We start from the raw sequence: 253504 nt of genomic DNA, 5'->3' as shown, positions 1-253504 counted from the left end.
CCCTAGAAATAATGAAGAAAAAATTGGACCCCAAATAAATTATTTACTGAGAGGCGTGCGATTTCTTTGCATTTTATTTTACAGTTCTCTGATGCGGAGATAACGAAGGAGTTATTGGTAATGGTTCACCGTAGGTGTGTGACCTCAGGAGCCTGAATGAGAATGTAATACCAAGATAAGTCGACTTTTAATTCAGCGAACTCTTTTCTGCAAGATCCTTTGCCGCAGTGGGGGAATTAAGAAGGAAATAAGGTAAGAAGGTCTTCGGGCTTGTGGGAAGCTCACGGTCTAGTGGAGCGGTAGCAGTAGCAGTACTAGGAGGGGGCAGGAGAGAGGGGCAATGAAATGGTTTTGGTTGGAATATGGGACATCATGGATAGCTTTCAGGAGTGAGAAGATCTTGCGACGCCGTCTTCGTTAAGCGCTTTATGTTTACGGTGTGAGATTTCAGTATTCATGGAAGAAACAAAATGGGGCCAAGGTAGGACATAGTTTCTATTTTGTATCTTTGAAGTGATCCTTAGTATATTGTGGCATCTTTCCTGCTTAACAGTGGAGGCCCATTATAGAAAACAGAAATGTTAGTAACTTTTTAATTTTTATTTCCAGATGGCAAGAATGAGTCCAACATTTCCAAGCAAGATTGTTCTTTTTTTGTTTACTTTATCCAGATTCTAGCCGAAAAAATTCATCTCAAGGTATTACTTATTCACAGTTGCTTTCCATTGAAATATGCTTATATCTTATTTGAATGAAATAACATAGCCTTTGCTTACGTGGTTTTGTTAAAAGTCGCAAGGTCTAAGGATAGTACATGAATTGGGGAGAAATTGGTCCATGGGGGATGTACTTACTTGACTGTAAGATGTGCAAAGGGTAGGACCTGGATTTAAATCACTGTCAGTTGGTTAGACTATTAGAAAGTTTTCTAGCACTTAACCAGTTAAGACTGAATGAGGCTAAATAGAAATAAATGTTTTCAATTAAAAATGATTTCCTTATATTTTTGGCAGCAGTTCTATTGAGATAAAATGCATATACCATACACTTTACCCATTTAAAGTGCACAGTTCGATGGGTTTTAGTGTATTCATGAGTTGTGCCACCATCACCGCAATCAATTTTAGAACATTTTCATCACCCCAAAAAGAGACTCCGTTTCATTAGCAGTCTCTCTTTATATTTTTCCTCCCCTGGTCCCTGGAAGCCACTAAGCTATGTATAGATTTGCCTATTCTGGATATTGCGTGTAAATGGAATCAGAAATTAGTATGTAGTCTTTTGTGACTGGCTTCTTTCACTTGGAATATTTTTAAGGTTCATCATGTTTAAGTACCAGTACTTCGTTTCTTTTTTTTGCCAAAAAAATATTCCATTGAATGAATATACCACATTTTATGTGTCTTTTTGGGTTGTTTCTGTTTGGGGGCTGTTATGAATAATGCTGCCATGAACAGTGGTGTACAAGTTTGTGTGTGGGCATATGTTCTCATTCCTCTTGTGTATATATACCTGAGTGGAATTGCTGTGTCATATGCTAACTCATGTTTAAGCTTTTGAGAAAATGCCAGACGTTTTCCAAAGTAGCTGTACCATTTTACATTCCCATGAGCGATGGATGAGTGTTCAATTTCTCCACATTTTCGTGGGTGTGGAGTGGTATCATTGTGGGGGTTGCCCTTTTTTAAGGACTCAAAGTTTGTAAGAAACTTGCTAGAGGATGCTCCTTGAGTGCAGAGACAGTGTCTAAGGTTATACTGTCTTTTCAGTCCATGGCACACAAACAGATACATGAGTTTCTGCAATAATGTCATATGTGTTCCTGAAAAAAAACCTCATGCTCAGCAAAATTGTGCATTTGAAAGAAGCAGGACTTATGGGGAAAATAAGGTTAGGATTGACTACTACTTAAAACAGTTTGACAATCCCTAAAATAAACAGTATTGGTACCTGGAAAGTACTCTTATGCCTTCCCAACCCATTGAAGATAACTTTAAATGGAGACTTAAAGTTACCATTAAGGTGTAATAAAAGGGCAATACTTGTGAGTGCTGGACATTTCAGATGGAAGTAGAGCCTTGGGCGAATGGGCTGCTGTTAAGATGGGCCCAGAGGTAACGTAACCTGCTGAGAGCTTGGTGGGGCAGTGGGTGCTGCTCATGAGGGAGCTCCAGGTGCAGGCAGTCATTTTTCATTTTTTTAAGATAGAGCCAAAAGTCCTCTTGCTGCCAACTCAGGATCAGAGTACAAAGAGGGCTTTTTTCTTTTCTGCTGAAATGATTTCTGATAATGTGGCTCTCACATTGTTCTAACAGTCTTCTTCTAATTATTAATTACAGATGGTTACAGAAAATGCTGAAGAACAGATTTACTTAAATGTAGACCTGCTAAATGAAAACAACCAGCTTACTTTATGGAAGCCGCAAGGGGTCAGTGCTCTGGGTATTCTTACTGTGCTTCTGCTTAGGGAAGTATGCAATGCCTTATAAATGGAATCATTGATTTTTGAGTTGTATTTATGTATTTTTACATTTGCTTATAAGTTTTACATGCTTTTTGTTGCTATATTTTATTGTTTTACTGGTGACATTGAAGTTCTAAATTTAATCATTTGCTTACATCTTTGTTTCCTTCAATAACTTCATATCCAATGATTAAACCTTTTCACTGCTGTTCACATAATGAACTGGTTGTGATTATTGAATATGTAAATGAGGATATGTAAGATGTATTAAAGATGTTATTTGTAAAAAGCATTGACCAGTGCAGAAAATAATTTAAAATATTTCTTTTTAAGGATTATATTCCTGGAGATATTGGAAAAAGATTCCTGGGTCTTGGAAGATAAATACTAGAAATATGTAGGGGAGGTAGTATATCTTTTTTTTAATGTATTAAGTATTTCTGGAACAAAAGCAGTGAGTTGGAAGCGGGGGAGGATTGTCCAAGTAAAAAATGGGTTTATAAAGGCTTGAGTGAAATCCAGTTTTCTGTTTTATGGTACAGAATCTCATTAATTGGTTACTTGGGAGAAAAAATAGTAGCAGCTAATGCTTATTGAGTGGTTACATGTCAGACATTGTACTAAGTGTATTATATATACACACATTCACACAGTTTTTTATTTTAAACACATTTCCCTCAACAACTCTATGAAAACAAATAGACTGTTTGCCTTCTAGGACTGGTATTGTCCTTATTGAATTGACCTCTTTGTCAGATTTTTAGCTAGTTTCACATTTATTTGTCTTCCTGATATAGTAAAATGTGTTTCTAGTAACTGACTTATATTCTTGCTGAATTTTTCATCCTTTTAGTTCTGTGTGGGTTTTTGTGTTTCAGAAAGCCTTCGAGTCTTGAAATTATATTTAAAGACAGCTCTGAATCTGATGCTTTCCCAAAAATTTTAGACCTTTCAGTTAATTCATAAGTTGTATATTTTAGTTTTTGGATATGGATTGTGACCTTCTGTGTTAATTGTTTCTTGCTCTGTAACAAGTTCCTCAATATTTGGCAGTTTAAAACAACAAACACTTATCAAACAGTGGGTAGAGGAAGTAGAAGAAAGACATCAGCTTCCGAACTGTCTCAGCTGGCAAGCCTCCGTTCCCTGATGGCAGTTGGCTGAAGGCTTCAGTTCTTCTTCACCATGTGAACCTCTCCATGGGCTGCCTGAGTGTCCTTACCACATGATAGCTGGCTTTCCCCAGAGGGACTGGTCCAAGACAGAAAAGCCAAGATGGAAGCTTGTTTTTTAATAGTCTTAGTATATGTGCTGCCGAAGCGAGCACATTGTTTTTTAATAGTCTTGAAAGTGACAAAACATCACTTCTGCCCTATTCTGTTTGTCTTAGTATGGTATAGGTGGACACTGTACAAAGGTGTGACTGCTAAGAGGTGGGGGATCATTGTAGACCATCTTGGAGGTTGACTACCACACTTTAAATACCTTTTTTTTAAACTTTCAGTTTATTAAATCAAGAGATTTAATATTTGACCCTCAAGTCAGATGATTAGAAGTACAAGAGCACATGGATCCAAGTGAGTACTGTCTTCACTAAGGTGCATGGTTGCTTTCTTGCCTGTGTATATATAAACTACTTAAGTGGTGCTACATTCATTTTGGAAAGTTTCTAAGGAGTTTATAAGAAAGTTCAGTTTATAGTCAGAATACTCTACCTTGATTAAATATTCTTTTTCTTGGGTCTGTTTCCCTTCTCCCAGTTCCTCATAGGTGAAGGTGGTTAGAGAAGCTGGGTGGCACTAGATTATAGATAGAAACTGTGTATCCCTCCTTCTGTTATTTGCTTGGGGTGCAGATTGACTTGGAAAAGTTAAAATTTCTGTTCAGAGTTTTTCAAGGAATGTAGTCCAGTTACTTATGGGCAGTTACACAAATATTTGACATATGGTGGAGTAAAGATACAAATATGCAGCAGCAGAATTAGAGCAGTTTGCCCTTTTCCCTCAAAGCTTGATTTTTTCCAGTAGAGTGAGTATACTTCCTTTTCTTTCTGCTGCTTTTCCCCACTCCATGGGCTCTGTCCCTCTTAATGAGCAAAGCATAGACCTTGTCAAGCAGTCATAATGTTCCAAATAGGCAGAATTCTAATTAGTCTGAGATTTGTAATCTTTTGAGTCTTTTCCCATTATTACTGCTTCAAAGTTCTTTGTTAGCAGAGACAACTCTCCCCCTTTAAAGTTTTAGTGCTTCTGATCATTGGAAACCTTGTCTAATAACAAAAACATTACATGTAAAGGAAGACATAACCAGTTTGGAAATGAATTAAAGTATGGTTACCCTTCCCGTATCAGGCTTAATGTTGAGAAGATGGTACTTCCAAGTTAGTGTAAGGTAACCTGTGCAAAGTAGTAAATGATATGCTTAAAATTATCTCTCTTGAGTTTTTCCAATAATAGTAAAATTGGAGATCTTATCTGTTCTAAATGAGAGAATTGAAAACTATAGATATGTGCATTTATTATGTATTTTTTCAAAGGAGCTAAGCAATAAAAACTTTAAGACTAGAGCTTAAGTTGAAAATAAGAATAAAGTGTAAGTGTCCAATGATTAAATTTTTCCACTGCTGTTCACATCATGATTTGTTGTGATTAATGTATGTGGATGAGGACATAATGAAAAAAGAAAATCATGAGGCTTACAGATAAAATGTGGTCTTCGTACATTGATTTGCCTGTAAATGTTTTTCATTTTAGGAATAAAATTGAAGGGTGTTAGAGAACACAATTTATCAGATTTATCAAGAATTGGAAGGTTTATATAAGGTAAGACTTTAGTTTTGACAAAATAAGACAGAAAAGATCAGATCTGAGCAAAAAATTGAATATTGTATTCATTATGTATTGAGCATAATGTGGATATTGTATGCAATTAAAATTTTTCCTTATTTTTTCAGCTTTCAAAGATAACATTATTTCCAAGATAATGTAATTTTCCAAATCAATAGATTTGATTCAGGATAGGCAGTTGGGTGAGTGGGGAGGCAGGACTTTTAACCCTGATAGTCATCTTTTCTTAAAAATAATGATATAATTCTTTCAGGCCCTGAAATTCTTAGAGATCGATCATATGTTCTGGGGTTTAAATTTGCTGAATTATTGGATATTCTATAAATAATTCATCCAGTGGTATGCCAGTGGATGACCATCCTATAACTTGAGCTTTGTTAAGAATAGTAGATTCTCAGTCAGAAGCCGAGAATCTCAAATCTAATACCAGATTAATCTGCATTGATTAGGTGTATTATCTTGGGGTGTTTTTCAAATTTGAGGAATATAAAGGGGGAAAATTTTTCTGAATTCTCAATGTTGATTTCAGTTAATTTTCTATTTCTTAAAGTTGATATAAACTTTGTTTAAAATAAATGCATTCGAAAATAAAATTTAAATATTAATAGGATAGATGGTACTGTTTTGCAGAAGTAAACATAGTACTGGCTGCTACTCAGTAAATTTTATATACATACAGCCTTGTGCTGTGTGAATGACTGTAAAGTTTTACAATCTGGACAACAGTATGGTAGTCTAGAACTTTAATCTTTTGCAGATCTCAAGATTATTGAAGTGAGTGGAGGGGGCCTAAATTCCCAAAAGGATGTCTTTGGGCTGTCTGCAAATCCTTATTTGAAGAATTCTATATTACATTATCTCCAAACATTCTTCTAGCTCCAGTGAGTAATTCAGAGTCTTGGAATTAACATTCTTTTGAGAAAAACTTCAGTTTTTATTTGATCTAGGATTTGGCTTGGCTAGTAGTTAACTAAATTGGGTTAAAAGTTGACTATTTTTGAAGTACCAGTACAGGTTTTTCTTTTTAGATACAGGTAGTCCTTACTTTGCACCATTTCAACATGCATGAAGATGTTTTCTCAGTGTAGTTAAACAGCACCTGTCGCACAACAACACAGCTGAACTTTTAGTTGTCACAGTGTTAACTGTGAATTAGTGCATAAACTTTGCTACTGGTTCTTTATTCCAAAATCATTATGCAAAGAAAAAATGTGCATCATGAACAGTAACAGTTACACCACTTCTTTCAAAGTCTTGGTGATTGGTCACTGAACATCTATTAATTATAGATAGTAAAGCATATAGTTGTATTGCCTCCTTGTCTCCCAGTGATAAAATCCATGTGTGATTTTACAAAAATAGAAAATCAACGGGGGGGGAGTTGAGGGAGGGAGGGAATATGGGGATATGTGTATAAAAACAGATGTTTGAACATGGTGTACCCCCCCCCAAATAAATAAATAAATAAATAAAAAGAAAATCAAAAGAGGAAATCAGTCAACAAATATGACAGAACAGCAAAGAAATGAAAAGTGGTAACACTGGAAGTGAAATTAGATGTGGTTAGAAGATTTGAAAATGGCCAGAGCAAAGCAAAGATAGGACAAGACCTAGGCCTACATGAAGCTACAGTATAATACACATTTTAAAAGTCTGATGAATATAAAAACAAGATAAAGTTGCTTTATCATCCTTTAGTTTAAATTGCACTAGGAACAGAAATCCGCTGATGGTTGAAATGGAGCATTTACTTCTCCTTTGGATTGAAGACTGTAATCAAAAACATACCCCAGTCAGTTTGGCATTGAAGTTAGTTGCTGCACTGAAGGAAAATGGTACTTAAACAAGGACATCTATTTACTGCCAATAAAGGCTGGTTTCATCATTTCAGAAGTCAACATGAATTGATTAATGTTAAGCTACCTGTTAGGCTGCAAGCTCAGATAAGGATGCTACTGTGAAATTGCACTCAAGATTCCAAGAATTACAGGCAGTCCTTGCTTTGCACAGTAGTGACAGACCGTACTGTACAAAAAACTGCAGGATTTGGGTGGAATGTAAATGGAGTCAGAAGATATGGGAATGTTGGGAATGTTGACACTGCTGCCATTCAAGAAACAGTTCTATATATGCAGGAGGCAGAACTTAGTGAAGGTGACTATAAAGTTTCACGTGAGGAAGCAGTTGTAAAGAATGAATGCGTCTCAGAAGTGATGCTGTTGAAAAACTTCACGTTGAAGGAACTTTCAGAGATGTTTCATGGCATTGACAGCACAAAGGATAAAATTTTGGAAGCTGATTCAAACTTAAAAAGGAGTATGACAGTTTGCCAAAGTGTAGATAAGATGCTCACTCCATATTACAAGTTATATAATGAGAAGAAAGCAAGCACTTTCCAGACTACTCTATACATTTTTGTTATAAGGAAATAAAACATTGTAATTTTCAGTGTTTCTAGTGGTTTGTTTTGGGGGGGGGTTTGGGGGTTTTTGTTTGTTTTGGGGGGGTGTTCTTTTGTTTGCGGGGGAGGGAGTTGGCCATGCCATGTGGCTTGTTGGACCTTAGTTCCCCTACCAGGGATTGAACCTGGGCCCCAGTAGTAAAAGCACCACGTCCTAACCACTGGATTGTCAGGGAATTCCCAATGTTTCTAGTGTTTTAAATATTAATTTTACTATATTACATTTATACCCAACATCGAGAGAGGTTTTTAATGTTCTGGCAAATTTTAAGGTCATAGAATAATCATAGATTGTTAATCCCATAGAATAAGACTTCGCAGTTTCAGCTTTCATAGTCAAAGCCAGAACTGCTTGCATTTAAAACGAGCTAAGTAGTCTTTATATTTAACCAGATGTATAAATACAAGTCTAGAAACCACTATACTTTAGCCTTATAACCAGTTATAATTGACATTTTTCACATTGTCTTTGTATGCTACTACATCAGGGCTTTGAAATAAAAACTTATAATACCGAATGTCTCATTTGGACTTTGAGCATTAATCCATTTGTAGGCAAAATCCTGTCCAATAGAATAGGGGTTGGCAAACTTTACTGTAAAGGCCATACAGTAAATACTTCAGGCTTTGCAGGCCATATAGTCTGTAGCAACTACTCATGATTGCCCTTGTAGCACCAAAAACAGCCATAGACCATTAAGCATGGCTCTGTTCCAATAAAACTATGGATACAGAAATTTGAATTTCATGTAATTTTCTCATGAAACATTTTTCTTTTGCCATTCTTAGCTCACGGGGGCTACAGAGGGGTGTGGGGGTGGAGAGCTTTGTAGTTTGATTTATGCAATAGGGACATGTAATTCAACTGTGCCATTGTATTAAATGATACCAAAGAACATAACCACTGTTTGCATCATTGAGTTTTGGGAAAGTTGTTCTTATGAACCTTTTCCATACCTTTGCACACCTTCAGGTGGTGGGGGGGGATCTTTGGGGAATAGGGCAGTAGGAAATTGTGTTTTCACTTGACTCAAATGATGGTCCCACTTTTAAGTCAGGGATTTTTATTGACACCTTTTTAGGTAAACTAGTCCTTGCAGCAATAAGTAAAAATGGAAGACTTTTATAGAACTGTAGAAATTAGCAACTATCCTAAGACTCTTAAGCAGGTCTATTTCAGCCCTAAAGAAATAAATTTGCTTTTAAACGGAACCAGAGTATAAAACGCTAAAAGGGTGTTGGGAGGAGTACGAGTACAAAAATGTGCCTACTCTCTTAAATAGGAGTGTTTGCTATATTTTACTTTGTGTGTGCAAGAAAGAGAAACTACTTCCAATGAAGGTGTTTGGAAAAGACCCTTGACTGGTGTAATGGGAAGAAAATTGTACAGGTTCTGGTACTCTAGCAAGTGATATTCCTCTGGCTTTACTTTGTTCGCTGTGACATAATTCCTCCCGAAACTAGAAACAACATCCAGGCAATGCACTGATTAGATGCCAGGCTCTAATCACTAGTTTACTAGCTCTGGTGAAACTAGTAAAGTTACAGTGACTGAAGGCAAATGCTGATCCCAAATAGTGCCGCAGGATACTCACTGGAATAGAATAGCTTATTTACCCCTCTGCCTCTTAAGACTAACAAATTAAGCACGTCCACAGCAGCCTTTGGGTAAGAACAGACCCGTTTGGTTTTAAAGAAGTTCTCGATAAGCAGTACCGTAAAGCCAAATAAGCAATTTAAAGAACCCAATCACAATTACGGTTACTGCAGTGAGGCCCCTGCAGCGCGATTTTCGGTGGCTGGTCGCGTTGCCGGTGTCGCGGGGGCTGCTGACGTCTCACAGGGCCAGTGCTACGTGGCGTTCCCGCGGGCCGGGGCCTTTCTTACGCCAGACACCTACGCCCAGCAGGACCTATTCGCGGCGTCCTGGCCACCGCACGCCGCCCCTCAGAACTCGTCCTCATCCTCACAAGTGCGAGCGCTGCGAGGGGGGGAGCGCCCCTCCGTAATCCCCCCCGCCCCCTTCCTCCGCCCCCGCTCCCGGAAGTGCCGTGGCCGGCAGCGCTCTGGGGTGGGCGGGGCGAGGCGTCGCTCCCGGAAGCGCCGGGCAGCCGGCTGGGCGGGGCTGCGGCTGCCACGTTGGAGCGGAACGTGGAGGTGGCCCAGGCCAGGAGGAGGGGCGGTGGCGAATGCTGGGAGAGTCGGACGAGCGCCGCGCTAACGCAGGAACCGGTCGCTGGGGGTCCACGCCAGGTGTGTCTGCCTGTCTCCTCCTTGGCCTCATTACGGGTCCTGGGGCTTTCAGGGGAGAGCCCAGGCCAACACTGGTATCTTGGCCCCGGTCTCCGCTAGTCCCCGCCAGTCTGCGGCCCGGTCTCTGGTGACGGCGCGCCCGGGTCTTCGTTTCGGGCCCTGCGGGTCAACGCCTGGCGTCACGGCTGCCTCAGGGATCGCTCCGGTCCGCATCCGCAGACGTTGCCACTGCTGAGCAGCAGCGCCCCTGAGGCTTGCGCCGCGGTGTCCTGCCGGGGCCCGTAGCTGGCGTCTGAGGTTGGGAGACCTTCAGACCCTTGTGCACAAAGAGGTGCCGTCCTCAAGGACGAGGGGAGGAAACCTCGGGTTACTTTGGTTGACTTTAGTTTGGTTGGGATTTTTTGTTACTATTTGAACTGTCGCCAGATTTAAAGATTCATAGGTTCTAACTATAGGCTACTGTCATTTAACGAGGATTGGATTATTTTAAGGGCATTCGTCGCAGGTCGCAGCCTATACTTCGAAGGAAGCATCGTTGAGTGTTGTATGTTCTTGCTAATAAGTTACTATAATAAGAGGTTAAATTACTGGGCAGGTGTAAAATAAATCAGAGTATTGCCTGGGCTTCTGGGCATTATAAATTTTTCCATGAGCTCAGGAACTAATTTTACCTAGGTCATTCTGAAGTTGCAGTGATGATCTGTGACAAATCCTTCCTCCTAAACTGTCTTTTCTAACCACAGAAAACTGAAATTTGATTGTCTTTGTGGGCAGCTGTAACTCTACTTAATAATTAGAGCCTCGTCCTTGTTTCATACTGTCTTATGTTTTCTGTACATAAGGATTGTTCTACAGTTGGCTAACGTTTACTTACCTTTTCTTAGTTCTTCTGTGCTCCTGGTTTCTCATCGTCCCGTAGTTACAGCTCTGGGAAAGGTTCGTAGACTCTAAGAACTTTTGGATAAGTTGAAGTGTTTTTGTTGTTGTGAATTTATGTTACACACATCTTAGGTTACTTAGGAAATGTGAGATTTGGAATGGATTTACAATTATACTGCTTAATTTTATATAAGCAAGTTCTTTTCTGAAACTGATAACATAAGAACAGAAAGAAATTTGTAAACTGTAAAAAGCAATGATTCTTAACCTTTTGGGATTCCACTTTTTTAAGGATCTGATGAAACCATTGGATCATCTTCCAGAAAAATGCGCATACACACGTATAGGATTTCCTGTATAATTTGATGAGGTTTACAAATCCCAAATTAAAGATTCTTGTAAGTTGATATTATTAAATTGATTTTTACGTTTTTAGAAATGTTGTCATTCTTAAATAAGTTAACTTCAGCTCAAAAAGGTTTGTTTATTAAGATTGTAGATAAGTGTGACACCATTTAGTTCAGTGACCAATGCACAGTTGCTTTTTTTTTAATTTATTATTTTTGTTTTTTTATTTATTGGCTGCATTGGTCTTAGTTGCTGCACACGGATTTTCTTTAGTTGCAGAGAGCAGTGGCTACTCTTCATGGAAGTGCGCGGGCTTCTTACTGCGGTGGCTTCTCTTGTTGCAGAGCACAGGCTCTAGGCGCGCAGACTTCAGTAGTTGCGGTGCGTGGGCTCAATAGTTGTAGCTCTCGGACTCTAGAGCACAGGCTCAATAGTTGTGGCAGAGGGGCTTAGTTGCTCTGAGGCATATGGAATCTTCCCCGACCAGGGCTCGAAATCATGTCCTCTACATTGGCAGGTGGATTCTTAACCACTGCGCCACCAGGGAAGCCCGCACAGTTGCTTCTTTAATTTGGTTTTTTGTTGAGTGAGATGAGCCTAGAACATGAGTAACATTAAATAAATCCTCTGGTACAAATGTGGCCATCCATAATGAGGTATTTTGCCCACACAAGATGGATTTTTACTAAAGACAGTGGCAGCTAGGGATTGTGTTCCTGGCTTGGGAGTCAAAGTTCCCAGTTCTGTTACTTCTTTCACTTTTTACTTTCTGAGGTTTAGGTCAGCTCTGTGTGTAGCATTGTAAGGTTGGTATTTTTTAGAGAATAGTACTGTTGGGTTTTAGTGTTGCTTCACAAAATTAGCATTTAGAAAATGCAGAAAGAAAGAAAAATTTCACTTAACTGCACGCAATTGCTGGGGAGAGAAACTTGATGAATAAATAAAAAGTTTAGTCTGGATCGTAAATTGTCTTCAGTGGGTGCATTCTCTTGAAGATTCACTGGGGTAAACTTTTTAAAATATGACTTTTGTATTAGCTGCTGTCTTTTACAAGGATTTACCAGGTGCCAGGCACTGTTTTCTGTGAATTCTCACAACAAACCTCTGGCATAGATACTTTTATTATAGTTATTTTACCGAATGGTTAGCCAAGACACACAAAGATAAAGTCATATGCCTAAAGTCAAAGCTAGGACACAGTGGAGCTGGGATTTCAACCAAGGATATTGGCTCCAGTCTCCATACTTTTAACTGCTGTGCTATAGATACTGTCCTATAGCGGTATGTGTGAACAAACCATTTTCTTCACAATTTTATTTTAATATCTTCAAGAGTATGTTCTGTGTAAAATAGTCTTGAATGAAACAAATCTTCATAGTGTGAATTCTAATCACATAACATATTGCAAAAAATTACACAAAGTTTTTCAAGCAAGTCTCACTTCGGAAATACACTTAAGACTTCTTCATATTTTCAGGAAAACTAGTTACAACTAAATGGTCATTTTTAAGAGGAGGAAATACACATGTATCTAGATGAAGCTGTGTTTACATAGTATTCTTTTTTTTTTCTCTTTTTTCTCTTTTTTTTTTAGAACTTTTATTGAGATACAGTTAACATACAATAAACTGCATATATTTAGAACGTACAATTTGGTATCCCAATCTCCCAATTTATTCCCCCCCAACCCTCCCCACTTTCCCCACTTGGTGTCCATATGTTTGTTCTCTACATCTGTGTCTCTGTTTCTGCCTTGCAAACCGGTTGATTTGTACCATTTTTCTATAGTCCGCATATATGTGTTAATATACGGTATTTGTTTTTCTCTTTCTGACTCACTTCACTCTGTATGACAGTCTCCAAAGTCCATCCATGTCTCTAGAAATGTCCCAGTTTCCTTGCTTTTTACAGCTGAGTAATATTCCATTGTATATATGTACCACATCTTTTTTAGCCATTCATCTGTTGATGGACATTTAGGTTGCTTCCATGTCCTGGCTATTGTAAATAGTGCTGCAATGAACATTGGAGTGCATATGTCTTTTTGAATGATGGTGTTCTCTGGGTATATGCCCAGCAGTGGGATTGCTGGGTCATATGGTAACTCTTGTTTTTAGTTTTGCAAGGAACCTCCATACTGTTCTCCACAGTGGCTGTATCAATTTACATTCCCACCAACAGTGCAAGAGGGTTCAGTTTTCTCCACACCCTCTCGAGCATTTACTGTTTGCAGATTTTCTGATGATGCCCGATCTAACCAACCGGTGTGAGATGATACCTCATTGTAGTTTTGATTTACATTTGTTGAGCAGCTTTTCATGTGCCTCTGGGCCATCTGTATGTATGTCGTCTTTGGAGAAATGCCTATTTAGGTCTTCTGCCCATTTTTTGATTGGGTTGTTTGTTTTTTTGATATTGAGCTGGATAAAGTGTTTATATATTTTGGAGATTAGTCCTTTGTTGATTCGTTTGCACTTATTTTCTCCCACTCTGAGGGTTGTCTTTTCATCTTGCTCAGTTTCCTTTGCTGTGCAGAGGCTTTGAAGTTTCATTAAGTCCCACTTATTTATTTTTGCTTTTATTTCCCTTACTCTAGGGGACTGATCAAAAAAGATCTTGCTGTTATTTACGTCACATAGTATTCTTAATAGTTTTGAGAATGATTGTAATTTGTAGCTTATGGTGTTCTTTTCTAATTAGATTCAGACTGCTGTATGTAGTTCTAGGCCATTGTTGTAGTATAGTGATTTGATTTTTTTTAAACGATGGTATTTAAGCCTTATGTTCAGTACAGGTTAATAAGTGGAACTTATGGTGGAACGTTAAGTACTAAGGCCAAAAAATATACTTTATAAGTGCTTTGAATTCCCACTTAACCATTTCATGTTCTTGTGAATTTCTCTCTCTCTCTCTCTCTCTCTCTTTCAGTAAATGTTACACATTAACTAAGTGTTCATGAATTCAGCAGCCCTTGTACCTTTACTCCTAGAGATACTGTAATTATATTCAATTGGGTTTTTTAAAAATATATGTGTAGCTATTTTGTTTTCACTTTTATAAATGTATTTATTTATTTACTTATTTATTATTTTATTGGCTGTGTTGGGTCTTTTTTGCTGTGCATGGGCTTTCTTTTTTTTAGTTGCTGTGAGTGGGGGCTACTCTTCATTGCAGTGCACGGGCTCTTCATTGCCATGGCTTCCCTTATTGCGGAGCTCGGGCTCTAGGTGCGTGGGCCTCAGTAGTTGCAGCACGTGGGCTCAATAGTTGTGGCTCACGGGCTCTAGAGCGCAGGCTCAATAGTTGTGGCGCACGGACTTAGTTGCTCTGTGGCATGTGGGATCTTCCTGGAGCAGGGATAGAATCCATGTCCTCTGAATTGGCAGGCGGATTCTCAACCACTGCGTCACCTGGGAAGCCCCTGTTTTCACTTTTAGAAATTATTCTAAAGGCATTTTATAAAACCTCTTTTCCCCTCAGCAGTACTTTCCCCTATGTTTTATTTTTTTATTTACTTTTATTTTTTCCCCTATTTTTTAAATGAGAAAAGATCCTTTAAACAGTTAAGAGCTTAAAAATTGAATATTTTACTTGAAATTGGTCTTTTTAGCTCATCAGTCTTTTTGATTTTTTCTCCTAAATACAGATATTCAAAATCAAGCAAAACTTTCTGTGTTTCTCACCCTGTGCTAAGCAATTTGGAGTCTAAAAAGGGTAAAAGTTGTAACACTTGGTTGAAAAAAAGATAGTATTTGTTGATTTGGTTAGACAAAATGGCATATAGAACAGTTGGTTAGCACAGGCAGTGGGAAAATATGTAAAGGATATGTACTAATAAAATGTTATAAAGTTTGATCAGGATAAATAAGACACTTTATTGTAAGATGCTTATAGTGTGGTACAGACAGATATAAAGAGTTAAATTATTTAGATTAGTGGGATTGGATCAGTAGGGCAGATTTCATGAAGGACCTATGACTTGAACTTATTATTAAAGACATTTGGCTGAGAGGGAAAAGAAGGCATTTCATATAAAGAAAATAGGCCTCTTTTGCACTTCTTAGAAACTTGGGATTTTTTCCCTTTTTTTCTTCACAATAATCTTAGGAAACTAGGTGTGCAGTTTTCTTGATTAACCTCATGATAGTGATAATCTTTTAAGTAGTTAGTGTATTAAGACAATTTTTAATTTATGTGCTAGGCATTGTGTTTGGACTTCTGTAAAATACATTATCTCATTTGAACCTCACCACATCCCCTGAGGTAATCACTCTTATCCCCATCTTACACATGTAGGAACTGGGGCTCAGAGAGGTCAAATAATTTGTGAAGGTGTCAAAAGTAGCAGAGCCAATACTCAAGTTGAGGATTAACTCCAGAGGCCCTGCCTGTAACTATGTGATTCAACCTCCTAATCCACTTTTGCCTAACCTAACACAGTTTCTAAAATACATTTCTTCTTCCCTTTATTTCATCATGCATTGTAGTTTCTTTGCCATTCATTATTTCTCCTAAATGTTAGTATTTCTTCTATGATATAAATTGAATACTTGAGCTTGTTGTAGTAACAAGTAAGAGCTTGGACTCTGGAGCTAAACTTCTCAGTTCAAATCTTGGCTCTGCCCCTTGCTAGTGTATTTAAATTATTTAATCTTTCTGTGCCTTCATTTTATCATCTGTAAAATGTTCTTCAAGTATAAACAATTTGAACATGTAAGACTCAGGGCATATTTTTAGTCTGAGGCCCTCTTAAGGAAACTATTAGAGGATGAACTTCATCCTCCAGAGATGAGTAAGAAAACTGGCAAGAGTACTGTTGGAGAACATTGAGTATATTTAACTACTACAGACCTGAGGCTAAAACAAAAGTGGGCATAAGGAAGAAAGAATAAAATATACATGTTAAATATCTGATGATGTAAGAATTGGTTATAAAACTAAAAAATTAAGAGAACTAGGAAGTAGGAAGAAAACTGGAGGTAGAATAAGTTTGTGGATTGCCTAATCTGTAATGGCTAGAGTCAAAGGACATCATTTAAAGCTGACAAATCAGTTAGTAGAAGTATAAGCGTATTTAATAGTACAAAGGTAAACACTGACAAAGATAATACTAATTATTATAACTGTGTAATGCAAGGGAGGCAGTAAGATTATATAAGCTAATTTTATTAATGCTCATAGTAGAGGATTATGCATAAAGAAATAGAGGATTAATGGTTTAATAATTGTTTAATAATTATTCAAATAATTATAATTATTTAAAATTATAGTTACAAAGATAGAACCAGAAACATATAACAAAAATGCAAATCACTCTATCAAAAAACTTAAAAATACACAGAAAGAAAACAGCTAACAGTGAAAGACATTTTTTAAAATTATAAAACCAAACAGCAAAATATGATAGAAATGAGAGTAACCATTTCTGTCATATCAGTAAAATTTTGAATGCACTTATCAACTAATCTATTGAAAAATTTTCAAATTGGATTGCTAAGCAAAATCTGATTTTTTTTTCCTCACTGTATTCAAGATAGCCAGGGAAAACAAAATGGTTCAGAAGTTGAAAAGGCAAAAGAGCACACATAAACGCAAATAAAAAAGCTAGGGTATTGATCTCAATATGAGACAAAGTAAAATTCAGGCGCAAAGGCATTATTTAAGATATAAAATATTCCATAAAGCTAAAATGTGTATTTGACAGTGAACATTTAGTGTCATGAGTCTCTCTCTATCTATGTATTAAATATGTAACTATGTATTAAAAACAAAGTAACTTTCATAGAGCAGGTTTCAGGAGATACCAGGAGAAATAGGCACAAATGCACTAGTAGCAGGATACTTTTAATTTGCTGTTTTTGCTCCAGGACAGATCAAGTGGGGAAAGAAAATAAGAAGACTATAGAAGACTTAAACAATTAAGTCAGTAGGGTAGACTTGATTAATGTATATTGAGCTGTGAAAACAGAGCACCCCCTCTTTTTAGGTCTCATGGAACATTCACAAAAACTCCTATACGCCCCAAAGAAAACTTTAGTAGATTTCATAATGAAGAAATAATACAGAAAAGTTACAATGCAGTAAAAATAAAGGCCCCTCCACTTCAATATTAAATTCAAACAACTGTTGGGTGAATAGTTACAAGTAGTTACAAAGATAGAATAGAAGTGGAAATTGTAAAATGTGTGGGTGATCATAGTGATGAAAATGCTAGCAATATATAGGGTCCAGTTAAAGCAGAGAAAATTCCAAGCCTAAAGAAATAATAAAAATGGGTAAGTGAAGCAATTGACTAAAAAGTTAGAAAAAGAACTAAGTAAGCCAAAAGGAGGAATTAATAAAAATAAAAGCAGAAATTAATGAATTCAAAAACAAGAAAGGTAGAGCTAATAAGGAAATGCAAAATTTGGCTCTTTGTAAATACTCAGTAAAACAGGCAAGTCACTAGCTAAACTAATTTTTAAAAGAAGGGTAGGGCAAAACAAAACATGAATATTCTTAATAAATAAGGTCTAATCGCCATACATAACACAAATTAAAAGAATCCTGAGTCTGTTTGAGTCTAAACAAATAAATTAGAAAATTATAAAAAAAATAAAATAAAGGAATATCTTACGAAAATATAATTTACAAAAAATGACCTTGAATAAAGAAAGTTCAAATAGATCAACATCCATAGAAGAAATAGAGAAAATTACCAAAGGAACACCTTTCCCCAAAAAGCACCAGACCCAGATGTTTCATGGGAGAATTCTGTTAAATCCTTAAAGAACCAGTAATTCCAGTGCTGTTATCAAAAGTGTTCCAGAGCATAGAAAAAGAAGAAAAACTCCTGCATTTGTTATGTAGCAAGTCAAACATTGATACCGAAACCTGACAAGGAATGTACAAAAGAAGAAAACTATCGTTTGAATCTCACTTAAGATTCTAGGAGTGAAACTTTTAAACAAACAAAATCAGGCAGCGCAGTAGTAGAATAATACGTCATGGTCAAGAGAAGTTTATTCACAGTTTGAAAAGATGGTTCAATATTAGGAAATCTGTTAGTGTAATTTGTTTTATTGGTAGACCTAGGGAGAAAAATCATATGGTCATCTCCAATTACCTAATGAAAAAGCATTTGACAAAATTCAACACCTAGTCTTAATGAAAAACATTCAATAAAACAATAGTCATTGACTTTTCCATATATGTATTTGTATATATGTATATTTATTTGTACAGATGTAAATGTGTGTGTATGTATATATATTTATATGTTTTTATATATATTATATATTTTATATATATACATATACCACATACACACATTTACATCTGTACAAATAAATGTATGTATATCTCAGATTCCAAAACCATACTCCATGGAGATATAGTAAGCTTTGCCACTGAAGAACAGAACAAGACAAGAAATATCACCATTATCACTACTGTTGAATGTGGTACTGTTAGTACTAGCTAGCTCACACAAGAGAAAGATATCAGAGGAATGACAATTTGAAATGAGGAGGTAACTGTCACTGTTGGCATGTGGTATGAGTGTGTATGTGGAAAACTCAACAGAATCTACTGAAACGCTACTCCAAAAAGAGAATTCAATAAGATTTAAGCAGGATAAAAATTAATGTGAAAAAATCATTAGCCTTCATATAACAATAAGAACAGAGACATTATAATGGAAGGGGAAAAAAAATCCACATTTACAAACAAACCAAAAGATAAAATACTTAGGAGTAAGCAAACCCAATATGTCAAAAAACTTTCAAACAATACTGAAAGATAGAAAAGAAGGCTTAAATCAAAAGACAGCATGTTCTTGATAGGAAGATACAACATTGTGTCAGTTCTCCATAAATTAATTTAGTGATTTGGGTACAGGTTCAATAAAAAATACTAACATTCTTTTTTTTTTTTTTTCTGGAATTAGACAAAAACTGTTCTGAAGTTTATGTAGTAAGAAGTAATAGCAAGGAAAATGGAGTTGGGGGTGTGTGCTGGGGAGGCAATGGATAGGGGTTATTGAAATCATACATATAAGGCTCAGTATTTAAAAAGTGACACGCCTAGCATGTAAATAAACAAGTGGACATAAGAAATGGTAATCCCAAAATAAACCTAAATAAATTCTGGAATGTAAACCTTAACCTACATCCTAATTATTAACCTAAATATTAAATCTGGAAACAAACCTAAATACACGAAGTTAGTGCATGATGAAAGTGATATCTAAAATTAGTAAGAAAAAAAACTTTCCATAAATGGTTTTGGAGTAATAAGAAAAAAAATAAATTTTGAGTATACTGTACATTGTACATCAGGATATGTTTCAAGTGAGTCAAAGTTTAAATGTAAAATAAGCCATAAATAAATTTCCTAGAAGAAAACCATTGATGAATGTCTTCATAACTTTGGCATGCAGAAAGCCTTTTCTAATCAAAATTCAGAAACCAGTTTTTTTTAAGTGGTAAATTTGACTGTAAAAAAAACATAGTACATTTATGCAATGGAATGTTTTTCAGTGCTAAAAAGAAATGGGCTATCAAGTCACAAAAAGACACTGAGGAACCTTCAATGCCTGTTGATAAGTGAAAGAAGCCAATTTGAAAAGGCTACATAGTGTATGATTATAACTAAATGACATCCTGGAAAAGGCAAAACTGTGGAAACAGTAAAAAAGATCAGTGGTTACCAAGGAGGGAGGGAAGAGGGACAGAGGAAGAGAGGGATGAGTAGGTGGCACACAAGAGTTTTTAGGGCAGGGAAGCTTCTGAATGATACTAAAACGGTGGGTATATGTCATTATATGTTTGTCAAAACCAATAGAATGTACAGCACAAAGAATGAATCCTAGTGGAAATGGTAGACATTGGTTGATAATGATGCATCAGTGTTGATTCATTGATTGTAACAAATATACCACTGTGGTACAAGATGTTGATGAGTGGGGAGGCTGCATTTGAGGGGCAGGAAGGAGGGCAAGGGAGGGGGGTATATGGGAACTCTATACTTTTTTTTTTATCCTCTATACTTTTCACTCAAATTTTCTTTGAATCTAAAACTGCGCTAATAACTAAAATCTATTTTTAAAAAATGAAACTTCTGTGAAAGGTTAAAACAAAAAAAAAGCAGAATCAAAAGATAAAGTCTAATGGCCTAATAGAAAAATGGACAAATGATATAGACAAGAATAGACAAAAGGTGACAGAGAAGAAAATATGGATGACCCATAACCATATAAAAAAAGATGTTCAGCATTATTTATAGTATGAAAAGTGCAAATTATAACTGTCCAGAACTAACATTTTTCACTGTCATGCTGGTAAAAATCTAAAAATGCTACCCTCTAAAGTCTATAGGGCAGCTTATGTTTACCCTCTAAAATCTGTAGGGCAGCTTATGTTTTATTCTTGGGAGTATGAAAAGGTATAGCTGCCATGGAGGACAACTTGGCCGTGTCCATCAAAATTAAAATTACTTTTATCCTTAAATCTATAGATTTCCTTGCCCATGAGTGAAATAACATGTATATATAGCCATTTATTTCAGCATTGCTTATAAAAATAGCAAAAGATTAGAAACAACTCAGGTGTTCATCAGTAGTGGACTAAGAAATTATGGCACACTTTACAGTGGAATACTGTGCCATGTGAATGCATTTATGTAAAATAACAGAGTTTTTTTTTAATGCTATAGCATAGTACCTCCTGAATTTTTCTACCAAAGTAACTTTAGCAGAGAATATATAAAATAATGGCATGTGGGATTGTAGCTTGGCGTGACCATTTAAAAAGTTTTTTCTGCTTTATCTTTATCAAATCTGTGCGTTTGCTTTACTCTCCTCTGTGTTAGTCTGTTTTAATTGAAAATTAAATGTTCATACTGCTCTTACCATTGAGTAATCCTGCTCCAGGAAGATGCACTTTATTTATTATGTGCCTTCTCTTACCCCTGATACACCGCCACCCATGTTGTCTTGTCTGAGAAACATATTGTGTACCAAGATTAATTAACCAACTACTATCCCTGTTTTTGCAAGTTTCTTTCCAGGCTGATTTTTCAATTGAAGGACTATAACCTGTAACCAGTTAGAATAGCCCTATATTTGTCTCAAAATAATTTAACGACTTTCTCTTCTTTCTAATGTTGAGTATTTCCCAACAAATGATACCTAGACCAATTTGATTTATTGGCATCCCAGCATTACTAATGAAGTATTGGTTTGTCCAGTATATTTCTATGTAAAAAAAAGTTTCTGTGTTCCATATTACATGTTTATTATATTTCTACGTGAAATATTCTCTTTTTAAATCAAATTGGTCTAGGTATCATTTGTTGGGAAATACTCAACATTAGAAAGAAGAGAAAGTCGTTAAATTATTTTGAGACAAATATAGGCTATTCTAACTGGTTACAGGTTATAGTCCTTCAATTGAAAAATCAGCCTGGAAAGAAACTTGCAAAAACAGGGATAGTAGTTGGTTAATTAATCTTGGTACACAATATGTTTCTCAGACAAGACAACATGGGTGGCGGTGTATCAGGGGTAAGAGAAGGCACATAATAAATAAAGTGCATCTTCCTGGAGCAGGATTACTCAATGGTAAGAGCAAGTATGAACATTTAATAAGAATTGTGCTTTATCTTTATTCCTCCAGTATTAAGCATAATAGATAACATGTAAAAAAGTTTGTAAATATCAATTTGAATAAATGAAGAAGAGTTTTGATGCTAGCATTTTTATATAAAAAATGAGTTGGAGTTATATCATTTGTGACAGTAAGCGTGGGACTGTTTTTATAGAGGGGTTTTAAAATACCTGTAGGCTTAAAAAATTATCTGTACCACCCACTCTTACAAACATCATCTCTGAGCCTTGCATCAGAATCTTATTTCTATAGTAATTTAAACATCTGCTCAATGGTATATGTGCTGAAATTTCAGCCACTAATGCAGCATTCATGAGTGAGATAATTGAAAAACATGCATTTAATTTTTATTTTGTATGGTTTTTTTCTGAGTCTTTTATTTTTGCATGTGTAGTTACCATGAATATATTTTCTATAGGAACATCTGCTCAACAGTTGGATGCAACATTTAGTACCAGTGCTTCTCTTGAGATATTTGAATTAGACCTTTCCGATCCATCCTTGGATATGAAATCTTGTGCCACTTTCTCTTCCTCTCACAGGTATGAGATCCAACCTTAAATATATGTGATTATTCAGTTACATGTTGTGGTTGATGCCTAGTGTGTCTATAATTGTTCCATTATTAGAAACTGTAAGGAATGCCATCAATGATATGAAATATTTTGTGAAAAAAAATTTGGTGAATTTCTATGGAAGTAAAAGAGGTGTCTATATGTTCTATTGAATTTTTACTACTGACTTTTGTGTAGGATAGCAAGGAGAGGCTCTAGTTTCTAGTGTTTTTTTTTTCTTATGGTATAATAGAGTTACTTTTATCTTTATCTCACCTATTTACAAAAAAATGTAGGTATAACTAGAAAAAGGAATATTTGGATGAATATTAAGATGTTAATAGTGATTTTCTCTGAATGGAGGTTGTTTTTTTTTCCCTTGTACTGAGCTATATTTAAAAATACATTTCACAGAGAATTTTATTAACATGATTTCTGTTACAGTAGGTGTTTAGATCACCTTTCCAAGTACTTAACCTGTATTATAATGCAGAGAAGGGCACTTTCATTTGAATAGTAAAATATGCTTTATTGCCTTAGTACCTTGGCAAGTTTTGGTGAAGAGATTGTACCTTAGCTTAACAATATAGTTCAAATCATGGAGTCTCATGCAACCTCTCATAATCTTCTGACCCTCCCACTGTGATGGGAACCCCAGATACCTTTCGTCTAATAGTTTTTCTACTCACCACCATTTGTCTTATTGTGTATCTCCACACCACCTCCATGCCAAACAATAATCTTTTATTCTCCACCAGTGGGGATACTTGTCATAATAGACATAATTTTGATACCACTTTTCTACTGTCATAATACATTATTTTTCTTAGAAAATTTCAGATGACTCCCTTAATTCCTTTACTATTTAACAGCTAACTTGTTAGTGAGTAGTTCTGTAGTCAAATAAAATCAGGGGAAGTGGTTAATTAGCTCTATTTTATAAATGAACCAAAAGCAGCCTAGGAAGATTAAGTCAGTGGCTTAGTAGGATCTCACAGATTCTAAGTAGTAAAATCATCCTTAAGCTCATATCTTTTGACACACAAATCAAGTATACTTTGTCATACTATATATTAGCTCTACAAAAGAGTTTTTTTACTCTTCAAGATTACAAAATGAAACATGTATGTATGAATATAAATAAAAACTAAAATGCCATTTCACCAAGTTATGCGGTTACCAGGAATGGAGGAGAAGCAGTGTTTTTTGGATTATTTATGAAAAGAAGTAAATGTATGATTTCAAATTCTTTCCTGTATTTATTGGCTTCAAAAAAGAGTTATTTAATTCATTTTCTCTTAAAGGTACCACAAGCTGATTTGGGGGCCTCATAGGATGGATTCCAAAGGAAGTGTCTCTGGAGTTCTGATTGCAGGTGGTGAAAATGGAAATATTATTCTTTATGATCCTTCTAAAATTATAGCTGGTGATAAGGAAGTTGTAATTGCCCAGAATGACAAACATACTGGCCCAGTGAGAGCCTTGGATGTGAACATTTTCCAGGTTAGACTTTCGATGTTTATTCGTAATTCTTGAGATATATGCTGCTTGTTTGAAATAAGTATATGAGTCTGCTGTGCCTCAGTCTTGAAATTGAAAGCTAAAACTGTGCCTATGCAGGCCGATGAGTGACTGTATTTGTTTGAAGAATGGAGGGTTCAGAGTTGGGTTCCGTGAATACTTACCCCATGGAAGGGATCAGGCTCATGGGTTTAATTCTAGAAGTCCGGAGAAGTCATGTCATCTTATTGGCCATTTTTTAAATATTAGGCACGTCAGAGGTTGGAAACCTTGCCTTTTAAAAGTTTGTGCTAGTTCAGCGTTAGGTTGGTGCTATTGTGTGTGGGTTACTCTACTGTTTTATTAGTTGATAAATGTTGTGTTTGTGACCAAGAGATTACTACTCTATCAAATAATTAGAAATTATACAAAAGTAGTATAAATTTAATAAATAGGCATTTGTTTATGCCATCATAAACATTACTGAATAATAATTATAGAAATGTATAGGTTAATAAAGATCTTGAATTAATAGGATACTTGAGTATAATCAGAAAATGAATATTAAGAACGTTTAAAATAGTTATTTTTCTTGTATTATAAATAGATACTTTGGGTATAAAAATATAGAAACTCAAAGTTCTTCATTTCTATGGTTTATGGTGTCTACTCTTTAGATTAGAAGCTAATTCCTTTGTTAATTGGATTAAACAGATCCTGATTTTTGGTTAGTGTCTTGTATCATACATAGGTGGCTACTACCAGAATTCCTCTGTTTTCATAGTTATATGTCAGTGTTTATAGAAGAATTAATGAGAGTGAACAGTAAAGGATAAAGATTACCATATGAACCTCATTATCTTCCTGTACTTCATATCACAGTTTTAGGGTCTTTTTGACCCTAAAGGTATGCAACAGAGGTAACCTAGAAATACTGCCACCTAGAACAAGATTGAGCATAAATGAAATGTAAATATGTGAGGACAAACAGAAAACAAAAGTATGGTCACTGAAGGCGAGGGGGTAGGGGAGGGATAAATTAGGGGTTAATTTAAAAACTAGGTAAACAGCAAAAATATATATATATAGAAACTGAATCACTTTGCTATACAGCAGAAACTAAAACAACTATATATATATGTTTTAAATAAATTTATTTATTTGTTGGCTGTGTTGGGTCTTTGTTGCTGCACAGGGGCTTTCTCTACTTGCGGCGAGCGGGGGCTACTCTCATTACAGTGCACAGGCTCATTTTGGTGGTGTCTCTTGTTGTGGAGCACAGGCTCTAGGTGCACCAGCTTCAGTAGTTGTGGTGCATAGGCTTTTCACTGCGGTGGCTTCTCTTGTTGCGGCACACGGGCTCTAGGCACACGGGCTTCAGTAGTTGTGGCACGTGGGCTCAATAGTTGTGGTGCACAGGCTCAGTAGTTGTGGCACATGGGCTTAGTTGCTCCACAGCATGTGGTGTCTTCCTGGACCAAGGCTTGAACCCAGGTGCCCTGCATTGGCAAGCGAATTCTTAACAACTGCGCCACCAGCGAAGTCCAAAAAGCAATTATATTTTTTAATTGAAGTAAGTCAACTGTACTTCAATAAAAAATTTTTTTAATAAATAAATAAATACATGAGGATTTAAGACAAGAGATTTTACTAGCCCTGTTTTGGTCCAGCTCCAGAAGCTGGCTTTGAGGTATCCTGAGATAGATACCATTATTTTAGAATTGGTTATTTGTCTGAAGCAATAATTGGTGACCTGTTTTTGTCTCCCACGATCAGATCCCCTTCCAGAGATACAAACCATAAGCAATAATCCCCATTTGGTTGCATGATTAAGAATTTGTCCATATAATTATTTTTTTAGTCTTTTATTTTTAGTGTCTTTTTTTAATGTCTTGTATTTAATGTCAGTAGACATATCTTTTTAGTTTAATAGAATTTTATAATGTTTCTTTAAAAAAACTTTAAATTTCAGATTATTATGCGTAGTTTTTAGGAATTCATGCATTTTGTTTTTTTAATTAGAAAAAATAAATGCCTTAAAACTGACAGATCTTTCCAGCTCTGAATTGGGTTATTCAGAGTTCTCTTAATTATTTGTAAGTGCTATTTAGTTGTTAATTGTTTCTTACTGCAGACTAATCTGGTGGCCTCTGGTGCTAATGAATCTGAAATCTACATTTGGGATCTAAACAACTTTGCAACTCCAATGACACCAGGAGCCAAAACGCAGGTATTACATTTAATTTCAGTGTAATCAAAAGAATCAAAATCAGTTTTTCTACATTTATTTCAGTTTTTTTCACACAAAATATATTTGTTTAAAATCAATATTTAAATGTTGATTTTCCTTCAACATAGTAAAGTATTAATAAATATGTTTCTTTCGAGTATCAGCAAGTCCTTCAACAGTAAATATTTATTTAGTACTTACCATCTGCCAGACACTGTTTGATGTATCTATACTAGACTTATGGTAATAAATAAAATAGACAAGTCTTTAATAATTTTCTTAGATATAATATTTTATATAGTATATATTTTGTCATATAGTATTTCAATAATATCCAACCTTATAATAAAAATCATAGACTAGAGAGGAAACTTATTTTTTAAAAAAAAGCTCAACCTGTTTCCTGTGTAAGTCTAATAAGTTGAAAAAGAATAGTCCTCCCCTTGCCTCCTTGAGTTTCTTTATATTATTTATTTAGACTACTCAATTTGCGTGGCTGTTATAATGGGCCTAACGTTTTGGCAGTCTGAGAGGTAGCATAATAATAGTGTGTGGTCTACCATTTATTAAAGATAGTTTTCTAGGTCTAGGCTATAACTTTTCTCTGCCTAGATGTCTGACATATTGACCAACATCTACTTTGTGGTCCATTATCTACCTTGGAGCGCTTGCAAAGTAAAGAAACAGTGCTCGATGTGTAACAAGAGCTTAATAAATGCCTGGTGAATAAACAAGGTAAAATACTTGAATTGGCATATACCTGAGCTTTAAATTCTATTGCATAATGTTGAGAACTTAAGACTAAAAGTATGAAAGTAAATTTGTGAAATGAATAGGTCAGGTTTTTAAGTGATCCATTTTTTAAAAAGAATTAGATTTTGTAGTTAAATTTGATTATTGAGAAATGGTTTTTAGCACTTTATTCTTTATAGCCCCCAGAAGATATCAGCTGCATTGCGTGGAACAGACAAGTTCAGCATATTTTGGCATCAGCCAGTCCCAGTGGCCGGGCCACTGTGTGGGATCTTAGAAAAAATGAACCTATCATCAAAGTCAGTGATCATAGTAACAGGGTAAGTTTGTGATTGATTTGTGACAAACATGTTTTATTTCTGCTATAGCTACTCCTGTATTGTTTCTCAGAGTTGGCAACAAATCAAATTTCTGTAAAGTCAAATGTCTGTCTTTTTATGGACCAATCATGTTGAAATGAGAGGTTTTTTTCCTTTGGGGAAAATACTGGGTTGGCCAAAAAGTGCCTTTGGTTTTTAAGTAAAAATAAAAGACACATTTTTCGTTTTCACCAAGAACTTTATTGAACAACATATTCACCCTTTTGTTCCACTACCCTCTGCCATTTTCAGGCAACTTCATAATTCCATCTGCCCAAAACTTTTTATCTTTTTGAGCAAAGAACTGTTCCAGGTGCCTTTTACAGTATTCCAGGGAATTGAAATTTTTCCATTAAGAGAATTTTGTAAAGATGAAATAAATGGAAATCTGAAGGTGCAAGGTCTGGTGAATATGGCAGATAAATCAGAACTTCCCAGCCAAGTTGTAACAGTTTTTGCCTGGTCATCAAAGAAACATGTGGTCTTGCAATATCCTGATGTAAGGTTATGCATTTTCTGTTGACTACTTTCGGACGCTTTTCGTAGAGTGCTGCTTTCAGTTGGTCTAATTGGGAGCAGTACTTGTTGGAATTAATCCAGAAGGAGCTCATAATAGAGGACTGCCTTCCAGTCCTACCATATACACAGCATCACCTTATTTGGAAGAAGACCGGCTTTCGGTGTGTTTGGTGGTGGTTCCTTTCGCTTGCCCCATGATCTCTTCCTTTCCACATTATTGTATAGTATCCACTTTTCATCAGCTGTCACAATTTGTTTCAGAAACGGAGTGTTTTCATTACTTTTCAGTAGAGAATCTCATGCGGAAATATGGTCAAGAAGGTTTTTTAGCTTAACTTACGTGGAACCCAGACATCAAAGCAATTCATATAACCAGGCTGGTGCAAATGATTTTCAGTGCTTGATTTGGATATTTTGAGTATGTTGGTTATCTCCCGCGTGGCATAACATTGATTGTTCTCAATTAATGTCTCGATTTGATTGCTATCAACTCCGTGGTCTACCCGACGACCATGGAGCATCGTCTAGTGAGAGATCTCCAGCAGAAAACTTGGCAAACCACTTTTGACATATTTGATCAGTCACAGCACCTTCTCCATACACTGCACAAATCTTTTTTTGCATTTCAGTTGTTTTTACCTTTCTTGAAATAATAAAGCATAATATGCTGAAAATGCTGCTTTTTTCTTCCATCTTCAATATTAAAATTACACAAAAATTCACCAATTTTGTTAAAAAATGCACATCGATTTGACAGCTGTCACATACAGTCTAACAGTTGTTTCAAATGAAGTTAAACACAACTAAGTGCTACCAGAGCCATCTTACAGAAAAAACTAAACAAACCTCTTGGCCAACCCAATAATAAGATTCCTGCTAAACTACATTGGATATATTAATGATGAAGAAAAAGATTGGTTAATCAAGGGGGTTAGTCCATGATATACTGGTTATTTTGCTTTGCTAGCTGTTCCAAAGCATTACAGAAACTTTTTAATTCATCTTTAACTTTCTCTAGAATGTAAATTTTTCCCTGCTCATAGTTTTATGACTGTGAAGCTGTAGTTTCCAGACTCCTGGCTTCATCTTTTCTGATTAGGCACTGCTAAAGTTGATCTGATATTCTTCCCCCACTTACTCAGTAGATGCTGTTGTATAACACATTACATTTCAGTTTTACAGATTCATTAATATTGTGTCATCCTGTGCTATAAAGTAATTTAGACACAATTTAGGCCTTGTCTTGTTCATTTGCTTTTAATTACATTGTTTAGTTAGATATTTAAAAAAACGAGTTTGCCTAAATCAGAGAATACGTGTATAATTTAAAAACAACAACGACAACAAAAAACTATTTACAAGAATATTTCTTCAGGAGTTGTAAAGTAAGTTTCAGTGGAATAAAGTATACAATAAGCGTTTCAGTCATCTTCTGGAACACTTAATAGGATCTGAACTTCCAGGTAGTTCTCAATAATAACGTTAATGTATTCCATGTGAAAATTTAAATAGTACTTGTTGCTTTGGACACTTTATCTTGATTTTTCTCCTAAAATATAGGAAAGGTATAAGTTTTTTGTCATTAACATCTTATCTCTTTATTTCCATTTTTCTGAAGTATTAAATATTAAATTTATATAAAACTTTCCCCCTAGTTACAATTTTGACAGGAAAACTCATTTTTGGTATAGAATTATTCTGGCCCAGAATGATTCTGTGTATCAAAGGGTTAGGTGAATTGAAAACATTTAAACTTTTTATGTTTAAGACTACTGTTTAGAGTGTTTAATAGAATTTAAGTTTTATGGGGTTTTTTAATAAACTGAAATTTTAAATAAATAATAGATTAAAATAATGAATAAATAACTTTTTTTAATAAGTCTGCGCCGATGTTTGCTACTATTTGCCTCAGCAGCAGCATATTCCTCATAAAGTATGATTGATAAAATATGAGCCTTAACTATGTATAGATGCATTGCTCTGGGTTGGCGTGGCATCCTGACGTTGCTACTCAGATGGTCCTTGCCTCTGAGGATGATAGGTTACCAGTGGTCCAGATGTGGGATCTTCGCTTTGCCTCCTCTCCACTCCGTGTCCTGGAAAACCATGCCAGGTATTTTGCTGCTCTTCCAAAATAATTGATTGGTGTATTTAAAAAAATGTACTTACTACTTTGAATTATCAGATAATGTTTTTAAAGTAGGGAATCTACTTTGTCTTGTAGAAGTTAGTATAAATGGTTTATTTTCATTTTAAGCAATAGTCGTCCGATTTTCTATACCAAAAAATGGTAACCAAATCATATCACAAAAGTATGAAAATGTATTAATGAATTTTTCACTACTTATTTCAGGTAATAGTAGATCAAAATTCTGGTATATCACAGCACTTTGGTATAGTTCTTGACATTATACAGTTTGATCTTTATTTGGTTCATTATGCTTATGAAGAGTCTTCCGTAACATTAAATGTCAAGCAACGATTGAAAAATTTATTTCTGAGTGTTTATCTTAATTTAAAAGCAAACATTTTTGAAAAATTAGGTGGTTCATTCTGCCTTCAATTTTAGTAAGTGGGTGGATGCTCTAAAAAAGATATGAGAATTGTCTTGAGCTAGTTTTAGTAGCATTAAATTTAGTTTGTGGGAATTCCCTGGCAGTCCAGTGGTTAGGGCTCTGTGCTTCCACTGCTGCGGGCATGGGTTCCATCCCTGGTCAGGGAGCTAAGATCCTGCAAGCCGCATGGCACATCCACAAAAATTTAGTTTGTAATTATGCACATTTCCTATCATTAATATTCAGGTACCCAGGGAGTTTATGCATATTTGTTCAATGTTTTTAAACAAGAAATAAATCCCTTTTAATGTTATAGTACTTTGTAAGTACTGTGGGATTTTTTTCTTCTTTCCTATTTAGGGATATATAAACTAAAGCTTCAAGTGCCTTTTTCCCACTGTGTAGTGGAATTACACACTTTGAGAAGTCTTAAAGTTTGTGACCTCTCCTTGAGCTTCTTCTAAAGGAGAAAATAGTCTGGTCAGAATGTAATCCTATTTAGGTGTTATGCTTCAATCAGCTTTTTAGTAAAGAAGGAATGATTCTGAGAAGTTTTAATATTTTTCTCATATTTGGTAAGGTTTTGTTTATTCATTCAACACCTGCTTATTGAACCTGTACTCTGTACCAACTCTGTACTGGGATTCAGTAGTATAACAAACAAAAATCCCTGCCCTTTTTGTTATAGAGTATTGAGCAGAGTTCCCTGTGCTATACAGTAGGTCCTTATTGGGTATCTGTTTTAAATATAGCAGTGTGTACATGCCAATCCCAAATTCCCAAATGTTAGCTTGATTAAGGCTTATTACAAACCAATGATGTAAATACTATTATTCTATTTTACACATTGGTAATTAAAGCTCGGCAAGGCTTAAGCTTGGCTTAAGCCACAAAACTAGTCAAGTGCTGACTTCCAACCCAAACATCCTGATCCTGTATCTATGCTCTTAACATTACGTTCTATTGCCAGTTTTAGGCATGGTCATAATTTAGCAAGACAGAATACCATACTGGGTGCCAGGAGAAAATCAGCCTCACTGGTTCTCAATTTTCTCCCTCTAGTAAATGGAAGAGCTGGATTATATAATCTTTAAGGTCCCTTCCAGTTCTACAATTCAGTGATTTTTTTTTAATAGTTAGTAAGAACTTAAATGTTCCTTAAGATGTGATATTAAATATGATGTTGATTTCTCTAGAAGGCATTCTTGACATGCCTTGAGATTTTTGATGTGCATGATTGGATTCTAAAGAGAGGAGACAGTGAAAGTTCATTATTGCTACAATTGGGGAAAGTTGAATATGGACTCTATATGTAAAGTATTGCATATAAATAATAAATATTTTCAGTATGTAATTGTATTGTGATTATATAGGAGAATGTTCTTATCCCCAGAGATGAGTGTAGAGGTGACATGTCATAACATCTGCATTTAGTTCTCAAATGGTCAATATATATATATGCAGAGAGAGAAAGAGGAAGAAATAAAGTAAATGTGGCCAAATCAGTGGATCGAGGTGAGGAGTATAAGGGTGTACATCACACCATCCTTATAATTTTTACAAAGATTTTAATGTTTAAAAAATAAAATGTTGGAAAAGGCATTCTTAAGTAATGTGGGTCCTTTTCCTTTAGCGTATTTTCCTGATTCTGAGAGGACTTAGATTGTAAGAAGTATCATCAAATTAAAAACAACTTTTGGGGAAAAGAAAAACAATATATACATTGATGATAAGGTTTATCTGTATTTTGGAAATTGAAAAAAAAAGCTATATCTTAGAATTTCTGTAATGTTTTCAGGAGAATTGAGGATTATTAATTTGTATGTTTTTGTTTTAAGAAATACACAAATGTAATTCTAGTTTCTAGTGTTTTTCTAGTCTCTAGTATTTACTAAAATACTATTTCTACTATCTTCTAGTATCCAGTATTTAAATTGTAGTTTCTAATATTTTTCCTCATGGTCTGATGATATTAACTTTCCTTCTTTTATCTCTAAACAGCAGAGGCGTTAATGTAGAAAAAAAATAAACTCTTATAGCACTTTTTTCTGGATGGTGGGATACAGGGTTTTTTTCTTTTTTCTTTTTTTTTTTACAGGGAATGCTAATCTGGATTTTCAAAACATTTACCAAAAATATTACTTTATTTATACTTAGGATAAAAAAATCCAAAAGATATTAAAACACAAAAGGACTATAAAATCATATCTTTAGTTTTTAGATATGTAATACTTTGTGAGACAAATCTAAAATGTTTTTGTTAAAAAAAAACTCATATAATAAGAGAACTACTCCAATAATGAAAACTAGAAATGTAAGCAAATAGTAGAGAACAAGAAATAGATTTCTTACCCATTCATAGGTAAAACTTTTACTGTGTATATCTTTACATATGCATAACCCCATTTATGCAAGTATTTAATGTAATTATATGTTTTATACAACTTTATGTGCATAGTTAACCTTTCTTCATTGGTGAACACTGTGTAATAGTAAGAAACAGATTTCTACAACATGATTTTTAACTACACATTTTCTCATCAAAAGATGATCTGTAATTTATTATTATGTAGTCCATTTTGTTGGGCATATGTTTTCACTTTTTGCTGTCATACACTGCACAGTATGTTGAGTATCTTCGTAGTGATCAAAGAGTATACACGTTGCTAAACTGCTTTCCAGAAAGATTATATGAAATTATACCTCTGTTAGCAGTGTGTGTCTCCAACACCTAGACAGAAATAATTTGGAGATTTGGTTTTCTCAAAATTAAAAATTTCTTCATCTCTCTGTGTTTTTTATAGAGGGATTTTGGCAATTGCTTGGAGCATGGCGGATCCTGAATTGTTACTGAGCTGTGGTAAAGATGCTAAGATTCTCTGTTCCAACCCAAACACAGGAGAGGTATGGAGAGGAAATGTTTCTCAAACTTACAGCTATTACAATATTTTATCTCTGGCTGAATAAGAAAACTTCCATATGAATTCTTTAGTACATGATTAAAATTAAGAACATGAAAGTAGATGGAGGTGTGTATGAAATATTAGTCTAGCAGAGATTTTATTATTTGCATTATCTAAGCTCAGCTATTTCATCTGGGAATATCAATCATTGAAATAGTGTATTTGAACCTAGTAATCATCCCCTACCCCCCATTTCCAATACAGGGTGTTTAACTAGACTCTGAAATTCTTTGTTTGATTTGTTTAATGTGTTTTCTGGAAATCAGTGTCTTCAAAGTAAGAATGTTCAAGGTTTGGGTCTTTTTCTTGCTTTACCTTTCTTGAAGATCCTCTTTGATTTTTGGAAATCAGTGGATGTAGGTTTTTAATCTCTTCTGAACTGTACAGCAAGAATATAATACTTCATAATAAAGAATTTGTCATATGTTCTAACCATGGGAATTTAGATGGGAAATTTGATCTTATTAAATATAAATATTATATAATTTTATTTGCTTTGGGTTGTGGGCTAAAAATCTCTTTTAACTATTATTTTTATTCTTCTCCATAGTTGAATGGTCTCCCTCTCTTTCACTATTGGGCAGGGACCATAGATTCTAATTACAGCTTTTAAACTTGTATTGCAAGTGCTTTCCTAGTTACCCTGATGTTATGCTAGTAAAAGTAAGAGTATCTTCGATGGGTTTTAATCTATAGTGTTAAAATTAAGGCAGGCACTTTTGTTACTTGATTTGTGGCTTAAAGATTTTAGATGCAGTGATGTCTGTAAGAATACAGAAACACTAATGTTAGAGGAGACAAGAGAAAAAATATTGTTTTGCCTTATATGATTTGTAGACCAAATAATAGAAATCTTGCATTTTACACTGTGCTTTCCCAAGTGAGTTCAAAATTCATGGAAATTACTGTTCTAACTTTTTCATCTATGTAATTTGATAAAATGATTTTTTGCATATGCTTAGTTGTGTGTGTTTGGACTTTGAAGGAATAAACTTTTAGTGCATGCTGCAACTAAAAATTATACATTTTTATTGAAATGCAAATTAGGAATAGACAAGTGAGTCAGATACCAAGAAGCTAAAAATCTTATCAATCAATTTAAGCATCAAAGATGAGCAGGCTAAATGTCTTTTCACTTAATTGTGGTTTTTTTTTATTGTTTATTTGGCTGCATCGGGTGTTAGTTGCAGCACATGGGATCTTCGTTATGTCATGCAGGATTTTTCGCTGCAGTACTCTGGCTCTTAATGTGGTGTGCAGGCTTTTCTAGCTGTGGCCTGTGGGCTTAATGGTTGTGGCCTGAGGGCTCTCTAGTTATGGTGCAAGGGCTCTAGAGCATGCGGGCTTAGTTGCCCTTTGACACGTGGGATGTTAGTTCCCTGACCAGGGATCAAACCCATGTCCCCTGCATTGGAAGGCGGACTCTCAACCACTGGACCACCAGGAAAGTCCCCTTAATTCTGTTTTCTTATAAAATAAAACATTATTTTAAGTGTCACATGAAGCCAAAGTTAAGCTAATATAACTTTTTTCTTTTTTTTTTTTTAAATATTTATTTAGTTGTTCTGGGTCTTAGTTGTGGCTTGTGGGCTCCTTAGTTGTGGCACATGGGCTCTTTAGTTGTGGCATGCGAACTCTTAGTTGTGGCCTGCATGTGGGATCTAGTTCCCTGACCAGGGATTGAACCTGGGCCCCCTGCATTGGGAGTGTGGAGTCTTATCCATTGCGCCACCGGGGAAGTCCCTAACTTATTTCTTAAAGCCATAAAACTTGTGCTGCTAAGAGTATCAGTCACCATCACACTGAGTTAGCAACAGTTATTATTACATTGTAAAGTTAATGAACAGTTATTACATTATTTGTTTGTCATCCATTTTTTTTTCTATATTCTTTTCCTTCTAAAGAAAACTATTTATGCCAAATTCTGCAGTAATAAGAATTACGTGTACATTTTCTCACTTGACAGGAAGCCAGACTTCTCTATAGATTCTTCCTTCTCAAGAATTTCTTTTGAAATTTGATCTTCATATACTCTAAATATGCTTCTTTGGATCTTGGCTGGCAAAGTCAGTTGGATAAGACCCCACTGATCCTTTAGAGTTCAGCAAGTTGATCCTAATAGAGAATTCTGGTCTTTCAGTTGTATCCTCTACTACCATTTCAATAAAAACAGGAAAACCTCAGTTTTTAAGACGCACTTATTCCAAATCTGGTCAAAATTTTGAGCAGCATTCCTTTTTTATCATAGGGGGCTTTTCTTGTACTTTATTATTTTTTAAAAAATATTTATTAATATATTTATTTGGCTGCACTGGGTCTTAGTTGCGGCATGCGGGATCTAGTTCTCGGACCAGGGATTGAACCCCAGCCCCCTGCGTTGGGAGTGCAAAGTCTTAACCACTGGACCACCAGGGAAGTCCCTGTCCCTCTTGTACTTTAAAGAAATTGTTACAATTGTTGTTTTTCCTGGCTGGATACTTTCTGAAAGTAAATGTTTAATTAAGTTGTACTTATTGATCATATTAATTCAGGTGTTTGGCTAAAAATGGCTATACTTTTTTCTGACTTTTTTTTTTTTTTTTGGCCTAGGTGTTATATGAACTTCCCACCAACACACAGTGGTGCTTTGATATTCAGTGGTGTCCCAGAAATCCTGCTGTGTTATCAGCTGCTTCCTTTGATGGGCGTATCAGTGTTTATTCTATCATGGGAGGAAGTGCAGATGGTTTAAGGCAGAAACAAGTTGACAAGGTAATAGGAAGTGTTAAGGTTTTTTATTATAACGCCTGAAAAAAAAATCATCTTCCTGTGTAATTATTTTGAAAATGACTTTACTGATCAACGATACTGATTAAGTGGATAATTGTGATAAAAAATTTCTTGGATATGACTTGAAAACATGTAATATAATCTTGTATAAGTTACAAAGATGTCACTTTGTTTTTTAGCTTTCATCATCTTTTGGGAATCTCGATCCCTTTGGCACAGGACAGCCCCTTCCCCCATTACAAATTCCTCAACAGACTTCTCAGCATAGTATAGTGTTGCCTCTGAAGAAGCCACCCAAGTGGATCCGAAGGCCTGTTGGTGCTTCCTTTTCAGTAGGTGGATTTGTTTTTGTGGTCCATAAACACGAAGGACTTACAGTAAAGTGTTATTGTAGGATCACTCAGATGGAAGAGGGCTGAGTTTGAGACATGTTTGTGAGTTTTCATCATTCAAAAAGATTTCTCAGGAAAAGTGGAACCTATTCCCTTTCCTTTTCTTTTAAATGGTGATAAAATATACATTACATAAAATTTATAATCTCAGCCATTTTAAAACATACAATCCAGTGGTGTTGAGTACATTTACCTTGTTATGCAACCTTTGCACCATTCCCCCACCCCACTTTATTAAACTTGTTTTCTTTCTCTGTCTCTCCTTCCTTCATTTGTTCTTCTCTTTTTCTTTTTTCTTTCTCTTTTTCTTTTCTTTTCTTTTTTTTTTTTTGAGGTTGGGCTACATTCTAGTTTGTTACAAGGCCCACTATGATCACACATCTAAACTATAGCCTCCAACCTAGCAGCACTTAAGACAGCACTAAAACTGATATTTTGATTTTTCATCTCTCGTACTTGATGGGAAAGAAAGGAGTGGTTATTTATTGTCTTTATAATACTTCAATACTAGTGAGTGGACATTCATTTTTCATTCCAAAGATAAATATATAGTGAACATCCTCTGTTTGTCAGGCACCATTCTAGGCACTGGAAACATACCTGTGAACTAGATAGAGTCTCTGTCCTCAAGTGGCTTATATTGGGGGTTGGGGAGGCTTTTCTGTACAGTTTGATTTTTCTTTTAAATGTTGTCCATACATAATTTTAAAATAATAAATGCTTTAATTACCTAGGGAAGGAAGGAACTAACTAGATGGATGGTTAGGATTCAGTAAGTAAAGTGGAAAGTCACAAATAAAAGCAAAGATTCGAAGGCAGGAGAGCAGGTAGTGGAGAAGACCAGACAAGAGGGATGAGAGATTAATTAAATGCAAAGAATGGGTTTATAAGTGATGTAATCACAGGTCTATGCTTTGGGAAGATGAGAGTATGTAGTATGGATTGGAAGGGGAGAAGATAAGCAGTAGACGTGCACTCATACAGCGGCACAGTGTGAAAAGAACTGGGCAAAAAAACAGTAATGTAAAAGGAAGAAGTAAATCCGAGAGATTTAAGACAAGATCATCACCTAGACCTGAGGAGTGAATATGAGAGGCCAAAGGAAGAGTTCCGAGCCTGCTTTCATAGGAGAAGGATGGTAGATGTGTACGTGGGAGCCCCTATAGAGAAATGAAGCCCCAAACGGGTGGCAAAACCTAAGTGCTTATATACTAGGTTGAACAAAGAATGGCAGTTGTGGAACAGTAACTAAAATACGTAGAGAGACTGAGGGAGATAATTTTTATTTAACAAGATCTGTTTGTACAGAGTTCTCCCATCCTGGACTCCCATAGCTGGTAATAAGAATGTTTCTTTCCTGCTGGTGTAGGGAAAGCAGCTCTCACTTGGGAGTTTCATCTCCTGCTTTCAGAAAAAAAGAGGAGGTCAGAGTGCCTTTCTTGCTTCTGCTGTTTCTCAGTATTCTTTAGCTCAAAATAATCCTTATGCCAAATGGCATATTTTGTAGTGGTATATTCCATCACCTTTTAAAACTTAGAGCCTAGAGTAGAAGGGGAGGCAAATACATATAGATAGATAATAGTTGAATCAAAAGAGAGATATATGTATAATATACTGAGGGCATCTGGGATGGCTGAGGTGACATTTGCCCGGGCCTTGAAGAGAAGTAGCATTGAGTATGTTGGAAGTTGGTAAAAGCAAGTAGGTGAGAAATAGTGGGGCACAGTAACTAAGACTTTTTATCTAGAAGGTGGGTGTTTTGAAGAGGAATAGTAATTGAAGGCTGGGGTCAAATTGTGGAGTGTGGAAGAGTGTATCAGCAGGTTTCATCCAGAGTGTGATGTATTTAGGCCACATTTCTTTCCTTTGGCAAGTTTATAGTAAGTGCATTTTGGGGCCACATCCTTGTTGTTCAAACTGATTTTGTTTACTCGCTCTGTTCTAGTTTGGAGGCAAACTGGTTACGTTTGCAAATGTCAGAATGCAGCCTCAGCAGGGAGCTGAGCAGCAGCTGCAGCAGCACCACGTGTTCATCAGTCAGGTGGTAACAGAAAAGGAATTCCTCAGCCGAGCAGACCAACTTCAGCAGGTCGTGCAGTCACAAGGATTTGTCAGTTATTGTCAGAAAAAGATTGATGCTTCTCAGACTGAGTTTGAAAAAAATGTGTGGTCCTTTTTGAAGGTAAAGTTGGTGTTAAACAATTTTATTTCATTACCTGCAAATTCAACTATTCCCATCATATTCTAAATCTGTCTTCCTGTTGAAGAAACAATCGAGAGAACTCGATTTTGTGAATCTCTTGATGAAATTAAAGAAACCTTATGAAGAGCGCATGACCTAACACTTTATGTCAAAAGTTCTTCCTTCTCTGCTTTGAAAGCCTAATATGAAATACTTTTTCTAATAAGTAAAAAATAATATTTTAAATGAAAGAAAAATAACATTAGCAGGCCTATTTTAAAATTAGGATATAAGAGCTTAGTATAATAAAAACATATAATATTTAATTCTGTGGTAGGTCCAATTAAGGAAAATAGGGAAAGAGGGCAGAGAGGTTGGAGGCATTTCTCATCCCTTTTACTGAGTTACATTTATGACAGTATAATAACAACTAGAATTTTCTGGTTTGTCATTTTGTCTCCACGGAAATGTCTGTTTCTCAATTCTGAGTTTTCCAAAGAAAAGAAATCTTGAATGCAATAAGGTTAAATATGTATTTATGTTTTGTGGGTATTAGTTTTCAGAAAGAGTTTTAGAACATTGAATGTTTCACATAATGCAAGTTTTGCTTTCATGTAAGCTTTGGACATGACTTAGTTTATTTTTACAAAACTTAGTTTAAAAGTAAGCTTTATTCAACCTGGATAATTAATTACTAGTAGACTTACTATTTAAAAAAATAACTTCTTTAAAAAAACTAGATTCTCTTACAATGAACCTTCTAGTTGATATAGTAGACTTTAGATATTTTTAATAATTCTACTTGGAATTTGAGCAACTAATTAAAAATTAGGCCTTTAAATGCAATTGTTTGTTTCAAGAATATGTCTTTTTTCAAAGGTAAACTTTGAGGATGATTCTCGTGGAAAATACCTTGAACTTCTAGGATATAGAAAAGAAGACCTAGAAAAGAAGGTAAACTTTGGGGGAAGTTTAAAGGCTGTGCTTACACAAGTAAAATATTTATGTAGCATGGGTGTTTTGTTTTTATTTTTTAAAAAGTTCTACACAGATTATTTCAAATCACTTAATAAGCATTTAATAATTTGTGCTTGGTTGCCAAAGTTTTGGATTCATGTTGTTAAAGGTGAAACTCCTCACTGTACCTGAATTTAGAAGCTGCCAGAGCCACCTTTAATTCAAACTGATTTAAAGAGCTGTGTCAGGGAGAATTGGCCCTTGAAAGAAAAGAGGCTGTGAACCTCAAACACTGGGAATAACACTTAGATTTTTAAGAGGATGTGTAGCCAATGGCCCTGGAGGAAAGAGAGAGAGAAAAACTGTTAGAGATCACCCTGCATTCACTACAGCTTAAGTGATGAAAAATAGGGTACTGTTTTCCACCCCAGCTGTTTATGCCTTCAGCCCACAATTCCCAAGCTGTGTATTAAGTTGGTCCAGCTCAGAGGTAACTAGTAAATATTTTGGAACAAGGGTGTTTTATTGTACTGAACCTGAATAAACAAAATGTCCAAGTGATTTGCTTAACATTTTAACATTAAAAAAAAAGGATTACTTTTTTTAAAAAGGTGGTCATATTCCAATCTTATAGTTTTCTTCTCAGAGGGACTTAGTAATTATTATTCCACAGTGTTGACATGAACAGCAGTTAAAACACTCCCACTTTGGAAACCGTGAAGGAAATATTTTAGATTCTTTGTATAACTTGTATTAGCCCTTTGTCATTCTTTGAAAATGACTAAAGTTTTCCATAACATCACAGGGTTATCACATATGTGGAACAGGTTGGATACTGTGCACTCTGGGCGGTCAGTGCTGAGCACATTGAAGATTAATGCCCCTTTGATGTCAGATAGACCTGGGCTCACATCACAGCTCCGTGCTCACTGGCCATGTGTCTTTGCTCACTCCTTTAGATTTTTTATATTTAACTTTATTATTAGTCTAAACTTCTTGATGCTATAATTTGGTTTGCAAGAGATTAATATGAAAGTTTTACTGCACACCTGATGGCAAAAAATGAAATAAAATTGGATTCTCAAAAAACTTCTAATAGCAGTTCTTTCCATAATGAGTCTGTGAAGAATGTTTTTTTAAATTATAGTTACTTTATTTAAAACAAAGTAGAAGAAAACATGCTTGTCTTGAGATCAGTTTTACAATTGAATGGCACAGTAAGATGACATGTGACCAATAGGTCCATATAATTGAAACTAGTACCATTGATAATCAGTTCTGCAAAAATTTTATTTTTTTCTTAAATATTCCACCCCTGATCTGAATTTTGGATATTTGCCAACGAGAATGGAGTAAGAGGTAAACATTTGCTATATGCCTTGAAATAGAATGCCATTTGGTAACTGAGTTGTTGTCTTTATTTCAGATTGCTTTGGCCTTGAACAAAGTGGATGGACCTGATGTGGTAAGAGAAGGCCTTTAAAAATAGCTACCTTCTAAAATTTTGGTTTAGGCCATGAAGAAGGAAGTATAATTTAGGGAATTTGTTTTATTGCTCTACAGTTTAAAAGTAAATGCTGATTGTAGGCATTTTAATACACGAATGATTCTTTTAGAGCTAGTAGAGCATTCCTTTCTCTTGATGATATTTGAATTTCACAAAAGAGGTGAAATGAAATCAATAACTGCTCAGATACTTAAGGTTAAGATTTTCGTTGCTGAGGGACATTTGGCAGGAAAGAAGGGTTAAATCTTAGTGGTAATGGCTCTCTGCTTTTCCTCTAATGTTGTTTCTCAAATAAATTTACTGAGTGTTGCTTCTTATGATTAAACTAGCCCTGAATGTTGTTGGTTGGGTCTTTTGTCTTCCTTGTTCACTAATAACCTTTTAATGCTACGTTCTTCAACTTCCTCTGTCATTGTTTTGTGTACCAAAGGCTCTTAAAGACTCTGACCAAGTAGCACAGAGTGATGGGAAGGAGAGCCCTGCTGCTGAAGAGCAGCTCTTGGGAGAGGTACTTATTTTTCTCATTTTTAAGTACTTTGGGAAAATATTTGATATTTGTTTATCTCACATTGAAATATGGAAAATTTTCTTGACTACTTGTTCCAAAATAAATCTGGAGTATATTGTTTTCTTAGACATGTTTAAGGTAGGAGTCTATTTACTAATTTGACAGAAGTATCATCTCTAAAATTTTTAGTTCTCTGACCGAGCTTCTGGATTATATGGTTTAAAATTAACAGCTGATGTGAGATTGACTTAGTTTGGTCAGGTACATATCAGGATGTCAAACTGAAAAGAGGTTTTATTCAGAAATCCACACGGCATTGCATGTAAAGTTAATGTATTTTTGGTTTTGTTGTTTTTTTTTGTACAGTAATATTTAGGACTCACCATCAGTGGCATAGGCTTCTGCATTAATCTTGAATTTTGAGTCCAAGTAAAGAATATTTCACTAAATAATCTGATTTTCCTGATTCACTATAAATGCATCCTGAATTGTAATGACAATTTTTATAACTAGGTAAAAAGAGTCCTTGAACACAGAGTTGTATCATTAATTTTTTTTTTCCTTTTAATTTTCTGGGTTTTTTTTAAACCACTAATAAATAATTCTATAATTTACTTTTCCTGCTTTCTAACTTAGAAAATCAACAAGCTCTTGCTTCTCATCTCATATTTAACTTTTTCATTGTTCTTTGTGATATGGGGATGTAAAGTTTCTTACAACCTTTTACTAGGTTATAAAAATAATTCCTCAGTAAATTTAGACTATTACAAGATGATTATTAAAAATATTTTCCTTAGAAATGGGTCTTCTAGCATTTATTTAACTCAAGAATAAAGGATATGGGTAAAATCTTACTAAAAATTTGAACTAATTTTGGGAATACCTACACAAAATTGTAGGATACATTAAAGAAACGTACTTTCATTTGTATATAACTGGACTAACTATGTATTATCAAATAGAGGAGTATTTGTAAATACACTCATGAATTAATAGGTGAATATATATTTAACAGAACAGTAATCATTAATGTGTGCTTTCAGAATATTTGAAAAAATGTTGTTTAAGGTGGTAATGTCTTCCTCTTTATCTTGATGATGCTATTATTATATAAAATAAAACAGGACCTTACACATTAAAGATACCCAGCATATAATAAATTGTGCATTTTTTGGCTTTATGTATATTTCAGAAGTCCATATATAAAGATTTATTAGTTGTTTTTTGAAAGCAAATTTGAAAAGTTGTTGAAAGAAAGAAAAGGTTTTTTGGTAAATTTGTTAGTGAGTATAATCAGATCAGTATCTGATTTATTCCCCAGTATGAATAACTTAAATTAAAAATTTTTTTTATTTCGTATTTTAAATTCTAAAAGGCTTCTCTTTTGTTGGGGGAGAGAATTAAGGTTATAGTTATTCTCCTGTAGTAGTCAATATTAACTAATTAAGCATTATTAACAAATGATGCTGTGCTGTGCTCTACACTAAAATTATCCAGTTCAAAAATGTTCCTAGCTTTGAATTCTAGGCACTAACATTCAGATGTGTAGGTAACATGAGCACAGAAGATAGATATTTTATCCCATGTAAGACAGATGTGTTTTTTCTTTTAATTTCTCTGTAATTTCTGATACATTTTTTGTCTTCTTTTGAATTTTTATGCATAGAAGAGAAGGCATTTAAAGTATTTGCCAGCAGTATGCCTCCATTACATTTCTTTTCTTCTAAAGAAAGAAAGTATTGAACTTATTTTTACTCAGTCTTACAAGTAATTTCAGAAATTTGTAACAGAACTGTATATATTTTTATCAGACCAACCTGCTGTTCCAGGTATGACTAATTTAAGAGAACACAAAATCTCTAATCGAATTTGAGTATATTCATAAATTATCTGTGTATATTGCATTTATATAAGGATGCCAGGTAGTTTTCTTTTTTCACAACTAAGTCAATTAAAACCAAAAAACTTATAACTACACCTATTGGGCAGAAATTTTTCGGTGTGTGAAGGTAAGATTGTTTTAAGATCTAAATATAGTACAATTTAAAACGTATTTTGTGTATCAAGCTACTCTTGATTGAGGTATCTAAGAAAACAAAGATTCTCCAGCTTAAATATCTTCTGAGCTAGCATTATGGATATGTACACTTAAGTTTGTTTAACATTATTTCTGATGACTTTGGATTTTATTTATGATTGTGTAATGAGTTAATACTTAAGGAAGTCATAGATCTCAGTGTAAACTTGGATCTGAGAACTTTTCTGGAATAACTTGGCATGTCATCTAGTCAGTAAGTGAATAATCATATTTAAATTTTGTTTTGCTGGTAAATTATTTCAGTTTTATCTGGCTAAATTGCTTCCCTTTTCATCTCTTTAGCGCATTAAAGAGGAAGAACAAGAATCTGAATTTCTACCATTAGCTGGAGGAACATTCAGCATCTCCATCAGTGGGGGTAAGAATCTGTTTGTTTTGATTTCTAATTTTTTTTAACCATTTGAAAGCAAACAATCCCTGAGTTTAAGTTAGAAACATTTCATCACAGGTGGTAGAGGGTTGAAAAGAAGAACTTGGTTATCATTTAGTACCTCTAATCAGTACCTTAAAAATGATGGTATGGGGCTTCCTAGGTGGCGCAGTGGTTAAGAATCCGCCTGCTAATGCAGAGGTCACGGGTTCGATCCCAGCTCCAGGAAGATCCCACATGCCGCGGAGCAACTAAGCCCGTGTGCCAAAAAAAAAAAAAAAAATGATGGTATGGTCTGAAACCTATGTCATAGAAACTAAATGATCTTTGTTATTACAGTTGAAGCAATCTGGAAAAGATGTTATTTTACTGATTTTATTTACGTGCATCTCAGTGTATTTCCGTAGATATCAACAGTTTGTGTTAGAAATTAATCCACAAGTAGTAGTCAGAAATCAGCGTTGTGTTCTCCATTGTGTGTATATGTAAAAATTCATAGGTGTAGTGGTTTTGTCTTATAACAAAAAACTTTATTTAACTTGGGTGTGTTATTTCTTTATTGCAGATATTGATGGTTTAATTACTCAGGCTTTGCTGACAGGTAACTTTGAGAGTGCTGTTGACCTTTGTTTACATGATAACCGCATGGCTGATGCCATTATATTGGCCATAGCAGGTGGACAAGAACTCTTGGCTCGAACCCAGAAAAAGTACTTTGCAAAATCCCAAAGCAAAATTACCAGGGTATGTTATTTTAAAAATAAATAAATAATAGCATTTGTTTATAAAAGCAAAGCACTCTTATTATAGATAATTGAGATGCAGAAAACAGTAAAGAACCAAAAAACCCACCTGTAATTCCTTGACCCAGAAATAGTTATTGTTGATATCTTGGTATGATTATCCCAGTTTTTGTTGTTTATATATATTTTTTTAATGAAAAATGCCTTTCATATTTTTATTGTAGAAAAGTTAGAACATAGAAAATATTAAAGATAAAAATTTTAATACCCCCTAACTCTTCTATCAGATTGGTACATATCCTTTTTATCTCTTTCTATGTATTTGTAGAATTTTTAAAAACAGAATCAGGATTATACAGGTATATATGTTTGTGGTTTTATGTATAGATATTGTCACTTATATTTAATCATTTTCCCTTATCATTAAAGATTCTTACAAAAAATTTTAATTGCTCTATAATATTCTATAGTAGGGATATATTATTTCCCTTATTTTGGGATGTTTAGGTATTTTCTAATATTTTTCTAATATAGTTAAGATAGAGGTAAACATTCTTGTTGTGCCTAAACATTTGTGAATTTCTAATTGTTTGATGAGGCTTTAGTCCTAGGAAGGGAATTTCTGGTGCAGAGGGTCTATACATTTTTAAGCCCCCATTTGATGATATTAAATTTCTTCCCATAAAAGTTGTCACAGTGTTCAGTCCCATCAGCTTTGGTCGCTGTCAGTCTCCCCAGCCTTGTCATGTGTCACTTCCTCCCCTGTTATCTTTTAGCCACACTGGCTGCCTTTCAGTTCCTTTCACTCCTTGTGCCTTTCTCTCCCAGGACTTTGCCCCTAGTGTTCCCTTGGCCAGGAATGTTTTTTCCTTCTTGATGAGATTAATTCTGACTTCATATCTTAAATGTCTGTATGTTCAGAAAGCTTTTTCTGATCCATCAGACCAAGTCATGTCTTCCTATTAAATGTTTTGGTAACATCCTTTACTTTTCCTTCTCAGCATTTTATAAGATATGTTAGTATGATTTTTTTTTTTGAGGAAAATAATATCTTTTATGTCAGTTGGTTTAAGGATATACTTCACTTTGCTTCTACTTTAATTTTGCATGAAATACTGTGAATAGTAGTTTTGAAAGATATGATTGATTAACCAGAGTTAATTTTTATTAATATACCAAAGGCTTTTAATTCTCCCTTTGTTTTCCTTTCCCAAGCTAATTACTGCAGTGGTGATGAAGAACTGGAAAGACATTGTTGAGTCTTGTGATCTTAAAAATTGGAGAGAGGCTTTAGTTGCAGTATTGACTTATGCTAAACCAGAGGAATTTTCCGCCCTTTGTGGTAAGAAAATGAGCTTTATTTTTATATTACGTATATGACATGGTATATTGTAAATGAAATTAATGAAAGATTTTATTTAGAAATTTTTGTAAACCAGATAAGAAAACAAAGTTCTCATTTGAATGCTTTTCCAGAATTATTATGTTGCTTCTCCATACCTATTAGTCATTTTTTTTAATGACATTATGTAATGATTTTTGTTTCAGGCAGACCAAACTGAGACTCTTGCTTTTGACACTTACTAGTCATATGACCTTGGAAAAATTAATTTCCAAGTTTTAGTCTATTTGTATGTAAAATGGCACATAGCTCTCAATAAATGTTAGCTTGATAAAATTAATAATTATTAACATTTGAGTAGAAATTACCATTAAAGGCCATAACTGAACTGATGACTAAGGAATAATATTCATTATATACAAGAACAGAAGCTTTAGGCTGCTAGTAAAAAAATGAACAACCTTGAGAGTATTATGAGAATATAAAAATTGTAAGATATTAACTTTATTATCATAAATGAGTAGTCCTAGTTATCATTGATGTTTAGTCCAATTGTACCATATTTTAGTCCACTGCTTACAAAAGCATCTGACATGATAAAATGCAATTAAATGTTCATTAGGATTTTCTGTTCAAGTATTGTTCCCACTTTTAATTTTTTCTAATATAATGAATAGGAATCCATTCTACAGCTAACTATAGAATCTTGTGAAATTGCTTATTATATACAGTTTGTCACACACTTCCGCTCATTTAACAAATAAATATTTACTGAACATTTACATGACAGTGATTTTATTTCTGCCTGCTACTCATTGGTTATGAAGCTTGATCCACACCTCTGAAAATATTTTTGGGCTGCTCATGACCTCATACACAGATTGCATTATGTATAATCTTATTTGTTTTCCTCTTGATCTATAGATCTTTTGGGAACCAGGCTTGAAAGTGAAGGTGATAGCCTCCTGCAGACTCAGGCATGTCTTTGCTATATTTGTGCAGGGAATGTAGAGAAACTAGTTGCATGTTGGACTAAAGCTCAAGATGGAAGCAATCCTTTGTCCCTTCAGGTTAGTATCTTTGAAGCAAAAGGTGCTTCCTTTCTAATATTGTCTTTCACCCAACTTATAGTCTAGAGATTGATTTGTTCCAGGAGTTCACTGCTTTCACCCTACTTAATTATGTTTTAGAAGTTCTTTTACTGGATAATTATGTGTATTTATTGCTACATTTGGAGAGGCAGAGTTTGAGATGATGGGATAGTAAAATGGGAATGCAACTGTTTGTGAGAGCAAAGTTGTGATATGGTAGTTATTGAGGGAAGTAGGTGGCAAGAGCATGAAAACAGAGTTTACCTCTTTTCCTCACGCTCCTTTCTCTGCCTCCAGTGATCCTGTCTGCCTTGGGCAAAGAAATAATATGGGGTAAGGAATGGGAGGAATCCCCAGTAGTGATAAACAGTCTTCATGGTTCGGGGAAAATGGAAGTAAGAGGTAATGGAATCCCATGTAGCACTAATACACGGGCAACAGAGGAAGTAAAAAATGTGGGGACTATTCTCAGGCGCTGAGTAACAATATTATTTAGATTTTTTTTTCCTTGAGCATTTAGTCAGCAGTGTCTCAAGAAATTTCAGTCTAATATTTCTTTTTGTCTCTGCAAAGCAATTTTCTCAGTAGGGTTGTTGCTTTAAAAATCACTACTGAAACCAAAAGTCTTGTAGGAATCAAGGTTTTCCCTTCAAAGTTTTTCTGAGAGAAAACATACTTGTTTCACACTTCTGGATTAGTGTATTTACGAAGGGCAGATGGGATATTCTTGTACTTTATACCTGCAGCGTAGCTCTCTGGTGTTGAAAGAGTAGGTATTGAAGAGCAATATGAGAAACTTTGAGTTGAAATACTAAGCCTGTTTGGAGGTCACCTCATAGTAGTACTATTCTTATATATAGCGTAGTATTTCTTCTTATACCTGCTGGAACCCAGTTTCTGCCTTCAAACATCAGCCTGTCATGTTCACTTTGTGTAGCCTGTTTTAGCTCAGGAGGCAAGTATCTGGCAGTTTAAGGATGTTTGGGAGAAGATGGTAATCTGTGCTTTAACCATGAGTAGAAGACCTTCCTCTTTGCTTTTTCAGTTACCTAAATGGTGGTCAGCTCTTCCAGACCTTTTTAATATTGGTAATAATAGTACTGTACTTTTGGTAGGCTTTGGAAATCTTAGTAACTCCTTATCTCTTTCTGCTTCTTCTCAGTACACATCTTGATATCATTGTCTGTTTCTCCTTTACTCTTCTTTCTTTTTTGCATTTAGGATCTGATTGAGAAAGTTGTCATCCTGCGAAAAGCTGTACAACTCACCCAAGCCATGGACACAAATGCTGTAGGAGTTCTTTTGGCTGAGAAGATGAGTCAATATGCCAATTTGTTGGCAGCCCAGGGCAGTATTGCTGCAGCCTTGGCTTTTCTTCCTGATAACACCAACCAGGTAATTCGAACTGGCCATTTTTCTTCTTTTAATGTATGAGTAAGGTGAATTCAGTAAGATAGCACTTAGTATGAAATATAAATATACTGGTAGGTGGAATGATTTGGAGCAGTTGAATTTCTGTCACCTAACTATAGGCGAATATTATTGACAAGTGTTCAAGGATAATTTTAAGTGTATCCAGGCTGTGTCAGAGAGGAATAGAATGCTCTTCCCTTTGTACTGAAGGGCATAGTATTTGAGGGGAATAAATAGGAAAAGTACCAGCTTTTTGTTTCTTAAACCAAATGCTGATTCTGTCCACAAGATTCTTTGTAGGTATCTTCAGAGCTTGAAAAGCTATAAATGTTAATACGTAATCAAACAAATTGGGGTTGTGATTTTAAAATCCCCACAAATGACACCCCAGGTATTAACAAAGTCATTCTTTCTGTATGCCGTTTCAGTCTGATGCTGTCTGTGAGTATATTTTTAAAGTATTCAAGGCAGGGAGAACTACATTACATTCCCAATTTAGTGCCCTTATTTGGTGTGCAGTAAAACTCAGGCTTTTTCATGATATTTGTTTCAATTCAATAAGTGACTGAATATGTAGTGATGAATAAGATTGCCAAGATCCTTTCCCTGAGGGAGTTTCCAAACTCTAAATGACAACAGAAGTATGCATGGGATTCCACAGTGATAAGGACAATGATAGAGGTAGTGGGAGCACAGAAGATGGAAATCTAAACCCAATAGTAGAGCATGGGCAGAAGCTGGGATGGGGAGTGAGGAAGATTTTCCGCAAGTAGGATATTTCTGTCTGCATTGTGTTACTGCTAGAGCTTAATTTTGAGCATTTTCTTATCTCTATACTTTTTATTCTAAACCCTATTCTGTCTTTGATGCAGTTTTTTAGTTAATTGTTTTCAGTATTTTGTCTGTTCTAGGGAATTATCAATAAATTTCATTGAGTAATTTCATTGAGTAAAAATACTTACATCTGTGTTCCAGGACTGTGGAGGTATGACTCTCTAGTTGGTTTTATATACACTTACATGTAGGATCCAGCTCACGTCTTTCTAAATTGTTAATGAAAATATTAAGTAGAATAGAAACTAAGTCTTTATCTTTATAATGACTTTGGTATAATAGTTTTATAGGATTTTTTACTTAATAAAGTCTCATTATTATATTGAGGTGTAAGACCCTTTATCTTAAGACTAGTGTACTGTAAGACCTGTAGATCTTCCAGCCTGAGAATTAAACTTTATTTTTAATACTGTTTATAATCACGTACATTTTTCTATACATTTTCTTCACGCTCTTCTTCGGAATTTTAAAGAACATTTCTTTATGCAAAAATTATAATTTTGATTGTTACTTCCTCCTATATATCTTAGTGTACCCTTAGTATTTTCTGGGGGAATATTTCCTGAGACTTTGTGATATCATTATAGTATATAGTTCCCCTCCATAAAAGGCAAGTTTACCTAAGTATACCTACAAAGTTTAAATGATGTCTTTAAACCTTTAATGAATTTATAGAAATGTATATTTTTTTAATTGGAATATAATTGCTTTATACTCTTGTACCAGTTTTTGAGAAATGTATAATTTTTATAGATATTAAATGAATTCTTACTGGAACATTTTAACACATTGCTTTTTTGTTGTTGTTTGTTAATAACTAGAACATGTATATGGTCAACTCATAGTCACTATAGATCTATATAATTGTAGATCTGTGTGAGCTACCCTAAGTTTGACATCTTTCTCTTTTATTTCAAGCATCTCTTTTTTTATTAATTTTCATCTCTTTCATAGATCACCATTTTCTTCCATCACTGTCTTTACTAGTTGATTCTCTTTTGGAGCCTTTTTTCCCTACAGAGAAACAAAGTTGTATTTGTTCAACTGCTTTTGTGATTCATGAGTATTACTCAACTGTAAGAAAAACAACAAAAGAGCAGTGATGATAATGACATTGATCTTGCATACTATCATGTGGTGGGCATAATTCAGATCCCTGCCTCAGTTAAATTACAGGTTGCGCTATATATAATGGACTTTTGGTGTGAGTCTTGAGTATTAGAAATCTTCGTATCAAACCCTAATGTGCCAGGGTCTATTGTATATGAATAAAAATCATATGAATGATCAAGCTTACTTTAAGAAGATCAACATGCTGTCATGTATGGTTGAGTGAACTCTTAACAGTTTGCTTTGCTTTCTTCCATTGCTTCTTATAGACAAATATTGTGCAGCTTCGTGACAGACTTTGTAGAGCACAAGGAGATCCAGCACCAGGACAACAGGAGTCACCTAAAATTCCTTACAAGAGGCAGCAGCTGCCCAAGGGCAGGCCTGGACCAGTTGCTGGCCACACACAGATGCCAAGAGTTCCAGCTCAACAATATTATCCCCACGTGAGTGATATAGTCCAGATGAAGTAGGGATATTTACATATTTCAAATTGTTGGTTTTCGTTTTTTGGGTAAGAGTTGTGTGATAAAGCTAGGCAACATATTATTTTAATGGTTATAGTTTTTCTGTTCTTGAAAGTAGCATTTATGATCTGCTTTTTAAAATTATCCTTTTAATGTAGTCAAATAATTTACAAATTAGGTAAAATTAAGCTCTCTAGGGAGATTTCTTTTTATTTCTCCATCATTCAAACTTATGCACATGTACATCTGTTCTTAGAATTTTTACAGTTTGATTCATCTAACAAACTGTAAGTAAAGTAGTGGGAACAGTTTTGTGGGTGATTTGGTTAATTTTTTTACATGTTTTTAAGTATTATCTTCTGAGTGATTAGTGTGGTTTTAACTATGTCTTCTGTATCAGCACAAAAAAGAGTATCCAGAATGCAGACGTTTTTTTGGACAACTTGTGTATTAGAGAAAAGTGAGTGGCCAAAAGTTTATGAAGTTATATATAGGTCATGGGGAATGTAAAGATGATTAAATACTTTTTATTAACTAAGTACTTTATTAAATTAAAATTACCTAATGGTTAGTGGCATAAAATGTGGCCTCTTATTGTCTTTTACTGTTTCATGTAGAAACTTTTATTTCCAGACCAGCAGATAACTTTCATGTTCTTAAATAAAAAGTGTATTTTTGTAAGTAATAGTCTTGATTGATAACAAAGTAGGTACTCTGGCCATTTTAAAGTAGAACAAATTGCTGATAGAATTAATGGGGTCATTTTTATATTTTGTTGTAGCAAAAGTAAGCATAAAACCAGGAAAAACTAAAAAAAAAAAAAAGATTCGTGCTCATTTGTCAATTATGCTTTTGATTAGTTCTTAATCAGGATAGATTACACTTGATTATAATTATAACTATACTAACTCTCTGTTTTGTTTTTTCATTCATTTGACAAATACGAATTTAAGGGCCTGTCTTTATTCTCCGTGTTGAGGGTATATTAGTAAACAAAACATTAAATTCTTCCCTACTCCTGTTGCTGGACTTAGAAAGTCTGTGACACAGGTAGGGCAAATCAGGTGATGGCTGGGAAACTGAGAGGTGGAGAAATCAAGCAACTAACCAGAGTCTTAAGACATAGAGCTTGAATTTGTCAGCATGGCTAGTTATTGTTAACAGGATTAGAACTCCTAAACTAAGCACCTAGAGTTGACCTTGCTGCCTCAGGGCACTGAAGTAAGGCATTCTCTACATCGGGAGAAGGGAATATTTATTCCTTATGTCCTTGGGTTTATCTGTCTTTATGGGAAAATGTGAAAACCTTAAAAGACTTTTGTTATACTTTGACTTAGCAGTCTCATACTTTAAGAAAAGGAAGACAAATTCAGTCATAAATTAAGCAGTGATTTTATTGAGTAAAGTTTATGATATGCTGAATGAGGACAGTGGCTTGTGGTTTTAAAGGCATGTTTACACACAGGAGTAAAGGGATGAAAGGGAAGCCAGCTCAATAGAAGTTCTGTTCCTACTGTGACCAGCACATCTTTGCTATTAATTGTTTATATGATAGAGTTTCTGCAAAGATTTACCTGACAAAAAATATTTTGATGGCTTTAAAAATTTCTTTTTGAAAACCTCTGGACTCCGGGGTAAGCAACATGGTGTAGTCTAGCAAACACTGCCCTGGGAATCAGCAGATCTAGAATCAGTCCTAGCTCCATTACCAACAAGTTGTTTGGACCTCGGCCAGCCCCTTCATTTCTCTGGGCCTTGGTTTTCTCAGTGGTAAAGGGTGGGGATTAGATTGGATGATCTTTAATATTCTCTGATTGTATATTCTAAGCCTCATACAGAACTAACATGATTTTTGTGGCTCTAATCAAATCCGGGAAAGGGAGCTTATGGCAGTATGTTTACAGATCTAATAGTAGCATGAATACAGTTAGTGCTTCAAAAATCACTTTTTTACTCAATTACCTCCCCCGCCCCCGCTCCGAATGTCTTCTTTCTTTCCTACTTACAGAACTTACCTTGTCCCACTTACTCTTGACACTTGAGCGACCTTGTTCTTTGTGCTTTGATTTAGTTTTCGTATTGATTTTTCTGCTGCCTCCTCCACCTGTTCTGTTGTGAATGTGTGTTTTTCTTTTGGAATCCCAGCTACCTTTGAAAGCAATTGCCTGACTAATGTATGCTACCTTGCTGCTCTTATTTCTTGCTTTGCATCTGGCTACTAATGCCTTTTGGGTTTTTTTTTCTTCTTTTAACATTTTCGTTTTTTATGTTCTGTGATTGGTATTTCTTTGTTCAATTCAGGTTAGAATTGCCCCCACTGTCACTACCTGGAGTAACAAAACTCCTACCGCCCTTCCCAGCCATCCACCTGCAGCCTCTCCCTCTGATACACAGGTATATCCTTCATTATTCCTCTTTGAGCAGAATTCTGCTCACCTAAATATATAGTTATATATCCTCTACCCCCCTCCCTTAAGTTCCCCTCCCCCCATCTGTCTGTCTGCTTATTGCATTTTAGTGCTTTTAGGATGCAAGAAGCAGTGTTTAGCACAATTATTTTCTTCTCACTCTCCTCTTCTTTTGCAGTTCTAAATTGACTTGAACTAGAAAAACATCAACCCAGGTTCTATCAATGGTTTAAATCTGATTTCACTGGAGACTTTTTCTTTTCTTTTTCTTCCCTTTTTTATTTTATTTTTTTTGAGCATTGCAGAGAAGGAAAAATTCCCTTGTGGCAGTTATACTTATATTTCCAAAGCATTAGTTGCAGAGGAATTTAGTAGAGATGGAAAATTCTAGTGACTTATTATAAATATCATAGATACTATTTTATGAGGCTGTTAGCATCTCTTGCCGTTCACTGCTATTTTTACTTTGGACCTGTCTAATCCTTAAATCACACAGAGTGTATTGCTCAGAAAATGTGTTCTGAAGAAGATAGTATGCACAAAATGCAATTTTTTTACACAAAGTTCTTTTTTCTTTTTTAATTCCATTTAGAGATTATAAATCCATCTGGTAAGATTCTTGGTTCCAAATGTAAGCCTCCTTTTTACCATATTCTCATTTTCTAGGGAGAAAATCCTCCACCTCCAGGCTTCGTAATGCATGGGAATGTTAATCCAAATGTTGCCGCAGCTCAGCTTCCCACATCTCCAGGTCATATGCACACCCAGGTGCCACCTTATCCACAGCCACAGCGTAAGTAGTGTGACCCTGAAGTCCTGTCATAGCAGCATGTCTTATCTAGAGTAGTAACTGTTTACTTTGAAGCTCCAAAGCCATGATCAAATCAGTTTTAACAAGAAAGAACCATTCTGTGTAGGACTCGAATCCTTGCTATAGAGAAACATGGTTTTCCAGGGAGTCATCCTGAATCAACATGCTAGGAAATAGCCCCTATGTCAGTCCATTCAGAACAGTTGGCTCCTGTTCCTGAGCCTGTTAAAGAGAGTCAGTTGTCCCATGATTTTGGTATTTAAAAAAATAGAATTTTAGAAATTATTTGGTACATATTCTTTTCCTTTAGGCAAGATAATGCAAACCATTTTTGAAAAATGGATCTGAGGGACTTTTTTTTTTTTTAAGAAATAGACTGTTTTTTAGAGCAGTTTTAGGTTCACAACAAAATTGAGTGGAAAGTACTTGAAGTTTCAGTATACTTCTTGCCTGCAGGCACAACCTCCCCCACCACAGACATGGTACAGCACGGTGGTCCGTTTGTTACAGTCAGTGAGCCTATACTGACACATCATTATCGCTCAAAGTTTACTTTAGGGTTCCCTCTTGGTATTGGACATTCTGTGAATTTTGACAAATGTATAATAATGAAATTTCCCCTGTTGGTGTTCATTTTTTTTAAGAAACGATTTACACTTGGAAAGTAAAACATCACCACTATTTTAAAATTTAAAATAAGCAGAAATGAAAATCTCAAAGGGGAAAATTATATGACTGAACAGCTACTATAAAACAAGAGCTAATCTTAACGAGCATATTCTGGGCTAATAAGATGGATGTTCTTACTTAACATAAATACAAATTTGATACAGCTTTTAGATTCTCTCTGTAGAGGTCATACAAAAGGTAATGGTATCTGGGTTCAAGTCTTTGCATTAAAACATTAGTTGGCTGCCTGATTGCTTACTAACCAACTTTGTACACTGTGAGAAATATAATAATTGTCAGGGATCATACAGAGTTGCCTATTAATCTGGGACTGTGCTCACACCCAGAATATGAGTAGCTGATGATTTTGCTAGCTGTTGGAGAAGGTATCTAATTCAGAACAATAGTGCTCACCCTGCAGTTGTTATTGTGGGAGAGATCACCAAGCTCCCTTACTTTTACTGTAAAGGGGAGTGCTTTGGATGTGTCATTCCTGCGTCGCTCCATCTGGTGGCTAGTAGGTGCCACTGCAGTCTTTTCACAGGAACAGGAAGGCTCAGAAAAGGGTCAGTCTTTCGAAGTTCTCGGGTGTGATGATTCAAAGATTTTCATAGCTAGCAGCAGTCTGGAGATGGCAGGGTTCAAATATTGAATCCAACGACTTTAGTTAGGGCATCCAGACTATCAAAAGCAAAACATATTTTAAGTGGGTAATGTTTGGTTGTAACTTACTGTTATTAGAATTGAAAATAGTTTCCATAGAATGAGATAACTTTGGTTTTCTGTTTCTGTCTGAATAAATTTGTAACTAATTAAATTTCTGTTTCTTCTCCTTGGTGTAGCTTATCAACAAGCCCAGCAGTATACCTTCGGAACAGGGGGGTCAGCATTGTATCGACCTCAGCAGCCTGTTGCTCCTTCTGCTTCAAACGCTTACCCTAACACCCCTTACATATCTTCTGCTCCTTCCTATTCTGGGCCGACTCAGCTGTACACAGCACAGCACCAGGCCTCTCCACCTACCTCCAGCCCTACTGCCTCTTTCCCTCCTCCCCCTTCCTCTGGAGCATCCTTCCAGCATGGCGGACCAGGAGCTCCACCATCATCTTCAGCTTATGCACTGCCTCCTGGAACAACAGGTACACTGCCTGCTGCCAGTGAGCTGCCTGCATCCCAAAGAACAGGTCTGCGCTTGAAAGGGATTTGGTTTGGCTGCCTCCTTTATTTTTTCGTGAGCACATGGGTGGATGGAGGGGAATTATTTCTAACTGTAAACTGAGTAATGTGAGGGATTGATTTAATTTTGTAACAAATTCTAAAACTATTTCTGAAAGTGTGATTTCCCCATAATGAACTTTACTTGCTCAATGAGGAAAGCTTTAGAGCTTTAAAAGGGTAAGAGTGTATAATCTGCCATTGAATTTAAAATAAGTGGTAAGAAATTAGTTGGCAAAATAAGTGGTGGTTAGAACTAGGTTTAATTGACACTGATTTCTTTACAGGTAAAACTATGCTTGTGTTCTTCCTGAATTTTCAATTTTTAAAATTATTTGTGTCTTAAATTCATTCATAGAGATTAATTAACCCAGGGTCTTAATGAGGTTGTACAAATTTTGTAATTATGTTTGTAAAGGTGAAGAAGGATCTTGACATGTATATTGAAGGAAAAAAAGTGAAAGAATGCAGCTCTGACAGAGAGAATCTCTAAGACAGCAGAAAGTCAGTATATAGTAGTGCAGTGATTCTCCATTAGGACCATTCTACCCTCGCAAACATTTTGGAAATTTCTAGGCATTTTTGTTGTTGTTGGTAGTGAAATTTTCTAATTAAAATCTTAATTTAAAATTATTTTTACAATAAAATACACATTTGATAAATTCTCTCATGTTATAATTAAAACATTATATTAATTTTTTATGAGTAGGTAATATTACCTGATTTTCACGGTATGATTGTAAAAGGGGCCTCAAAAATGTATTATAAAAAGAGGCCAATGAATTAGGGAAAGAACCACTAACATAGTAAAGGATGCAGGCTTTGGAGTCAGACTTCCTGTGTTTGTATCCCAGCTTCACTCTTTTCTAGTTATGTGATCTTGAATAAGTTACTTAACTTTAAGCCTCAGTTTCCTCATAATAATAATAGTATGTACTCCTAAGCTTATGAAGAGATTGAATGCATTAATACATTGAAAGCATTTAGGGACAATGATGCATAGTTAGCTGGGATTACACAAAACCTCACTCAAAATTAGAGCTCTGTGACTTTTGATGTTTGAAAATAGTTTCTCTTTCAGATTATAATTGATGGTTTTAAACTAAAGGGGCAAAACAGGAGTGAGTCTTACTTTCTAATACTAAAGTTGCTTCTGGAAGTCCAGTATATATTTTTCATCTGCTAAGCGGTAGCTTTAATAACTGCAAACACTGATCGTAAAAAAGGATTTATTGAGGAAGTATTTTTTTTCTTGAAGTCTTATGAATCCAGAATTATACACTGTCTGCTTCTGTCTTCTTTGATACAATATTAAAGTCCTAAGTACCAAAAATCACACACAATATGTGTCACCCTTTACTGCACAAACAAAATTTATATAATTTTCAATACAGATAATTCAGTAGGTTGATATTTAGGGAGTTATAGAGTTCAAAAAATTACCATTTAAAACCTGGATGAGTGAAAACAGTATGTATTCTGAATAGTTGGATAACAGCTTGAGTGAAAGATGGATTCAGGTAATCCCCACATAAGAAAATGGTGCAGGGAAGTAGGGAAGTGAATTATCATTTTTTGAACATACATTGGACATGTACCAGCGCTTGCCATATATTTTCTTATTTCTCATAACCATGAGAACTAGGAATAACTTTTTTTTTTAATTGACATAAGGAAGCTTGAGGTTCCTAGGGTTACTGTTCTCATGATTACTTGGTGTTAGTCCCCAGGATTTGATACAACTGAGATACAACTCAGAGCCCATGTTCATTCTTCTTTACCAGAAAGTCTAGTCCTAATGGAAGGGGTAGAAATAGCTATCAGTGTTAGAATTCCAGAAACATTTAGCATCACTGTTTTAAGCATTTGTTACTTCATCATCTAAGTTAAATATTTGCATAGGAATTTTTTTCCTCCTTGAGCTAAAGAGCATTTGGCCATATAATAAAGCCTTGGCTTATGTCCAGGGTAGCAGTGTTCTAACCTGGCTGAGAAGCAGAGTAACTAATAGGAAGAAGAAGCCATACATTTTTCGATACTCAGCATGCACTAAGCTAGCTGCTTTGTTACCTCTTGCATGTTAGTAGTCCCTATATTTTAATTAACAATTAGAGCTTTACCTTATTTAATTTTTTGATTTCCTGAAAAATTTGCTTAGGTTATACAGATCATTGTGACTAAAAGTTTTGTCTTTGTCTTAGATTATTATATTGTGGTTTTCTGTAGGAGTTGGAAATTCCACTTGTCCAGTGGATTCTTGATAGACACTGGGATTTTCAAGCCCTCTATTAGTGAACCACAAAATTATGTGCCCACTGCTCAAAAAAACTCATGTTGCAATAATCAAAACATTCATTCAGTAAATTCTTAATGAGTACCTGTTCATTCTATAATCAGAATTATTCCAGACAGAGGTAGGAAGGCAGAAAAGTACAGTACATTTCTAGTGAGCCGCACAAGCTTTGTTGTAAGTTGAAACATAAAATTTGTATTTTGCCAGATTTTGGAAAACATTAAATGTCAGAGTAACAAATGTATACTTCATCTGTATAGTAAGGAAAAAAATTTCTAGTGGTGATGTCCGTGAAATCCGTCTAGGGGAAGGAATCCCTGATCTCCGGAGGAAAAGAATTTCTCCTCGGGATCAATAACAAGTCATTGCTCAGGTTTAAGTAAAAAGCAACAGTTTATTAGAGAGCAGTTAGAGAAAGAGTACAATAGCTTCTGGCACAGACAGCAGGAGAGACAGCTTCTGGCACAGACACCAGAACAGGGTGGAGAGACCCCCGAAGGGGTGTACATGTGTGTCTTAGATGCCCTAAAAAGAGAAGTTAATTAGCTCACAAGATTCAGAATTTCTCTTTGCAAGTTTCACAAGCATTTAGATAATCACCAAAGAGCTTTAAAGTAAGAGCTTTAAAGTTCAGTGAATGCCTCCCTGCACCTGCTAACCATCACTGGGTTCAGTTTGTGTGATTAGGAGAAAGGGTCATAAATTCTAAGATACATGAAATATATACAACTGGGCCCATAAATTTTCCTAATTGGGTGTTTCTTCTGCCTAAGCTTATCCTATTCCCCTCATATTCCTATCAGTGGAAGAGTTTGAACTACTGAGAGACATGGTGAAAATGGTACTTTAGGGAAGTTAATCTGGAAATGGTCCTACAAAATAGGTTGTGGGTAGTGTGGCAGAATCAGAGGCAAGGAAAACAGTTTGTCTCCTAGTTCTAGATATAAAGTGGTAACAGCCTAAGTTAGTATAGTGTAACATTGTTTCAGTGGTGGCAGCACAAAAAGCAGGAAGTTTTCCTAGTTTTACTGTCTAGGATAAGTAAAAGATACTGCTTGTCTTTTTTTTTTTGCCCTGGTTTAATGTATACTTGTTACTAAGGGAGAGCCCTTTCAAATATGAAGGCCCAAGAAAATTTTCAGATAAAATGACAAGCTGTCATGAAGCCGTCTTTGTGTAAATAGTATTGATTTTGTTAAACAATGAAAAATTTAATTTAGGTATATAGTCTTGTGCTCCTTCACATAAGAGAGTCTTGAAGGGGCAAAATATTGCATGTTTTCATGAAACAGTGTGCTGAAAAAAAATTTGTTTTTAATTTTCATAAACATTCTTTAGTCAAGTTATAAGTACCCGGTTTTTAACCTTTTAAACAAAAGAAAGGAGCATGATAGCCTTCCTTACTTTTCTTTGGATAATTCTGTTTTACCTTGTGTAATTGGAAAATGCCCTCAAGTATTCATTCTTTCTAAATTTTAATTGTATGACCTCTTAAAAGGTGACATGCTAGGCTTACAGGGGGGAGGGGGAGGGATATGATTAACAAGGATGCTGTATTCTTTCTGTCTCATATTATCCTCTAGCCAAAAGCCACCATATCGTTGGCACTAACATTTTTCTGTGAATCCACTGAGAAAGAAAGTATCTCAGCCAGTGTGTAGATCCTACCACCATGTTCCTGCGAGAGTACTTGCAAAGGTTCCCAGTGAGAAGTGAGACTCAAGTAAGGATGGTAGCAGTCCACTGCTGTGTGTAAGATCAAGCAGTTCTCTGTTCCTTCCCTAAGGACCATGTGGAGGACTAATCCCTACACTAAGGTGGATAAGGGTCTCCAGTATCCAGTGACATGCCATATTTAGTTTTTAAGTTAATTTTCCCTTGATTTTTATTTATTTTTTACTGTAAGATTTTGAAAGACCTCAAATAGTATAAAGAATAAAATTAAAATTATCTGTAATTATCTGCCACCCATATATAACCACTAATAATTTAGGTGTATTTATTCCCTTCATACACATATATGCACACATATATGTATGTATGCATGTATTAAAATTTTTATAATGTAGAATATACATAACATAAAATTTACCGTTTTCATCATTTTTAAGTGACATCAAGTGCATTTACATTATTGTACAATCATCACCACTAACTACAGAACTTTCTTATCATCCCATGCTGAAATTATAGCCATTAATAGCTCCCCATTTTCCCTATCCCCTGGTAATCACTGTTCTACTTTCTGTCTCTCTGTATGTATTTTAGGTACCTCATATAAGTAGTTATACAGTTAGTCTGCTTGTAACCGGTTGTTTCACTGTCTTTAAGATTCATCCATTCATCCATACATAGCATGTATCAGAATTTCCTTTTTAAAGCTGAATAATATTCCACAGTGTGTATATACCACATTTTGTTTATCCATTAATCTGCACATGGGCATTTGGCTATCATGAATAATGCTGCTGTGAGCATAAGTATACAAATATCTGTTCAAGTCCCTGGTTTCAGTTCTTTTGGGTATATACCCAGAAGTGAAATTACTGGATCAAATAGTAATTCAGTGTTTAATTTTTTGAGAAACCACCATACTGTTTTCCACAGTGGTGGCACTGTGTTACATTTTCAGCAGCAATGCATCGGGGTCCAGTTTCTCCACATCCACACCAGCACTTGTTGTTTTCTGCTTTTTTCTTTTTATTCTAGCCATTCTAGTGGGTGTGAAGATAGTAATATCTTATTGTATATGTGCATTTTTAAAGAATTGAGAGAACTCCCACATACACTCACAATTTACATTTTACTACTTTCCTTAATGTTACACTATAAACCATTTTTCAGTGCCCTTTAAAATGATGTGATGTTTAAGAAGAGAGTAAGAAAGAGATTTATGCCTAATTTTTTAAGTTTTTTGAAAAGGTAAAAAAGATTATGAGAGAATTATGTCCAAGATTAGTCTGTGCACATCTATAATGAACCTTCATAATACTGTCTCCTATAGCTGTTCATGTTCTTCATTCAGCTTGCTTTACCTAGTGCTGCTATTAATGTGTGTCTCTATAAAGTAGAGGTCAATTTAATTGTGTTTTTAAAAAGTCATATTTAAACAATTTAAAGATATAAAAGCAAAACGATTGAGGGGTTAGAATTATAGTTAAGATAAAACTGTGTTAAATTGATAATAGATTTGAACAAGGATTCTCTGGGTTGAAATAAAACATATTGGTAAATATATTGCATGGTTTGAGGTTAGGAGGGTCCAGTTAGGCATATATTTTGGTGGGAACTTTATTGTACAGTGGTCACTTTCAAGTCAACAGAGGCCCACCCTCAACTGGCTATATGTTCCTGTAGAAAATCTTTTTGTTTCTTATTACATTCGGTTTCACTCCTAACTTTCAGTTTAATTTGATCTCATAATAACTTTGGTGTCATCCTACCAAAGGGTCATATGAAATTGTTCCACATTCTTTTTTGTGCTGCTAATAGTTGGTGAAGTCAGGATATCCTCTCAGGCTTTAATAGCCAAGGCTAGGATCACTGTCATGAGAGGTTAGCGGAAAAACTGGTCTCACCTTCTGCTCCTGCATCTCATAGGGCTGGGGAGGAAGCACGTTGTCGAGACTGTCCCCTGAATAGAAGGATCAAGGCCAGAGTATTTCTAGTAATTTTAGGTTTTCAATACAGTCGACTTCCCCTCCCCCTCATACCAAAATCCGAGGATGCTCAAGTCCTTTATAAAATGTGGCTTACGTAGTGTTTGCATATAACCTATGCACATATACTTTTATCTCTAGATTGCTAATAAATACCTAATACAGTGTAAATACTTGCAGCAAATTCAAGTTTTGCTTTTGGGAACTTTGTGGATTTTTTTCTTTCCTGAATGTTTTTGATCCTCGGTTGGTTGAATCTGCAGATGCAGAACCTGGGGGATGCACTGTATATTGTCCCCCTCAGCCCAGAAGCTGAAGTCTGGTGCTAGAGACTACATGAGTAGTTGCAAATCAGGTCTGTCCTCTTTTATAATGCACACACAGTGACTCCCAGGAATTTATTAACTGTAGTGCTGTGAGGTCATATCTTGCATGGGGAGTTAAATTGTAAAGCCATCATTTAAGACAAAAATAAGAAATCGCTTATGGCCAGTTATCCTTGATCACCCCTTTCTTCAGTTAAGCCCTGGATGAAAAAGTTGGCTTGTGGTTAGGAGCCATATTGTGTGAAAAAGAACTATCCTTAAGCTCCATACAGTGAAATTTCAAACTGTAGGATTCTCTCTCCCACCTCACAGTTTCTCTGGGGCATGTGCTTCTTGAGTAAAGCTCAGACTGAATTGAACTCACCAGTTAATGCTGTATTCTCTTGATTCCTCTCTCTCCAAGTGAAGATAGTTGAATTCCTGTAAGTTGTATGTGCATATGATGTACCTACACTGCATGCTTTTGACAGGATGCTGGGCCTGGCCCAGTCTTGAATATCTGACAATTTTGGAATTGCTGAATTAGTTTTCAGCCTTCTTTCCTCTTGTCCGCTGCCAGAAACTTCAGTTCTTTTAAGAGAAGTAGCAGTTCCTGGAAGACTTGCGCTAAACAGTCTGCAAATCTGTATATTCTTACAGAAAAGACCATATAAGATGGTTATGTATTTACTGGGCCTGTTCACATTTATGCTTATATTCAGAAATGAATTCCTCCAGAATGTAGACCCTTGGGGCCTCCCAAATCCAGCAGTAAAGTAGCACCTCCTTGTTAAAGATGGTCTAACATACTTAAATTATCTTTAACAATGTAGTGCTGAAGTCTACACAACAATGTAGAAATCCTCCCATTTCTCTTTAGAATCTTGCTACTTAAAAAGGATTTGGACCACCAGCATTGGCATTACCGGCCAGCTAGCTGAGCTAGCGGAAACAGTAGAATCTCAGGCCATACTCTATACCTAGTGAATTAGAATCTGCATTTTCACAAGATCCTCAGCTGATTTGGATTCACAGCTTTAAATAATACTAAAATGGACACAGTTGTAATATTTTAGTGCTCTCTGCCTTCCCCCCACCATGATACTAATGAGCTTCATTGATCAAATAGTAGAAAAACAATCCCTGCAAACAATTAGGGAAATAATGTTATTTTAAATAGGAAGGAACAAAATTTTCTCTTAAAAGAGACAGCTGACACAGTAAGAGGAAAAAGTAGTGTTTAAGAGTTAATTCGATCTGACACAGTTAAATGAATTAACTTTGTCCACAAACTGATTACTTTCTTAATTAGATAGAAGCCATTTCACGTGACTTGATTAAAAAGTATGTTTTATTCCCTTATAAAATTAGTTTGTTCTTTCTTGGGGTTGATGGAGGGAGAAGAAATAATTATAAAATGAGTAGAGTTTAGAATGTCTGATGATAATACTGTTTAAGTGACTTTTACATTTTGTCTACAGAAGATCAGTCTATGCAAGACCAGGCATCTATGTTGGAAGGTGAATTAGTTACAGAATATATTTTTGGAAATCTTTGAATCATTGAATATAATTAATGAATGGACTTTCACAATTATGCATGTGAATGTCAAAGCTGATGATATCCTAAATCTGACCAGTATCATTTTTTTAAATTTGGCTTCTTAATTGAATCAAATCTTAGAGCTGATTGAATTAACATAGTGACACAAATGATCTTGAATCATGAACTGTTGTCTATTTTATGTGGACACAGAGACAAGGCTATACCAAGATTGCCTTAGATATAAGAAAGATAAGAAGGTGATGGGAGAGATTTGAATGATTAGTCTGTATATAACCAGAACTTTGAGAATTTGTTAAGCAGGTAGCAGCAGCATATGGTTTAATATTTTGTGATTAGCCCTTGAGTGTTTTGAGGCTCATTTGGCATTCTAGCTCCTAGTCACCTTGTAGAAAATTAATTCTACATTTAAAATCATGGCAAATGAGTGCATGGTAGTTAGAAGCTCTTGTTTTAAAACAATTTCTGTGACATGTTCTTTGATTTGCTAAGCAATTTTGTTGTGATTTAATATTGTGGATATCAATAAAACAAGCAGAAGTAAAATACTGAAAGAACATTTAATTTATTGAAAAAAGAATAATTTTTTGCTTTTATATATATGCATACACAAAACTTAATAAAATTTAAAATGATTATAGTGATTTAGTAATTATCCTATTTCTGGCATGTCTTATTCCTTTTATCTTTAAAGATACAGGCATTAAGTACCTTAGTGAGTTCTGCTACTGATGTTCATTTCTCACTTTGAGATGACAGGTTTTGGGAGATTTTGGGGGGAGGAAATTTCCTAAAGGTGACAGTAGTTTCATTTTATATTTGCTGCCAGCCTGGAATTTTTTTGTGTGTGTGGCATTAAAAAAATCTTAGCACAGATGTTTGAATGCCTTTTTCTACTTTATAGGTTATTCTTAATACAAAGGTGATAAAACATACTAGTGTTGTGTAGTTGGGCTCTGTTTTGTTTTTTTTTAACAGTGTTTCTGCCATGCAGATGATTTGCGTATGCTGAATTATTTATGTTGAATTGCTTTTTTGGGAAATAGGAAATTGCTACTTTTATTCTTTTTGTGTGTGTTGAATATATCAGAAGCCCTTTTTTTTTTTTTTTAGCAGACTTAGGTAATTTATTTTTTTCTTTATTAGAAGGGAATTGTTTGATCTTTGAAGGTTACATACCAATATAGACATAAAAACATCACTATCCTTAAATTTAGCACAGCTCTTTCACTTTAAAAGGAAATCATGTCAAGATATCCTGCTTTCTAAGCCAAGGCCCTGTGATTATTAGAGGTAATGAGTTGGAGAATTCAGGGATGCATAGTGACTGGCAGCTCAGCTGGTAAAACTTTTGTGACAGTTATCTCAAGGGTGAAGGTAGAATTTGAAGGTATTAGATGGTGGGTACAATTTAGTTTTCTTTTCAGGATTCTAAAGGAAAATGCCCTCTATTATCTGTTATAGGTCCTCAGAATGGTTGGAATGATCCTCCAGCTTTGAAGAGAGTACCCAAGAAGAAGAAGGTACTAGAAAAAGACGTCTATTCAGTTGCCTACAGATGTCCTGTCAGTCACGTAGCTACCTAAAGCACACCACACTTCACTGTTCCTTTAAAGGCAAAGCTTACTGACTGAATGCTTAATATGTGTATTTCAACTCACCTCTTCTAACCCATAAAGGGAAGGAAACAAAGTACAAAACAATATGGTGGTATGAATTAACCCCCTTTTAGAAAACAAGATGTAAATTCCCAGCAGATCTTTTTCAAAGAGTAGGAAACAAAATTGCAAGCTTCTCAAATGATATTTTTTAGGAATTACTTTGGTTTTGGGTTCCAACAGTAATGGTGAAGTTATGATTATATTTTGAACTATTTTTATCACATATAGTATGAAAAGTAATAGCCTTGTAGCTGAGCATCATTTAGATGTTAATAACTGTTGAGAGCTATTACAGCAAAACTTAAGATTCTTCTTTCCTTCTTTTACCCCAAGCTTTTTTCTACCTTTTTTTTTCTTTTACTCCTAGTGATTTGTCCCCCAAGTATAGTAATGAAAGGCCAGAATATAAAATTGAGAGATATGAAATGAGCAAAACCCCCCAAAATTAGGTCAGTGATAATCAGAAATTTAATCTACTTTTAGTGTGATTGATCACTAAATAGGTATCACTTAATGATCTAGGAAAAAGGTATTACATCTGGTCACATTAAACACACACAAACACATATTTGGCATATCTGATCCCAGTATTGCTAGGTGTAGCTCTCCAGGCTTTGACATCCTCTTTCAAAAACACCATGGTTTTGGCCCATTATGTGGAAGGTGAAGGGGAAACTGAGAGGTCCAGGTTTGAGCTACCAACCCTCTTAGCCAGATTAGCTTTACTTTTCTGTTTTACTCTAGAATTCTGCATAAAATTTCATCTAAAGAAGTATTCTACTATTATTAAAAAAATTTTTTTAATCATGGAATAGTCTAACTCCTCTATTTTTTAAAGTTGAAGTCTAGTTGATTTACAGTGTTGTGTTAATTACTGCTGTACAGCAAAGTGATTCAGTTATACATATATATATACCTTCTTTTAATACATTCTTTTCCATTATGGTTTATCATAGGACATAGAATATAGTTCCTTTGCTGTACAGTAAGACCTTGTTATTTATCCATTCTATATATAAAAGCTTACATCTGCTACCTCTAACCTCCCATTCCAGCTCTCCCCTAACCCCATCCACCTTGGCAACCACCAGTCTGTTCCCTATGTCCGTGATTCTGTTTCTGTTTCATAGATAGGTTCATATTTTAGATTCCACATATAAATGATATCATGTGGTATTTGTCTTTCTCTTTCTGACGTAGTATGATAATCTCTAGGTCCATCCATGTTGCTGCAAACAGCTAACTCTTTTATTTAAAGCTGAGGAAATGTTATCATATCGTTTATTTCTTACTCTTGATGCCTTTTATTTCCATCTTTTAAAAGATGCCTGAGAACTTTACGCCTCCTGTTCCCATCACATCACCAATCATGAACCCGTTGGGTGACCCCCAGTCACAGATGCTGCAGCAACAGCCTTCAGCTCCAGTACCACTATCAAGCCAAGCTTCATTCCCACAGCCACACCTTCCAGGTGGCCAGCCCTTCCACGGCATACAGCAACCCCTCAGTCAACCAGGCATGCCTCCGTCTTTTTCAAAGCCCAATATCGAAGGTGCCCCTGGGGCTCCTATTGGAAATGCCATGCAGGTAACAGTAAATTTGTGGAAGTGGGAGATGGCTCTATTTCAGTATTTTTTTTAACATTTTAACTTTTATGGTTATACTTTTATTATTATCAGTTTGATTTCAATTTATACAACTTAAGTAGGAAATAATAACTTTTTTAAAAAGATTGATCATGTATGTATATTATTTTTCAATGACACGGCCATATACAAACTTTCTAGAAGGGGCTTATGTATTTTCTAGTATATGTTAACAGTAACTTGGCGATTGCAGTATTTCATTTGATCTAATCAGTAGCCACAATTTAAGATCAGTTGAATCCATATTTGCATCCAAGGTTGCTAAGCAGAAGCTGTTTCCAAAGTTTTTTTTCCTTTAAAATCTAAAACAAAAATGTGATGAGTTATATCTTTTCTTGTGTATATGTAAGAGCTAATAATATAGCCATATCTTTGGATGGAGATATAAAATTTGTACTTGCTTTTCACATTACAAACAGCTAGTTGGCAGGGCTCTAGATGGTGAAAAATCTATCAAATTTCCATATAACTGACTTAGACATACAAAGAAACATTTTGATCTATTCATGAAAAATAAAGAGGTTGGGTCACAGTTCAACGAAATAAATTCCTGCTCAGTTAAATTCTAGTTCTTCTGTCTGTTGTTGTCTGTGACTTGTTGAAGTCAAATTTCTAAAGATTATATCTCTATCACAAGAGTATGTTTTGCTGTTAAGAGATTTCTGCCTAAGGAACTTCGAAATATTAACAGTTGCATTATAAAAACCAGTGTTTTGATGGAGGAGAGAGGACCTCCTTCTTTCCACAAGAATATATACATTATAAAGATGCATCGTTAATTTTTATGATGACAAGTCTATGCTGTTTGTGAAGCCATTCACTTTGTTTAGACCTGGGTGCTCATGCCATACTCATCTGGACCAGAACCTCAGTTACCAGCGAAAAGGGGAGCTGCATGGATGTGTGTGTTCAGCCAGGCCATAATGTCCAGCTTCCTGTCCACTTGCATGTCTCTGTGGCACCTCACACTTAACATATCCAAAATCTAATTCATAGTCTTCCTCCCAAACCTAGCAGTTGTTTGGTGTGCCCTGTTTCAGTTAATGGTGCCGTAGTCCTTTCTGTTTAATCCAGCCAGACACCTTAGCATCATCTTTATACTCTTTTTCCTTTAACCTGTTTTTCAGATCTATCCCCAAATCTTGTTGATATTACTTTAAAATCTCTCTCAGATCCCTCTCTGCATTTCCAATGTAGTCCATGCTGCCTTCATCTCCAGTGTTCAGCAGTGCAGGAAAGCCTCTAGTTGGTCTGCCAGCATCTACTTTGACTCATCTTTTATCAGGTCTTATCTCCTCAGTGCTTAAAACGTTACAGCTTCACATCCTTCTCAGGATAAAGACCAAAGGATTTCACATTGTCTGGAAGCTGTCAGCTCACACTCCTCCTTGCTCTCTCTCTGCTCCAGATTCACTGACCTCCTTTCAGTCCCTTGTATCATAGTCCTTCCTGTGTACATGTTCTTCTGTCTGGAATGCATTTCCTTCCCCATTTAACTGGTTAACTCCTACTTATCCTTCTGAAATAACTTCCTTAAAGAGCCTTCCCCTCAGTTAAATCCCAATAATATTGTCTGTTGGTTCCTGTGATACTGACTTAAACACAGTTGCTATTTTACACACATTTATGACATTTTAAAACTTCCTCTTCCATTAGCCTGTAAACTCCCTGAGGGAAGAGGTCATTTCTGTATTGGCTCACCAATACCTAGCCAGTGCCTAGTAAATAATTGCCTAATATTTTCTATGAATGAACTAATCAATCAAAATTTTAAACACTTAAACATTCGTTCTTTGTTTTCCCATCTCTACATTCAGTAAGATCATGGTCTCTTCTATCCTAACCTTTGGTTTAATCTTGCAGTTTGATAATAGCCCAGTTAACAGCCTCCAAAGAATAGAAGAATGTCAGGGTAAACAAAAATGAGCCAACAAGCAAAGCAAGCAGCCACTCCAACCAGCCAACTTTGTAAAATGCCTTGTTCTTTTTATTTCCTACTGGCACAGGTCTCCTTCCCATCAATTATATACAGTACTGACCAACATATTTTCTAATTAATCAAATACTTTATATCCAGTCCTATTTTTGAAAATAGAAGCTGTAGAAAGATTACCTGTATCTTCTGCCGAATATCTGATTTTTATGTTTGCTTATCCCAAAGTGATTTCACATGTTAATTTTTCATTTGATTTTGGATAGCCTATCCACAGGGTAGTTGGTTTCTCTTTATCATAGATTCAGAGCTTTGGTATAGGTAGCTCCTGGTCATCTCTAGTCATTTTATGGTATTATTTCTTCCAGCATGTGCAGTCTTTGCCAACAGAAAAAATTACCAAGAAACCTATTCCAGATGAACACCTCATTCTAAAGACCACGTTTGAGGACCTTATTCAGCGCTGCCTCTCTTCAGCCACAGATCCGGTATGTATGTTTTATTTTGCTTAATTAAAATAATCCCTTGTGGCGCTCTTCTGTAATTATTGCTTAAAGTCTTACAAGATGTATTTTGAAAGTTTATACAAAAGTAGTAAAGCTAGCACTTACATATAGTTTGCTTTACACATAAAAACCTATTCAAAAAAAAAAAACCTATTCAATTGCTTTTTCATATAACTTTAATACTTAAAACAACTTTATGATAGGTAAGTTTGTGATATTTATTTACAGGTGAGAAAATTAAGGCAAAAAGCAGTTATGTAATAATTAAGGCAGAGCTTATGCTAATGCTAGATTCCAGCATTCGAATCTAGTCTGGCTCCCATTCATGCTCTCAACCACTATGCTCACAAAGTCTCATCAGCAAACCTCATGCCTGGCACAGAAATAGAACAGAATGGTGATATGCAAGAAACTCAGATTTGGGGTTTCTTTCTGAGCTTGCCTCAAAGCTTTAAAAAGTAGATAGACGATCTTTAACTTTGCAGAGACCTTAAAAATAGTTAAGTGTTTTAGATGTTGGAGTCATATTCATAGTCAAAGCAACTGATTTTTACTTAGTTTATTAAAGGATGGCTATGTATTGGCAACAACAATTCCACAAAGCCAGTCTTGTTTCAGATGAAATTTCACGTTCTGCCAGCAAACATTGAATATGTTTATTTAGTCACTGGCCACTTGTCTGCTTGAAAAAACAGCCTCTGGAATTTGTTGTTTCATCAAACATCGAATATTAATATGTGCAGCCTTCTACTAGTCTTTTGGAAAGCAATTCCCTGTAGTGAAAGTGTCAGGAAAGCAGAGGCAGGGGAAAGTTAACATAAACGTTAGCTCCTTAGGAGTTCTGGGAGTGATGAAAAGACCCAGCTAGGAACAGAGAACAGGTGAAGCTGATGAACAGGTAGGTGTACAATATCTCCTAGGCAGAGAGGTTACCATCATGCAAAATGGAGGAGTCCTAATAAAAGTGTGGGAAAACTCCAGTCTTCCTCAGGGATGAGTCAGTGTAATTAGAGTAACTAGTACACAGCCTTGCTTAATAAATTTTTGTTGAGCTTAACCTCCGCTAGGTCACCATATCATCTTCCTTCTGGTTACCCAGGACCCCTGGGCAGAAGAGAAAGACAAACTGCTCCTGTCAGTAGTTGGGAAAGAAGTTCAGTTACTGCCCAGGACTCCTGCTGGTAGCTAGGTGTGATTAACTTTGAACTCTCCACAAAAGTCCATTTTAATCAATACTTGAAATCGTTTTTATAGTATGTCCAAACAACACAAAGTAGTTTTGCATCACAACTTAGTTCATGAGGTCATCCTCGATGGCACTCCTCTTCTGACACACTGACATTCCTTCCTCAAACATACTAAGAGTGCATCAGCATGAGAGACTGTACCTGCTGCTCCCTCTGCCTGGAACTCTTCCCCGCAGAACTGCAGCGCTCTTGCTCACTTGTTCTTGGCGTCTGCCCAGATGTCCCGTTAGCCATCAGGACTTTCTTACCACCTCGTACTGCCAACACTGCTGACCCCCTTACCCTGTTAACTTTTCTTCATGGCACTCATCACCATCGGACATGCGATATATTGTTTATTTAGTATCTTTCTCCCACCCAATAGAATATGAGCTCCATGAGACACAAGACTCTCCCCAGCATGGCACGTGGTAATCACTCAGTGCATATTGAAGACAGTGTCACGTCTAAGGCTGTTGCATGACATAGATCATTAAGTTAATCACAGTATAATTTTCACAGTATAATTTTAACCTTTACTTTTAGGATAGTTTTCTTTCACTACACTTGCAGTACTAGGATGAAGGGTAGGAGGACTCCTTAATGTAAGAACTCATTTTAACACGTCCCTCTTACTAATCTGAAGTCACCAGAAGATAATTTTCTCTTTTTTTTGGTGTTTTAAAGGCCCAGAATAAGACAGGATTAAATGTACCAAATGTGACTGAGTGTGTAAGTGGTATTTTTGAGGTGAAAAAAAAATCCCACAGTTCACCTATATGTTTGCCTTCTAGCTCCCATAATGTTCATTGTATTTAATTTACAGTAACTGTTAGATCTTCTATTCTTCCTTCCCATTGCTGCCTCCAGGTGGCCCTTCCTCTTGCTTGTGGATGTAGTGTAGGGGGACACTCACACACCTCCAGTGAGTTGCAGTGCCCATGAAGTCCAGCCAGCGCTCCACTGCGTACACCAGGAGGCAGGGTCTCATCCTCTGGCCCTCCCCCCGTAATAGGTTACTGGTCTCTGTTCAGGTTCCTCGGTCTTAGCTATCTCCATTTCTTTATAAAATGAGGCTGTCTAACATCGTGACTGTAAGGTTTTGTGAAATGAGATAGGGCAATTTCTTGGGATAAAAGTTATTGTTCAAATATAACATATCTGTTTTCCTCTCCTGCAGCAAACCAAGAGGAAGCTAGATGATGCCAGCAAACGTTTGGAGTTTCTGTATGATAAACTTAGGGAACAGACAGTAAGTTTGTGGGGAAAAGAAGGATCTATGATAATCATTTATTCCTGGTTGCTAGCAAAATAAGTGTCTCATGAGCACTCGCATGTACTATATAGTATGCTGGAGGGCAAAACAGTCGTGACAGTTATAGAATGGGCTTTGCTCTAAGTCACACATTTCAGTCATTGGGGATAAGGGCATAGGGCAGTGTGTGTGTGTGTGAGAGAGAGAGAGGGAGAGAGAGAAATTGAGAGGGAGAGAGAAGTGTCAGCCTTTTTTATAACAAAGAGCAGGTAGACAAACTGGCCTGTATTGGCCCTATGGTAATTGGCCTTCTGTTCATTTTCATATGTCCCTTGAATTTAGAAATCAGAGAGTGGGCAGATACTCTGTTTTCCAGAGACCAGATCTGTAATTTCTCATAGTCTAAGACTATGTCTGTCCTTTTCTTTTAGAATAGCTATTACACAAAGGCAAAGCCAAACGCATCCGTAAATGGAGCAGATCAATGTGTATAACTGTGAAGAGAATCAGCAGTAAGGAGTAAATGCACTGTGTCTTCTGTTCTCTTGTCCCCCCACCTCTCCATTCCTTTCTAGAATTGTTTTATCAATGAAAGCACTAGGGGAGAAAAAAAGAATGGGGACTTTTTCATATTTTTGCATTTGAGCATTCCCCATGCCCATTCCTCATATCAATGCCATCAGATAGAAATAACCATTTATCTCATGAGAACCAACCCAGAGAAAGTTAATATAATAGTGGAAGTGGTGTGGCCCATGGACTGATTCAAAATAGTCTTCTCTGAAAAGTATGGACATGTAAGCCAAGTAATGACATGGAGGTGGAAAAAACTATACGTGTTAGGATTTTAAGAGATGACAGGATTATAAAAAGCAGTTAAGAACTGACAAATTGAGTACATGATGAGAACTGTTGCCCTCCTAATGGAAGTGGACCAGAAGTGCAGGGTTTCTGTTGTTGACAAGGTTTTAGAGTAAATTGGGCCCCAGTTCCGAGATGTAATGATTAAGAATCTTTAAACTCCTTTATATACATGGGAAAAATTGTAAAAGTTGTGAGGCTGTATCTAAAATAATTAAAGTATTTAAATTATCTAAAATAATAAGAATTAAAGCTCTTAAGTGGAGAGAGACATTAACATTTCAATTTGGGGAAGGAAATCTGGCTTCTTTTCTGTAAGAAAATACCTGGCTTATCATACATGTATAATTCATAAATAAGTCCTTATTTTGTCATGGTTCCATTTTATAACTTGTGTTGCTTGGTCTGAGAAACTTTCTAGAAATGCTCACCAATTTATACACTTTTTAATAATGTTTATTTCAAGCTCCTCTTAATTATCTGGGTTTAATGTTTATAGAGGGTCTCATGGAAAATTCTTCCTTAATTCTCTCTCTTGATTCCACCTTTCTTTCAGCTTTCAGCAGCAATCATCAGTGGTTTACACAGCATCGCAAGGAGCATTGAGACTCGAAACTACTCAGAAGGATTGACCATCCACACCCACATAGTCGGCACCAGCAACTTCAGTGAGACCTCTGCTTTCATGCCGGTCCTCAAAGTTGTTCTCACCCAGGCCAACAAGCTGGGTGTCTAAAGGATGGCTTCACTCTCAGCGAATATTGCCATTTTTCCAAAGAAACATGTTTTAAAAAACGATAAGATATGGACCAATCCTCATTAGCATGTTTCCATAGCAGCCAGTCAAGAATATTTACATTGTTTCTGCAGATATACTCACCTTAGACCTACTCAGAACCCTGGTGCTTTCTTTTGTTTTAATCTTTTGTTGCCCATGATGATTTTCCTATTCTGCAAATAATGTATTTCCTGGATTACACATAGTATGGCTTCCTGAAGTATTCTAATAAAATATGGTTTTTGAAACCTCAGATTTACTTTTTGGATAAGGAGTCTTTGGTTATGCATAAAGCAGAACTGAAACTAAATTTCTTTTCATGTCCTCCCTACTTCCTCCATGTCAATCAGATTAAAGTGTGTAATCCTGTTTGTGTGTATGTAGTCTTTTTTTTTAAACAGCTACTCACAGTTTAGTTTAATCTCTATTTTTTGTGTCTTTGGCTTTACTTTGGTCCTGAACAAATAACTAAATCTAGAGGCTGCTACATAGATTTTAGCAAACATTAATGAAAAGTGGGATCATGAGATCCTTAAGTATCTATAATTATGATTGAGCACTTTCATTCTGTAGAATGCATTGAACTTTTTTCTATTAATAAATGTTTTTAGTATTCTGTTTGAGTTTTAAGATTGAATTGTCTCCATTTTATGTTTAGAAATTTATTCATCCATTTTTTAAAGTTACCTATATCTCTGAGGTTTAAGTTCAGAAAGAAAACTTTAACTTCTGTCAACCTCCTGAGTCACAGCCAGACATTTTTTCAGCCAGTTTTTTTGTCAGATGGTTTTAATGTAATTTGTCTTAAGAACAGTGTGATAAACAAAAGATAGGGCTTTGTAGGTGGCGCAGTGGTTAAGAATCTGCCTGCCAACGCAGGGGATACGGGTTCGATTCCTGCTCCAGGAAGATCCCACATGCCTCAGAGCAGCTAAGCCCATACGCCACAACTATTGAGCCTGTGCTCTAGAGCCCGTGAGCCACAACTGTTGAGCCCTCGTGCTGCAGCTACTGAAGCCCACGCGCCTAGGGCCTGTGCTCTGCAGCAAGAGAAGCCACAGCAGTGAGGAGCACCGCAATGAAGAGTAGCCCCTGCTCGCCGCAACTCGAGAAAGCCCATGTGCAGCAACGAAGACCCAACACAGCCAGTAAATAACAAATAAATTAAATTAAAAAAAACAAGATAATGGTCCCCATAGACTCTTGAGAATTTGATACTAATAATTTTCATTGTTTAAGCAATTTTACCTAAGTGAGTTGGAAAACTAGAAGATAAAAAGTGTGACTACTGTGGAGATAGAGGTGCTGTTTCAAGGACTAAAAGTAGTTAGGCATTTTGCAGCCTAAGTGAAATAGTTTGCAAGACCCTCTTAATTTCCTTTGCTGGTATTCCCTGCTCACCAAATAAAACCCCTCTTTTAAAAATAAAAATAGTTTTTTAACTAAAAAAAAAAGAGGGCCTTGATAACATGTATGAGCATTGGAGCCTTATGTGTGGGGTGATATATCTGTTCCTTGCCCCTCCGTCTCCTAAGAGTTTGGTGCCCTGAGTCAGTCCTATGCCTCACTGAAGTGGCGACTTGACCTTCTGGATCTGACCCTGACTGCGGTGTCAGCCCAAGACCCCATCTGAACAGCAGGCTGGCCTCTAGTAATTTTTTGGATGTTAGTGCCCTTATAGTTAGGGTTTGTGTTATGGTTGCATGATTACCTTGACATGACAATGGCATAACTGGCTGCATTTTACAAAAAAACATATTCCAAAAGATGAGAAACAAGAGTAGGTAGCAGTGGAGCCCTGACCAACCCCAAAGATTTCACAAGTATGAGTATAAAAAACTATTTGTCACTGACATCTGAGTAGCTGTTATCTGTCCTTTTTTCAATACGGTATTGTGATTTTTTTTTCCCACTGTGAAGACATTTTTATATGTGGATGGAGGCAAGAGGGCCTGAACCCAAAATACAGTTTAGTCTCTGAAATATGAAGAGAACAGGAGATTATGGGGAGAGGTAGTTTGTTTTCCTGAAGAAAAGCAAACAAGGAAAGAGGTGTGAGGGAAACTGGTAGGTGGGGCTAGGTGTTGGTTGGGAGACGTACAAATCTCTGGGACATGCTTATACTGCACATGCTTCTCTCCTCCACTCTGCGTGTGACCTTTTGGGCAGGGTGGGATGGATGCACCTTAGCCCCCATCTGAGAATCTTTACGTGTATGGGATACACAGCTGGTGGAGACAGTTGTTCATTTAAATAGTGTGGCAGCAGGGAAAAGTTGGGAACAGCTGCTCTGCACCTGACTGTTGAGAGTCCAACAAACCTTTATATTCCTTTGGATTCAGAAAATTCCTGTGTATACTGGGGGACAGAAAGATGCGGTGGGATTCCTGGCAACCCGATGTGTGCTACTTAACACCTGCCTGAAAAATAAAGGGAGGGATGGTGACTGGTTAACACTCTTCGGATAACCACTTGTCTCCGGAGCCAGATTTGGGTTCACCTAAGAGTGACTGCCCGGCCATCTGTTCACTGCTCAGCCATAGTGGAGACTTCATGTGGAAAGCACACCTAATCTATACATGCACACATACATATAGACGCATGCTCCCCTCTGTCGTTTCACGGCTGTGGCGGCAGCACTGCCAAGGGTCAGCCCTGACAGATGCTGATAATGTCACAGGCAGGTAGCATCTCCAATTACACAGTGAAGAAGGACTGCCTAGGGACTTCCCTGGTGGCGCCGTGGTTAAGAATCTGCCTGCCAATGCCGGGAACACAGATTTGATCTCTGCTCCAGGAAGATCCCACATGCCATGGAGCAACTAAGTCAGTGCGCCACAACTATTGAGCCTGCACTCTAGAATCCGTAAGCCACAACTATTGAGCCTGTGTGCCACAACTGCTGAAGCCCTCGAGCTCCACAAGAGAAGCCACTGCAAAGACGGGCCCCTGTGTGCCACAACTAGAGAAATTTATTTTTTAAAAGAAAAGGACTGCCTATGCACAGAAAATCTTAACTGTTTCCTCTAACAGATAAATACTATAAAGCTTTCAACCAAACTAGATTACAAAGAAAAAATCAAATTAGCTTTATAGTTCCACTTTTCCTGGCACTCTGTTTGTAGCATCTGTTCTGCTCTGGGCTTTGGTGAGCATACCATTCACTCAGGTTCAGGCTGAACAGTGCACTTACGAGCTGATTGGGGTCAGACTGTGCCATTCCTTCATTTCTAGCTGTTTGCCTTTTCTCCTTTCTGAGAGATGTGGAATGTGTGGATTTTAAGGTGTTGGGAGAGATCTCGAAAAGCAAATAGACTTTGGTTTACCTGTGGTGCATGCTTTTTGCACTCTGGATTAATGTTTCCAGAGATCTGCTAAAGTATTTATTTAGCAAACAATGTCAATGAATCACCTAGAATGACTTTCTACAAACATCATTATGCAGTAATGTCTGAGGTCATTATTTTAATGGAGCTGCACACCCTGTTGAATTTGAATTTGATTTTTGACTGACATTCTACAGGCTTAGAAGTCAGGTAGGCCTGTCTCCGCTTTCATTGCTGGTGTCTTATAATTTCCCAATCCCTGAGTTTCTAAAACCACCTTTTGTGTATCAGTGGGCTTGCACTGTGCAAATAGGAGAGGGGGTGACTTCAGAAGCCTTGTGAAATAGAGCAAATCTTCCTATTTCAAAAAGACCCAAGAGCTTGTTGGAATTTTAGTTATTATATATGAAGTTAAACGTAACAAAACTTGTATCTTAAGCCTATCTACGTTATCGCTTATGTATCTTTAAAGGCTATTACATTTCTTAGCTCCTGAGAGTAGCGTCTGACCTCCCATCTGCAGGTGTGCTCAGAGGCAACCGGAGGCAGGTCCACGCTGGCTTGACACGTGCACCCTGAACCCTTCTGTTTGGGGACTGAGGCTGCAGCATTGGAACAAAACAGCATTATTTCACTTTTTGTTTGTTCGTTCATTTAAATATATATTTAGAACTGCACTTTGTCAAAAATCTTTCCTTCTCATTCCTCAGTTAACTGAGGTTTTTACTTTCAAAGACCACAAACCAATTTGCAAAGCATTCACATCCTAAGTGCTCGAGTGTTTAGATACCCCTCTGGTGCTTGGTTGAAGGGAATCACATGAAAACGAAAATGCAAAAACTGAACTTCGGGGGGTAGCTCTGTGCCTTCCAGCATCTTGTACAGCAAACCCTGACTCATCTTTTTACCCCCAAAATATGTCTTCAGTAGCTATTGAATCTGCCACTATCACAATGACTTACTTGCATTTAGTCCAAATAATCTCGTTTACTCTCAACAGTATGCAAGTTGTACAAAGTTTCTCATGCCCAAGCTTGAAAAATGATTTCCCAGTAGATGAGGCGGTTGTCCGTCCTAACATCATGGTATTTATTTACATGGAGAGATCTTACCAGAACCCTGTGCTTCTCTCTGTTTCAACACTCTGGCAGCTGCGAGCATGGCCTGGGGAGGAGGTTGCAGCCATGGGAGCTGGTGCCGCGGTGGCCGAGTGGAGCAGAGACCAGGGGACAGCATCAATGGTGGTCAATTGACAGCATCAATTAGTTTACTGGGTGGGTGCCGGGTACTGCCGGCCCCCCTTCTAAAGTGCGGTGCAAAAGGGACATTGTGTATGCACCGTTCATTTGGTTGGTTGTTGTTTTGTGTGTGTATGTGTGTAAATTTTTTTACTTTTTTTTTTTTTGCAGTTATTAAATCTGTATGCATGGAATTTAAAACCTCTGCCATATGTATATCCACCAGTGGGCATTATTACCATGTTGTGTAGAGGGTTGTGTCATGCAACACTGAGAATGCTATGTTTAGCCTTGTTTTTTCAGAGTTGTGTTTTTTCAGTCATTTCTTCAAGAGAAATGAAATCAGTTAGTTGGAGCAAACAAACAAACAAAAAAAACACAAACTTCTAAAATGCTTTATGCAGTTCAATGGAGACTTCATGTCCGAACACATGTGTTTCCAAGTAGGCAATGTAAAATGAATCAATAGAGAGCCCATCATAGGAACAGAAAGGATTCAAATTTGATTAGAAGAGGAAAGTTCCAGACCTTTTTTTCTGAATAGTGAAAGGGTAGTCAGTGAGTATATAATTTAAAGAAACCACTAAGGATGACCAGTAAATATGATTTGGTTGACAATGAAAAATAATTTCATCTTGTACTTGGTCCAATAAGGGAAATACCCACTCCAGGAGGATTAGAATGTACAGTGGAATTGACTATAAAATAACAGATTTCAGTACTAAAGAAGGAAAGCAACTATCTCCTAAAAGTGACCTAAAGATAATTTGCTTTCCCTCTGGATACATCTCCAAATAACAAATGAGCTTCTCCAATCACCCTTTTTTGTCTTAAGGAGTCTTTGGGGGAGTTTTCACAGGCTGGAGTCAAGTCCACCAAGGGTTCTCTCCTGGGAGGTACTGCTTGGACACACTGATTGAGGGGATCCAGTGCTCACCTGATCTAGGTACCGAGCACCCTCTCACTCAGTGCTCACGGCAGCCCAAGGAGGCTGGTACCACTGATGAGCAGTAGAATCTGGACTCAGACTCAGGTCTCAGCCTAGTGAGCATATTATCCCCACCCACCCCAACAAAACCATATTCTTCCCAAAGTAAGGATAATTCCTGTTACAACGAAAACCTGAGTCTGGGCTTCTGATTTTGCTTTTTCTCCCCTCTCCCAATAGCCTGCAGAGACCTGGCGTTTCCCACAGAAGAGGAATATGGTCATTATAAATGGGAAAATTCACTGAGTATTGTGCGCTGGCTTCTTTTCAGGCAGGTTCTCTTTATATGGTGGGACAGAGAGCCCCTGGCAGCCCAAAGCCTAATCTCTGCTGCTTGTGATCTACAAAGGGAAGAGAAACCCTCTCACAATATCCAAACACTGTACTGCTGACAAAGACAGCTCTGACTGCCTCTGCTTGGATCTCATGCCCCCTACTTGATCAGGTTCTTGCCCAGAGATGTAGGGTACCTGGCCCAGGTAATGCACTCACCTGAGGAGACTGATTTTAAGCCCCACCAGAACCACATGGAGTGGTTCCCCAAGGGAAAGGGTGCAGTTTAGAGAAGAAGGCAGAGAAGAGTAGGCAGAACAACCCATTACCTCTTGTAGATCACAACAGGGAGGTTACCATACCAGGATTCTAGACTAGATGGTCACAGTAAAAAGCTATTAGGGAAAATAGATAACAAGGAACTACTATATAGCACAGGGTACTGTACTCAATACTCTGTAATAGCCTATATGGGAAAGGAATCTGAAAAAGAATGGATATATGCATATGAATAATTGAACTACTTTGCTGTACACCTGAAACACAACATTGTAAATAAACTATACTCCAATATAAAGTAAAAATTAAAAAAATAAAGACTATGTGTTTAAAAAAAAAAAAAGCTACTAGGGAGCCTGCTCTATCCCAGTTGCTGTAATTGTATCTTTACGAGAGACAGTACTGAAGAGCACCTATCTGAGAGTCAAGAAGCTGGGTTCTAGAGTCTTCTCTGCCTCTTACTGTTGGTCAAACTACCTCACTTCTTTCTGCCTCCATTTCTCACCTGTAAAATGAGGGGGTGGGACTAGATGATCTCTAATTTCACTTCCAGCTCTGGAAGTCTATGACCAATCTACCTTTCCCACAGTGTCTTTTCATGTTACCTACAAGTCTTCAGAAGGAACCAAAACCAATTGGGATAAGCACCAAAGCTCTGAAGAAAGATGACAAAAACAACTCAGCTCTATTTATATTTGGACACCTTTTTCCCTTCTGTAGAGTTCATTTCATTTCTAATCTGGAGAAAAATCAATGCAGTGCTCTTATTGATTGGAAATGAATAAGTGGGCATTTAAGAAACAGTTTATAATTTGAGGACTTGGGACAGATGTATTTGCTTGTCCTTGAGGTCCTTAAGTAGTGAGGCCCTCTCAGCAATGATAAACATTTCCACGAAATTAACCTTTCTACACACTCGTTCTTGACATCAAGAATATGCTACATCAAGAGTATCCTATGTAATTTGATTACATAGGATACTCACAGTGAACTAGTTTTTCCTCTGGTGCTGCAAATCTGGGTCACCCTTTTGACATTCCTGAATTCTATTGACAAATGCCCTCTCCCAGCTAGAGAACCACAGGGCCTTTGCCTTCAGAGCAGCCCCTGGTAACTGACACAGCAGGAAGAGAAAGAGGTCATTGAGACAGAAACAATGACAGTAGCTAACGCTGAGAAGTAAATAAGAGCTTCTTCACATTTATTTGCCCTTGGAAACTGAAATAACTATCCTAAAAGAAAATGGAGTGGGTGTTGTGGGGGAAGGGAACTGAGGAGCTGGAAGAGAGGTAGGTGAAAACCTCGTCAATGCTGTCTTTCTTCTGCTAAGACAACAGGGATTGTTCATTCATTTCAGAGAGCCGGGATTTGGGAGCAGGGAAAGAGACAGAGTGGGGAGGAGTGGGGTTTAGTTTGTAGACCTCGTTGCTAGCCAGATGTTGGTCAAAGGTGGATGTGGTGTAGGTATTAACAAATGTTCACATGTCATAGCTGGGTCGTAGAAAGGATGATTCCTCCATAGCATTTGTTAGAGTTTGTGGCATACGCTTCTTGTACTGAGCAGTTGATTATTCTCTGCCTCTTCTACCGGGCACTGAGTTCCAAAAGCACAGCCACGTACTCCTCCGTCTGTGGAGCTGAGCTCGGGGCTTCCTTCTAGAGGAGGCTAAATAGATAGATGCTTAATGAAGGACTGTTAACTGATTCAAACTGAAGATAATTTGGAAAGATGCAAGGGGCAGCCTGTCACTGGCAGGTGATATCAGAGACAGGTTTGGGTTGGTTTCAATACTTCAGTGGGTTTTTCATTAAGTAGACCCTCTCTTATCTAAGAATTAGGAAGTAGGGGCTTGAGATCTGGCTATTTCCAATGCCCAGTTTCCTGCTGCCAAATTGGAGCACTCAATGAAGAGTGGTCAGGAAATGGGGGAAGGGTCTTAAGCAATAAGGCTGGTGTTTTTGTTAAAAGCAAACCCCTTCCTCTCTTCACATCCCAAGCAATAGAAGCATTCATTTCAGAGGAACAGGTCTCCCCTTGTCCACTGGTATAAAATCTCAACGGGAAAAAATTTCCAGTCCATTTAAGTACAGAAGCAGGGATGCCGACCCCCCTGTGACTGGAGGAAGCTGAGAAGACGAATTTTCTGCTATGCCGTGGTGTTCCTGTATCTCAAAACTAATCTTCCCGTAATCTTGGAGGCTAACTTCCCAACTTTATGCTCCCCTGAAATCACTCTAATCTAAAGCCTATGACTGGTTTTCTCACCCTGGGAGCAGGAAGAGGTTTACATTTGAAATTGCTGTCCATGCACCTCATGCAAGAGGCAACCTCCACCCCCGCCCCTGAATCCACAAGAGCTGCAGAGCTCATTCCTTCCTAAGCCAAAGGAATTGCCTTAAACGATTACCTCTGATAAAGCAGAACAGGAGATTTTATTTTATTTCATGGTTCCCTTCAGAGCAAGAGAATCCTGGTGCTGCCAGAATTCCTTCCTTCAAGGTCTCAATCTCTCCAGCCCTCCCAGGGAGGCGTCTCTTCCCAGTCTGGGGCCCCCAGACGCACCCTGGCTTCCTGGCCAAGAAGGTTTCATAACTGCATGGAGTCTATCTCTCTGGTATGATTTAAAAAAACAATAAAATACCCACATTATTCAGCACTTACTAGGTATCAAACACCATCCTGAGCTCTATTCCTGTGAGGTAGGGGGTAACTCCATTTCGCGCATGAAAAAACTGAAGTTAGATCATTAGGTAAATTGCACAGCGTGGAGCTGTCTTAATTCTTACATTATGTAGGATGAAATTGAAGATCTAAGGGACTGTCATTGTCCCCAAATCAGAGTACTCAGTCTTGCTAATTCAGAGTGGTGAGACCAAACTCAAATCTAGGTTTTCAGATGCCAAACCTGGATCATTTTCACAACACTGTAGTTCCTGTAGCCAAAATCTAAATTTCCTTAAGAAAACCATAGGCATGAGAATCACTGTAAATCTCTAACTTCAAGAATGGATGCTTTCTTTCTCTTTCCTTCCTCCCCAGAGCTGGCATTTTCTCCACAATCTTTTTCTTTTCTTTCTTCTTCTTGGCTGCACCGCGAGAGGCTTTCGGGATCTTAGTTCCTGACCAGGGATTGAAACTGCGCCCGGATCTGTACCGGGTCTTAGTTGCGGCATGTGGGATCTAGTTCCCTGACCAGGGATGGAACCCGGGCCCCCTGCACTGGGAGCACGGAGTCTTAACTACTGGACCACCAGTTGTGAAGTCCCTCCACAAACATTTTTGATACAATTAAAAAAAATCTTGTATGTACCCTTTAGCTAGATACTTCACCAGGCTCACTCCCATCTCTGAGACTTTCCTGGCACAGTTTTCCAGCTGGGAGTCGCTATCAGGTCATTCTATCCCTCAGGGCCTTGTTTGCTGCCAGCCTCTCTGTTAAGCCCTCCTGATCACACCAGGCCACACACCTCACAAGCAAGTCTCATACACAGTTTTTATAGGTAGTGCGGCCATCCAACACTTTTGTCTAACATCTTCTCTCTCTCTCTCGACCTGAAGCAACTTCTACTCCAAGGCACATACTGCTGAGCAGAACCTAGGCATTCCGGCTACAATGGTTTTCTCCCAGTGCATCTCAGAGCTGCCCTTTTGTCGTTCGTATTTGTAACCTTGTAACTGTTCATTGACATTTGAGAGCTGTTACCTGTCTTTGTTTAGGAAGCCTCCCCACAATCCTTGCAGACCCCGCTCACAATCTTCTCCAGCTAAACCCTGGGCACCTCCCTGTGGGACTTCAGTCTCCTTTGGAGGTGCTGTTCACATACCTCAGCCTCCTGGGCTCCAGCGACTGCTACCTCCTCTATAATCCTGTGGCCTCACCTTGCAATTTATCATTGGAACTTCTTATAACCACGATATGTCTTAAGTTCCAAAGACCACTCTTGGTGCACAGTGGCCATGGCTTGCTTGCCTTTCTCTTTCTCTTTCTTTCTCTCTTTCTCTTTCTTTTTCTTTTCTTTCTTTCATTCTTTCCTTCCTTCCTTCCTTCCTGCTTGGCTGCATTGGGTCTTCCTTGTTGCACGGACTTTCTCTAGTTGCGGAGACCAGGGGCTACTCTTTATTGCCATGCGCGGGCTTCTCATTGAGGTGGCTTCTCTTGTTGCAGAGCACGGGCTCTAGGCGAGCGGGCTTCGGTAGTTGTGGCACGTAGGCTCAGTAGTTGTGGCTCTCGGGCTCTAGAGCACAGGCTCAGTAGTTGCGGTGCACGGGCTTAGTTGCTCCGAAGCATGTGGGATCTTCCCAGCCCAGGGATCAAATCCATGTCCCCTGCATTGGCAGGCGGATTCTTAACCACTGTGCCACCAGGGAAGCCCGCCAATGCTTCCTTTATTCTCATTTCCTAACGAATAGAAATCCACTCTTCAATTCCTTCAAAACCTCAATGCCTTTGCTTCCTCCACTATCTGTGAGTCCTTAGCTTCCCTCTGATCACATTTCCTTCCCCTTTCCCCAGCCTGGACTCCTCATAAACTTCTGTCTCACCAGTACCTCAATTACCTGGCTCTCTTGTCCTCCCATCAAGCCCCCATCCCTGCTTCAGTCTGGAGATCTCCACCTGACTGCTGAGTGAGGCTGTATCACCATGACTGTGCAGACTGTTACCATCACAGGCTTGTGGCATCCATTCTTAGTTGGGCCTTTAATTGGACCTTTTAAGGTTCTTGGTCAGCTTCCTCTCTCATTCTGCTCAACAGCTCTTGGAATCTTTCATCACATTCCTCCAGCTTTCTATCCGCTTACCCAGCAGGTGATCTGATCTTCCCTTCAGAGTAAATCAGCCATCACGGCACCCAGCCTCACTTTACTTTCTTACTCTGCAAGCTAAATCTGCTCTTATCCTCCTTTCCTCTCAGTCTCCAAAAAAAAACTGTCCCTCTGCTCAAAGTGAAGCCAACCATCTGATCAGCTGATCTCATCCTGTTTAACCTTCTCTCCAATCCTAGGAAAATAGCTCCTTCAAGCATCCTCTTTCTTATATTTTTGAACTTTGATCTTTCATTATCTTTCCCTAACCCAAAAAACATATTCAAATTCCTGAGACACACACTTAATTTCACCTCTCTGTCCTTTTCTTTATTGCCAAGTTTCCTGAAAATTAATTTACACAGGGATGCCATGCTTGTCTCCTCCTCCTTATTCTTTGTTTTTTGGCCTTGACGCGCAGCATGTGGGATGTTAGTTTCCCCACCAGGGTTCGAACCCGCAACCCCTGCATTGGAAGCTCAAGGTCTTAACCACTGGACCTCCAGGGAAGTCCCCCTCCTCCTCCTTATTCTAAAACACACCTCTGTGTACGGTCTGTTCCCATCACTCAATGAAAAGGCCTCAGCAAAGGTCAGCGATGACCTCTGTATTGGAGTGGGCTCTTCATTCTCGTCCTCCCGAGCTTTTCTGTAAGGTTCAAGGTTGTTCTCCCATACTCTGCTGCTTCTTCCCCATCTCTCATCTGTCCTTCTTGGCCTACACCACCAGCTTCTCTTTCCTTGCTATTCTCATAAAGAGTAGTTCGCTAGAAGTCTATCCTGGATGCTTTTCTTACCTTCCCTGGGCAACTGCTTCCACCGCCATGGATTTTGCTAAATTGAACTACAACTAAGTTACTCTCTCTAGCCTAGACCTTTGCTGGGCTCCAGGCCTATATGTATATTCAACAACCTACTCAAGGGACTTCCCTGGTGGTCCAGTGGCTAAGACTCTCCCAACGCAGGGGGCTCGAGTTCGATCCTTGATCAGGCAACTAGATCCCACATGCATGCCACAACTAAAGGTCCTTCATGCCTCAGTGAAGACCCCACATACCACAACTAAGACCCTGCATAGCCAAATAAACAAATAAGTATTTTTTAAAAAACCTACTCGACAGTTTCACTTGGATATCCAAAACAAGACTTTTTTTTCTTCTTTAGCTTGCTCCTATTTCCTCAGTCCCACCTCAAAAATGATGATTTATGTGATAATCCTGATGATGACTAATATTTATGGATTCCTTACTACACACCAGACACTGTTCTAAACACTGGTCACCATAGAAGTACTATCCAGCAGGTATTATTACCCCCATTTCACAAAAATGGTAATAAACACAGCACAGTTTAGTATCTCAGTAAGTGACATTGTCTCTCACTCGAATACCCAACCCAGAGACCCAAAAAGAATCCTGTACTTTTTATTTCTCCTCCTTCATGTTCAGTCAAGCATCAAATCCTGTTAGTTCTTCTATTTGAGTTTCTCGGGCTTTATCTTCTCCTCTCTAACGCGTCTTTTCCAGAATCTGTACCTCTGTCTTACTTCAGACCCTCCTCAACAATCAACCAGACTCTTAAAATGGTGCCTTAGCTGGTCTTCTTGCCTTCAGTCTGACCTCCCTCTGCCTGCAGTCCAGTCATTCGCCACACCTCTTCTAGAGGGGTCCTTCTGAAATGCAAACTTGATCACGTTGCTACACTGCATAAAGCGGGTCAGTGACTCCCCTCACCTACCACGCGGCGCTTTCTGCAGGGCATGAAAGACCCCCACGTACCTCCATGAGGTGCCCACTGCATGTCAGTTCACCTCCCACTGCTTCCCTACTTTCACTTCGGATAGTCCAGACATCTCTCTAAGTGACACACGCAAGAGCTTTGGCACACACTGTTTTCTCTGCCTGGGATGACCTCTGCCATTTCTTTGTCTAATAAACTACTCATCCTTCAAAACTATGCTCTCTAGTATGTAGCCAGTAGCCACATGAGGCTAATCTGAATTAACATGTGCTGTGCTATAAGTATAAACACTGGATTTCGAAGACAGTGTGTGAAAAAAAGTATACATGCCCCAATAATTTTACATTGATTACATATTGAAAAGATAATATTTTGGATATGTTGGGTTAAGTAAAATATTAAAATGTATTGTTTCTTTCTACGTGGCTATTAGAAAATTTAAATTTACACAAGTGGCTTGAATTCATGGCATGCATTATATTTCTATTAGACAGTACTTCTTCAAAATCCTTAAGCTGTAAACTTAACTGAAGAGGCAAAGGACTTGTACACTGAAAACTACAAAATGATGCTGACAGAAATTAGAGAAGACACAAATAAATGGAAAAACATTTCATGTTCATGGACTGGAGAATTTATACTGTTAAGACATCAATACTAACCAAAGTGCTCTCTAGGTTTAATGCAATCCCTATAAAAATCCCAGTGACATTTTTTTGCAGAAACAGAAAAAAACCCATCCTAAAATTCACACGGAATCTCACTGGACCCTGAATAACCATAATAATCTTGACAAAGAAGAACAAAGTCGGAGGTCTCATACTTCTTGATTTCAAAACTTATTACAAGGCAACAGTAATCAAAATGATGTGGTGCTGGCTTAAAGACAGACATATAGACAATGGAATAGAATAGAAAGTCCAGAAATAAACCCTCAAGTATATGGTCAAATGATCTTCAACAAGGGTGCCAAGACATTCAATGGGGAAAGGAGAGTCTTTTCAACAAACCTCGTTTAGAAAACTGGTATCCGTATGCAAAAGAATGAAGTGGACCCTTACCATACACCAGTGAATTAGAACTAGGATTCAGAGCCCCTGGCTTCCATTCCTGGGCCCTTTCCCCTCTGCTATACACTGCAGGTGTAGCCACAGCTGCTCGGGACACGGCCAGCTCACCCTTCCCTGCACTTCTGTGCAATCAGGGCTCCCTCTGGATAGCTCTAAATTATCTGCGTTAGGAGAGGAGGAATGAACAGACACGATTTTTTTCTGAGGTTAATTTTCCTTGGAACTTTCTGGGTGATGTTTTTTTCTAAAGCCCCAGTCTTAAGGGTGCTGACTTCAAGACTAAGGAGACAGTGCAGAAGCTCACTGGTTAGCGGAGAATTTGCCAAGAACAGCTGCGTGGCTGCTGGGCCGCGCAGTGGGTGGGGCACTACTGGATACTAACCAGCCCTCAACTCATTTATTTATCATCTAACAGGAATTGTTTGAGCACCTACTGTGTGTCTGGCTGCAGCTGTCCAATTAAGAGTTGAGCGGCTGCCTCCATCTCCACAGGGGCCCAAGGAGCCATAGGAACCAGGAGACACGGGGACTTCTGATTCTCATCTCAGATCGGGCCTTAACTTGTGTTGCGACTTGGAGCAAATATTGTAAATTCTCCAGCCTGTAGAAGAAGCAGAAAGAAACAAAAAGGAGTCGTTTCAAAAGAGAAAGGTATTTCTGGGAACTGTAGAAACACACAGCAACAGCAGCAGAAGTGCTGTGAGCCGCTCCGCAGGCTCCATGACCCGGCAGCCACAGCCCACTGCCCGCCGGGCGGAGGCTGCCCACCGCCCGCCGAGCAAGCTGCCGGGTCCCGCCCCGGGAAGCCCGAGTAGCCGAGGCCGAGGGGGCGCCTTTCTCTTTAAGAGCCCCCCAGGCGATCCTGATTGGCTGTAGCTATGCAGGTCTGGCTTCCCCGCTCCCTCCGAGCGCTCCCTCCCCCGCCGCTTTCTCGGCTCTTTCCACACCCCTCCCCCCACCGCTCTGCACCCCCTCCCCCCACCGCTCTGCGCCCCCTCCCGCCCCTTGCGCTCGCCTCCTCTTCCTCCCCGCAGAGTTCAGCCCCGACAGCAGTTAAGGGAGATTCGCCGGCACCAGAAGCCAGGCGCCAAGAGTTGCATCCTTAAGCCACGCTGAAGGCCTGAAGAAGAGAGAAGGAAGCGGAGAAGGGCCGGGAAGGCGGGGCCAGGAGGTGCAGAGATCCCCTCCTATAAGGCAGAAACCGCCGCCGCCATCGGAGAGCTCAGCTCCGGCTGCTCGGCTGCTCGCCTGCTCGCTGTCGCTGCCGCGCGAGCCCGCTGTCCCCAGCCATGCCGGGCGCCGCCGCCGCCGGGGGACAGGTCCCCTTCCGCGACGCCAAGGAGGAAATCCGTGTGGGCTTCGGGCTCCAGGGCTCAGAGGGCGGCGGCGGCCGGCGGCAGGACGTCGTCTGGAGGAACGTCTTCCTGATGACCCTGCTCCACCTGGGGGCCGTGTACTCCCTGGTGCTCATCCCCAAAGCCCAGCCGCTCACTCTGCTCTGGGGTAAGTCCCGTCGGCGTCCCCGGCCCCGGCCCCGAGGCGAGGCGGCGCCGGGGCGCGCGGGGTCGCGGGTCGCCGCTGGCTTCGCGCTGTGCGGCGCCCGCCTCGGCTCTGCGCTCGCATCCCCACCACGCGCCCCAGTCCCCAGGCACGCAGTTGTCCGGCCTTTGGGACGGGCAGGTATCTCTGTCTAGGTATTTTCAACTTCTGCCTCCCCTGCTGTCTGCCGGAGTAGGCGCCTTTGGCGGCTCCTGGGTGGCGAGCGCGAGGGACTCGGGGTCCTGCGGCGCCACCGCTGTGCGCAGAGGCGCGCGAAGGGAGACGCTGAGCACGGGCTGAACCCGGGTTCCAGGGCGGGGAGACCAGTGGGATGATTGTGTCACCCAGGCAGGTCCCAGGGGCGCTCCCATTCGCCGTCTTTCAGCTTCTCAGTCTCCTCTGTGGACCATGGACCTTGGGGCCGAGTTAGGGACAAGAAAGGGAGTTGCAGCGGGGGTGGAGAGACCCGGCACGGGATCAGTCTTGATTTTCGCGCAGGAGATGGAAGAAACCAATTCCCTTCCTGCCTCTGCAAGGCCCCTCTCCCTGCCCCCTCCCTGATCTCTTGTGCCCAGTTGCACTTCTGCGGTCCCAGAAGTTTCTGGGCGAGCAAACCCATCACGCGGCGAGAGCGCTCTGCCCCCAGCACAAAGCTGCGACTGTGGCCGTGCAGATCCTCTCCTGGGACCTACCCCTTTGACCAGTGCCGCTCTGTCACCGCACCTGTAGCTCTCCCTCTCGCTACCCTCTTTCCTAGCACCCTTACCCCAGCCGGCATGGGAGGGAGGCCAGGAGCCCAGCACCCCCACAATCCCCCCCACCTCCTGGGGCCCGGGGGCTCCGTGCCTGCCATACATGACTCCAGTGGCTGACCTCAGAACCAATTTGAAGATGCCTCGCGCCAGCAACTGGTTTTGGCCTCGATCGCTGTACTGGCCACGTTAGCTGGGACAAAAGGCGTTGGCATTGATATCCTGGGCTGAGAATGTGACCAGGTACTCCAAGAAGCCCTTTTAGCTCTCTTTTCCGAGATCGCCAAGGAATGGGGGCAGGAGAAACACAGCCTACTTTTATTTCCAGAGGGGAAGAGGAAGGAAGAAAATAAGAAGACCACTTTCTGCAAAGCTTCTTATTTAGATTAGTGCCAGCTCCAAATGCCTGGGTTCATAATGGGGCCACTCAGTTCCCAGCCATCCCGTGAAACTCTGCAGTCCCTGCTCTTGAAAGCAAACCCTTCCAGAAGATGGGTGCCTCTTAGGGGGGGCACGCGTCTTAGGGGGCTGTGGCTGAGTAGGGTTGAGGAATGATGAGAGGGGCAGGGGTGTTTGGGAATCGTGAAGCCTTTGACCCCTAAGCTTTGGGTAACCTCCCTGCTCAGCCCTCCACTGCTCAGTACATCTCCTCAATTCAGTGTCCGTTTCACCATCTTTGTTGTTATATGCTGGTTTCATTCTCCCCATCTTCCTTCTTCCTTTACCTCCAAATGACTAGATTGTAAGATGCTCAGCCGTTGCTTCAGGGACGTGAAGCAATGCCAACCAAAGCCCTCCTGCCCTGCATCCTCCAGGGTGCTGTTCCCTTTCCACCCCTCTTCCTCCTCCCCCCACCGCCCCGGGGCAGGACTGTGCCTTTGGACTTCAGAGCCCACCTGCCTCCAGGGGATTGGGACTTAGCCTTAATAGCTTCAGTGTCAGAGAGAGCTTAGGGAGACGTGAGCCCTTAAAATATTGTCTTACATGCCTGGAGCTCCACAGGCCCACAGGCTCCACTCCTTACAGTCACCCACCCCCTGGTTCTGGCATCCCACCAGGAGCCACAAGGACAAGGCCTCCTCTCCAGCTTTGCTAAGTCACCTCTGCTCTTCCCAGGCCACTCACTTGTGGTGGAGACAGAATCTTTTTTCTGAAAGACCTTGGCCAGAAGACACCATCCTCAGCCCCAAACTCCTCCAGCTTCCGTAGAGAGGTCAATGCACTGCAGGACTCTCGGATCCCCTTTGTGGGGGATGTTGCCAAGGCCATTCTTGTGCCTTCCTGCACAGTTTTCTGCCTTAGCTACTTTTCATCTGTTCCGTTCCCTGAATCTTGATTCTCTCCCTACCTGGGCTTCATTGCTTCCCCCAAGCACCAACCCCCCCCCCAAAACAAAACAAAACAAAACAGAAAAAGAGCAGACAGTGGTGGATGTTGTAGTTTCAAGATCCTAAACTTGTGACTTAGAAACATTACAAATAAGTGAATGTTAACTGATGGATATCTTGTGAGAGAAGAAGTGAGGGAGAGAGACAGCTAAGATTGGTGTGCTGATGGCTAGAATCTGTAGGGAGACTGTTGATCAGGATTATTTTCATTGAAAGCCCTGGTGCCTTGAGCTACAAATTTCTCCCCACTGGATGCCCTTTTCATCATCTCTCCCACTGGCTCTGTCTAGTGTTAGGGCTGAGTTCATACACCAGTGGGCTATTCATCCACTTTAGTGACCTGAGTTGTCAAGGCAATAGGCTTAACCAGCACATCCATTGCTTGCCACCCTTCACCCCAGGTTGGTTGCCCTGGAAACGAGGCATCCATACAGCACACCCAGCAGAGGATGTTTTAGGTGTGCAGTGTGCAGAGAGTAATTTGCGTGGCAGTAAAATGTCATCCATGAAAGATTTTATCAAGTTGATCAGTCCAAACCTTCTCCACTGCCTCACCTCCACCTTTTTATGACTCTCCTTGGGACCAGAGCACATTGTTTTCTCTTTTTATCCTCGCAGTTTTCTGAGTGGGCAGGCTGTCAGAACAGAATGCTCTTGGTGCCCACCGGTCCTGAGGGATGAGTTTATGAGTTTCAAGGACAGAAAGCAGACTCCAACTGGAGGAAAAATCTTCGCCTGAAGGCTTGCGTTCACAGAAATGCCTGCTTTGAGGGTTTTTGGCCAAAGGGGTGGTTAGTTCATGCCCTGAATCCCAAGATGAGTAGATTAGGGGAGTGAGGAACAGCAGTCATGGTGTCAAGGTCAAAGTCCTGGGGCTCCTTCCCAGCAAGCTTTGCCCTGTCTCTAGACATTCTGGCTGTTGGTTTCCATAAACATGAGGGACTTTTCTGATTCCCCTTGGAGTGTCATCCGAGTCCCCTAAATATGCCTTGGTGATATCATGACAACTTCAGTGACAGTATCAGGCATGCAAAACAGTAATCTGCCCTGCTCCCTTCCATCTTGCCCCAGGGCAAACGTGGCAATTGCTAAGGTAGATACAGGATTCTCTGGTGCCCTTCAGATTGCTGGAACCCAGCCTATGGTGAGGAATCTGAGCAGTGGCAGGGACTGACAAGGCAGTCTGGCAGGAGGGAGGGTCAGGAGAGGCTGGGGTTTGGAAGGTGCTGGTGCATCAGTCAAATTCTATCCAGTTCTGACAGCTGCCCAAAGATGAGCTGTCTTTTGTCAGGCATTGCGTAACCTGAATCCACACCTTAAGTGGTCCTAGTGTCTTTGTTGAGTTGTGCTTCATTTTCCATCAAATCCCTAGCATTGTTGAGGAGCTCCAAGAATGCACAACCTTGGACTTCTGTTTTACCTCCAGGTTTTCTAGGGTGAGCACAGCTCAGAAGAGAAACAACTCTGAATGTGAGTCCCTGCTCACCTACTTACTTACCAGCTGCATGGCTTTGGACAAAAGAACATCTCCAAACCTCAGCTTTCTCACCTGTAAAATGGGTCTATCAATACTCCTTGCTCGGACTTCCTAGGTGGTGCAGTGGTTAAGAATCCGCCTGCCAATGCAGGGGACACGGATTTGAGCCCTGCTCTGAGAAGATTCCACATGCCTCAGAGCAACTAAACCCATGCACCACTACTATTGAGCCTGTACTCTAGAGCCCATGAGCCACAACTATTGAGCCCATGTGCCACAGCTATTGAAGCTCACACATCTAGAGCCCGTGCTCCACAAGAGAAGCCACTACAAGTGAGGAGCCCATGCACCACTATGAAGAGTAGCCTCTGCTCGCATCAACTAGAGAAAGCCCGTGTGCAGCAAGAAGACCCAACGCAGCCAATAAAATAAATAAATAAATAAATAAATTTATAAAAAAAATACTCTTTGCTCATAAGGTTGTGAGAACTAAATTGGAGAATAGATATAAATTACTTAGCACAGTGCCTGAACCTTGGCTGATGTCCAGTGATTGTTAGCTGCCCTTATTATTATTGGTCCTGATACTGGCTTTTTTTTCTTAGTAGAAGGAAAGAAGGCCCCCTCGTAGCACAAGCAGTTCACAAAGCTGGCACACAGCGTGGCTTCATTGCCTCTCTTGCGTGGAAAAGATTGCTTTGGCTTGGGAAAGGGGTTCTTTCTTAAAGTCTCCAAAGAGAAATGAACACAGATCCCCCGTCCCTCCTCCCTCCCCTCTTCCCTTCTCTTTCCTCCTCTCTTCCTCTTATTTTCCTCCAAAAGGCCACTATTTTGTAACTAAGAATCCTTTTGTTCAGCTGACAACTTGCCTGGTCTTTAGTGTGTTTGGGGCGGGGGGGGGGTAGCTTTTTAAGTACAGCCAGGGCCAAATCATTATGTCTCAGGGTCTCAGTTTTGACTTTTTTCCTGTTTCCATCTCCTTGAGTCATTTAAAAAAAATCTTTAATGCTCAAACTACTTAAAAAACTGAGAAACAGAAATGAATCTTCCTTTTAAACCCTGTAATTTCCAGCCCATTGTTGCAAGTCTTGCATTTTTAATAACTGGGCAGAGCCCTCCCCGAGGCTGGGTGGAGTGCAGCAAAACCCAAGAGAATGCAGTGTGCTTTTACTGGCTTAATAGTCTCAACAAATATAAATATGGGTTGAGGTTAACATTATTAACTCGGGTTTTTTTCTAACGGTAGTCAAGGTCACTGCCAACTGCACTGTGATCTGAAATGTGAAGTCACTCTGCAGGGTAGAGACCAGGGCTGGAATCCTGGCATCGCCACTTAGTTCAGCTTCAGGCAGGTCCCTTTCCAGCGTGTGAGCCTCGGTTTCGTCCCTGAAATAGGGACGGTAATACTGAGCTGAAAGCTGTTTTAAGAGTCAGGGCAAATGTCAAAGTGGTGGCAGAGGGTAGACAGGCAATGCTCTCTACTGCTACTAACCCCTACTGCGGGGGCCGTCATCAGGGAACCCGCAGGGCTTCGGTGTCTAGTCTGTCTGGGACTTGGAGTTCTTGTGGCTCAAATATAAGGCACAGCTTTTAAATCCAAATAAATCATCATGATGTCGTGTAATATTTAGTTCTCATCTTGTCCTGATTTGTGTATTGTATAAAATTATAGCAGTTGCTTGGAAACGTCACGGATAGATTTACAAAAGGGCGATATGGTCATGGTGGTTTCTTTACATTTTCATAAAGGGCAGCATTGTCTTTGGTTGGCATTATGCTTGTTGAGCATTTATTTTGACATTCTGTAGTCTCTGGTGTGCGGTCTCCCCATACCTCTGCTGTGATGTCCCACTTCTGTGGACGTGCCACCACCCTCGCTTCAAGAGTATGGATGCTGGAGTCGGAGGATGTGGGTTTAGAGCCTCGCCCCCCAGGTTCAGCCTCGGGCAGATCTCTTACCCTCCCTAGCCTCAGTGTCCCCAGCTGCACAGAGAACGACAGGGCAGGCAGCAGCAGCTCGCAGCTGGAGGGAAATGGAATAAGCCCTTGCTCCTTCCCTTCCTTTGGCTCCTCCTCTGGCGGCTGGGACTCGTCCGGCTGCCCGCTGGTTGTCAGAAAGCCCTGGTCATGGGTGAAGCAGTTGGTTTCTGACTTTGTTTCCCCTGGCCATGGGTTGGTGGCTGCCACAGCAGGGACCTGCTATCCTCCCTCATAAATGCCTGCCGTCTGTTCACTCTGAGTGTGAACGGCCGTGAGAGAGAGCCTCACAGCTGCACGTGCAGTCGTGTTCACTCACCCACTAATTCAGTCATTTTTTCCTTTACAACTATTGTCAAAACGTATCAGACTCACTTGGGGATCTTTTAAAATATTCAGAAGCCTGGGCCCCAACTTAGACCTACTGCACTGGAATCTCTAGGAGTGAGGTCCTGGCTTTTTTATTTTTTGTTTTTGAAAAAGGCATTCAGGTTTTCCTGATGCACAGCTGGGCTGAGAATCAGAATTTAATTCCCTTATCCTTGTTCAGTTGTGCTTATGACTCATCCATTACTTGCCTGGCACTGGCACCATCCCTGACTTTATGCACTTAAGGCCAGTTGGAGAGACAGACAGGTGCACAGGTGAGAATCGCCAAGGCAGCATTAGCTACAGAGCGCCTGCCTGGGGGAGTTGGGGAGGCTCCCCAGAGGGGGAGGTGGCTGGACTGAGCCTGCCAGGAGACCCGCAGCTGGCTGGCTGAGGAGTTTGGGTGAGATGGCATTGTAGCCACAGGCTTCAGAGCGCCCGAGGGGAGAGAGAAGAGCCAGAGCAGGGCCAGTCAAGGACCTGATGGGTCAGTGAGGCTGAAGGTGATCAGGGCCCAGATCCAGGGCGGGAAGATCCCACAGGACCAGGAGGACTGGGAGGAGATTGCGCTTGCGAAGAGGCTGCTCTTCAGCCTCTACCTGCCTCTCACCTGCTCTCACGCATCACACACACCACTGCCTCTTGGTGTATAATTTCTAGACCAGACGCCTGGTGGTGGGATCGGTGAGTCTGAAGATTTTCAGGAAAGCCCCTGGGGCAGACACATTGGAGCAGGTATATAGTGGGGCCAGGCACCTCCCTCAGGCTGGCCGGGGCGGAGAGCGAGCTAGGAATAATGGCTCAGCTGCGCGTTTGATCTCGCAGACTCAGAGCGATTGTCCCAGGACTAAATTACTAAAATGCCCAGGGGTATAATAGCACAGGCACACCAGACCCTGGGCGCCCTTCTCCTCCTGTGTTCCTCTGCTCTCTACTCTTTCCTCTGTTTCTCAAAGGTACTGATGGGCAGGGAGGTTCTTCTTACCTCCTTTCCTCCCTTAAACCTGAGTTTAAACAGCTTCTCACTACCCTCCTTCCTCCGTGCTGCTCCCCATTTCTGCAGCTCACTATGGAGGCTCTGTGGGGCCCCGCAGGCTGTGGTCCACCAGCCAGCAGCCGCAGCATCACTTGGGAGCTTGTTAAAAAGAAAGACTCTCAGACCCCACCCTGGACCTATGGAATCAGTACCTGCATTTTCATAAGGTCTCCTGGTGACCCATCTGCCCTGAACTTAGAGAGACATTCCCTCAAGTCAGGCCACGGGCTGACAGGTCAGAGAAGCTGGACACGAGTGGGACCTGGCAACTCTTCCTTTTTCCTTTTAATGGCCTCCTCCCCTTTGCCTACCCTTCTGCCTCCTTGTAGCTTATTTTAGAAAATGTCGGGATCCTGCTTCTCTTGCCAACAAAAGGCTGCTGCTAAAATCTTTCAGCTGGCAGCAGTGATGTTTAATTCATGGGCTAGAAAATTAATTTTATTTTCATGAGTAGAGCTGGGGAAAAATAACAGGAAGTCTCTGTATGGCCCTTGGGTACTCAGCTTGTCTATTTAACAGATGAACTGGTAGAGGTGAGGAGGCCTCAGGAAAGGGCTGCCTTCTACAGAGGATGCTTTTGGCTGCAAGTAGCACAAAACTCAACTTAGCATAGCTCAAAAGATAAGGGAAATTTCTAATTTCACTGATAAGTAATCCTAAGGTAGGGCACTTCTAGCATGACTCAGTAACAACATCAAAGAGCAGGTTTCATTTCTGCCATGGCGGCCTTGTGGAGTTTAGTTTTCCTTGTGGTTACAAGATGGCTGCCAGAGTTCCTGGAGTTACAACAATGTCCTACAGAAGAAGAGAGAGGCTGCCCCTTCCCCAAGTCTCACAGCTGATGTCTCCTCAAGTCTCATTTGCAGGATTATGTCCCAAGTCCCTTGTTAAACCATCATTGGCAAGGGATTCAGGCTAATCAGGGTTAGCCACTGAGCCACAGGCCACATGAGGTGGGGGTTAAGAGCCAAACAAAACCCAGCTCTGGGGGAAGGGAGAAGAGGGCATGGCTGCTGGGACAGCCAACACCTCTGCTCCAGGGCCTGCCTTCTTCACTCCCTCTCATGACCTTCCCTCTTTGGTGTCACCTCCATTCCCTGGAAAGACTCTGGGTTGGTTCATATTTTAGCGTGCTCGTCCCCTCTACTCCCTACCTGCTCGGCTTGTCTCCAATCCTGCAGTCATTTTAGTGAGTTGTAAGTGTCTGCCTTTTCCATGAGGCTCTGAACTCTCCCGGGGCACATCTGCCTCCCCAGAACCTGCCCGTGGCCTCTGCTCAACGTGTACCGTGCTGGGGGATGGATGAAGGAAGAGGCAAATGAATGAGTTTAATCTCTGTGTGGCCTTTCTTTCTAAGGAAAGTTTGCATGCTGTCTCAACTCTAAACCTGTTTTTGCCCCTAAGGAAATTTTCCATGTGGTTTTGGGGAAAGGACTGGAAAGAGAGAACCTTCCTCAACGCCCCAAGAATCTGCATGCCCCTCTGCCCGCCTGTCCACCTGGGAGTTACCCTCATCTCAGCAGGGAGCCTGCAGAGTTCTCTCTTGCTCTTTTGAGTTTTTATGGGGTGAGAAGGGGCTGGGGAAGTTTGCCCTAGGCAAAAGGAATTGTGAAATGACATGTGAGAGAAAGGAATTAAAAAGAAAAAGACGGACAATGAGTGACTCAGAATGTGTTCTTTACCAAGGTTTTCCATGGTGACACACTTTCCCCAGACTGATGAGTGGTCTTATTGGCTCGTCACCATCTTCATCTTTCAGGTGACACAGAATGTGGGTGATGACATCGTGGTCAGATTTCTGTTCTCTTGCCTCAAATTTTACTTAAAAGGGCATTTAAAAGTCTATTTAAGCACAAAAACAGAAACATAGACCAGTGGAGCAGGATAGAAAGCCCAGAGGTAAACTATGGTCAACTAATCTGTGACAAAGGAGGCAAGGATATACCATGGAGAAAAGATAGTCTCTTCAGTAAGTGGTGCTGGGAAAACTGTACAGCTACATGTAAAAGAATGAAAGTAGAACACTCCCTAACACCATACACAAAAATAAACTCAAAATGGATTAAAGACCCAAATGAAAAGCCAGACACTATAAAACTCCTAGAGGAAAACATAGGTAGGAAGAACACTCTGTGACATAAATAACAGCAAGATATTTTTTGATCCACCCCCTAGAGTAATGGAAATAAAAACAAAAATAAAAAAGTGGGACCTAATGAAACTTAAAAGCTTTTGCACAGCAAAGAAAACTATAAACAAGATGAGAAGACAACCCACAGAATGGGAGAAAATATTTGCAAATGAGTCAACAGACAAAAGATTAATCTCCAAAATCTATAAACAGTTCATGCAGCTCAATATCAAAAAAACACACAACCCAATCAAAAAATGGGCAGAAGACCTAAATAGGCATTTCTCCAAAGAAGACATACAGATGGCCAATAGGCACATGAAAAGCTGCTCAACATCACTAATTATTAGAGAAATGCAAATCAAAACTGCAATGAGGTATCACCTCACACTGGTCAGAATGGGCACCATCAGAAAATCTACAAACAGTAAATGCTGGAGAGGATGTGGAGAAAAGGGAACGCTCTTGCACTGTTGGTGGGAATGTAAATTGATACAGCCACTATGGAGAACAGTATGGAGGTTCCTTGAAAAACTAAATATAGAGTTACCATATGACCCAGCAATCCCACTACTGGGTATATACCGAGAGGAAACCATAATTCAGAAAGACACATGCACCCCAGTGTTCATTGCAGCACTATTTACAATAGCCAGGACATGGAAGCAACCTGTATGTCCATCAACAGATGAATGGAGAAAGAAGATGTGGTACATACATACAATGGAATATTACTCAGCCGTAAAAAGGAACGAAATTGGGACATTTGTAGGGACATGGATGGACCTAGAGACTGTCATACAGAGTGAAGTGAGTCAGAAAGAGAAAAACAAATATCGTATATTAACACATATATGCAGACTATAGAAAGGTGGTACAGATCAACCGGTTTGCAAGGCAAAAATAGAGACACAGATGTAGAGAACAAACATGGACACCAAGGGGGAAGAGCGGGGGTGGGGTTGGGGTGGGATGGATTGGGAGATTGGGATTGCCATATATACATTACTAATATGAAAAAAATATCAAATTGTACACTTTAAATATATGCAGTTTATTGTATGTCAATTATATCTCAATGAAAGTTCTTAAAAAACAAATAAAAAAACCAACCAACCAACAAAAAGTCCACTGAACCTCACCCAGCAGGTACAAACAACCTAGAAATGAAGCACCTTACTTTGGAGAAAGGTGCTAATTCTGTGATCAGGGAAAGAAAACAATAGCTTTTTCCTACAGAGTATGGAAAACTGTATTTTAAAGATCAGACGTGGGGAAGCTGTGTCGAGCAGGATTGTAGTGTAGCTGCTGTGTAAAACCTTTGAGTCAGATGCTGCCTGCAGGGTGCCTGCTTAAGGTCAGCGCTTCATCGATGTCTCTGGGTGTTGCTGGGTGGCTTGTTAGGAGCTGGTCATTGCTCTCCATACACATAGATGACATGTTTTCGGGGATTGTAGAAAATTCCTGAAATTGCCCTTGAAATGAGAAAAAAAAAAAATCAAATACCAGTGGACTTGGAAATGAAGAGGTGCAAGAATAAAGTTTAGAACAGGTTTAAATCTGTTTTCTTCTTATAGCACTGTCTGTATGAATACCAGCATGCCTCACAATTTGACTGTATTGTTTTCAGCTTGGTTCTCTAATGAGACAGTGATTGTAAAAGCAACCTGTGACCTAAATGAGCGAGGCCATCTCCCAAAGCATCTTCCACCTCATCATCAAAAAGCATTTATCGAGCAAGCGATTAGTTTCCTATGGTCTTGAGCCAGGCACTGTGTAAAAACACAGAGACCTGGTCTCTACCTTCCTACCTTTTATAGCTCCAAGGAACAGCTGTGATTTTCCCCAAGTAGTGTATCCAACTTAATGTTCTCTCAGCATGAGTAGAAGTGGAAAATACTCTTACTTTTTTAAAAGTTCCCTGCATGAGATTAGAAACGAATTTCTAAAGTTTAACTGTTTCCTGGAGTAGTTTGTCAATCCACTCCTCTAGTAAATGTTCATAAAAAGCTCTTGCAGATGGTTACAAAGAAGACCGTCTCTATTCTCAGCCTATGAATCACTGGAGGGTCCCTGAAAGCATTTGTGCTGTAGAGTCTCCATTAGCAAAAGAAGGTGTTTATTAGCAAGTGTGAATAAGGCCCGCATATCGCCGCCTCCCATCTCCCACCAGCAAACCTGCTGTGTTTGGATCCCTAGCTCTGGACCAGTGGTGAGTCATTAACATTTCTGAGCTCTGCTCGAATTACTCCAGGGTCTCGGCTCCATCTGGAGCTCTGGGGAGAGCTGTCGCTACCCTCTGAGCACAGACTGCATACGAACCTAAACTTGGCAGAGCTCCCATGAGGTCTGGAATAAAGCACAGTTATTAGTGCTGATATTCCTTCACTCACAGAGCTGGTAGTCAGTCAGTATACACCCAGTTAACATCACTGAATAGCTGTGCTTTCCCTGGTACTCCTGGAATTCCCAACAATCCAAGAGCTAAAGGGTCAATACCTGGCTCAGCTGCAGGGCTTAAATCTAAAACTAAATCTGGGACTTCCTAGGTGGCGCAGTGGTTAAGAATCTGCCTGCCAATGCAGGGGACATGGGTTCGAGCCCTGCACTGGGAAGATTCCACATGCCTCGGAGCAACTAAGCCAGTGCACCACAACTCTTGAGCCCATGTGGCGCAACTATTAAAGCCCACATGCCTAGAGCCCGTGCTCCGCAACAAGAGAAGCCACTACAATGAGGAGCCCTCGCCACAACGAAGAGTAGCCCTTGCTCTCATCAACTAGAGAAAGCCTGTGTGCAGCAACGAAGACCCAATGCAGCCAATAAATAAAATAAGTAAATAAATTTAAAAAATGAATAAATAAAACTAAATCTGTTCTGATTGGTTTTGATTGATTGGTGCCCTTGTGGGTTGTCAAAAAATTTTTTTAATTGACGTATAGTTGATTTACAATATTAGGTTCGTTTCAAGTGTACAGCAAAGTGGTTTGGATATATTCTTTTCTTTTGAGTCTTTTCCATTATAGATTGTTATAAGATACTGAATATTGTTCCCTCTGCTATACTCAAATATTTTTAATATTGTCTCTGCATATGCATTTTCTTGTTATCATATGATCCATGTAATCTTCAGCTTCTGTCCTTTTCTATTCTAATTGAATGAAGACAAAAAAAAAAAATCAGTCTGTCATTCTGGCTTAAATTTCTATCCTAAACCATGTAAGGAAAGGCATTAGGGCCCAATCTAAATTCTGGGGTTGAAAGTAACTCACCTGTCCTGTGTGATGGAGGCAAGGTATGTCTAAAAGGTGATTTTTATTTTCTAGTTTATAATTGCCTTTATGTAAGATTTTCCCCCTGGAAGATTTGATATTAATTTTATGATCAGAAAAAATTACATTGGAAGAATAAGATTGTAGCGGTGTATTGCTTGGTGTTGGGAGTGGGCAGGACAGAGCTGGAGGACCTCGCAACTAATCCAGGCGGTACGCCTAGCTCAGAGGTCATTGCCCATGATGTTGTGCATGGTGTCTGTGCTCCCGGCAGCCCAGGGTCGGTGCTACTCACACAAATCTCAGGCTTGGTGCAGGGAATTGTTTTAATGATAGACAATTTCAAACATATACAAAAGTAAAGAGAATGGCGTCTACTCTCCCACACCCCCTACTCACCTGGGGATTTTTTACTTTGTAATGTTTTACTTTGATATATAATTTCAGACACATAGAACAATTGTAGAAATAGTACAGGGCACTCCCATATATTCTCCTGCAGACTGAACAATTTGAGTCTTATCCCAGTGGCTTTATCATATTCTCTATGTGTGTGTGTATACATATGTGTGTGTACTATTTTTTTCTGAGCCATTTGAGAATAAGTCGGAGATATCGTGTCCTTTTATCTAAATACTTCAGTATGTATTTCCTAACAATAAGAATGCAAACACAGTACAAGATTCAAAACCAGGAATTTAACCTTGATATTATCTAATTCATAGTGGATAGCCAGATGTCATCAGGTATCCTAGCAATATCCTTTATGGCATTTTTTTTTTTTTCTTTCTTTCTTTCTTCCTGTTTTTTTTTTTTTTTACCCTTTTGAATTAGGGCAAAGCAAATTCCAGGCAATTGCGTCTGTAAAAACTGAAGTATCGAGTATTAGTCGGGGTAACTCTGGCCACATCGTCCCCATGAAAAACCTCAGGGGCCACCTTTTCCCTACCAACTGCCCCCAGCTCTTCGCGGGAAAACAGTTCTGAGGGGCAGTTTTGGGAAGTGAGAAGGGGTAGACGCAGGCGTAGGCAATGAGCAAGGCAGTAGTTCTCAAGGCGCTCTGTGGACTGTGCATTGGGGTCATCTGAGCTGCTCGTGGAACGTGCAGATGCGGGGGCTCTACCCAGACGGCAGCTCTACCCAGGCTCTACAAGATGAGAACCTCTGGGAGAGGTTCGGACTCTGCATTTTAACAGGTGCTGCGGGTGGCTCTTAAACCTTGTGGGTTGGAGGTGCTCTGACCTGGGGGCAGGTGGCCTGGGAGTGACGCTGTGTCCCTAGCTGTTTAATGTCACATCTCCGACCACCTGCCCCGTTTCAGAACAGGCACAAGGCTGTTACATTGCCTGCAGTTCCACTAGCCCGAAATTCCTTACGGATGATAAGAGGCAGCATTTGGGGAATGGGAATAGCTGCAGGGTCTCCCCTCTCAGCGCACATCTTCTTACCCAGGGCTGATCCTGAGGGAGTGGGAGTTTCACTGGAGAGAGGAGAGTTTCGGCGGAAGGAGAACCGCTGATATGAACTGGCATGCTTTGTGGGGTGGAGTGAACTTTTTTTCTGGGGGTTCAGTGGGGAGAGGTGCTTGGGTCATCCCTGGGGGCGGGGGGGCGGGGTCGTGGAAGCCGTTCAGAAGAGGTGAAAAAAACTCAGGAGACAGCCTCAGACAAATATCCCTAGGTAGCAACCTCCACCAGCTTGGAAGTGGCTCTGAAACCTTGCTGAGGACTGCGGTAAAGAGCAACATGGGTGCGGCAGCGAACCGCGCAGCCTCAGTGCCTCCCCTCCCCCATCTTTCCCTCCAAGAAGGACCAGCTCCAGTAGGAGTAGTGATGGCATCTTTATTATCGCTCCCAGGGCCACTGGTGCTGGAAATGTGCTGTAGAGATGTGACTGCATCCAGTAAACGTTTCCATTCTAAATATGGAGGTCGGGGGAGCCCTGCTCTCGGGCCCCTTTCGTCTCTGAGGCTCAGTGGCTTCCAGTTGTCTTCATTTGCAGAGGAGCAGATACGTCTCAGGTCAGGCCGGTGGGGATGCAGCACAGCTCTGCCTGGGACAAGACACACTTTAGGGGCATCCTGGACCCAGGCTCCTCTGCTAACTGAGACACAAGAGCCCTTGTAAATGTTTCTGACCCACCAACAGATGACAGCCATTGGGAAGACACTCTAAGTGTTCACTGTGCATCTGATGGGTGGCAGTGGTCTTAATCTCAACCTGCAGCCTGTCACTGTGACCACGTGACACAGGTGACCACCCTCACCTAGGACAGTAATCCAGTTGGCTGTTTCAGTTCCTCCAGCTGTTGAATCTGCCTGTGTTTTCTCTTGGAAAGGAGCTACGCTCTCCACATCCTTTTCCCTTTTATCGTGAGCAGTTCTCAAGCCGTAGCTGGTGCCTGTTTAGATCTCGGGGCTCATTTAGCCTTGCTCAGGGGAGCCGGGCTGGGTTTCTCTCCTTCAGTGATACGTGCGAAGAGGCAGCAGAGAGCCTTCCAAACCCAGCCAGGCCTGGAGTCTTCACAGAGAAAGAGAAATGCAAAGTCCTGAAAGCAGAGCTCCTGTTGGCCCTGTACCCAGACTGCCCGACGTATGGGAGCGGCCCGCGGAGAAGCAGACGGACAAGCTGGCCTCACTCTGCCCGCTGGGGCCGCCAGGTGCGTCTTCAGTCTAAAGGTTGGAGGCAAGATTTTGTACTCATGAATTTTTGATTAGCAAAAGTGCTCTCTATCTCCCAAGCCTCTCCCTGGTCAGGGCCATTCCTAGTGGACATTAATTGGGTTTATGAAAAAAAGTACTGTAAAGTGCAAAGGAGGACCCCCCCCCCCCCGCTGCCCCCGCCCCTGCCCCGGTGCACCGTTGTGATGATGCTGATAGGCAGATTGATGTTTTGATGTGTATCCGGGTTCAGGAGCAGGTGACGGAGTGCTTCTGGGATGCGCTTTTCCACCTACTTGGAGACAGGCAGGCGGAGAGATTTAGATGTCTAATTAAATTCTGTTCTGCACACATTTACAGACGTGTGCCTACCGTGGGCCAGCTGCTGGGAATACACAGGTGAGCACGCTATCATTCCTGCCCGCAAGATGCTCGAGATCTAGAAGGGGAGACAGACCTAGGAGAATTGTAACTCAGTGTGACGAATGCCAGGACAGAAGTAGGCCTGAGGTGCAGGGATGGCTAGAGGAAGCGAGCATTGTAACTCTTTTAATCCTCAAAACAGTAATCCTGCAGGGCCTTACTGTCTTCACTGCAGTTCTGTACAATGGCAAAATTTTGCAGACAAAATTATTTCATAACTAATGCAGAGGGAACGCTTAACCCAATGAATGCATTTGGCGGCAAAATCTGACCTAAACTGTTTACCCTTTTCAGTCTGAATATTCATATTGATGTCTATGGTGACAGATCCACTGCGGGTATTACTGTAATGGATAGGCACTCTATTACCTTTCACGAGTCTGAAAAATTCTGAATCTTGAAGCATATCTGACCCTCATGTTTGTTTTGTTTTGTTTTTAAATTTTTATTTATTCATTTATTTATTTGGCTGCATTGGGTCTTTGTTGCCGCAAGCGGGCCTTCTCTAGTTGTGGTAGGTGGAGGCTACTCTTCGTTGCGGAGTGCAGGCTTCTCATTGTCGTGGCTTCTCTTGTTGTGGAGCACGGGCTCTAGGCATGTGGGCTTCAGTAGCTGTGGCACTCAGGCTCAATAGTTGTGGCTTGTGGGCTCTAGAGCTCAGGTTCAGTAGTTGTGGCGTGCGGGGCTTAGTTGCTCCGCGGCATGTGAGATCTTCCCGAACCAGAGATCAAACCCGTGTCCCCTGCATCGGCAGGTGGATTCTTACCCACTGCGCCACCAGGCAAGTCCCTGACCCTCGGGTTTTGATGAGGGACTGTGGACTTGTCCTGGTATCATCTGCATTTTGCATCTGAGGAAGCAGAATGCAGGGAGGACCCACTTGCCCAAGATCCAGAGCTGGTAAGGGGCAGTCAGGGCTTGCAGGAATGTCCTTTTTGGTTCCTGAACCCTTCTGGGCATCCTCAGGTGACACTGCCTTGAGAGGCACCGACTTACACAGCATTGCTTTGGGCACCAGACTCGTGGGTGGCTCCGGCATAGGGATGGATTGGGTAGCATTGCCCAGGGACGCACCCAGGTGGCTGTGACTGGGATGTAGGTGTCAGTCTCCCTCCTTGGCCCGGGCTCAGCCACCTCACGCTGGTGTAGTCAGATCCTACGTAACAGGGAATGGGGATTGTGTGCCTCTCTGCCCACAAGATCTGCTGCCGTGTCAAAAAGCTATCTACCACCCCCTCCGCAGGTTCTCTCTCACTGCTCCTTTTCTCCATTCTTTGAACATTTTGTTCCCATCACTGACTTCTGGTCTGTTATCCCTCAGGTCTCTTCAACCAATGGGAAAGAAGTACTTGTTCATAATTCTAGAGTTTTGTAGGTCAGCCCCAGGACCAGCTTCGTGTACAGGCAGTAAGTAGCCAATGGTGAAAAGTGATTTTAGGGATGCAGGCCTCAAACAGCCCTCAAATTACCTTCCTCAGCTGTTCTAGCAATTGGAGCAGGGTCTCTGGGCTGAGGCTGGATGCTTCAGGGGTTTCATGAGCACCTGAAATAGGTTTTGTGTGTGTGTTGGCATTTTTCTTCCATTGGATTCTCAGCAGAGCCTCTGACTTTAAAAAGTTAAGTGCTGCTGGGCTGGAGTGAGGCTCATAAAACATGCCAGCGTTTCCTTAAAGGATAAACAGTAAATGAGTGTTCATTTATATACTCTCATCCATTATCCCGTCGTGTATCTATAGTCAGTATGATCACTTTCATGCTTTATTTGATAGGGAGGACAATTAAGCTTTGATAGGCTGAAGGGAAACTTTGGGAGCTTCTGGATTCAATAGGTCTTTATGGAGTAGGTCTACATGGACCCCCTCAAATGAGGGATCCCCTTGGATTGTGGGACAAGCCAAGGACAAAAAACAAAGGGTGTTTTTCACCACTTTAGTTAATTCATAATTTTGCCAAGTCTCCTCATCACAAGGGAAGCAGTGATGGTTCCTCCAAGGGCCTTTCCTTGCCTCAGCTTAGCTCTGCTTGTTAAAAACATTTTGGTGATAAGAATCTAAGGAGGTAGTGCATTAATTTTCTCTTGCTGCTATAATAAATTATCACAAAGTTAGTGACTTACAGCAAAACAAATTTATAATCTTACAGTTGTATAGATTAGAAGTCCCAACACAGGTCTCACTGGGATAGAATCAAGGTGTCAGCAGGACCACATTCCTTCCTGGTGGCTGTAGGGGAGAGTCCGTTTCCTTGCCTTTTCCAGCTTTCGGATGCCGCCTGCATTTCTTGGCTCACGGCTCCTTGTTCTGTCTTCAAAGCCAGGCTCTATCCTCCACCTAGAGGGTCAAGCCCTTCTCACGTAGCATCACTCTGACCTCCTCTTCTGATTCTCTTCCACTTTTACGGACTCTTGTGGTTACATTGGGCCCATCTGGATGATTTGGGATAATCTCATCTTTAAAGTCAGCTGGTTAGCAACCTTAATCCCATCTGTAACCTTACTTCCCCTTTGTCATGTAATGTAACACATTCACAGGTACCAGGGACTAGGATGTGGATATCTTTGGGAGATCATTATGCCTACCACACCCAGACACCAAAGAAAACTAATCTGCATTAATTCCTTTGGTTATTATAGGTACCACCTGGACAGAAACGCTCAGTTATGTATAACCTTCCTTCGAGGGGAGCTAGTCCTTGTGAGAGGTGTATCAAAGGGTCATGACGTTGCACGTTCTCGGACCTCATCCTCCCCTTCCTGGGGCTGGGGGGATGTCTGGCCATCCCGCAGGTTGGGACCCACTTTCCAGGAACAGCCCTGGAGCATGTAGTCCTCCTAGGGACCTTGTAAAGGATGTGCTCACGCTAATGTTTGGCCACCCGCCTCTGGCTAGTCCCTGGGGTGACATATGTTAGCAAAAATTGGCTGGAGACAGCTTAGGATCTTGAAGCCACCAGATAAGCGTTTTATTAGGGGTGGGGGTGAAGAGAGATTCTTGGCCTGCCTGGAGTTATCATGCAGATTGTGTGTAAAGTATGTGAGCAGGGGTGAAAGGACAGAGATGGGAAAATAGAAACCCAACAATAACAATAGCCACAGACACAGGTGCAAATCTATGCAAGAAAATGTGGGGGGGGGGGGGGGGAGAAAACTCCTGGTCATTTGACTTGTGAGTCACATAAAAATGGCAGCAAGACCTTGGGGGGTGGAGGGTTCAAGGGGAAAAGGAGTCTCAAGGGGGTAGTGGCAGCTTTCCAACGGGGAGGGGCTTTGTCTTGGTGAGGAGATGCTGGCTAATTGTGTGAATCTGGGGCTTTTGTTGGTTTTGTTTTGGTTCCAGGCAGTGGTGGGAAGAACATCTCTTACTGTGACTGTGTGCAGTCCTGTCCCTGCACAAAGTCCTGAGACTGGAGACAGGGAAGGTATGGAGAAGGTGACCAAGAAACTTTCCCAGAAGCAGGACCAGCTACATAAAATGAAAACACAGGGCCCTTGTTCAGTAATCGTTAAGAATTTCAAGATGGTGATGGCAGAGTATTTAGCCAAGTGCAGGCCCCTCCTAAGGCCGTGCGTGCTCACACTGGTTACACACCATGAAGCGTGAAGTGGCCACTGCCCAGGGTAACGTTCCCTGCTATCACGAGTGATGTTCCAGGCCTGTTTCCCAGGGAGTTGCCAAGACCATGGGCCTTGGCCCCTAGGACTTCCTTTCATATCATAGAACTTGTCTGGATTGCACTGGATGTTTGATGCTGCTTGACAGGTCCTTCGCTCCGTGTGGCAGGAACCCACGTTCCAGGGGCAGGAAGGGAGAGGGGTGTGAGGAAGAGAAACTCGGGACTGTCAGAGCCTTCCCTTCCAGCAGTGTGAGCTCGGACAAGCAACTTAGATTCTCCCCATCCCAGTTCTTCATCTATAATGTTACTGACTCCAGTGGGACTTCATGAGGCTGGTTGGTGAAGGTGCTCTGAGAGGGGCAGGACTGTGCCATCCAACAAGTCTCTGGCCAGAGCTACCGGCCTTGAGTCTGCAGAAGAGCGTGGGCACAGCCGCCGAGGACCAAGCACATTCAGTGTGGCTGACCGGATGTGCTTGCGCCCCAGCTTCCCTCTCCCTGCCAGCACACGCACACCCACACCTACACCCGTGGAGGTGCTTTCCTCTGCAGGACCCGGGAGCCACTGAGCCGGCGACCTGAGCTTCCACAGCCCCAGCCCGCCCAGAGCCCTTCCCTCCCAGCCGGCACGCCTGAGGGAAACGCAGGACGGACGGGGAGGGGAGCTGTGTGGGCAGACAGAGACGGTCGTGGCCCAGGGAATCGGGGATGGCACGGACTCATCCCGACCAGTGCTGCCCCCCCTTTCCCAGCAGTTGGTTCACTGGCACTGCTGGCGGGAGGCAGGAGCACCGGCTGGGTGTGTCGTCTCTGCTGCCCAGCCAGCCCTGGCCAAGCTGGGGGGGACGCTGATTAACTGTGAGGAGGCAGGCTGTGGGAGGACGGGGGGAGCCCAGAACCCGAACTCCGTGGCCTAGGGAATGTGGAGCGTGCAGTTTCGAAAGTGCCAGAGGACGTATCTGCTGCCGCAGAGAGCCGGCCGTGGAGAGCCCAGGGCAGCCGGCGCCCGGCCAGGGGTAGGGAGGGCACCTCTGAAGCTTTGCTGGTGGTTGAATGGCCAGTTGCTCACTTCTCAAAGCTGTTAGACCCGCTTTTAACTGGCGTCCTGGGAGGGCAGGGTGGGTGGAGAAGTGAACAGCATGGGAGAGATGCAGAATAGGAAGATGTGGGGTCTGGTTAATGCTTTCTCGGGCAACACAGTCCTTTCACCAAATAGGAGAAGCAAAGCGTTGGAGGGCGCGGTTTGAGACCTGGGGCTGCTCTCTTCCTTTCTGAAGAATTTTATTTCACATCTTACAACTATGTATTCATTGTAGGCAGCCTAGAAAATGCAAGCATGCAGAAGAAAAAAATACTTGTATCTCCCTATTTTAGAGATGCCTGTTGTTAACATGTTGGGCTACATCCTTCTAGATTTTTTCCTCTGTGCATAGCTGTAGTCTCGCTCTCCACAGTTATACTACAGTCCTGCTTTGTTATCAGCTTTTGTAACTTGTTGGCACATCGGAAGCGTATTTCATGCGCATAGATGTGGATCGTGGTTTTTGTTTTTGTTTTTTTTGATGGCAGTGGAGTTTTGCAAAGTTTGCATGGATTTAACCCCCCACGGTTGGAAATTTGGGTGGTTCTTTTCTTGCTATTGCTGCTCTCATCAACAGCGCTGCATCCTAGAACTTCATCTTCATGCACATCCTTGTTTCCTCAAAAGACATTTCTGGATGCTTTCCAAAGGATATGTTTCTTTTTTAAATTATTTATGTATGTTTAAAATTGAAGTACAGTTGATTTACCATATTGTGTTAGTTTCAGGTATACAGCAAAGTGATTCAGTTTTATATACATATATATTTTTCAGATTCTTTCTATTATAGGTTATTTGTAATATATTATTGAATATATTTCCCTGTGCTGTACAGTAAGTCCTTGTTGTGTATTTTATGTATAGTCGTGTGTGTCTGCTCGTCCTGTACTCCTAATTTATCCCTCCCTCCATAGAATACATTCCTATATGCATTTTTAAGGTTTTAGACCATTGGTTCTCAACGAGGGGTGATCCCTCCCTGGCAAGGGGCATTTGGCAATGTCTGGAGACAGTTTTGGTTGTCACAGCTGGAGGGGGGATTGCTACTAGTATCTAGTGGCTAGAAACCACAGTACTACAAAACATCCTACAATTAGAGGACAGCTCCCCCATCAAATAATTATCAAGCCCAAAATGTTAATTAGCACCAAGATTGAGAAACTCTGCTTTGGACACGTGGCTTTCCGTTCCCCCCACCCCCAGCTTTACTGAGGTATAATTGACACATAACATTGTATAAGTTTAAGGTGTGTAATGTGTTGATTTGATCCATCTATATCTTGCAAAATGATCAGCACCATAGAATTCGCTGACACTTCCATCCTGTCTCATAGTTACCATTTCTTTTTTGTGGTGAGGACGTTTAAGATTTACTCTCTCAACAACTTTCAAGTGTACATTAGATTCCCCAGAATCTGTTAATCTTATAACTGGAAGTTTGTCCCCTTGGACCAATATCTTCCCATCTACCCCAACCCTAACCCTGGTAACCAAAAACTCTTATGTTTCTCTGAGTTTGACTTTTTTAGCTTCCACATATATGTGAGATCATACAGTGTTTGTCTTTCTGTCTTACTTCACTTAGCACGATGCCCTCAGTGTTCATCCAAGTTGTCACAAACAGCAGAATTTCCTTCTTTCTCATGGCTGGATAATGTTCCATCACACACACGTGGATATTTTTACTCTTGGTAATGTTTGCGGTGCTGGAGCTTCTAAGCCTCCGAGGAAAACAGGGTCAAGGTATTCAGTTTAATTGGCGCTCAACCCAAACCACCCCAACAACCCCTCCTGTCTCCCACTTGCAGTAAGACCTGAGTGCCTGCACTGTTTTGGAGTAGGGAAATGACTAATGTGAGCCACGTGGAGCCTGTCCTGGCCTCCAGGAGAGAAAGAGCGGCAGGATGCCCTGGGATGAGGTGCAGAAGAGAGAGAGGCACAGAGAGAGAAGTGGGGAAGTGGGGAGGTGCAGTCTGGACAATGCCATCCTTGTTGCAATGAAAAGAGGATTGTATGTATTCTTGAGGGACCTGAGGGCCAGTTCTGGGCACTGAGGACCCAGGCAGGGAGAACACATGCCATTGCAGAGTGCAGGAGGGGGAAGCAGGTCAGAAAGCCTCTACTGTCTCCCAGAAGCTGGCATGGGGAGTGCGAAGTCCTGTGTCCTGGGGCACTGGCCAGGGCCCTCCCATCGGGAATGGAAAACACCAGCACTCCCTGCACCGTGTATTACGAAGTTGTGAGACCCAAAATGTTATCCTATCATATCTTTCTCAGGCAAACCTATGACACTCATTGAAACAGGCTACTTCATTTATTCATCTTTGGAGTGTGTTACAGTCATTCATTTACAATGCAGATATTTCCTGAGCACCTTTAGATGCCAGGCACCGTGAGACCCAGTGAATAAAATAGACACAGCCCCTGTCCTCATGGAGCCTAGAACCTCCAGCGCGTCAGGCAGTGTAAGTGCTGTGAGAGGGACATGCAGGGTGGAGCCCGGGGTGGGAGCACCCCACCTAATGGGGACTTGGAGGTGGATGCAGGGGGGCTGGTGTTAGGGAAACTTATAAGAAGTGGTGTTTTGGTAGATACAGAGAACAGAGTAGTGGTTACCAGAGAGGCAGGGGTTGAGGGTGCAGGTGAAATGTGTAAAGGGGGTTTACTGTATGGTGACAGATGGAAACTAAACTTCTAGTGGTAAGCACGCTCTAGTGTACTTGCAACACATGAAACATATAATGTTATAAACAAATGTTAATAAAAAATAAATTTAAAAAATTAAAAAGGGGACTTCCTAGGTGGCACAGTGGTTAACAATCCGCCTGCCAATGCAGGGGACACGGGTTCGATCCCTGCTCCAGGAAGATCCCAATGCCGTGGAGCAACTAAGCCCATGCACCACAACTATTGAGCCTGCGCTTTAGAACCCATGAGCCACAACTATTGAGCCTGCGCTTTAGAACCCATGAGCCACAACTATTGAGCCCATGTGCCGCAACTACTGAAGCCCACGCAGCTAGAGCCCATGCTCTGCAACAAGAGAAACCCCGAAATAAGGAGTCCGCACACCATAACAAAGAGTAGCCTCCACTCGCTGCAATTAGACAAAAACCTGTATGCAGCAACGAAGACCCAACATAGCCAATAAATAAATAAATTTATTAAAAAAAATTAAAAAGAAGTGATGTCTAAGTCAAGAACGGAAGGACCAAATGGAGTTCACCATAAGCAGAGGCATATGGACTTTTCTCTGGAAGGATTTGAAAATACAGAAGCTTCTGGTCTCCCCAAGGCCATTTCAGTGTGGTCCTCCATGAAGGAATGCAACTGGACTAAATATGCCTTTAAAAATCAAGGTCCTTTTTAGTCATCTTTTAAAACTATGAATATTTCCATCGTATAGAAAAGTGAGTGGGATAATATAGCAAACACCTTTACTGCTACAACCCTGGTCCAAGTTACCCTGAAGGAGTCTCCTGCTGCAGAGTCTCCCAGCTGCTGCCCTTGTCCCCTAGTCCATTCTCAACACAGCATCCAGAGTGCTCCTGTTAACATGGAGCTCTGATCATGCCTCGTCTCTGTTCAAAGCCCTCCTATGGCTCCCATCTCACTCAGCGTATGTGCTGGTCCTGCATGATGCCCCTCCCTGCCCCCTTACCTCCCTGAGCTCATTTCCAATTCCACTGGTCTCCTTGACCTTCCACAGGCACACCAGGCACAGTCCCATGAGAGGCTGTTCTGCCTGCCCTATGATCGCTTTGGATGGGTGAGATCTCTAGAAATTCCTAAGTTTTCTCGCTATACTCTGGAAGTATAGTAAGAGCAGCTGAAGAGCTGTGAACATTGGTTAAGTAGACACCCAGCCAACCTCTTCAACCTTTGGTGCTTTCAGGCACTAGAGACAAACAGAATTAGGGAGGAGAAAGGGACTATGCAAGAGAAAATGAGGTGGAGAAAAGTGTCACAAATATTCTCTTGTGTCTTTGGATATGACAGGAAGTTTACAGGCAGGGTATTGGAGGGAAATAAACAAATGCATTTCAGTTAGGTATTTTTCTGAGCATTTTTTTGTTTTTATAACTATTTTGATATAATTTCAAATTTACAGAAAGGTTGCCAGAGTAGTACAAGGAACTCTTGTGTACCCTTTACCCAAATTAATCATATGTTTACATTTCACCTCCCTCCGTCGTCTCCCCCATAATACATATGTATACATACGTATTTTTAAAAACCATTCAAGAGTAAGCTGGAGACGTTGGGTGCCTTTACCATTAAATACTTCCGTGTATATTTCCTAAGAACAAGGATGTTCTCTCATACAACCATAGTCAATTATTTATGGGCATTTTAAATCACTTTTGCAGTATTTTCAAGTGACTTCCTACCACAGGATACCCTTTACCAAAAAACATGCACCAAAATGAGTTGAATTGATGTACTTGTCAGGTTTTACCCAGTGGGATACTGAAATGCAGGTTAAGGCTCACAGACCTTCCAAATTCTATTGATTTTATTTCGATCTGGAAAAAAAATCTAATCCTCTGTAAAGTGGTGAAACATTTATGGAAAACACTGCCTGCTTGGCTAATATCCTTTTCCCTTAATAGTCTGCTTCAGTGCAATGGTATTTTATTAATTTATTAACCTTCGGAATCCTATTAAGAGACAGTGCTGGAGCCAGAAGGGATCTTAGAGATTCTCCCATTCCTACTTTACAGTTAAGCAGTCTGGGGACCAGAAAGACACAGCCCTGACAGTCTCAGGGCAGTGCTGGGGACTGGAGCCCAGAGATCTAACTCTAGACTTGGAAGGGCCGTCAGTGTGTGTGAGGGGAGCCCATGGAGCTCTTGGGGACCCACCGAGCTCTAGAGGGGGTATGCTGAGTGAGGAGAGCCAGGCCCCAGCCTCCAGCACCCCCGGCTGAGGATCCTGCTTTCTCCTTTGTTTCACATATGGAGCTTTTGCACAAGATTTTCTGTGAAGAAAAGGCCTTACCACTTAAAAAAAAATAGGTCTGAGGTTTAAAGATGGGCTCAGTATTACCCAGCAACTGGATGTCAGAGCCAGGGTGAGGACCTGAGCCTCCTCTCTCCGTCTAGTACATGTCCTGTTCCACCTCCACACCAGAGAGCCTCCTCTCCTCCATCTAGCTTTGCCTCTTCTTTTCAAAGGAAAAATAATTGCCCTGGGAGAGTAAGGAGCAAAACATTTTAAAAAAGTATTCATCTTATCAAAGGATGGCTTCATTCTCCAAAGCCCTCTCTACCATTCATTCCCACATGTACCTTTACTCTGACACTGCCCAGACTCCCCGGACATGCTTCTTACCCCCCAGATCATCACAGTGTTTTCATAATAATGCATTTCATTGCACATCCCTCACATAACTGCTACTCTGATTTATGATGCCAAAACCACCATCCTTTGGAAGTCTTACCTTCACCTTTCACCAACTAGTTGTATGAAAGATGACTTCTTATGGTCCATTACCTTACTCTTCCTCATTATTGGTCAGACTTTTCTTTTTCACCTAATAGAAAATATTCTTCCTTATTTGAATTATTATTCTAATAGTTATTTTAGGCCACCATTATTTTTCCTCGGTCAGCAGTAGTGTTTCCGACTTGCCAGACCACTTCTGTATATAACGGGCTTTCGTGTCAAATAGACTTAGGTTCCCAGCTCTGCCATTAACTAGTGCATGTCCCTAAGCTAGTCTTAAGTCTCCATTTTCTCATCTGTAAATGAGAATGATAATTATACTATTTAGTTTATTGCTATATTGTACTATAATTCATAAAATACCTAGAAGAGTATGTGATATGTAATGAGTATTTACTATTTTTTTAAAGTCTTTATTGAATTTGTCACAACATTGCTTTTATTGTTTTTTATGTTTTGGTTTTTGACCACGAGGCATGTGGGATCTTAGCTCCCTGACCAGGGATTGAACCCACACCCCCTACATTGGAAGGTGAAGTCTTAACCACTGGACCACCAGGGAAGTCTTACTATTTTTATATAGGAGCAACTTTTGGTTAGTCTCAGCCAAACAAATGGGAAAATCCAGGGCTTTTTTTCTTTTCTTTTTTTTGTAATGTTGGCACTTGAATCATACAACATCTTTAGAGTTGCTTTTCCCCTCAAAAAGTGAACGTTTATGCAGCATGTTATGAGTAACCTGATGAAACCAGGGTTTCTCTGCAGCCATGCAGCATGTGGACTTGACAGATTGATCTTTGCTGCTAACATTCTTTCTGGTAAATTCCATCCTTACCTTGTGATATGGGTTTTCAGAGTGATACTCCCTATACTCCCTTCTGTGTGTATTTAGTCTTTAGTACCTATCAAAGAATGAAGAGGAAAAGATAATGTATGAAAGACTACCTTTACAAGAACAGGGAGAGAGAATTTTCAGGCTGCAGAGCAAGGAGTGGGAAGCCAGGTGAAGCCTAGACATCTCCTTGAGTTGAGGATATGGACTAGGAATTCAGGGGGGTCAGTGTGGCTAGAGTTCACAGAGGAGAGTACCGAAGAGAAGAGAGTTGCACAGAGGGAATGAGAACTTTGGAGATGTGCAGGGAGTCCTCCCCAAGCGTTCTAGCTAAGTGCTGATAGTGCACGCATGTGAGGAAACTAGCTGAGGTCAGAGAAAGAACCACACAAAAGGAGCAAAGGAACAATCCCCAGAATTCACACAGGGCCGGGAATAGTTTGTGTTCCCACCAGCCACAGTGAGAAACGACACAATTCAGCATTGTGTACAGTACTTAGAGGGATATTGCCTCATTTCTGGGGTAAAATTAGCCCTAGACTAAAGGTTGCTCTAGTAGCACCTAACAAAGCTTAAAAAAGAAGACTTGAGGTATAGAGATCCAGTTGCATAAGATGAAAAGAGTCCTGGAGATTGGTAGCACAACAATGTGAATGTACTTAACACTACTGAACTGTTATTAAGAGGGAAATTTTATGTGTATTTCACCACAATTAAAAATAAAATAGCCCCCACAAAAAAGGGAGCCTCAAAAGGACTAGACTATTTCCAAATAATGTAACTTTGAAAGAACAAAGCTCAAGTGTAATTCTAAAATATAATTTTAGAATTACAGGGTATAGTTTATAGATAATAATAATATTCTATAAAGAAACAAAAATATCTGGAACTGAACAAGGAAATATTCACAATGTCCAACATCCAATCAAAAATTACAAGGCATGTAAGAAGGAAAAATACAACCTATAATGAGAAAAATCAATCAAAAGAAACAGATCCCCAAATGACACTTATGATGGATTAGTAGACAAGAACACTAAAACTATATCCCATATGTTCAAGAAAGTAGAGGAATGCATAAACATGAAAAGTAAAGACATGGAAAACATTTTAAAAGACCCACCTCAAACTTTTAGAGATGGAAAATACAATATCTGAGGTAAAAATAAAAAATACACTAGGTGAGAGTTATGGCAGACAAGATGCTGCAGAAGAAAAGAGTAGCAAATTTGAAGACACCACAATAGAAATTATCCAAAATGAAGCACAGAGAGGAGAAAGAAAAAAAAAAACAGAAAGAAAAATAAATAATAGCATCAGTGAGCTGTGAGACAACTTCAAGTGGCCTAATATAGTTAGAGTGTAATTAGAGTCTACAAAGTCGGGATGGGAAAGAAACTATATTTGAAGAAATACTGGCCAAAATTTTTCAGATTTGATCAGAATGAAAAATCCACTAGTTCAAGAAGTTCAACAAAGCCCAAGCACAAGAAATATGAAAACAAAGCAAAACAAAACAAAACAACTACACAGACATGACAATGAAATTGCTTAAAACCAGTGGTAATGAGAAAATCTTAAAAGCATCCAGAGAGAAAAAAGCACATATTACATATGGAGGAACACAAACAAGGATGAGAGCATATGTCTTGTTGGAAAGAGTGCAAGACAGAAGGCAGTGGAGCATCTTTAAAGCACTGAAAGAAACGAAACAAAGCTGTCCATTGAGAACTCTGTATCCAGCAAAAATATCTTTCAAAAATGAGGATAAAATGAAGGCTCTTTCAGACATGTAAAAACTAAGAGAATTCATTGCCAGCAGACCTGTGTTAAGGAGTGCTGAAAGAAGTCCTTTAGGTAGATGGAAAACCTGCCAGCCTGAAATATTGATCAACATAAGGGAATAAATAGCGTCAGAAGTGTAAATATGTTGCAAATCTAAAAGGCTTTTTCTAATCCTAAAAAATCTTGAAAAGATAAAGACTATTTAAAGCAAAAATAAGTGCCATGTATTTTGGGGCTTAAAACATATATAGAAGCAAAATACAGTAAAATAATCTCACAAAGGCCAAGAAATAGCCTGTTGTAAGATTCTTATATGATATGTGAAGTGGTATAATGGCGCTTGAAGGTAGATGATAAGTTAAAGATGTCTACATACTATTAACCCTAAAACAACCACTAAACAAAACAAAAGTTACCACTAGTAACCCAACAAAGGAGATAAAATGGAATCATGAAAAATGCTCAAGTAATTCAAAAAAGGCAGAAAAAGATGAAACAATGAACAAAGGACTGTTGGACAAATAGAAAATAAATGGCAAAATGGTAGATTCAACCAGCCATAATAGCACCAAATGTAAATGATCTAAAGCAGGCTGCCCGATAGAACTATCTGTGGTGATGAAAATGTTCTTTACCTGTCTTCTTTGACATCTGGTCACATGTACTTATGAAGCACTTGAAATGTGGCTTGTGACGTGAATTTTAACTTTTATTACATTTTAGTTAATTTAGGTTAAAGTAGCCATATGTGGCTAGTGGCCTATTGGACAGCATAGTTTTAAATACCCCAATTAAAAGGCAAAGATCACTAGTTTGATCAAAGAGCAAGACCCAACTATATGTTAGCAAAAGAATCTCTCTTTACATGCAAAGACACAAATAGATTAAAAGTAAGAAAATGGAAAAATATATCATGCAAACATTAAAGGCTGATATATATTTTTTAAATTAATTAATTTATTTATTGGCTGAGTTGGGTCTTCGTTGCTTCACGTGGGCTTTCTCTAGTGTGGCGAGTGGGGGCTACTCTTCATTGTGGTGTGCAGGCTTCTCATTGTGGTGGCTTCTCTTGTTGCAGAGCATGGGCTCTAGGGCACAGGCTTCAGTAGTTGCAGCATGTGGGCTCAATAGTTGTGGCTCATGGGCTCTAGAGTGGAGGCTCAGTAGTTGTGGCGCACAGGCTTAGTTGCTCCGTGGCATGTGGGATCTTCCTGGGCCAGGGCTCGAGCCCATGTCCCCTGCGTTGGCAGGTGGATTCTTAACCGCTGCACCACCAGGGACGTCCCAAGGCTGATATACTTATATCAAAGTAGACATGAAGAGGACATGACAATTCCTCTGAAGACAAAAATTTTATTTTGTATTACTTGTTGCTGGTGGGAGCAGCTGAGGAAAGAAGGAGAGTATGTTAGTTTGCTAGGGCTATTATTACAAAATAGCACAGACTGGGTGGCTTAAATGACAGAAATCCACTTTCGCACAGTTCTAGAGGCTGCAAGTCCGTGTTGCAGCAGGGTTGTTTTCTCCTGAGGCCTCTCTCCTTGGCCTGCAGGTGGCCGCCCTCTTCACCTGGTCATGCCTCCGTGCACACACACCCCTGGTGTCACTCTTTCACAAGGACACCCATCATATTGGATTAGGGCCCACTGTGATGGCCTCATTTTAACTTAATCACCCCTTAAAGGCCCTATCTCCAAAAACAGTCATATTCTGAGTGAGGTAATGGGGGTTAGGGCTCAATATATGACTATTTCGGGTGGGGAGGCCACAGTTCAGCCCAGGGGTGACAGGCAGGGACATTATTTATCACAACTCTCCTCCCAAGTACAGTGTCTGCGGGCTTCCACGATTCGATATGATTGTCTGGAAGCAGGCAGTGCCCTTCCTCTTGTGATGACCATGAGGCAAGGACCAACCCAAGAGAGAGGAGGGCCCAAGACTGGGGGGCTGTGACTCACCTCTCAAGAGAGTCATGGAGGAAGATGGACTGGGGAGGAAGGGAACCCTTGTCCACCCAGAATCTTGTGTGGCCTCTATTCTTTATGTTGAACCTTCTGACAACAAATAATGCCTCTCAGATACATCTTTTTTTTGTTATTTGAAATATTACTCTATATTTTTTCCTTTTGAATTAATGAAAGGAAAACTTTAAACAATGTTGTTGTTTCTGATGTCAAGGAGAAGAACCAACTGAAAAGGCTGACGCTTCCCTAAGCCTACCAACTGACCTCACCCACAACAAGCCGCCTTTTGTTGCCATGGCAACATTCACGTGGAGGTGCTAGTTCTGGCTTCTCTTTGTTAACATTAGGAGACTGGCGCTCTCGTTCATCAGTTTAGCCCCTAAGGTGCAAGGTTTCTTGGTGAGGCTTGAAATTTAGAAGAGAGGAAAGGGAAGGAGGCTGCAGGTAGGTCCTGTGGGAGTGAAGGTTTCAGCGGTTCTGAGCTACATGATCTGTGAAAGAAGTTAGAGCAGGTCTGTAGAGCAATTTAAAAACAGATGGGTTTCCTGAAATCACCACTGTGTTTCCATGGCAACATCTCAGCTGACTCTGTCAGTTACTGTAAAGTGTTCTCCCCTCTGTGTGGACAGAATCTAGGTAGCATTTGGAGGGAGGGAACCCAGGACAGGATAAATTGGGGTACGCTTAGAAGGGAGAAGACGAAATTTGGGTTAGCTATTAGGGCCTTGGGAAGATGCTCCTGAGAGTCAGGCCTCACATCACCAGGGCGGATGACAACAGTCTCCTGCTCTCATGATTGTTAGGGGAAGGATGGCTCCTTCCTGCCTGTCTCTAGGCTTTGTGAACCAGAGGGTGCTCAACAACCTGTCATTTGTTCATTGGGTAAAATATTTATAGAGTGCCTTGCATTGAATCCTGCCAGAAGCATCCAACACACTGGTGAAATGCATGCCCATCAGGATGGGTGTCCGTTGCCTGTATCCCCCCATGATAGACCTGCAGCAAGTAAAGGCTAATATTTTAAATCCTCCAAACAGCCAGTTGCTTCTTTTCACCCACACGTTTGTGGTGTATGTGTGTTATGCGTAGGGCACCGTGTTAGGTGTTCAAGTTGTAGAGAGGAATGAAACCAGACACAGGCTCTGCCCACAGGAGGCTTACAATCTAGGTGGGATGATGAACACTTTCATGGCAAGACAGGGTGGCGTATACTCCATATGAATGGTGCAGACAGTAAGCTCCATAGAAATTCAAAGAGCAGCCTTTCTTCCAGGGCTGGGGTGATCAGGGATCGGTGTTTGGATAAAGGGCAATACTTGGGTAACAGGCAAGATCTTGAAAACAAATAAGCAAGGGGAATGGCAGGAAAAGACATACTGGGACAGGGGTCAGCCTGGGTGGTTTTTCAGGGGAAGGGAGCAGACTTATTTGAGAAGAGGGGTTCATGGCATGGAGGGTGGAAAATAAAATTGGCAAGGGAAAGTCAAGGGCTCCAGTTGTCAAGATTCTGAAGGGCATGACAGGGAGTTTAGACTTTCTCCTATAGGCAGTGAAGGGTTGTCAAAGGTTTTGGAGCAAAACAAATAAACAAAAAATCATAATAATGTAGTAGGATGCTTAATCTGGTAGCTATGTATAGGATTAAGGAGGGAAGAAAGAGCTAGAAAGATTGAATGGAAAGCTGATTGAAGGGTAAGGATAGTGGTTGAGGAAATGGAAAGAGAGGGATGCTTGGATGGATGGAATGCAGGGACCCCAGAGGTACTGCAACTGATTGGATCCAGTGAGGGAGACTGTAAGGTTTGAGCTTTGGTCAGTAGAAATGCAGGTTATACCTTTAAAAGAAATGATGCCTATGAAGACCTGTGTTAATCAAAAACATGAGAGGAAAATTCTTGCCCTTAGGTAGCTCACAACCAAGTAGGAGAAGACAAGTGTGATGAGAGATGCTAGGACAGCAGCATGTACAGAGTGCAGGGAGGGGCTCACAGGAAGGAGTGGTCCTCGGTTCTGGGGAGACAGAGGAAGGTTGTCAGAAAAACCTTTATAAGAGATGCCCTGGGGCTGAGTGTTGAGGGGGAGCTTGTTTGAGGAAGAAATATAAGTTAAGGGTTATATTTGACATCAGAGTTGATTTTAAGGCGAAGCAGAACATCTAAGTGGGAAGCATTCATTCATTCTATTCATTGTTACAGAGGGCCCTCTGTATGAGGCTGCCCTTGGGCAGGAATAAAGAGATGAGTAAGGCTTCCTCCCCGCTCCCCAGAAACTGCCCATCCAGTGGGGGAAGGAGCATTCAGTGTATCATTCAAAGGTATGCGTGGAGACCTGCAACCAGCCGGGTGCTGCCGGGGTGCTGGGAACGCAGGAGTGAACAGAACGGACTAGATTCCTCTTCTCACAGAGGCCACATGCTAGTTGAGATCTATCGCATAAACAGGCAGAATTAGGCTCAGTCGGAAAGGACAGGTTGAAAGGAAGTGCTCGGGGTGCCGAGAAAAGGAGTAATGAGTTCTGCTTGGACCATCAGCATCGCCCAGAGGCTGGTGCGTCAGGATGTGAGGGCGGACGGAGGAAAGGTCTCGTTCACAGCAGCTGGAGCTGTCAGTCTGTCGCTCGGGGCTGGGGTTGGGGTTGGGGTGGGAGCCAGGCGGCATCACAGGAAGATGAGTCCCAGTCCAGTGTTGTGTGCACCTCCTGCGTGCGAGGGGATGGGCTTGTTTCCCTGCGGATGCCGCTTTGTAGCTGTGGCAGCTGAGCCAGGCCTGCACGCCCTGTGTGTTCTGTGCCCTCCGGGATGACCCACCACCACCCAGCGAACAGTGCATTCACCTGCTCCAGGCCCACGTCCCCGCAGCCCTGGCACCGACACCCACATCTGTCACGGGATCCAAGGCTCATTTCCTGGTGTCGCAGAGTGGTCCCTGGAGAGAGAGTGGGTGTCCCCCCTCCCATTCGCATGTTGAAGTCCTAACCCCCAGGGCTTCAGAAGGTGCCTGTATTTGAGATAGGTCTTTACAAGGTAATCAAGTTAAAATGAAGTCACTAGGGTGGACCCCCTTCGAGTAGAACTGGTTTCCTTATAAAAAGAGGAAATGTGGGCATACATGTGCGCACAGGGAGACGCCAGGTGAGGATGAAGGCAGAGGGGGGAGCGGTGCGCCTATAAACTGAAGAGCACCCGAGGTGGCCAGCAAACCGGCTGCCAGGGGCGGGGCCTGGAACTGATTCTGCCTGGAAGGTCTGCCTCAGCAGGAACCTACGCTGCCCACACCTTGACTTCCGGCTTCCAGCCTCCGGAACTGTGAGAACCCATGTCCGTTGTTGAAGCCGCCCAGACTGTGGGACTTGCTGTTGCTGCCCTCGCAGACCCATAGAGAGGTCAGGCACTCTGAGCTCTTTCAGATCAGGAGCCTGTGGGGCCCGGTCCCCTGGTGACCGAGGCCACACTGGCCCAGTCCCTGAGGTCCCTTCCCCACCGACGCTGTTGAAATCCGTGTCTTCCTTACGTGCTCTGAGAGTCTCGGTCAGAAGTTTCATTTGGCTGCCTGGCCCCAGCTCCTCCAGAGAAGCAGTCAGCGCAGGCGCGGGTCCATCTCTCCCAGCTCTTTATTCTTCCGAGGAGTCTCATTACTAAAAGCGCCGGAACCTCTGCATGTGCTCTGCTGGGCAGGTGTTAGACGTGTGAGGAGATCAGTTAACAAAGAAAAAAATGTAATACATGTTTTGCGGTGGCGTTTGGCAGGATCTATAAGGCTATATAGCATTTTCATGAGCTGAGAGGGTTTCCACTCCAATTCCTGGCACGAAGGGCAGGGAATCATATCTGATCACCTTTGCCAGCCACTGACTCTGCTGGGGCTGAATCGCAAGGAAGTCATGGAAACAGAGATTGGTTAAGAAGGTCCTCTGGGCAAAGTGTGGATCAATAACCTGCTGTTAGAGTTTTGGCAAAGCTTAGCTCTGGGGAGTTTATCTGCTCCTGCAGAGACTGGCAGGCGGGTCCGGGGTTCTGTTGGCCTCCCCTCCCTGGCTTCTGCTGCAGGGGGTGGGCAGCTTGCTCTGGATTCACTGTCATCCTCCAGAATCCTCCAGAACCCTCCAGAAGCCTCCAAGATGTCTCCGCTGGCTCCCCACAGGGCTGCTCTCACTAACCCAGTCTCTCAGGAATGGAGCATAATCACTCCATCTGCTGATTCAGCTCTTTTCTCTCATTTACTTTTTAGAAGTCTCAGAAGCTTCCAAATGAACATCATATCCAAGATTTTCTTGGCATAGCCCGTAGTGAGTTCTGCCTATAAAAGTGTTTGAAGCTAGTGGCCATCCTTTTTTTTTTTTTTTTTTTTACTTGCATTCTATTGCTGTTTTTCGTTTGTCAGACCTTTCTTCTCCTGAAGTTTACATATGTCCGTAGGATGTGCCAGGCACCAACCTGAGGACTCTAGGTTACTTTTGCTCTTTCTTCACAATACCTCTGTGAGGAGGTACTGCGGTCATCCGCATTTTACAGATGGGGCTTCACAAGGGAAGTGACACGATGAAGGTCATATAGCCAGTAAATGCTGGAGCCGGGTTGCATGCCCAGCACTAGGATTCCCGAGTCCCTGCCCGTAACAGTTGCGTCACAATCATCTGTTGAGGTTTGGATACCCGTGTTGAGGGTATAAAGGTGCTTGGGATGAATCCCACTCTCGCGCTCTGGAGAGTTTCAGTATGGCTTGGTGGGTGTGGAGGAGGAGAAGTGCACAGGGCTTTGGGAACTCATCAGGAGGAGGTTGCCCAGGGTCGGGGTTCTGGAAGGCTGTCCGAAGGAAGTGATGACTAAATTGGAAGCTAAAGAACTGTTCCATAGAGGAATCACACAAACAAGGGCACAGAGGCCTGAGTCAGCAAGATGGGGGGTGAACAGCAGCTTAGCGTAATGGGGGTGAAAGGAAAGGAGATGGGAGAGGAGTGGCTGTGAATGGAGGTGGTGAGGAGCGGGAGGGGCAGGCTAGGGGAGGCGTTGCCTGACACTCTAAGAAGTTTGGATATTCCCGTCAGGGTTCTGTGGAAGATGGATGTGAGGGAGCAAGAGTACAGACAAGGAGACCAAGGAGGGCTGCAACAGGAAAGAGGATGGGGATGGAGAGGGTTTTGAAATTGACAGGTCCTGACGACTGAGTCCACGTGGGGTTGAGGACCAAGAAGGCTTAGCCAACACTGAGCGCTTCTGTGCCAGGTCTGGTTCTACGTGTGTGACATATTTTGACTCATTTCCTCCCACAGCAACCTTCTGAGTTTTTATGGATGAGGACGTGAGGCACAGAGAGGCTGGGTGACTTGGCCCTGGGGCACTTTCATGGTCAGTACGTGACAAAGTGGGACTCAAGGCAGGCGGCCCAGCTCTGTCACCTCCTCTCTTTGCGACCACGCTGCACCTTTCCAGAGTGAGCTCGGGGGCAGGGGAAGGGTCTAGGGCAGGGGTCCGCAACCCCCGAAGACTCAAACAGGCCCGGTACCTGCAGGCTGTTAGGAACCCGGCCGCACAGCAGGAGGTGAGCGAAGCTTCATCTGCCGCTGCCTGTCACCCCGCATCCGTCTTACTGCCGCCTGAACCATCTCCCCGCCCCCACCTTACTCCCCTCTCCAGTCCCGTCCGTGGAAACATTGTCTTCCATGAAACTGGTCCCTGGTGCCAAAAAGGTTGGGGGCTGCTCATCTAGATGACTCCCGTGTCCCCCACCCCCTCGTCCCCTCACCATCACCTCCCCTGCCAATGACCAAGTGCACAGAGGTGACATGGACCAAGGGTCCTGGAAGGGAGCAGAGAAAGATGTTGGGCTCCGTATTATATGTTTTCAGTGCGAGGTGCTTGGGGAACACCCAGTGGAGGCATCCACCCTTCCTCCTGGAGCCTCTTGTCACTGAGCCCCGGGGCTTCTACACCTACACTACATCCTTACACGGCTTTACATTTAGATGACAGATAGGTAAGAAAAAAAAATTGGTGGTGCAGAGTCTAAAATCTCTCATCATCTGAAGTGATTCTTCTCTGTTTCCAGTTCACTGACTGGGTGGCAGATTAAAATGTGAAGGCTTGACAAAAAAATAACGTTGCTGTGCCAACCTTTAGTGTCTGAGGCATAAGATTAAATTTAACGTTGTATTACACGTTTGAAGACTTGTCATCATAAGGCTGGCCAGACAGATATGATTTAGAGTGTTGGGTTTTGAGAAACGAGTAGGAGGAATAAAATATGGAATAAAAGAATAGTGGAGGTAAGACAATAAAAAAAAAAGCGTATCTGATGGTGGTGAGCAGTCCTGTCTGATGGCGTTGTTTACTGTCGCTTCCTCTTTTGCCTGTTTGACCAAGGGATTCTGCTGTGTCGCACAGGTTCTCCTATTGAAATCTGGAAGTTCAGTCCCCTCTTTACCTCCTCCTGACCACCTTTTTCATCTCTGGCTTCTCTCCTAATTCTACAAACATCTCCTGCTCATTTTCTCCTTTCTTGGGCTTTTAGTCCCTGCCCCAGTATTTTTCCTGTCAGCTGCGTGGTTCATTCTGGCTGTGGACTAATTTCCAAGCTCTGAAGGTAAAGCTAAGATCCAGCTCCCTCCCTCCAATCGACCTGAGTAGACCCCTTACCCAGACACTCCAGGTCCTTCTGTTTTAGCCCTGGTCCCTGCCCACGGTGGGCTCTGGTGTCTCACTGCTGCTGCTCCTCGGTGCGTAGTCTTCAAAGGGCATCTGCTGGGTCTGTGTGCTGGCCTTCGAGGCTTGTCATTTCTGTCAACGTTAGAAGTGAAATATAGGTCAGCCTTATCGCTCCCAGTGTTAAAAATAAAAGCTTTCTCCCCAGGCTCTGCGGGTTTGTAGGTGGGCATGGGTCCCCCCCCTCCCCACAAACCCCAGTTATCAGTTGCTTCTTGGAGCCTGGTTGATGCCACCGTCCATGTAAGAGGGAACCTGAAAAGAGAAGAGGAGCTGACGTTATCTCCCTCGCAGACTCGATTCCACACCGTGAAGATTGCCTGATCGGAAGTTGTGAATGGAAGTGCTGAGCAGGTGTCTTCGCAGCTGTGGGGTGAGGTGTGCTGGTGGCTGGTAAACGTGGAGAGAGGCTTTGGTCCCATTTTCTATAAAAGTAGGTCTTGGGATGGAGCCTGGGAGGAGTCCCTCTCCTTCCGGGGCCGCGCGGCACAGCGCTCCTGCTGCAGCCACGTGACCGGGCAGTGGGCTGCCTCAACACGTTGCTGCCAGGACCTCCCATCTCACCTTGCTCGTTCCTGGTCCCTGCATTTGCACTCTCTCAGAAGACTCAGCCCTTTTTCTGTGATAATCTGAAAATTCAGGAGGCGAAAGCAGAGCCTTTTAATTTATTGTTAATAACTGCACACGTCTCTCCTCCTGCACTCTTGTTTTCTTCTCCTTCTCTCTCTCCTTCTAGTCCGATTTGCTTCCCTGATGTCCTTTCACCTTCATTCCATTTTGCCCTTCAACGCTTGCAAAAACTCGGAGATAAGTTTTCTTCCACATAAAAAGCCACAGGCCTCTAAGACTCCGCGTCTTTGAATAGCTCCTCGCCCCGCCCCCTCGTTCTCCGCTCTCATTTCTCAGGCTAGTCTGTGCTTGACAACGGACTGCAGTATCTGCGAGGGGGCTCCGAGGAGAAGGTGCTTCGACTTCCGGGCTTTTCATAAACCAGCTCTGCAACCCCCCAGCAAGTCCTGAAACCCATTCTTGCCTTCCTTCCACAGCTGGTAGCAACGCTGGTGGAAGCTGGAAGGCCCGGGTCAGCCTCCCATGTAAGCATCTCCCAGGGCTTCAAGGAAACGGCACACAACCTGACTTGTCTTTTAACCCTTCTGAGTTGGATTTTCTCAGAGATTTCTGTTGGAGTGCTGTGTGTTGGCTACTTTTCCTAGAAATAGGAGCTGGGGAGGAGGGAGGAAGATCGCTGGGAAGGGGACTGGCAACTGTGAATGCCTTTAACGCACGTATGGTGGGTCAAGCCGAAATGTTACGGTTGCATAGCTTTCTAAAGCTGTACTCTAGGCCAAATTAAACGATTCCTTAGGGAGCAGAGGAGGGCTCCAAAAGAGCCCTTTTGGAGGACCCTCTGAGAACATAGCCTTCTCACTCAGCCCAGGGAGAGCCAGGCTCCTGAGGGCACAGGGAGCAGACACTCCCACTGTTGGCAGCCACCCTCTGGAGGACCCTCTGAGAACATAGCCTTCTCACTCAGCCCAGGGAGAGCCAGGCTCCTGAGGGCACAGGGAGCAGACACTCCCACTGTTGGCAGCCACCCTCTGGAGGAACCCCAGGACACATCACTTTATGGGTTTGGCCCGATCACTGATTTACTTTGTGACCTTGGCAAGTCACCGGCCTTTCTGCAATTCCATTTCTTCATCTGTGAAACAGGAGGGGTGGACAAGAGCAGTGCTACTCAACTCTGGCTGCAGAATGGAATCGCTGGGGAGCCTTTAACCACCCCAGCATTCAGAGATGCCTGATTATTTGCTCTCGGGTGAGGCAGGTCTGGCTTGGCTAGCTTTTAGAGCTCCCCAGGTGATGCTCCTGGGTAGCCAGGCAGAGAAGTGGTGCCTAGCTCAGTGTCTCTCAAATTGGAGCATGCATGTGAATTACATGGGTCTTGTTAAAATTCAGACTCTACTTCTGCAAGTTCTGGTGGGGCCAGAGGTCCTGTCCTTCCAGCAGGCTCTTGGAAAGGCTGGTCCTCAGGCCATGCTCTGAGCAGCAAAGGCAGGGATGATCTTCAAAGTCTTTGCAGCTCTGATATTATAGAGTTCCTTAATTATTTTTTTGGCAGGGAGAGGGGAGGGAGTAAGTGAGAGAGACATATTTTGATGATGTAGCGGGGGTGAGTTCCCTTTCATCACAGAGGCAAAGTGATGTCTTTGGGAAAATGTGACAGTAATTGGTAGGTAGGGCTCAACCTGTATCTGTTTTCTTTTGTTAAAACAAATATTTATTTATTTGATTGCTCCGGGTCTTAGTTGCAGCTCGAGGGCTCCTTAGTTGTGACATGTGAACTCTTAGTTGCGGCATAGCATGTGGGATCTAGTTCCCTAACCGGAGATCGAACCCGGGCCTCCTGCATTGGGAGCACGGAGTCTTATCCACTGCGCCACCAGGGAAGTCCCTGTATCTGTTTTCAAGATTGAAGTCGGTTTAATTAGGGAGAAAAAGGAAAGCAGATGTATCTGTATGTGTGTGTGTATGTGTGTGTGATAGAGACATAACAGATTTGTAGCTTCTCCAGGTGCAGTTATGGTGAGGAGACTAGAAGAGAGGGCAGATTTTATTCAGCTGGGTTTTAAGGTCAAGCTCCTGCTCCCGGAGCAATTCAGAGGCCGGGAGGCTGCATCTCCCCTGCCCGATCTTTTCTGTGCTCTAAGCAGCCATTTGCTCCAATTATTCTTGAATTATAGTGACAACTTGGGGTTTATGCAGAGCTTCAAATCATCTGAATCTAGGAGTAGAAGTAAAATTTTGCCTTTCTTAGTTGGAACATTTCAGCTGGCTGCTTTGAAAAGGCTGTCTCCTGGTGCCTCCCCAGTCCTCCAAACTTGCCGTGAGCCACGGACACCATCATGCCGTGTCAAGATTCAGCCCGATTTCTGCACGGTTGCATATATCTTTTAAAGTCAAGGATAGCCTTAGAGATGGTGCCTGCACTTTTGCCTTCTGCTTTTCCTAAACTTTACAGCACTGCAAATTCCTGTACATGAACGAATTCTCCCGGTTTAAAATTATACTTAGTTAAAGTTAACTACTTCAAACCTTGTGTTTGTGATTCTCCTGTCCACAAAATTATGGGGATTTGTTTTGCTTTAGAACAGGTCTCTCACAGAGCAGTATCTTTCTAAAATTCACAATCCAAGATTTTGTCACTGTCCTATTTTCAGAGATTCCTCCAACTTGTAGTTAAAGGGAGAAGAATGTTTTTGTAATAAAGAGATTTTCCTGTCTACCGAAAGGCAATCTCTTTCCATGGTGTCATTTTAATCCCCTCCCTTCCATAAGACGGATTCCTCATAGCCTCAGTTTACACACCTGTCTAATGGAAGTACTAACTCTGCCTCACCTGTTGTGAGGATCAAGCAAGGTAAAAGTTCTGAAATGGATGCTAAGGCATTGAGTATTATTCACACTTCTCCTCTTCCTTCTTCCCTTCCTCTAATTCTTATTTCTTTCTCTGCCTCAAATGCATTAGCTCATGGCCTCCTTGGCACTTGGATCAGTCATTAGGTAACTCAAGAAACATTTTCCAAGCACTTATGAGACCGGCCTTGTGCTAGGCACCAAGAATGGAGCTGAAAGACCATCTTTGTCCTCCAGGAGGACATATGGGGAGGTTATTAAATACAGCATAGCAGGTTGGATTATAAAGCAAGGGGGCCCAACTGAGCCTGGCAGAGGTTGGGAGGAGGTGCGTATGGAGAACTGGGCGGGCAGGGAAAGTTTGTTTACAGAGAAGAACGACAAGTGGGAGTTAGCCAGACAGAGCGAACGTGGGAGCAAGACAACATATGACTTCAGCAAACTGAAAATAGTTTGGATGGTTCTTGGGGGAACCAAGCAGCCAATAATGAGATTCCTTGCAGGTAGGATGGAGTTTGTCTTTCATGTGATATGAGAGATTTTCTCACCCATTATGGCAGGATGAGTATTTTGAATTATTCTTTTTGCAAGAACAAGGGGTTTGCTCATTCCCAAGGATGGGCCTCAGTGAGAGGGCTGCCCAGAGTTAGACATCCACTCACAGCTCAGAGCACCAGAGCTCATGAACCTCGGTGGGTGTGAGCCCCGACCATGGTTCCATTAGCCCCGTGCTCCATCCAGCTGCGAGAGTTCATGCGGGCTCCTCGTGCAGTTTTCTAGGACCTTAGAATTTCGTATTCACACAGGTAATCCTTTAGCTCCAGATCTTTCAAATTGCAGGTCACAACCCATATTTCATATTATGTAGTTTTGAAAATCAATAGGTTGCAAACAGCATTTTAAACCGTGAAACAGAAGGGGAATAGAATATCAGAATATGTCACACAAAGGGCCAGCATTGTTTAGTGGAACCTTGTGCATGCACTTGATGCAAAAGACCTTTTTTTTTTAAACTGTGGATCATGGAGAAGAGGATCTGAAATACTTTAGAGGGTATACTCCTAGGCCAAGGAGGCAAAGATGTTTCATCTTGTGTTCCACCTGCGGTTGATGTGTAGTGGCTGCCTGGGGTCCTGTATTGAAGGCAGTTCAGAGGTGGTGCCTAGACTCAGAGAGGAAGTGCTGTACGGATCAGCGTTTAGCGTGGACTTACAGCAGGGGCCGGGGGCCACGTGGTCTGTGCATCTGCCATCTCTGTGGGAGGCTCTATAAGACATGAAAGGTAGCTGCCAGTAGGTGAATTGTGGTGCCTGGTTGTTGCTGAACGGCCAGCAGGCAAGGCTTTCCTGGATGTGACTATATTTCCTCCAAGAGATGGGAGATGTACATATAGATGTGTGTTTATGTACATGTGTGTATGTATACATACACACGTATATATGTAGGTATATGTACATGTACACATACACACACAGATACCTGCACATACTTTATTATGGTTTTCCTTTAACAAGAAGTCTACTATAACAAAAAGTTTATAAATAGCTGTTATTTGCTAATGAGGTAGCTTAAAAACACTTTAGCCTGCTAAATGGTTTGGAAAGATACTTTTTGGGCTAAGTTGATTTCCTTTTAGAAAGTGAAAGATTCCAAAGATTGACTTGGTTAACCCATGGCTCTGGGACAGACGTTTATAACTTGAAAATTTCCTATATAGGGAGGCTACCTCCCTCACTGGTGTTCATAGGGTCTGGCTTTTCTCAGTCCTGTGAGACCCAAAGGCTTCGTGAAATGTAAAGAAAACATTTAAAGCCATACCAACAATGGCCCGTGAAACGTAGAGCCAAGCATTTGGTCTTCCAGCTCCTGCTCATCCACACTCGTTCATCTGCTCATTCATTTAGTGCACAAATATTCATGGTGGGCCGACTGTACACTTGATGCTGTGCTCGGAGAGCTCTTTGCTAAGCACTCAAGAAACAGCAGAACAGTGTTCATTGCAGCACTATTTACAATAGCCAGGACATGGAAGCAACCTAAATGCCCATCAACAGATGAATGGATAAATACAATGGAATATTACTCAGCCATAAAAAGGGGTGAAATTGAGTTATTTGTAGCGAGGTGGATGGACCTAGAGACTGTCATACAGCGTGAAGTAAGCCAGAAAGAGAAAAACAAATACCGTATGCTAACTCATATATATGGAATCTAAAAAAATGGTACTGATGAACCCAGTGACAGGGCAGGAATAAAGATGCAGATGTAGGGAACGGACTTGAGGACGAGGGGTGGGGGGGGGGAAGGGGAAGCTGGGACGAAGTGAGAGAGTAGCATAGACATATATACACTCCCAACTGTAAAACAGATAGCAAGTGGGGAGTTGCTGCATGACATAGGGAGATCACCTCAGTGACGAGTGATGCCTTAGAGGGCTGGGACGGGGAGGGTGGAGGGAGTCGCGGGAGGGAGGGGATACGGGGATATGTGTATTTTAAATACAGCTGGTTCTCTTTGTTGTACAGCAAAAACTGGCACAACAGTGTAAAGGAATTATATTCCAATAAAGAGCTTAAAAAAAAACAGCGGAAACTGAAAACAGACTTGGCCCCAGTCCTCGTAAAGTTTGAAGGTGGTGAGGGAGACAAGCGGAGACAGAAGTGAGTGCACGCGTGCGGTGGGAGGAGGGAGCACAGATCTCCGAGCAGAGAGCAGGGACAGGGACACCGACCTAGACTGTTTCTCTCCAGCTGGGGGGCCTCTGCAGAAGACACCGTCTTTGGGGTTTACAGCAGACCTGGAGAGGAACTTTGTGCCACAGAGCCCTTGGCAAACAGTTTTCACTTGCGCCTTGAGCTCGGACTTAACACTGCGTGTGGAATGGGCTCTGCACCCCCCATCTGGTCAGCCCGCAGGCCTTTTGATTAGAGCTTCCCTTCTCGCCTCAGTACTTTCTCTGAAAGCAGCCCTAATTACCTGCCTTTCCTTCTCACGAGTTTTTTTTGCTACCAGCAGATCTCTGGTGGCAGGCAGAAATAAAGCTGTATTCTCTGAGATTTAAAAGGCTCTTCATGACTTCCCTGGATCTTTACGAACATTTTTCTGGAAGTAACCTTATTAGCCTTGAAGAACGCTCTCATCCATTGTCCCCAGCTTTCCCTTCGCTCACCCCCACCCTGTGTCCTCAAAAGATAACAGTCGTAATCTTTTTGAAGTGGGCTTATTTGCTTCTAGCTTCAGATTTCTTTTTATCACCTCTTGAGTATGTGGACCAGTAATTCTTTTTTTTAATCCATATATTTTTTATTGAAATAGAGTTGATTTACAACGTTGTGTTAATTTCTGCTGCACAACAAAGTGATTCAGTTATACATATATACATTCTTTTTTTAATATTCTTTTGCATTATGGTTTATCACAGGATATTGAATACAGTTATCTCTATGGTAGGACCTTGTTGTTTATCCAGCCTATATATAAAAGCTCACATCTGCTCACCCCAACCTCCCACTCCACCCCTCCCCCAATCCCCTTCCCCTTGGCAACCACCAGTCTGTTCTCTATTGGACCAATAATTCTTTTTTTTTTAATTGTAGTATTAAAATGATTTAAAATGCTGTGCTAGTTTCAGGTGCACAGAGAAGTGAATCAGTTACATATAGCCACTCTTTTTTAGATTCTCTCCCCATATAGGCCATTAAAGAGTATTGAGTAGGGCTCCCTGTGCTGTACAGTATGGACCAGTATTCTTAAGCAGACACGTTGGATGTGATATTTCCCCACGTGTTGCTCCCTCGGACTGTTAGGTGGCTCTTCCCTGTCTGGTGGCTCTTCCCTGTCTCTAGTCTGTACTCACCTGCCTTTAAACTCTGAGAATGGGGAGGTGGGTCTCAGACTTATCGGTGGGGGAGACCATGGCTGTGCAGTGCCCTGGCCCCTTCCGATGTGATCTCACACCACGTCTGGCTGTCAGCCACCTCGGTGATGATCGTCATGAAAGCAGACATGTCTGTGGGCTGACTGTGTGTCATCCACTGAGCTGTCGTACTGTGTGCACCGTTCTATGTAATCCTCACCATGATCATGCGAGGCACTTGCAGATGAGGAAACCAAGACTTAGAGGCATTGAGTAACTTGCCACAGTTGCACAGCTGGAAAGTGTAGAACTGGGATTTGAACCCAGGAAGTCTGTTTGAGTCCTTACTCCTAGCCACTCTACTTACATTGCCTTCCTAAGTAAAGATAAAATATGCTTAGGGGTATAAAGCCTAAAGTCATTTCAGAGGAATAATTCCCAAGTCAGCACGAGGCGAAAATTGATGATTTTAAACAGCGCATGAGGTGGTTTTTTGAATGACTTCTAGGGCAGTGATTCTTCGTGTCTTAATATCACAGCTCTTCTTGAAACGTGAGTGTGGCATAGTTGGATGACTTACAGTGAAACCGTATTATGTTGGCACTTGGGGCTCTTTCTCTGAGTCTAGTGTCGTGGGGTGGCTTCTGCAAGATGGATGTGTTTTTGTAATATGAAGACACTCAGCAGTTTCCAAAAATGAAACATTACCCATTTGACCCAGTTCGTGTTGTTATTTATTTTTCCGTTTATGTACATGCTTTGTTTCCTTAAATAAGACCGTAAGCTTGTTGAGAACAGTGTCCTTCAGTGACTCACACATCATTGTGAATAATGCTTATTGATGGTGGTGGTAACAACAGAAGCTACTGCTGTCTCCTCCCTTTGGCCTTTTCCACTGAAGAGTGTTGTTCTCTGTGTATGTGACCAGCTGCCCACTAACTCAGCCCAGTTCTGCAGTATTTGATGATAAATTGAGCATATTGAATACTGTTTCTTCTCATTTTGTTGTCTTCTTCCACCAACCTCTGTAAGTTCACGTGTATTGTTTCTTGGGTCTCAGAGTTGTTTGGAACCTGCTACAGTCAGGTCCAGACTATATACTGTATCCAACCATCTGCAGACTTAAGAACATATTTTAAAATTCCACTTTGCTAGAGTAACAAAGATGCTTTGCAGTGTTTTTGCCTGTGTACCTCAGGGATTGCAGCAGACATGTTAATTCTCAGACAGGCAGGTGTTAAAAATAAATGTCATTGCCTATGGATTATTTAAACTTAAATTTAAAATCCTGGCATCTTTAGCCTGGAAATTGGAAGTACACACAGCTGAATTTTATATCCTCATCTAGTTGATCCCCTCAAAAGACTGTGTGTGTGGAAATAACTGTTCATTTTTGTGTCCCCAACCCTGACTCCCTCCTCTCTGCCCTGTGCTTACTGAGTTTAATTAGCTCCTAGACCTGAGCCTGGCAAATTCTTCCTTCTGGTTTCTGGACAGTGGGTGGACCCTGCTCATCTTTTCCCTTCCCTTAGTTTGATTCTGTCTAAATTGTGGTTCCTGTTGAAAACTTTGGAAGTTAAATCCTTCTCTTTTAGGTTAAAATGGGACTCAAGAAACTGATTAAATTCTTCCCAACCCAAATCCTTTGCTCTTCTGTGGGGTTACTTCTTCGTGCAGCAAGATGAGCCATAGCTTCCACTCAAATCCCCAAGTAATTCTTCCTGCCTTCTACAGTTTATTGAATTCATCCTTTTTGAGACTGACTCCTCTGTCGTCTCAAATATCAGCTCTTCCTTTCTCTTTTCTCAATTCCATAGGCCTGAGCTTAAACCTTTCGGGGGTGCTAGTTTCCTTATTTTACCCTGCTTCTCCACGGTTTTGCCCTCAGTGGTATCTTGTTTTCTCCTTGTGCCAGGGGCAGGAATGCAGTGCCCTGGGAAATGCCCTTATAGAGAGGGATCCAAAGACACTTGGCCAGTTGGCGCATTGCTGGCTGGCCTAGTCCAGCAATTATCCATCCATATGCAAAACTTACAACTGTAGGCAGCCTTGCAAGGGATGGCATAACAGTAGTGACAGCTGAGAGTTACTATGTGCCAGCCACGATGTTAGATACATGAATAAACACCTCACTTAATTTTCACAAAATCCGGTGAGGAAGCTGTGTTATCAACCCCCATTTTATGTATGAGGAAATTAAGTGAGGTTTGGAGAAGTTAAATAGCTTGTAAGTGGTACGGCTGGAATGTAGACCCAGTGGGTCTAGTTCTAAAACCCTTGCAGCATGTTAAGAGAAGGGAATGAGCTTTGGAGTCAAGGAGTCTCAGTTTGAATACTGGTTCTCACACTTACTAGCGGTGAGACTCAGGCAGTCCCTTACCTTCTAAGTGCCAGTGTCCTTACTTGCCATTGTAATTAATGTCATCTGTCTGTCAGAGTCGGTGTGAAAAATTCATGAAGTTCTTAGCACTATAAGTTCACAGTAAGTGCTCAATCTATGGCCAATGTCATAATTATGCTTACTTCTGCTTGAATATTATTACATCTCTCCCATTTACTCTGTCATGTCTTTGGAGAAGATGTTTCAGTTTAGAAAACATGTTTTAGTCTCTTGCCTTTACCTTATCAGTCCCCTTCTCTTTGTCCCGATTTTTGTGGAATGTGGAAAAATATATGAAAGAAGGACCTGTGGTATGGGGTGGCATAATCAATTGATACAGCTGATACTCTTCAAAATTGAGATGAGAACCTGACTGATCTGAACAGAGGAAATTCAAGTTCAGATTTAAACTTGATGATCCATTCTGGTGCATCAAAAATATGTCATCATGGTCTCAGAGGAAAGCCAAAAAGAAAAAAAAAAAAGAAAGAAAAAAGGCAAAGTGTACATCGGAGAATGAAAATTCTCTCCAGGAAAGAGATTTACAGCATCTGATCTCAACAAAACCACTTTCATCTTCCTTAACTGAAAAGCACTCCTCAGCTTCCAAGTGCTCTAGCCCAGACTTCTGGGATGTCCTTTTGGATAATTTCCTCTGGTTCTCATTTTCCTTCAATCTGGTCTTGCTTCCATGATTCTCTAATTCAAATACAATGGAGAGCACTCAGTCCCCCGATTTCTCTTGTGTCCCACATGGCACATCTGACTCCGGTTGTCATAGGAACTCCTTTCTGGTAGCTCCGGCATTGGCAATAGTTTCACAAAGCAATTCTTCCTAATAATGAAAACTCACACAGCACTTATTGCGAGCCAGGCATGGTTCTCTGCCCTTTATGGGTATTAAGGCATTTAATTTTCACAGCAACCTTAGGAGGTAGGTGGTATTATTATTCCCATTTTTGCAGAAAAGAAACTGAGACACAGGTTCAGTAACTTGCCCAGGGTTGTATGCCTGATATTTGGCCAAACCAAGGTTTGATCCTATGCAGCCTGCATTGAATGTCTCTCCTCTTAACCACCAGTCTTCACTGCCTCTTACTCCTTCAGTTACATGCAGTACTCTTGGACATTTTCTACTCTATATTCTGTTATTATTATTTTTTAATAGTGGCTGGGTGTGGCTTGCAACGTGATTTCACAGCTCTAATGGGTACTGATACGAAGCTTGAAAACCATGCGCTAGACCCTCCCTATTGGGCACAGACACGTCGGGCTGCCATAGCCTGAAGCCCAAAACATTCCTTTCACGTCTCTCTTTGTTCGGATGCCAGGCTCACCCAGGAACCCAGTGCTTAGGATTTGGCCTCCCATAGGGGTCTGCCTGCAGGGAGGAATTCATTGGTTATGTGGACTTTGAGTATCCCCGTGAGTTAGTAAATTGTCTCTCTGGTTTAGGCTGTGAGGCTGAATGATGTGAATCTGCCCCCAGGAAGTGGGTTTTTGAGAAATGGAGTCACCTGATCAGACTTCAGTGCCAGGGAGTCTGAGGGCTGTCCCTGGACCTTGACAAAATCTTTAAGGTCCACCCTGTGATGTCTTTTGTAGGACAGCCTGCAAGATTTTTTCGTAGGATGGTGATTCCCAGCATGGAGAAGGGACTGCGGGAGCAGGATTTAAGTTTCCACGGCTCTGAGCATCATTTGTTCCACAGTCAGAAATAGAGCCCTGCGCCCTTGTTCCTCGTCTAACACATGTCCTCGTGGACTCACATAACTTTCCACAGAAAAGAAACGGATGCTCCTTTCCCACCAGTTTTATTGTGCGACATGAATAAATGCAACACATAACCTGCAAATAGTTGATTGAAATGAGATCCCCCTTTCTCTCTCTCACTCCAGCCAGCCTCTCTTGGAAGATGGTCCCCAGTGGGGCCAGGTCTGCATGCATTATGCGTCTCTATGATTATGCATTAAATTCTGGAGAACTAACAAGTGATACCTAAATTCTTCAAGCATGTTTGGTTATGCTAAATAATTGATTGCATCTTTTATTTATAAAAATTTACTTGCTGGGAGTTCAGGCATAGGTTCTGTCAACCCATCTTCCCTATTAGATTTCAGCTTCCCGGCATGAAATCCAAAAACTCGCCTACAGATTTCAATCTTTGAAAGCTCTTAGGCAGGTTGCCAGGATGAAGTCCTGCATTCCAGACAAGTGAGACTGGCCTGAAGCCAACAGACACCTGGCCTGACCTCTTCCCACGGTCGTGGAGATAAAGCTTGCCGAGGCCTTCAATGCCTGGGGAAACCTATTTCCAAGTTTATAGCTTCAGTAGCTCCCAGGTCCTAAATGGTGAGTGGCTAGGGACTTGTGGATCTCGACAAATGTAGTCATGTAATGAGATAAGTTATAAGCCCACCTAGTTTGTCTGAGTGGAAGGGTAATGGGAGCAAAGAGAAATGTGGGTAACTGTTGGGGGAAAAGAGAATTGCACGAAGAGGATGTTTTTTGTCTTGCAAAGTATATTCTAGAGGAATGGGGAATAGAATATGTGTAACTAGCACGTCCCACAAACACAATGAGCGATGTCTCCCTGTTGTCCTTTTAAATTTTATTGAATAGAGGAAGATGGATGTGAAAACTCAGCAGGCCTGTGACTTTTCAACTCGTTCTTAGGAAATAGTCCTCGTGGCATTCTAAGTTGCACTGTGTCTCAAACCAGAAATTAGAATGTCTAGCCCAAGGTGAGAATCAAACCTTTGAACTTGACTTAATGTCGACCCTCCTTCCCTTCCTAATCAAGCCTGCATCAGGCTGGGAGTCGGCTGTGGGAGGGGTTAGTGAGTAAATGGCAGCCTCTGTGGTCTCTGCCTTATGCTTTTTCCCTGCCTACAATTTGCTAGCTAGTTTCTGAATCCCCCAGGATTGGGTGGGAAGGTTAGGGACAAGGGACTCATAAAGGTTGCTTTCCCCCTGTCTGAGCTGGGCCAGTGTTTGATGGATTCTTTTCCTTATTGGGCATTGTGGTGGGGTCTTCAGAAATCCCCTTATTGACCATCTCTTTCCTACAGTTCTCTGGGCATGGGAGGTGCATCTTTATTCCGGGAGGTCTCTTGGGATTTCTTTCTGAGACCCTACCAATCCAGTGCACACCTCTGGTTTCTTGCTGCTGAGGTCGTTCTGCCCCTGTAGGTGGTCCTATGAGACAGGATCCGAGCTGACTGTACCCCAGCTCTCTCTTCAGAGTGACCACACTTGGTCCACAAGACACACTTTACCCAGGAAACCCCACAAGAGCATACCAGTCCCATGTGCCCCCTCTCCTGCTGTCACAGACCTCTCTGGGTGTAGACGGCACAAATCTGGGACCCATTATGTGTGCTGTTTCCCAGCTGTATTTCAAAATTCTCCAAGTGGTCCACGTAAGCCCACTTCAGTGGGCTTGAGATGAAGAAGATACAGCTCTATCCCCTCTTCCCTTGGGGTTATTCAGGGGGGTGCTCACAGCGCGTTCATCGTTCGTTCTAAAAAAGCTCTTCACCTGTCTCTCCCCCCACCCTTTTTGTACTTTTGATGTGAATGAGACATCCAAGGATGGTGGAGCCAGCTCTTGATAATTTCCTTTGTGAATTCTGTATAAGGGGGTTTGTTTCACATTCATGTGGGTATCTGATATCTATCGTATTGGTGCCGCAGGCAAAAGAGAGGCAGAAAGAATTCCATTCTAGTATCTTATTACATAAACAATAGCGGAAAAAGGTGAAAGTATACATTTCAGTTATCTCTTGCTGCCTGACACGCTGAAACCGAGTGGCTTAAGACAAGAGTGATATGTACTTTCTCCTGGTTCTGGGAGTGGCTGGGCTGCTTTTCTGCTGGTCTTACCTGGGCTGGCTCCTGCAGCTGCGCTGAGCTGGAGGGGCAGCCGTCACTCACCCTCTCGTGGCTGGCACTTGGTGCTGCCATTGGCTGGGCACCTTGGTTCTCTTTCTCAGGGCTTCTCACTCTCTGGTAGGCTAAACCTGCTTCCTTTCATGGTGATCCAACAGCATTTCAAGAGACCAAAGCACAACCCACAAGGCCTCGGCTCTACAAATCACAGAGCATCACTATCTGACATTCTGTTGGTGAAAGCAAAAATCGTAAGGCCGTCTAGATTCAAGAAGTGGGAGAAAACTCCACCTTTAGCATTTCCAGTTTTTGGCTCTCCCCAGTTCACTACAGAGAATTCGCCTCTGCCAGTTCTGGTTCTAGACTTTTTCTGAGTAGATTTGGAGTAAAGGATTAGGGGAAGAATGAAAATGAGTTTATATTGGTTTTATTCTGCTTACATTTGGAAGAGTAGAAAGGAAGAGAAGAGATCCAGAAGGTGGGAGAAAAGGCAGAGCCACTGTGGCTGGCCTTGGGCAGGCATCCCCCAGGGCGTGGGGGACGGACCACAGGTTGGGGACCGGGAGCCCTGGGTTTAGAGAACAGGCCAGACTGGTTTTTCTGTTCATGAAGGTATGAGCAGGTCAATATCTCTTTGTGAACTGGAGCCTGTTGTGATATAGACTTCAGCACTGATTGGATTCCTCTCAGGGCCTGGCTTAAGTGGACACCATGGGATGCTATCCTGATACTGACTCCTTAGTGCCCAATCCCAGCACTGATGGCCTCTCCTTCCACCTGCCCCCCTGGACTCACACCTCCTACTCCATCCTTTCTCTCCTCTGACCTTGTGCTCACAAGGAAAGTGAGCAGCGACGAAGAAGGGTGCAGGGTGCTGGCAGAACAGCCCCATCTTCAGGTGGGGTTTCAGGACCAGGTGAGTGGGAGAAGCAAGGGGACTGAGGGATAATTAGCTCCATTGCTCTGTTCTGCTGTGGGCTGCAGATTCAAGGCCCGGGGTTTGTCATTTAAAAAAAATTCTAAAGCCTTTAGAAATGGTTTAAAATGGTCTTTTAAAAAATATGTGCATGCCTTTATGCGTGTTAATCTAGAGTCTAAGCTGAAAGGGCCCGTATTTCCCATCAGATGCCAGTAGGAGGAAGGGCGCTGAGGCTAGAGACCTTGGAAGGGCAGGTCTGTTTTTGGCCTGCAGAGGTGAGCAGGCTCAGACTGCAGATTGTTGAAGCTGATAAGCACCCTTAGGGGAAGCTCAGAACCTTTACTTGCCGTATATTTTCAGTGAACACACAAAATCTACAGAAGAATTTATTTTTCACTTTCAGAAAAGAGATGTATACCTGCCTTGAAGAGAAGATTTCATGCTTTAGAAAAAAAATTTTTTTTAATTGTGGCTTTTCATTATCAACAAGGCTGAGCACAAGCCTTTGCAGCTGCCCGGACCTCCACCATCTGACGCCCATCTAAAGTATTCTGTAATCCGTTTGTCTCCTTTTGAAACCTTTGCCCGTCTTAATCCTGAGCACACTTCTTTAGCAAACGCATGGCAGGATACACTTTAGAGCGGGGCAGGGTGGGCTGGGAGCGTGCCTGAATCACGTTCCCCATTGCTGCCCTTTCCCATGGTCCCCACAGCTGGGCCACCTACGCAGCTGGGTCTGCAGGCTGAGCGGGTGACCGCGGCCTCACTGCCCAGAGGCTGCCAGTAGGGGGTGCTGTGTCTACACCTCGGGGCACCAGTGCAATGACACTCCCAGGCTTCGTAAGTTGTTAAGACATTTAAAGCTGGAGGGGATGCTTCCTTTTGCCCATGAGGAAGCTGTGGTCCACAGAGGGGAGTTAGTGGTGGGAGTAGGGCTGAAATATAGGCTTCTTGACTGCCTCGCTGGGATCCCCACCCTCCCATCTTCCTCCTTCGCACACTGTCACCCCCAACCCCTTGCATGATGTCAGGTATCTTGCCAGTGTTGAGAGGAAGATGATTTGCATGTGGAACTGTTAGAAAAGAACAGAAGAGGGTCAGGTGCTTCCTGCGATTTGCCTGGGAAGTCACAGTCTGGGACCTTTGCATTTGGCCTCAAAGGAACAGTCAGTTGGAAATTAGTAGGGATAAGAATAAAGTGTATTGTGTGTGTGTGTGTGTGTGTGTGTGTGTGTGTGTGTGTGTGTGTAGGTAGTCAAAAATAACACACTTGTGGAAAAAGTTACAACAGATTACAAATCATTAAAAAGTGATAATACCATGGAAGGCAATATGTTATGGTGACCATCCCCAGTTCTGTTATTACCAAGTGGGCAATCTTGGCTAAATTTTTAAATTTCACTTTGTCTCATCTGTAAAATGGGGTAATAGTGTTGGTGAAGATTCAATGAGATAGGCATATAAAGTGCTCAGCTTAGCTCATGGCCCATTCTAAGCACTCAGTAAGTGCCAACAACAACACCAATAGCAATAATAATAACTATAGCAGCTAATTGGCATCTGTAACTTGGACTTGCCATGTAGTTGTGTCTAGTCCAATGGAGAAATGCCCCTTATCATCACCAGCTGGGCATATAGCTCTTCAGAGTAGCTTTTCTACCATCCCCCTGTAGCCTCTCCAGAGACCAAAGTTGTACGTGGGAGTTAGTGAGGGTGAGGGAGTAGGGAGTGGGTGTGGAGGGGCAGAAGGGGTGAGTGTGTGGTTCTGTAGTCGAAGTCTGTAACTCAGAAAGAATTGAGAGAAGGAGGAAGCATGCCAGGGTGCATGCTTCCCCAACTGGGGATCCTTCATACAGGCAAGGAGAAAAAGTCCAAGAAATGAACAAGAGTGACTTTTTTAAAAAAGAGAAATCTTTTGGCCATTTTTTAATCAAGTAAGTTGATAAATGTTTAGCATTTCTTATACAGTTCTTAGCTTTTGTTGTTGTTGCTTTACCATCTTGGGGGGTGCCCACAAAAGGGAGACATATTTCTAGGCAGTGGCTATTCTTTGAGCTAATTAAATTGACCTTATGCCCATTCTATAACATGTTTCAAATACTTATTAAAAAATTTTAAAATTGAGATATAATTGACATATAACATTGTATTCGTTTTAGGTGTACAACATAATGATTTGATATACATGCATATTGCTAAAAGATCACCACAGGAAGTCTAGTTAACATCTGTCACATAGTAACAATTTTGTTTTCTTGTGATGAGAACTTCTAAGATCTACTCTCTTAGCAACTTTCAAATATACAATGTTACTCACTGTAACTACCCTGACTCTCAAATACTTGTTTTGTTTCAGTTTGTTTAATTTAATCTTATCTTGTCCATGAACTTGTTTTCCTCCCCAGCCCTCCAACTCCATTACCCCATTGATAACATTTTGACTGTGGTTCCTTCTCCTCTTTTCAGAGTCTGACCCTTTGGTTCCTTCTTCTCTTTTCTGAGTCTGACCCAGTAGGTGTAGAATGCGTGGAGACCGCAGTATGTAAATGCTGCTTTCGCAGAAAGGCACAGTATAAATCAGAGGTGGTCAGAAAGGCAAGCATAAAAATAGCACTCCTGATTTTTTTCCAGCAGCACATGACACAACATTGAATAATTGCTGGGTATAGTTGACAAATTGGGAATACAGTTCGTTATGGAGCTGGGGGACTCAAAACGCAGGCTGCCTTCAGGAAAATTTATGAGGGGATTACTGTGTGCAGCCACCAGTAAACAGGGTGCCAGGAATCTGAGCTGAATTGATGATCTTCTGCCTGAGTGGGACCTGTGTCCACGGAGCAAAACTTTCTTGAAGTGACTTAGGAAATTGTGATAAAAAGAATGGATGAAAAAAAGGAACATCCAGAATCTCTAGGAAATGGACCCAAATCCATAAGAGCAGTACTGTTTCTGCTATGTTCATGGTCAAAAAAAATCAGAACATGTCACTCACTCAAGAAAACAAACCCTTGGAAAAGGATTCAGCCTCACTAGTAATCGTGGAAACGTAAAGCACAAAGTCACGCAATGCCTATGAAACTGGTGAAAGTAAATTATAATTACAAAATCAAAATCTGGCAAGCTTTTGAGAAAGCTGTGTTCTCTACTGACATAAATTAGTACAATATTTCTGGAAAGCAATGTGGGAAAGTGTAGTGAGCCATGGACTGTCACATCCTTTGGCCTGGTAACATGTGTTTGAGAGTAAACATGTGTTTGAGACCATATTCTGGAAAAATAACTCAAAAGAAGAAAAATAATAAGAAAAAAAAAACCAGAAAAAAAGAAAAACAAATACCTAAAAATTATAAAATAAAAACAAACTATGGTATAAAAATGAAATATATTACTATTAAGAATGATAAATTTGTATATTTTGTATGAAAACAAATAGAAAAGTTGATATAAAGTAATACTAAGTGAAACATAGTTTGAGCTCAAATTTTATGAATATTGCCTATAGATATTGATATGTAAAAAAAAAAAGCCCAAACAACAATAAAGCCAAGAAGAGAAGATTCAATTTTGTTACATGGTAGAGTGAGAAGTGAATTTGTTTCTTCTGTTGCTTTGGTGTTTGTGTTTAATCCCTCATTACAAAATTGGTTAAAAACACAGTTTTATAGCCTGCACTATATATTGTAATTCATCGAGGCCAGAAAAGAGGTAAATCCTTCCATCTCCATCTTGCAGTTTCTGACAGCTGCACAGATCGTAAACCCGAGCTGGAATCATGTAGACGACATCCCAGGGCTGCTCAAATTGCCTGCTGGTTATACAGAGAGAGAACGTGTGGTTGATTACCAAGAGCCTTGAGTGGTTGTACAAGATCATGTCGGGTTAACTATCTAATTGGCTCATCTGATCCTGGAGCTTTACCTCCCTTGGATCCGGTGCTTGGGTTGTTTGGGGTTTTTTTTGAAGTGAGGGAGGCAAAGGGTTGGCTCTTTTCTCCTCTTGTCAGAATTTCCTCGTTCATTAAGCTCATACCACATTTCCCCATCATAGGCCTCCTTTTCATTCTGGTCTGATCCTTCCCACAAGCTTGGCATCCTCTCATGGTTGTTTTTCCTCTTATCCACCTCTGACAGCAACAATAATGCTAATAGAATATAGTCACTCATTTCCTCAAAGTAGCTAGAGGTTCTTAAGGGTTGAGACACGGTAGTCATTTTATTTCCTAGTGGCCACTTTTCTTTTCGTCCTTTCACATGTGTAAACAGGCAGTAAATTTCGCTGGTCTCTCCCATATTTACTTTTTGCAGCAGCAGCAGAGATACCTGAATTTCTGTACTTTGACACAGTATTCTGCTTACATCAGGCAGTTCCTAAAGTCAGAGGGTGGCAGGCCCATTCAACACCATCTGCTTTCACAGGAAGATTAAATACGCAAGTGAAACCCAGAATGGAGAAATTCACATGTCCCCCCTCACACGCTTCATTAGCATGTGCTTCCCAGGGAGACGAGAGAATGGATGGAGACCTGCAGGAGTTTTTACCTGAGAAGCTGTTACAGAATTCTCAGACTGTTGGTTTCCAAATTCGTTCTTCCCTCTCTTCTCTTTCTCATATTTTTCTTCTTTGTTTTTTCCTCCACAAAGTAGAGGCCTTTAAGATAATAAGGTTAACACTTATTGGGCATGTGCTCTGCATCAGGCATGCTTACATATATTAACCTATTTAATCTTCACAACCACCCTATGAGGTAGATGGGGACAGTTATTACCACCATTTTATTTACTTATATTTTAATTGACATACAGTTAATTTACAATGTTGTGTTAGTTTCTGTTGTACAGCAAAGTGATTCATATATATATGTATGAATATGTATATACATATTCTTTTTCAGATTCTTTTTCATTTAGATTATTACAAGCTACTGAATATAGTTCCCTGTGCTATACAGTAAGACCTTGTTTTTTATCTGTTTTATATATAGTAGTGTGCATCTGTTAATCTCAAACTCCTAATTTACTTTGGGTCCTCCCCCCCACCCCGTTATCCCCTTTGGTAACCCTAAGTTTGTTTTCTATGCCTGTGAGTCTGTTTCTGTTTTGTAAATAAGTTAATTTGTATATTTTATAATTCACATATAAGTGATATCATATGATACTTGTCTTTCTCTGACTTTGCTTAATATGATAATCTCTAGGTCCATTCATGCTGCTGCAAATGGCATTATTTCATTCTTTTTTATGGCTGAATAGTGTTCCAGTGTGTATATATACCACATCTTCTTTATCCATTCCTCTGTCGATGGACACTTAGGTTGCTTCCATGTCTTGGCTGTTGTAAACAGTGATGCTATGAATTTAGGGGTGCGTGTACATTTTCAAATTAAAGTTTTGTCTGGATATATGCCCAGAAGTGGGATTGCTGGATCATATGGCAACTCTATTTTTAGTTTTTTAAGGAACCTCCATACTGTCCTTAGTGGCTACACCAATTTACTTTCCCACCAACAGCATTTCTCCATACCCCCTCCAGCATTTGTTATTTGTAGACTATTAAATTATGGCCATTCTGACTGGTATGAGGTGATACCTCAATGTAGTTTTGACTTGCATTTCTCTAATAATTAGCGACATTGAGCATTTTTTCATGTGCTTATTGGTCATCTGTATGTCTTCTTTGGAGAAATATTTTTAGGTCTTCTGCCCATTTTTTGATTGGGTTGTTTGTTGTATGAGCTGTTTGTATATTTTGAAAATTAAGCCCTCGTTGGTTGCATTGTTGCACATATTTTCTCCCAGTCCATAGGTTGTCTTTTCGCTTTGTTCATGGTTTCCTTTGCTGTGCAAAAGCTTGTAAGTTTGACAAAGGTCCCATTTGTTTATTTTTGCTTTTATTTCTATTGCCTTGGGAGACTGATGTAAGAAAATGTTGCTATGATTTATGTCAGAGAAAGTTTTGTCTGTGCTCTCTTCTAGGAGTTTTATGGTGTCATGTCTTATATTTAAGTCTTTAAGCCATTTTGAGTTTATTTTTGTGCATGGTGCGAGAGTGTGTTCTAACTTCATTGTTTTACATATAGCTGTCCAGCTTTCCCAGCACCACTTGTCCCAGCTGAAGAGACTGTCTTTTCTCCATTGTACATTCTTGCCTCCTTTGTCGAAGATTAATTGACCATAGATGTGTAGGTTTATTTCTGGGCTCTCTTTTCTGTTCCTTTGAGCCATATGATGCTGTTTTGATTATTGTAGCTTTGTAGTATTGTCTGAAGTCTGGGAGGGTTATGCCTCCAGCTTTGTTCTTTTTCCTCCAGATTGATTTGGCAATTCTAGGTCTCTTATGGTTCCATATACATTTTAGGATTATTTGTTCCAGTTTTGTGAAAAATGTCATAATTTGATAGGGATTGCATTAAATCCCCATCCCTGTTTTATAGCCGAGGAAACAGACACTGAAAACCTACGTAACTTATCCAAGTTCATGACATGGTAGAAGCAGATTTCAGACCCAAGTAGTTGGCTGACGTGTGCTTCTGTCATTTACTCTGTGATTACCCCAAGTTACTTAACCTCTGCGTTTCTTAGTTTTCTCTTTTGTAAAATTGCAGGACTTGTTAATAGTACTTAACTCCTCAGAGGGTTGTTGTGATGATTGAATGTGTTATAAGGTCCTTAGAACCGGGGCTGGTGCAGAGGGACTGCTTAATCAATGTTGGGCATTATCATCCCGTCATCATTCCTGCCAGTGTTTGGGGACTGCTGCTTCACCTGTTTCTCCTAGACCGATGGTGATGCAAATAGCATTTCTAACAAGTTGCAGTGCCACTGCTGCTTCTAGTCTGGGAACCACACTTTGAGGACCACTGAAGAAGAGGATCCAGAGCTCTCCTCAGGGGACCCGGGGACGGTGTCTCAACCTCTGGGGCTGTCAGTAACCAGTGAAAAATGCCATCTCAGAACCGAGCCAGGGCCTGAGTTTCAGCAGAATCTGACAAGTGGTGAAGTTTCAGCCACAGGGAGACTAAAGCCACAGGGAGACTAAAGCTAGCAGAGGCTGAACACAAAATAGACAGAGAAACACATCTGGATGGGTGGCTCTGTGGATAAAAACAGCAGGTGATTTTGGAAGTAATAGGAGAAGAGAGAAAAGAATCTTCCTCTCCTAAAAAAAATGGCCTTTGAGCAAAGATGGAGGTGATGAAGGCAAGTGAGGAGAGGAGGGGTGGGACCGTAATTACAACATTCATGGTCGGAACTGTGGGGCTTGTAAGAGGCGAAAGCTGGAGGCACCTGGGTCTGACCCAGGCAGATGACAACTTGCCTTTTCCAAAGTAAAAGGTGAGCTTATATAAATGAGAGAAAAGTGGGAACTGCAGTCATTTTCCTACCTCTGGGGAGGAAGGGGAGTGTGGAGTAAGTCAGCCTGTTTGGGGTCTTTACAGTTCTGTGGCTGCCAGTTTCAGTGGTCTAAATTCTGTCCAGCTCACTCTCTCTCTTAGGGGGTAGAGTGTGATGGGGCTCCCCGCCCAGGGCTCCAAACCCTAGAATCCACCCTTGTCAGAACTGCACTCCATCCCAGCACCTGGAGAGGCTCTGTGCAGGATGTGGATGAGCTGTGAAAATAAGCGTTCCACTTCCAGGTTGGACGCACAGAGCTGGGATGCCCCTAGTTCTGGGCCCTCAGATGCGGTATATACTATAGTTGCTGCAGCAGTGATGTAGCTGTTTCTAGGGCTCTCACAACCCCAAGCCCTGTCCTGGAATGGCTCATAGCAAAGGCTGTGAGGAAGTTCCTCGGCGTTGGGGAGAGAGAGAAGGAGGGAGCTGGTGCTCTCTCTGGATGCCTGCTCTGCCCTCACCCGCTCTGCAGGCTCCCTAGAGCTGTCCTAGCCAGGCTGGTCTTGTGCCAGGCCTCTGTCCAGCAGTGGTGTTCTGCACCTTGGATTCATGACAAAGGCAAAATAATTGCTGCTTCCAGCTACGACCAGCTGGCTACAGAGAGAAAGCACAGGGGAGAACTCTGCTGTACCCTCCACACCCCACATCCCCAGCTTTCTGCTCTCAAGCATGGCAGGCTTGGTTGGTCCTCTGCAAATCAGTCATTGAGATGAAAATGAAAATGAAATGAAAGGAACTAAAAAGCACTAAAACACCTAAATGTGCATTGCCAGATGAATGGATAAAGAAGATATGGCATATATATATATATATACACACACACACACACACACACACACACACACACAATGGAATACTATTCAGCCATAAAAAAGAATGAAATAATGCCATTTGCAGCAACATGGATGGACCTAGAGATGATCATACAAAGTGAAGTAAGTCAGAAAGAAAAAGACAGATATCATATGACATCACATATGTGGAATCTAAAACAAACAAAAAGACACAAATGAACTTATTTCCAAAACAAAAAGACTCTCGGATGGAGAAAACAAACTTATGGTTACCAAAGGGGAAAAGGCGGATGGGGGGAGGGATAAATTAGAAGGCTGGGATTAACGTATACACACTACTATGTATAAAATAGATAACCAACAAGGACCTCCTGTAGAGCACAGGGAACTATAGTCAATATTATGTAATAACCTATAAGGGAAAAGAATCAGAAAAATCTGTACAGCTGTGCTGTACACCTGAAACTTACATGATATTGTAAATCAATTATACTTCAATAAAAAAATTTTTTTTAAAAGAAAAGCACTGAAACACCCTAGTGGGGTGGAGCATGCCAGTCTGGCCTTTGATGGGTCTCATGGGGGGGCTGGGGGGGGCTGGGGGTAGGAGATGGGTGGGAGGCTTCTGTAAAGGCAGAGGCTGTCAGCTCTTGACTGGAACCTTCCCTAGAAGAAGCAGTTTTTCAAGAGCATATGCTCTGTGTGTTCAAGAAAACGACGGTGTATTTAAAATGCTTTCTCCTAAACATATCCCTTCCACCCCTCCCCCGCTTCCATTAATTCTAAGAATGTTTACTATTCCACCGACAAACTCTTCTTTATTCAGACTTACGGCATGCAGAGCTGTGTGCTGGTGCTCTTGGAGGTGGGATGAAATCCGGAGCCGATGGCCGCTCTCAGAGAGCTTACAGATGAGCCTATGAGACGAGGTCTAAATACAGGAAAAGGTAACTGACCTTTTAAAGGACCCTCAGTAATCCTAACCTGGTGTTCAGCAGCCACCTGCCTGACCTCCAACTCTGGCCCAGCCTCTGTGCTCCCCCAAGGGCGCCCTTGGCTCCATCACCACCTGAGGTGCAGCTTCTCTTCTCCGCTTGGAAGCCCTGCTTTCCCCATCCAGCCCAATCGCATCCCTCTGCCTTCTCAACAACAACCAACTCATCTCCACAGGCTTGGCCGTCTATCCCAAGCCTTTGGGATAAAAACCTCTTGGCAACTTGGATTCTTTAATTTCGGGGTTACAGTTTCAGCTTTTGAAGACTCAAAGATGGTTCCCTCATCTATGAGGTGGATGGCTGAGGTTTAGATGAAAAAAACTGTGGCCTTGGCCACACAGAATTTCTGGCCCTTCTCCAAACTCTTCCATGCCTTTTTCCCCCCTGCCTCTGCCTGGGAAATCCCCACTCCTTCTCAAAAACCCAAGTCAGAAACCACATCCTCTTTGCAGCCCGCCAACTTCTCCGTACAGATGCAGCCAACACTGCTGTAGTTCCTCATCTCCCTCTTGGTTTGCCATCTTCATCCTGGGACCTGAGGTCTCACCGTCAGAGATGAAATCCCCCTTCGTATTTCCTCCTGGGGCACAGCTTCCAGCGCTGGTGCATTAGTTAGGTCCTCTTTGAGATCCTCATATTTGTGTTGTGCTGGGAATAACTGGCTTGATTTTGATTTAAAAGACTTTCTTTTTTGTTTCTGTGCAATTTATTTTTTCAAGCTCTTTATTGGAATATAATTGCTTTATACTGTTGTGCCAGTTTTTGCTGTACAACAAAGTGAATCAGCTGTATTTATACATAGATCCCCGTATCCCCTCCCTCCTGCGACTCCCTCCACCTTCCCTATCCCAGCCCTATAAATCATCACCCGTCATCGAATTGATCTCCCCGTGTTATGCAGCAGCTTCCCCTTAGCTATCTATTTTACATTTGTTGGTGTATATATGTCTATGCTACTCTCTCACTTCGTCCCAGCTTCCCCCCACTCCATGTCCTCAAGTCCGTTCTCTACATCTGCATCTGTATTTAAAAGACTATTTCTTGGCTTGAGATGTAACCTTTGCAAGTGGCCTTCCTGGACAATGAGGACGGAATGGTCTTTACTTTGGAAGTTGGAGCATCTGCTCGCCTACTGGTTGAAGAGGTGTCTCAAACATGAAACCTGCTGTAAATGGGAATAATAAATAATGGTTCTCAACCTTGTCTACACTTTGCAATCACCTGCAGAACTTTAAAAATACCAGTGCTGGGCTCCAGTGATTTAAATGGTCTGGGTGCATCCGCAATTCCAGAGACTTCTGAAAGCACCCTGAGTGACTCTGATGTGCTGTCCAGGTTGGGAACAGCTGTTTGAAACAGTCACCTGATGACTCTCTTCAGGAAGGAGACCCTTAATTGGTAACTTGGGGGACACGCAATGCCAGGGAAGAATTGTGAGAACAAAAATATTTAAAAAGGAAAAAAAAGGGTAGGTAGACAAAAACAGGACCTGCACAGGTAAATTCAGAAAGATGATTCTTAAATGGCTTAGCCTACTGGACGAGCACAAGGTGGGAAAAAGATGCAGAGGAGATAAGAGAGAGAGTCTTGCTCCTGGAAAAGCTCAAGGCCAAAGAGGAGAAGCTGAACTTTCCCAGTTGGTGAGGGATTTACTTGTGAAGTCAGAACAGTTTTGACTGGCTGCTGGGGGATGTCTGAGGGGCAGACAGGAAAGACCATTAGTTCTCAAAAATGAAAAAGGAGACTCTTTCCTGGCAACTAAGCCTGTGTGCCACAACTGCTTAGCCCTCGTGCCACAACTACTGAAGCCCACACGCCTAGAGCCCGTGCTCACAACAAGAGAAGCCACCACAATGAGAAGCCTGTGCACCGCAACGAGGAGCAGCCCCCACTTGCCACAACTAGAGGAAGCCCGAGCACAGCAATGAAGACCCAACACTGCCAATAAATAAATAAATTTATATTAAAAAAAATGAAAAGGGAACCAAAGCCTAGAGCAGCCTCTGTCCCTGGGAGATGAAAGAATGTTCGCAGAGGCTGGAGGGGGCTGCGTGGGCCATAACTCCCGACCTGGGGAGGCCGGGGGCGGGGACCGGACACTCAAAGAGCATTCGGCTGCTGGGCCAGGGTGCACACTGCAAGGGCACCACTCCCGCTGTGCTCTGGGAGACTGGCATCCCTTCATGCACTATTCCAGAGACACTGGAGGTTGCACCTTCTGCAGGTGGGCAGCACTGTGGCATGTCCACCACGTGTCGTTGCACCCAAATCCCCATGTGCTATTGTCAAGGTTGGGGTTTCCCTCGAATCCAAGGATGAGGAGACGTGAGTTGAGAATCTGATGGGTCTCTCTGGTGGGGAAATCTCTCCTCCCAGGAGCCTCAGACAGGAGATGGGGTGGCCCCTTCTATAACACACCGCTCCTCTCTCCTGTGATGACGGTAACAGAAACAGACCTCACTCCGTTAGAGACGGATCAGCCTCCCTCTCGTAGGACAGGCCTGGGCAGCAGTGATGGTGCTCTTGAGAACCTTGGCAGTGCAGAGGAGAAAGAGGAGCTGTCTTGTTTTTCTTGACCAATCCAGATTGATTTGTGGCAGCTCCTAGAAAAGGGGACCGGATGAGGGGAGTTACCGATGTGACAGGAGTGTGCCCGGAAGCGTAGGCTTCATCCAGCCCAGTGTATCTCAGACTGCATGTTGTAACCTAGTAGTGGGTGGGAGACACTGTAGTTTGGATTGTGACCGACATTTAAAAAATAATAAACAGAAAACATCAGTGCACTGCATATAGTAAGGATTAAGGATTGTTTAATGAAAATTTTATTCAGCTATATTTGTGTGTGTGTGTGCAGCAGTGCAGTGTGTAATATATGTTACTGCAAGCCTCCATTAAATAAACAGCTGCCTCCTTAACAGGCAGAATAAAAATAACCAGTTTTTTCCATCTCAGGGTGTGGGTAATTCAAGTTTGCCTGGTTGGGGAAGTTCTATTAGCCTTGCTGTGAAAATTCAGGGTTATTTTTTAGTAACAGACATGCTGGCAGCAGAAAGTAGTTGCCTGTGCCTCTAAGAGCCTTCGGGAAGGACGTGTCTCCAGTCCACTGGTACGGGGCCTTGAGGGCCTCAGAAGCTTGTCAACCTTCCAGGTGGTTTTTCCTCGCTTCTTTTCTGTGACTCACCTTGTCACTTGCATGCTCCTCCCCTTAGGTTTGGGCCAAAATCAAATGCTTCTTTCTAGGGCTTTATCTTCACAAGGCATCATGTCTTAGAGTGTTCATGGGTGAGCTAAAGCTGTCACAATAACAAATGGGAAGAAAGCGCAAATACCCTTGCCACCCAAAGCTGTCTTCTTGATTTGCTTGGTGAGGCAAAAAGGTGCCACTGAGGTACTGTGAGTAGTTGATGGTGAAATGAAAAGAAAACTCAGGTTTGGGTTTTACCCTCGGAAAGTTAGTGTTGGCTGATGGGGAGCGACAGCTCTCTTGGGGTTTAATTGAATTCACATTCAAGGTTTTACTCGAAACATCAAAAGCCTTTGTCCACGTATAAATACAGCTGATTCACTTTGGTGTACCTCAAAAGCTGGTACAAAAGTGTAAAGCAATTATATTCCAATAAAGAGCTTAAAAAAAAAAAAGCTCCTTCAACGCCAAGAATAGCCTAACATCATCTGCATTGCATGTGAAGTGGAAAGATTTATTTCTTTCTAAAGCTCAGGGAAGTTATTTTTTTTAAGGCAATAAAATAGTCCAAGGTTTTGACATAGATTACAGGAGAACTTTTTGCCTTCTTATTGTGGAGCTATTCTTTTTGTTAAAAAAAATATATTTATTTATTTATTTGGCTGCACTGGGTCTTAGTTGCGGCATGCGGGATCTTAGGTGCGGCATGTGGGAGCTAGTTGCCTGACCAGGGATGGAACTGGGCCCCCTGCACTGGGAGTCCAGTCTTAACCACTGGACCACCAGGGAAGTTCCTTGTGGAACTATTCTGACTTGGTTTTTCTTTTTTGTTAAAATAGGCCTTTCAGAAACCCCTCTTGAATGCTTCCTGATTATTATCCTGAATACAAATTGCACCATCTGAAATGTAAACAAAATGTGTCCCCAGTTTTCTCCGCACGGGAGAGGGTACCTTTATTGCGGTACCCTCTTATTTACCTTTATTGTGCTCATTAGGAGAAAATGCCATGTATAGTTTCAGAGGCAGTACAGCTCAGTACCGCCTGGAGGAAAGGCTGCGGGGCCAGAATGTCTGGGTTCTTACCTTCCTGCTGCCACCGGCTGGTCCCACCACTCACAGTCACAATAAAACAGCAGTTCTGAGGATCTTTATCACCTGTCAACGGTGGGTCAGACACTGGACTTTCCTCATCTTTAATCCTAAAAGCAAGCCTTCCAGATTTGTTTTGTTCTCCCCATTTTACAGATGCGGAAACTGAGACTCAGAAAGGATCAGAGAAGACAGAAACGCAGCTACATGTATATCTTTTTACATTATTTCTCTTTTAATCTGATTTTGTCTTTCCAACTTATTTTAGGGCCTACTTAATTGTGGGCAGGAAGAAGTATGCATATATTTAATCCTTGAGTATCATAAAGCCAGCACAAAACAAGGTTTAACCCACAGTCTCACGTGCTGGCCCTCTGTGTTCCCCTCGTTGGTGTTTGTAATGTGTGAAGCCAAAGAAGAAAGGTGAAATTTAGTATCTGTGTATTGACTCTCAGTGATGTTTGTTTCCCAAAGACTTTTAATGTGAACATTTTCAAACAGAGAATTTTAAAGAATAATACAGTAAACACCAGCACACCTACTACCAGATTCAACAGTTATTACCATTTTATCACACTTGCTTTATCTACAGTTTTTTTTCTCAGTCATTTAAAAGTAAGTTGCAGATGTTGTGGCCCTTTATTCCTAAATAATTCCACATGCATCCTCTAAAAATAAGAACATTATCATAACAATAATAATCTATCTAGTTTGTATTCAAATTTCTCTAGTTGTTCTCAAAATATCTTTTATAATTGAGTTTTTCTATCAAGTTTATTGAATTGCATTTCACTGTTCATTGTTCTCTGCTTTAGAACAGACTCTCACCTTTGACGTTGACTTTTTGAAGAGACCAGGCCAGTTTTCTGTGGAGCGTCCCACATTTTGAATTGTCTGATTGCCACACACCCCCACTTTTCCTGTATACTGGAAACTGGTATCAAAGCATATTGAGATTAAAGTTGAGCATATTTGGCAACAATTCCTCAAGGGTGATGTGATGTGCTTCATATTTATCACATCAAAAGGCACCTAATTTCAAGCTCTTCCACTATTCCTGATGCTAAATTTCATCTCTTGGTTAAGTGCCAGATTCCTTCTTTGCAAAATTTTACTTTCCCGTTCAGTCTGGGGGGAGGATGCTTTGACGCCTTGGGGATATCCTGCTTCCCAACAATCCTCTGACCTAATGAGTTTAGTATCTGTATTAGTCTGTTAGGGCTGCCCTACCAAAGTAGCGCAGACTGGGTGGCTTAAGAAACAGAATTTTATTGTCTCACAGTTCTGGAGGCTAGAAGCCTGGAATCAAGATGTTGGCAGGGCTGGTTCCTTCTGAGGGCTCTGAGGGAAGGGTCTGCTCCAGGCTTCTCTCCTTGGCTTGCAGGTGGCTGTCTCCTGGTGTCATTTTACATCATCTTCCTTCTATGTGTGCCTGTGTGTCCAAATTTTCTCTTTTATAAGGACACCAATCATATTGGTTCAAGGCTCACCCTGTCCTACAGATTCCATCTATAAAGACCCTGTCTCCATATAAGGGCACATTCTGGGGGCACTTGGGGGTTAGGACTTCAACACATGAATTTTGGGGAGACACAGTTCAACCTGTAACAACATCCATTGATGGTTCTTACCAGAATCCATTATTTATTTATTGGGGTCTTGGGTTGGAGTCTTAGGGAAACAGATTCTAAGATGCAGATTCGTGTGCTGGTTTATCAGGGACTGTGTTTGATAACATCTGGAAGAAAAGGAGCGAAGCTATACTGCGATGCTGAGGCCTCGGCCTATGCTTCAGGCAGCTTTGGAGCTAGATGGTCCCTCAGAAATGTTGCAAAGGGAGGCAAAAGGCCACGCCTTTGTACGCCTTTATCAACTAAACATTGGTTGCAGGCTGCCTCCCGGGCTGGGGTGGGCATAGCCTTGGGCAGCTTCCTCCTTGGAGGGCAGTGCCTAGGGGGAGACTCAGCTGTGAGCTGTTAGGCACCGACAGTTGGAGAAATGAGTGCCTGGGTCCTAAAGGGAGGACAGGGGGTGTTCCCTCCACCACAACACATGGGATACCTGGGGATTGCAGAAGGGGGATTCCCCTCCAAGTCTCCCTTTATTGGTTGGAACACTTTTGAAAGGAAAAGCTTTCCCTCGTCAACTAGGAATGAATTTTAGTTCTTTCTAAACAGAGAAGGTAAATGCTTCAACCTCTCCCCTTTAATCACCAATTTTCCAAGTCAGGAATTGCTAGAACTCAGCTATATTTAGCAAGTTATGGTTTTTGGCATTGTGGGCCCCTTCCACCATCAAAAAAATCAGAAATTTTATTTTACAACTGTGCTGGTACAAAGACAAATATCACTGAGGCTGGATTCATTATTATATATTTACTATTATATTTGTTTTCCCTCCAAAGACAATGTATTGTGGGCTTTCAGTGCTGTGTCTTCTGTGCCTAATGGATAATGCCCTGGTTCTGCTCCAGATCAGAGGCTGGGCAGGTAATAAACAAAGACGGTTGGTTCCAGTGTGTACCTGTATACGGGGTGAATGGGGGTGAGGTCGGGGGGAAGGGGCATTTAGCTCCAGTAGAAAATCACCATGCAGGAAAACGAGGTGGCCCGGTGTTACCAGATCTTTCCATTTTTCAAGAGAAGCTAGAAATAGAGACTTTAAATTTTGAAACCCTTTATTTTTAATTGTCGGATCAGTTTTAAAAAAAAAATCGGTGGGCTGATTGTGGCCTAAGGGTTGCCAGTTTGAGGTTGTGGCTTTGAGGCTCCTGGGGGGATGCTGACCGTTTCCATACTGGGCACCTTACAGACAGCCGGGCTTTTGTCCAAGAAGGAAGGAAGGAAGGAATGCTTATATTTTGCTAAGGCAACTTATAAAATTAGGTTGGGTTTTTTGCTTCAAAACCTATGAGGATCAGAAAATCAGGCCCTGGCTTTTGCTGAAAAGAAAAAAAAAAATCTGCCTTGGGTTATTCACAGCAACTTACAGAGACTTGACAGAAATGAAAATGTGTGAAGGAAGCCCTTGAAACCACGGAGTTTGTGAACTAGGTCAGGCTGCCCTGATGATACAGTCACCAATCAGAGAACTGAAGGGGATTTCTTGGTATTTTGATAGAATGCTGTCATTAAAATTTTAAATCTTTTCTTCTATTTAAGGCAGAAACGTTATTGTGGTAAAAACAACGTTGGAAGGACTGTGTGTTGTCCATTTTCCCTTTGAAGGCACAAAGGCAGCACACTGCCAAATGTGTGTCGTCTCTGTCCTTGGCCTGTGGCTGCTCTGTGAGGGACGTTTGTTCCGAGTCCAGTGGGGTCACGCGGAGCCCTGGGGAGGACCTTTCTCTGGTCAGAAGAGAGGGGAGGAGGGGGAGGAGATGCTTGAGGAGGAATGAAGACGGAGAGAAAGCCATGACTCCCAGGAGCTTTCCTTCTACTTCACTTTAATTCAGCCCTTTAAAGGGCTCAGGCATCAAAGCAACAGTGGTGCCTTGGGCTTCTCCTGTCAGAACTTTCCTCCAAGACGCCCCTCCAGGGCTCAGCACTCAGCCCTCTGAGAGTCTGGGTGACACATCTTCAGGCTTCGCTGCTGCCGACGGGCGTGCTGACTCCTGCCTATGCCTCTGGGCCAGGCTTCAACCGCTGGCTGTCTTCATTCTATTAGGGAAATCGCTTGTTAGAAGAGAGAGGATGATAACTCATAAGCACCCAGATGATGCGGGCAGAAATCATCCTTTTGTCCACTTCCCCCAAAATGACCAGTTTGGGTGCTGTTTCTAAATTTTAGTCTTCCTTCAGGGAGACGAACATTTTTGGCATTGCAATTTACCATTTATGGTCAGAGACATTAACGAGCATATACACACCTATAACAATGTGAGTATATGAATTCCTCTCTCTCTCTCTCTCTCACACACACACACACACACATTTACTGCCTGGGAGAAAAATCACAACTGAATAATTAATGACAAAGCAAATTCAGTGTGCCCATAGTGCAGTGCATTGTTTTCTTTGTATTCAATTATCTCTGATTCTAATTTTGATAGTTGTGTCTTGATTTTGATTGTTAGAGAGAGACACAGAGAGAGAGAGAGGATGATGGGAGTTATCCTGTGTCACGAACCATGCTTGCTCTTCTCAAATTCACCTCCGAGAAGCTGGGAAGGCTGAAGATCAGGGGAAGGAAAGAGTTGCTCTTGAGACTTTCCTCTGAAGACCCTGCTTCCTGGTCTCCCAGCCTCAGTCTGAAAATCTTTGCCTCGTGATAAGAATCATGGTGTTTTCAGGAATGTTTATGATTACTATTTGCTGAACACCTTGTATATAGTATCATTTGTCTCACAATAACCTTTAGAGGTAGTCTTTTGTTTGTGTGTGTGTTTCATAGATAAGAGAACTAAGACTAAGAAAAAGTAAGATGGTATTCCCTCCCACCGCTCCCCAGCTAGGAAGAGATAAGCAGGTAATTCACCTGTGAACTCACCGATTTACCTGCGCACCCCTGCGCTTCTCTGTGTAAGGAGCCAGCGTTCTCCATGAGCTGTTCCAGCCAGCTCTGATTCCCATGCCTGGTAAATGATCCCCAACCCCGAAGAGAAGCTTTGTGTCATTTGAGGGAGAGAAAGAGGTTTTGAACAAGAAAGTAAGAGGGCATAGAGGGAGCAGGAAGCCACAGGGGGAAGATCCCAGTCAGAACCAGTTCATGCTCTGGAAGCCATCTCTCACGGACTTTCTTTGGTGTTGTACTGAACAAATATTGATAGATCATAAAATAATAACATAACCTTGATTTTTGTTTGTTGCATTTTCAGTAAAATGTTAAATGATTGACAGCTCCAGAGATAGCTCTCCTTATACATGTGGCCACTTTCATTAGATGCCAGATATTTTTAGAAGTGGCCTGGAAGCAGAACAGTGTTAGTCTCTGGCATTTTCTTAAGAACAAAAGAAAACAAACTCTTCCCTTCCTTTCCCCCAGCTGTTCAGTTTGGTCAACTTGTTTTACATACTTTCCTTCAGGAGAAAGGCTGTCAACACCATTCTGTGATGATTAAGAGCTCTTAAGGTTCTGTTTAACAAATTCTTATTCCTATCCAGGGACCTTTTTTCTTTAATCAGATCTCTTCCTACACCAAGGCGTGAAGGTGCTGCCGTGCACAGATGGTCTTCAGCCATCGTTCTTTTAGCAGCTCGGTTCTTGTGTTTTTATAGGACGGAATTGTTTTTGCGATGCTCTGAAGGCAGCCCTTTTCTCATCGTCTATATTTTAACATCGACCTAAATAAACGTTTTCACTCTGTGCCTGAGGAAAGAAAGAAAGCAGGAAGGGAACGTAGGAAGCGTGCGTATACCTGTGGGTAGGGAGGTGAGACGTCTGGGCTTCTGCCACTAAAAAGCTTTTTGCTTGCATGACAGGCCAAGAGGAGACGCTAGATCTCCTTGGTTGTGCGTGCGTCGCTGCAGGAGTTACCCTGTGTCTTGCGACTCACCGTGCGGCCCTGGGATAGCAGCAGTGGCGTTGTCTGGGAGCTTGTTGGAGATGCAGAACCTCTGGCCCTACCCAGACCCACTGGATTAGCATCCGCAATTCAGTAAAATCCCTGAGGTGATTTATAGGCACACTAGTTTGGGAGGCACTGTTCTTGTCCATCCCTCCCATACGTGGCTGTATACCTGAATCACCTGGGGTTACGAACCCCTGCCTCATCAGTATAAGGTTCTAGAAGATGTGTAGAGATTGTAAAGCTCCTCAAGCAATTCTGTTGCAGCTGGCCCAGTCCCAGGAGGAGCGCATTGGTACAGCCTGTAGAGGCCAGCCTCCTAGGGCACAGAGCAGCACGTAAAGGGAAGGTGTGTGTCTGCAGGGGCTCATGCAGGCTGTCCAGCACACGGGATGGTTTCAGCCCACTAGAATCCATCCTCCACAACACTTTCATATCTGTCATTCTAAATTTGATCATGTGATATTCTTTAGGGGTACCCTCTCGTCCTCAAGATCAAATATCTCTTTTTAGCGTCATATACACGTGCCTTCCTGGTCAGGCTCCTGCCTGGTTTTTGCGTTTAATTTCACCCCACACCCCCTCCCAGGAGCCAGACCCAACCACTTGGCAGTGATCCTCCCAGGAGCCTTCACACCTCTGTGCCTTTGCTCACACTGTCACCTCTACCTGGAATGCCGGTCCCTCCTTCAGGGGCTCCTGTAGCACCTCTGCTGCTCTTTCATTGTGTTCATCACCCATATCGTGATTTGCTTCATATACATGTAGAGCCTGCGCACCAGGAAAGGGACCATGTCTGTCTTGTCTGGACCTGGGTAGGAGCAGTTTTGATTGGGGGTGGGGATGAGAGAAGAAGGACAAAATCCTAACTGAGTGGGCTTAAGAGAGAATGGGAAGTGAAGAATTGTAATCCACAATTAAGGGACAATCCAGTCAATGAATTTTGCATAAAGGGGAGCAGAGAAATGGAGTAGGATCTAGATGGGGAAAGCGGGTCAAGAGAGGTTTTCTCATTTTGTTTTTTGAAATGAGAAAAATAACAGCTTGGTTATAGGCCAGGGGAATAGTTTGGAGGGAGGATATTGATGACACAGAGAGAGGGGGAAATGGCAGAGCAGTTGAGCTGGATGGAGTGGATGAGATGCACAAGGAAGGGCCAGCCTTAAAGGGCGTGAGGACTGGCCATCTGTAGGAATGGAGAAACGGCAGGGTGCACAGGCTCGGATGCTGGAGGGTGGGTAGAGGTGGTGGGGCTTGAGGAGGTTCTGCTATTCTCAAACAGAAGCAAAGGTATCAGATGTGGGGGGGGGGGATTGGGGGGGATGAGGTGACTGCAGCAAGTATGAAATAGATGTCTAGGAGACAGGAAGCAAACATGGACCAGGGGAAAGTAATATGATTTCTGGGTACTACTAAAACCCAGTTGAAACCAGTCTGCATGGTTCTTTAGCTAAGTTAGTCGCACAGGTACCAGCTGAGAATACATGGAAGGACAGACATGATCCCTGCCCTCCTGGAGATTATGTTTTAGATGGGAAGATGGCATTAGATGAACAATTCCTTATTTAATTACAAAGTGGTGACTGCCTTGTTGGAAAACACAGAGGGCCAGGGAGCATCTATCAGGGATGCCTGGCCTAGCCTGACTGCCTGAAGCGAGACCTGTGGATACAGAATGAGGTCCTGGAAAAGACCTAAATACTTGCCTTCTTTTTTGTTTGAATTATAGACAGTGTGGTACAACGGCCGAGTGGTAACATGCTATGCTATAATTTTGTGATTGTTAGTGATCTACTGTGACTTTCATTCTAATTATCATATATGCTGTAAATCAACCAGGAAAAGTAAGATTTTCCCAGGACTTCGGAACAGTCTAAGTGGACCTAACTGAAGGTAGAAAGGATGCTTGAGGAAAACAGGCAGTACCCCTAAAATGCATGAAACATTTCTTCTCTCTCCTGTTCTGTTCCCTTTCTGTTGAATCTTCCTAGAAGTTGCAGGTACTTCTTTAAAGATTTCTGCCTCTGGAGCAGAGCACATATCTTCCTTCAACCCGTGTGCAGCACAGGAGAAGGTGGCAAAGTGGAAGGAGGTGGGGATTGCAAAGACCGGCTGTTGGTTATTGTTGCATATGATATAATTACTAAGACAACACTGTAAATCAACTCGAATTCAATTTTTTTTAAAAAAGATAGAATATAGAAGGTTTTAATAGTAAAAAGAAACCCTTTGCTTCTAAGCCCACAGTTTTCAAGACCCTTTGAAAATGTTCTGATTGTGAGTTGAAATAGTACCTAGCAGGAAATTGCCTCAGAATCTCGAACTTCGTAAACCCAAACCTTTAACGGGAAGACATTAATTGCAATTCTTTGTAACACCATCTCATGAGGTGAGTGGCCATAGAAGGCCTTGCTCTGTCACTGCAGTCCCTTATCAGCCCCTCTCTCTCACATCTGGTGGGTCAGCTAAACCCTGAGACCCTGGACCAACAGCTTCAGCACCACCTGCAAACTTGCTAGAAACAAAATTCCTGGTTCTCTCCCCAGACCTACTGAATCTCTGGGAGTGGGGCCCAGCATGTGCCTTTAACAAGATCCCCTGGCACTTTAAAGTTCGAGAACCAATGACCTAAAATCCTTTTGATCTTTCATCCTAGTTCTTTGTTTTCAGCTTCTTTATTATATGATTTATATATTATATATTATATTATATTATATTATATTATATTATATTATATTATATATGAGATGTGAGTCACTCCTACAGCTCCTCGTGAAACCAGAGAGGTGTGAGGAAGCAAGGCCAGAGAAGTCACACCAGCTTTCAAGAAGAACGTTCCCAAGAAGTCAGAGCAGGATGCTCTACGTCGGCGCTGTTGACATTTTGGTGGTGGTACCTCTGCTGTAGGCAGCATCTGGGCATTGCAGGGTGCTCAAGCAGCATCCCTGGCCTCTACCCACTAGATGCCACTAGCACCCTTCAAGTTTTGGTTTGTGACAACTAATAATGTCTGGAGACTTTGCTAAGTGTCCCAGAAAGGGGAGCAGGCAAAATTGTCCACCCCCTTGAGCACCTCCAGCTCAGAGTGATGAGAAGTGTGGGTGTCTTCACAGGGGGTGAGCCAGGAAAGGGAGAGTTTCAGAGGCAGGGGGGTGGCATTCCTAACGGGGGCAATAACATATGCCAGTGCCGCTTGCCAGGCCTGGCTCACATCTTACGTGCATTACGTCTTTCAATCCTTACAACAAGCTCATAGGGCAGGTACTATTTTCCCCACTTTAAGAATGAGGAAACCAGGGTTTAGAGATGAAGTCACACTGAGAAGTGACATACCAGGGATTCAACCCCAGGGTCATCTCAGCCATTGTGCCGTATGGCCCATCACTTACTTATATGTATTTCTGTATCTCTGTGTGTATCTCTCTATCCGTCTATAGCTCTGTCTTTCTCCACTTATCTGCCAAATCTTGGAAAGGCTGGAGAAGAAAAACAGTCATTTGTTGGCCAGAGGCCAAAAGTGACTTTCGAAACGCTAGCGTTGGCTGGGAAGTGCGCTGTCTTCTCCCACCCAGGCTCCACCCCACCCCCCATGTGGCCCGTCTCCCCGGAGCCTTGGCCCTCTGCTTCCTTCCCCGGCCTCGCCCCGCCCCTTTCCTTAGTGGAACACACATCCTTGTGCGCTTTGGGTCCTCTGGCCTGAGCCCCCCCCCCACACACACACACCCGCCCCCCAGCCCGGTGCTTGCGTATCAAAGGCTTCGCTGTGGGGGGCCTGGCGAGCAGCTCAGGCCATCAGAGAGAGCCACCAGGAGACGAGTGCAAACGACGCTCCCCCCAACCCCCGCCACCGAGTTCACACGAAAGGGCAACCTGGTCTCTCCGGATCGGAGGCCGCTGGGCGTTTACCAGGCCCAGGGCCCCTCAGGGTCTGGGGGGTTGGAGGGAGCGCAGTGCACCCTGGATCTGGGTTTCTCCGTTTGTAAGTTCAGGGGATGGGACCAGATGGTCTCTAAAGGCGGATGGACCTTAAAGGGCGGCAGTTTCTCAGGCCCGGTTTGTGCATCAGAATCATCTCTGGAGAGAGACGCCTGCCTGGATGGCCCTCATCCCTGATTCACCGGGCCCCATGGGCCTTGAGTCTGCTAAAGATCCCAGACCACTGCAGTGGGCAGCTGGGCCTGAGGACCGCTGCCCCAGAGGAGAGGGCGTGGGGCTGGACTGAGCCGGCCTTCTGTCCCCAGCTCTGTCCTTGTGAGAGTCCGAAGCATTTACTTAACGGCTCTGGGCCTCAGTTTTGTACATCTGTAAAATGGGAATTAGCACATCTCCCTCATAGGAATAAAACAGTAAAATTAGAAATATTGGTAAAGTGACGGTCTATGGCAGGCTTGCAGGGAGAGTAGGCTCCCTTCTCCGGCCCCGCTTCTGACACTGTTAGGCAGTGTGGTGCATTTTTCTTTTTTTAATTGGAATTGTACTGTGCGCTGGTTTAAGAGATCATGGGAACCAACTTCTTTTTGCACTCTGTTCTCAAATACCGGTCTTTTCATTTTATCACTCCTGTAATAGGGATTGCAATGATCTTTTGTGTGCAAAGTATTTGAAAGTGAATGAAAGGAGGTTATTTTAAGAAGTGTACGTGCTACTATATATAAAATAGATAAACAGCAAGGTCCTACTGTGTAGCACAGGGAACAATATTCAATACTTGTAATTATAATGAAAAAGAATCTGAAAAAGAATATGTATATAGATTTATATATATGTGAATCACTTTGCTGTACACCAGAAACTAACACATTGTAAATTAACTATATGACAATTAAAATATAAGTAAATAAATAAAACGGTGGTAATAACTGTTCCCATCTACCTCATAGGGTGGTTGTGGAGATTAAATAGGTTAATATATGTAAGCATACCTGATGCAGAGCACATGCTTAATAAGTGTTAACCTTATTAAACCTTATTATCTCAAAGGCCTCTAATTTGTGGAGGGAAAAAAAAAGGAAGAAAAATATGAGAAAGGGAAGAGAGGGAAGAAAGAATTTGGAAACAACTCACCTATTTAAAGTGTGCAATTCATTGGTTTTCAGTATATTCACAGGATTGTGCAACTATCACCAAAATCAACTCCAGAACATTTTTATCACTCTTTACCCCCCAAACCCTGTACCTGTTAGCAGTCATTCCCCACTCTCCTCCTTGTCCCCAGCGCCACACAACATGAATCTACTTTCTGTTCCTATAGATGGAAACCTGTTCTTAAACTGGGATTTGAACTGTACCTTCCTTCCCTTGAGGGAAGTTTCCTACTTAAGTCTTGCAGCTGCAGAACAAATTACCCCGAAATTTAGCAGCTTAAAACAGCACACATTCAGGACTTCCCTGGTGGTCCAGAGGTTAAGACTTTGGCCCCCTTCCGCCCGCAATGCAGGGGGTGTGGGTTCAATCCCTGGTCAGGGAGTTAAGATCCACATGCCTCCAGGTCAAAAACCAAAACATAAAACAGAAGAAATATTGTAACAAGTTCAATAAAAACTTGTTAAAAAAATGGTCCACATCAAAAAATCTTAAAAAAAAAAGAATTCATTTTCTCATAGTTTTTATGGAGCAGGGATCCAGGTACAGCTAGGCTGGGTCTTCTGCTTCAGCATCTCATGAGGCAGCAATGTGTTGGCCAGGGCTCTGGTCTTAGCTGAAGGCTCAGCTGGAAGGATCTGCTCCCAAGCTCACTTACATTGCTGTTGGCAGGACTCAAGTTCCTTGAGGATTGTTGAACTGAAGTGCTCATTTCCTCACTGGCTGTTGGCTGTAGGTAACCCTGAGTTCCTTGCCACCTGGGCCTTCGCAACACGGCAGCTGACATCACCAAACCCAAGGGAAGAGAGAATCTGCTAGCAAAACAGAAGTCATATCTTTTGTAAGCTAATCATGGAACTGATATTCCCTCAATGTTGCTATGTTCTTTTGGTTAGAAGCAAGTTACTCAAGGGGAGGGGACTACACAAGGTCATGAATACCAGGAGGTGGGGAGCATTGGGGCCATCTTGGAGGCTGTAAACCAAAACCCTATCCTGCAACCTTCCCATGAGTTCTGCAGCCTACTCAATACCTTTTTTAAAAAAAATATTTATTTATTTATTTATTTACTTATTTATTTGGCTGCACCAGGTCTTAGTTGCAGCATGCAAACTCTTAGTTGTGGCATGTGGGATCTAGTTTCCTGACCAGGGATCGAATCCAGGCCCCTTGCATTGCGCGGAGTCTTAGCCATTGGACCACCAGGAAGTCCCTACTCAATATCTTTTTAATACATTTCTTTTTGGCTTCAGCTAACCAAGATTGGTGACTCTTATTTGCATACAGACCAACCTGTGTGTTGGTTACTGTTCTGTAATTTTGTGATTCTGGTTTCTGTTGCTTTAGCACCTTTCTCTATGAGGTATAAGTTACTTGGTAAAGTTATTGACACTGCTTATTACTGTTCTGTTTTTTTTTCCCCCGAAATCATCAATTCTGTGTCTGAACACTTCACTACCTGAGAGCCAGCTAGACAGCGTTCATCAGAACTTGTTTGGATATTCATCTTCACAAACATCATAGAAGACAGGTTAAAAACCTCTTGAATGAGCCCTGTCAGAATAGGAAAACTGAGTCCTGTTATTGGAACAGCCCATAAAGCCTCACATCCAGCCCGGGGTTTGTGCTGTTTATCCTCATTTGGACTATGACCAAAAGGTTGCTTTCTTTCCTAGAGATTCTGCACAATTTTAGTATCAGAAATCCAGTGCAAACTGGCTTAAGCAAGAAAAGGGAATTTGTTGGCTCACATCACTAGGAGAAATACTGGGAAGGCCCACAGGATCAAAAGAACTGTAGAACTCCAGGGCCTGCAACTAGTGGCTAATGCAGGCAGCTTTCCGTCTAGCTCTTGTGGAGCTAGCCCTGTCCATCATCTTCATGACGCGCTTTCTGGGCCTCATTCTTTACTATTACAATCATGCACTGGTTTGTGACCTTTAGTCTTTAAGCCGGAAGAGAGAAAAGTTCGGTCAGATGTTTATTCCCAGAACAAGGAAGACGGGGTATAACGCTAGGCCAGGCCTGGGTCACACAGCCACATTCCTGTTGCCAAAAGAAAAACCATGAGAAACCAACAGCCACCACTGGCCAGTACAGCCTCTGACTCGAACCCAGTGACAGTGGCCCAGGCATGCAGAGACCAACCATGTAAATGACCCCTGAAATACTGGAGCTCCTAAAAAGGACAAGACAGTGCCATGGTCTGTGGTGAGGCCCTGCCTGGGAGCCGTGGATGGGAGGGATTCCTTTTTGGCCAATATATTTCACGGAGTCTGGGAATTCATCTTATGGTAGCCAAGGTCCAGTGTCTTAGCCCACTGGCAAGAAAGGGTCACATTGAATTTTTCCATTATAGATTTCACTTGTTCCCTAACTACTTGACAGTTGGGGAAAAATTATTGGCAGAGCCACGAAGGCCAGGGATGGCATGGAAAATAGCTGTCCATTTCATGGACTCGTGACCAAGGTTAAATTATAATAACAAAAGAGGTCAGAACTTTTTATTTACTGCTACTTTCTGTGATTTATGGGCAGGCTGTTGTTTTTTGTTTTTAACCTTTCAAGGAAGGAATGATTTGTCAAGTTCATGAAAACCCCATGAACTGAGACTCATTCATTAATCTTAGTGCCCAGGGTTAGTCTTGTCTTTAGACCATGTAAATATGGATTGAGATCAAAATCAGTCAGACTTGACTTTTGGAAGATGTAACATTGTGCTCCCTTTAAATATGTATGTTGACACTGAAGTTACCCTAGTAATTCTCCCAAAGAAGTCCTACGGAGGGCTCCCTAAGAACTTGGCCTGGGTACCATCCACAATTGCTCAGGAATGTAGTCACGGCTGGTCACTTGGGTTTGGTGCTTCCTTATGGAGGGCCCTGTATGTGCTAAGTGCTAGAAGCAATTGTGTAGGATTGTGTGTAAGCCTGATCTTGCTTACATATAGCCTGGTTTGGGGCTCTCCCCTCAAGTAAGGAAGCAGCTAATTTTTAAATTTAGATTGAGATCCAGTATTAAGGATGTTGGGTGTAGAGAAGTGAAGATGAAACTAACCTGATGTCTCCCCGAGGCAAAAGAGAGTATAGAGGGCAGGTAATCTGTTCTTGGTTCAGACAGACTTGGGTTTGACTCTTGGCAAAAACACTCCCTGACCTCGTGACACTGGGAAATTAGTTAACTTCTTTAAGACTTTTTTTCTCAGCTGTAAAATGGGCCCAATAATAATACAAGCCCTATAAGGGTTGTTTGATGTGCTTTAATAAGATAATGCAAGTAAGATATTTCGCACTGTGTGGGAACATTGTTTTAAAACTATTAGTTATAATAATCTTAGGAATCGTGATTTTTTTTTGGTCCCTGGGAGGTCTGCTTTCTACCTCACACTCAACCTTTCCCAGGTCTCGTACAAAGAGCTAATCACCACCACCACCTGGGGGCAGCATGGGGTCTTTGGCAGAGGCTTCAGAACTAGGCTGACTTGGGTTTATATGCAGGATTTACCTCTCAGAGATCCAGTTCCTCAACTGTAAAATGAGACACTAACACGTGTTATGAGGACTGGAGATGATATATTTAAATGTGTGATAGATCATAAGCTCCACTGTAGGTTGGCTTTTAAAAAATTCCCCACCAGACCATCTTTACCAGCCCAGTCATAGTGATGGTATAAGTGAGGATCTCTAGAAGACAAATCTCAGTTGTCCTTGATGTCAGTTTTAGCCTTATTCTTACTGGCCCTGAGCCAGACTTCATTGCTTTTAGCTCTGGCCTGAGTCCCTTCAAACCAAGGTCTATGGAGCCCTGAAAACAGGTCCTGCTGTTTAGAAGTACGGTCTTTATAGAACTCATCCTGCCATGGGTGCCAGTTAAGAATATAGAGCACTATCTCAGCTCCATGAAGAGTGGATGTGCAAGAATTACAAAGACACATTAATATGATTGTGATTTTGTATCCAGACTGGCAAGAAACATTCCCAAATAGAAGATTCCTTTGATACAGAAAAAAATGATGTTGCAAGGTCAAAGTTTCTGGAGGAAAGTTCTCTCTACTTCCGCCTGGTACCGGAAAGCTACAAATCAAGAAAAAGCCTGCATGCCCGCAAGTTATTGATTCTTCACATTGCAGATTCTTCCCCTGACACCATTTCACACAGGTCCCCATTCAGGAGAGAAGAGCGTTGGGGGAAGTTTGAAAGCACTGACGTGTGCTGACCTTCTCTCTGCTTGTGTCTTGCAGCCTACTTCTGCTTCCTGCTGACTGCTCTGGGGGTGACGGCTGGAGCCCATCGCTTGTGGAGCCACAGGTCCTACAAGGCCAAGCTGCCTCTGAGGATATTTCTGGCTGCCGCCAACTCCATGGCTTTCCAGGTAGGGATGGAGGGTCCTCGCCGCCTGAGGGACCCAGCGCAGATGTTAGCGTGGGAGGAGGCATAGACGTGCTCCCTGTGGAGTGGACACCCTCCATACACGTTCTAGGCCCAGGCACTCCCTGCCTTTCTCGGGTTTTTATCTCCTTGTAGCTTTTGATGCTGTAAAATGTTCCCTGGGGGCTTTGAGCCCCAAGGCATGCTAAACTACAGAGGAAGAGAGGAAATTCTTCCCTGTAGAGTCCATGCCCTAAACATGACCTGAAACCCTCAACATTTGTCTGGCTCTGATGAGGGCCACGTTCTGTGCTGAGCATGCTATTTGCATATCGCCATTAATCCCCGCAGTAACCCCACGAGCTAGGTGTTATGCATGTCCCCATTTTACAGGTGAGGAAACTAAGGCTTAATGAAGTTAAAGAACTTACATAATTATATGGCTAAAAATTGCTACATCCAGATCAGCAAATGCAGGTCTGACTGCAAAACCATTGCTCCTGCAACACACATTCCTGAGGTCACCCTTTAAGTTTGTGGTGGAAAGTCTCTTATACAATGTGGACTTGGGAGACTCAAGATTTCAGTCTTACACTGGTGGTTGCTAGCTGTGACTCACTTACTCATCTCCAGCTTCTTTGTCTGTAAAACTAAGAATGTGACTTTACTTTCAGAGTTGTTATGAAATCATGATAAAAATGTCAGAGGGGTCCTGACTGCAGTAGGATTGGGCCATATCCTTGAGGAGTATGCCAGTCCTAGACCATTACCCACCACGTCGGGCACCTTCTGAGCTGCTGGAATTTTGGTTTAATCGTGAACCTCTGCTTTCCCAGTTCCTCATCTGACCCAGGCAGGGTGGGGGGATCAGTTTGTTTTCGAAAGTTCTGCCCATGTTATGAGGGCAGATGATCCCAGGTCCTGTGTATTTTCACCCATTGGGAAGAAATGGTGATTCCCACACGTGCTTTAGGGTCCAGGGAAGCAGGTGACCCAGGAGCCTCTCTGTGACCCTCAGACGTGCACGTCAGGTGGCCACCTTTGCAACAGGCCTCCCACCCCTACAAGACAGCCTGACCCTGAACATTTCTCTAAGTTGCTTTTGTGTCTAAGAACTCATTTCCCAATTTTAGGCTTCCCTCCCGTTTTGAGTGTTTATAAAGCAAAAAGGATCTAGCACAATACATCACTTAGGGGTCACAGTTCACATTATGAATATCTACCGGGTAATTCAAGCACAGTCAGGAATAAGCGCCAGGGTCCTGGGAAGAAGCTGTTTGCACAAGGGAGCAGCTGGCAGGTTCTCAGTTTCATGTTCTTTTGTTCACCGTTAGCAATGGGAACTGCGCCGCACTTTATTTTGACTTCGACCATCTTAGTTCAGTGTTGCACTTTGTTTATCATAACAGTGAATTATGATAATGATAACTTAGAAACTCATTGATTTAGGTCTTAGATGCTATTTAGGACTTAACTCAGTAATTTTCATTTATTTTGTCCAAGCAGTGTATTATTTTTAGCCTTCAAGTACATACTTATGTAGTTATAAAGCACCTCTATTGCTGGTATTTTTTCCAACATAAATAACTTGAACTTGAGAGCCTAAACCTCTTTTCCAAATGAAACTGTTTGTTTATAACTCAATTTTTGAGAACCTAAGTTTCCTTAACAAAGCATCATATAACAGAACATCACATTGTGATTTTAAATTTACTTTGGGGAGAAAGCATATTGTGGAGGAAAGTATCCAGGTCACTGAATAAGTTCTTGGCTCTGTGCTTTGCTGGAGGTAGGCTTTTGTGCATACCTCTGTTCCTTCATCTTCTAAACGTGGGGGGTGGGTAAGAATATGTACCTCACACGGTTACTAGGAGGATGAAATAATGAATAATAAGTGCCTGGCTTATAGGAGCACGGAGTGACTGTCGTTCCCCTCTTCTTTATGAGATTTGGCATGCTATCTTATTCATTTCTGTATTTTAGTGCCTATCATATAGAAAATACTCAATGATTGTTTCTTCAGTGAATGGTTTTATAAAATATTTTCATAAATCATTAAATTTGAACTATGCATGTTTCTTCCAGGCCCACATTTGTAGTGGATTTTTTTTCATTAATTCAGCAAATATTTATTGAGCACCTACTATGTGGCAGGCACCGAACTAGGCACAGTGGGTACAGTGATTTGCAAACACAGTCACAACCCTTATCTTCATGGAGGCTTCCACCTAATGAGGTATTAGACTTTCCACAGTTTCCCAGCGGGAATGTCAGTGATTTATGGGCCTGCGGTTTTATAAAAATGTCACTTAGACCTAGATGAGAGGTATCCCTAAGATCAGCAAAGGGCCAGCTTCCATGCAAAGCCCAACTGTGTCAGAGGAAAAAGAATGCAGTCGATTCAGATCACTTAACACTAGGAAGAGAACCACCTGGGAAAGTAAAAAATGTGCTATAATCTGCCGGTCTAGGGTATTGACCTACAATCCTGACTTAATGCAGAGTGGTTGATTCAGGTTCCCCGTGGGTTTTTAAAGATTGTTTCAAAGGTTCTCTTCTGCTTTCTTCCATCAAAACTGTCATGCCTTTAGCCAAAATGGACCAAGTCATGCCATGGTTATCTCTGAGGATCAGCAGGGCTTTTGCTAGATGCTGCAAACAAGATCTTGACCATTAAGAGCAATCTTAAAATCGCGACTGAAATATTTGAAACTCCCTTTTCTCTTCATTCAGTAGAGCAGGGGTTCCCAATCCCCGGGATCTAATGCCTGATAATCTGAGGTGGAGCTGATGTAATAATAATAGAAACAAAGTGCACAATAAATGTAATGCGCTTGAATCATCCCGAAACCAGCCCCCCACCCCTCCCCGGCCCATGAAAAAATTGTCTTCCACCAAAGCGGTCTGAAAAGATGATGATGCGGCAAGAATGTCAGACAAGAAGCTGTAATAATCCTCTGTCCCCTCCACACCCTTGCATTCAGCAAAGACCTCCTGAATTCCTCTCTGGCCTTTCTCCTTCCTTACCAGTCAACCCAAAGTCTACTTGCAAACTTCTTAGAATTTTCTCCTGGTCAGATATGGACCCGTCAGTATTGTGACTCCATCAGTATTGCAGGATACTCCGACAGATGACAGGGTGGAAGTGGGAGGCAGGAGAGAGAAGAAACTCTCCCACAGCTGCTTCATTAGGGCCAGCATTTAACTTCTGTGCCTGCCTGGTAGGATTAACCACACTTCCTACCAATAAAAATGTCCCTCTTAAATAAAGATTAAGAAGGCTCCACCCCCTAAGATGCTTCACCTCCTTCTTTGTTGTGGGTCTAAGTCAGTGAAAGCAGGTGACATTCAAGGGAACAAAAAGGGAATAGCCTGAGGTGGCCTGAGAAGAGAGAGTAATTCTGTAGATGGACGTGCCAAAACGTAGGGCTGGTCTGTCTCCCATGTTGCCGTCCCCAAATACAGTAGAAAGTTTTTTTTTGTTTGTTTGTTTGTTTTTTTGGCACATGGGCTTAGTTGCTCCACGGCATGTGGGATCCTCCTGGAGCTGGGATCAAACCCGTGACCTCTGCATTGGCAGGCGGATTCTTAACCACTGCGCCACCTAGGAAGCCCCCAGTAGAAAGTTTTTATAGAAACCTTACTCTCTTTGCACAATGGATGTATTCCTAAGCATTTCAAGGTGATTAAATTTTGTAAACAGAAAATGATATACTTTAAAGGCATACAGAGAGTTGTTAATGAAAGAAATACTTGGTAAAGTCGAGGGTATTTTTGCAAACAAATAGCTACCAGATTTTTATATGCTAATTTGGCTCTACACCTATATTGAAAGAAAGTTACTCTTGTTTAAGATGAATTCCACCTGCAGTCCTGTCAATTTAGAATCTATTCTGATAGCTATTTTCAAGCTAAATGTTTCATTCTGCCTTCTTTATTTTATTAGAGTTTAATTGCTTTACAGTGTTGTGTTAGCTTCTGCTGTACAATGAAGTGAATCAGCTACATGTATACCTCTATCCCCTCCCTCTTGGACCTCCCTCCTACCCACCCCCTCCCCCCATCCCACCCATCTAGGTCATCACAGACCACCAAGCCGAACTTCCTGTGCTTTACAGCATGTTCCCAGTAGCTATCCATTCTACACACGGCAGTGCATATGTCAATCCCAACCTCCCAATTCATCCCACCCTCCCCTTCCTGCCTTGTGTCCACATGTCCGTTCTCTACGTCTGTGTCCTGTTCCTACCCTGCAGATAGGTTCATCTGTACCAGAAGATGTTTTCTTTTCACACAGAAGATGTTTAGAAGTGCACAGACAGGGCACCTCCTTGTCCGTGCTCTTCCCCACACCCCCACCCTCCAAAACCCCCACTCCCCCACCCGCCTCTCCTGGAAGCACAAAAGGTTGGAGCTAGGGGACCTTAGAAACGAAGTCTAATCCCTTTTCTAACAACTGAAAAAACTAAGGGCCACATATCTGTAGTTATTTTTGTTTGTTTATATTTCCACACTGTCTCCAAAAATGTTTCTGGGTGTTGAGAAGACTGTGTCACAACACAATTCCTTGACAAGCTGCTCCTTCCCGTACCTGCCACCAAGGATGCGGGCTGAGCTGGCGTATTGTCACTGCTCATTCTTCATTCCGCTGCTATCCTGCCAAACACTCTTCTGTTGCTGCTTTCTAGGTTTCCCAACCCACTGATTATTTTGCATTGTAGATGATTTCTCTCCCAGCTGCCTTCATTTGCATTTTTCCTAAATCAAATCTCATGGTGATCATTTCTATTCATATTTCTAACCTCTTTAGATCCATCTGTTTTATTTCTCTGTCTTTAGTAATGTCTGCAGCACCTCCCAATTTGGTACCAACCAAAAATGTTATTAAATGTGTACACCTTGTTCCCAGTCATTAATGAAGATGCTAAATAAAGCTAGATCTAACAGAGACATTGGGGCCTTCCATTAGTTCCCTCCCCCGACGCCATTCCCGTAGACATGGAGCTGTTTTTCATCTCTGGTTCTTGTTTACTGAAGTTCAGGCTTTTCAATCATCCTGTCTTAGTTCCTACTAGCACCAACCAGAGCTCTCATCACAGGAATGTTTTTAGAATGCTGTTTTATATGCTTTATTAAGCTCCAAAGGTACGATAGCTATAGGAGTCATTGAATCAACAATTTTAATTAACAGTAAAATTTATAGTTGCATATGCCAGAGAAAATTTTTAGCCTTGCTTTTAAAAACTATTTTAGAAGGCAGACATTTGATTATCTTTATTTTCTCCTATTTATTTTTCTATAGCCTTTTGTGTAAATCTACTAGTTAATTCTCTGTGAATTTAAAGGTACATAAACCATTATGTGCTTGTGAGGAACACAAGCGATATATATGAAATGACCTTTGTCATGAGGCGCTCATGATCTGGTAGAGCAGGCTAGACTCACGTATAATGAAGAGGGACTCTAACCAGACAACACGGAGTTAAATTGCTTGAAAGCTTCATACCGACTCTTAGGGCTGCAGAAATAGGAATATGGGTTAGGATATTAGGATAAAGCCTATTGCAGAAGGGAAGTTTTGAGCTGAAAAGTCAAAAGGTGAAATGGATTCGCATAAGCAAGGAAGAAGTGGGGGAAGATAGGGAAACATTTGAGCAAAGGCAGAGAGAGAGGAATGATTGTGACATACTGTGGGGGTCTCTGAGCAGTACAAAATCGGTCTGATTAAAGGAAGAAACTGACTGGTGTAGCGTGTTGCAAATCCAGTTGGCTATATGACATCTCTCACTGAATGTCTCTTAAGCATCTCAAAATCAATGTGCCCAAAATCAAAGTTGTGACTCCACCTTCTCCCCCTAAACTGCTTCTCTCCTAGTTTTCCTTACCAGAGATCTGGGTGTCATCCATGATTTCTCTAGTTCCCTAATCATCCCTCATCCAATCTTTTAGCCAATCTCTTTAAGTTCTACTGCTCAGTTATATCTTGAATCTGCCTCTCATTTCTGCCACTCTCTAGTCCAAGCCATGACCGTTTCTTGCCTGGACTACTGTAAAAAACCCACAAACTGGTCCTTCTCCTCCAGTATTTGCCCCTCTCCATACCGTAGCCAGACAGAACTGAAAATTAAACCACTCTCTAGCAAGAAAAGAAAATGTTGCAGTGGCTGAGCGTTGCCTTTGGAATGCAATCCAACCTTGTTATCCTGGCATAGAAGGCCTGGTGCGATCAGACTTTTACACACCAGTGCTCTGTTTCCACCCCACATGGGTGTACTTCAATACAACTGTAATACTAACCACTTGAGTTGGCTTCAGGTCCACAAGGAAGAGTCCCCATCCTCCATATGGATGCCCGTGCTTCAGATGCCAGCCACAAGCAGGGGTCTCCAGGACCCCCGTATCTACAGATTCAGGGGTTCCACAGTTCCCTCAGATTCAATAATTTGCTAGAACAACTCACAAAACCAAAGCAAGTGCTATACTTACTATTACAGTTTTATTATAAAGGATACAAATCAGGATCAACCAAATGGAAGACACACCGTGGGAGGTCTAGGAGAATCCCTCAGGCAGAGCTGCCCCACCTCTTCCCGTGGAGTCAGGCCACCTCACCTTCCCGGCACATCAGTGGGTTCACCAGCAAGGGAGCTCCTCTGAGCCTCAGTGTCTTACTGGAGTTTCGTTACAAAAGTGTGATTGATGAAGTCACTGGCCACATGACTGAGCTCAATTTCTAGTCCTCTTCCCCTACCGAAGTGCCAGCGCTCTAATCACGTGCTTGATCTTTCTGGTGACCAGCCCCAATCCCCAAGCTATCCAGGGGCTCTTCCTGAGTCACCTCATTAGCATAATAAAGTCACTCCTGTCACTCAGGAAATTCCAACAGTTTTTGAAGCTCTGTGCCAGGAACCACTGGGGTCAAAGACCAGGAATATCTTTATTATACCACAAAACTTCCCAGACCTCATCTTGCACCACTCTTGCCCTCCATGAACCAGACACGCTGGTCTTCTCTTAGCTCCTGGACTGTGCTATGTCCTTCCCTCTCCCCGAGACAATTCCCTTCTTCCTCTCTCACTCCCACTCAACTCCCCCCAGCCTAAGAGTCCCGAGTCAGAAAGTCCTTGCCTATCTCAATGTCGCCCTTGTAGCTCCCCGTGCTTATTTGCTTCAGAGCACTAATTGCAGTCTGAAATGATTTTGTTTATGTGTGTCCTCTCCGTAAAATGTAAACTCCTTGAGGACATAGCCTTGATTGTCTTGTTCCTCCTTTATCTTCTAGCACATACCAACATTTAGTACACATTTGTCAAGTTAAAGAATAAATAAAGTGGGGAAAGACCAGAATAATCAGGCCAGTTGAAGCTATTTGATGGCTAAGAAGAAGAAATGTTTAGGCTTGCTGAGAAAAGTAGTATGGAGAGGTTGTCAAATCAGAAGCAAGAGGATGATAGGTGTTGGGGGAATGTGAATATGGGGGGGATGACTGCAGTGTACCAAATGTACCTTGGAGGGGAAAGGACTAGAGGCAGGAGGCTTTAGAAGGCTGTTACGGGAGTCCAGGTAAACTGAGGAAAGTCTAGACAAGGGTGGTGGGTGGTGGGGTAGGAATGGAGTGAAAGGGGAAAATCGAGAATTTTAAAGAAAGATGCCCTTGACATATTTTTTTTTTAAAAAACTATCTTTTTTTTCCCCAAATTTTTTTGTTTTTGTTTTTAATTATTTTTGGCTGCATTTGGGTCTGTGTGGCTGTGCACGGGCTTTCTCTAGCTGTGGCAAGTGGGGGCTACTTTTTGTTGTTATGCGTGGGCTTACTGCGGTTGCATCTCTTGTTGCGGAGCATGGCTCTAGGTGCACAGGCTTCAGTAGTTGCAGCAAGCGGGCTCAGTAGTTGTGGCACCTGGGCCCTAGGGCATACGGGTTTCAGTAGTTGTGGTGCACAGGCTTAGTTGCTCCACGGCATGTGAGATCTTCCTGACTCAGGGCTCGAACCCGTGTCCCCTGCATTGGCAGGTGGATTCTTAACACTGTGCCACCAGGGAAGCCTCTGACATTTTTTTCTTTTTAGCTTTAACTTTTTATTTTGAAATAGTTTCAAACTGACAAAAAAGGTGCAAAAATACCAGGAAGAACTCCTGTATACCCTTCACCCAGATTCGTTAATTGTTAACTTATTGCCTTGTTTGCTTTATTATTCTTTCTTTCTCCATATGTGTGTAGTATATGCATTCTTCTGTGTTATTTTTTTTTCCTGAATCATTTGCAAGTAAGTTACAAGCTTCATGACTTTTCATCCTTAAATACTTTCAGGGTGCATTTCCTAATGGGAAAGATTTCACAGGAACACAGTACGTGTGCCAACACCAGGGAATTTAATGTTAATACAATGCTATATTCAGGATCCTAGACCAGGAACCAGTTCAGGATCCTGCGTAACAATGAGTTGGCCCGTCTCTTTAGTTCCCTTTCATCTGAGTAGTTCCTTGGTCTTTCTTTGATGTTATGACGTTGACATTTTTGAAATGTGCAGACTAGTTATTTTGCAGACTGCTCCTCGTTTTTGGTTTGCTCGTGTTTCCTCATAACCACACTCAGACTGTGCATTTTGGGAAGGAACCCTACATTAATGATCTCGTGTCCTGCACATCAAACAAAAGGCATATGGTATCACTTTGTCATATTATTGGTGGTATGAACTTTAGTCCGTTAAGTTGGTGTCTGCCCGCTTTCTGCACTATGACTGTTTTTCCATTGGTGATTAATGAGTAATTTATGCTGAGACCTGGTGAGCCTATGTAATATGTTTTTTTCATTCACCTTTTACCCAGTAATTTTAGCACACCTTGGTGAGTCTTGCCGGAATCAGTCATTGCCCTGGCACCTGCACAATGGTGATTTTCTAGCTCCTTTACTTCTGCATTTGTCGATTGACAATTGACTTCCTATTTATCTATTTTATTATGGACTCATGGGTTCTTATATTTTTAATGGATTTTAATCCATTCCTGTTATTATTTGTCTTAATGGCCCCAAATTATTCATCAAATTACCCCAGTTTGTTCAACGGGAGGCACTATAAGTGGACTCCTGTGTCTTTTTGACACGTGCCCATCATTTTTTGAGCAATTCCTTACTTTCTGGCCTAACAAAGCAAACCGAGTTCCTCTTATGCTTTTCCTGACTTTGTCTTGGCACCAGCCATTTCACCAAAGAGTCCTGATCCTTTTTAGTGGGAAATGGTATTTAAAAACCAAGATCTGGAGGTGAGGTGTGTCCATGGCTACTGGACTGTCATTGTTTTCCAGGCCTTTTCTTCCCCGAAAATTTCACTCATCAAATGAAGGAGATTTAGGTTAAGAGACTAGATAACGGTCCCATCACAGACCCAAATTCTCCAAAACCCAAATTGGAAAGATTCACAGAAAGCAAACTAGTCTACCAAGAGGACTACCCAAGCCATTCTCTAAAATGTGTGTTAAAAATGTGTTTTAAAAAACATCTTACTCAAATACCTTCTTGTTGTAAGAGGTAATAAAAAGAAAATAGGAGACACCCCTTCTTACTTTGCAATCTTTAAGTTTTGTCAGCAAACACTTTTTAAAATGCTAAAGTTGGCTCTTCAACACGTGCCCGGCTCCTGAAACCTCCCCAGGGTGAGTGCCGCAGGAGGGTTAGGCAGCAGGTGGGGACTTGTTCTCTCAAAGCTGCCGTTTGCCAGGCGCTGAAGACCGCTGCCAGGCCTTTCTTGGGGACTTTCGGGGATCTTCTTCCAGATTGTCAGTGTTATCTGCAGGGAAATCAATACTGACCCAGTATCAACAGTGGGGAAAGCACCGAATGTTCTTCGCTGCTTGAATAGTACATTGTTGGCATCGGAACTGGGGGAGGTTAAATTCAGACCTCAGAGACTGAGATCAAGTCTATTTCAAATGCGCCTTAGGGTCCCTAAAGCGTGGAGGCCACAGCGTCTTTCCCTCTTTGACCCCCTTGATAAAATGGACTCTTTACTCGGTCAGGATGCCATTACTCACAAGACACAGAAACACACACACACATGCGCGCGCTCACACACATGCATACATCCTCACACACATGCACACACACACATTCTACTCTAAAACTTGCCTCTTGAAGCAAACATGTTGGTCCTAGTGTCTTTTTTCACTACGGACTGGAAACAAAGATGTATTATGCATACAAGTGGAATTCCCTTTGGCTGTGTTTTGAGGCCACCTGGTAAACTTTCCCTTTTGGAACTTTAAGCAGCCACACAATTGAATGAGGGGACCGAGCAATCACACGGGTGTCTGGTTAGAAGCAAGCATCTGTTTGCAGCTATCCTAGGGGAAAGCCAGTCAGTGATTCTGGTCTCAGATCTGTTGACCAGGACAAGCTAAATGCTATTTAACTTGGCCTTCATCTTGCTACCCAGAGCAAATTATGTGGGTCTTAAAAGACAGTTTCCCATACTGCCATTTAGAGGACTAGATTCAAGAATTTATTCTGAACATAAAAGGAAGCTGGGGAAAAGTAGTTCTGACAGAGCAGGTTGCTTCATAATCTGCTTCAGTGGAGCTTTTGAGATTGATTACCTTTACTCAAGTCCCAGAGAAAACGCAAAGGCTTCGCTTGTGGAGAAAAATCACCACATGATCAATTTCAATTTCTACAGTCTCAGCAGGGACCCCATTTAGGGATATTATCTATGAGGGAGAGTGAAGTAATAACGGTGCAAGAGACAGGGTGGATTTCAGCGAGGGCACTGTCACCCTGGTTGAGGTGTGATTGGTTGGTTAGTACTGATAAAAACAAAGATAGAAGAAGGGTGACATACATACACTACCATGTGTAAAACAGATAGCTAGTGGGAACCTGCGGTATAGCACGGGGAGCTCAGCTCGGTGCTCTGTGATGACCTAGATGGGTGGGATGGGGAGGTGAGGGAGGTCCAAGAGGGAGGGGATATATGTTTACATATAGCTGATTCACTTCACTGTGCAGCGGAAACCAACACAACATTGTAAAGCAACTATACTCCAATTAAAAAAAAAACAAAAAAACAAAAAGAGGAAGCAAAAGGTAACAGAAAAAAAAAGATACATCACTGAGTGGATTACTAGCTGACTATTACTGGTTTATAGTTTTTCCTAACCTGGGGCTGATGGCAGAAGCTGGGTTATTTTGATTCCAGAGTATAGAAATTTAAAAATAATCTCGTTCCCTCATATTACAAAAGAAAAACTTGATTATTATAACAATATAGAAAATACAGACAAACTGGAATAAAAAATTAAAAATCACCCACTGCCCCACTTCCTAGGGAGAATGACTGTAAACAGGTTGATATATACTTCAAAATTTTTCTGTGCTTAAATACACATTTTTATTAAGAATTCATTCATTACTGTATCTTTATTTTGAAAACTATCTTTCACTTTACTTTCTACCCCATCTCTCCATGTCAGTACTACCATATACTTTTTTGTCAGTTTTTGAACACAAAACCAACAGATGCTCTTGTTAAAAATTTCTGGGTATAGAATAAAATGTAAAAGTATTTCTCCTACCTCCCAGTCTTCCTCCCCTGAGGTAACCCTAAGACTTTTCTTAATATTTCTCTCTAGGCACTTTCTATGTACACACACACACACACACAGAGTATTCAATTAATTAATGTATCACAAGGTACTAAGTCAGATCCTGTTATGTGGAAATTCAGGGTTTTTCCAAGTTTTCACTTCAGTGAGCATCCTTGTGATTAAACATTTGCACACAGCCATGATTATTTCCTTAAGATAAACTCCAGAAAACGAATTGCACAATTTTAGCGCTTTTGATACGTTCAGCGCGTTTGCCCTTCATATGGTATGTGCCAATTTCTCGCTGTCACCAATAAGCAACACTGAATTTTTAAAAATCTTTAAAAGTATAACACATATAGAAAGGTGTCCAAGCCATGGGTTAGCCCTGTCCAATACGGTAGCCACCAGCTGCGTGTGGCTACTGAGTACTTGAAATGTGGCTGGTCCAAATTGAGATGTGCTGGAAATGTAAAATACAAGCCCAGCTTTGAAAAATTGGTACAGAAAAAAATCATATACAGTATTTCATTAATGATTTTATGCTAATAATATATTGAATGATATTTTGGATGTAGCATGTTAGGTACAAAATATATGATTAAAGTTGGTTTTTACTTGTTTATTTTCACTTTTTTTAGTGTCACTGCTAGGAAAAGTTAAATCACATATGTGGCTCCGATTGTATATATCTTGGACAGCACAAGTAGGACATGGTACGGCTCCTCGGATGATAAAACCTGCCACTGAGGGGTACCCCCCCGAGTGGCTCTCTTCCTCCTCCTCTCCTGCTCCCCCCTGCCCCACCCCTGCCTGTGCCTCGGTTACAGCCAGCGCTCTTAGAACTAACGTAGCTCCTTTCACCACAACAGTTCTTTGTCAGGGATGATCAATACACATGTGGTGAGTGTCCACTATTGAAGGTAATGGGGTATTAAGACTGTAATCTACCAGAACCGACCGTTAAGTAGAAACTCTAAGTTTCAAGTTGAAGCATTTGTTATTGGTTTATTAGACGGTGTACGTGTTTAGGCTTCAGGAATTGCTGCTGAGTTCAGCGTCACGCCTCTACATCATGCCCCTATTAAAATGTGCACGCAGAGCATTGGCAGACGGAATATGCACACTTGACAGTCAGGTCAGTGATGGAAGGTTGCCACCATCTCTCATCAGCCCTCAGCTTTCCCTTCCTCACGTGCTGACTGTACCAGACACACCCTTGGTACACCCAACTTTTCATCAAACACAGATGCTGTTCCCAGGTTGCCTTCCACACCCAGTCACTTCAGGGTAGGAGCAAAATGCAGATACATAGAAAGAAAAAAGGCCCAGAGATGAACATGTGAATCTTGCTTCCTTTCTGCCCTATTATTGACTTACATCTTATTCTTTGAGTCACTTTTTTGCTGGACTTACCTTTAGAGTAAAAAAGAATTTTTTTTAAATACATCTTAAAGTATTTTTGGCTTGGTTGTCTGCTCAATTATTTGGAATGTGGCCCAAATCCTGGCTTCATTCCACTGCTTCAGTCAAAGTAGCTTCTGTTGGGAAGGTATCCAGGTAAGAGGAATTAAAGAAATACCTCCGTTCCAACTTGTTCTCATCATCCTTCTTTTGTTGTTGTGTCATGCTTAATTTTATGAGAATAATGTTTCTAGCCCTTTGGAACTCTCCAGAGTTTCTGTAAAATTGCACTGCAGTAAATTCAAGAACCAACATAACCTTTTAACAAGAAAAATGAGACTTCTTTTTAAAAGACTCCCCCTCCCCCCCAAACTTGAAGAATAAGGGAAATATCGTGTGGAAACTAAGAACCGAAGGAATCCCATCTTTGTTCTGTTATTAGTTTGACTTACTAGATGAGCTTGAATACATGTCTTTGAAGCCTTAATTTTACCATCTGTAAACTGGGGACAGAGTGTTCCCCCGCCTTCCTATATTCAGATGGGTTTGCAATAAAAACAATAAACTGGGTGCAAAAATAATAAATTATTTCTTGGGCTGCCATGGTCTTGACATTTGAAATTCCTTCCTGACTTCAGATTCTGTGATTATAAATAATAAATGCTTTCACTCTTTCCAACCACTGTGTTTCAACACACTGGTAAAATTTAAAGACCTCTTTCTTATCACAGTAAGCCAGACTATAATTTTTGCCTTACACAGACTGCTAAGCACCTTTTTTGTCTCTTTATATTCAAAGCTGAGCATATACTTCTTAAGGTCTTTCTACCTTTCCTCTCTCTGTCCCATTACCCAGGGTTAAGCAAATTTTAAAAGTTTTCAATGGTACTATAAAATGAACAAGGTTGAGTTGCCTTCCAGCAGTACTGGGTGAGCCAGAGAGACAAAAAACCCATGAAACATTTTTTAGGTTAAAAGAACTGTTAAAACTTTGAGAATAAAACAGTTCTCTCTTCTCATCAGCATGAAGCCAATATCTGTGAAAGTGCAGATTCCATTAGGACTAAGTACTGAATAGTATGGTATAAAACAGTATTACTTTTTTTTTAAAGAGCTTAAACACTATATGCATGTATTTTTATTTTCAGATTATAGTTGACCCTTGAACAAGGTGGGGGTTAATCTGTCTATAATTTATCATTGGGCTTTCCTATCTGCAGTTCCTTTACATCCACAGATTCAACCAACTTCAGACCATGAAGTACTACAGCATTTACTATTGAAAAACATCCATGTTTAAGTGGACTTGCACAGTTCAAACACGTGCTGTTCAAGGGTCAACTGTAATTTTCTTATCAAAAGCACTACTTCCCAGCCTAATCTGTCATCTCGAAGTTTTGAGAGCATTACCAGATAAGAACAAAACTGCGTGCACATTGGAAGTCTACGGATCTCATTGGCCCGTGGCTATAGCTAAGCTTTCATGAACAATATCAGCTGAAATGCTGGCCCTGGGAGCTCCCCCAGGACCTCCAGCTCCTGACCCTGGCTCCCACCATCAGAGCCTCAACGGGCCGGCCCCCCGTGTGTGCTGGCCCCGGGAGCTCCCCCAGGACCTCCAGCTCCTGACCCTGGCTCCCACCATCAGAGCGTCAACGGGCCGGCCCCCCGTGTGTGCTGGCCCCGGGAGCTCCCCCAGGACCTCCAGCTCCTGACCCTGGCTCCCACCATCAGAGCATCAACGGGCTGGCCCCCCGTGTGTGCTGAGCCCCACCCTGTCTGTGGGTCTGGCGGCGTCTGCCTCAGGCTGATGTTGCTCCTTCCTTGGGCACCAGAGGCTCTCTTGGGATTCCAGCGAGTGCCACCTGCCCCGCAGACCCTGCTGCTTCTCCACGTGGCAGATGTGGCCCGGCAGATGCCTCGCGCACCAGATTCCTCAAGGAGCCCAAGTCCTCGCCCTTCCCTTTCTGTGACGCGCTGTGAGAGCAGGCCTCAAACCGTATTATTTGTGCCTTGCTATTTTGCAGAGATTTGGTGACGTAGCTCTTTGTGTGTTCACTTCCTGACTTCCTCTCCTCTGTGCCGTCGACATTAAGCCCATTGAAGAGGGGGCAGGGGAGGGAGGGCAGAGAGAGCCAGGCCAAGAACGAACCCCGTTCCATACTCAAGGTTGCCCCTCTCCTCCGACCGCCAAAACTTGAGGATGGATGTCTCTTTTCTCGACATGAACAATCTCTCAGGAGACGTCAGTAGCCCCTACCAGAACTTTCTTCAGATTTCTCCATCAGTAGTTCACTCAACAAGCCTGAACCTCCTGCCGTGGGCACATTCCAAAGACAAGCTAAGATCCCTACGAAGTGAGGATGTGCTCTTGTTTGGATGAAAACCATCCCAGACCAACCCCCAGGGACTGAACTTGAGGCGGAGAGATTGTGGGTTGAGGATGGGAGCAAGTCTAAGTCAGTGGTGAGGATGCGGGGTGGGGACGGGTCGGGGGAGACGGAGGAACTTTCAGGAAGGTGCCAGGGTGCTTTATCCTTTCACTCAGGTCTGCACTCTCTCTGCAGAACGACATCTTCGAGTGGTCCAGGGACCACCGCGTCCACCACAAGTACTCAGAGACCGATGCTGACCCCCACAACGCCCGCCGGGGCTTCTTCTTCTCCCATATCGGGTGGCTGTTTGTCCGCAAGCATCAGGATGTCATCGAGAAGGGGAGGAAGCTTGACGTCACTGACCTGCTGGCTGACCCTGTGGTCCGGTTCCAGAGAAAGTAAGTGAGTGGACACCATCGATCGTCCCTGAGGGACAGGACCCGGAGACAGAGCACAAAGGGGCGCAAGAACGTCCCCCAGCCGTTCTCCACGTAGCACTTACCCTGACGACTGGGTGTTCTTGTGAGGACTGCTCTCTGTTCATTCATCCCCTTTTGATCGTTATGTTTTTCCCTGTTCACACATTTGTTCTGAATTTGAACTTGATTTTGAAATGAATTTCCTTTAAGCCCACGTGTCATTTCCTTCAGACCCATCTGCATGACCGATTTCATGGAATGCTTCTGTGATTTTCCTCACTTGCTCATTCGTGTTTCCCTGGGGTAGCGAGGAGGGCAGAGAGGACTTGCTTATTTTAGTGACACACTTGACTCCGAGGGCAGAGAGGACTTGCTTATTTTAGTGACACACTTGACTCCAACAGGGCTGGACTCCTGCCAGACCCCCAGAATTCTCTTGTAGTGAAGTCTCCTCTCCCCGCACCCCTGGAAATGGTAACATCGGTAGGTTTCTGTGCAGGGAAAACATGACCGTGTAACAAAGAGCCTCAAAATGCTTGTGTGCAAGAACGGTGTCAGCTGAGCGTATTCAGTCCATCAGCATTTGCAGGGTCAATCTACTTTCAGCATGCACGTGGTGAAAGCTTGCCTGGAATTGTGCTGGCAAGTGGAGAGCAACCATGGTTCCCACTTTAACTAGGGAGCTGGCATGAACTCTATCCATGTCGGTCTGGATCTGCAAAGTTGGCCACGATGAAAGCATTTATAAATGGGCTCATTGCCCCAGAGCAATGGGTTTATGTGCAAAGAGGGACAATTTTGGGATTGCACTCTGGTGAGAGCTTTGAGATAATATGGAGAACAAGTGGTCACTGGACACCATCTCCACCGACAGGCAGGAGTCCTTTGAGGACTTATCCAAACAGAATCTCCTAAGAATGGAGATGGAGGCTGTGCCTTTGACACAAGAGATCCTTGCACAAGAGGAAGGATGGCTTAGAAATGTGCTTGTTTTCCCCTCAGCCTCTCCTCTGATGTTGGAGGGCGTTTCCCATAGAGCGTGGTGAGCAAAGGGTGGATGGTGGAGACAGACTGCGAAGGCTCACACTCAGGCTCCTCTGGGTCCTTGCCAAAGCACTGACTGCTCTTGGGCTCAGCTTCAGCTGTAAAATGGGAATAACAGCAGCACCTAGCTCTTAACAGCTTTTATGAGAACATAATGAAAAAAAAATGTATGGGAAATGCCTGGCGTATAGAAAGAGCTTAGACGCGTGGTAACTCTTCCTCCACAAGCAGCGGCTACTCCAGAAGATTCCCTGTCTTTTTACCCCCTGCCTCTTGTGGGCTTCACCACAGGGGCTTCTCTGTGCTCCTCCATGCAGCTCTGTCAGGTGGATGCGACCAGTATCAATAAACCAAAAGTTTTATAGCAGAAAATAAGAAGATGTTTGCAATTAACAAATGATGTTTATTTTGATTTTCCACCATGAGAGTAAAAAAGGAAAATCTGCAAAATTCAGATAAGTAGAAAGAAAATCATCTAGGTCCTCACACATAAACACAGCCACGGTTCAGATTCTGTAGTGCCTCCTTCTATATTTTATTCATATATTTGACATATTTTACATGATGGCAGTCATACTGCTTATGTAATTTTATGTCTCACCTTTTGACTTGAGGTTATCTTGGAAGCACCATTATCAAAGGCTGCATGGGTTCACCATTTGAATGTCATCGTTTATTTAACCACCATTCTGCAATGGGTTATGTATGTCATTTCCAATTTTGTAATATAAATGATGTTGCTATACAGTTAGTAGTGCTTTGGGACAATCAGACCTTAGATTAATTTGAAGAGCTCAGATGAGAAGGCAGAGGATCTTCTATTTTATTTGTGAGAACTGAGCTGCATACGATAGTCTGGGTTTCTCTGACCATAAAAATGGAAGATTTGTTTCATCTTTTCCCTTAAAAAAATGCGGTAATCTGATTCATTAGGTGTACACTCATGGTACCTATGTCCAAAGACTATTTCTAAATGCAGGCAGAGGAACAAAGATTATTTCAGCATGTTCCTTGAATTGTTATCTGAGAACATCTTTCATCACCAGTCCAGTGACCCAAGGAGATTGTAGCTATCAGAAACCATTCACTCATATTACCATTTCTTATATACCATTGAGCTCCTGCTAGAAATCGGTGCTGAGGATATGACCTTAAGGATTAGTCTCAGATCTCCCAGAATTTGCAGTCTATCAGGGGACCCACAAATTAATTTACAGACAGTTACACTCTAGAGAGAGGAATGCTGTAATAGATAGAATAAGGCACCATGGGAACACAGAAAGGGGTCTCGTGGCCTATCCTATCGGCTGGAACTAGCTTCTAAGCCACCACCTGAAAGATGACTAGACATTTGATGAGGCTGGGGGCAAGGACATTTATCACGTCTGTCATTTCATAAAACTACATAGAGCCCTTGAACTTTGCAGCTAGGAGGGACCTTACAAATCAGTTAACCCATGCCTTCCATTTTTCCTATGAAAAAAACTAATAAACGAAATTTAAATAGAAAGTTGGGTATAGAAGTACTATCAGTCTGTTTGGGCTGCTATAACAAAAATACTATAGACTAGGTGGCTTCCACAGCAAACATTTATTTCTCACAGTTTTGGAGGCTAGAAAGCCCAAGTTCAAGGCACCAGCAGATCTGGTGTCTGATGAGAGCTCCCTACCTGGTTCGTAAATAGCCATTTTCTCTTTGTCCTCACACAGCAGGAGGGGCAAGGGAGCTCTCTCTCTGGGGTCTCTTTCCTAAGGGCCCTAATCCTATTCATGAGGGCTCCACCCTTATGACCTAATCACCTCCCAACGGCCGTCATTGCATTGAGAATTGGGTTTCAACAGGTGAATTTTGGGGGGACACAGACATCAGTCTGTAGCAAATACCTACATCTCAGATTATTTACTTATGTTCTTTGGATTATACCTCGTTGTTTGAAAGGAGCTACAACAGTTCTCTGAAGTGTGGGTGGGCACTCATGTCCTTTGATAATTATCCAGCCTAGAGAACGTGGGGATCTGTAATCCAAGATGAGGCTTGGAATCACTGAACTAAAGCAAGAGAGCTTCCAAGATATACAACGGTCCTGCGGCCATTTGGGCATGTTTCACGTTCATGAAGCCAGCTTTACCAGTCCTGCCAGTCAGGCCATGTGGAGGAGATAAATTCCTTAAGGAGTAAGTCCTTGCACTTAGGGGTGGGAGCTGGCGTGGTAGATCCCATCAGCAGTGGCACTGCCACATCAGGCCTCAGTCTTTGCTGCCCTGGGCTGAGTTGGTGGGGGGGAGGCCTTCCTGAGAAACAGAGAAAGGTGCCCAGCTCATTGGGGACCTGGTCCTGGGCCATTTCAGTGGCCCCCCTTAGAGAGTCCCTTTCCTGGGAGGAATTCCTGTCCGTTCCTCTGTAGTCCTCTTAGGGCAAAAGTCCCTGTTCCAGTTTCGGTGGCCGGGGTTTGCCACTGATTCCACTCCTTCCCAGGGATCAATGTTTGTGCAAAGAGACCCGGGTAAACACTTGGAGAGTTTCTTCAAACAGGCAAATGTGGAAATGACAGAGACCCAGGATTTGGAGACTCTTCCTTCAGTCAGAATACCAGCGCTAACACTGCAGTTGCTTGCGCCACTGAGCTTGGCCATCCTAATGACAGCTCACCAAAGAGAAGCTTGCCTGAGAGCCAGGCTTGATCAACTTTCCGTTATGCAGTCTAATAAAGGAAGATAGTGGCATTAAGGGTAACAGGAAAGTAGCACAGTTTAAGCTAGAGTTCCAGACTTTTCCTCTAGAAGATAATTTTACCAAAGCTGCTACAAGGAGTTAACTGGACTACTTCAGGTTTTGCTCTACTGTCAAGTTGTGAACGATGAAAAGTCAGGCATTAGGAGGTGACAGGGAGAGGAGCCAGCAGTATCACATTTAGATCGTGGCTGTTCGGGTCCCTGCCCTAGCCTCTGTGCCTTCAAGGGCCATGCTTCTCCCCGCAGGACAAGGAGGTCACAGGGCAAGGGGGCATGCCGCCTGGAACATCGTCCCACTTCTAAACTGTGCCTCAGGGTCCTAGGATCCTGAAATTCCCTGCCCAAGTGGCTCTGAGCTCACTTTCAGAGCCTACACCAGCCTTTCCCAGGCACTGTCCTCCTGGAGGGAAGTATGTGCACCCTAGACCCTAGAAGAGTGGCCGAGGAGCAGTGTTGGCCTGGGAATGAACTTAGAAACATGGGCTTGGATGTTCACACAAAGAGGACAGAGCTGGAGTGGGAAGAGAAGGGGTTGGGCCACAGGCTAGGGGCCCCCACTCTGCCCTTGGCCTGAGCCCTGCAAATGTTGGGAATAAGCCTAGAAGGAGCTACTCATAAGATTGACAGTGGGTCTCTCCATTGGGAATTGTGTTTGACTTAAACAAGATTGAAGTTTGCTTCTCTCACATATAAAAGAATTATGGAGGTCCGGGTTACTGCACCAGCACAGGGCCAGTAGAGAACCGGATTCTTTTATCCTTCTGCTCTACCATCCTTAGCATGTGACTTTCAGTCGTTCATTCTTTCACTAGAGCTCCACCCAAAAGGAAGGTGGGGGTTAACACAGCTCAGTTAAGTCCGTTTCCTATAAGGAGACTTCCCAGGAGACACACACAGCTGACCCACTTAACTGTACTTGCACTCGAGGGAAATTGGGAAATGTAGTCCCTTGGATGACGTCTTGCACCCCTGAATAAAATCCTGGTTTTGTTTCTGTGGAAAAAAGGGTGAGTTGATATGGGATAGGCAATTAGCAGTCTCTGCCACAGTTACTTGAGTGTTCTGCCTTAAGCAAAGTGATTGGCCATCGCAAGTTAGTCTTATAACGTTTTGCTATTAAGCAAGTGAGTAGCCTCTCTGTCTCCATTCAGTGAGCAGAACCTGCAGTCGCAAGTCATTTTTCTGAGATGGCACAACGAGGATAGACTCCAGAGGTTGTTTCTCCTAATGCTTTGCTTATCCCATTGACTCCCATCTTAGATAAGAAATTCCTCTAAAAGTAACATGCAGACACTGTCATGTGCATTTTTGAGGTGACTGACAAGGATGACGGTCTAGTCCAGTCCCAAAAGTAAGGCCGTTGCCTCATCACCGTGGTGATGGGATAAGCTAAGAGAAAACGGATGGAATGACTCACAAGCGTGAAGCACTTGTTTCGGTGCCCTTGGAAGAGATGAAAATATGTAAATCTTGCCATTTCAGGAAGAAAGGCACTTGAATGGCTAGAATCTTTTTGAGGGCTGATATCACCTCAACTTGTCTCCTGATCTGTTATCATCTGTCTTTTTTGCCTTTTTCAAGGACAAGCACCAAATAGCTCAGTGATACCTTCCTTCTCATGACTTTGGGTCAGTCCTGTCTGTGTAAACCCTAAGTGTATTTCTCTGTTGGTGACCATCGCCTAGTCAGGACAGAGCAGCAGACAAGTCTACAGTGGACTCATCTTCACTTCTCTACCCTCGCAGCTTCACCTTCCACTTGGGGGATCCCCTAGGAGGATGTGATGAGTCATCTGGGGATTTACAACAAACTTGACTCCATCTCTGTTGACCAAATCCATTGTTTTCTGAGCCAGATTCCCTGTTGGGTCTTGGGGAGTTTCCCTCTACTCTGAGTTCATTTGCCTTGGGGCCCTTCCCTGACGGTTGCTACGTTAATACAACCATTTTTGCTTAGAATTTAGCGACTCTGAATGGCTGAGCACATTGGTTGGCTAATTGTACTTTGGGGGAAACGCTGTAGAAATAACCCCCAAAGGAGAGACTCTGTATAACGAGACATTCAAACATCTAAACGTGGATGAGATTTGGGGTCAGATGTGGAGGCAGGGCCTTTCAAGCACAGACACCCTCTGCCACTCCCTTGCTCATCAGTCACGCTTGGTTTGACCACCGCCCGTCTCGCTTGGGTTCTCGATGGTCCTGCAGCAGGGGAACCAAGCCGTCCTCAGGGTGGGCATCACGCAGCCATGGTGTACACAGAGCCCAGCTCGTTGGCATCCTCTCTGCCCACTCACACCTCAGAAATGGAAGCCACGAGGCACATAGCATTTCTCAGGGCATCCAGCTTCCTTTTTTTATCTGCACGTGTCCCTTTTCGTTCAACAACTGTGTTTTGAGCATCCACTACATCCCAGGCCCTAGGTGCTGGGGATGGGACAACGAACAAGAGAACCAGATTCTGCACGGTACTTTCTCTTTCTCTCCAGAGCGCCCGTTTGGATTGGGAATGTGAGAGAGGAAGCCTCGCCAGGCGGCTGCCCCAGCCTGCCTGGGCCTCTCTCTCCACGGATGCCTTTGCCGCTGCCTGTTCCGTCTCTCCTGCTATTCAGTCCCTGTGCCACGAAGCTGTTTTGGGTCCACTCCTTCTTGTTGATTTGCCTCTATCTCGGGTGTCTTTCGTCTCTTCACCTGCCAGAGGGCCTTGTTCCTCCCTGTGCCTGTCTCGGCAAGAGGGCCTTTTCCCCGCTCTGTCACACAGTACTCGCCATACCGTGATGTTCTCCATGTCTTCCTCTCCCTCAGCTTCTTGAGAGAACAAAAGCCAGTCAGCCAATTGCTCAGGTGCTTTCTTGATGGGGAGATGAGGGTTCTTTGCCCTACTCGCTCCCATCATCTTGCTCTGGTTCATTCTTTTCATACAGTGTGTGTGTAAACATTCCTTCTCCTTGCATCGTCTCTTTTACCTGTGAGGGACAGCCTACCTTTGGTTAACAACTTGAGCCCTGGAATCATCTGTCCTCACCTTAAAACTGTCACATATTATCCTGGCTCTGTAGACATTTTGAGACTGAAATAATTTTTTTTTCTTTGAATAATTTTCTTTGCATCCAGCTGTAGCTGGCAGGAGTTAAAATTCTGAATTCCTGAGGTCCAAGAACATGATAAAAATCAACGGAAGTGGTGTGAGCTGTGTTCAGTGAGATCCCTTTTGTTGAAAGTCAATGGAGAAGGTAAAACATTCCACGCTAAACCTTTGGCCTTTCTAAAGAGACTTTGCTGTGGCCAAAAAGCTGAATGATACTCTGGGATACAGGACAGAGATGATTCACTATTGAGGTGGCAACACCAACACCAAAATTTCCCTATTTTAGTGACTGAAAACTTGGGCAGGGGAGAAACCAGTGTGGCATATAATTCAACAACTCAGTTTGATTTTTAAAAAATTTCCAAGTTAAAATGTCATCTGTTTGCCTCAGTAAGAGGTACTTTTCCTACTAGGACTTTGGGAGAACTTGCCTCTGTGTGAGAGAGAGAGTGTGTGTGTGTGTGTGTGTGTGTGTGTGTGTGTGTGTGAGACAGAGAGAGAAGAGAGAGAGAGAGAATACATCAGCTTCATTAGTATCATTTCTCTTTCCTCAAATTGACCATCCATTTCTACGTGTGAAATTCCCCTGGCAAGATGAGGAGACAGTCTCTCAAATGTCTGGAATCTGAATACTTAAGTCACGAGCATGTTAGACATATTAATCAATAGGCGTCAATGGATTTTTGAACTGCTGTTGATTAAGTGTTGTCTTAGCTTCATTATTGATGGCAATAAAGGCATATTCGTTCATCTTTGAGTCAGCTTCATTATTGATGGCAATAAAGGCATATTCGTTCATCTTTGAGTCACTTCAGTGGCTAATAACAGCTCCCATTTGTTAACTGCCCACTATGTACTTACATTATATCTTTACACATGTTCTCTCTGATCCTTTCAATGACTCTGTCACGTAGATGGTGGTACCTGGGTTCTGCACTTGAATTCTAAAGATTCTGGCTCCCCATGGCCTTGATTAGCCAAATCAAAAAGAACAGCATATGTTTGCACTAAATTATTCTTTCCCGAGTAAAATATTACTTTACTACCAAACCTGAGAAGAAATCTTAGCTAGTTTTCATGTAAATTTAAAATAATTACATAGAAGTCAAAGCGAGATTAGAATGACATTTGAAAGATTAGACTGACAAAATGAAAGACATTTTGAGACAAGTAGATGTCATTCTCACTAATATTTAGACATTATCAATTCCTGGCTCTCTTTCTAGACTAGGTAGAGAGTAGTCTTATAATATTTTCTTGGAATAAACAGTCCTTCAAGTCATGTACATGGCTCCAGTCTCAAGGCTTCAGCCAGTACAGAGAACATCAACAACCCTTATAAGAGACTTCTATTTAAACCTTATTTATTCTCTAAAAAGTTAGATCTATTACCATTGGCTTATGCATCAGAGAAAAAGCCTCCTTTTGCCTTTTCTTTGTCTCATCTTTACCATATATTAGGGCAAAAAAAGTGGGAAAAGTTTTTCATAACAGCAAATTCATGTTCTAATTATAATTTCTAACAGTTACCTTATAAAATTTCTCTAATCTCTGAGCTCTTGAAATCAGTACATTATCTCTTAAAAATATTTTTAGTACAAAATGTAACATATGTTCATTGCAGAAAACTCAGAAAATACAAATAAGCTTTGTAATGAATAAAATAATCTGTAATCCTTCCACTTGGAAAAAATTAGTTAAGATTTTGATGTATAATCTTTCTAAAGTTTTTTTAAATGAATCATGCTGTGCTTTCTTTCTACAAAAATATATTCATATTCTATATACCATTTAAAAGTGATTAAAATAAGGAAAAAGATATTTAATATTTACCTTATTTCCTTTCCATTCTCTTTGTTGCAGGAAGGGGGACCCCTTCCAGGGCCTGAGAGTGGGCTCTTGTCTAACACTTGGAAATGAATTGTCCGAGGAGACACACATGCTGACAAAGCAAGGGGCTTTATTAGAGAGGGGCGCCCGGGTGGAGAGCAGGAGGGTGAGGGAACCCAGGAGGACTGCTCAACCACAGAGCAGGCTCAGCTCTGTGTCTCAGTCTCGGGTTTTATGGTAATGGGGTTAGTTTCCAGGCTGTGTCTGGCCAATCACTCTGACTCAGGGTCCTTCCTAGTGGCATGTGAGTCACTCAGCCAAGATGGATTCCAGCAAGGAGGATTCTGGGAGGTTAGTAGGACATATGGACTGGTGTCTCCTCTCTTCTTTTGACCTTTCCCAAGTTCTTCCAGTTGGGGGTGGCTTGTTAGTTCCTTATTCCTTACCAGGACCTCCTGTTGCAAGATAACTCCTGCAAATGGTTACTGTGGTGCCTGGCCAGGGTGGGCGGTTTCAGTGGTTCCTCTAACATCTTGATTTTGTGTGTGTGTGTGTGTGTGTGTGTGTGTGTGTGTATCCTAATTTCCATTTGATATCATCTTTCTGCCTGAAGAACTTCCTTTACCATTTCTTATAGTACCGGTCTATTGGCAATAAATTTTCAACTTTTGTTTGTCTGAAGGTCTTTGTTTTACCTTCATCTTTGAAAGATATTTTTACTGGACATAAAATTCTGGATTAGCAGGGTTTTGTTTTGTTTTTTCAAAATGATAAGATGTCAATCTTGCCTTGCATAGTACCGGAGAAGTCTGTGGGGGTTCTTAGCATTATTCCTCTGCATGTAATATTTCTTTTTCTTGCTGCCTTCAAGACTTTTCTATCTTTGGTTTTAAGCAGTTTGACTCTGATGTGTCTAGGTTTGGCTTCTTTTGAGTGGGGTTGGGCAGGGAGAATGCTATCCTTCTTGAGATTCGTGGAAATGTGACTGGTTGTCTTTCATTAATTTTTGAAAATTCTTGGTCATTATCTCTTCAAATTATTTTTGACCTTTTTTTCTCTGCCTCTTCTTCTTCTGCAACTCTGATTACATAGATGTTATACCATTCGATGTTCCACAACTCTTGGAAGTGCTGTTCTGTTTAATTCACTCCTTTTTACCCTTATATTTCAGTTTGAATAATTTCTATTGACATAGCTTCAAGTTCATGAATTCTTTCCTCAGCTATGTCTGCTCTACCAATAAGCCCATCAAATAAATTCATCTCCAATACTGTTTTTTACGTACAGCATTTGCATTTGACACTTTTATAACTTTTATCTCTTTGCTGAAACTTCCCATCTGTTCATGCATATTGTCCACCTTTTCCACTAGAGTCCTTTAACATGTTAATTGTACTTATCTTAAAATCCCTATCTGATATTTGCAACATTTGTGTCCTCTTTGCATCTGGTTCTATTAATTACTTTATCTCTTGGTAATGTTTTTTTTCTTGTGCTTTTGTGTGATTCACAATTTTTTATTATATGCAAAACATCATGTCTAGAAGAAAAGAGAGACTAAGGTAAATATCAATTATTCCTGAGAACGGCCACACCTATTCTTCTTTGAGGCCATCAGCGTGTGTGGTGGGGTGGCAGAGGGTGGAGGTAGAGTCAGGAATCAGATGGTGAGCTGGGTTTGGGTTTTGTTGTTGCTGTGGTTACCTTTAGTGCACCACAGACTTCAGTGGATGGCAGCTGTTTCTGTGTGCGTGGAGTGGAGCCTGGGGTGCCAGAGGAGCTTTCTAAGCATTTATGCTTTACCCTCAGCTTTCAGCTGTCTCTGCACACCTGCACACAGAGTAGATCTCCCTCTGTACTCTTGTCTCTACCCCTAGGTGTGGGGTGGGGGGAGTGCTTTTGTTGTTTGTTTCTCTGGGCATGGCTTGTTATAGGGATACGGGGTTTCTTTGCTCTCCTGGCCTGGTATCGGTCTCAGACAAGCCCTGTGTGCCTGAACCTTGGGTTAAGGCTTTCTGCACATTGCTGCCTCTCCCCACAGTACAGACCTGCTTTGGAGAAGCACAGGCTCCTGCGCCTAAGCCAGTGGGCAGAAGGTGTTTGCTTCCGCCCTTCCTTCAGCAGCAATGGCTCTTTGCTTATGTCTGGGGTGAGAGAGTTTCCTTCTCCTCCCTCAGAGACCAGCAAGTTTTGCTTCTGTTCTTCTCCCAGAAGCAATGGACTTTTGCCTGGTCCTAGAGGCCAGAAGTTTTTCTGCCCTCCCCCAGCAGTTTACGATTTTTGCTTTGCAGAAGAAGGCTCTGGGGAAGACAGCAGCGAGGGTGGCTTGTCTCTCAGCAGCAGCTGCATGTCTGTGTCACCTCTTGCATATCTGTGCAGCGGAGGAGTCTCTCCAGTCTCTTACTTTGCCTCTAACCTTTTTTTGTGAACACCAGTGGACGTCTGTAGAAAAGGGCGTGAGGGTGGGTGCAAACTCCCTTGTGTCTGAGGCTCTAAGCTATTCCACATTGACACACTAACCCACACTTGGCCTTAAAGGGCGTGTTAAATATTTAGCTACTTATGTGGTGGCCACCTGTTTGGCTTGTGCTCTGCCAAAAGTGAGGCACTTCATGGATGGACTTTTCACTCTTTGAAATTCAATTTACTTGGTTGCCACTCTCTGATGGGCTCAAGAAAAATTATTTTGTAAATTACTCGACTTCTTCTCATCATTCAGATGGAAACAACATTCCCTTAGGACTTTCTACATTCTAAGTAGAAGCAGAACTCTGCATCCTATTCTATAATCTGCAGTTTTCACCTAACAGAATACTGTGAAGTCTTTCCGGTTTTAATGCCTGCTTAGTATCTCATTGTGAAGCTGTATCATAATTATTTCTGATGAACTATGAAGGATTTCCACCCCTTTAAAAATTATTATAACCACGCTGTGAATAAACAACTTAGTGTGTAAATCTTTGACCATAGCTATACTTTCCTTTGACTAAAGTCAGAAATACTGTGTCAAAAAAGAGGTAAAACCCTCAGCTTTTGATACTCATTGTCATAATGAATTTGCAAATCTTTGATTTCTAGTGAGGCTATACATGTGTTCATTTGTTTTTGGCCATTTGCCCTTTAAGAGAGACATACAATTATTTTCCCCATAACTCTAAATCTACCATTGGCCAAATAACAAAGTTACCATCTCTTCATCTCTCTTCCTTCTTTTGTTGTAGAAGAGAGATATCTGACAAAGTTAGGTGAAAAAGGCTGCTTTTTCTATCCAGAATCCTCCTGCCTCTCATGGAGCAAGAAAGTAGTATCACAAATGAATCTGATGTCTAGACAGGCAAGTTAATATTTACATGCCGCATGTTACATATGTCTTGTTCCTGCTCTCCTCCATGGTCTGAGCTGGGATATATTATGACGTAGGTAACAGTAGTCATTTTAGTGCTGTTTTGCTTCATGCAAGATTCTCTAACTATGACTCCAGCTACTCTCCATATTTATTTGGCAACGAATATTAAGCCAGAAAGAGAGTAACAAAGGAGAAGTTGTTTAAGCAAGAGGCTTCTGAAGCCACCAATGCATATATTTAAAGTAGTTAACCAGAAACAGATCCATTACTTACTGCCCAGCTTGTAGTTCTTGCCATAAAATGATTTGCAAAGTTTATGTCCTTGTAACAGCTATTTTGTGAAAATTTTGAAGGAGGCTGACTCCCTTTTTAAAATTGAAAGTGTGTGATGCATATATATTTGTGAAATTCAAGTACATTTTCTCTCTCACTGATGCAAACTGCTGATGGTAATGGATTGTGGAGACCCCTTGTCAGTTGACAGTTGCAGTGAAAATATTGTCTTAAGTAATGAATTTGTTGGTAGCTGTTCCATTACCCAAAATGAATATTTAGATTAGTCATATAGAGTCTGTCATGTCGGAGCTGACATAATTTATTCTAATTCCTAAGCCCGTATCTCACCATGTTATATCCTGCTGAATGAGTCATAGAATGATTAGGCAGAGAGATATGACACAGTTTACACAGGAGCACTGGAGAAGTTAAACCCCTGCTGAACAAACCTGGGTTGAACACAGCCATTTTCTCTATTCCTTACCGGTACAAAAGATTTCAAGAGACAAGGAAAGGCTCCCAACCACGAGGCCACACTACAAGGTGCTTTGTGAGTTGCATCAAGGATGCATATTGAAAAGTAACCCTTATGTGTTGCACTGTTTGGCTTTGTTATGGACTCATAACACTGTTTGAAACCACTCCAAACAGTGCTTCTTGAAGCCCCTTGCCCCTCCGATGCCCCTGGAGGTATTTTGAAGGTCAGAAGAGAGACACACAACAGTGGGACTTGTGATGCTACATGACGTAACATTGGTGACATTATGTATATATCTTATATGTACCGACGGCATTATAGAAAACAACAGACATGCATTCAGAAGTCAAGCCATTTTTAGCTGCGTGAAACATAGGCAGCATCATGATCTGTGTTAGCCCTGGGTCATTCATTCACCCATCCAGTCGACAGGAGGAGGCAGCTATGGAGAGGTAAAATATGGTCTTGGAATCAAAAGATCTCGCTTTTGCCATTCTCTGAGATTCCTTTTCCACACTCATAAAATGGTGATATCTATCTGACAAAGTTATTCGCTGAATAAATTAAGTAATTTATGTGAGAGTGTGCATCAGAGAGGAGATGTGTAATAAATATTTGTGTGATTAACTACACATACAGCACTCTATGAAGGCCGTTCCACTTGTGAAGACCTGCAGTTCTAGAAGCCTGTTCACATGTTCTGTTTTCTCATAAGTCCAAAGTGACTAAGTGAGGTTTGAGCTGCCAGTCTCCAGCTGCATATCCATAAAGAAAAACCTAAGTGGGCCCTTCAAAGCTTTAAAACCAGAGTAGTTCTCTTTTTCACATTCTATTCAACATTTTCCCCAAATATGGACCTCCTATGTCTGTAGTACCTTCCTTGGCCGCCTGTCCAGCCATTTGATGTTTTGCTGATTTGGATGGGCCCTGACCCATGGAGCGCCCCCCCCCCCCCCCCCCCCACTGCCTTCCAGCAAACTCATAAACAGCTTTCAGCATGCTTAGGCTCAAGTTCACTCATAAACTCCTGGCCTTCTCCAGAATTAACAAAGTTTAGGCCAAAGGTCACCATTTATTCCTGCTAACATTTAGCCCCTGCCTCAAAAAGTTGCGTTTTTCCATTTCACCAATCCTTGTTCTTTCCTTTTTGCTCACTGTTCAGCCTTGGGCTTCAAGAATTCCTCCTGCTCTGCCATGAGCCCTCTGCAACATTTGGCATCCTCTCCCCACTTCCAGTTTTGAAAGATCATTTCTACTTCTGTTTCCATCATAATCGTGTGTCTCTTTTTTTCAGCATTCTAAAGATACTCACTCCTCTTACACTTTTCAAACTGAAGGTGTTACTGATGTTCACAAAATAGCTCAGAACGGAGCTCAAGCCCAGCTAACGTGCCCCCAGCGAATGAACAGTGTGCAGCAGAGTGACTGAGTTGGCTGCTGATACAGCTGCTGATGGTGGGCAGTCGATGCTCTTCCCACCCTGCTTTGTTCATACCTGCAAGCTTCCTTCAGTGGGAAAGTTGTAACTAGAGGCATGTCTATACTAAGGGGTGTGGAAGATATACAGGGAAGAAAAGGGATAGTCCTTGCTTTTAATTATCTTATCATTTACTTGGGGAGATACGTACTCATAAAATAGCCAGAGGGGCTGCCCTGGTGGCTCAGGGGTTAGGAATCCGCCTGGCAATGCAGGGGACATGGGTTCAGTCCCTGGGCCGGGAAGATCCTACATGCTCTGGAGCAACTAAGCCCGTGCACAACTACGGAGCCTGCACTCTAGGGCTTTTGAGCCACAACTATTGAGCCTGTGTGCCACAACTACTGAAGCCCATGTGCCTAGAGACTGGTGCTCCACAACAAGAGAAGCCATCACAATGAGAAGCCCGCGTACCAAAACGAAGAGTAGCCCCCCGCTCCCCGCAACGGGAGAAAGCCCGTGTGCAGCAATGAAGACCCAACACAACCAATAAATTAATTAATTTAAAAAAATAGCCAGAGACCGCCAAGTCCATATATGAAAGTAACAGGGTAGTAGATGATTATATTAAGAGCTGAGGAAATTCACAATAAAGAAGGGAAGAAAGAACTAGGTCCTTGAAGTCTGCGTGGAAGTGATGGTTCTTTATAACTGGCAGGGTGAGGGCCTTCCCCTGATGCTCTCATTCTCCAGGAACAGAGTCTATGCCTTTGTCACGACCTCCTTCAGTGAATGTTTGTAGTTTTCTAAATATAGATCCTGCGAGTTTCTTGTTCGGTTCATTCCTAGACATTCTATAATTTTTGTTGTTAACAGCAATCACTGAATTTGTAGCCCAGGGACAGGAAGTGGATGCCCAGACCTTAACTGACCTCCTTTGACATGCCAGGTAAACGGCAGGAACCATTAAGTTGCCTGGACTTTTCGCAAAACACCACTGGGGCCCACACCTGGAGAAGATGTTGAGGTTGTTGCCCAGAGCCGTGCTGGCAGGAGGCATAGGGCTCCGACCCAGAAGCACCCTTGAAATGGCTGGCGTGGCTGGCTTCCTCAGCCTTAGAAATGAAAAATTCACTCTCCTTCCCTCCTTGCTTTCCTTAAAGAAATTCTTTCATGGATTCAGAAAGTTTTTAAATGAATGAATGAATTGAATGAATGAATGAGAACACAGGCTAATCCTCCCTTCCTGGGAAGTATACCTCATGGCAAAATGTTTCTTGTGGAATCTTATTTCCCTGACGACCAGAGATCAAACCCAGGCTCCCAACAGTGGAAGCACGGAGTCCTAACCACTGGACCCCCAGGGAATTCCCTAAGAACCAAATTCTTGGTGTAAAATACTAAAATTATGAAGATTAAAAAGCATGAATTCCCCGTGAAAGAAAGACCAAAGAAATCACTGTCAGCCCACCCGCCGGCCAAGGAAACTCTTGTAAGGCATCGGCTTTGAACTGTCTCCCTGTCCAAGTCACTGACTTCTCACACTGCCTATTTTCATATAAAACAATAACAGGCAATGGAGCGGGAGGGAGGAGCCGCCACAGTGGCGCCCTGGCCCTGGCTCTGTGAGGTAGAATGAGCTCCTAAATATTGCTGCCCCAGCGTGAGCCGCAGCCGGCCTCTGCTTCTCCAGGAGACTCTCCAAGACCAGCAGAACTTGACCACAGGCTGCAGAGGAGCTGGAAAATTAAAGACCATTCCTGGAAGCAATGTGCTCCACTGAAAATGGAAGTTCTGCTACTGATACTGAATATTCATCTACTCCAATACTTGGACATTAGTCTGAGGCTTGGACAGTCTTCTATAAACACCTCTATCACCAGGACAAGCAACCCCAAAAGCTTGGACAACCATGAGGAAACAAAGAAACACCATGCAGGCAAAGGAGCAGGAAAAAAACCCACAAGACCAAATAAATGAGGAGGAAATAGGAAAAATGCCTGAAAAAGAATTTAGAGTAATGATAGTAAAAATGATACAAAATCTCGATAACAAATTAGAGAAAGTACAAGAAACAGTTCATAAGAACTCAGAAAAACAAACAGCAATGGATAACAAAATAACTGAAATTAAAAATACTCTAGATGCTCTAACCAGCAGAATGACTGAGGCAGAAGAACGAATAAGTGAGTTGGAAGATAGAATGGAAGAAATAAACGCCACAGAGCAGGAAAAAGATAAAAAAATAAAAAGACTAGAAGACAGCCTCAGAGACCTCAGTGATAACCTTAAACGTACCAACATTCGAATTATAGGCATCCCAGAAGAAGAAGAAAACAAGAAAGGGTCTGTGAAAATATTTGAAGAGGTTCTAGTGGAAAACTTCCCCAACATGGGAAAGGAAATAATGAACCAAGTCCAAGAAGCACAGAGAGTCCCATACAGAATAAACCCAAGGAGAAATACACCAAGACATATATTAATCAAACTAACGACAATTCAACACAAAGAAAAAATATTAAAAGCAGCAAGAGAAAAGCAACAAACAACATATAAGGGAAAACCCATCAGGATAACAGCTGACCTTTCTACAGAAACTCTGCAGGCCAGAAGGGAATGGCAGGATATACTGAAAGTCCTGAAAGAGAGAAACCTACAGCCAAGAATACTTTACCCAGCAAGAATCTCATTCAGATTTGAGGGAGAAATCAAAAGCTTTCCAGACAAGCAAAAGTTAAGAGAATTCAGCACCACCAAACCAGCCTTACAACAAGTGCTAAAGGAACTTCTCTAAGTAGGAAACACAAGAAAAGGAAAACACCTACAAATACAAACCCAAAACAATTCAGAAAATGGTAATTGGAACACACATGTCAATAATCACTTTAAATGTAAATGGATTAAATGCTCCAACCAAAAGACACAGACTGGCTGAATGGATACAAAAACAAGACCCTTCTATATGCTGCCTACAAGAAACCCACTTCAGACCAAGGGATACATATAGACTGAAAGTGAAGGGATGGAAAAAGATATTCCATGCAAATGGAAGTCAAAAGAAAGCTGGAGTAGCAATACTCATATCAGACAAATTAGACTTGAAAGTAAAGACTATTAAAAGAGACAAGGAAGGGCACTACATAATGATCAAGGGATCCATCCAAGAAGAACATATCACAATGGTAAATATCTATGCCCCCAATATAGGAGCACCTCAATACATAAGGCAAATGCTAACAGCTATAAAAGGGGACATCGACAGTAACACAATTATAGTGGGAGACTTGAACACCCCACTTACATCAATGGACAGATCATCCAAACAGAAAATCAATAAAGACACACAAGCTTTAAATGACACATTAGACCATCTCCACTTCATTGATATTTATAAGACATTCCATCCAAAAACGACAGACTACACTTTCTTCTCAAGTGCACACGGAACATTTTCCAGGATAGATCACATCTTGGGTCACAAATCAAACCTCAGCAAATTCAAGAAAATTGAAATCATATCAAGCATCTTCTCAGACCACAACGCCATGAGACTAGATATCAATTACAGGAAAAAAACTGCAAAAAATACAAACACATGGAGGCTAAACAATTCACTCTTAAACAACCAAGGAATCACTACAGAAATCAAAGAGGAAATCAAAAAGTATCTAGAAACAAATGACAACGAAAACACAACAACCCAAAACCTATGGGACGCAGCAAAAGCAGTTCTAAGAGGGAAGTTTATAGCAATACAGTCCTACCTTAAGAAACAAGAAAATGATCGAATAAACAACCTAACCTTACACCTAAAACAACTAGAGAAAGAAGAACAAAGAAACCCCAAAGTGAGCAGAAGGAAAGAAATCGTAAAGATCAGAGCAGAAATAAATGAAAAAGAAAGGAAAGAAACCATAAGAAAAATAAATAAAACTAAAAGCTGGTTCTTTGAGAAGATTAACAAAATTGATAAACCATTAGCCAGACTCATCAAGAAAAAAAGGGAGAAGATGCAAATCAACAGAATTAGAAATGAAAAAGGAGAAGTCACAACGGACACCTCAGAAATACAAAACATCATGAGAGACTACTACAAGCAACTATATGCCAATCAATTGGATAACCTGGAAGAAATGGATACATTCTTAGAAAAATACAATCTTCCAAGACTGAACCAGGAAGAAATAGAAACCATGAACAGACCAATCACAAGTACAGAAATTGAGGCAGCGATTAAAAATCTCCCAACACACAAAAGCCCAGGACCAGATGGGTTCACAGGCGAATTCTATCAAACATTTCGAGAAGAGTTAACACCTATCCTTCTCAAACTCTTCCAAAATATTGCAGAAGGCGGAGCACTCCCAAACTCATTCTACGAGGCTACCATCACCCTGATACCAAAACCAGGCAAAGATGTCACAAAAAAAGAAAACTACAGACCAATATCACTGATGAATATAGATGCAAAAATCCTCAACAAAATACTAGCTAACAGACTGCAACAGCACATTAAAAAAATCATACACCACGATCAAGTGGGGTTTATCCCTGGGATGCAAGGATTCTTCAATATACGCAAATCAATCAACGTGATACATCATATCAACAAATTGAAGGATAAAAACCATATGATCATTTCAATAGATGCAGAAAAAGCTTTTGACAAAGTTCAACATCCATTTATGATAAAAGCTCTCCAGAAAATGGGCATAGAAGGAAATTACCTCAACATCATAAAAGCCATATATGACAAACCAAAAGCCAACATTGTTCTCAATGGAGAAAAACTGGAAGAATTCCCTCTAAGAACAGGAACAAGACAAGGGTGTCCACTCTCACCACTGTTATTCAACATAGTTTTGGAAGTGTTAGCCACAGCAATCAGAGAAGAAAAAGAAATTAAAGGAATCCAAATTGGAAAAGAAGAAGTAAAATTATCACTCTTTGCAGATGACATGATACTATATATAGAAAACCCTAAAGACTCTACCAGAAAACTGCTAGCACTCATTGATGAGTTTAGTAAAGTAGCAGGATACAAAATTAATGCACAGAAATCTCTTGCATTCCTATACACGAACAACGGAAGAGCAGAAAGAGAAATTAAGGAAACTCTCCCATTCACCATTGCAACCAAAAGAATCAAATACCTAGGAATAAACCTGCCTAAGGAGGCAAAAGATCTGTATGCAGAAAACTTTAAGACATTGATGAAAGAAATCAAAGATGACATAAACAGATGGAGGGATATACCATGTTCCTGGATTGGAAGAATCAACATCGTGAAAATGACTGTACTACCCAAAGCAATTTACAGATTTAATGCAATCCCGATCAGATTACCAATGGCATTTTTCACAGAACTAGAGCAAGAAATCTTACGATTTGTATGGAAACGCAAAAGACCCCGAATAGCCAAAGCAATCTTGAGAAGGAAAAATGGAGTTGGTGGAATCAGGCTTCCTGACTTCAAACTATACTACAAGGCCATAGTGATCAAGACAGTATGGTACTGGCACAAAAATAGAAAGGAAGATCAATGGAACAGAATAGAGAACTCAGAAGTAAGCCCAAACACATATGGGCACCTTATCTTTGACAAAGGAGGCACGAGTATACAATGGAAAAAAGACAGCCTCTTCAATAAGTGGTGCTGGGAAAATTGGACAGCAACATGTAAAAGAATGAAATTAGAACACTTCCTAACACCATACACAAAAATAAACTCCAAATGGATTAAAGACCTACATGTAAGGCCAGACACTATCAAACTCCTAGAGGAAAACATAGGCAGAACACTCTTTGACATCCATCAAAGCAACATCCTTTTTGACCCACCTCCTAGAATCATGGAAATAAAATCAAGAATAAACGAATGGGACCTCATGAAACTTAAAAGCTTTTGCACAGCAAAAGAAACCATAAACAAGACTAAAAGGCAACCCTCAGAATGGGAAAAAATAATTGCCTATGAAACAACGGACAAAGGATTAACCTCCAAAATATACAAGCAGCTCATGCAGCTTCATACCAAAAAAGCAAATAACCCAATCCACAAATGGGCAGAAGACCTAAATAGACATTTCTCCAAAGAAGACATACAGATGGCCAACAAACACATGAAAAGATGCTCAACATCACTCATCATCAGAGAAATGCAAGTCAAAGCCACAATGAGGTATCACCTCACACCAATCAGAATGGCCATCATCACAAAGTCTGGAAACAACAAATGTTGGAGAGGGTGTGGAGAAAAGGGAACTCTTCTGCACTGTTGGTGGGACTGTAAGTTGGTACAGCCGCTATGGAAAACAATTTGGAGGTTCCTTAAAAAACTACAAATAGAACTACCATATGATCCAGTCATCCCACTCCTGGGCATATACCCAAAGAAAACCATAATCCCAAAAGAAACTTGTACCATAATGTTTATTGCAGCACTCTTTACAATAGCCAGGACATGGAAGCAACCTAAATGCCCATCAACAAATGAATGGATACAGAAGATGTGGCATATATATACAATGGAATATTACTCAGCTATAAAAAGGGATGAGATGGAGCTATATGTAATGAGGTGGATAGAACTACAATCTGTCATACAGAGTGAAGTAAGTCAGAAAGAGAAAGACAAATATTGTAGGCTAACTCACATATACGGAATCTAAAAATGGTACTGATGAACTCAGTGACAAGAACAGGGAAGCAGATACAGAGAATGGACTGGAGAACTCGAGGTATGGGAGGGGGTGGGGGGTGAAGGGGAAACTGAGAAGAAGCGGGAGAGTAGTACAGACATATATATACTACCAACTGTAAAATAGTCAGTGGGAAGTTGTTGTATAACAAAGGGAGTCCAACTCGAGGATGGAAGATGCCTTAGAGGACTGGGGCAGGGAGGGTGGGGGGGAATCGAGGGGGGGGCGTCAAGGAAGGGAGGGAATATGGGGATATGTGTATAAAAACAGTTGATTGAACCTGGTGTACCCCCCAAAAAAATAAAATAAAATAAAAAAAAAAAAAAAAAAAAAAAAAAACAATAACAAATCTGTCACACAGATACAAAGACTCTTAGCTTAGATAATATGATTTGTCCAAACATGCTCATTGACTCAGCTGAAGTGTGCTGTCTCTTCTGACATTTGGCTTTCCCTCATAAACCTACTCTTATCTTGTCTTTCATTTCAAAGTAGAGAAAAACAATTAGATGTCCTAACTATCAAGAGATGTAGACAAACCCCACATATATATTTTTTTCAAGACAAATAAATAGGCTTTCAAATTCTGCCCAACTAAGAATCTGTGTTTTTAGGATAATGAAAACTGTCATTTACAAACAATCAGAGAGCCAACAGTCACTCTGATGGGTTGAGAAAGCAGCGTATCGTATGCGACTGCAGTAACTAACACTTCAAGGCAAGAATGAAATGTTAAGAGTCTCAGAATCCCAGATGGTGGTGAGGGAATTTCTGGATTCTGCAGGCCAAGTGTTTACAGAGAAAAAGGAGTAGAAAGACCTCCTCGGGGTGCTGAGGCAGAGAGAGATTTTTAAAATTCTGATGGATGTATTTAGCACGCATAGTTTTTTTCCCTCTGTTCCCTTTGTATCTTTGCTCATTATTATTTGCGTAACTACCAGGAGACAAGAAGGGGGAAATCTAAGATTAAAACCCTGCAAATTTTGTATTGAAAGCTGGGGTCCAAGTTGTATTGAAAAACTAACATGTAGCCTGAGGTTCGTCTCTTCCAATTGTCATCAGCATCTAATGTGTCCCTTCTCCTCCATTACTGAGGATAACCATGGGCTGACACTGCCTGGCATATAAGTAGAAAAAACATTTACTTTTAGGTGATTCCCCTCTGGTCTTCATCCTGAATCATTTTGCTCTTGAAAAAACAAAATTCTTAGGCTCAATTGTCTTGTTTCAAGCCTACATCTAATCCTAAAATAACAATAACTTCTAGTTGCTATTTTTAAAATTATCTCTGTAACATTCTTTATTGTATTGATTTCAGTGTACTGAGTACGCACTATGCGCCAGACTCCTTCTCTGTGCATGTGATTCATATCTCTTTACATGTGATGGGATCTGAAGCTCTGAGAAGTTGACTTAGTAACATCTTGAAAATGGCAGAGCTGGAATTTAGACAAACTCGATCCTAATCCAAAGCACATGCTCTTTCCACTAAACTCTGTTGTAATAATATTCACAGAGAATAGTATCTTTCTTAATCCACCACTTCATCCTATTGTCTGCTTACTCTGCTCATGTGTTTTCTTTTTTAAAAATACATAAATAAACTTATTTATTGGCTACATTGAGTCTTTGCTGCTGCACACAGGCTTTCTCTAGTTGAGGGGAGCAGGGGCGGGGGCTACTCTTCATTGTGGTGCGCAGGCTCTTCATTGCTGCGGCTTCTCTTGTTGGGGAACACGGGATCTAGGCGCATGGACTTCAGTAGCTGCAGCACACGGGATCAATAGTTGTGGCGCACGGGCTTAGCTGCTCCACAGCATGTGGGATGTTCCTGGAGCAGGGATCGAACCCGTGTCCCCTGCATTGGCAGGCGGATTCTTAACCACTGCAGTTATGAGTTATTCACAGTAAAAACTTATGTATATGTGAACCAGACTTGTCTTCTGCTTAAAACCTTTTCATGGTTTCCCCGTGGGAAAAGTTACAACTGTCATCTCCATGACCGGCCTGCCTCCCGTATCTCTTGGAACTTCCTGCCTTGTACTCTAGTCACGCTGTTCCCTCACACTTCAGGCTGTTCCCCGACACTGTGCCTTTGCTCCTGCTTTTTCTCTGGCTTGGATCTTTGCTACTCAAACTGTGGTTCCAGAACCAGCAGCATCAGTATCACCTGGGAGCTCATTGGAACTGCAGGATTCCAGCCCCATCCCCAGATCCCAAGTGATTCGGACACACAGTGATTGTTTGAGAAGCACAGACGTAGAATGTTCTTGTCATATTTTTCACCTCAACAACTCTCACTCATTCTTCAAAACTTACCTCCAAGGAGCTGAGGTCAGCAGTTCAAGGTCCCTCTGGGTGGGAGGTCCCCAAGCATGTAAGTTTTATACGTAGCATCTAAGCTCTTGCCTTTTAGGGAGTATGTGAGGTACCCCCCTTTCTAGGGGTGAGGCGGATTATCTGCATAACTACCAGGAAACGAGAAGGGGGAAATCTAAGACTTAAACCCTGCAAATTTTGTATTGAAAGCTTGGGTTTCAAACACCAAAAAGATGTTTCTTCAGAGATATCAACCAAAACAATAAGTATATTGCAACAGACTGATTGCAGAAGCACATGTGTCAATCCAGTTGCCTCTATCAAGCCAGACACTTAAGAGATTTGCAGTTATGTAAAAATGAGGACATTCTTCACACTAAAACTTTTTTTGTTTTGGAAAATAGTTATTTTTCATCAAAATGTGTTATTTATGTTAATGTGTAATAAGCTTATTATTGTTATTTTAATGATCAATTTACTATTTATTTTATGACATTAAATACATTTATGTATTTTATGTGTAATATTTTATATTATACATTATATGTAATTTCATATTATTGACATATATTAACATTTAATATTTGCAGAATTAAGAAGACATTTCTTAGGTTTAATTTCCCTTATAGTAAATGTTAATCAATATAACCCATGCAAACAAAGGCTCTTGGGAGTTCTCATAATAGTCTAAAAATGTAACAGGGTCCTGAGGCCAAAGTGTCTGAGCTGCATTGTCCTAGGGTGAGCTGAGTGCCCCTCCTCAGCAAGTCTTTAGAATCCTGGGTTTATTTCCCTTTTTATGCTTATCATGGTGTATTAAAATGACACACGTGTGTAGCTCTCTCATTAGACTGTGAGCTCCTTGAGGACTGTGACTGTGTCCTATTCATCTCGATTTATTGAGACTAAAGAAACATCTAACATCCTCCCAAAATACTTTTGGAACCCAGGAGTGTGTTTACTCTGCAGTTTATGGAGAGCTCTGGACTGCCTACAGCTGGCAACCGGCTTCAGGGGTGATGATTTGTGTAGGACGCGCTAACCTGCAGCTGCTGAAGTAAGTGATACATGGACACCCCCAGCCCTGGTGGCACTCTGCTCCGTCCAAGTGTGATTCAGCAGCCTGGAGCCCCACCTCCCAGGGGGAGGTAGGCAAGTGCCATGAGCAGCACTGCCCGTTCGTGCGCGGGCAGCATCACGCCAGCAGTAATCTTCTCCAGTGCCCGTGGTGCCTCTGACCCTCAAAGGTACAGTGAGATGACCACGAAAACATAGATGCTGCAACAGGAGACCCGTTTGGCCATGTCTGCTGGGAACTGACTTTGGTCAACTGCAGTGTGAGAGGAGGAGAAAGGCAGTGGGTCTTCCCCAGAACAGAATCCTGCATCAGACCAAATTCTACCTCGATTAGGGACAAAACAGCCATGCACCACATCTGTAAGCTTGCTGAAACCCTGCCTTCTGGCCTTTTGGATACCCCAACAAGCCCCTTGCATGGAAGGCATGACGCAGTAGTATCACCTTCCTGTCAGAATCCAGCAACGGAATTCTGTCGGTGGCTGTGCACAGGATGGAGCAAAAGCCGTAGGCGATGCCACTCTGAGGAATATATCCTGCTGGGAGGTACCTGTATAGTATTTCTAGCCAATCCACATATTTCGATCACTTATTTTACCAGTGAAAATGTATTTCCTTTATCCTAGTTACAAACTCTTTAGGGCTGGTTGGAGATAGAAATAATTGAAGCCTGTGACAGACCTCTGGTTTATGTACTATTAGAGTTTGTCAGATGCTAACTAAGCATGCCTAAAGTGTGGATTCCTGATGAGGGTACTTCAGATGTTAATGGACTTCCCCTGGGGTGAAGAATAAAATACACACACACACACACACACACACACACACACACACCCCTACCTCACACTGTTTATGCTGAAGTATCTTCAAGTAAATCACAGGCAGTATGACAATATCCTTCAGTTCAAATATACATGGTATAGTGAAAACTAAATACGGTAATTTCACCTGTCTGAAACTCAGAGATCCCATCATTTTATTTAACGAATAAAGTCAAGAACCTGTGGATAAACAGAGAACCATCATAGTAGATGCTCAGCGCCAGGGTCACCTTATTTCACAGACTCCTCTAACCTCCAAGGTGCCTGTTCCCCCATCTACCTCCGTAGAGAGAGATCTTTGAATAAATGTCACACTCCTACTAACTCTGCATTTCAGTCTCAGCCCAGAGGCCCACCTTCAGCTCTCACTTAGAGCCTGTGTGTGCTTCATCTGCACACAAACTCAAGTTCAGCTCTCTGGTTTTCAAACCCCTCACAGATGAAGAGGAACAAGTTAGAAGGAGACAAAGAAGCTACTGCAGGTGGGAAAACTAACAGAGGTGGCAGCTTATCAGCGTATCTGAAAATAAAGGTAGAATCGGCAAAATTTAATAAGTAAATATAGGAACTCGGTTCTTATAATGACTGAGTTATATAATGAGTCACTTCGTCGAGACCAAGAGCTCTTCATACCTCAACAGACCCTGTGGGCGAAAGAGTCTAAAGCTCCTGCTCATCGTATCAGACACCCATTCGGCAGCACTGCAGACTCTCTGAAGCGTCTCTGTGCTGGGGCTGTGGCCGCTCATTCTCTGCAGTTCTCTGGGCTCCAACTGGTTTCAGGTTGGTTCATCCCGACAGCGCCCTCCTCACACCTGTGCCTCCTGCCTTGGGGCGTCTCTGTTGGTGCTGGAGCCTGTGACACCTCTCAGCACACCTGTGCCTCCTGCCTTGGGGCGTCTCTGTTGGTGCTGGAGCCTGTGACACCTCTCAGCACACCTGTGCCTCCTGCCTTGGGGCTTCTCTGTTGGTGCTGGAGCCTGTGACACCTCTCAGCAGCCACGCTCACAATCCAGAAGTTTGTGTGGCGGTGCGGATGCGGGCAACGCAGAGGGGAGGTGGTGGATGCACTCTTCCCTTTCCTCCTCCCAGAGGGAATGTTCCGAGGTTCCATCACCCATATGGCTCCTTGGAAGATGGCCCCACCAGGTTGAGGGATCAAACAGGGGCCAGCTCAGTAACACACACTCCTGTCGGCCCCCGACCTTCCCTGCCTCCCACATGCTGTTTCCAGGGGACTGAGCCCTCTTTATAAAATAATATCATAGAAGCGTCTGCCTTAAGCCCTGCCTTTCGAAAAACCCAGTCTGAGACACTCATCACCATCATGGAAGGTCAAGTTATTTCCATAAATTCTGATGAAGAAGCACCAAAAATGGGTAATGACTTCCACATACTATTTATTTATTTATTTGGCACATAGGAAGTTCCATTTTTTTTTTTACTGAGTATAATTGAGACAACATTATATTAGTTTCAGGGGTACAACATAGTGGTTCAATATTTGTAAATATTACAAAATGATCGCCACAGTAAGTCCAGATACCATGCATCACCATCCATAGTTACACATTTTTTGTGTGTGATGGGAACTTTCAAGATCCATCCTTCTAGGTGCTCTCAAGTATGCGACACAGGTACACCACGTGGTATTATTAACTGTCGTCACCTTTCGGTACCTTACCTCCCTATGGCTTATTCATTTTGTAATTGGAATTGTGTAGCTTTTGACCCCTTTCATGCAGAAATTTCCATTGGGATTCAGTGAAATGTGTCCATCTTTTCCTTTGCCACGTGCAATTTAAAAGAAAGTTGGGGTAATTGAACATTTTACCCTCAGCCAGCAGCAAAACTCAGCTGTCCAAAACGGCTGTCTTCTTGAGTCCTGACAGCACAGTTGTGCTGAAGGGATGGTGAATAATGCAGTGAGCACAGTTGAGAGGAGATTTATCAGGGTGGGCCTTTTGAAGGAAATCAGTCTTGAGCTGAGTTTTGAAGGCCTGGGGAGCTTTAGAAGGATGGAGCTGCTTGAATTTAGGAATGGAACCCTTGGGCTACGAAGCATGAGTTGTGCACAAGGGCCGTGCCTCTTACATGTGAAATGAAGAAACCGTGTTATGTCAGCCTGTTCATTTTTGCCCTCAACGAGGAAAATGGTCAGCGTGCCTGATCAACTCAGCTGCAGCAGTTGATATGAATCATGCAAGTGGCTAAAATGACTTCATTGGCCCCTTTCCTGCACAGAGCCTGGCTGCTGGTGAGTAGCTTATCACTGATAGAGTTTTGGAATTAAACTTGGGTGGGGGAGGAGGGCTGTAGTCTGTCACTGGGTGATTGTCCTTTCAGCACAAGATCCACACGTGAGCACACACGCATCCACATGCACGCATCCACACGCACACACTACCATCTACTCTCACTAATTCTTTTAAAATTTTTACTGCTAGAAAAAGAAAGGAGGACAATCTCATTTTAAAAAGGCCTACTCTTTAAAATAAAATAAAATAAAATAAAGGACCACTCTTTAAAATGAATTAAATTTTTCTTACTTAAATCTTAGGCCAGATGCTAACGAAAACAGAGAAAATCAAAGTTAAACAACAACAGCCTCATCAAAGAGAAAAGTAGTTACCTTGCTAATATACTGGGCTCTCATTCCTTTGGAAATTGAATATCTCTTTGAGAATTTGATGAAAGCTATGGACTTCGAACCCCTGAAAAATGGGAATACACAAAGGAGTTTGCATACAGTTTCGTGGGTCCCGGATTAGGAAAAATGGTTATGTTTTCTCCTGTGATGCTCAGTTCATCTCAGATAGCAAGAATCAAAGTGGAATGCAGTTTTAAGAGAGAAAGTGACGTGCAGTGACTTTTGTTGACCTAAAAAATATATATGCACAACGTGAGAGTTGCGAGTTAAGTTTTCTTTGGGGCAAAATGAGGGCTGCAGCCCTTCATACTGGAGACAGTATTTCAGATAACTCTGAGAAACCGCTCTGAGGAGGTGAGAGGAGGAGCCAGGATATATAGGAGTTTTGTGACAGAGAGCAGGTAATTGGGAAGGTCAAAAGATTAGTGTTAAATAAAAAAACCCAGATCTCTCAAGTAAAGGAATTTAGTGCTTTTCCATGTATGGGAAGATGCAAGCTTGGGGCTCACTGAAATCATTCCTTTGATATGCGCCTTAGCTATCTGGGGCCTGTATTTTCACATGCTGAGTTTCCTCAGGGCTCACTGCAGGGAGCGGCTGAAGTCTGTGGCTGCTAGATGGTAGGCATTCTTTTCAGCTCCGAGTTTTCTCAGGGCTCATCAGCTCACATTGGAGGGCTGCAGTCACTGATGACTGGGACATCTTTTGTTTAGTGATATGGCCGGAAATAGTCCATTTATAAATATTCCATTCCATTTATAAATATTCCATTTATCAATTTGTTTAAAAATTATTTTGTAAATGATTATACTTGTTCATTTTGGTCATCCTAATTCTGCATACCAGCAGGAGTTACTCTGTCATTCCTGTAACTTATTGAGAACTATTGATAACTAATCAGGAGGGAAGTGTGGAGAGTGGGAGGGGAGGCAGGACAGAGACAAAGAATCCTCAAGAGAGACCCAGAATGACATCTGGTCTAATCAACTTAAATTTCTAGCAAGGACTAGAGAAACTCTAAATATCACACAATTACGAGGGTGAACTGACCTAATTGCTTCGGCCAAAGACAGACGGATGCTCGACGTGCAAGTCAGCAATTCAGCTACTTACTGGGCACCTGCTGTGTTAACCAGCATTTTGTGCTCAAGGACCTACAAATGATCAGAATTAGATCAAGACAATTCCTGTCCTCAAAGAACTTGCCCTGTGCTTAATAGGAGGGAATCAAAGCTTTGAAAAGAGAAAAAGTCCTTTTAACCTTCCTTACGTGGTCTCAGCGATCAATATGGCTGGGCTTTTTTCTTCAAGCACTTCATTGTTAATGAGGTAGGAATAATGCTCTTTTGTGCTAAAATTCTGAAATGATTGTGTCTGTCTTTTGAACCGCTGCTTTGTGAATTCACGCAAGCTGTTTGTACAAAGACAAATTAAATTCAAGTAGATGGATGCAACTAACCTCCACATTCAGACCTCAAAAGCAAATAAAGCTAAAGTTGGAGAGAAAATTACAATATGTCTTTTTTCTCACACATTGCAAGTTTCCGAGGGAGATGCTTTCATGGAGTAGCCGTTTGCCATCTCTGATTCCTCCGTGGAAGGAAGTATCCAGAACATGGGGATTATGCATCTAGATAGTCTAATTAAAGATTTTCTTCTACGGGAATGCTTATCATGAAGTAGCACAGGGAAAGTGATGTCAAGACTAATTGAGGGTCAAAGAGAAATCTGGAGTGATTAAGACTTTCTGAGACTACTTCAAATGCAGCCATCATGAACGCTTTCACTTAAAGACACTGAAGCACCGGAGAGGCAGACTCAAGGGCATAGTGGCAAAGCCTATTTTCAACTTAAACAATTCAAAGAGTCTGGAAGATTTTCTGAAAAACTCCAAAGAGCTACCTTATCAATGGGCTTGCATCTTCAGATTTGCATCCAAACGAATCACATATTCCACCTCCTTGTGGGCAATTAACAGAAGAGACAAAGGAAGAAGGGGAAAATGGTCCATGCATTTACAAGCTGCCAGGGTGGATTATCTGTCCTCTGAATAAAAGCTTATGGTAAGCACCCAGGTGATTTCCCCTACAAGGTGCTAAACTGTAGGGAAGATGAATTTCTGGCTCAGCTGTGAGTGAAATCACAAAACCAAACATGTTTAATCAAGATGCCAGTGACAGCTCATCACTCATCATTACGATACATTTGTGGGCTGTAATTTCTCTCTCACCCATTGTGTTTGCTTCTTTTCACATTTCCTGAGGCTGGCCCTGCTTGGAAGTCGGCAGGTCATTTCCCCTTCCTTCATGCTCTAATAGATTTCACTCTCAAGATCTCACACACCAGCAGCTCTGGACTTCTGTGCTTAGGGTTGGTCAAGCAACAGGAAATGCTTGCAGACAGAGAACAGCAATTTCTTTTTCATCTAAAGAAAAATGAGGGTTTTAATATGCTTATCACACCCAGGTTGGAAAAAATATATATATATGAAATCCCAAATTCTTTCTTCTCCATGCAGTAAACTTTTGGCCTCAAGGCTATCTTTAATATTTCAGTTCTCTTTATTGTGATCCAGTTTATTGGACTAAGCATATTCTTCAAAGCATTGAAAGGTTAGGGCCTGTGTCAATATCTGTGTCCTCTAATCAAAGCTTACTTGGATGGGGGCGTTGTGGCATGATGGCATTCGATTGTGTGAAAATGGACTCCTTATCTTGAGCTAAATGCTGAAAACCATATTCCCACCGTGGTATTGGTATCACAAGAAATTGTGAGGTGGGAATTGAAAGGTTTCTAACATCCCTCACGGGTCTATTCTTATAAGCTGTCACCTTAAAGCTCCAGAAAACTGCTCACTGTAAGGTGAGCTTGAGTGCTTTGGCTTTTGTGATTTTGGCTTAAATATATGGGTCTCTTGTTTCAAATCTATAAAGGAGAGCTACTCTTCCTTGGGTCATTCTCGGGTTCATACCACCCCTTCTCTCTTTCTTTACCCCTTTCTTTTTCTTTCTCCCTGGATGATTTTAGGAGGCTTCTCCTATCTCCTGTCTTTTCCTATCAGATAACTCCTATCTGAGTGTTCACAGAAAGATAGAGAGGAAGCCACTCACATCCCAAACCGAGACCAAACCTGTTAGACTGGCTTACATATTGTCAAAATTTTTAAATTTAAATGTTGTCAAAAATGTATCATATTTGGCAGCTCAGAGAATGACCTAGAAACCCATGCTCAGAAATCATCCATTTCAACTGGAGGTAGGAAGCTTCACAGTGAAATCTGTTGGAAGCTGGACGTTGGGTCCCGATGAGCGTGAGTTGTTGACTTTATATACACAGGTCTGCATTGGCACCAACCCAAGAGATAAACATTTAATGAAAAACCCCAAAACAGGCCGAACATTTATTGTTCAGTTTGTGGGTGTGTGGTTTTTTGGGGTTTTTTTGTTTGTTTGTTTTTTGGGGGGGGGACCTTGGCATCTTCTCTCTCATACTCTGAGCCCTACTGAAGTCACTACAGTGTTGTTATTTTCCTGAGAAACTGAGGATTCGTCATCGACTAACCAGATAATCATTCACGTAATCATCCCGCGAATGTTCAGGAGTGCCTGCTACGTGCCAGTCTCTGCGCGAGACCCTGGGGAGTCTGCTTTCTGCTGGACTCTGCAGGTGCAGCAGTGTATCCATGCGGCGAGACAGGTTACCCAGAAGCTGCCTCTGAGATGGATGCCACATTGTAGAACGTTTACTGCAGAGGGTTTTCGGGGTCAACACCTGTGGAAGAAGGGACCGAAACAGGATTGAGCAAGGGAAGAAGCTGGGCCTTGACTGGGCTCGCTGGAGGCTTCAGCCAACCCTACAGGGGCTCTGAAGTGGAGATGACTCTTCAGAGTCACGGTGAGCTGGGGCAATGGGACTCGGCCTGGGTAATAGACTACTCCCCTTATAGGTCAGTCACTGGCTGGCGTTGTTGGGAGAGGACGTGACCTCGGGCAAGGCAGAGGCAGCACTGCCATTGACGGGGAGATGAAGCCCTCTGAGCCTGAGAGGAGATCTGGATGGTATGTCATCGTGTCTACTGCGTTATACTAGAGGCCTTTCAGCTACCCCACAGGAGATCTTGACTCGCCTGGCTTGTCCTGGAATAAGACCTCAGGGATAAAGCCACTCTAGGCCTGGTTAGTTTGCTGGCTCAACAGCATATTCAGGAGCCTTTCCATCTTTCTGCTCTGTCAACCTAAGGGGTCCACTTTGTTTCCGAGCCTTCTTCCTGTCACAGTCACACGTGGCTAGAGCAGGTCCAGGAGTCACTGTGAAAAGAGATGCCATCTTTGCCTCTCAGCTCTTTCTGTTATCCAAGAAAATATTCCTTCACCTCTCTCTCTTTTTTTATTGCTGTAAAATATGCACAACATATTTATTATTTTAACCATTTGTAAGTGTATGATTCTGTGGCATTAAGTATATTCACAATGTTGTATAACTATCATCACTATCTATACCAAAAACGTTCTCATCATTCCCCCAAAAACTCTATACCCATTAAGCAAGAACTTCCCTTTTCCTTTCGCCTTCGCTCCAGTTCCTAGTGACTTTCAGCCTGCTTTCTCTCGCTGTGAGTTTGCCTATTCCAGGTTCCTCATATAAGTGGAATCATAACCATATTTGTCTTTCTGTGCCTGGTTTATTTCATTAAGCATGTTTTCAAGTTTCATCCACGTTGTAACATATGTCAAATTTTTTTTCCTTTCTATGGCTGAAAAATATTCCATAGTATGGATAGACAACATTTTTGTTTATCCATTCATCTATTATTGGACACTTGGGTTGTTTCCACCTTTTGGCTATTGTGAATAATGTTTCTATGAACATTGGTGTACTAATACCTGTTCAAGTCCCTGCCTTCCAACCTTTTGAATAGATACATAGGAGTGGAATTGCTGGGTCATATGAAAATTTCTCAAAAGTTTAACCTTTTGAGAAACTGTTTTTTGCAGCAGCTGCACCACTTTACATCCCCGCCAGTGGTGCATAAGGGTTCCAATTTCTCTACACCTTCACTAACACTTGTTATCTCCCTTTCAAAAAATTATAACCATCCTTTCCTTCATATCTTATTGGCCACTATTGGCCAATTCCCAAACTGATTAGTGGCCAAGTGAATGAGATCAACATTGACTACCTCAAACCAATCAGAACCCATGTGCCTGACGGACATGGCTACGGGGAGGAAAGTTGAGCATCTGAACAATCTCTGGGCATTTCGGGAGGAAAGAAAGGTGGGGATGGATTATAGGGAGGCCATTATCAATGTTTGCAATGGAGAGGCTTTAAAAACATCACTGCCAAGACCACAAATTTGCATTCAGTTGGTCTGTAGTGGGTTCCCAGCATCAGTCATTTTAACATGTTCGCCCTGGTGGCCTAGTGGTTAGGATTTGGGCTTTCACTGCTAGGGCCCAGGTTCAATCCCTGACTGGGGAACTGAGATCCTGCAAGCTGCGTGGAGCAGCCAAAAACAAAAAGATATATTATAAAAAATTAAAATCAAAGCTGCACCCCCCCCCAAAAAAATGTTCACCCAGCTGATTCTAAATTGCAGTTAGGATGGAGACCACTGATCTAGCAGGTGAGACTACCAGTAAGCCAGCAGGTGTGAACACGGAGAGTTGAGAAGTACAATATGCTGGGGCACCTTGCCTGGTCCAAGGGGATCACAGAAACCCCTCAAAAGGGAAGAATGTTGAGACTGATGACTGGAAAAGTCACGTCAGCCAGGCTAGGGGAAGCGTGTCATAGATACAGGGGACAGAGAGAAGGTGGTGCCCGAGGACTGGGAGGAAGCTCAGTCTAGCTGGAGTGGACAGCGTGTCTATTTCTGACCTTGAGGAGACAGTATTTTTACTCAAATATGTGCAACTCATGGGGCAACAGCTAGATTACACACTCCGAACCCAGTTTACCTCTCCCCTGTGACCTCTTGGTGAGTTGAGTAACAGTTTACTTAGTAGAGGGAGCCGACAGTTGGTTTCAAGAACTGAGTTTGAAGCCTACCTATGCCCTGCACAACCAGTGTGGCCTTGGAGAAGTCCCGTGACCTCTTGGGGTCTCCATAAAGGTCCTGCGAAGGTGAGGTTATAACAAGTATCTCACAGGGCTACTGTGGAACTCAAATGAGAAAATATGTATATGTGAGTGGCAAGCATTCAAATGCCGATGTGTTCCAAATTTCTATCCTCATCGAAACCTCTCTCTAGATAACTTCTGAACTCCAGACTCGTCGGTCGAGCTGCCCGTTTGACATCACCCCTGGAATGTGTAACGGGCACCTCCCACTGGACGTGTCTAAGACTGAGCTCCTCTGTCCTCCCCCATGTCAGCCGACGGCATCTCCATCCTTAGTGTCATCCTTGACGCCTTTCTCTCCAACATCCAGTCTGTTAACAAGTCCTGTCACTCTGCTTTCAAAATATATCCAGGTTTGAGTGTCTCCCACACCCGCCACCACTATCCTGCTTCAAGCCAACGCCCTCTCTTGCCTAGGCTTTTTAGCAGCCTCCTAATTGCCTCCTTGCTTCTGCCCTCCTTGCGGTCCCTTCTCAACACAACACTCAGAGTGATAAGCCTGATCACACCACTCCTCTGATCAAAACCTGCCCAGGGCCCCATCTTACTCAAAGAAAAGGGTGAAACCCTTATGATGACCTACAAGCCCTTCCATGACATGGTCCATCGTTATTCTCCTATCATCTCCTACAATTCTCCTCTTTGTTCATCTGCTGCAGTCCCAACATTCCTGCTCTTTCCTGAATGTGCCAGGAACACCCCTGCCTCAGGGCCTTTGCACATATGGTTTCCTCTGCCTGGACTCCTCTGTCCTATTTTTAGCCACATGGCTAACTTCTCACTTCCGTCAAGTCTTTACCCAAAAGCTATAGTGTCAGGAAGTCCTTCCCTAGACACCCTGTTTAAAAGTTCGGCGCCTGCCTTTGATGTCATATTCTCCTTCTTTGCTTTATTTTTTTTTTCTTTAGCATTTACCATTAGCATGCTCTATATTTTAGTTATTGAGCTTATCATTTTACAAAAGAGAAACCTGAGGTTCACTGTGATTCATTAACTCAAGATCACACAGCTAGACAGTGGCAGAGTTGGGTTAACTGTTCTATGATGCTTTACAACATAAAAAAGCCCATTTAACAAAAAAAAGCAATATCATGACCTCTCTCCAGACGTCCTCCCTGCCACCAGCTGAAGAAAGAAAATCTTTCAGTGAGGAAGGAATGGGGTGGAAGCTTTGTGGAGCTGCCCTTTGGAGCCTTGGCTAGGGCGTCCGGATTTGAGTGATATGAAGCAAGGAAGTGGGGGAGCCAACTCAGCACTTGTTCTGAGGCAAGGCCAGTGACTGTAATCAAATGAAGACCAGGAGGGAAGGGTACTCAGCTGCACGGGAAGATACGCTGAGCCCGTCTGAAATGGTTGTGGAGATTTTTTAGTTATCGGCATCCAACCCTGTCTCACTGGCAATCCCCCCCAGACTCACTACGCTCCCTAAAAATTCCTTCCTCTCCCATTCATTCCATTGAACACACAAAGAGGAACCCTAGCAGAACACAGGAAAAGCAGTCAGAGAACAACCCTGCACTTCGGTGTGCTAAAGCTTTGTTTGAATGACGGCAGTGATGTTTAAAGAGCATCTCATTTTGAGGAAGAAGGAATTTGGTGGGACAGTGGTTGTGGTAGCAGGTGAAGCCTTTTTCTCCTCCTACTTGGGAAGCGACATTGCTGGCCCTCTCCCTCCACGGGGACCCAGCCCCCTCTGGGAAGAGGAGCTTCTAGAACCAGAGCCCAGACAGGCAGCTGGCTTCCCTGAACAGTTCAGAGGGAGGAGGCAGCCTTAGGGTGAGTGGCAGCTGAAGCCTGCAGGCTGCAGTCAAACCAGAGAAGGTGGATTCCATAGGGCGGGGGCAGAGCAGAGTCAGAGCAAGAACCTGGCCTCTCCCCGGGGGGCCCACGGCCCCTCTGAGCCACAGCATCCTCATTGCCAGAGTGTGTCCATCCCGAGTCTGCAGTGGGAGTAAGTGGGAGAAAGCCTGTGGCGTGCTCAGCCTGGCATCCAGTGAGAGCTAGCCGTCTATACGTGATTTCTGTCTCCTTTCCAGGAGCAAAATGAGGGGCCCAGAGAGTGGTTCAGAACAGGACCAGGAGAGGCTCTTTTCAAGGTACTGGATTGTATCCCAGAGAGTGGAGGAGGGGAAGAAACCACTTAAGTTGCAGAACCCCCCTGTGGGCAACATTCAGCTGCTTCCTGTGCTCCTTGGAGGTGCCCTTGAGGAGCAGCTGCAGCAGACCTTTGACTCTGGGGCTCCCCTCAGAGCCCCTGCCTCCTCTTCACAACCCGCCCCACCCCGTGCCCAGCTCCCAGGGCCCTTGGCCTGGGCCTGTGCGCGTCACCCAGATCCCCTTTTCAGCTGATGCTCGCACCCCCCACTGCGCTTCTTTCTGGGGGTTGCCCTTCCCATATGTTCACCTATCCCATACGTTCATGACGCCCGTGGCTGGAGGATGAGGTGACACCTTTCAATTTGGGCTAGCTCTTAAGAGAGTCACCCAGCGCCACTGGTCTGCTGAAGCTCATTGTGGGTGTGCTTCTCCGTAGGCCCGTACTGCCTTCCTCCCTGCCTCATAAGCATCTCCCAAACACATGCTCCAAAAGCCTTCTGCATGGGAGCCCAACCTCAGACCTCCAGTCCCTTCACTGTCTGTTCTTTGCCCCTCCAACCACACCCTCCTTCCACTAAAATGCAGTCATATTGTATGCCAACTATTGGAAAATGGGTGCTGATAGGTTAATATGTTGCCCAATAAAAACAGTAAGAATTACATAGGAACCAACTTTTATGTACAGCTAAGCTATCTGTGAAACACACTTACACTCACAATTTTACTTGCAAAGCATGATAGTCTCTGAAGTGTTTCTGCCTGGATTTGAATCCTGGTCCTACTACTTATTAGACTTGAGACCTTGGCCCAGCTGCATGACCTTTTCAGTGCTCAATTTCCCCATCTGTAAAATGGGGATATTAATGGTCCCCTCCTCCTAAAGTTTTTGTTAGAGTTAAATGAGCCAGTACACGGATGGGTCTCAGAATAGCCATGACACATAGTAAGCACATAGTGTCCATTAGTTATTAATATTTGATCCTCACCAGAACCCCATGGGGTATTTTAACTACGGCCTGTGTTGGACATCTCTCATGCCTACCTCATACTCTCAGCCCACCTGTTCACTCCCACTGTTTCTGCAGCCACCTGCTAGCACAGGTGTAACCCAACAGCACCAGGCTCCACTATACTGCTTATTTCTTACTTCCTGCCCGGGTTTCTTTGCCGCCATCACCTGAGATGCCCATGGACCACACTCAGCCATTCCGAGCCAAGCAAACTTGGAAGTGTGAGGGACCTGACATCCCATGTGGACCCCTTGACCCAGGAGGAGCTGGAGCCAATGGGAAAATAGTGCCTTCTTTCCTTCCTTGAGAGAATAATTCTGAGATATGATGTGTCCCATCCAGGTCCAAGTTCAGTTGCCCGCAGCAGTGGGCACCCCCAGCTTGACCTTCCCTCCTTTCGTGTCCCTCATCCCAGCCGCCCACTCCTGTTACTGGAGCTCACGTCCCTAAACAAAGCACCCACACACAAGCCCTGGCCTCCTGCTCTGCTTTGAGGAACCATCTAGCTGTGCACAAGAGGACAGTGAAAGAACAAAAGAGGTTTGTTTTGCTTCCAGAATCAGATCTGGACGCAAGTCCAAAGTGATCCACCCCCCAAATCTCATTTTGTCACTCTGTGTCCCCTCCTGGTTCCCACATGTGTATCTTAACAGAGGCGTCCCAGAAGCTTGGTCAGTTGAAGGCAGGTCAGAGAGAAATTAGCTACGAACTGGACAGCTTTGGACATTTTCATTTCACAGCCCCTTTCCTGTCCCTGCTTAGAACCAGTCCTACACAGCTCGAGGTTTCACCTGACTGGAGCCTGGGGCAGGGACGATGTCAAATTTGTTTTTTTTTTTTTTTAATAAATTTATTTATTTATTTATTTGTTGACTGTGTTGGGTCTTTGTTGCTGGGCTTGGGGTTTCTTTAGTTGCGGTGAGCGGGGGCTACTCTTCGTTGTGGTGCGCGGGCTCCTCATTGCCGTGGCTTCTCTTATTGTGGAGCACAGGATCTAGGCGTGTGGGCTTCCGTAGTTGTGGCACATAGGCTCAACAGTTGTGACTCACGGGCTCTAGAGCACAGGCTCAATAGTTGTAGCGCATGGGCTTAGTTGCTCCGCGGCATGTGGTACCTTCCTGGAGCAGGGATTGAACCCATTTTCTCTGCATTGGTAGGCGGATTCTTAACCACTGTGCCACCTAGGAAGCCCTCAAATTTGTCTTTGGACCACCAGCACTCAGGGCCCTGGCATACAGGAGGTGCTCAGGAAATATTTGCTGGATACACAGGCCCAGCCATCAAACTATTGATGGGTTAATTAAAAAACTATTAATTTTGACTTTTCACGTGGCTGTGCCTGTTCCTATACTTAGTTTATTTTTATGCTGGTTTGGAATGTAATCTCAGATGTACAGAGAACATTTTAGGGAAGGGGTTGTTTACCTTTTACCAAGTTAGTACAGAATCATGTGTCTGAAAATTATTTAAGGAATACTGGATATTTCTTGAAAAAAACCTGATTGTCAGGTTGACTGACTGATGAAGGAAGTAGAAGCTGTCAGACTGCGGCTTGTAGGACAAATGTAGCTTTAAGATGCACGCGTTTTACACGTACTGATTATTTTATATTGGAATTCTGAAGTGTGCTGCGGGTCCTGCCCCTTCCCGCAGCCTCGAGCTGTCCTCATTCTCAGATGTGTTACCTGCCTAGCCCTCGTACGTATACGGGTTTGTGACTCCCGTGCAGAGTGACACACAGCAGGAAACAAGAGCTGAAGGGGCTGACCGGCACCATTCCTGACTTCCCCTGTAGCTTGCCCGATGACAGCATGACATCCTGCCTTCCAGGTACTACAAGATCACCGTGGTGCTCATGTGCTTTGCGGTCCCCACACTGGTGCCCTGGTACATCTGGGGAGAGAGTCTGTGGAATTCCTACTTCCTGGCCTCCATCCTCCGCTACACCATCTCACTCAACGTCACCTGGCTGGTCAACAGTGTTGCCCACATGTATGGAAACCGGCCCTATGACAAGCACATCAGCCCTCGGCAGAACCCGCTCGTTGCGCTGGGCGCCATCGGTGAGTAGGGGGTGGGGGCCCGTGTGGGGAGTGGCAGCTCAGACCTTCTTGGCTTCTCAGTGGTTTGGTGGAAGCTGCAAAGAGAGGCGATGGAGTGGAGTGGACAGGAATGAACTTGGGCTTTGGTGTGAGAATCGTGTCTCGGACAAGCCACTTACTCTCTCTTACAGTTTTCTTATCTGTGAAATGGGAACAGGAATGCCTGCTTATGGGGTGTTATGAGAGTTAAGAATTAAGTAAGATATCGTATGTAAACTGCTTAGTACAGGGCCTGGCACGCAGTAGGTAATCAATAATTAGTAGCTATTTAGTTTTACCATGGAAATTTCCCTGAAGAAGGAGTAGCAGTTGATGTCTCTATCAAGCTACCCTGACCCCTCTAGTCTCAGCTGTCTGTCATTTGTCTGACCATTAAAAAAAAAGGCCTTCAAACAGGGGGATGGGGAGAAATGGGACCTTGGTGTCTCGTGGTACTATAGAATGGTTAAGAGCAAGGCCTCTGGAGTCCAACAGGTTTGGTAGAGTCTTGGTTCCTCCACTTAGTCTCTGGGCAAGTTATCCGGCTTCTCCACACCTTGTCTTCTCATCTGTAAAGTGAGGATAATAGTAGCATTGACCTAAGCCTGGGGTCGCCAGAGGGTTAGATGAGTTAATACATAGTGTTTGCAGCAGTGCTTAGCAGGAAACAAGCCTTCAGGGATATTGTTTTTCTTAATAGCCATTAGGTCTTAGGCAAGCTACTTGTCCCTTCTGTGCATTTCCATCCTCATTTTAAAATAGGGATAATCAAGGACTTCCCTGATGGCGCAGAGGTTAAGAATCTGCCTGCCAATGCAGGGGACACGGGTTCAAGCCCTGGTCCGGGAAGATCCCACATGCCGTGGAGCAACTAAGCCCGTGAGCCACAACTACTGAGCCCATGTGCTGCAACTACTGAAGCCCATGCACCTAGAGGCCATGCTCCGCAACAGGAGAAGCCACCGCACTGAGAAGCCCTCACACCGCAACGAAGAGTAGCCCTGCATGCCACAACTAGAGAAAGCCCACGCGCAGCAACAAAGACCAACACAGCCAAAAAATAATTAATTAAAAAAATAAAAAAGATAACAAAAAAAATAAAATGGGGATAATCATAGCAGCTAGCTCATTGATGTGAAGATTATAGGCATTAATAGCCTTTGAAGAGGGAGGGAGGGAATACGGGGCTATGTGTATAAAAACAGATGATTGAACTTGGTGAACCCCCCCCAAAATAATAAATAAATAAATTAATTAAAGCCCCCCAAAATAAATAAATAATGGTAAAGGGGGAGAAAGCAATTAAAAAGCTAGAACTGCCTTAAAAAATGAATGTGACCTACAAGAAGAAAATAAAATACATTTTAATGGGGGATTTTAAGAATGATTAATTAATGTATGCATTCTCCTGCAAAATTTCTAAAAAAAAAAAGCCTTTGAAGAATATAGCATGGTGGCTGGCATACAGTAAGTGATTAATAAATGTTAGCTGTATCTTGATAGAAGCAACTCAGGCTTCTGGGTGAGCTGAGCCTTGAGAACAGAGACCAAACCCAGGAAGGCAGTTTCCTGCTGTTGAGTAGAAATGGTCTCTGCATCCCTCCGCAATGAGTTTCTGCCATTATGGTGTCAGAGTCACCCGTTTATTAAGACCCCAGGCATCTTGTGTTGACAAGAGCAATATCAGGTGGCATAAACACCAAATTTAGCTATGGGAATAACTGGATATGCAGAGAGAAAAGCGCGAGTTTCCTGATCCCTCCTTGTTTCCTCCGCTCCTATAAGAGCTGTAATGAGCGGAGCCACATCCAGTGGGGACTCTGCGGGCAGACGAGAGTGGGCGCCACGGGACTGTTGCCATCTCACGGAGGGGATGATGGGCCAGGGAATCCAAGGACTGTGGCCATGACACAGGCCCTGAAGAGCTGGGTGTTGGTCTGAAGTCAACACTAGACTCCCAGTCAGCTCTCTTGATAAAGGTCCTTGGAAGACTCTTGTTACATCCTCTGTATGGTAGATGGGGGGATACATTCAGAGTTCTTAGAGCAGTGCCTGTTTCTGAAAATAGGGGAAACCCTAGTACTCGAGAATGAGCAGGGTGGGGAGCAGGGTAGAAGAGACCTCAGTTAAGTAGAAAATTGCAGACCACAGACCGATCCATCTGATGTACTCGCTGGTAGAGCAGACTCTTTCAAATGTGGTCAATAGAAGAACTGTATGACGACCGGTAGCTACTTAAGAAGCAAAGGAGGAATCTGGCAGTTCCTCAAATGGTTAAAAATAGTTACTTCATGATCCAGGAACTCCACTCCTAGATTTATACCCAAGAGAAATGAAAATGTATGTCCACATAAGAACTTGTAATTGAGTGTTCATGGCAACATTATTTATTTATAACAGCTAAAAAGTAGAAATAATCCAAGTGTCCCTCGACTGATAAATGGATAAATACAATGTGGTATATCCATACAGTGGAGTACTCTTCAGCAATAAAAAGAAATGAGGGGACTTCCCTGGTGGTGAAGTGGTTAAGAAACTGCCCGCCAATGCAGGAAACATGGGCTTGAGCCCTGATCCAGGAAGATGCCACATGCCTCGGAGCAACTAAGCCCGTGTTCCACAACTACTGAGCCCGAGTGCTGCAACTACAAGAGCACAGGTAGATCCCGTGCTCCACAACAAGAGAAGCCAGCACAGTGAGAAGCCTGCACACTGCAGCAAAGAGTAGCCCCTGCTTGCCACAACTAGAGAAAGCCCCCGTGCAGGAATGACGACCCTACACAGCCATAAATTAATTTTAAAAAAAGAAATAATATACTAATACCTGCTACAACCCTGAAAACATTATGCCAAGTGAAAGAAGTCAATCACAAAGGATTGCATATTGTATGATTTCATTTATATGAAATGTTCAGAATAAGCTAATCCATAGACATTGTATTAGTAAAGGTGCCCCAGAGAAACAGAAACACTATATATATAAGTATATGCAAGTAAATATATATATTTATATATTTGCAAATAATCTCCCTCTCTGTATATATATACACAAATATATATACAGAAAGAGTAGGATATCTGTATGTATATAAATGCAGTTTTATTCTGTTTCTCTGTGCGTGCGTGCGGAGAGAGAGAGGTTTATTTGGAGGAACTGGCTCACGCGCTTATAGAGTCTAAGTCCCACCATCTGCCGTCTGCAATCGGGAGATGCAGAAAAGCCTGTGGCATAATTAACTCTGAGTCTGAAGGCCTGAGAACCAGGGGAGCTGATGATGCAAATCGCAGCCCGGGGCAGGAGACGATGAGACAGACGTGCCATCGGTGAGTCAGGAAAATGGGAGCAAATTCCTGCTTCCTCCACCGCTGGTTCTATGCAGGCCCTTAAGGGACTGGCGGATGCCCACTCACCCTGAGGAGCACCACCTTACGGAGTCCACTGCTTCACATGCTCATCTCGTCCAGAAACACCCTCACAGACACACCGAGCCATAAGGTTTAATCGGGGTACTTCTTGGCCAGTCAAGTTAACAGGTAAAATTAACCATCACAGAGAGAGAAAGAAGGGCTGGAGGGAAGTGGGGGGGATCGCTGGGGGTCAGCAGCTGAGGGGGGCAGCATTTCTTTTTAGGTGATGAAAATGCTGTAAAATGTGTTGTGGTGATGCATGCACAGCTCTGTGAATACACCAAAAGCCATTAGATTGTATACTGTAAATGGGTGTATTGTATGGTGAATCATATCTCCATAAAGCTGTTTAAAAAAAAATGAAAGACGCCGTGACACGCCTCCTGAAAACACCTTAGGGGGTGGAACAGTAAGGGAGGAAAAGCTATTCACTGTGAGGGGCAGAAATAATATAGAGGCAGATTTTGGATATTTAAAGATCCAACTCCTTAATTCATTTACCTGTCGGAACGTATCACGTATCCCTTCCGAGCTCTCCCAAGAAGTCTTCCTTTAATCACTTCAGTCCACAAAGGCTATTTTCCTTTTATGAACACACATCAAAATGATGATCTGTTATCAGCCATTTGGCATTTAGCTTAAGAAGTACAGCTCTGAAGTCTTGCGAGCATGTCACCAGTTCATGGGGACGATTAATCTTGAGACCTTATGCTGACAACTTTATTGTTATCTTTCTGTTCCTATCCAGTTTGTCTAGCCAATTGAATGAACGCTTCCTCAGGGCCGACAGCAAGTAATTGTCTTTTGCCACCCCACCCCCACCCCCCGCCCGGGAGCCTGACACAGTGTCTTGCAATACATGAATGATTTTTTTTTTTTTTTTTACATGAATGATTTTTAAAAAGCTCTGCAGAGAGGTACTGATTGGGTTATTTCAAGCCCACTTTGTCTTCCAGGTGAAGGCTTCCATAACTACCATCACACCTTTCCCTTTGACTACTCTGCAAGTGAATTTGGCTTAAATTTCAACCCAACCACCTGGTTCATTGACTTCATGTGTTGGCTGGGGCTGGCCACTGACCGCAAACGGGCCACCAAGCCGATGATCGAAGCTCGGAAAGCCAGGACTGGAGAGGGCAGCGCCTGACTCTGGAACCGCCATCCGCGTCTGCCGTGGGCACCTCGGTTCGTGGCCTTTGGATCGCGGGAGGGGGTACAGGGTGGGGAGGGAACGGAATCTACGTGGCTTGGGAATGTTTTGTTTGTCTCATAATAATGTCAAGATACAACTCTCAATGAAAAGAGTTTTTTAAAAGTCAGCGTAACTACGATTTAACAGTAGAACCTGGACATACGATTTAATCTCTGTAGGTACAGTACGTCAAACATAGATGATCACGTGCTTGTACGAGATGGGAACCCTGACAGGAGAGCCTTTGTTTTCTGTTTCTACCAATTAACCCAACATCATTTTTAAACAGACTATGTGAAGGAGCAGAGAGGTGGAGTAGAAGACAAAAGAGAGGGTCTCAGAACATTCTCAGTAAAGAATGTTTCTGTTTTGTAATTATTGCGTGTGTGTGTTGCTGTTGTTTTTAAGGAAGAGAATTGAAAACATAAAAAAACGAGAATACAGGAAATGGCTCTCTTATTTTTTTGCCCTGTTTCCAGCTTGTTAATGCTCCACTGTCTTTGCTTCAGAGATCTGTTCACTGCTCAGCTAGTTGTGTCCCGAGCTGTACGCCCTGCTGGCCCTATAAATCAGTGCCTGTTTTAAGTGTTTGATTTTGTTCTCTTTGCTTTGTCATTTTAAGGTGTATAATTCAGAAGTGCCAGACATCAGATTAAGCTCAAGTGATTTAAATGTTTAGACACCTAATTTATATCCTAATTGATCCCAGCCACTGATGCATGTACTTTACCTACTTCTGCTAAATAAGCATATTAATTTTCCACACCAGGCCATCAGATCTTAATAACCAACAGTTATCTAGAACTCAGTGTCTACAAATGTTTCACCTGCATGCAGCCTTCATTGATTTTGCAGCAAGACATAAAATGATCATTATGTAGCTTGTGGATTTAAGAAAATTTGTGTGTTAAGTTGCCTTGTAAAGAGCATGTCAAATTACTGGGATAGTGTGCCCTTTGTGTTAGACGTTAGAGCAAAAGAAAACCTCATAGTTTTGGCATTAGCGCACTTCGATCATAGAGCTTCAAAGATAGGGAAGATGTAGGGTTTAAATTTAAATTTTAAATTTTTGAAAAAGAAGTGATGCCAATAGAAGATTGTCATAATAAAGTTCTTCATCCAGCAGGTGTTTAGCAGTGTTATTTTTGCCATTTATAATGTGTAAACTGTGAGTGATTTACAATAAATGATTATGAATTCATTGGTGTTCTTGACCAGATACTTAAATCTTGCTGGAATGTCCCTCAGGGGTGCCTTATGCTTTGTGATGATCACATACTTCACTTCTGAGTTTGGCTCTGGGCGGACAACAACCCCTGAGACCAGACCTCTCCTATCCCATTAGCATAACCGGAGGGCAAGTCCGCAAGTTTTATGTGGAATGTAGAACTGCCGGTGGTATCATTTCTTACTCATCAACACTGTCACTTGTACTGCTTCCAGCTGACAAATGGGAACCCAACACCTACATGTCACCCAAAACAGCATGAAGAATACCTTCCTCCCCAGAGCCCTGCCAGGCCCCCCAGTGGTGACCAGAGGTGAGGGAGATGGACTCAGCTCTCACTCCAGCCCTGCCTCTCTCAGCTCTGCCCCTCCCCGTTCTGCCTCACTCTTTGCCCCGAAGCACCTGTGCCCCTACCATCAGCTATAGACCGTCTTAGCCTGCAGTTGAGCGGGAATCCAGCCATTGGTGGGTGCCAGACCAAACTTCATTTGTAAGGCATTTTTCAGTTGCTTTCATATTCCAGTCACACACTGCTAAGACCTTGTACGGAGTGTTGGTAGAGTGTAGATATATTCCAAGATGAGTTTGTATTTGCCTGAACTAAAATGACCCTGATTAGAAATGTTCCTGTGAACCTTTGACCCCTGAAAGTACTAAACTTATTTGCTTGTCCATTAATAGAAAACGTTACATTTGGAACAGTTATTTGGAATCATCTCACAAAAGGAGGCTGTTCTGCAGCTAATCCAAATAAATCCAGAACTTCACTCCTCTGAACGTGATAAACCACGTCTTTATCAGCAGTGCCCATGAATGAGACCAGGGCTGCGATGATGTTGATGGAGTGGACGGAGGTTAAAGCATGCTAGAGTCTTCCATGTTCACATCCCCTGCAGGTCTCAGCAGCATCTAAGGGTACAGTTTTCTCATCTGCAAAGGGAGGGGATGAAACCAGACTCTGTCTCTGTTCCCCCCAGCCCTAACATTCACTGGCAGTAGCAGAGACAGGAATATGCCTGCGTTCAGATTTCAAACAGCTCTCAAGTTACTGCCTTTCTAGGACCTGGGATGTCAAAGTTGAGGGGAAATAATTGAGACTGAGTGAGAGACCACAGTCTGAGGCTGAAAGGATAGAGTGTTCTCGGTAAAAAGAAGTGCATGTGTCTCATTTATTCCCAAAATATGATGAAGCAATAAAAATAAATATAATCCATGAAAAATAACTTAATGAAAGAAAGTACTGCCAAAGGTTCCAGCTTAATGGGGTAGTTGAAATAGCACTAGACTCGGAGATCTGAGTTTGAATTCTCTTTCCAACTGAGATGAACTTGACATATAACAGTATATTAGCTTCAGGTATAGAACTCTGTGATTTGGTATTTGTATATACTGCAGAATGATCGCCACAATAAGTCTAGCTAACATCCATCACCATGCAGTTACAAATTTCTTTTCTTGTGATGAGACCTTTTAAGTTTTGCCCTCTTACCAACTTTCAAATATACAGCACAGTGTTATTAATTCTAGTCACCATGCTGTGCATTACATCTCCAGGACTTATTTAGCTGATAACCGGAAGTTTATACCTTTTGACCACCTTCACCCATTTCCATCGCACCCACCAATCTGTTCTCCTTATCTGTGAGTCTGTGGGGTTTTTTTTTTCTTTTAGATTCTATTATACATGTAAATGAGATCATACAGCACTTGCCTTTCTCTGTCTGACGTACTTCATTTCGCATAATGCCCTTAACGTCCATTTATGTTGTCCCAAATGGCGATTTCAAATCCTAATCCTTGGTCTAACTTGCTGTGTTTTTAGGCTGACTCACATGCCATTTACTAACCCACCGAGCCTCTCTGAACCTCAGTGCCCTCATCCTCAGAATAGGAACAGTAACACTTATGCATCAGAGAAACCTGGAGCCAGCCCTGAGCACAGAGCCTGGCGCCTTGTAGACCCCAGGAGACACCTGCTGGGGGGTAAGTGGCTGCCCCAGTCACAAGACGAAAACTAGGATGGAGTCAAGTAACCACAGACTGAAAGCGAGGAGGACCCACTTCCAGTTCTGGTTTTGCTCCTAACTAGCTGGATGGTGAAAGGTAGCAGAATATGCCCAAATCTGACATGTTGATGTAAGATTATTTTGAGTTAAAGCCACCTGAAAAACAGCAGATATGAGAATGGCGCTCTGACTTCCTTTTTCCTTCCTAAAAGCAGGAGATAAAACTGCCATGTGAAAGATGCCCTCTCTGTACCAGGAGGAAAGAAATGTTCTTATCTCCATAGACAGGGAGAAGATGCCAAGAGAAATCAGCACAAACAAACCTTGTTAACACAGCCTTTATCTTCCTTGAGCCTCCCCATACATTTCGGTTACTTTTTCACAATCACTACTCTTTGTTCAACCTAGTATGTGAGCATTTAGACTCAACCACTTTGGGGGTCTTCATTTTTCTGTGAAGGCTCCCATGCGCACGTAATGATAAAATGTGTGTGCTTGCCTCCTCCGAATCCATCTTACGTCAACTTAATTCTCAGACCCAGCCTGATGGTAAGAGGGTAGAGGAAACGTTTTGCCTCCCCCACACCGGCTCTAACCTCTCAGAGCTTCGGTGTCCCCTTCTGTAAAGGAACTGACTGGACGGGGTTATCCCACTCAGCTCTGCCGTTTCAGTAAGCCGGTCATCTCTGTGGGCGGAAGCCCCCACAGGTCAGCGGAGTCTCTGTCCGGCCTTGTGCAGGTCTGGCTTCCTTCCTGGGCCTTCACACCCCATCAGAGGACAGGTCTGGCTGGCAGTGGCCTTTATGCTTCTGTGATCTCATTCTCCTCATCAGGAGCTGGCATGGATTGGTGGAGGGAAGAGGCTGAAGCTAATGGATAAGAATGAGCTTTGGGGATTGCCTGGGAGGTTCATTTATCCATCTCAATCCTGCCCCCAGTTACAGAGGAGACGGAAGGCCCGTGGTGCTCTCTGCAGCTGCCCATGTGAAAAACAAGGAAGGAAAGAAAGAACCTCTATAATCCTTTTTAAAATTTCCCCATTCTTGGTTGAGGGTATGCGTCTCAAGCCCCTCCCTCCCCTTCCTCGATGTCAAGGAAGTGCTGTCAATGACCTGGAAACTCCTCTTCTGTTCTCCCCGTGGGCTGTGGAGTCCACCTCCCCAGCCCCGCCCCCACCCCCACTGCCCCAGCAATGTTCCTGTTTCTAAACTCGCACCCTCAGAAGAGGAAGCAGAACGCTGGCCCAGGAGCGCCTACAAGGCAAAACGCCTGTGTCCAAGCAGCTTCTGTGGGCTTCCGGACAGCCTTTTCCTTTTCCTCTTCCTCTCACCCCCCACAGTGCCTCCGACTCCTCATCTGGAAGACCAGTCAGCCGCATCCTGCCCCCACTTCCTCACAGGATTCAAAACGAAAAGGCCGGCGGACAGCCCCTGAGCCGGCTGGGCCGTGAAGGCTTTGCTCTGAGAAAGCACCCTTCCTCACAGCCCTTGCTGGAGAGTACCCTTCCTGACCTGCAGTTGCTACGGGGAAAAGTGACTGTGCCTTCGACCATCTGTCCAGATCCCGACACCTCGGGGTTCACCGCATCCCCTCCCCACCCCCCTCTCCTGCCGTCCTGTCACGGAACGAAATCTCCGAAGCTGCTTTCCTAATAGAAGCGCCAACTGCTGGGCAGAGCCACCAATCCCCCCGCCCCCCCGCCCCACCCCGCAGTGAGTGGACAAAGCCACTGGCTCCCACTGGATGGGGTGTGGCTGTGTTTTTATTACCAGAGTTCACTTAAGCCTGTGCGCAGAGCATACGGATTGCGTGTAGATGGTGCTCCTTACCTGGGCGGTGGGAGGGCACTGGGTGTGAGGGTGGGGCCCCTACCGGGTACACCGTGTGACCACCGTGATCGCTGGTGGATGCTGACTTGGGCTGCTAACTGGGATAGCCAGGGGCTGAAAGCAAGAGCGCATGCGCAGTGTCGGCGATGACGTTCGGGTTCCAGCAAACAGCCTTCTCACGCCTGATGTGGAGGGGATGGGAAGACCCACTTCAGCTCCTTCCTGCCGCAGAGGTGCTGCCCACGAACGTACAGACAGCAACTTGCGAGCCAACGGGGCTCCCTCGACTCCCTTCTGTGGACTAAAAGGCACTTAAGAGCTGCTGGCATCATAAAGTGCTTGTTCCGGATGTGCCAAGCACTGTTCTCTACACCTCCTGCTAGACTGAGCTACTTGCAACACACAAGATCCAAATTCTTAGAGTCAGCTTGTTGGAATACGTACACAGTCACACCATAGCCAACCGAGGTGAAATGGGAAAAATGATCTCTATGTGGACACTTTGGCCTGGATGGTTTCAAAACACTATTTTACAAGTGAGGAGGTTGATTTTACCTTCATGTGGGAAATTTTTAAGCAATGATACATTGGAGCCTTTTCCACCACCTGTTCTTTTAGTTTGAAGCCAGGGGCCTGGATCCGTTTAAAGACACTGAAATAGGCCATTTTAATGTGGTTTTGTTTAAATATTACTTGGCTCACATTTATGCAACCCAGAGGTGGTCAGATTGTTAGCTGGGAGACAAATAGCCTAAGGAAGATATGCAAAAGTTCTACTTCTTCTTCCACAATATGTAAGTGGTAGAACAAATGATTGTGTCTGGCCCTTCTTAGATCACAAACTACAGGAATCAATAGCGAGCAAGCTTAGGAATTGTTAGATTCTGCTTTACCCAAGCAAAAGATGTGGCCAGAACCCGTCCTAGTTGTGTATCCTTAGAAAAGAAGAGAAAGGAAGAGTCTCAAAGACAGAGCATCACTCAGAAAACTGACCCTCTGTTGCAGTCCACGTAAACCAAATGTCAGTGGAGATCGTTTTGTTGATATTCATGGGACGTCATTTTGATGGCTAGATATTTCTAAACAATCTTGGTTTTTTGTTTGTTTTTGTTTTGCTTTTATTGTTTTGTTTTTTAAGTTTTCATCTAAGAGATGTCCTTAAAATGAGCATTGCTGTGTCCAGGAAATTGCAGCATTATAATACTTGGAAACAATAACATGCTTCAGAATAAGGTCACCAACCATCACATGCCACAGTGATTTGGCTGCCAAAGCTCCTCATTCCATGTTAGAACTGGGCTGTGTGCATAAAACTCTTAGATCATTTAAACCTTCCAACCAACTTCTCTTGGTTAATCTGATTGATATAATGTCTTTCGTTGCAACAGTCCGTCTGTTGTTTTTCCATTTGCTTTAACTTCAGCACTGCCATGTAAGAGAGAAAGAGAAAATAGGACAGTTTGCAGAAGTGTAAAATTATAATTACTCTTTGAAAGTATGCATACTGTCTATTTTTTTGCTACTCCCATTTGTCTTTTCAGCTCTAAAAAGGCAAATGCTCCTGGCTCGTGGATATAGAGCACTTACCGGTTACTTCTAACTAGAAGAACATCCTTTGTTACAATTTCTAGGCCAATGAATGTAGTGCATTTTTAAAATTTCTTCTGCATCAAAAAGAAAATCAAATGAAAGCACATCAGGCTTGAAAGACCACTGGTGGTACCACAGAACCTTAGCAAACCCATCTGCAAATGACACCTCAGATCACTGAAATTTTGCTCAACACATCACGTTTAGAAAAATAATGGGCAAAAAAGGAAGAAAAGAAAAAGAAAAAAAAAAACGTCATTAGAAAGGTAGTTTCCCAAACTCTACATAGTTCTGACCACATTTGGCTCAATTTTCTGAATCTGCTATAGCTGCAGCTATAAAATGATAGGCAAAGAATACACAACTCGCATTTAAGAGCCATGCAGACCATGCCAGTCTTTGTTTTCCCAGCTGGCAGACCTGGGCCTGAAATGGGAGGTGCTCTGTAAATGTTACTGAATGATTGGATGAATGAATGGATGGATGGATGGATGAACGTGTGCAATGCAGTGCAATGCAGAAACTGTCTAGTATTTCTGTGTCTTACATTTGTAAGTCATTCGTTTGTTTGCCCTGTTAAAGGTGAAACCCCAGGCAGGCAGGCCCAAGTTTGTCTTGTAAACAGTTGTATCCTAAGCTCCCAGCAGAGAGCTTACCTTGTAGCAGGACCTCAACATTCTTGGTTGAGCTGTCACTGTCTGTGAATATAGGCAGGACCCAGCAATCCAAACTTACAAAAGTAAATAAATTAGAAGACAATTCTTAATTTTACAGGAGGGTTTCCTTTTATAAGCAGGCCTTAGGACATGTGTCAAGTTATAAAAGTCTTCACCAACTTTTAAGAGGCACATAGGCTGGGGAACCCAAGATACACCCAAATCTACGAGGACTGTCCAATCACAGAGCTGCTGTGAAAGGGTCAGTGTTAGAAAGCTGTACCTCCCCTCTGAGACGTCTCCTACTAAGCCACTATGCTCAGAAGTGAAACAGGCAAAGACTTTTATGGACTGAATTTTGTCCCCTCAAACGCGTGTGTTGAAGTCCTAACCCTCAGTCCTTCAGAATGTAACTGTATCTGGAGATAGGGCCTGGGAATTTCCTGGCAGTCTAGTGGTTCTGACTCTGTGCTTCCACTGCAGGGGGTGCAGCTTCGAACCAAGATCCTACCAGCTGTGAGGCATGGCCAAAAAAAATTTAAAAATAAATAAAAATGGAGATAGGGCCCTTAGAGTGGTAATTAAGTCTTTCTCTGCATTTCATACTATATTCACTCACCCCAGGGGTAAGGCAGTGACTCCACCCAGAGGGCTGCCTTCCTGAACCAACATCCCCTCAACTTCAACAGAAAACAGCACTAAAAATGTTTTGCTTTTCTTTTTAACAATCAACAGGCGTTTACTTAGCCCCCACTATGGGAAAGAAACAGGACTGAGCACACCCAGGAGATAGGTGGGTATTATTTCTGAGTCTTAAGAAGGAAACAAATTCATGTGGAAAGGAAGTAATCAAACCTTCCCCACCTCCCATCCCATCGTCCAAATACAATCACATCATTTGGACATTTTTCACAATTACTTTTCTAAGTATGTAGAAAAAGGAGTGACATAGTAAGTGCTGAGGCTTCCCTTAAGGGTTTGACCTTGGACAATTAAGTGGGGGATTGTAGGGGGAGGTGGTCGGCGTTATAGACAAAAAGAGTTACGTGCTTTCACAGAAAATAGGCCAAGCATCATCAAACCATTAAATACATTATTTCCCTTTAATAGAAGCTCAAATCAAACGTCTCACTCAATCAAACTAAGTTAGGAGAGCAACCATCTGTCGGCTCCGGGTTCAGCTCCAGAAGGCCTGTTTTGATCGCCATTGGCTGAGGCCTGTCATTAAAAAATTATCTTAACTGCTCGCTGCCAAAAGTAATTTGCCTAGCATTGTCCACTCCTCGGAAGCAGAACTAATGTTTCCTGTGGTTGTGAATGTCTGTGAAATAACATCACAAGATAAATGCCTACAGACAGCTGGAGAGAGAGCTGATAATGGAGAGGAGCCCTCTGTGGGAAGTGATAAGAAAGACCTAAGGGGCCAAGTGCGCAATGGCCACAGGCCACTCTGCAAAGCAGCAAGACCTTTCTGAAAGACCGGCCAATCTGGGGCGTGTGGACCGCACACACAGGTTTGTAAGTGTGACTGATTTCAGTTTCTGGTTCCCTCAATGCCTGATCCTCAGATTGTAAGATCTAGGAAAATAGAGCACGGTGTGTGTGCGTGTGTGTGAGGGGGTGCTCTCACTCTCCCTCTTTTTCTCCTCCTCCTCTCCTTAGCATCACCAACACCATCACCATCCTCTTTCTCCTCCTGTTCTCCTCTTTCTTCTCTCTCCCCATCTCTATCTCTATCTCTACCTCTATCTCTGTCTCTGTATCTCTATCTCTGTCTCTGTCTTTATCTCTGTCTCTGTCTCTATCTCTGTCATCTCTGTCATCTCTGTCTCTATCTCTCTCCCTTCCTTCCTTCCTCCACTTTCAAGAAATTACTCTATGTCATTTGTCGCTAAGGACCTTGCTTTGGTAAATGGAGCTGCCGACAGGTTGGAGACCAATGGTCTCGAAGCCGGCTAGTGACCATGGGATGCATACATCTGGGGAGAAGCACAGCAAGGCAACACCTTTCCCTGACTCATGCCTTCTCCAAGGCTGGATTATCTCTCCCTTATGGATTTTGTTGCTCCTCTGCAGTTGCCCTTGTATGCTGGATGCACGTGTGTGCCCCTCCACCTGCTCTCTGCTTGGGGAGGCTGACGGTCACGCATGATGTCAGCAAGCTGCCTGGAAATGGAGAAGGGGAGCACCAGCAGGATGGTGAGGGAGGTGAGTGAGGTCCAGGTGTTGGTTCCCTGATTCCCTCCATGCTGGTTGCATCCCTCAGCTGACAGTCACGATCCTGTCTCTCTGTCCTTGGAGGTAACGTGGCTAATGCTGCCCGTGTCTCACTAGCTCTGCTCTGTTGCCTCTGGTTGCTTGACAGCCCCTCACTCCATGCTTTTCCGAGTAGCCTGGATGACAGCTATGGAGGTGCACCTCTCAAATCTTCTTTCAAGAAAGAACTTGCCTTTCAACTGCAAGGTTGCAGCTGACAGCCTTCAAACTTGGAGATCTATTGTTGTTGTTTTTGTTTTGCTCTTCCTGAATAGCCCCAGCCTGTGACTGGGCACAGTGGGTACCAGAGCCTGGCCATTTCTGCCCACCAAGAGGGACTGCACTAACTGGCAGTCTTTGCTTGCAGTCCCAGTTGGGTCGGCTAAGACTTTGTCAGATCTGAATCGTGCTCTGAGGCTCCCCTGCCCAATCCTGCTTCCTCCTCTGTATTCTTTCACAGGGATTAGATCAGCACCAGGGCAAAACCTCTCCCTATTCATTCCTGCTTCCTTCCTGTTTGCCTTCCACAGGCATTACCCCTAATACATCAGTTACACCCAAACTCGGCCCCAGCATCTGTTTCCTGGAGAATCCAGCTAACCTCTGCCTTTTCAACACTCTCTTCAGATGACCCTATTTGATGGGACCCCCTCTTCCCTCCTAGACCCCCAACGGACACCCCCTGGTAGTCACTGAATGTGTTTCACATGGGTTCACAAACCGACTTGGGGAGGAGAAGCCCTTGAGCCCTTCCAGGGCTGCCCTCCCCATAACTGCGGACAAAGAGAAATGACACTGTGAGACCAGTTCCCGTCACCTCCCGGCTTCCACACCCTCGTTGCCTCATCGTCCAAGCCTTGCTCCCATCCTTGCTCATCCAGGCCTGGGAATAGGATCCCAAGATAACCGGGGAAGCTGGAGAGATGGGGAGGACCAGCTGGTACTGTGAGAAGCCAGCAGTGACAGTAATAAGAAGTGCAGGTCTCTGGCTTTTCTCAACAGAACCTTCGAAAAGCACATTTAATCCTAACCAATTGGAAGAAAACGTCCAAAGTCATTGAAGCCGTGAGCCAAAAAAAGCACCAGAAAGATCCAAAGTCTATTCATTAATCCTAGAATCCAAACTTGTTACCTCCTGGGAGCTGAGCTCTTCTGACTTGCTGGGTCTGATTAAGAAGTGGGGGTTCTGCAGGCAGGATGATTCTGTATCGCTTAGGTTAGGACCTGTAATGTCTAATGCACTTTGGGGAAATATCTAGGTTAGTAATTCCTAGTCCTATTTTTGCAACACTCCAAGTATTTTCTAAGTCTCTCAAGATGGAGTCAGTGTCACAAAACCCTAAGAACAGAATTAACTTACTTATAAAAAGTGATTATGTCATAGACAGCCCACATTTTGGGGACAGGTCTAATTTCAAGGATTCTGGCTTATTACCAAAAATACACTGACGATCAGTTATCTTCTTTGAGGTTCAGAAAATTTGGTCCTATTCATGCAGCATTTTTAGGAGAGGAAAAGAGATGGACAAAGAAGAAATATGGCTGTGATACTCTTGAACTTCAGAAATGTGAAGATTCATTTCTATCACATCAGACATTGGTTCTTTCATGTAATAAATGGAGTAGTTCTCCACTAGTGTCTCCCACCCCCAAATCCTTAGATTTGATTTTTCCTTGATCATCTTTTGGCCAGGGGTGTCTACGGAGATACCACATAAGGGAGAAAATTTGCCTGTCCCCTGCAGCATGGTGCAAACCCTAATTCTCAGGCACCTCGGCTTCAGGCAGCTTTCAGATTCTGAGGTTCTTCACATTGGACCTTACCTCCAGCTTTGGATTGAGCCATCACATGTAGTATTCTGGAGTCAGGATCAACTTTTATGACTAGGATCATTCTTGCTGCCATGCACAAGTTTGTCCCTGAACAGCAGCAAAAATGCAGGACCTCTTCAGGCTCCAGCTCTAGCCCACAGGGCCCTGCTGCCCTCCCATCATGCTCCCCTTCCATCAGTCCTGGATCTGACCCCACAGGAGATAGACCAGTGGTGGAAGCACTGGTGCAAGCCATTCTCTCTGCGCTTCTCTTTGTAATTCTTGGACACTTCCCTCCCCCGCCACCCCCAAAGACAGCCCTCCATGCTTGCCCCCGCTCCTCTCCTCGCCTCTTAACTCAATCTCTTTTATGATTTATTTCCTCTGACTCTTCCCTTCACTTGATAGAGCTTCCCTGTCCATTTCAATTATTTTCCAAAACTCCCCTTGCAAACAAACTCTTCCATTTCAGCATTCTAGCAAAGAAGCTGCTCCTCTCCATCACCACACAATCATTGGGGCCAGACAAGGGAGGCAAATATTCTCCTATTGGCCTTCTTCCTCTGATGTTTCCAACACATTACTTCCCCACTCTCGCGCATAAACCTCTGCTTTTGGATCCTTCAGCATTCACACATTCACATAACTACCACTGCCCTCTTGCTCCTTTCAACCATAACCGCAAGTCATCCCCTCTCATACACAAAGCACCTTGCCACCTCATTTACGTACTTTCCCTCTACACCAACTACCAGGAGAAATTCCTATTGTTATGTCTGTGTGAACAGCGTACCTGTATTACCTAGAATCTGTGGCTGTACATAAAACACCCAACTAAGTGGCTGAAATAACCCAGAGTTCACTCACACAAAACAAGTCTAGAAACTAGGTGGATCAAGGGCGAGAATGGTGAACCCATGTTGCTGAGGACTCCGTCTGCTGCACCATCCTAGCCTTGGGTTCCATCCTTAAAGTGGCCTCAGGGTTCAAGCTGGCTGAAAGGCCAAAAGAAGAAAAGGGAAGAAGAAATGGCAAGTGGGTACACCTTCCAGGTGATTGCTCACTTCAAAATTTTTCCCAGATCCCCAGCCCCAACCCAATGACTTCTACTTACATATATTTTGGGCCACCCCAACTGCAAAGAGAGCTGAGAATTGCTGTCTTTTAGCAGGTCTCATGGCTGTTCTGAGTAAAATCAGTAAAAACTAACATTCGTGCCTTGTATTTCCTGTCCTATCTTACTGACCTTCACTTCTACTCTGCTTTACCCATCTATTCTCCATGAGTATTCTTGGTCCTTTTTCACCCCTGAACCCCTCACTTCCAGATCAATGAAATTCTAATGTTCTACTCTCTGACCCTCACAGTCTACCCTTGCAATTTCTGTGCCCTCACACCTGTTCTTCCACCACATGGAGACATCAAATCCCCCACCCCCACATTTGTGTAAGTTTTATCCCCCACCCCCACATTTGTGTAACTTACAAAATGGTATGTCAGTTTGGGTCCCTGAAGAGCTAGACACAAAGACAGAATTAGATGTTCAAGAGATTTATTGAGGGAAATGCCTGTGAAGATAAAGGGGGAGGGAGGAGTCATCAGGGAGAGGCTTTGAGCCCTGATGCCGGTGTGACACCTGTGAAAGGAGAGAGGGAGGGCAGGTTTGAGTAGGAAGGGCCTCTGACTGCAGCACCGTTCTGAGAAAATCTCCATCAGGTCGTTGGAAAGTCCCTGAGCCAAAATTGCCCATTAGAGGAATCCTGTGTTTGACAGAAACAGCTGAGATCCAGTATTTTCCCTGCACTCAACCTCCTGCCCTTTTGGTTACCCACGCATTTATCTACATCTCCTACAATTCCGATGCCTCTCCTAAAATCCCAGCAGAGGCTCTCTCTTCCTGCCTTCCTGTGTCTTTGACTGCCTGCTTTCTCTCTCTTTCAGGTCCTTGCCTCATTCATTAGTCCATTTGCTCCTACTTCTTCAACCCTGTCAGCTAGAGGTAACAGCAGGAGGGTCAGACAGCACAGGGGGAGGTCAGGGAACTGCAAGGGGCATGTAGGGCTTGAGCAAAATGTGTGAGGTAGGGAATCCTTCCTGAGGTCAGCAAAGGCCACTTAGAGAGGGCTTGCGGGCTTATGACGAAGAGCTTGAATGTGATCACACAGTGCGGGGAGTGAGCCGCCGTGAAGAGTTAATCAGGAAATGACATGGAAATGTCATTTAAGGAATTAGTCAGGAAATGGCAGATTAGCATTTCATTTAGGTCACTCTAGGGGTAGCAGGAATAGAGAATTTCACGGAGCAGAGACCCGGAGCTGAGGCTGGGAGAAGACCCGTTCACAGAACATCACAGTCTGCCTGGGAAAGTGAGAATAAAAATTGTAACGAAGAGACCCAGAGACAAAAGTGAGGATGTTTGGTCGGCAGTAGGATGTGCTTCAGGTGTCCTGATCTCCAGGCTTGGCTTTTGCAGAGCTTTCTCTTGCTTCTTCTCAGGCAGCCCACACTCAGCATCTCCCACACCCTACCCACAACTGTATCTCCCTCCCTCTTACATCTGTCCTCCCCTGCTTCGGAGTCAAAGTCAACGCCACCCTTCTACTGTTTCCAGGGTAATCCATCAGGTCTTTACCATTCTACCTACTAAACATCTCTAAAGCGTGTTTCTTCCATCTGCACCCTGGGTGTCCCATCCTCAGGCCAGGCTTGCCTAGACCACAGCAGCACACTCCTCGGTGCTCCCTGCCACTACTCTTCCACCCCAATTTGTCCTCCACGTTGCGGTCGGCAGCCTGTTATTCCTCTGATTGCAATCTTACAATGGCTTTCATTTGCTGCAAGAAAAAACCCAAGCCATTTATTACTGTATAGTAGACCTTCCACCATCTGCTCTAGTACACTTATACTTAGCCTTAGCTCAGATAAGTCATCGATCTGCTATGCCATGTGGTCTTTCATTAAAGTTACACTATTTGGGGGTTTTTTGTGTTTTTTTTCCACCGTCACCAAGTGAGCTTTATTCCACTTTCTAATGAAGACAAATTGGCATGATTGTATCAATATATGCAACAAAAGCATTCCACAAAATCCAACAACTTTTATGATAAAAACTCTCCGCAAACAAGAAAGAGAAGAAAACATCCTGGACTTAAGAAAGAACATCGACAAAAAAGGAAAGCGAACATTGTACTTAATTGTGAGAGACTGAAGTTACACTCATTGTTACAGAGGCTTCCTCAATGTAAGTGTTGGATGGACAGACGAATGAATGAATGCGTGAACGAACGAACATTAGGTATCTAATTTTGACTTGAACTCAATAGCTCACAGACATTAGTACAAAGTTGCTGAGGTAGTGCTATGGTCTGAACGTTTCTGCCCCACCTCCAAAATTCATATTTTGAAATCTTGACCCCCAAAGATGGTGGTATTAGTATTAGGAGGTGCGGCCTTTAGAAGGTGCTTAAATCATGAGGATGGAGCCCTCTTGAATGGGATCCCTTGTCCCTTCCACCATGCGAGGACGCCCATCACCCTACCCTGCTGGCACCCTGATCTCCGACCTCTAGCCTCCAGAACTGTGAGAAATAAATTTCTGCTGTTTATAAGCTATTCTGTGATAGCAGCCTGAATGGACTCAGCTAAGAAAGATGACCTGCTAATTTCTTACTGTATTGGAAACAAAATTATTTTTCCAAGTTCCTCATTTTATTTAAAAGATGACTTTAGGGAATAGCTAAGTTCAGAATAGAGCCAAATAATAGAATATTATGGATTTTCCCTAAACTAAACAAACAAAAATTTATCTGTTTAAAAACCCTCACATTTAGAACACAGTGGCTTAAGCAAAGGAAAATCTAAAGGCTGTGCTGAGAGAAATATTTAAAGATTCACACTGAGCAGATGAGGATTCTCTGAATCCCTGAGTCTTATGTCCATATCAGTGGGGAACTGGAGACTATGAATAACATTTAGATCACAGTTTTCATCTTTGCAGAACTGAAAATCTGGGTAGTTTTCATGACTCATGTTTTTATGAGGACATCATTCTAACTCCACACGTGAAAGCCTTTGGGGATGGCGAATTGTACATGATATTCATGAATGACTGTTAGGTGGCACATCAATTAAAATCTAGCTGGTGGACAAAATGATGATATCTTTTATTCAATGCCTCATCTCAAAATGTAAAAAAATTTCCCCTAGTCATCAAGTGATTGTTTGTATTAATTGAGATAAAAACGATAACAAGTTGCAGACAGAAGCCCCTACTGCACAACGGTGCTCCCAGAGTCAGGACCCATGGAAAGAATTCGGGAAGTGCCTTGCAGACCAGGTTTCCTTGACAACCGCTCCCATAGAACCGGTGTTTGAAGATAAGATAAACCAAGCAAGGGGGAAGACTAACTGATGATCAGGCTCCCATGTCTAAGAGGGCTTCAAGATTTGATGGTATTGTGCGAACTAGTTCTAAATTTAAATGGAAATTTAGGTGGCTGTGTATTATAAACCTCACTTCTCTTCTTTCACTGTTATTTTTTTTGTGGAATTCCCCCTACTTCTTTCTCAGTTCCAAAATAAGACATCCCTTCTTAAAAAGGATAACAATCACAGTTAAATTGCTACCTTAGAAAATGTAACCTAGAAAATAATTCTTTCTCATGTAAAACCAAAATTCCCACCAAAGGAACAGCAGGAAGCCAGGCAAAAGTGAGTGGCAAATGGGAAGGAGTTCTGGGAGATTTAATCACAAGTCCTTAAAAGATCTCCTTGTGTGGGGGTGTGTGATGCCTCAACAATCCTGCCAAACATCAGAAATTATTTCATAGCCCAAACTGTCACAGAAATGCAAGCACATGCTGAGAAAGAGAAGGCGACGGTTCTACTGAACCAGCTTCTTTCCAATTTGCTAGCAGTTGGAGATGTCTCAGCAAACAATTCCAGGTGCAAGAAGAAACCTGTATGCAAACAATAGAAAAATTTGAAAAGGGACAGGGACAGAGAAGCAATGAAAGACATTAAGGATAAACAATCCAAAGGAACCCAATATGTTGGAACAGAAGAAATCTTTGAGGTGTTATACCAGTCTTACTAAGCCAACTCTGGCCATCAAAGAAGAAAAACCAGAAATGCAATTACTCCAACCCCGAGGGGTAAATACATAAAAGAAGCCAGAGAGAAAGCAAGCCAGAATAAAGATTTAAATTAACAGAAGCACCCTAAGAAGCCACCCTTTCCTTTTCTTGTTTTCTTGATGACATTTTAGATGCTTTTCCCCAAATGTGCAATAATCTCAGCAGAAAGAAGAAATGAAATTGCAGTGTCCACGCACCAGAGTGGATGAGGGCAGACACAGAAACTGAGGGCTGAAGGACCGTTGCGAGACGTAAGATTTGCCAGTCACCTGTGTGGAATGCATACAGTTCAACAAGTTCTTGAAATACTGAGCCCTAAAAAGCACTTGGCATTATTTCATCTTAAGCAAAACAAACAACTGTTCTTCAATGGCAACAACAACAGCAAGTCCACGAGAAGCTGGCGTCCTTTCGTCGTGGGAGGGCGAAGTGGAATGTCCAGGTGGTGAGTCACTTCGGTTGTGTGATTTGTCCTTGTCACTTATCTGATGTGGTCTGAGGGACCAGAGATGGGTCTGCATGCGACACGAGGTCAGCCCGGCTGTTGAGCCACCTCAGCCAGAGGGCTCACGCCCCATCTCAGTATGAGGATGGTATATCCTAACAGGTTCGAGCTCACAACTCTTGCCTTCTAAGGGAGGGATTCTCAACTCCAAGGCATTTCAGAAAATGACTGATTCCCTCCAAAGAGAAATACTGTGAATTAACTTTCACTTCTAAAATTTTAAGCAATACATTAATTCAGTGTTGGTGAATTCACTGTACGGAGAAATGGCTGCTGCCTACATTGTCGATGGGAAGTATTAATTGACACAAGCTTCCTGGAAGAAAAGGTGGCTATGTGTATCAACACTTAAAAGGAAGTCATCAGGGCCCTCTCTGGTGGTGCAGTGGCTGAGAGTCTGCCTGCCAATGCAGGGGACATGGGTTCGATCCCTGGTCCGGGAGGAACCCCCATGCTGTGGAGTGGTTGGGCCTGTGTGCCACAACTGCTGAGGCTGTGCTCTGGAGTCCGCAAGCCACAGCTGCTGAGCCCACGTGCCGCAACTACTGAAGCCTGTGTGCCTGGAGCCCATGCTCCGCAATGGGAGAGGCCACTGCAGTGAGAGGCCTGCATACCATAGCGAAGAGTAGCTCCAGGTCGCTGCAACTAGAGAAAGCCCAAGCGCAGCAACAAAGACCCAACGCAGCCTAAATAAATAAATAAATAAACAAATAAAAATAAATAAATAAGGAAGTAATCAGACAAGTAGTTCCATCTTCAATATATATATGTAAACTGAACTTTTCTCTGCTCTCACTGTCACCTCTTTGGTCCAGGTCACCTACATCTCTTCATCTCTTGCCTGCTTTTCTACAGAAGCCTCCAGCTTATTCACTGAGCTTTCACCCTTGACCCTTCAGTCTATACTCAACAACCAGACAGATCGTATTACACCTCTTGTCACACCCTCCCACGACTTCCCAGCTCATCGGGATGAAAGCCAAGACCTGACAGCAGCCTTTTATTTCCTACTCCAAGTCCCTCAGTCTCCACCCTCTGCTTTGCTCCACTTTGCTGGCTCCACTCCAGCCAGGTTAGCCTCCATGTTCCTGAACTCACCAGGCAAGCTTCTGCCTCAGGACCCTTGGACTTGCTGGAAAGCTTGCACCCTTTCTGTCCTACCTCCACCCCTCCTTCACCAAATTCAAGTCATTTTTCAAAAACCATCTTCTCAGTGAGGCTTTCTTTGTCAAGCCTATTTAACACGGCAGAATCTCCTCACTTCCTAGTCCTCTGTCCTGTTTAACTTTCTCCATAGCATTTACCAACCCATTGCTATCTGATATCCTATATGGTTGATGATTTTTATTTAAATACCATCTAAAAGAGTGCACCCCCCATAACTCTGGAATATCTGGGGAGTACCCAGGCAGCTGATCTCTAAGTTATATAAACCAACTAGAAAATTCATAACTGTCATTAAAAAATCAGTTTTCTTGCTTTTTAGTTACCTCTTCCTCTATAAATGCTATAATTGAAATTTACATATGTCATGACTATTATTTCCAGAAGGGAAAAACAATTAGCCCCTATGAAAGATAATCATCTGTTATCTCCAGGTCTGCATATATGTCTTAATGATGTGGAGGATATCTTAGGGTCAGACAGAAAGCTGGATCTTTCGGTACAAGGTGAGATGTGAGGAGTGTAAATTCTCATGTGCAAATTAGAACATACTATAGTTAATTGATTTAATACAGGTGAGACATCTCAAAATCCTATTAGATGAATTTAACCACCAGCTTTAGGGGTAACTAAATAGTACAGCCTCAGCCATGACCTTAACCCCATTCTGTTAATTTTGCAGTCTTATGATTGATGTATTCTTATCTATTGCTCTCATTGACTGCAAACTTTTCAAATCCGAAGCTTATGTGTGCGTGGAGGGGAGTCTGCTACTTCCTTTAGTCCGTGTGGCCGTTGGGAATTTAGTTTACAAATATTTCCAGGTGACTTCCTGTGTATTGATGGTGGGGACGCAGCATTGAGCAAGTTGGACAGGGGCCCCCCAGCGGGATGGAGAAGATGGAGGTTGGATTGGAGCCATGAGTGTTACAGAAGCGAGCAGAGCAAGCCCTTGGTGTGTGTAACGGAGGGACCGAAACTCACAGAGGTTTAGGGGGTGGGGGGCCAGAGGGGAACCAAGGTCAAGAAATACCTCTCTGAAAAGTGGGGTTTAACCTTGAACTCTCCCGGCAAAGATGGCGAAGAAGGGAGGACTCTTCAGTCAGAGGGAACAACATGTGCAGAGAAAAAGCTGGAAGTGGCAGAAAAGATAAAATGTTCCAGAAGCAGAAAGAAAACCCTTAAGACTAGAAAGGTGGACACAGTCTTGGAATCTGGGTGAGGACTGTAAGGTTTATTCCTAAGAGAATAAGAAGGCAGTGACAAGTTTTCAGTCAGGGGTCAGTTTGCTCTGTGCGCTGTGGTCAGTTGGTCTCTGCAGCCTTCTGATTTTCCGACCGTGTCCTTGACTAACGGCTGTGCTCTTATGTAAGAACAATTTCAGACTTATTTTCCAGGACTTTAAGGGAACACATTAAATCCATTTTACTCTCTATCATGCTTATTTGTAGGATATAAAATAGATTTTAAATAACACCTAAAGCACCTAATCAAAAATTACTTAGAAAAAAAGTTATATTTCGCTTGTAGTATCTATACTCTTTCATATTATTTTACCAGAGGCAGTGCACACAGTATCGTATAGTATTTAGAAGAGCATGGATTCTGGAGCTTGGGTTCAGATCTCAGCTCTGTCCCTTATTTCCTTGTGTGAACTTCAGCAGGTTACTGAAATTCTCTGTGCCTTGGTTTTCTCATGTAAAATGGGGGGTAATTATAGGACCTCATAGGCAGGATGACCACATAATTAATCATCCAAACTGGACTTTTTGGAGATGAAGAGGGTTCTAGCCCAGATCAACACGTGTAAAGCACTTAGAATAGTGCCCAGCACGGAGCAAGGCTGGTTATTATCATTATTGAGATGCTTTCATTCATACCTAAGAAGAATAGAACCACCAACTGATTTTAAACATCAACATGGTTAGAAGGAAGAATTGAGAAATATTTAAAACTCCATGGGACTGTGGAGTTTTGTAACTTGAAGAGGATTATCTTTTGAAAGAAAATGAAGCAAAGGAATAAAAAACTAAATAAAGGCAAACCATAGCTGTGCTTAGAGAAATACATTTGGTGGCCAATACTGGTTAAATACCAAAATAAGTACTTTTTAAAGTGGGATTTAAAACAATCTGATTGGCAGATTTGGGTGTTAATGTGCCAGAAGCCTCCATTAGAGGAGCAGTTAATTTAGTTCTGATTATTAAGGTAATAACCACTGCTTATAAAAAAATTGAAGAAGAAAAAAGAAGGAAATAAAAGTCATTCATTTTCATACCACTGAAAATCACCACCACTAATATTTTGCTGCAAGCTCTTTGTGTCATATGCCACTTTTCTGTATGCTTTCCCCTGTGCATACACATATATGTGCATTATTGATCTACCTACCTATCATTTTTTTCAAAATTAAGATCATCTTATTAATGCATGTGTATTTGTTTCCCAGGGCTGTCAGAACAAAGTACCATAAACTGGATGTCTTTAAGCAACAGAAACTTCTTCTCACAGTTCTGGCGGCTAGAAGCCCAACGTGAAGATATTGGCAGGGCCATGCTCCCCCTGAACGCCCTAGAGGAGGATAGGATCCTTGCTTGGCTCCTCTAGCTCCTGGTGGGCGCCAGCAATCCTTGGCCTCCTTGGCTTATGGCAGCATCACTGCAAACCCTGCCTCTGTCCTCACATGGCCTTCTTCCCAGTGTGTCTGCATCTCTATGTGCTCACATGGCCTTCTTATAAGAACACCAGTCACTGGATTTAGGACTCAACCTAGTTCAGTATGACCTCATCCTAACTAATTACTTCTGCACATACCCTATTTCCAAATAAAGTCACATTCTGAGGTTCCAAGTGGACGTGAATATTTGGGGGATACCATTTAACCCAGTAGAGCAGGTAATGAAGATATCTGACTTTAAGATGTAAGACAGAATACCTCCATCCCCCGGTTTCCCAAAGAGAAGTACTTGAATCTCCTCTTAGCAAGATTCACAGGAAGTCCAGTCTAGCTCCCTTCCATACCTCCCCCACACTCCCAGGAATATCTGCTTACTTACTTGGGTGGGGCTGATTCTGACATCATCTGGGGCCTGGGGAAAACAATAATATCCAATCTCCCTAGAGTCACAGAGACTATGGCCTGGATTTCACCACTTTGCAGTGTGAAGCGTGGCCTAGGAGTTAGCCACTGGACGGACCACTGGTAAGGTCAGCATTCACACAGCCAGTTCCCTGCATAGACCTACCTCCCAAGGTGCTGTCCCAGCACAGACCCCTGCTTTCATGCTCACCGGCCTAGAATGGTCACTGACACCTGTCAGTTCAGGATACGACAGACTACCCATCCTATTTCTTTCCACCCTCAAGGTAATTTTATGTCAAAAGACTCTCTGCCTTATTCCCCCCCCACCGCCCCCGCCCCCACTGCAAGCCTCAGTCAGGGCCCTCCCAATCTGCCCCAGCAGAGCTGTCTAACTTTGAGTTTCAGGGATAAGTTAGTAGAGTCTCAGTCACTTCCCCTCAGAAGGCCCCTAGGCTCCTTATGCAAATGAGAGCACTTCCTCCCAGGAACGATTTGCTCGAAGAAGCACCCGGACAGACAGCTTGGCTTGGCCACAGAAATATACTGTCCTTCCCTCAGGCACCGGGTGGCTAACTGCCTTCTCACATTTCAGAACAAGTTAATGACTATTAATAATTCTTCCCACAGAAAAGAAAATGTATGTCAGGAGGCTGGTGGTCTCCTCCAGCAGACCTAGAGGTATCTGGCATAATTTTAAAGTACTGCTTTGGAACTCAGCACCGCATCATAATTCTTATATTATTCTATCACATGGCTATATTATAACTTATTTAACTGTTTCCATATTTTGATACATTTAGGTGGTTTCCCATCGTAAATCAATGGCGATAAAAATATTCACTTGAATGTTTTTCTTTAAGAACTTTTATTGAGATACAATTGACATACAATAAAATGCATATAAAGTGTACAATTTGATTTTTTTTTCTTATTAGTAATGTATATACGGCAATCCCAATCTCCCAATTCATTCCCTCCCGATCCCCCCCTCCCAGTTTCCCCACTTGGCGTCCATATGTTTGTTCTCTACATCTGTGTCTCTGTTTCTGCCTTGCAAACTGGTTGATTTGTACCATTTTTCTATATTCCGCATATATGCATTAACATACGATATTTGTTTTTCTCTTTTGGACTCGCTTCACTCTGTATGACAGTCTCTAGGTCCATCCCTGTCTCTACAAATGTCCCAATTTCATTCCTTTTTACAGCTAGGTAATAGTCCATGCACGTAATGAGGACTTATTACATATCTACTAGGTGCCATTCAATGTTTTAGGTCCAGAGGGTCTTATATGAAAGTGACAGCAAACAAGCCAATGTAAAATATAATGCCTTTAGAGTTACCACGAAGAAAAACAAAGCAGAGCCAGGTGTCGGGGTAACAGGCGCTGCGGCTCAGCCACAGCGTAAGCGGGAGGGGCCTTACTGAGAAACTGGGTTTGACGTAACCTGCCCAATCTGAGAACCGAGGAGGGTTCTGTATAACGCACAGGGACACTCACAGGAAGCTTTGTCTTTTTTGTTTCTGCTGTTTCTTTGCTTGCTAACGATGTCACATACGAATGTAAATAAAATGGAGCTCTCTCCATTAAGTGAAGTTACCACTTAAATCAACCGAGGTGCTATTTGCACAAGCAGATGATGAGTAAACGGGATTTAAATATCAACGCTCGAGGGGCTTCCCTGGTGGCTCAGTGGTTGAGAACCCGCCTGCCAATGCAGGGGACACGGGTTCTATCCCTGCCCCAGGAAGACACCACATGCCACAGAGCAACTAAGCCCGTGCGCCACAACAATTGAGCCTGCGCTCTAGAGCCCGTGAGCCACAACTATGGAGCCCATGTGCTGCAACTACTGAAGCCCATGCGCCTAGAGCCCGTGCTCTGCAACGAGAGAAGCCACCACTATGAGGAGCCCGTGCACCACAATGAAGAGTTGCCCCCTGCCCCCCGCCACCACAACTAGAGAAAGCCCATGTGTAGCAATGAAGACCCAACACAGCCAATAAAAAAAAAATCAATGCTCAAAAAACCATGATTAATATTATATCTACTCCATGAAACATGCATGTTACCAAATGAAGGGATGACATTGAAAACCATGAAAAGTGGCCACCAAATCACATTCAGTGGAGACATGGCTGCATCTATCTGTAACGTGTCTGTGTTCTTTTTTTCCTAAGAGCTTTGGCAGTTTCTTGCCCCTCGATAGTTTTGTCAACAAAATTGGTACCAAATGAAGACTAGCAGAACTTCTCAGATTCTGAAAGTCTTTCACAAGGTATCATTACAATTTACTTACTAAAAAGACCTAGTCTGCCTTTATAATACTGTCCTGAACTTCAAATACTTAATTTGGTTACACTGAGAACAAAGCTCTTTATAATTTTATAACTTAGTTTAGTCATGCTGCAACATTTTAGGTAGCCAGTTGTTTAAATGTCTTGTACTTAATGTTTAAAGTAAATGTGTGTGTGTGCGCGCGCGCGTGTGTGTGCATTGTCAGTCTAGTGCTGTGTAACTAACAACCCCAAAACTTGGTGCTTAAAACAGCAATCATCTTATAATACTCATTTCCTGTGTGACAGGAATTTGAGCAAAGTTTGACTGGACAATTCTTATGCTTTATGGTACAACAACTAAGTCACTCAGTGGTATCCCACTGGTCACTGAGCTGAGGTAATAGGGACAAAGATGGCTTCATTCACATGCTGGGCTCCTTTGTGGCCATGACAGGAAATCTGGGCCCCTTTCCCTCTCTGTGTGCTCTCAAGGCCCCTCCTCGTGGTCTCTTCAGCAGGACAGTCAGACTTCAGACATGGCAGCTCAGGTCTCCAGGCATGTGTCCCAAAAGACAGCAGCTAGAAGCTGCCCGTGTTATAAGGCCAAAGTCAGCAAACTAGCACAGGGTCACTTCCACGGTATTCTAGTGATCAAAACAGCTACAGAGCCCACCAGATTAAAGGGAGGTGATGTAGACCCCACCACTCAAATAGGGGGAGTATCAGAGAATTTGTAGCCATCTTTAATCCGCTACAATATATACGTCTACCTTTTATTATGGAAAATATTAAACATATCTAAAAGCAGACAAAATTGTATATAAACCGCCATGTCCCCATCATCCAGCTTCAACAGTTTTCAACTCATAGCCAGTTTGTTTCATCTATAGCCCCCCACCTACTTCCTCTTTCTGCTTTCAATCAAACCTAAGACATCGTATTCATTCATCCATCCGTCTTGTTTTAAAGTGTTATGCTAGCCAGAAGATGGAACAACTTTTAGAGGGAAAATCTATTCATTTCAGAGGGTTTTCTTTTATTAACACCAAGTTGTTCTTACCTCTTAGAAGATAACTTCATTCCAAGAAATCTCTAAGTATTTGAACACCAAAGAACAGCCACTTTCCTATAAAGCTTCTGGGGAAGCACACACTGGACTAGAAGTCAGGAGACCTGTATTCTGGGATCTCAGCCACTGTGCCATATGATAGCAGCTAACTTTCACTGAGTCCTCACCTGCCGCTCCACATTCATCATTTCAATTCTATTATTATTCCAATTTCACAGATTGGGTTAGAAAAGGTAAGCAGCTTGCCCAAAATCAAAGAATGGCAGAGGTAGGGTCTTAGCCAGATCACTTGGAGGCTCTGTTTCCTCCTCCATCCCATGGAGAACATCTTTCAAGTTCAGCCTACGTCACTGGAGAATAATATAACAAATGCTCTCAACAAACCACTTTGAAAATATTTCAAATTCTAATCACAAAAGCTTTTGAATAAGAAATCCATTTTCATGGCTCAAAAATCCAAACAATAGAAAATGGTGAAGAGTCTGGCTCCC

The 253504-nt window shown here is 42.2% G+C and overlaps 2 protein-coding genes across 16 annotated transcripts; both read left to right on the top strand.

Annotated features, from left to right (window-relative positions):
- The first annotated feature begins 22315 nt into the window (after nucleotides 1-22315).
- SEC31A (SEC31 homolog A, COPII coat complex component) lies at nucleotides 22316-74272 on the top strand. Of its 15 annotated transcripts, none has more exons than XM_057725969.1 (27): nucleotides 22316-22439; nucleotides 23756-23954; nucleotides 26086-26181; nucleotides 27114-27254; nucleotides 29783-29925; nucleotides 33172-33271; nucleotides 35920-36081; nucleotides 36279-36431; nucleotides 38437-38673; nucleotides 39553-39627; nucleotides 41057-41095; nucleotides 41568-41645; nucleotides 44026-44101; nucleotides 44679-44857; nucleotides 46072-46198; nucleotides 47123-47268; nucleotides 48511-48684; nucleotides 50916-51092; nucleotides 53415-53507; nucleotides 54188-54314; nucleotides 55844-56140; nucleotides 63955-63993; nucleotides 65501-65559; nucleotides 67022-67285; nucleotides 69646-69765; nucleotides 72190-72261; nucleotides 73682-74272. In XM_057725969.1, the coding sequence occupies exons 1-27, from the start codon at nucleotides 22405-22407 to the stop codon at nucleotides 73859-73861; spliced, it is 3588 nt and encodes a 1195-aa protein (XP_057581952.1). In that variant the 5' UTR covers nucleotides 22316-22404; the 3' UTR covers nucleotides 73862-74272. The 15 variants fall into 15 exon arrangements, with proteins under 15 accessions (XP_057581952.1, XP_057581950.1, XP_057581953.1 ...); XM_057725967.1 differs by having other exon boundaries at nucleotides 55844-56185; XM_057725970.1 differs by lacking the exon at nucleotides 41568-41645 and having other exon boundaries at nucleotides 55844-56185.
- Nucleotides 74273-88664: 14392 nt separating this feature from the next.
- Nucleotides 88665-229565, top strand: SCD5 (stearoyl-CoA desaturase 5). Its single transcript, XM_057727626.1, has 5 exons — nucleotides 88665-89123; nucleotides 168807-168937; nucleotides 184484-184689; nucleotides 223550-223782; nucleotides 228165-229565. The coding sequence occupies exons 1-5, from the start codon at nucleotides 88910-88912 to the stop codon at nucleotides 228353-228355; spliced, it is 975 nt and encodes a 324-aa protein (XP_057583609.1). The 5' UTR covers nucleotides 88665-88909; the 3' UTR covers nucleotides 228356-229565.
- Nucleotides 229566-253504: the final 23939 nt, after the last annotated feature.

The sequence above is a fragment of the Hippopotamus amphibius genome, chromosome 3, assembly GCF_030028045.1.
Source record: "Hippopotamus amphibius kiboko isolate mHipAmp2 chromosome 3, mHipAmp2.hap2, whole genome shotgun sequence".
In the NCBI taxonomy this organism is placed as follows: domain Eukaryota; kingdom Metazoa; phylum Chordata; class Mammalia; order Artiodactyla; family Hippopotamidae; genus Hippopotamus; species Hippopotamus amphibius.
Note: the sequence above shows the minus strand (reverse complement) of the source record. Positions and strands in the feature narration are given on the sequence as shown.

Coding starts and splice junctions, on each gene's coding strand:
- SEC31A (XM_057725967.1), top strand. CDS start 22,405: ATGAAATCTTGTGCCACTTTCTCTTCCTCTCACAG. Junction 23,955..26,085: donor TGGATGTGAACATTTTCCAG/GTTAGACTTTCG, acceptor TTCTTACTGCAG/ACTAATCTGGTGGCCTCTGG. Junction 38,674..39,552: donor ATGTGTGGTCCTTTTTGAAG/GTAAAGTTGGTG, acceptor CTTTTTTCAAAG/GTAAACTTTGAGGATGATTC.
- SCD5 (XM_057727626.1), top strand. CDS start 88,910: ATGCCGGGCGCCGCCGCCGCCGGGGGACAGGTCCCCTTCCGCGACGCC. Junction 89,124..168,806: donor GCCGCTCACTCTGCTCTGGG/GTAAGTCCCGTC, acceptor TGTGTCTTGCAG/CCTACTTCTGCTTCCTGCTG. Junction 168,938..184,483: donor CCAACTCCATGGCTTTCCAG/GTAGGGATGGAG, acceptor CTCTCTCTGCAG/AACGACATCTTCGAGTGGTC.